Consider the following 287408-nt stretch of genomic DNA (forward strand, 5'->3'; position numbering starts at 1 on the left):
CTGCAGGGAACACAGCGTTCCTTTGTGTCATTAATCCCACCTGTCAGAATGTCTGATGTGAGATTGGTTTCCACCCACTCACAGGTTTCATTAATTCAAGTCAAATACAAGGAGATCCATTGTTTCAACCCACCACACTAAGTTGTAACAGTAGGAGTTGAATTGAGACCAAATCACAGAATAAAGATCTGAAAAAGTTTACTGCCATGACGTTCCTTCTTTGGTTTAACTTTCTAACCTGTACCTGTCACATGCTTAGTGCGCTAAAACCTATTTGCCTGCTGTGATAACAGAAATGGGTCGGCTGTCTCGATCCTTGTCCTCTCAGGTTTTTGTAATTTCTTGCAGTATCTGCTCAGTGTCACACGGTGTCACATCTCACCTGATCTGATGCAGATTTTAGTACGTGCACACCGTAATAAGTGAGAAAATGTGTCTGGTGGTCATTACCATGTTAGTTGTAAGTATTTTTTGGCCTTTTCGTGGCTTTTAGAGCTCGAGAGATGACGGTGCGAACTTAACTTCACAGTTAAGTTAGCTGTAGTAGCACGACGGCTTGAAATTAAAAGATAAGTTCACCCAAAAATGAAAATTCAGTCTTTATCTACTCAACCCCATGTCGATGGAGAGTCAGGTGAAGTTTCATAGTCCACAAAACATTTCTGGAGCTTCACAGTAAAACAGTTTTCTCCTAAACAACTGAAATGCTGCTCACACAGTGATGTCTAACAATGACTCAAGAGGTATTAATAGTAAAAGTACTCATCAGGCATCATTCTGCTGCCTGATGAGTACTTTTACTATTAATACTTCTTTTGATACTGCTCATAAGTCTGTATTTTTACTGAGGTAAGATTTTGAACGCAGGACTTTCACTTGTAGTGGAGGTTTGTTGCTTTGACACTTTGCTATTTATACATTTGGAAATCTTCCACCACAGGTTGTAAGGCTTAAATTGAGTGTTTAAATGCTGCATATAAATAATGATCAGGCAGTGGTGGGTGGCCTGATGCGCTGTAGGCCAGGAAAGAAATAAAACTAATCCCTTAATGTTACTGCCATGACACTGTACATATTATTAACTTCAGCAGTTTGGGAGTCTGTTGCTTTATACGGACTGAGCCTTTAACAAAGTGCAGTGCAGTGGCGCCCCCTGTTGGAAGGCATAAATCACATAGGATCAATACATCATTAACAGACTAATGCTTGGCACAGCTTTGGAAGACGCGACTCCTCTCCGGTCAGTAACTCTGCAGCTTTATCCCCCACAGAGGAGCCGATCTGAGACGGGAGCTTGTTCGTCTTCCCGTTTAAGCGATGCAGTTAGACTTTGCCAAGCAGCTCGGACCTTTTAAAGACCCCGTCACTGCTTCAGAGGAGCTGCCGCACCTCAAAGATGCACTCGGCTGTGGATAAACCTCAAGACTTCACAACACTCAGAGACTTTGTATGCAAAAGCTGTGAAGGCTGAGCCGAGCATGAGAAGAAACATGAACGCCCCAAATGTCATCAATGATTATTAAGTGTGTGTGAAAACAATGCACGCCGGCTTCCAGGGGACTCTGGGAATGTGAACTTTGCCAAGCAAACAAACACTGAGATAACGTTCTGGTCCTGTGACGCTGGCACAGATCGTTTTTAACTTTTATTCCGTCATAAATGTCGACAAACTGAATAAAAGACTGAGCGAGTGAATTTATCAAGACTTTTAATAGTTCTTTTTCAAATGATGTACACACAATGAACAAAATCAACTCAACCAAAAAGCATCTGATTAAACATTTGATTTCTTTCTTTTATCTTTTTTTTCTCTTTTCTTTTTTTATACAGCATTTCATATGAATCAGCCGTCACCACACACAAAGACACACACTCAGAATACACAGCCACCTCCGTTGTAGTCTTTTACAAGGCCTTATAGAGAAAGTGCAAACATCCTGCGGAGCCGATAAAAAGGGCTTCAGTGTAACGACTCGGAAAAAGGAATCAATTTCATCTGGAGTCTGCGGGTAAAACAGGGATAACTGGGTGTTGTTCTATCTTTCTCTCAAGCTAAGTTTGCTACCTGCGTGTACACGTATTACTCAGAAGTGTTAGAAAGTTTAGAGATATCTCACCTGAGCCTTCATCTCAGGTGGCCGTGGTACTCAGAAAGCTGCTATAAGGATACAGAGAGAGCAAAGTGGCAGAGAGAGCTGCGATCGACTGTCACTGATTCGTCCTCAACACCTGAGGCTCTCTCCCAGTTCGCCACATGCACACTAACAAGACTACAAACACAAATTAAACCATGGAATGACTAAGTAAGAGAGCTGGCAGCGGACAACTGCTGCTAGTCTATAAAATGTCCAGATATTGATGTAAGAAATTAAAATAAACACACAACGACAAACATTTCCAGGCACACATCAGACATTCAGACGATCCGATCCCGCTGCCGACCACACGCTAGAGAAAACTCTACAAAATGACAAAGACAACAATAATGTAGTTTGTAAGTATTTATGTGTCTCTTCCACGGCCCAGACGGCCACCTTCCACTTCACGCAGGCGGAGGGAGAGTTAAAGCCTTTTTTTTCAGCCGCATTTTTAAATCCAAAGTACCCTAAATAAATATGCAGACGCTGATGATTCACCTGCTGATTGCAGACGCTAAAAATAGACTCCAATTTGCAGAGAAATGGGGCTAGCTAATGATTAAAGAGCCTCATGCAGAGGAAACAGTCACGGGGATACAAGTCACACGGCTGTCCGTCTCCAAAAGAATAAAGGTCGTCACAGGACGGGCCCGGCAGGGGCGAGCGGAGCACCTGCTCAGTGTGACGGTGATCATTGAGAAGATCTATCATGAGATAAAATGTCCAGAAACTGGAACTGGTGTGCCAACAAACACAAAGAGGGACAGGATAGAGAGTGAACCAGAAATATCTGCAGTCTCAGGGGAATAAAACAATCAGCCATGTGGTCAAAATGGGACAGAAATCATCATTAACCATCCTAATTAAAGAGCTGAATGACATACAGAGTGCAGCCTCCAGGCCCGACACAGCAGGAAGTGGCTCCCGCACTGAGTGAAGTTGTAATATGGTTCGTGGGTCAGGTGAGGGGAGAGCAGGAAGAGGTGCCGGGAGTCTGCGAGGGGCAGCGGCCGGGTCGACGTCGGGGGCTGTCAGTTCTTCAGCATCGCATCGTAGCTCTGGAACACACACTGGGAAACTTCTGGAGCTCTGCACTTCAGAGACACCTGAGGGAGAGGACAGACGAGCAGGATGAGTATGATTTCACTTCGTAACTCGGCTGTCAAGGTGCAGAAAAGGTTTTGACAGACAGGTCAATACAGAAGACGCCTGCTGTGGGACATGAAGTTTAACAAATCACATACAGCTTTAACGAGATACACAGAAGAGATAACACATCGATACATTAGCTAATAAATCACAGCTTGTGTTAGTATGACGAAGTAATGACAGGATAAGCCGCAAAACCAGTGATGGAAGTTGACAGTCGGCTGCTTTAACAACGGATTATCAGTTAATCATTAATAATATTAAACATGTTTGATGTGCTTCCATTAGAAAACGTTTTTTAAGCATCGACATGATCTTTGTTTGATGCTAAATAAAGACTCAAACCCAAACTGATGCAACTAAACGGCTAAAATGTGATAATATCAGTTTGTCTGGAGCGTTTTTTTTATATTTTTTGATACATCTTAATCAAATACATTTTCTTAAACCAGTATTTTGTGTTTTAATTTGAAACATTTGATACTTTTTGATGTATTTGTGCATCAGATTGGAGGATATAAGGTAAAATCACAGATTGTGATAAAAAAAACAACACTCGTGGTGAATTTTCTTTATCGGGTTAAGCTTGAATATCTGCCGTCTGGCTTGATAACATACAGCATATATTGATTTCCAGATTTATTTTGAACTGATTTGTATCGATACTATGGATTCCTAACAAAAGAACGACAAGGCAAACAAAATTTTAATTGGTTCAAATCTTAAAGGTGATTAATGATTAATAATTAACATCTCTAAGCACAACAAACAAAGGAAACGGGAAGGGGACGGGTACTTTGCAAGCTTAATGGATTGTTCTGACCTACAAGGTCTTCATCAGGCAAACTGCAGAAGTCTCAAAATTCAATATCTTTCAGATGAAAAACAAAAAACAAAAGCTAAATTCAGTCAGAAACAGACTGAATACTGACAGAAATACAGACACATAAACTGGGGAAAACAGATGCAGCCTCTCCGATCTTTGATGTTATTTCCCAGCAGGGAGTCGGTTTAGGATTTTATACAGTTTTTCTCTCCCATCAACAATCATACTGCAGATGTTTATTCCTCAGATCCAGAGGAGACACTGACTCTTTACAGCAAACACACGGCAGCTGGAGACGTGGAATCACTGTACCAGGACAGATACTGCCATGATGCTGCACTTAACACAAAGACTGTTATTTCTAATATTTTAAAAACTTTCCACTATTTAATTGCTTCGTAATTACAAACAGCAGCGCTTTCTCGTCACAGACAAACGTCTCTGTGATGTGAGAAAACAAGCTTTTTTTTTTCTTTCCCTGACAGAAACGCACACAGCCGTCTGCGTCCACACGGAGCCGTTCTGCCTCCGACTTGTTCTTTCAGCTTTCATCAGTGTCATTTCTTAGAATCACATTTGTTCCACTGGAAAAACGTCTGGGGGGGAGTCACAATGCAAATCTGCTAAAGATAGCGAGTGCAGACCCTCTGTGACTAGTTTTGAGTGACAAACACAAACAACGCAGCAAGATAAGAAACTAAATCCAAAGAACATTATGTCTAAGTTCTGTTTTCAGTCACAATAAGTCCTCCAACGTCTGTTGTTTTGTCTCATAGTCCTGAAAATATATTTTTTTCAGGAAAACAGTGTCCATGTTTGAAGCTCCAGTCATGTTTTGTCTTCTGAGACTGCCGCCATTATTAAAATGTTTGGATATTAATAATCAAACAAAGGCGATGCGAGCGTGTTGTGGTGGATGCCACAGGGCTGCAGTGGAATAAAGCAACAATACTGCGCAGCTCCTTAAGTGTTGCCTCTATGTGCTCAGCGCTCTTTATTAATGCATGCTGCTGCTGGCAACATTTAAGCAGCCGCTCTCCTGTCAGCATGGGGTAAAAGATGTGAGGAAATGCGGATGGTCTAGCCACTGCGCAGAACCTGCTATTAAGAGACCTAAAAACTGCGGCACGATTGTGTTCAGCTTCAGGCTTGCTGCTAGAAAATCAGGATTATATTAACAGTACAGAAGCAGGGAAACAGACAAATAAGGAGCAGGTAGCTACTGAAGTGACGAAGGAGGTGCAATCACATGGTACAGATGGAGAGACAGGATTTTTTTTTTTTGCCAAGACAGGGAATTTCAAGTATCAAGGTGTTTACATAATTCTGTCTTTCTAATGTTTAGTTATAAAAACGGTGCTATCATGTGTTATGGAAAGGTTTTTCTTTCAGCCAAAGTAGAGACAGAGACGTGGATTCATCTCGCTGCAGAACGCAGCAGGAGTCTTTGAGAAACCTGCATAAATGGGGACGTGGAAGCGCTGCAGTTCTGATGAGGCAAAGCGGCACTGCGTTAGGGAAGAGCAAAGACACTCGGCTATTTAATGATCAGGGTGTGATAAAGTTGTATGCATCTTAATCCTAACTTTAGATATGTTAATCTTTTTTTTTTTTTATAGGGGTACACAATATGGAGTTTTTTCAGCCGATACGATAATTTATCTGCTTTTCTCATGGCCGGTGGGGATTCGATAAACAATAACTTCACATGTTTGTATTTTAAGAAGAAATTCCTAACCTGTAGTTCATGCACACCTGGAGGTATTCTTCTTCTCCTCCTCCTCCTTTTCTGTGTTTATTGGTGGATTGAAACCAACTTTCAAGGTAAAAACAGACGCCTACTGTATCAGAGTTTGTAAATGCTGCTCTTGTTAAAGCAACGAAAGCAGTCTGGTTTCATATTATGGGCTCTATTTATCGGCTAGAATAATTTATTGGTAATAATATAACAATTTATGGAAAATTAATCAAGACATCAATATAGGACTGTATGTTATCAAGGTAGCTTTCTCAAGTCACACGTGAGGATACTCATGATTGGAAATTCACCACGATCAACTCATCCTGAGTGAAACAACCAGTTTGTCTGTTTTTGGTCGATCCAGTTCATTTCAAACCTCACAAATAAAAAGGTACGTCATCATATTGTTATATTATTTGTAAAACTACCAACAATGATCAAGTTGTGAGATATTAAATGGGACATGAACGTGAAAACCGTATCTCTGAGCTCGTCTGCAGGGACGGCAGATATTCTGTATCTGCGTGCAGTGCAGCACTTTGGTGTCCATTTCTGTGTTCAACCAAAACCCTCAGAATTACCAGCTCAAGAGGTGGAGAGAGGAAATCAGCCAACATCACCGGGCGAATAGTTGCCATGGGGACAGGAGATGGCAGATGAGAAGACCATGCTTCATGTCAAAAGGACGAGCAGCGCCCCAGTTCTCCACTACATACACTATAAAGAATACATGAGCTGCGATGGAGGTCAGACTAATGAATCAATCTGAGAGCGACTGACGATTTCAAAATTAGAAACTTAAAGTGGCTCCAATCAGACATTAACAATGCTTTTTTCTTAAGAATAAGAAGTTTCCAATGACGACGCTACGGAGAAATATCACCTGACTCTATGATAGAACTTTATATTATGTTTCAGCTCTTTGTTTATCCGCGGTGGCAAATAGTGTTATTTGTTAACTGTGTTTGTGTTGTGAACATGGTGTAACATTTAGCAACTGAAGAGCCGGATATCTCCCTCAGGAGCTGATAGAGACCAAAAACAGAGGTAAAAGAGTTAAACTGCACATTTATTTGCCAGTAACAGCTCTGTAACAGCTGCAACTGTTTGCTAACGAGCCTGTTAGGTTGAAAATGAAAACAGTTTATTATGAGCCGTATTTACATCTGGTGATAGGCCGCAACCTCTAGCATCTGTGGTCATTATTACAGCTGCAAAGGAGGAAATAAGGCGAAGTAGTATAAAGAGTGAAAAGTCTGAATACAGACACAGGACATTCGAGCTGAAACCAGAAGTCAACAGAGAGATCTTTTAACTTTTAACTTAGTAACGTAGTGAAGTGATGTCATGTCCACAACGAATGTACCGAAGTAATTGAGGTAACACAGGTACATTTGTATCTGAAGTGACAGAAGTAACGTAGTGATTTCAACTTAAAACACGTTTTCCTAAACCCAACCAAACGTTTTGGGAGACGCTGACAATGAACCCATTTAGTCGTGAGGATGTGTTGTTGCTAAAAGGTTTAAGGTGACAAACTTGTTACAAACACGGTAAGCATTAAAAGTAAAAGCTGTTGATCCTTTGCTGTGCTCAGGATTTGTTTGCATTGCAGGTTTAAGAAGAGAAACACAAAAATATATTCAAAGATGCAACAGACCAAATCACCGTGACGTCACGCAGCAACAATCACATCCGAGCAGACGACTGGTGGTTGAGTAGCGTTGCACAGATATGTAAAACTATGGTTTTTCAAACTTGTTTATTTCTGTTGTCACTTTCAGCCTCATGTGTCACGTTTGAATATATAAACAGTTACCATGGTGATCCGACCTTTGAGATGTTTCTACTGTGCCCATTTTATGTGCCGTGTTGCTTTGCTAGCGTCTTTGATATCTGCACAACAGCAACATCTCAGACTAACTGCTAATTTGTAGTAAACTCAAGCTGTCATTTATTAAAGCATTTAAACATGCAAATACTGTGATTGGTTCTTTACTTTGCTTTCTCAAGATCTTCCATTTCGTTGTGCATTGCATTGTGGGGAAATATTGTCCATTAAGGCTGTTGTTAATGCAGAACAAAGTCAAACTCAGCTGGAATAAGCACAGAGTAATAATAATAATAATTGGGCCACAGCTATAAGTAGTGTGGCATCATGGGAGAGCTGAAGCCAATCGAGTTTTAAGACAAAAACAGTGACATTCAAACATTCTTCCTCACGTCTCAATGAAGGAAATGAATTATAATTGTTTTAATGTTTCGTCTGAAGAAGCAGAATAAAATCCAGACAATAACCGTTGGCAGGGCTGTACTTTCTTCAGGTCTATAAATAGCTGCTGACAAAAGGCTTTAGCAGCTTGGCTTTAATGTGCCGTGCCAAGAGAGTGCAGAGACCATGCAGCAGCCAGCAGCTCTCGGAGACAAGCATCAGAGTACACACTGTACATGCAGCATGCTTAACTTGGAAGTCTAGTCTCCTCTACACTGAACAATTTATGATCCCTCTGCAAAAAACAAAGTGGGGGAGCCTTACGAGCCTCGCTGAGGAGCAATTTGAACTTAAAAATTAACATGAAATGACAGGAGGGGTACAGTGCTGAGAGTCCTGAATTAATGAGGTTACGGCACAAATGGGACGCACAGGGGAAATAAAAATGCAACCGATCAAGAGCGAGGAAATGAAAGCTGCACACCGCCCCCAGCAGAATAAGTGACACACAATAAATACTCCACAAATAACCATAAAGTAAAAATCTTTCACTTCAGTCAATTAATTCCACGAAATACTCCTTAAGCCGTATTTTCCCAAGTCTCCTACATGAAGTTAGAACAAATTGACTTGTCTAGACAGAAGAAAACATTAAAGTAGTAGTGGTAATAAAAGTAGGTGGTTAATGCCACCTTATAAATAGAAAACATGATCTACAGGCAGTCCTGAGTGATGAACAGGGAGGAGAGTCACACCAAGGTCCTCCTTCTGGACCAGTCACGCAGAATTTTCTAAGCCGAACACAATCCATCAAGAGCAGAGACCGTGGGACGCCGACAGGGCTGAGTCATGTGACAACACAAACAAATACGCATGTGCACACACAAACACACAGGTGAGTCACCAATACTAGCCCAAAATCTAATCAATGAACCTTCACCACACTCACAACTCATTGAACATCAATCTCCTTCATGTCTCTGCTACGTCATTTGTCCCCATCAAGGAAAAATGTCCAGTGGTGACGGTGTTTTGTTAACTCCACCACACTGACTAATGTTATTATTCTACTTAGCGTCTTTTACTTCACGTCAGAAGTGTTGTTCCCGTACACTGTGCAGATTATTTTAGTTAACTTTAATGTTTGAAACTAAAATTTTTTACATGTTGCTCCTGTAAGAGTTGCCTTGGTGAACTCAGCGCTCTTTATTAATGCATGCTGCTGCTGCTGGCAACATTTAAGCAGCCGCTCTCCTGTCAGCATGGGGTAAGAGATCTGAGGAAAACGCGGCCAGTCAAGCCAATGTATTGAACATGCTATTAAGAGACCTACAAACTGCGCATTCATGTGTTCAGTTTAAGGCTCGCTGCTACAGTATCAGTATTATATTAGTTTGACTACTGATTTTCTGCAGCGATACACAGATCCCAGCTGTTAAAGGGGTGAATGTAGCAGTGTAGTTTGCAGACATTTTAAGGCAGGTTGTTGGTGAATAAATAGATTAAAAGTGAAGGGGGTTGGCCACAGAGTTAGCGAAAACTTCAACCCAGGCTAACTTAATGCCTCGGTCACACTACACGACTTTCAGAGTCGTCAGATCGATGTCGCGTTCACACTTCTCAACTCTCTGTCTTGTAATCTTTGTGGTTTGCACACTCTGAGTGATCAGCGACAGGGGGTCACACGCTACAAGATAACAAACACACACACATGAGACATAACACTGGAATGGTGCAGTCAGAGTTGTTTGTGCTCTGATTTGCAGCTACAAACAAGGAAGAAACCAAATTCTCCAATAAGTGACAGACACATGGATTCACACCACTGCAGGAGCCTTTGGAAAACTTGAGGACCTAAAGTCGCCGCAGCCCGATGATGAAAGTTGACTGCTCAACGTGTAATCGTGGTTCAATGAGCATCTTAATCTTGACATTTAATACTTAAAAACATCATTCTTTACTGGGCAATAGTTGTTTATCAAGTCAGAATTGAGTCTCAATGATGTGACCAAACTCATGAATTCGTATAAAACAACTAATACAGTACTGACCGTGTAGTTTGGGTTTCCTGCCTGCACCCTCAGCTCAGCCAGAACCCAGATGCCATTGGTGAGTTTCATCGACTGATACAGCATGTCCTGACCCTCCACTGTACGCTTGGCTATGGTGAAGACGTTGCTACCCTGCAGTTTGCTGGAAGCGGCATCTGTTGAGGGAACATGTTCAAGAGTTGACAACAAAAAAGTCAACATTTTAGCGGTTACATCTATACTACTTTAACCATCTGAATAGAATACAGCTCATTTTTGTATTAAACCATTGAAAACAGTCATTTAATGTACCATGCAGGATTTCTTTTCCCCTTTATTATCCCCTTAAATTTCACTCCAGGCTGCCTGTGCAGCAAAGATGCAGTCACTAATTTGAAATAATCATTTCTCCTCAGACTGTCTTGCTGCTGCGCCCCAGTAGGATGTGAAACCCTCTCTCTGTGTTGATGAAGAAGAAATTTAATCTGTGGGGGGAAATCTCCATTAAGCTGTCATTAGGAATTATTCTCCAGTTCAGCTGCTCTCACGCCTGTGTGAAACTAAATTATCACACGTAAATAGGGACTGTAGCAGATGAGCTCTCATAAAATACAATTTGCTTCATTAGCAAGGATTTGAATTTGAGATGGCCACTGCTCTGTTGGGTTATTTCTACATATGGGGAATCTGCAGGACATGGCAGCACAGTGTGGAGTTCTTCGGGTAGTGCATTCTCGTTTCATCCTCCATTACCTGAGTTGAGATGGCAGTCTTTGATCTGAAACTGGGCTTCGTTGTCATTAGGAATGTCTTTCCATGTGGCCAGGAACACCTGTCGCTCTGTGGATGTGGAGACACAAATAACTGAATGTGGCAAAGACAGAGCACACACTGAATGTAACAACAGGTAATATTGTACGCCCGGGAGTGAAAAAATTTAAGTTGGTTTCCTGCTGCGGCTCCAGAGCATTAGCTCGCCGCCACCGGCAGCTGCCCTGCTGCTAGCCCCATCAGGAGGCTCCACGGGGAGAAAGGCCAGCAGGTTTTCACAGAATAAATAAACAGTAACACACAAAGGCAGAAGGAGGAAAGGCCAAACAGTGGCACTGGTGCACAACCTAAGAGCAACTGAATACCCCAAAGAGTTGAGCGGGTGCAGACGAGCGGACAGACTCACACATCTACGTCAAACTTGTGCACGTGCTCATACTGACGTCTGCGTATGTCTTTGACGTCAGCCTGGTTTTCAGACTTTGGAGTGAAGAGATTTATCCAAGAGACACTCACCCATCTTGCCGTCCTCTACAAACAGCATGCTGATGGGGTACTGGGAGCTGAAGTAGAATACGTCAATGTTGTTCTTAACAGCCACCTGCAGAGTGATTACATCCAAGGAGGGGGGCAGAGGAGGACGACAGGATGAGGAACAAGAAGCAATATGTGGGTAATTACTTTACAAGTGCCCTTCAAGGATGGGCATTGCTGGTTTATGTGTGCTGTTTACTGAATCAAGAGGGCTGCAGTCCTGAGAAATCTCTCTCTTTCACAAACACACACATCATACTGTGTCTCGGAGTAATCATGAGGTCTCAATTTGCAAAAGAATTTCAGCAAACATCACTTAAAAGCTGATTACATCAAACATTACTCTTTCTACACAGCCTTTAGAAAGTGCTAAGCAAGTTGAAATAAATAAAGATGAGCATAGAAAAGGAGACAAGAATAGCAGACAGTGGTTAAAAATAAAACCCCAAAAATAAAAGATGTGACACAAAAAGAGACAAGCAGTCAGGACCTTTAACGGTCTATGGGCCCAGAAGAAAAAGACCTGACAGGTGGCAGCCGGTGCTATCAATCAGGCTGCTCACCAACAAAGTGCTGAGAGAAGGACAGTGAGATCGGCCAGAGGATAACAGAGGAAGGTCTCGTGAATAATTCATCAGGGCGTCTTATTCCTGGGTGCAATGCAGGACTGCCAGTAACACAGCAAGTTATACAGAAAGAGCTGTGTCAGGCAAAAAGACATTTTTGTGCTCTTGCTACGTGGGTCAGCACATCTTTTCTCAAGTACTGTCCAGATTCTGATTGCCATTCATCATCTTAGATAGGCGCGTATTTTAATGTCCAGAAGGAACTTTGAACTAAAGCTGAGATGATTAATAGGAAAATGCATTTTTTAATATTTGCCTGTTTTCTTAGTCTCCTCTGATTGTAAACTACATAACTTAAGGATTGAGACTGCTGGTAGTAGTTAATCGATCTGACTCCGACGACTCTTGTTGTGGAAAACTGTGATAGATAAAATAATTGACAGATTAATCGATAATTGCCTTACCTGAGGGCCATAACAGGAACATCAGAAGAAATCAGAATTTGATTTACTTAAGCTCAAGTGACAGACAGGCGCAGCAAAATCCATATGTTTAATAAGACAGAAGTATTAATTCAGCGGTCACCAATTTGGAAACCACTGTACTAGATTGCCTTTTAGAAATTCTTTAAAACTGAACAGGCATACTGTATGTCTGTTTCTGTAGCTATGGATGGGATCTGATAACAATCTCAATGATACTAAGGCCACTTTCGATTTTCTGCTCATCAGTCCGACTCTCTCTCTTATTGATTCCTGATCAATCGTGTGGCCCCTGTGTGGCGCCTATATCACTGTAACATAGAATATTTCCCCTGTGTAATGGACCGGCTGCTCAGTTGGTTAGCAGTGGCGCTTGTGTGTCGAGTGTGAAATACATGGCGGTCTAAGAATTAAAGCCCATGTCCTGCAGAAGAATGTGTCAGCACATTGTTGGTTTCCATCCCTCCATAAATGTATCATTTTTACAGAAATGACAAGAACTGTTGTCGTCCTTCTTCCTGAAATGAAGCCACACTTTCAGCCGTTTCTTCCTCTCCAACAGCAGCTTAGATGCTGACATAGACAAGTTTTTGAAGACACTGTTTTGCAACGCGCAAATGTCAGAAAACCAGGCTACCATCGATCAAAGGAATTGATAAGCTTGGGGAATATCACTCCAGTGGATTGGGCAATTTGGAACCTCTTCTCAACCGGAACCGGTTCTTGATTCCCATCTCTTTCTGTAACAAGCAATCCTGTCACCACTTTGATATGTTTAAAATTGAACCGCCGTGTCAATGAAGAAGGCACTACGGTGGCAAAATATTCATGAAACTTGCACCCAAAGGTAATAAAAGCGTTGCTCTAAAAAGTGCTGATTTGTGATAGAAAGGGGCTTTATTGACTGCGGCGCTACACCACGTCAGTAGTTAAAAAGACTACTCAAAATAATATCCTGTGATTATCTTCCACGAGACAAAATACATGAAGAAGCTCTCGAAATAAAATATCCGAGAAAATGTCAGAACAGACAGCAGTTCTCATCAAAGCAGGGCCCAGAGGCAGTTGAGTAGAAAGGTTAGCAGGTCTACTGAGGCCAGGAGAAACAAAGGAGCCATGTGTTGTCTGACCACTAATGACCGCCTCCACCTCTATCATCCCCCTCGACACTCTTATCTTCTCTCTCCAGCTGCACACAGCACCCGTCCACCATTCTGCCCAGTTAAAAGAAACCACCCTGATCAAAAACAAGCCAGCCACCGCTGCGCTTTTTGTTTTCCACCTATCACAGCCGCTCTGACGGCTGTTTCAAGTTTCAATCCCGTTTTTTTATTCACGGCATGGGAATTCAACAGTATAGCTTAATAACAGGGAGGATGCGTTACAAATCGGTTAAGACAACATTGGTCCTATTTTCGGGACAAAACTTAATGTTTCAAGAGATGGACAGGTTCAGAAGTATTTCAACCATGAAGCATTTTGATGTTTTAGTCCTTTAAACTTGGGATATATTAAGATGAATGACTAAGAAGTTGAAACATTGTCAACTTTAATTTGGAAAGCAATGTTTTTATCTGATTATCAAAAACTTAAAAAGCTGTCATGTCTACCAGCTCTGCTTGCATTACCATTCAGCTCTGACAGAGAGCTGTCACAATGTCTGAGGCCCAGTAGGAAGCCGCGTTAGGACAGTAAATTGGAGGCACTGGTGTCCTCAAAAGGCCAGTGTTGAAAAAAGTTGGCATACATTACACTGTGCCTCTGGTCTGTACTTGACATCTGACGATCATCTTGTTGACAGCTTGCATCACTGTCACAAGTGTGATGCTCAAAACGTCAGTCCAGAGACAGTTCATGAAAAATCGAAAAGGTTTCCCTCCTATTCAATCAAAACCAAATCTAACAATTTCAGGGGAAATGAATGTCATGAAGCTGTTACCTGCAGGTTAGTGAGAGGCTCCATCTTCATGACAGGTCCCACAGTACTGAGGGGAAGGGCCACTTCAATGCTCTGGTTTGGGCTGAGAGGAGTGAGAACCTGGAGTGGGCCGGCCGGAGCGAGACCAAAGCTACAGAGGAACACAGGAGGGAAAAAAGGTGTCACAAAATGTGAAAACACACTAAAATCTAAGCTAAGAACATTGCTGAGTCAATGATCTTACCTGTTTCTGTTGAACTGGATGGCAAAGTCAGTCATGACACTCATAGCTTTATTAGTGAGGGTCATCTCCATTTGGATGACCCCAGCACGGCGGGCAAACGTGCCAGATATCTCCAGACCCTTGGCCTTCATGGCTGGAAGCCAAATCTGAACATAAACAAGATCCGTTCTTCCATTAGTGACCCCACCACTGCTGTTACATCATTCTATAATAAGTCGATCCCAGCTTATCAAGACTCACTGATTTAGGAGGGCTGTAGGCTCCCATGGGCATACCAACACTACCACCGAGATCGAACAGGTCATCCAGACCGCCGCTCACGGGGGGAGGGAAAGAAGCTGGCATTGTAGCTGGCGGTGCACCAAAACCAGCACCCATCTGTGGGTCAGAAAGCAACAGGTTACCTCAAAAAACATTCAATGTCACGTTTTACAGAGCAATCCAAGAGCAACAACCTCAGATAAAATGACTTACAGCAGGACTTCCTCCAAGGTCGCCGCCAAGCTGAGAGGAGAGGAAGAAGAACAGAAATTTAAGGTCATCTACTGGTGCAAACTCAAATTATATGATGGAGGGTTTGAAGAGGGTGGATGGAGTGGTGGAGGGTCTCAGAAATGTCTTTCTGATGTCTCAGTGACGGCTATGGGGGTTTATACTAGTAACAAGCAAAATAAGAAGGAGATATGCACCAGTATAAGAGAATGTCTCCTCTTATGTAACTGACCTTTTATTGTCCAAAATCCAAAAGGTTTTGTTCAAATGCTACTCACTAAATGTGTCTACTGTGATGATGAAGAGGTTGGGAGTACAGTGACCAAAACTGGAAGTGCAAGACATATAGTGATTCCACACAGTGACAAAGCTAAACTACTGTGTACAAAACGTGGGGGAAATGTACTAAAATCTCACCTAAATGGAATGAGAAACATAAACAAAGTGCAAACAGGCACAAATGACTGCTGAGGAGGACTATTCAGGGGACACAGTGGTACAACAGGGGACAAGAGGGGGCTCTAAGCTGTTGCTGGCCTTTACTGGTCCAGCGTGGTCCCCTGGACCAACCTCAGTGGGGCTGTAATCGGGGGGCGATGGGGACTGATGAGAGAGCTGAGGTGACTGAGGGGTGTCCGTCCGTTGGGGAATGGGTGGCTGATTGAAACATGAAACAAATCGCAGAGCTCAGAGATAAGAAAAGAGACGGACTCAAGGATTTAACAGCATGCTTCCTACAGATATCACGATAAGAAAAGATGATAAATGACGAATGAAAATTACAGAATGATGCATGAGAACTAGAGTAGAACTGCGCTCATTAAATTAATCCTCTAACATGGCCTGACATGGTTTAAAAATGTTTTGCCCTCTCCCTCCGTGTAGTTACCGGCTCAGACTCATCCCCCATCTGCAGGTGCAGCGTTGAACAAAGAAAGGAAAACACACAGGAGTCAAAAGAAAAAAAGAAAAAGCAACAAAAGGTAGAAAAAAAGAATACAAAGATACATTTAATCACTCGGTCCTAATGACAATAAGCCTTAAATCCACTGAGATGTGCTAAGCCAGCCTTTCAGAGCCTGATGGCTGCACTCAAACAGCGGTGTGTAGACAACCTACCAGGCTGTCCAGTCCTCCTCCGAGAAGGTCCATAGCACCCATCTGCATCCCAGAGGAGGGAGCTGGTGGCGGTCCGGTGGTAGTAGGAGGTGTTAGGTCCAGATTAAGCAGATCTCCCAGGAGGTCTCCCTGGGATGGGATTACAGCAGGGGGCGCCTCAGAAACTCCAGCAGCAGAACCTGTATCTGGGCTGTCAACACTCTCCCCTCTACAGGAAATTAAAAATAATTAATTTAGTGAATGCCCTTTTCTGTCACTTATTTGCAAACTGTTTTGCAGATATTCCTGGTTCCTGATTTTCATGTACAGTGTGAGCAGGGTTTACGTTAGCTGCCAGATATGTGTGGTTGACTGTCGGATGAAAATATCAACAGCCAAAATGTCTGGTGGAAAATACGCCATATGTATAAATAAGCATGCTTTATAACCTAATAATGTGTGACTAATAAAGATATATTTCAGAGAGAACTCAAACATACACTTGTATTATGCAAGAGTTTGGTTTTGCCTCTGCATTTAAGACTTTAAGAGAGTTATTGAGTGTTAAGTCATGTGCTGAGCTTTGTCTCTCAGTGCACAAGTGCTTCTTCCTATCCAGCACGCTGCCAGCAATTTCTACCTGAGATAAAATATATATGGACATGGGCATAAGCCTTCTCCAAGCAACGGCCCCGCACTTTGGGTCGACAGCAGTTAACTCAAGTCGGAAATGTCAGTAGTGAAGTAGAAGTTTCTGTGCAAGTTTTATATATATATGAAAAAAACAAGCGATTGTGCAAAAGAGGCCAGCAAGACCACAGAAAAGTGTCAATGTCCTCCTGCTCACGAAATGGAAGATGTGACAACAGCCAAAACAACAAAAGATGTTTCAAAACAGAATAGCAGAAATAGTTTAACATGGCAGCAGATCAAACAGAGACGCCTCGCTAGAAAAACGTCTCCAGCAAAACCATTGTGTAAAAGTCTGGCATAGACTGCGAGCCTTGTTTGCCATTAAACTGCGTTTATAACTCCATGTAGTCCACTGAGAGAGATAACAAATAGATGTGTTGTATCTAAAAGGCAGGAAGGAACAGGGAAGAACAGATGCACAGCTCAACACTGCTAGAAAGTGTGACACTCAGCAAATTTGAAGTGTAACATAATAGCCGGGTCAAGAAGCTTTGTCCACTTAAGTAAACAAACCCCCTTTTCCCTGCGGTGTTAAAAAACAAAAAAAAAAGGGCATGACTCACGATCCAGCACTGCCAGGGAGTCTCTTGTGCTGAACGCCGCGGCTGCCCTCAACAAAGGCACTGGGAGGCTTGTGGTACACAGAGGCCAGAGTACCAATGTGGCAGATGAGCTCCTCCAGCAGTGTGGGTTCAATCAGATCTGTCTCCTCAGAGATCAGGGGCTTCTCAGCAAGAACCACCTCCTTAGCAGCCACAGGGTCTGTGGAGAGCAGACGCCAGTAGATGTAGCCGCGGTCCCTGAGGTCTGGGTTATCAGAGTCCTGCAGTGAGAGATGGAGGCGAGAAGAGGAAGGACTATTATTCATGGAGCTTATTTAATAAATACTTAATGTCAGTTCGTCTTGGCCCCGATATGAGAGACTGAGCAGTGATTCAAAGATGTCAAAAACTGAGTCAGCCTCGGTACAGATAAGATTCGGCTGATGCACGAGGCAGACTGACACCTTACATTTTTATTACCTTTGAAAAAAAGGAGAACGTTCACAGGGTTTCAAGTGTGCTATGCGATAGGTGTCTGGACTTGTTTCAGTTTCTTGAAGACGTTTCAACTCTCATCCAAGTGGCTTCTTCAGTTCTGTTCTCAGAACTGAAGAAGCCTCAAACTACTTGAGGACGACATGGGTAGCATTCAGAGTAGCAGGCAGCACGGTGAGGATTATCACATATCTGTAGACTGTATCTGTGAGCATTTTCTCTCTCACCTGTGTGGCTAAGCTTAACACCTGCTGCACCAGCTCCTGGGTCTCAGTGGGCTTCTTCAGGAACAACTTGACGATTGCCGTCAGTAGCTGCAGCTGCACCTACAGGTGAACAAGTGAACACAAACAGTACATGTCAGAACTCCTTTACTAGTACTTTTAAATGCAGCCAGTGACGTTCAATTCGGCATGAAGTTGCACGACAGTAGCAAGGTGCATCTTAATGATGATCCTTTAACGATGACCTGTGTAGAAGTACAGTAAACACATAAATAAACAAAGTCGAGACTCATTTTACTTCTCAGGGCTTAGGTTTCCCATGGTCACACCCTGTTGCTCCAACTACTAGTTTAGTCTGCCGTTGCCACACAACAGCACAAAAACAAACATTTTTCTATCCCACGAAACCACCGAATGTAATCAGAAAAGCCTCTCCAAGGCAATAAGATGGGAAATCGATCTATTAAATAGTGCGCCGTCTAAACAAGTAAGCCTGGTGTAATTGCACAACACTCCTCTGAATGAAAGCTGGCTTCTCTATAAAATGTGTCTGACCCAGATTGGAAAAAAATGTACCATTACTGTTACGTTTTCCCTTTAAGCACAGTTAATACAAAATATCTTACTCATCTAGGGCTCTTTCATTTCTCAGTTTAACGAGACCAGTTCTCTGTGGTGCTGTGTGTGGCGTCCTCCATTTTCAGTGTTTAACAGCAGCTAACCAAAGGCTTTAATTATTTCCAACTACAGAAACTTAAATGTGCTACTTACTGCGAGCACTGCCCACTAATTGAAATCAAAAATGGACAAATTAACAACCTCCCTGCACTCTCCTGAACACACCTGAGTGCTTTCATCGTGGAAACCCTCCAAAAAGCTCTCCAGCAGCTCATCAGCATTGTCGATGCGCTCAGCGTACTCTCCCACAATCCAGATCATGGCGGCGCGCGCCTCCGGCTCATCCAGGGAGTCCAGGTTTTCACACAGAGTGGCAATAACACTCTCATACCTGCACACAGTCACACAAAACAACATTGCATCCGGTCAAATATTACAAATATATTAGGGGAGACAATGTCATTTGAAATATAAACAATCACACGGAGGAAATTAATCCAATTGTCCTGAAATTGAATTATTCTGTTGGGACCAGCAGGGACAGAAAAAAACAAGAAACAGATACAGTCTCCACATCAACTGCTGCCTACTTAACACTCAGGAGACACAGAGCAACATTAGCATTGCCTTGGAGCCGTGTATTCTGGCACCCTGACAATGTAAATGCAATATTTACTGTCCTTTTAGCTCCGTCTTCAGGACTAGATGCTCAATTTTTTCTGCTGTGGTGGGTAAATTCCTGTGGTGGAGGCATATCTAACCTGCACTAAATGTTTCATAATGAACAATTCCATTTACATAATGGTTTAATCACAAGATTTGCCAAATCAAAAAGATTTAGTTGATTTCTAATTAGAAAAGGCAGAAGTCTGAGTGGGTAGTGACTCATACAGCTGAAGGCTTGAGCCGAGCCGAGGCTGGAAGCTTTGCAAAGCTGCTCCCTGTGCGACTCACGACTCCACAGTGGTGTGTGGGAGAGGTTTCTGTCTGGCACATGAATGCACTCTGTCGGATCCACAGTAGAAAGTCACGCTCCGGATGAATAAACCTGACCTTCGACCAGGTGCAATCAAGGCAGGCTGTTCAGTGCGGTCCACCACGAACACTCTCTGCGTTACCGTTAACAATTTTCTTGTCCAAAAGCTTTCGCGCATGCCGTATCGGGATGAATGCCAACATGAAAACAATTTTTGTCTGTTTAATGAGCTTTCACTCTGCCCATTTAAACAGCAAGAGAGAATAATCTGGGGGTCAGTGATGTGGAACAGACACGCTGTCTGCTTGTGTTTAACAGTTTGTGTGAGTCAATACTACAGATTTGACAACAAAGCAAAGCATCTAATTCAGACAAACAACGTCACACATCTCAAATGTCTCAATATGAACGGCCAGTGTGAGCAAACAATACGCATATGACCACACTGACATGGCTACGTGGGAACCTACTTGTTGGGGTACTTCCGGAAGATGTCCTTGATGACCACAATGGCCTCCTGCACCACATAGTTGACCTTGGTTTGGATGAGGTCTAGCAGTGTGCTGACACAGCGCTCTGCTGATTGCTATTGAAAGTAGAGGGAATAAAATCAGTCAGAAACAGTTTAGACTGCATGTAGAGCTGCAACAATTGATGAGTTAGTTGTCAAAGTTCTCTGATCTGGAACTGTGTCTCACTGTTGGCCTTTAATTGTTTACAAAGGCCAACAAAACATCCAGTGACAATATGACATCATCTCCACCCACCTCTACTTTGATGGCACAGCGGCCAATGGCTCTGACCGCTTTACGGACAAAGTCCACATCCACCTCAGTGGCGTACTCCTTCAGCTCAGCCAGGACCTACAGACAGATGAGCAGTGGTGTCACTCAGATCATTTCGTTATCTATAAAGATAAATGTTTTACAAGTTTTCTAACACAATAATGTGTTACTGCAGCGGGCGTGTTACCTGGGCGATGTTGGCTTGCGATGCGAGGCGGATCATGATGTCCAGCTTCTCCAGTTTGACGTAGATTGGGTCATTGTACTTCACAAAGAAGACCTTCATCTCGTGTTTCAGGATCTCTGGGCTATAAAAGAGACATTTGTTGTTATTTGTGGCGATCGACTCAGACTGTAACACAACACACAATAAAACAAAAGGAAAAGCAAAAGACCTCCCCACATTTACCGTCTCTGTACGATGAGGTTGATGTTTCTGAGCGCCACATATTGCAACTCGGGCTCAGCAGAGAGGAGAGTGACCAGTGGCGGGGCGAGCTTCTTCAGCAGGGTGCCGTAGTAGTCCAGGTCTTTGGGCAGCATCTCCATGAACTTCATTAAAACTTTAACCGCTGACAGCACCACCGCGGAGTTGGCATGCGAGAGCCGTGGGGTGACACGCTCACAGATGCTGGCAGACATTGATGAAATTGGGGGAGAAGGATCAGAAAATTAAACTGTGAATGTTTGCCATCTTACATGCAACGTTAATAAAAGGGCTTCGCTTACCTTTGGGACTCACGGTCATCGCGAGGTGTGTAATTGGCCAGGCAGTCGAGGATGAATATCTGTCCCCACTCTGTACACTCATTTAAAGCGGTCAGCAACTTGTTGATGGTCTGGGGGTTCAGGTCCAGTAGATTACTGTTGGGGTGAGACTCTGCTATCTCCGACAGCGCTGCCACTGCGTTTGCTACAACCTAAAGATAAAAGACAAGTACAGATAAAAAGGAAAAGAGATATAAAAGAGAGGTCATTGAACTAACACAATTCTGGCAACATGGTGGTCATTTGTATGCCAGCACAGGGCGTATCAGTTAAAGACAGAGCAGGGGCTAACCCAGCCATCTAGTGTGCTGCTCAAAGGAGTCGTACCATGGGGTTGGAGTCAGATATGAGGTCCTTAAGGGTGTCCAGGAAGCCTTGGTCCTCCACCAACTGAGCGTTGATATCATGGAGCTTGGCTACACACACGGCGGCCGTCTTTCTCACGTACGGGTCTTCGTCCTTCAGACATTTTCTCAGCGGCTCGCAGAGGTACTCAGTGATCTTGTCCACACGGATGCAGCCCATCGTACGGACAGCAAGGGCCCGGATCAGAGGGTTAGGGTCTTCACAGTCCTAGATGGGTGGTTCAGAGAGATCATAACTTTTAAATTTATTTCTATATACAACACAATTTCCCAGTAAAATGTATTCCTTTCCTCTTAAAATACTTCTGTTTTTCTTTCATTATGTTTTGGCTCACAAACTGTAGGACACACACTTTTATGGCACAGTACGAATTAATAATAAATAGATCATTAAAAATACTTTTTATAATGGATTAAGCTTTACCTTTACAAAGGTGTTGACAGCCATGATAGCCATGTCTGGCTGACTCTTGGCATAGTTCATCAGGTAGAGGTAGACGAGCTTTTTCAGTTCCAGGTTGTCCGTCTGCATGCAGTTCACAACATCTGGGAACAGAGCGCTGAAGAGGGGACAACGAGTTATATAACTTCTGACTCCAATAATGTGTTACAGTTAATTATTCCAGTTCCTGCGTCTCTGACTTTAAATGTTCGCTGGCTCACCTGACATCCTTGCCGACGGTCATAGACGCAATGACCTTCTTCACAGCCTCCTTCTTCTTCTCCTTCTTGTCGCTGTTGAGCTCCGCCTTGAGCTCAAAGATCTCCCCTGTGAACACACAAGAGAAAAGAGGGAATCACACATCATGTAATATATTTGTGATATAAGGAGTTGAAGGGCGAATGTGCAGCACATTTTTCACAACAGGAAAACTGGAAAGTGGATACGCCGACATAATACAGTATCCTTTCAGAATCCCTCATTCAGAACCAGGACATTGACTCCCGCAGCAGTTTTCTGATACTGCCGGCTTGTATTGCTTTCAGGTGTTTAGGTGTACATGCCGGAAGAAACCAATGTGATGTGAATGTGAATGTGAGTGCACAATAGATGGTGCTGCCTATAAGCCTCCTAATGGCCGAGTGATCGAAGGCTTTTACATTAAATCTGCAGCAGGAGTTGTTTGTCTGGCGTTGTAAGTATCTGAACAGCAGCAGACTTACAGCTCCGATAACAAGTGAGAGTGACAAGCCATGGACCTGACTGTTGATGAGTGAAAGGCTTTAAAAGTTTGCCTTCATTAATTGTCCACCTTAATGCACACACCCACTGGCTGACCTCGCCTTTCGGGTTTCTCTCTCCCGGTATTTGTCTGCTGCTCTGTTGACTTTACTCGTCAGCGGTATGTTTTTAACCCCCGATTTCACAACCGCAGGTGAGCCATGTGCGGAGGAAGCTCGTCGTTAACTATGTGGCCAATCGAAACCAATGTGGTACCAAATGTCACAGCAACAACTAGGTGCTCTTACAAGCTTGAACGGAAACAACGGCATTAGTAGGCCGACACTAAATAGGAGAGGTTGCATTAAAAACTGTGTTTGGAGGAGCGATGTTAATCTAGAGAACATCTCGCTCTCTGTTTCTCTGCACAGCATGTGCGAATGTGAGGGCAGATTATCAAATAGTTAATAATAGTTAATCACCCACAGAGTTGTTCTCTCGCACGGATAAAAAAAAATAAAAGTAAAGAAAACCTGAAGAAGAAGGGCTAACTTGTTTTGTACTGTAACTACATCATGTCACCGTGTGAACATCTCAACAAGGATTACGGAGGTTTTTGATTTGTTTTGGTGCGATGTACAAAACTGACTGAGGCTAAACTGTATTTATATTTCAGTGCAGTGTCACTGACAAACCCACTGGCTATGAATTACACTATAAAAATCACACACTGTCAGTACACTGTCAATTTTGGGCTTATATTTGAGTCTACCTACTTAAGAGTTTCCCAGGAACTGTAAACCGCTAATCACTCCCAATCTCCTCCAAGATGTTAACTACAGACTGCCACACAGCAACATCGGGCAGATGCACAGGAAAAAAAAAGCAGATACTGAAAGAAGCTAAGCCCGGTGCGTGCGAACATGCACAGTTTTTGGGTCGTGTGCAACAAAAACACAACAGGAGGCACAGCAGGACGGTCAAATCTGTCAGTTAATGCTCAATATGTCTAATCTGATTTACAATAACCAGTGCAGCTCTGTTCGCTGTAAAAATGGCGAGACAACGCAGGGTGATGACATCTGTGGCTCAAATTTAAGGTCGGGCGAGGTTAGTTTTAGGTTTTGTTATATTCAACAGCTCAAGTTTACAGAACATGGCTTTCTTGAGGATTTGCTACAATCTTTACCCGAGTAAGCATCTTTAACTGAGTGATATTCAAACATGTAACGACATTACATTAACAAAATGTAGTGCAATTTGTGGAGATAATAATTTAGCACCACCCAGCTGAAGTCCACCATGCGCTTGCTTGAAAACACTGCATGGATGCTATCAACTTATCGATTGGTTAAATAATTTATCTGATGAATGTGTAAGCAGCGAGCCATCAGACCTTTCTTGGTAGTGGTGAAGTACTTGGAGTCCGTCATCTTGGATCCAAACTGTCGATTCTCCTGCAAAAAGACAAGTGAGGGTGAGAAAGACGACGAGCGGAAACTTGGAGCATCACGAGAGCGACAGGAAATACTAGAAGTGCAAGCACAGGGAAATAAAAGGAATTCCTGTCTTCTCCTGAACAAACGGCAGCCGTCTATCAGAAAGGAAAAACAATGGATATCATCTCTTTAAAACAACTTCTCGGTCAGCACGAATGTGGCGAACTTGGCGAGTCAACCCTTCAAATACTTTCTGCTTTCCTGTTGTTGATTTCCCCTCTACTGACCCAGCGCCTCTCTGAGAAACATCTTCTCCCGTTTACACAACAATACTTCCTGCTAAAAGCGAATGTCGTTCAAGTTGAAGGAAATGAAGGGAAGTCTAACCCAAAAAAAAAAGGAACAGAAACTCAGATTTAAGTGAGAAACTCTCCTGCTATGAGTAAAATAATACTCGAAACCATCCGACTGTGACGCTTTTAACAGAAGCGTACTTTTACATAACTTATCCCATGTTTGTAATCATCAGATTATGTTGACTTTGAACATTAAGTATGCTTTTTTTTTTAGCTATAAACACTTCATATATAATGATTATTGAACTGCATTACATAATACAAACACTGATGGCAGGTGCCTACACTTGTTATTTAATTAGCTGTTCATTCATTAAATCAGATGGCACTTCAGATAGCTATTTGGAGACATAAACCATACATCTATACAACAACAAGAAAAGTGCTTTAACAATAATATCACTGAACACTGCCTTTATCTTTAGCTAACGTGTGACTGAATGAAACTTCATAAACATGCTAGCAGGGAGAGATGTTGTCAGCAAAGGCCCCATCACTTGTTAACGTTAGCTAGCTATTGGTAACAGGTGACAGCATCAACAAAACACAGCGTTTCATTTATAAAACGTAGCAGCTTCGTTATTCATTGAGCTTCAGGTGGCTGTCAGCATCAGACAGGCTGTTAGCCACAAGTCAAGCACAGACGATGCGCTAACACGGCTGACGACGGAGCTAGCAAGACGATGCAGCTGAATACAACACGTTTGTACGATAATTCACGCCATACTGAGCATAAATAATAAACAGTGTATTCTTGGATAGTTTCCAGACAGACAATATGAGTACTCCACAGAAGCTGACTGTGAGTTAAGCTGCTATCTTAGCCTCCCCCAAAAAAAGTAGAGGAAAGGTTCGCTAGCTGGCTTTAGCATCGAGCTACCGCGACGTTAGCGCTAGCATAGCGAGCTCAAGTGTGTACAAATCATCCGCAAAAAGCGAGAAAACTGAAATATGTAACGACAACGTGAGGTTAGCTGAACTGTCCGGATGGCTGTGCAGCCGGTTACTCACGCATAACTGATTCGCCCATTCCTGCATGTTTGCAGCAGTTAGCTGAAATGAAGCTAGTGCTAGCTACAGAGGCTAGCTGTGTGTGCCTGTCAGTGTCAGCTAGCGCCTGGCCACTTTTCTCAGCTCGCACGGCTGAGACATGACCTTCTAAGTACAGGCTTAAGGATGCCTTTGCCGGGATAGTTAAGCTCTTAATCTATCGGCCTGGTTCAAAACCTTTACCCGACGACTTAGCCGTACCTTCTGGAGTTAAAATTAGACCCGCCGCACAATGAACACGGAGAGGAAAAACCTCCACAAACATCTTACCGTGACAGGCGTCAGTGGGGGCTGTGATGGCCTCCGTCCCCTCCCACTGGATGTTTCACTTCCGCCTTCGCTCCGAGTGACGTTTGCAAACACACCGACGTCAGCTTTCATTCACAGAGACGCTCATAATGTTGGTAACACATTTATTTATTTATTTATTTTAACAATTTCTTAAGATTAGCTGCAGTGGACTGACCTCTACAAGCTGCAGTTTACACAGTGTTAAATGTGACTTACACACTCATATAAATTCATTAAAGTGTCATGAGAAGTGATCCTGATATCAAATCCGTGACTTTTATATCATTTCACACTGTTTTCCGTCCATTTAAAGAGGGTTGGCAGCACCTGCAGCCTCTAAAGTGACCATAAAGTTACCTCAACACCTCTCGAAACATGATTAGCTGGTTTATTTTACCAAAGAAAGTGGACATTCACCCACTCACACATATATTCACACACTGATGATGCATGCAAGATGCTGAATTTGGGGTTCAGCGTCTTGCTCAAGGACACTTCAACATGCAGCCAGGGGAGGGATTCGAGCCAGTGACCTTCCAATTACTAGACAACCAGCTCGACCTCCTTAGACTGCAAAATCCACAAGAGATCATCAGATATAAGTTAGTATAACGTTAGTAAATCACGTTGCACATGTAGAATAAAACTGTCGTCATCCACGTTCACATTTTGTGTTTTCTTTCCGACAGGCACTTGCAGAAGTTCCCTCAAAATCCAAACCCCAGTCTGCTTGTAAGCCAAAAAGCCTCCACATGAAAAATTCATCAGAGATAATTTCGTGAACTTCAGAGGAAAAAAATATTTATTACAAGAACAACCTGACAGCATTTTCAACTTCAAAAAACAGTGAAATGTTGCAGTATTGCTATTTCATACATACAAATTCCACGATGTCGAGCAAATCTGTACATTTTTTTAATATTTACTGGTGTTTTTAAGTGAAAATAACGTTAGCAAACAAGAAAACTGTCTGATCATGAACATTCAGATTTCGCTGATTAGGGACAGAGAAGAGGAAGAAGAAGAAGAAGAAGAAGAAGAAGAAGAAGAAGAAGAAGAAGAAGAAGAAGAAGAGTTTCATGACATTTCGTGTAGTTGTGCAGGATAAAGAGCAGATTATGTTTTATTGTGATTGATAACGACGTCTAATGACGCGTTTGTTTGTTTGAAGTCACAGTTCAAAATGCAAATAAGCCAAAAATAAAATCCAAATGTAAAACAATCAGAATACAGGTGAATAAAATCAGCTCGTACAGGTGAAACTGATCAGCTGACAAAATACTGATGCATCAGAAATGACTGTATCTGTGAAGACTGCAAACAGCCCAGATGTGCTTAATTTGCCCGTCAGATCAGATTTCAACCTCATCATCACGTCTCTTGACAGTTTAATATTTAAAGTACATGTTTCTAGCGTTGGGCTCCACCTCATTTGGATTTTTTTCCCCCTAAAACACTTACAGCTCACCTGACAGGACGCTGATGTCATTGAGCCCCAATCAGGCTTCATTTCATAAATAAATAAGTTAAACCAACATCACTCGTCCCTCTTCACTCCACCTCTGTACATATTCTCAAACAGTATGTACACAAACATATGCACACTCTTTTTTTTTCCCCTCCGAGCCTCTTCACCGCGTCTGTGCCCTGCAAAAAAACACCTCATCCGTGATGTTTTTGGGAGGTGACGAGGCGTCCCCAGGGCACCGACGCTACAATTCCCACGTTTCCACTTTCAAATATATTTTTACACGCTTGTTAAATACCAAAAAAAACAGTAGCTGGACCTTTCGAGCTCTTGACGACTGTGAAAGAGCTTCACAAGAGAACATATCCAGTTGCTTTATCTATTATTCATGCACTGTTGGCTCACAGTCCAGTGATTTGGGACTGTGAGCGTGTCTACGTCGTTCATCCGTCAAACTTCACCTTATAATACCGGCTCTGATCTGCACCAGCATTCAAAACGTAGGGAGAAATTTAATTTCTGTGTCAGGAAAACATCTTTTTCTGTTCTGTGAATAAAACATGTCTCTTTTTTAGCCACTGGGTGTCACCACAGATCGTGTCATCTGCTGCTAACTAGGTTATCTGGCTCCTTGTGTTTCAAAACATCTCACAGGATTCAGAGGCAATAAATTAGGCTATATATCTTTATCATGACCACTACATCAAGTATAACTTATGATTCAAATTGGCAACGTTCCTCACCTCTTTCCACATTCACGCTCATAAAAAAAAAAACCCAATTTCTATCATGATAAACAGTTAACGATGACAATGTAGTGTTTTACCGAATAGATCTTAGTGGGCGAAAAAACATTCAAAAAACTAACCTGCTAATAAACGTTAAGGCAAATAGGAATTGTCAAGGCATTTCCAACACCGATATTGCATAGCTAAGGCAGCACAGAACTCATTACAGTGAATATGTACATTAAACTGTATATTCAATGCCTTTTTATATATACAAAACACTCGCCTCTGACAGGGAGCGCATCGACAATGTATATTTACACATTCATTCACCGAAGCGACTGACTTTTTGCACAGGTGCAGCTGCGTCTGTTCTCCAGAGGAAGAGCTCTCAACACTTCTGCTTCAGTGACGATGACGCAAAGTAACACAACCTTCACCGTTCCTCTTGTTTTTACACTTAAAAGTAGAAATAAAGTTAAAACCTCTGACTGCATTGAACATAAAGTTGTTACACATTAAGCATTTTTTCTAAAAACAAATATCTATTTCGACCACATCGACTGTTGTGAGAAGGTGACACCAGACGTTAATAACCAGCGGACGACTGTACACAGATCAGGAGGATGATGGAGTCTATGTTACCTATCAGTATATTGTAAATGTGAGTATGTGAGAGGGTGGAAATATCACAGTCATACCAGTATTTTGACTATCAAGGCAAGCAGAGATGCTGAGGCAAAACCACAAGAGGGAGCTAATCCATGTGACTAAAGGTTTAGTGTTTACACTGTTTATGGAAACGCAGCTTTAAAATCCCTGGCACTTCACCATGCCCCTCCACGGGGCACATGGCAGCACATATGCTCTCTCTATCTCCATCTCCATCGCTCTGTATCGACCGAGTGAAACAAAAAGAAGAAGAAGAACACCTTATGATTGGCAGAAGCATCCCCATGCACACATTTAAAATCACAATAAAAGTAATATTAAAGACCATTTTCCTTTGGTAATAAATAATTTGGCTTGAGTGCAAAATAAAAGCAATGTGAAGCCCCTGCAGGGGGAGACTAAGTGAAAAAGAAGGAGTGTTAGACATGCAGTGAAAACAGTCTATAGCCCAGTCTTCATGAGTCTTTTTTTACACAGTAGTCAGAGTTCATGACGACGACAACCCTCCTGTGTCATTTGTGCTACATCCAAGCTTCAGTGTCCAGGCTCCCCGACTGTCCAGGGTACGAGCACTCTTTGTTGCCCATGGCTGGGGAACGTGGCTGAGGATGGATCATGTCTGCGAAGGCCTGGTGGAGGCTTTTGCACGTGGCTGGACGACCGGTGGAGTGCGAGCTCTGAGGGGACATCGGTGGGGTGTTGCACGGGGAGAGCGTGTCGTGAGCCTGCAGATCTCTGTAGCTGACCGGGGTCGGGATGCGTGAGGGGCTGTTCTCCGGCCTGTTGTCGATGCGAGGCCGGATCCTGCTTGTCAGTTTGTGCTTCGAGATGGGGCCTACCCCCGTCTTTTGCCCTTTCTTAGACTGTTCTCCATCGGTGTCCCCGTTGGCCATGTTTGATGATGGTGGGGGGGATTCAGAGCGAGACTCGCTCAGACTGAAGCACATGGAGGAGGTTTCACTAGAGGAATCCTTGAAGGAGCAGTCCTCAGAGGGGGGAAGGGGCACAGGTGACGGACAAGCCTCGGGAGGTGGGAGGTCATCACTGCCATCACCATTTTCTAGGTCATAAGGTAAGTTTGGCTGGTGATTCTCCAGAGGAACGTCTCCTTCAGGCCCTGTGCCCCAGCCGAGCTGACCCTGCTGACCTGTCAGCCCCCCCGTGGGTGAAAACCCTCCATGGTCTCCGTTCATATTCCTACAGTGGAAAGCAGGTTGTGAGGGGACCTGGTTCATCAGTCTGTCTGACTCTGAGTCTCTAAGACCAGGCAGTGAAGATGGAAGCTCCCTCTCCTCCATGGAGCTGGAGATGGCTGGGAGCTTCTTGAGACCTCCTCCACGCTCCCCCCAGTGCTCTGGCTCTCCTTCACCGAAGTTGTGTGGTCCTCCAAAATTGTGTCCATAAAGTAAATTTAAGGGGTCGTCCATTGAGAAGGGACGGGCGTTAGTCCTCTTGGATTCCCTGAGGTCGGGCAGAGTTCCTATCTTTGCGCCCACATTCAGGGAGGAGGACGAGGAGTTAGAAGAAGAGTAAGCAGAGTCAGTGACGTTAGCATCAGTGGGTGCTGGCAGTGAGTGTGTCCCAGCTCCCTGCAGGGTCGCTCCTCCTGGGGCTCTGCTCGTCACTCCTCTAACCTGCTGCGTATTGGCCAGAAACTCAGCCTCAAAGCTGCGATACAGGTCCTGCTCCTTCTGGGGATCTAGTGTTGGCAGCATCTGGAAGCTGAGGCCCACCTCTTCCTCCTCTGGCTCCTGGCGCTCCAGGCCAGTCCAGTTCCTATGGTGGCCCCTCCCGGCGGAGCGAGCGCCCTGTAGTGTCCGAGAGGAGCGTGCAGCGTGATGATGTGAGTTGCGGGGCGATGAGTGTGGTGAACGTCGACCTCCTGCGACCGGTGGGAGTAGTCTACCTTTTCCTACGGAGGGTGAGCGGGGGGCAGGAGGTCTGGGAGTAGTTATCGTCTTCTTGCTGGGGCTGCTGTTGTTGTTGTTGTTCTGGAGCCCTTTAACTGGCGAGTTAGAGCACGAGGACGACTGCCTCTTGCTGAACCCACCACCTAATCTGGGAGAGGACGGGGGCATTTGTTTGGCCCGAAGGTCCTCTCGTCTGTCCGAGGGTGGGGGTTGAGGGTCTCTGAAGCTGGAAGCAGGTCCCGGGCTGGCGTCGCTTGACCGCGTACGGCTCGATAACTTATTCTGGCTGTGGGACCGTGGAGCGTGGAGCCTCCTCGGGCCCTCGTTTCCAATGGAGCGACCCCTCTCTGTGCGGGATGTCCGCGCCCCATCAGAAGATCCTTGTGGTGGGTTGGGTTTGAGTATCGGAGCGAGTGCTCCCGGACGTTCCCGAGACTGGCTGCGTGCACGGGGCAGCGAGGGCCGCAGCGATGGTGTCTGATTACCACCACCGGGCCTCTCAATCATATGCCTCCCCTCCTTTCGGTTAACCATCAGGACGACCTCTTCACCAGAGCGGCGTGATGCACCACCAAGAGAGTACCGCCCTCCTCCTCCTCCTCCTCCACCTCCTCCTCCCTTCGAGGAGGCTGTAGAGGAGTCGCTGTCTCCAGACAGACGTCTTGTCACCGGTAACATTGTCTCCTTATTCCTAGAATATATGAAGGAGACAAAGGTCATTTATTTTTATAATAACACCACACACTCGTTATAGATTTTCTAACCCGACACACATTACTGCCCTTTCTCAGAGACTCGACTCCACAGCAGGAGCATCAGGTTTAACTGTATAATCAGCTCCTGGACTTCACGTCCAGGAAGAACAAAAACCTAGACAGACTTTGCCAAGTGCACATCAATAGCACATGTGTCCTTAATTGAATATTTAAAGACCCAGTTGATAAGAAAATAGCATTTGGTAGCCCTAACCCTGTTTATCAACTTATCGTGACAGAGCACACCGGCCTGCTTTACCCCCGAGGTTCACAACTATTTCTGTCCGACTAAAACTTTATAAGCATCAGAAAAGAGGGAATGTTTTGTCCAGAATCCACGAATCAACAGAGCCATCGCTCAGTGTTTTGCGTTTTGAGTAGCGAGGATACAGTTTTGTTTTCATTTTGATCACAGGTTTTGGCTTTAATTATAGTTTAATTACACCGGACTTTCTAAAGTTATCCTCAGCAATAAGTTCGGTTTATATATCCAGGCATGATAATTTGCCCACCTGTTGACCTACTTCCCTAGTTAGCTGTGAACAGTTGTCGAGGGATAGTTGTCAGATTAGTCTTTATCTGGTCTGGGGCCACTTGAAAGGGGATGACCCACCCACACAGGGTTAATTCGCATGAGCTGATGCCTTGACGTCTGGTCTGGGCCATCGCTCAGCAGAGAGATGATACATACGTTGGACAGAAGCCAAAGTAAACCACCACTCAGCTGCAAATTGTATTAAACAATGGCGCCCTCACACTCTTACATATAGGGAAGGTATGTGACCGGCTTAACCTTTAACAGCTTCAGGAAAAAGCAGCATATCTTAATGTCGTTGTGTCTCGTAGGAGGAGCCACGTTTAACGGCCTTAACATGCCGCTGCTCTGATGTCAGCAGCCACTTCTCTATCACTGACATGTCGCTTCATCAAACCGAAGCGTGGTTTCATTTATCGCTGGCTTCGTACTAACTCAGACCATCTGTTGTTGCACTGGCAAGAGAAGAAAGGCTTAAGCAACAGCTCGCACAGCATCACAGCCATCTTTAGACAGTCGATGGTTAAGTGAATGAAGGTAGAAGAGAGAAGAGTGAGGAGAAAGGAGAGTAATCGTGCTCGGTGTCTACCTTTCTAGCCACTAGGATGTGCTGCAGGGCGGCGCTGTGTGATGGATTTGTCTGGGCAATGTCACCTGAGATTAGATAAATCTGCTCGGGTCTAATCTGTGGCTTCCTGGCATGTGTATTTGTGTATATTCCCAGTTGTTTGTATGTGTGTGTCTGTGTGTGTGTGTGTCTTTCTCTTCTGTGGGCATAAAAGAGCAAAAGGCAGAATGGGAGCTCGCCCTGCCAGGCTACTTGAGATGGATTAATCTCTTATCGTGCCAACATACTTATCCACGCACATACGTAGACAACAAACTCACCTGAGAGGATTAAAGTGTCGCGGTTCTGAGCGGTCTCGTGGCGGCCGTGGGAGCAGAGTACGCGCCCCGCCGCAGTCGTGCTCGGTGGAGCCAGACGGGTTACGAGAGCGGCCGGGCCGTGTGGAGGCGGAGGAGGAGGTGGTGGAGGAGGCACATGGAGCAGAGGGGGCATCCAAGGAGCGCCTGTCAGGAGGTTTGTACGGTGCGATGCCATCGTTTCGCCAGTGTGGACCTGGGCTGGTGGAGCGGGAGGAGTGGGCGCTGGAGGACTTGCTGTGGCCTCCCTGACCTTGGCCACTGGCTTTAGCCTGGTGGTAGCGGTGGGCTGCGGAGACGGATTGATAACAATGTTTAAAACGGGCTCGTAGCCAACATCGCCAGACAATAAACAAGGATTAAAGTCATTTAGAGATCCAGAAATATATCAGAGTTGACCACATCGGTGCCATCAAGCTCTTAGATCGCAGCAGGAGATAACATACTGAATTCTTCCCTTAGTTGGACCCAACCAGAGAAATGCTGATGATCCCACCATTTAGGAAGAACATTTATAGAACTTCTGTAATCACTTAATACTCTACGATCTTCAACACGGTTCCTCCTGTGGTTAGAAATGTAACACCAATCATGGTTTCAGCTAGCGTCAGCTGTCCGGGCCGAACGCTCGGCCCCTGACATCACCGCTTCAGCAGCAGTTCTGACCCGTGGCTGAGGAGGGATGGTCCCACCCAGCATAGTTATGAACATGTATCAGTGTGCTCTGAATGATCCGGACACTTGTCCAGTTCATGCTACACAAATGTGTTGTGAGATCAGGTGGCAGCAGCAGATAATACAAGTTGATTCAATTTATTATTTTTTATTAAAGGATAAGTTCACCCAAAAATGAAAATTCAGCCATTATCTAATTATTCCCATGCAGATGAGAAGTCAGGTGAAGTTTCATAGTCCACAAAACATTTCTGGAGCTTCACAATAAAACAGCGCTGCAGCTTTCTCCTAAACAACTGAAGCAGATGCGGACTTTAACTTCAAAATCCAAGTCTCCTGAAGCCCTGAGATCCCAAACTTTCTCTTCTTCTTATTTACCCCCCTTTTAAAGTGGAAAAGCTTGAGTCATCTGAAGTGGTTGAATGAGCTTGACCTTGTGTCAAGGGTGCAAATAACATCTTCTCAAATCAATTTGGGATCTTGTGTATCCTGGAGACTTGGGTTACACTGGACAAGCTTCAAGGATCACTGAGTTTTTTCAGTTGTTTTGGAGACATTGTTTTGCTGTGACGCTCCAGAAATGTTTTGCGGACTACGAAACTTCACCCGACTTTCCATCAGCAAGGGGGTGAGTAGATAATCACCAAATTTACATTTGAACTTGTCCTTTAACAGTTTAAAATGGCTCTTATAGATTAAACTGTGCTTGATTTTGCCTGCTTTTTGAGTAGTCATGTTTTAGACTCGACCAGTCTAAGTTTAAACTTCCTTTTAAACATCATGAGTAATGTTCCTATTATTGACTCAGAGTGACTGCACAGTTTCAAATACAGTCTTGCGTCATGTTGCCCACCTACATTTCCTGCCTGGATGTTATTCTGATCTGGTTTCAGTATGAAACAAAGGAGCAAAAAATCAGAAAATGTGAAATAACAGAATTTAGATTTACATAAATATAAGTTAGATGTTTAGACTGAACATCAGCTGTGATTTGTTTCTCATCTTAAAAGCATCACGAATGCTGCATCGCCAAGACACAACAGCCAAGTTGTTTTTTTGCAAGGGGCTGACGAGGAATAGGAAGTGACCTCACCGAAAGCAGCGCAGCGACACGGGTCGTGCTTGTCCAAATAGTGCTCTAATGTGTCCCAGCCCCCTCCGACACGCACCATCACATGAGTCCGCAGGACCTGAGGGAGGAAAAAGAAGAAAACAAGGTCTCAATAGATGAACGGAGAGTAACATACACATTCACGCACAAATAAAACAGCTAAACCTTTTGATATACAGCTCCACCACACACGCTGCACAAGTCAATAGATATGCTAATTCCACAAGTGGGGCGGCTTGCTGAAGGCTGGCCGGCCTTCAGTGTTACATAACATCTAGATGCACCCCGGCCTCCTCCTCCCCCTCACCTCCTCTTTCTCCCACATCACCCCCAGCTGCTGCCATTATGAGGGGCTGTTCATTGCCATGCCAACTCACAATTAAAACAGAGTATGGCAGCATAATAAAGAGCCAAAGTGCTGTGAAAGACACTCTTTTCTTTGGCATCTCTCTCTCTCATGCCTCTCAGCTGGCTTCCCCGTGTTTTCAGAGGGTAGCGGGGTGAATTAGCATGGTCACAACTCAACCCCCCCGCCGTCCTCCCTGCTCCTCTCCCGATAACTGGGATCTCAGCTGAGAGGAGAGGGCATAACAGAGGGGGGTTTGTGGATATGTCACTTCCTACTCTCCTCTCTTCTTTGAGGCACACACATCCGCAAGATTGGACCAAAGAGCCACGCTCCCTCCAGGCAGAAGCTGCCTTCACTGAAGCAACACAATCTGACTGATGTGACAGCCCCGTGGACGCATCCCCCCTGCCTTGGGTTGTGTAACAGGGACTGTCAGCCACATGTTTTAAAGGTTGTACCCGTGTCTCAGAGGGCAGGCGAGGCAAAGCAATAATGGTGCATCTGTGTGGGCTGGCACAGAGTTTGTTTCCACCGAATCACACGTGGCACGGCGTCTCATCTCCGGGTCCCTGACCGTGGTCAGACAGAGGCCACGGACACGGTCATGTGCAACCTAAGTCTGACCCCACCTTCCATCCAACACAATCTCCGCCAATCCACTACAAGTCCTTTCATCGGCCTCCCTCCCCGACTACATCAAATCCGTCAAAACAGCTGATCTGCTTATCTCTATCAGACCTGAGAGTATAAACTGCTTACTCTCCTCTGCTCTGGCCTTATGTCGGTAACAGGTTTACGTTGGTTTGTGTGATGCTGCGTGACCGTCGTGTGCCAGCAGAGCAAAGCGAGGCCGCACGACTTTCATATCATATTTTGATCGCATCAAAAACATCATAGAGGAATAAAGTTGCAACAAGAACAGGAGGAGACAGCAGACATGACAAAATATATCTGCATGGTGTGTTCAGTACACTGTAATAGAGGTGGTGATGTGGCATAAATCTCTTTAGAATGAATTTGTTATTGTTTTTTCCAACTGTGGAGGAGGAGTAGCTGTCATGACGGTAACCGCTACCGGGAATCATCTTTGTGTAACTGGAGTGAGATAATTGCACGACTATAAAAAGAATTATCCAGGGGTCTTTAAAATGCTAAATGTGCAGTCACAATTTCCAGACTGTCAGCTCATAGACGTCTGAGAACAGAAGGCAAGTATGTAACGCTGTTGAGGTGATAGAAAGACAAGAACAGAAGACATTATGCAGCTATTGGCAGCAAACTCACACACTAAATGATCTAAATTACACTCTAAACGCTTGTATGATTAAATGTTGTTTTTTTCCTGCATTCTGTATCACTTGTTTCCACATCCAGCAACCTTATTATGCATTTCATGTTTTATACATGATGCTGCAGCTCTGCTGAAAGTGAGTGTGTTCAGGCTAAAGAAACGTTCTGGGACCATGTTCCCTCTTTAGATGTGTGGCTTAGCCGCCTAATTTCCCAAACACCAAAGGGGTATCACAGTCTTTACCGGCGTGGAGAGACCAGATCCCCTGTTTCTATGGCAACAGCGAACAGAGAGTACTTCTACATGTCATCATCGCGGGGGCGGGCTGAACCAATTTCTTCTTAAAATCTTGCTGGCGAGTTCAAAAATTAAGCCCGTGGTTCGTTTGTAGTTGTCGTGTCCCATCGACTGAAGGCATCTCCTCCTCCCACTAGGGAGCGACCTCCCCCGGGACAAAAGAGGCCTTATTAACTCCCCCCTCTGTTCATGTGGCCCCGTTCGCCCATTTCCCTTTCTCCACTTCATCCCCTTGTTCCGACCGAGATCATTGTCAGAGCTTTTGGCAGCTGAATGGAGGTTTGTTGGCATTCAGAGTGGCTGCCCGCTTCCCTCCCCTCAGAAGAATAAGGGAAGTGTGTTGGCCGCACTTGTTAGCTGCTGGGGCATACGCATAATCGCTGTCATCCCCAGTGAGGAATCAGGAGAGGGCGGAGGCAGTGTGAAGAGGGCTAATCTGACGAGTCAAAGGCTCACACAGTCGCACACACTGCAAAACATGCATGTTTGTATATGTCTAGTACACTGAAAATGGCAGACGCGAGCCTCCATAGATCAGAGACTTCACACTGCAGCTTAGACTACATGAAAATGATTAAGAGGGAGGAGAGGTGAGAAGAGCTGGAGGGTTATGGGTTTTTATTTATTTATTTTTTTTAGGGAGCAGTGAAAGGTCTCCCATTTCTAATTCATACTTTGATCTCCCTCCCCTGCAGGATTGATTAAAAAAAGCAGCTAATGATAGCTTTAGTGTTCATAAATGAGTGTTTATGACGCACATGGAAAATGCAGAGAACAATCCTGTCTCTGTTTCACTTCATTATCACAGCCAGCCACTTTATTCTGCATCATAGCGGAGAGTATAATCCCATAATTATGTTTTATAAAGCTGGACAACACTATAAAGTCTGCCTTAAAAAAGGAGACTGGCTGGAACATTGATCGTTCTTACAGTAAATCCTGCTTAATTCAGTAAACATGACACCTTCTGAAGACTTTTTTGAGTAAATGTAAAGCAAATTATAAAGGTAGAAAAAGCTTTTTCATATGTAGGGGATTGCCTGGACTGAGTGGTGCCACTAAAAGTGAAGAAATATTGACATTACTGCCAGTCAGACAGGTTTCTAATGTAATGCAGACGACTTGGAATGCCATCCGGAGAGTCCATTAATCCGGCTGGGGATACATTTTAGGGTAAGTGAGACCAAATCGATCCCTGCTATCCACGAGCCTTCCTGTCCGGTCCTGCGAGGCCTCATGTGGGTACCGTGGCAGCTCTTAAACTGAAACCGAGACGAACAGTCGAGCAGAAACAGGCTACGACCCAGATAAGGACCAACTCAGGAAATGACCTAAAGCTCTAATTGTGTCTCAGTGGGAAAAAGTACAGTCCTGGGAGTGGGCCAGACCGAGGCAGCTTGTAAACACACACATGAGAGAGAGGAATCACAATACTGTTACATACACTGAACCACGGTGCGGCCGAGAGCAGGTTTTATCTGTTGCTACATAATCCTTGAAACAACATATGATGCCATATGTCAACACCGTATGGTTCCATGCAATTACCGCAGGCCTCACTGTCTTCTGCCCCGTGTGCCAAAGTAGCTTGTGTATATAAATTCAGCTAAATATAGACTTCAAGGAAAGGTTTATTACAACCTAGGTCTACTTTTTTTTGTTGTTTTGTGAGTCTGAAGGGGCGGGAGACACAAGAAGTCAGAGGAATATGACTAGTTAGTTGGATTAAACACTGTTTTCTCAAGGTGAGAGAATGAAAGCACACGAAATGACAGTAACAAGCCCTCAGAGCACAGGGAAACTATGTGTGTGCAGTACAAAGGGTCAAAGCTGAACCAGGCGATCATCAGGAGGCACAGGCGGATTGAATTATCATTTTTGGCAGGTGGTGGGTCACAATAATCTGCAGAAGAAGTACGTGTCCGCACGTTGCCATCTCCTTCACACTTATTTTTATTTATTCTACATTAATGTGACTACGTTTCTACCGCGAATGGTCTTCCTAAGGTGTCAACAAGATGGTAGTGCGTGGGTATTTGGATCTGTGATGTGTGATGGATGTGCACCATCAACAGTCCCATCATTTTTGTTTTTGCAACAATAGTTATCATTCTTTCTCTGTACGACTTCTTTGTTGTGACGTTGCTTTGTTCCCATATCTCAGAGTTTAACACAGCGAGTACAATATTATAATTACTGATGGGAATGATGTGACTAAAGACGGGAGCATTTATCTAATGTGTGGACTTGTTTTTGCTATCTGTGAAGTAGTGTGGGATCGTGGGAGTTTTTTTGACACTGCCAGTGAAAATCTACCTGACGTGACTCAGGCACAAATGTTCGTGGACGAGGTGACGTATTAATGTTCGCCAACTTCCATCCCCAGTCTGACGTATCATCTGATGTTTCTTCAGAGGAAACATTTGGGCGACTTTATGTGCACAACTCAACGAAATACATGACAAAGCTCTTGTAGTTTTTAGTCAATTAAACGCTGGTTATTTAGTTTTTGTGCAACATTTTCACAGATAATACATAATTATTCTCTAATTATTTATCTATTAACATATGACGTGGAAACAAAGACACATCTCGTGGTTCACGGTGAATTCTGTGGTGAGGCGAGGAGCTTACCCTGATGAAGATCAACGCGCTGGAGTCTCCCACTTTGTACTTCCCCTCCGACACCTTGATCATGGGAAACTGAGCTGGACAGGAACACCGGCCCAGAATCTCACGCACCTGAGGAGCACAAAATCAGAGCTGATTAGCATCCTCAGCACACAAACATGACACATATCCGAGAGGAACCTGACAAGAAACCCCTTCCTGTTCTTCAGCTCATGGTCCACATATGAGATCATGTTTAGTCACGTTAACTGTAACCAAAGCCCCGCTGGTCCTGAGTGCTATGTGTCAACAACACAATGAGTCTGTTTTATGGTGTGAGGAATGAGCAATCATGGCTGCCTGAGCGTGAGGGTGTTCAGTGCGTGTGCGTCATCTTCCTGCCAACTTTTCCCTCCGAGCAGCTCCTGGGTGACGGAGGGGCCCCGCCCGGCTCTCTCACCACATTAAAAGCCCCGTTTCATCTCATCTCCACAGAACATTTTGGTTACTTAGTTCACCGCAAAGTGTCACAAAAGCACAAAAATACATATGTGGACATGCTAATGAATACTGTCCCAGCGTCCCTCTTCGGGCTGCTACACAACAATGTTTCTGCTTCTGACATCATAAAACTGAGGAGAGAAAAGAAGCTCAGAAACCAGACTGGTGATGATGTCAGCAGGCCTGCGCTGCCAGCTGGGTTTTGAATCGAGGGAGTCAGAGCCGGTGCCCTTGCTGTGGTTGGGGGTGCTTATTAGGCAACTGGAGTCAGACACAACTGCAGGGTGGAGCGAGCTCCGCCTGTGTTGTATAGGCCTGTGCTCTGGCAGCGTTGGCAGTGTTTTTCTTGGCGTCTCTCTCAGACAAAAGGCGTATGCGCACTTGTCGGCCACGAGGGAGAGAAAGTAAAGCGGCAGAGCGGGAGGAGGAGGAGGAGAGGAGCGCAGGAAGAGGAGAAGAATACCTGCTCCACAAACGTGCGTGCAGGGGCGGCCATTATTATTTGAGTGGTGTGGAGGAAAATTTCAGGTTGTGAGCTCCCACCCTCTGAGTGTTTACAGCACCTCTTATACAGGGCTGAGGGGGTATGATGTGTGTGTGTGTGTGAGCAGGCTGCTCTATAACACCTACATTATAGTGTATTCAGATGATTACGTGTTATTTTCTTGAAACAGCACCCTTCTTTCTTCTCTCATGCTAATTAAACAAGGGTGGGATCAGCGCTGAGCCTCTGCATCTCACCTGCCTGTCTGTTCCCAATCTCACCTGCTTCCATCCAGCCTTCCTCCTCTTTGTTGTGTTTCAGCCTGTATTTTTAGCCTGTGCGCTAGCTGACCGGACCTATATTTGTCTTTGCTTTCTTTGTTTTGCTTACATTTCTGCTCCCTCTCTCTCTTTCTCTCCGCTCCGTCACTCCGTCTTTCATTCTGTCAGTAGGTGGACGAGCCCTGTTTGGAAAAACCCCAGCTGGTGAGTTCATGGAAAGATTGCTATGGCTACAGACACACACATAGCCTTACCCTTCCCCTTTTAACTGTACAGTTTTGCCTTCTTTTCCTTTTTTTTCAGCCTTTGCTACACTGAAGCCTTTCTCTCGCCCCAGAGCTGTTCAGCTGAGGTCATACGTTTTCCCTCCAGAGAGACGGTGAAGGACTCTCATATGAAACAATGAGCACCACAACGTGTTTAATAATAACCCTAATCAATAGCAGCCCTGACATCTGAAATATTTGCTCAGTGGAAACCTCTGGTATGAATGTGTGCACTTCCCATGTCTTCGCTGTGTCAACAACGGGCACACTGAATCCAGAACACACACTTTCACACACCACAGTGAGTTAAAGGGGAGAGGGGGGGGAGGCAGAGAGAGAGAGCGACAAGGTCACGCAGGAAACATGCGGAAGTGGAGCTGGAACACTGCGAAAAACTGAAGGATGAATTATGGATGCATGCGGGTCAAATGAGAGACGCTTTCAGTGAGAGCTGCAGATGTTTAAGAAAAGAAGGGAGAGAAAAACTGAGCGAACAATCCACAGCACGCCCCTATACTGGGAATCTGCTGCAGCTATCTTAAGATAGGAATGCAGAGATTTGTTTTTGCTTGAACGGAGAAAGAAACACTTTCGTTCTTAGACTGAAAATGCTGTGACATCTCCTATGAATTAAGCAGCTCCAGAAAGTTTAAGTACGTATTGCTTTAATGATCCCCAGCGCTGCTCAGATCACGTCATATCTGCTCAGTGTGAGTCAACAGCCTCTCCGTGCCTTTCCTTCCTGACCTGCAAACATCTGAAGGACCATTCATGGAAGAGATAGGCCGAGACTGAGGGCTGAGCAAACCCTGGGGATGGAGAGAGGAAATGGGAGGAGAGAGATAAAGATTTGATTCCCCTCGTTTTCTTCACTGATTTGAAATGCGGACTAAGATGCGGTGTCCGAACAAAGGAACGCACGAGGTGGCCGTTTGCTCTCACACAAGATGTAGTCGTAGTTTGCTGGTTCAGGCTTTCAGACTGCGATCCAACTTTCATTAATGCACTCAACAAAGCCACACATCCGTTGGAATATTTGCCAGTTTCTCCTCATGACACAACAATGTGCGACCGCACAGTTTGCTCTGCTGCAGTCATCAAACAGAGGTGTGCTGGCCTGCTGTAACTGGCTCCTTTCATGATTGCTATGCGAAGGATAATTACTGCCAAACTCTGACAATAAAAACTGAACATTACAACAAAGTCACTCCACAGGAATTTACACGAGGGTGTTTCCAGAAGTTGACTTCGATTGAAGGGGGCTAATGACAGAATACATTCAAAAGGTAGAGAAAATTGGAAGGATTAAAAGATTATTATGGTCACGTACAGAGTTTTAAGATGAGGAAAATGAGAACAACACTCCTCTCTTAGTTTATCGTCTTGCCCCGAGGATCTCCTGCCGAGACTGGAAACTTGTACAGATAAAACAACCTCAACATCAGATAAGCTCAGAGACAAGAAAACGAAGCCACTGGGGGCGCCTGCTTGGCAGGAGGGAGATTTTTGGGAACTTGAGTGGTTATTGCTCCACCACCCACAGCAAGCATTCCTAAAGCCTGTGAACGCACGCTCGAAACAGCTACATATCAAGAGTCTATCCTCTATTAAACCACCGCTCTGACAGCCTGTATAAACGACTCCTCTGTGGACGACCGTGCAACATCTCATAAACATCGAAACAGCCTTCTTTGCAACACATTATCTCTTTAATCAACCTGGGGGCTTCAGGGCGGTAACAAATGACTGAATGAATGATGATAATGTTGAAGCCGCAGCCTGAGGGGACAAACTGGAGAGATCATGGGAGTAAGTGTATTTAGAGAATGTTTGCATGCTGGTCCAACAGAGCAGACCAGCAGAAATGAGACGGAAAAACAAGCGCTGGATAAACGCCTCAGGGCCAGGTGTGTCAGTAACCTTCCACTGGGAGAAAACAGACGGAATGAAATCCTAAGTTATGTTTTTACTTTGGCATTGAGCGCAAACAAAGAATGCATTAGTTTAGCACGTTGGGAAATGTGAGAGTTGGACGAGAAAATCACTAAAGGCAGAAAAAAGCCTCGCTCACTACAAAATCATCATACCAGCAAATAAACAGCGCACCTAATAGCAGCTTAACCTGAGAGATAATGTGTTGATTAGCGAGTCTTAAAGGTGCTGGAAGGTGGATTTGTGTTTCCTTTGGACGGAGCCAGGTGAGACATTTCAGGTCTTAATGCTAAGCTACACACAGCTGCTGGCTATAGCTTTATATCTACCGCATCCACTGACAGTATAAAGTAAGAACGGAGCTTCTGGGTTTGAGAAGTTACAGCCAAGTATGTAAGCTTATGAGAAAATGACCCTACTTCTCACTTTATGCATTACCTAAGTAAACTGTCTCCTGATGAGTTTATGATCTGTATCGCTAGTTTCAAGTCTTCTGCAACACAGCATGATGTTCATTTAGTAAATGATGGTCCCATTTAGAGTAAAGAGACGATACAGCAGGGTTTGCTTCAGTGCGTGCTGGGATAGTCAATCGGTATAGAGGCATAGGCAGTGTTGTATAAAGTAGCCAAATGACATGCTAAGTAATGTAAAGATGCTAAAATAAATGAAATAAAAGTGAAAGTCACCGGTACGAATCGTACTTCAGTTAAAGTCTTAAAGTATCTGATATTAAATGTACTTTAGCAACAAATGTCCAAGTTAAAATACTGTAAATTATACATACATTTACACAGATGTATATATACTAGAGTTTTAATCTTAATAATTTCAATAAACAGAAACAAATTTAAAAATCTGCTACGTTGGCTCTGACGCAGCATGCAGTCTGCAAACTAAGCTGGAACTTCAAATAAATGTAGTGGAGTAAAATTAATTGTAGTGGAGTGGAAGTATAAAGTAGCAGATAATGGAAAAACTCAAGTAAAGTACAAGTACCTTCAAAAGTGTACCTAAGTACAGTACATGAGTCATCATCAGTCACTTCTGGCTCCAGTGGGTGACGTCACACTGGCTTTACACTTGCCGTTATCAAGCTTCTTATCTAACTTCCCACAGGACGGACGTACAATCCACAAAACGTAAGAACTACTTAACAACAAGCAACAAGCCTTTATATATTTTATGACCGGTGTTCTGATCAGAGTGAAAGATGTGATCATATCTGCTCCGGGGCAGGCCTCATCCACCACTTCAAGGAAAGTATCTTCTACAAATCGATGCCTACCTTCTGGCCACATGACAAACAACCCATTGGGAGGTGGGGGGAGGAGGATACATGAATCTAATAGGCGTTCAGTGCTGCAAGGTGAATAACTCTATTATTCATCTGCCTCAATCTGACAGCGGTGTAATCACCCGGTGCAAGAAGTTAAATATCAGACCGCTGTCGAAGCCATTTTGCCGGTTTGTTTTGATGAGGCTCAAAAACACTAAGCACCAAGTTGTGGCAGTTGAAGCTAGTGGAAAAGATGACCTACTGAAGGACGGGCAGGTGCAGAGAATCACCAGACCGCTCACACATACAGACGCCTATTCAAATAAAACACCCCAATTAAATGATAATCATGCAAACGATCGGGCTGATATCATCAAACGCTGCGTTAAAGACATAAGCGGGGCAATGTGCAAAGTGCACAGTCAGCTGGTTCCACTTGTACCCTGCTGCATGGAAAATAGGGAGGAGGAGGAGGAGGAGGAGGAGGAGGAGGAGGAGGAGGAGGAGTGAGATCTGGTCTGTGCTGCTGCTGTGCAAAGTCTAGAGGGTAAAGAAATAAATTAATATATAAAAATATTAAACCCCTAAAAACACGAGCGCATGTGACACAGGAGGGAGACACGCTGAAGGATGCCACGCTCTCTCAGCAAAGCGTATGAGTGTGACCCAACGCAAAGCATGATGACCTACTTTTCTCTTTCACTCTCGCTCGCTCTCTACTGTAGCTCTCCCTCCCAGAGCTACATCCACTCCGGTCAGGTTTAACAGAGTGTACAGTAAAGTCTCTCTAGGCACACTATCTGTTGTCTACTCCCCTTTTTTTCTTTTTGATTCCCTGAATGCACAAAATGGACCATAAGGTTAATGGAGCAGACGGTGCATACAGGCGTAATATACACGCAATTTTCCCCTCCTTCTCTGCTCTGCTGGTGTCTCCATACAGCGTCTTTGATTGAGATGTCAGCCTTTGATTACCCCGCTGTCAGCAGTCTATTCACGTCCTCCTCCTCAATGCCACCGACAAGACATACTGTTGTGGTCTTTATCATGTCTAGGGGTGGGGGGATGGGAATGAGTTTCTCATACATGTATGACTGAATGTTGAAGCCTGGGGTGAGAAGAGACATGAACCAGTTTGTGTGACTGAACAAGAAGAAGGAAAAGATGCGGATGAAGGAAGGCGACAAAGGCCGTACTGCAGAGATACCTAGGCATGCACTGAACATATGAACAATGGGAGTGTGCATTAGGGGGTCAGGAGGTGTCATTCAAATGATTACATGTGTGTCAGTTTGTACAGATATGTATGTGTTTTATCAATCTAGCCTGGGGTCTAATTGCAAGACCTAGAAAATACACAAAAAGGTCATTTTTCTAGCGAGACGACCGTGTTTCTTTACCTCAGGCTGCCTGCAGCGTATAGGGAAGTACAGCTTCAGTCGTAATCCCTACACTATAATGGGTGATATGATAGAAAATCCCCTAATGCAAAGGATAAACTGTATGTGGGCATATATAGTAATGTGAACCAGCTGCTGTCTGTAAAAAAAAAGTCTCCATTAGTGGGAAAAAGGAACATTTATTGACTCAAACTATGACGAAGGAACTGAGACGGCGGTTACTTCCTCAACTCGGTGGAAAGCTGTCCCACGGCGGGGATGAGTAACGACACACGTAGCGGGCAGACACAGGGACGGTGAGTGTTTACGTGACGGCCAGTCGTTACCAGGAGAGCAAACCGGATAGACGACACCTTCCTGAAGATTAACTATCTATTGTGTTGCTTATGTGACACATCAACTGTTTGCATTAAGAGTCGGGAGTTTACTGAGTCACTCTGCTTTTACATAAGCTGCGTGTAGGAGGACAAATCATATCTGACAATATTTGGAGCTACGTTTTTTGTTACTGTGATTGATTACAGAACAGCCAGATGTCCTTAAAAGGGACGTGTGCCTCTAAACGATCCTGCTGTTTGTATGCATGCAGGCGACTACACTCATTAGAATAATGACCTGTAATCCTATTATCACTACACTTGTATTGTCTTGTTGGACTCAACAAGAAGATTAGTTTGATCATCCAACTACTACACAGCATACAGACGGATAAACAGCTGCCAAGTGGACAAATCTTATTGAGATGAACAAGAAACAAATGCCAAAACTATTTTTAAAAAGAAATAGCGTACCAGAATTTAACATTGGTCTTGATATGTGATTATTAATGTCTTTACAACTGGAAAATAAATAAATATAATCTTGGATACTCGCTACTATCAATATTAGAGCTGCAACAACTATTTTGATAATCATTTAACTGTTTCAGCCTCTTTTTGAGGCAACAAATATCACTGAGCTGTTTTAACGTGAGGATTTTCTGCTTTTCTTTGCTACTCGTTATTCTAAACGAACAGACTTTGGGTTTTGGACTTTTGGCTGGAAAACAGAAGCAATGTGATGTTTTATAGACTAAATGGTTCATCGATTAATCGTAAAAAAATCAACGGCAGATTCATCGACACTGAAAATAACTTGGCGGTCATGCACACACTGTGTACAGCTCACATTTTCATCAACCTGCTGGGTTCGTGTATAAAAAGTGATCGTAGGTACGGCAGATGCAAACATCTGTTGGCTCATGTTAAGGTTTTAGTAAAGAGTTTCGCAGCATTTCAGCATCTGAGGCTGTTTGTGCAGATCTCTGCGGGAGTTAATGCCTTTGTAATTAATTGGTGACACTTCATCAATACTGTTATTGATCATGAGTAGAGATGCAGCTCATGGACAGGTTGATAAATTATGTATTGTTTGAAAAGCAGCTTCAAAGTTAAGTTATCATGAAGAATTGCTCAATACTGAGCAAAGCCCGACCAATGTATCAGTTGGCTGATATGATCAGCCGATATTGGCCTATCAGAGATACAGAATAACATATCGGCATATTGTTGTTTGACATGCAGCAATGAAAACTTTTCTTAGAGATTATTAAGCAGAAAAAGGATGCTTGGGCTCAATTATAATTATTACATTCCCAGTGAAATTGACTGTTTCAGTGCTCTCGTGTCATTTAAACTTTATTGTTAACGGATCAATCATTCCCAACTCGACACTTTGGGTTGGTAGGACGGGCCGGTCACCAACCCCAAGGCATCCGAATTACATATAAATGCTTGTCTCACGTGTTTCATCGCTGCATTTGAGGGATCACTGCCAAAAAAATGTCAATCAGCCGATATATTGATTCTGGTATTTCTACTCCCTAATATCAGAATCAGCAACAGCCCAAAAATAGGTATATAAGTCCGGCTCTAATACTGAGAAAAATCAGTAAATACTAATGTCAATAACAAAAACATCCTGTGAAATACAGTCCATGTTGGATGGCGCTGGAGAGTCGCCTCTGCCCACCTGACCACAGGTAGCAGATACACCGTCTGCCGTCACAGCTGTGGACCAATGAAACTAAGCCCTTTAACTTTCTTGCTCTCCCTCCCCGTCAGACACTCAAGCAATGAGTTTCCAGTAAGAGCTAGACACTAATCTCTTGTGAGGCTACTACAAGAGACGGAAATACTGAGAAAAGTGCAGACAAGCATTCTGCAGGATAAACTTGTGACCGGTGTTAAGGAGGTCGGAGAAGCCTGAGGCCTCGCAGTAAGACCTGATTGAGTGGATATTGATCCAGAAAGAAAAAAATGTGGATTTAATTTTGATTGTTCCCTGTTTAGCACCCTGCACTCCAGGATATTAAAAGGTAATTCAGTGGAGAAACGTCTCACACAAAGTCTGGACCTCAAAATGAGAGATTGACCACGAGCAGCTGAAGCCATTAGACAGTATGTGTGAGTACAGCTACTGTAGAGCACCCTGGATGATACTATTTTAATATCGCGGCCTCTCATCTCCACAGAGGTCCTCGTTTGAAGAGCCTCATGTTGCTGTGTGGGCTGTTCTGTGCAGCTTACAAGCACAGCAGTTTCCTCAGGTTGACAGGGAGGATGGAGGACAGTCAAATGTTTTCTGTCCGTCACCTTTCGATGAGGGCTGTGTGAGCGCGGATGACAGAAAAAGGAAAAGACAGACATGCGCTGTGTAGCTTTTCCTGTGCTCTTTTTGTCCCAAAATGTACTCTGCTTGTATAATCCTCAATACTCAGACAGTCTGGTTGTGAACAGCGCACATCCTCCTCCACACGCGCTCCTATTTCTGTCTGTGGAGGTCACACCAGAACCGCTCTGCTCTGCTGCCTGAGCGGCACGAGGGTGACTGTCCACTGTCTCCCCTCATCCCTCCCTCTTTCCCTCCCTCCCTGCTTGCCTTCACATCTTTTGGTGCCAAAGACGGACATTGTTCCTCTCATCGACATGAAAACACTGACTGCTGCGCTCCCCCACTCACCAGTCTAAGCACATGTTGAGCTGCTCATTAGCTTGGCCCTGACAAGATCTTTGGCTCTCTCATGAGCTCATGTGCAGCCGGCAGGCAGGGCAAAGGTCAGCCAGTTCAATTCCGCGGGACAGGAAATATATCAGAGCCAAACTGCCAAAAGGGGACATTTTTACTAGTGTTGCTGCACACGATTAATGATCTTCATCGCCTGCAGGATGTCGTATTAAAGCTAAATGTGGGAAGCTGAAGGTGACAGACACAAATAGTTCAATCTCTCGTAGAGGGCCGAGCTGACATTTCTGCAGGAATGCAGGCAAAATGTCGCAGAGACGGCCCGGGACAAGACTCTGGGTGTCAAACACACACTGACCCTCCACAGGTGAGCAGGAATTTACCAGCCCGGACATGCGTAGATGCAAAGTGAATCCGGGCGCCTGCCTTCTTCGTAGCACCGGTGTGATGTTTTCAGAGAGGATGCTTCACTTTTGACACATTTCTGTGTTTGCTGTGGTTTTTCTATCAGCTGCTTCAGCACCAGATAATAAACACACTGATTGATATTCACTTCTAACCAAGGCCAGAGGAGCCTGTGGGAGACTGTATTTCACACTTGTGTTATGAGTAGTGGTGATGAAACTGAGCTGTTGAGATTATTACACTGATATATGATGACTTGCATGAATCATAATGCAGCTATGACACAATGTGGGGTTTCCATGGAGTCTAGGGTTAGTCAGGGTAGTTGCATCAGGATATTAATACACAGTGTTTTGTGTTTTTAATATTTTCAACTCACCAACTCATCCAAATTTCGCATGTCACATAAAACTCTCTTCTGGGGCCAGATGAAGGGCTCTGGATCAGGCTCATCCTCGCCCTGATCCTCCACACTCTTACTGCTGCTCTCTTTCCGGCTGAAACACCTGCTGGGCGGGCTCGGCTCAGCCGGCTCCCCTTCATCGATCCGCAGGCTCTCCTGGTCCCGGATCTCCTCCTCGATCTCCTCCTCCAGCTGGATCAACATGGGGGCCAACATGCCAAACTTGGAGCCGCGCCGCGCCACCTCGAGGAGGCACAGCACGAAATTCTTCTCGTTGCATCTCTCCACCAGGTCGTTGGTCTCAAACATGAGCACGTCCTTGATCCAGAGCTCCTGCCTGCACCAGCTGATGAAATTGGACACGTTATCCCGCGCCAGGAACGAGCCGGGGATAACGTTGCGCGACTGGAAGACCACATCTTTAGATGGCACCTTCATGGACTGCGCAGCCTCCGGGTACTCCAGCTGGAAGTCCTGCGCGGCGCGGTTCACGTTGTTGGCGTGCCGACACAGGGCACAGCCCGAGCCCAGCCCATCCATAAAGGTGTCCGCAGTGATATCTAGGTCGTAGAGGGTGTTCAGCCATTCCGCCAGATCCTCCTTCATGGCGTACAGGTACTCTTCGCTGGATTTAAAAGGCCGGATACTCTTGGAGGCGGCGGACTGGATGTTGCTCTGATCAGCCATATTGTCGGATTCTGTATCAATAAAGTCTACTTGATGATTCCCGATTGTCTCATTGCACAACTGCGCTCCGAAGCCTCATCCGCGTAATAAAGCCAAATAACCGTGTTGACGCACCCATGCCGGTTTCTTATCGGAGGCTCCTTGAAACCAGGCTTTGTGTTGTCAGAGGCATATCGGGATGCGGAGTGTCCGTGGCGCATGGATGCGTTTTCCGGATGTCTCTGCGAAACCCGTTTCCTTTAAAGAGCGCATCGCCGGGTCCCGGACCGGGAATCAGGGGCAGAGCAGTCCGGGACGTCGATACACACCCATGCGACGCGCAGTTTTAATCCAACCGGTGGCCGGTGTGTCCTCTCGCACGCAAAAATCCACGTGTCACCATGTCCTGTGTGTCAGCTCGGCTCCGCATCGATGAAAAAAATCACGACCACTGAGCAGCAGTGAGCCCGCAGCTCATCGTCCCCGCAGATAGGCCCGCCTCTCCCGCTGAATATGTTGACCTGCTGTAGCTTAGACCAGCAGAGCGACTCGGTGGCACATCCCATTATGAAGGATCAACGCCCGGCAGAGGAGGAAAACTTAACCCCATGTTCACCAACTCAGGATGCACAAGTTACTACAGTGACAGAGACACTTTATAAATACTTACACTGTATTATCTGTAACAATGCATCATATTTAGTGTGAAATATCTGAATCTGCAAGGGAAAAAATGTTTCCTTGAGTACAAATACCTCAAACTTATGCGTAAATACAGTATGTATTGTACAGTATGCAAGTTTCATCACGATACGATTTTATATCGATTCTTTAGACAACAATGCGATATTGTATCGATTCTTTAGACAACAATACGATATTATATCGATTCTTTAGACAACAATGCGATATTATATCGATTCTTTAGACAACAATGCGATATTATATCGATTCTTTAGACAACAATACGATATTATATCGATTCTTTAGACAACAATGCGATATTATATCGATTCTTTGGACAATGATACGATATTTGCAGATATCACGATACGATTTCGATTCGATTCAGTTACATTTATATAAATTCACAAAAAGCAACTACAATATGATTTGACAATTTTATTACTCAATCAATGTTCAGACATTTAAATAGAAAACAATCTCTTCTTTTGAATAAAAACAAAGCACTGTTTAGAAAGGACAGAAAAAGGTGACGTGCCGTGGGAAATTTCAAAATAAAGCCGTATCTTAACGATGGCGGTGATGTGAAACAATGTTTTCCAATTGCATTGATGCTTATTGGATCATTGAATCGATATATCGATCCGGATCGATGTATCGTTACACTACCAGGGTTTATGTTGTTCAGGATTATTGATTCAACTGTATGTTGTTCTGTCTTAAGGCTGTTTTGTTCACTGTAGGAAAATGAGACATACATTTTTTATCATTTATCATTTGGGATTTCCACATAAGCGGGCTTCACAGTCTCTGAATAATGAAGCCTTTGTGTGTGGTCTCTTTACAAAATAGCCTGGAGTGATAAAGGCCAATAAAGCTTGCATCCCAGCATCATGAGACATCGACTCCTCTCAGCACAAGAATTTCCCTTCCGACTGTATAATCTTATTAATGATTGAAGGATGTGGTGAAGACGTAACTCTGCTGCGTTGCTTAACAGTCATGTCACAACCTCTTATACGTTCTGCAATCAATGTGTGATTATTGCTCTGTGGGAAGCACAGCGAAGTCACACCTCGGAGGACAGACACAGGAGGAGACTGTGGATTATAAAAGGCAGATAGTGAGAGATATACAGTTGATAGTCGAGGCTAATCAAGCCGCTTGTTAACAGAGGTCAAAGAAGCCAATTCAAGAGCACATGATCTACTGTGTGCATGATAGGAAATGAGCAACTATCACACAAGATAACAGGGCTGCTGTCAGAGCAGGGCAGGGCAGGGCAGAGGACTACTTTTTTGGGGGGCACTTAGATAGTAAGTTAAGACATCTTGTGTGTAAAGTTAACTCAGGAAAACTTTACATTTTCATTCTTTATCATCTTGAAAAGACTGAGAATCAAGACACACTGTTGTTGTTCCAGCTCAAGGTGAGGTTTGAAACTAGGGGGTCAAACATTGGTGCAAACGACCTGATTTTCGGGTTTACGTGGTATGTTAAAATTTTCAAAAACAGGTAAAGCTTGCCTCAGGCTTTAAAGTCGCCATCTGTTAAAACAAAAGGGAAGCCTCACCACCAAAACTTAAAAAAGCACACCATTAGAAACTGAGACGTCAAACTCAGCTGCAGTTTTAATGGTTTCTTGTGCAGGGGGCTCTTATCTTGAAAATTGCTGCATTAACCCTTATACTCTTCAATTGTATGTAAATGAATGTTCAAAAACTTATTTTCCATCATCTCATTTAACAACTTTTTTACAAATCACAGGCTCCCCTCCATCAGAGGAGCTCACGCTCTCTCCCAGTGTGTGATTTTTTGAATTTTAAGCAATGCCCACCGGCATGAAGGAGGGCGTGTTTTCATTTAAAAAAGAGGGACATGTCTGTTTAAGAAAGAGAGAGAAAGAAAGGAAGGGAGGGGGCGGAAGAGAGAGAGACAGAAGAAGAGAGAGAGAGAGAGAGAAGGTGGGGGTTGATGAGATCATTTTCTGGGCCTGGATGAATCAGCTTTTCGGTCAGTAAATAGGGGGAGAAATCAGCACTATTAATCCACAAGAACAACTGGCCACAGCAAATGAGGGGCACTTCAAGATGTCAGCTGCAGCAGGGTCTCCCTGAGGGATAACTGTATCTACATCAGGAACGAGATCATGAGGTCAGACCACAAAGTCGTAAGCTTTTTGAGTGAAGATGGAGTGACCTACTGGTTATTTATGATAAATAATAGTAAGTTTTGTTTTTTCCAGAAAAAGCACAGCAGTCCTGGAGTTGGAAAAACAACTGTGTCCTGCTCTAAATCACTTTCAGGGCTTAAACTTGCTGGCTCTGAAGGAAAAGCCAGCTGCTGTATTCAAAAATGTTTTTTCAGACATGTTTAGTGACATAGATGTGTTTTCAACCTTTAGTTTTGCAACAGCAACTGTGCTCAACTAAAGCAATTTGTACACAAACTAACTGCTTAATAGTAAATACTGCAGTTATAATATATTGTTTAACCAAATGATTTTGACAGGATACTCCTGGCAGGATTATCCGGTGGTAACCCAATAGGTGTATGAAAAGGAAACATCAAAGAGACGCATGCCTGCCACATGCTGGAATAGAAAACGTGCCAAGGATTGACATCTGTGATTAATAACAGCACTTAATTCAACATGACTTGCCTGATTAAAGAAAACTGCTCAATGAATGCAGTTGAAATAGTAACGTCTGAGGAGAAAAGTCTAAAACGGCTCAAGATATGTGATGTATTAACTACAGGAGCTGTGTTGTGGCGGTTTATGGCAACAATAAGTCACATTGTAAGGCGGAAAATAATTTGCTCTCACATCTGTTGACTGTGATTTAAATATGAACGGTAAAATCAAATCAAATCATTCATAGGAAATGGCTTGAAGCACTGCATCCTCCTAGTCTTTTGTGTGAACAAAGACACTGATAGTATCATTGATGCAAAGCACCAGAGACCAGGCCGAGCCAGCGTCTGACTCAGGACTGCAGCAGCAGACCTGCGCCACCTATTGGTAAGAGATGTAACAGCTGTTCAGCCCTGCAGCTGTGCTCCGTCCACAGCCAAGAACTAAAACAGCAGAAAAGTGGAAACAAAAAAATAAAACAGAGCCGTAGTATGGGTCTGAAAATGGTGGATAGTTGGTGTACTCAAAAATATGAATAATCTGAAGTGCCCTTCACATAATTAGGAATACAGAAATAGCCTTTGTAAGTGACAATCCAAAGAATGCTCAGGCACTGTAATGTGATCAACCCTTTGGCCTGCAGGGAGAGAGCTGCTCAATACTTCTGAAAGTCACAGATCAGTGAGGAATGAGTTTAGCAGGGCCAAGTCATTATCTGTGGGCGAGCAAAAATCCATTTAACCAAGTAACAGGGAAGGGACTGCTTCCATCTTGTCATTACAGCCTTGGACTTCACCATGAAATTGCATTGTTTAAACATCTGTTTCACTTTGTGTTATTAATTGCAGCTGTCAGGACATTTAATTTTGGCTTTAGGCAAATATGGCTTCACCAACAACAACAACAACATTTTTAGGACCAACAACTCTCAAAAGTGATTGCACTGACATCTTTGTTACAGCTGATCTACGGCTTCTTTTTGTAAAGTTGAGTAAAGACAACAGAAAAAACATCAAATCATTAAAATTTTATTTCCCAAATTCGTCACTATACAATTGCCAGTTATGGGAAAGGGGAAGCAATTATGTTAACGAATGAACAATGGTGTACAATACAATGTCAAAACTAATCTGCATATTTAAAAAAAGCAACAACAACAAAAATAAACGTGCACAGTACAAGACGTAGCATAAACATGGGTAAACTAAAAAAAAAGAAAAAAAAGTGGAAACATGAGCTTGATGAAACTGCACAAGATGTTTGAAAGCAGTTCTATGACCATCAAAATATGGAATCATAAATTAAAAATCCTCGTCTTAAAAATGATATTCCACAAGAGGAACTGTCAAGAAAGTCTTCAGTAGGGTCGGTCTCTGCGCTCCTGGCGATGGTCCCTAAAAAAAAACAAACAAAAAAAACAGTAAAGGTGCAGAAAAGTAGTGAGTGAAAGAACTCCGTTCAGTGTCTGGTCTTTACACCAATATGTAGAGCAACTGTTCTGGTCAGGTTTGCATTCATTTGCTAAATATTGTCAATCCTGGAGCTACTCGATGGCCAGAGCAAGAAAACTTCTTACTGTTACCTCATATCCATCTTGCCTCCAGGTGGGCCCATTCCTCTTCCACCTCTGCCACCCATTCGGTCCATGGGTGGTCCTCCACGCCCGGCCCCACGGAAACCTCCCCTATCCATTCCACCACGCCCTCTGAATCCACCGCGGTCACCTCCCCAGCCTCCGCGGAAACCTCCGGGGCCACCTGGGCCTCCAGCTCCAGCTGGCCCACCGCGGTCCATGCCTCTGCCTCCACGCATTCCCATCCCACCTCTGCCGCGGTCACCACCAGGGGGAAATGGAGGGCCACCACCTAACCCTTCTGGTTTGGGGGCTTTGCACTGGTTGCACTCCATCCTCCAGGCAAAGTTCTGGTTACCGCAACCCCTAAGACCACAGACAATTAAATACATTAAAATCCAAACTTTGATACAAAATAGGCACCAAAGACGACACTGCAATATGAAGTAATGCATACGGGTTAGGACACTCCCAGTCCCCAGCTCTCTGCTGCATGTTGCCTCCTGTTGGTCCACCTCTGCCCATACCACGTGGACCACCTCGTGGGCCAAAACCGCCACGGTCTCCTCCACGGCCCATCATACCTGATAAGACAAGGACATTATAAAATGATTACTGCATTTCCACCATTTTAAAAATATTTTTCAGCCATCTCCAGCAACTTAGATCACTGCTGATCTTCTACTGCAGGACGCCTTCATGTGAAGCAAGACACTGAGCTGCCACTATTCAACCTTTTGCCCCCAAACAGTCCAACACTAACAAATATAGCTGACATTTACCTCCACGACCCATCATGCCATCTCGCATGGGCATGCCACCCCTCATTCCACCCATCATGGGCTTGCGGCGTGCCATGGATACCTTAAGCCTTCGGCCTTGGAACTCCTTCCCTAGAATTTAAAATAATAAAAATAAAAATCACATTCACAAGTTATATTAATTCATCATGCATGATATGCAACATCCGTTCTGGTCTGATGTGCACGGTCAATAAAACGTACCATCAAAATGCTCCACAGCCGTTTTGGCACAGACTGGCTCCTCATAGGACAGCGTGGCATCCCCCTTGGGCTTTCCCGAGTCCTTGTCTGTGTAGATGTTGATAGCAGGCTGGCCAAGTCTGCGGTTAATCTAGACGCATGAAAAGAGTTGATTTAGTTTGGTTTCCTTATTAGTTTAGCTTACTTTAACATTAAGGAGTTAAGAGCTCTTCTTACCCTGATTGGGCCAACATGTTTAAAGAATTCAGCCATCTCCTCCAGGTTAGCCTTCTCAGTCAGCCCTGTGATGTAGATGGTGCTGTTCTCAGAGTCATCCTGCTCCTCAGGGCGTCCTTCAAAAAATACATAACAGATATCCAGTAAAAATGCAATCTTTCAGAACATTATTCACTGTATGAACCACCAATGTCAAGAAGTAACAAGGCGTCTAGCGCGACTCTACTCACCCATTTCACGCTCGTCACCGCCCATTGGTCCTGTGGTCCATCAGTCAAGGGGAAGAGACACAGATTGAGACAAGTCAGTGCATGCAACTAAAGGTCAGTGTACAACACCTGAGGAGTACTACCAAGATAATCCAGACACTCAATTAAAACCACTGTCAGTCATATAGGAGAAGTTGAAAATGGCACCTTATGGTACACCACAATTCGCACGAGTGATATTGAATTGAAAATTGAACACCTCAGACCCTTTGGTAAGTAATTGTGTAAAAGCCTCTTAGACCAGTTAGAAACCCTCAAAAATACCCAGGAATTCAGCTCATGAGATTTGTTAAAGCAGTAACAGACACAGTTGTGTGGAAATTTGTCATTAACCTGTCAAAAACTCATTGTCGAACCATAAGCAGAAACTGAATTTGTACCAAGTATCCCAGGGAAAATGGTCTCAGGCATTGAAAAAAATTCCCCAATATTTTCAGATGTGTTCATGTAAATCAATTTTGTTTTTCATACCACAAAGTAAGCCACATCAATAGTCGAAACATATTTGCTCAAAAAGTTTAAAGGCTTTCAAAAAGGACTAACCAGTGTAATACTCGTTAACTTACCACCAGGCTTATTGAAGCCACCTCTGTCTCCAGCGCTGCTATGGGGGAATAAATGGAGATATGAAGGCGATTTCCCTTTTACAGCCACTTCCATGGCTCGACCAAAGTGGCTTGATTGAGGGAGTAATCAAAACATTCCAACTAGCCAAACAGCAACTTAAAAAACTCCCCAAAATTATAAAAACACAATCTAATCCAGGGGATGAGTGTATTAGCTATTTGCCATTTCTTAGCTAGCTGAGTACAACTCTAGTGACAGTTTGCAGTAGCGGATACATTTGTGTAAAAAATATGAATGACTAATATACAGTATTTTCACGGCCTTTGAAAATGTGACAAAACCCAAAACATTTGTACACAGGTAGAAGGATTTCAGATGCATTGAAGTCAAGAGTTTTAACCAGAAATGAGCCAACACCCCCAATAAAAAGTAGCTCTAACATCAGTTATAGCTGAATCAGATGTGTGCAAGTGTAAAAATAGACACAATGCATCTGAAATTTCACAAGTGGATACGGTGATCACATTCACCACGAAATAAAACAAAAAAAACAATTATACATTGTTCACTTCAAAAACACCAAAAACAAATGTTTACATTGTTCACCAGGGTTACGTTAACTTTAAAACAAAGACTTGGTAAATTTGTAAACCCATCATGCTTAACAAACACCATCCTCAGTTCTTGAAAAAACGCAGACCCCGAATCTTTGTTTTAGCTCCCCTCCTGCTGCTTAAGTTGGCGCCTCTGTACTGAGTACAGATACTTTTTAGAGAATAGATGGTTTTAAATGGCTCTCACTGTTACCTGTACGGTATAAATGTGACAAAGCATGTTAAAAAAGTGGTCAAAAGAATGTGATCAAACATTTGTAATCCAAACCACAAAACAAGTTTATACATTTCAAAAATGACAGTGTGCAACCCCTCCCCCCCACAACAGACAAACATACCTGTGCAAAGCTAATATTGACCCTAAAATGAAATTTTAACTATAAACGCATCTCTGCTACATCCAAGTTTATAAATGTATTTAGCGTTGTTTTTCCTATTTATGTCTTTTGCTTATGTGCATTCTTATTTTCCACTATGTTGATAAGACTGCAGAGTTGCTAAATTAGATTCCTATATTGTATTAAACTGCATTTTTGTGTATTTGCGGCACCAAAAAATACCCAAAAGAGAACTCTGATTTATTAAAGGTTTAAACGTGTGAATCAGAAAATGCAACCATCTAAGAACTTTAAAAAAAGAAAAAGAGCACCTGAAATGACAGCGGATGATTCTCATGCTTGACCCAAAACGTGATCTTGTTTAAAAAATAAATTTAAAAAAAAAGCTCTTGCCCAAAACAGATCCTGACATGGAAATGTGTTAAGCAGGTGCCAAATAAACTTTTGTCCACCTGTCAAATGGTTTGTGAATATTCAAATTTTACCAGCCACTCACTAGGTTACCATTGTTTTTCTTGGGCAGTGAGTGAAGCAAATCTACCAGCCACTCTTGCACATTTTTCCGGCATTCAGCTCGTGCCAATTTTGTGCCCTTGTGTCATGACATCAAGATTAATACTGAGGACCGCCTGAAGTATTTAAGAAACCAAACATGCCTATTCAAAAATGTAATGTTTTACATATTTTAGTTCTACAGCAACAACAACCAATCTGAACCAAAACAAATGGAGAGTACAACCTCTGTTCAGTTTTATGTCCCTGGCCCCTCTCTTGGTAACTTTTTCAAATCCTTTTCAGGGGCGCCGATGTCACCTAATCTGATTCGGGGTTTGGCAAAACCACTTCTGGCTACAGAATAGTAGAAAAATGTGCATTTACAGGGAGCAAACTGTCCAAATACCCAAAGCTACATCAAGAGCAAATTTGACTGCATTTCAATGAGTGTACCAGAGTAAATACGTCATTGACCAGCTTGATGAAACCTTCACTATCATGAGTGATACACATCTACATACGATACAAATAGTATAATATACCTGAATGCCCATTTTTTGCAGCCAAGCCAAGACTGTATCACACAACACCAAAATCCATGGACTGTATCTTCTGTGTTGTATAATTGTATCTGCACTAAGACAATCCCTACAGCCTGAAGTATTGTTAGTATTGTATTGAAAACAGTACGTCTGTTCACACAGTCTTAATGTTTTCCCATGTCTTGTAACATAACCGGACCCCTATTTTCATCTAACTTTATCAAGGACACGTGACACCAGAAAACTCAAATCAAAACAGTGGTTATTTATAGTTATAGTCATTATTTTTAAATGAAATACTGACTCATATCAAATTTGCTCTCAATGTTTTTTGACCTCAATGCAAGTTTGCAGGTTTCACTGATGAAATTTTGGCTTGGCTGGATATGAAAACACTGACCACAAAAACCCGTTTAACAGACTGTCTCTGTCAAGTGATACATTTTGATCCTCTTTTAGGATCAGTGTTACAGAACCAAGCAGACTACTGAGAAACTTGAGGGAAAAAATGGTTCTTTATCTCTGTAGACAATGCAATTTATTACTAAGATCTTCCATTGCCATTAGCATAATTGACACCAGGTCTATGGTGACATTTTTCTCTTTGGTATTGCTTATTCGGGCCAATGAAATGAGGACAAATGCATTAAACCACCTACAAATTGAAAAAAAAACAAAAAAACAGTGACTATTTAAAAAAGGGAAAAAACCTTATCAAGAGGAATTATACTGACCCATATATTGGACTAGATAAAGCATAAATGTGCATTTGAAATGCAACAGAATATACTGAGGCCACTGTATTTATAAATCCTTTGAGTTCTTGCAGGACACACTAACTTTTAGTTAAGGACTACAGCATGACATTATTGAAAACCAAAACATCTGCTTGATTTTACTTCTGATTGCATTCTTCTTTCAGCAACTGTACCACCCTACAGGGATTGATGCATCATAGTGAAAAAATGATTTTAAAAAAAGCGGCTGCTGGGATAGTGAGTGTTTGAACCTTCCATAAAAAGATACCCATTATAGTTTTGATATGTAAATAAGAGCTTCTCTCAATATGCTTCTATCACATTCCCTGACCAATCCCGAAATATGCAACCTCTCAGTTTAACTTATTCATATTAGATCATAATCAAATGATGTTCTAGGATATATGCTGTTCAACCTAAATGTTTATGCACAGGTCTTTGACCAAAATCAACTTTGATTTAAAAATAAAATGGGACAGACCATTTTCTTACCTTTGGCCAAATGAGAGGCAGGACTGAGAGAAACTGAATGAGAACCGCTACAATTGCTGCCAGTGTTGGCATTATAAAAGTCCATCATTTACTAGCATCAACTGCTGATAAATAATGACGTTCCCATACTAAAGAGAATTAAATTTCATAAATTGCTGGTATATTACTTTCTGATTACGTTTCTGATGGTAACTCGTCTCAGCCCTGCCCCAAGTGGCCACAGCACCTGTAGAGTCAAAAATAAGTGAGGTTAAGCGCTAAGGAAAGACACTTACCCCATGCCACGGCCCATGCCTCCACGCCCACGGTGCATCATTCCCCCTCGATCAAAGCCGTCCCTACCAGGGCCCCTGCTCTCCCCTCCACCTGGGTACCTTGAGGAATCAGAGCCAGAGTAACCAGAACCTCCGCCCTGGCCATCCTGCCTGTAATTACCTATACAAGAGAAGCACAAATGCATCTTAACATACAGTAGTATGTTTACAGTGACATTAAACTGAACTATATTCATGAAGATAGGAAAACAGCCATCAGGTGTGGGTAAAAAGCAAAGCTTACTGTAATGGTTGGACTGGTTATAACTGGGTGGTCCACCTTGCTGGTTGTACTGGTTGGCTGGGGGCTGTCCATAGGAACTAGCAGCCTGAGGAGGGTAAGCAGGAGGAGCCTGTTGCTGCTGGCCTTGCTGCTGGTACCCCTGCTGCTGGCCGTAGCTTGCCTGCTGGGCCTGGTAGCCAGGCTGTTGCTGGCCATATGCTGCCGGCTGGGAGTAGCTACTTTGGTTGTAACTAGCCGGCTGGCTGTTGGCATTGTAACTGATGAGATAAGGCAGGGCAAATCAGTCGATAAGATATATGTGTTGTTGTCAAATTCACTTTTTATTTGGTTCATGACCAGCGGGTACTTACCTCTGTGGTGCAGTGGGAGCAGCCTGCTGGCCATATCCAGGGTAGGCAGACTGGGCAGTATATCCTGGCTGAGAGCCGTAAGACTGGGAGGCAGCTGGAGCAGCAGCAGCAGGAGTGCTCTCATAACCACTGGCTCCATAACCCTGGGCTGACTGGGAGTAGCTATGAGTGGTAGACTGGGCAGCAGGATATCCAGCTGTAGAAAACATAACAATATCACTCAATAGATCAGATTAGCATGTTTAGGTAACATTACCTTGATGTGCTATATAATTAAGTGGCACGTTGCAAGAACACAACTGTTCGAAATCTTATTTTAGCAGCCAGACTGATTCAATTTGTCAGATTTCAAAAGTTTATGAATGAGTTTCATCTGATTCGTATGTAACCACCTATGTGTTTGCCGTCTACGCTTCATAAATTCAATCAAATATGGACCAGATCAGAGAGCATGCCTCATTATCCTATAAAATTATGCCAAATGCTCATATCCTAATAACTGACCTGATGCTTGCTGGCCATATGAGGAACCATACTGCTGTTGCTGCTGTGGATAGGTCCCTGAAGCAGGGGTTGTCTGGGTGTAACTGCCGTCAGCAGCAGCGGGTTGGGCGTAGGATCCATAACTTTGTTGCCCATAGCTCTGCTGAAAGACATGAACCAAAGTACAACATTAACAGACACATCAAAAAACAACATTTTGATTAATTCATTGTATGCCTTAAAAGACATTAAAACATAAATACTTTAGTCTTTCAAATTATCTGTGAAATTAAGACGACAATTATCACAATCTTGATAAATCTCACCTGTGCCGACTGTCCATAGCTTTGGGAGGGCTGGGCAGCATAAGAGGCATACCTGTTAAAACAAATCAAAGTGTTTGAGTCAAGCCACTTCAATCTTATTCATATTTCCATATAATGAACAATTAAGAGTCTAACATTTCCTAAGTGAACACTTTAAGTACCACTGAAGTGATACTATGAACTCAAACAACGTTAATAAATGTATACACATAAATAATTAATCTCTTCTGTAAATATATGTGAAGACTCTTACCCTTGCTGAGTGCTGGTCTGACTGTAGGAGCTGTAATCTGCTAAAGAGAAGTTACAGGTTTGTTAGCCAAAGGTGGCGCATTCAAACAAAACAGTCTTTAGGCGCGAGCGGAGATGCTAATGCTAGTAGCACGCTGCACAGACCGGTATTTAGGTCGCCATTCAACTACACCCAGACAATTACCGGGCGTCCGTTTAAAAGAAGATGGTGCGAAATTAACCAAGGCGTACAGACATTATGGGCACATGTATTTAAAAAAAAAAAATTGGTAAACGTTTAAATCTGGCGTCCGTTATTAACTTCAGTATGCAGAAATTAACAAAAATCATCCAGAGGGAAAAAAAGCCACAACGACTGGATGAGCTAACTAGCTACCATGACTAGGCCTTGTGCCTAGCGCAAGCTAAGACTGAACGATATTCGACACGATATAACCCAAAAAGACGGATTGTACCGACAAAGGCTCTTTAAAAATCACGTCCTCAAGTAGCTGTTTCCAGTAAATAACACAGTTTCTTCATAATTACTGCAAAATGTTTAAATTTTCCACTCACCCGGAGCCGACGCCATTTTAGTATGTCTGTGTGCAAGACGACTGAGCAGAGCTTGTTGCTGGAGAAACGTACTTCTCTTCGCAGGAGCCACGAACTCTCGCGAGATATACGCACCCTGGCTTTTTCTGCCACGCCCACATCAGATACTGCTGCAGATGCTTGTCAATGTCCTGTGTAATAAGTATAATATAGTATAATATATAATAACTCCAGTTAATCTATGCCTGCAAAGCATGCTCTTTTTTTTAAACACAGATGGTCATTTATAAAAGTAAATGGCAAATCTAGAAATATATCAGACAAACCTGAATCAGAAGGCCTCCTGGTCAATAATCTGGTGTTTGGAGAGAAAGAGAATCTATAGTGAGCATTTTCAACTAGTATAAACTATAAAAACCGTTGTTTTTTTTAATGTAGCACTTGAAACAGTTCACCTAATTTGAAGAAGTTGATGCACTTGCATGATTTTTGCAATTTCAGGTGGTATCCATAAGGATCGATGCACTTTCTGCAAGTTGCTGAGGATAATAATAATAATAATAATAATAATAATAATACATTTTATTTCATAGGCGCCTTTCTGTCACTCAAGGACACCTTACAGTAAATAAGAGACAATGCACAGTACACAATAGAATAAAATAAGTTAAAAATAAAAATAAATAAATAAAAAGAAAACCACAAAAAAAAAAGGATAAAACTGTCAGCCAAATAAGTGTAAAGTGGTAATGTAATGAACTGTACAGAAGTAAGGCAGGAAATCATTTTCAGATTAAGATTTTACTAACAAAAACATTTAATAAGCCTATAAAATTTACTTAATTGTTAAAGATTCAACCAGGGTCTCCCATCATGTTTCGCTTACAAAGGAGCAGTGTCTATGGTCGGGGCCCATAGTCATGTTTCAAATGTTTATGAGTTGATAGCAGTTGCATTAGAGACTGATTTCCCCAATAAACTTTACTGGTTTAATTTGAATAGGTACAATTTAAAATATTTCACAAAGGACCAAATATTAAGCTTGTCTGAACACTTATCAGTTATGCAGCAATGTAGTTTTCAGAGGTGTAAATGGATATTCTCTGCATATGGAAACCATAAATGACTGCATAACTATATGTATATATATATATATATATATATATATATATATATATATATATATATATATATATATATATATATATATATATATTTATATATATATGGTTGGGACCAGCACATATTTTCCTACAGTGAACAGTGGTGCACACTTGCAGTTTGTCCGACAGGTGGCGGTAGAGGTCTGTCACTCCTCCTGCTAACTACCAATAAAAACAAAGAAGCAACGTGACGTAATGCGGAAGTGAAGTGAGCTTCCACTACGAGCCATGAATGTATTTTCAGGCTTTTTCTTCTTTAAAAACATTTATAATTCACGTATCAAGGACGTAGTTACTTTAAGAATAGCGGTTAACTCGTAGGCTTAATCGTACGAGTAGCTACAACGAGCCAGAGAGGATTTAACAAGATAAATTGTGGAGGATTTTACAGCCAAAGCTTTGGATTTACGTCGCTCCCACTGTCAACATTGTGATCAAAATGGACGCTGCGCTTGCTACGAGCACGTACAGATGCTTGATAAACATAGTTATGCCACAAGAGGACAAGTGAGTGTTGAATGTACAGTTAAACCTAAATAATGCTCGATCGTATATTGTCAGGATGGCTTTGGTTTCGATCAGATCGCCCTGGCTTCTGTCTGGGAACATTTTTATTGATAACGCTCATGCTGCTGTTGTATGCTGGGGGCATCCAAGCAAATCTGAGCTTAGGTCCAGGTGGAGACTTCCCAAGGTTCAGAGGTAACTGTGCTTTATAATAACACACACATCTGTCATTGCATTGTTGGTGAAATCAGAGCTTATAACGCAGTTTCCTCCTCAGATGTGTTCCTGTATGCTCTGAGTCATGATGACCTGCACTCCCTCCTGGTCAGTGTGGCTCTCCTGCTGCTGGTTGGGAGATGTCAGGAGCATCGCTGGGGAACAGTCGCCTTCCTCGCCCTCTCCATCCTGACAATGATCATACTACCTCTTCTCTACGCCCTGGTCCTCTTCGTGGGCAGCGGTGAACCAAGTCGGATCTGCGGTCACTCTGCCATCCAGCTGGCTCTGTTTACAGCTCAGTGTCGTCAGGTGACACAGAGGAGGCTGCTGAGGTGTTTGCCAGTCTGGTTTCTCCCCTGGCTTCTTCTGCTGATTGGTCTGCTGCTGCTGCCCGGGACACCTGCCTTTCTCCACTTCTGCACAATATGCATCGGACACAACTGTATCCTTTCCTGTGTATGCAGTCATCTTATTCATGAACTAAAATATATTCTGTTGTTAAGAGGCACGGTTAACTTTTACCAACTAAATGTGTGTGCTTACACATACTGCATATGTGGAAATAAAGTAGTATGATGTTTGTTGTTGGTGCATCTAACATAATAAACTGCCTTCAATGATGTCACTCAGTGGCTAAGTTGCATTGTGGGTTATGTAGGCGCCAGGTTTTGAAAACAGTCCTCTGGTCCAGCATTGCACTCCTCTAATACTCTTGGACACATTACTGATAACACCAAAAACAAATGATTAAAATCAATACAGCAGAACCAGAGAGATCGCCTTTTTTGTTCCACGCATTCTTCTTCCTATTCATAACTTGGCACCTACATTACCCACAATGCAACTTAGCCACTGAGTGACATCACTGGAGGCTATTTTCTCAGATGACATGCAGCTTGTTCTGGAGCCACAAAGGACTTTGTACTCAAAAACGGAAGATTTCCTGCTTCTCTTCTGGGTGCAGCCAGTACACGCAGTAGATAAAAAAAAAATCAGTCTTCCAGCGCACACCAGGATACGATAGACATTATTTTATTAACAGTTACCTTCAAGACAAGAGGGAGCGAACTACCAGTTCGCATGCAGCTTCATCAGATTCGCTCTGTGCTTAATTGCCAACAGGTGTTTCTTTAAATTATCAGACGCTGATCAGCAGAGAATCCAACAAGGTCACATTCTCCAACACAGGTTCAGAAAATCAGCAATAATAGGCAATTCCACTGCACAAAAATATAAACTACATTGCCATTTTGTGTAAAATATGTATACATATATATGAATCTACTGAAGCTACATGCAAAGCGCGTAGTTCTCTCCCTCGTTTTTAATGTAACTTGTGTCAGTCGTATCCTGGTGTGTGCTGGAATATTGATATATTTTTATTTCATATATGCAGTAGTACTCCCCAAGACCTGTAAACACACGTTAATGTGTATAATTTAATAACACTGGTTCACTCTCAAGTCTTTTTGTAATCATACTTAATGTACCTCCCAGATCATCAGTCCTTCATTGGGTCGTTACAGGAGCTGGAAGAATACAGAGTTCTGGATTGTATTCCTGATTGGGCATATGTTCCCACGTCAGCCCGCCTCAGATTGCCCACCTACACTACCTCACAGAGGTCTGATCCATCTCGTTCACATCAAATGTCACACTTGGTACCTGCACTGATTTAATCATTTTTAACTTCATCTGTTGCTACAGATCACTTCCTCATAGGATGCCCGTAGATCAGGCAGCTGCTCCCCTCCTGAGGGATCCATCTGCTTTGAACCACCACCAATGGGGGGATCCAGTGCCTGACTGGATAATAAGAGATACTGCTGCACAGTCTGAGGCCGACGTGTTGGAGGAACAGATGCTAAGGGCAGGGATACTGGCCTCATTACAGGATGCTCCAGACGACCCTAATGCAAAAGTGGAGGTTCCTAAATCGTCAGTTTCCTCCCTGCGGTTGGTGATAACTTAATTCATGTAATATATTGTTTGTTTTTTTTAACTAAAATTATTTCCTGTTACAGTTTAAATTATGTGATTAAAAGTAATCGTTCATGTTTCCTCTCAGACTCCAGCAGCTGGAGAAGATGGGATTCCCCACAGAGAAAGCCGTCGTGGCACTAGCAGCTTCTAAACAGCTAGATGGCGCCATCTCTCTGCTCATTGACGACAGCGTTGGAGAACAAGCAGTGGTGGTGTCAAAAGGAAAGAGCCCCGTGACACCGCAGAGCACATAGACAGCCTCACTCACCTGGACTGACACTGCATTTGCATTTGTGAAGTAAACTGGACATGCGTTACGCTTGGGTTTTGCTGAGCTTTAATATTAGATGTTTCCCTGTGGGCGACTTATAGAGCTATTTAATGACAGGAATTCACATGGAAGTTGCTCTTTTTCCAGGTCAACAGATGAAACCTGGACTGCTCTGGAGACCGTTTCTATATCATAAAGTTTACATTGGAGAGAGTGGATGTTTATTTCTGCTGCGATCACGTTTAATGAACACCGACACAAAAGACGAGAGGCGACATGTTTTAAAAAAAACAAAACAGTGAACATCATTTTATTACACCAATCATCTAGACAGGATTATCTTAACACAGTAACACATTTGCAAGAAATAAAAGTTTGAAATATGAAATGGTTACACAACAGCATACAAAATAAACTACAAATGATCATTTTAAATAGTTTCACAATAGGTTTGATATAAGCTGAAAAAAACAATTTCATCAGGACAGTTTAAGCAATTTACCAACACAACAGTGGTAAAAATATGTTCAAGTTCCTTTAACAGTTTTGCTTTTTTCTCCGTGTGTGTTTATTAAACATCTTGAATGGACAGCCAGTTTGCAGAGTTGTTTTCTCACTAACATCGTCGTTGATATGCAATCAAACCCAAATGTTTGTGCTTTTTTTTTGTTGCACTGTTGCGTATTAAATCACTTCATCAGTACGTACTTGAAGGGGGGAGGAAACACTCACACCAGAAAACTACAAATCACTGTTAGCAACACGTATCTCAGTTAGAGTGGAGATGACTTCATCTTTTTAGTGCACTACATAACATCGAGTTAAACAATATGATAGAAGTATAACAAAATGAATACTAGAGGAAGAGGTTTTTTTTTTGTGTGTACTTGTGTCCTGCAAACTGTACATGCGCAATATACTTAAATAGTGGAATCTCTTCAGATTGCAGTAACATTGTGAAAGCAATACAAACTCAAATCCAGTCTGTTTCCTCACAACTGATTCCTCCTTTAATTTATTACTCTAAATGACCCTTATTGTCCAGAACTCGTAGCTCAAGGAGCACCACAGAAGATTGAGATTTTCCTTTTTTTTTTGCAAACATCTTTACTCTGAGGCTTTAGTTCTGTAGCCAAAGAAGTGAGAGACAGGAGGAGCTGCAGGGTGTGTTATGGGAAGATAAGTGTTTGGTTATTGAGATGGGTGGGTGGTGGGGGGGTCAAACTAGTTCTCAGGTTCCAGATGGAGGAGAGCATTGTGGAGTATCAGTGGAGTTTCCCTGAGGTGTCCCCCATCCTAAATCTGACGGCAAAGCCCACGGAGGGTATCAGATAAGGTCTAAATCTGTTGAGTGCCGATGAGACCTATAGGAGGGGGGAGTCAACCCAGCCTGTGATCCTCAGGGTGAGCGGGAGGGGGAGCTACTTCCCTCGAACCTTGGTGTCGGAGGACAGAGGAGAAGCAAGTCGATATGGAAGCGCACCTGCTCGCTTATCTCTGTAGAAACTAGGGAGGGGTGTGCCAAATGGTCCATCCCCAGACCCTAGATCAGGCTCTGTTGAAGAAAGACAGCAGTTGGAACGGGGCCTCGCTGTCCATCAGTGTTTGTGGACACTGTAGTCCCTAATCCAAGTCTACTCTGATGTAGCTGCTAACATGGAGGTGACAGGAGTGGGTTCTTATTATGATACGATACCAGTGGCCCAGTTATTGTATTATAATAATTTATAAACTAACGAGTCACAATATCACGGAAGCCGAGAGCGGCGTACTTAGCAGGAATATTTTTTTTAAATGCTGCTATCTTCAGATCACAAGTTATTTATTTCATTATCCCGAGCTCAGTCATCTTATTGTATTATTTATAATGTTTATCAGAGATCAGCAGTCTCATCCCAGCATGCATAAATGGCTTCTTGACGATTGCAGGAACTGATTTAAGATGAAAATGTCAGATCGAAGAGTACACATTATTGATTACACATCAGACTGTACTTCAATCATTCTTATTTATATACATAATTTGCAGCCTAATGCTTCAAGTTGACCACAGCATGGAAGCATATTCCCTACAATAAATAACCAAAATGTAAAGACCAAAATATCAAATCAGTTGTGAAAACTTTCTTATAACAAACTTCATAAAAAGTTTATATAGTTTGCTTTGACACTCCCAAGCCAACCTCACAGATCAGTGTTTGTACGTCTCTTATCAATCTTATAAATGAGAAATCTGCCTTTTGTTTCCTAAATATGTCAAAATGAATTAAACTGTTATTACGTAAAAACAGTAATAAATAATTAACTTGTGATCTTGAGATAACAGCTATAAAAAATAAATTGCGAGCACGGCCGTTCTGAGCTTCCGTACAACGTTCAAAGGATTTAACAAATCCTTCTTCACTTGATTCTGCTGTTAAGGAGGTGCATCTGCTGGTGGCTCGTATGGCTACGATTATTATCATTATTAATACATTTGTTTGTTTTTTCCTAAAGATTAATTGTCTCATCAATACAGTGTTCGAAAAAAAAGATAACATTTTTGTAAAATTGACAGTTTTGTCCGACCAAAAGTTCAAAATCTGAAGATGTACCTACATTTGAGAAGCAAAAACCAGCGACTGTCTGTATGTTTCACTTAATTAAGGACTTAAACAGTTTTTATTGCATCAATAATACGATTGGTCAGCCATCCAGACATAGTAAACCTACAAAGCACTAATGATATAAAAAAGATTAAATCCCTTGAAAACTTGGTTTCAAATCTTAGTTTTTCTCAGGAACATTCATGACTAAATAGCAACATCGGCAACACCCAAACAAGTAAACTGTCATCTGATTTAGATTCAAGAGTTGCTAAATCCTCCGTATGTGACATCATCTTTTTTCGAAAATGAGCCCCACACGCGTTAAATCAGAAACAGAAATATCTCATGTGAAATAACCCAAAAATACTAAAGCTTTGGTAGAAAATAAAAATGTTCTTGTAGGACCACATCTCTAGTAAAAAAGCTTCTTCTTTTTTTGTTTTCAGGGCCTTTGAAGTAATATCTGCGCTGATAACCAACACATCCAACACAATTCATACATGAAAAATACATTTCTAAAAAAAGACTACTTTTACTTTTCAGTGTTTAGATCAAAACATTCAGCAGTTCAGTAACAAGTGGTAATCTAACGCTCTAACGCTTCACGTCAGTTTTGCAGAGCTGTGGGTGAGGAAGTCTCAGCGTTACCTGGCCAGATGATAGCCTCCAGCAGCGTCACCCTGCGAGCCAGAAGCTCAAGGTCTGCCTGCAAGTCGTGGAACATCTGCAAGCTAATGTCCTATCAGAGAGCAGTGACAGGGGGGACTGTGTGATTGGGGTGGAAACACCAGCCTGAGTCCCGGGGCTGTACTCGCGACTGTTTCCACTCCCTGTCCCAGCAGTGAGGTACGGTGGGAGTGTGAGCACACACCCCCCCCTCTCCCACCTTTGACCCCTGCCTAAAGCTGACCCTGCCTCAGGCCTCCTACTCACCATGAATACCGATCATAGTCTCAAGGATTAAAACCCTCTCGGCTAAGATCTTCAGCGCCTCTCTGATCTGATGTATTCCGTCCCCCTGTGAAGATAGATACAGCCGTCAAGGTAAGGAGCACAAGCCAAAGAACTGCTCGCCAAGATGCAAGTCATTTGTTTTTTTTTTCTCTCAGTACAGTTCAGCAGTTAGAAAGGTTAAAACAGTCCACATGTCTGCCCAGCACTCTCAAACATATCTGCATCCCCGTATTTTTTTTCTCTCGCTGTATCTCCCTCATTCTCTGGCCATGCTGCTTCATGAAGTCAGACTCTGCCATGCTGGGCTGGGCGACATCAGCATGCACATTACAGACCAGCCTCACGTTGGTGACATAACACAGCTGGGTTACACTCTCCCAGGGTTTTCATGCCATCTGCATTCATTATTAAGCCCAGGTGAGTATTTCTTTCAGCACCACAGCTTTCATTCTTAACGCTGCGGTCACAAAAGTTATCCACTGTCACCTGACAGAATGAAGCCAGTGTAGATTTACACTGAAATCTAATTTATTTGTCTTTTAGAGATAAGGCGATGGCTTCATGAGTCATACCTTTAAGACAATAACAAAAGTAGTTGAAGAAGAGAAGTAAAGCAGACAAGAGACCATTACAACAAGAGGCATGCAGAGAGTAGCTGAAGCTTTTGGTGCCATGGTGAGCGACTCCCGCTATGAAATGATCTGATTAGTAAGACAAGAGGACAGACTGAGTGGTTGAAGAAAAAAGGCAAAGTTTGACTGAGTCACATGCTGTAGAGACGTCAGTTTGTGGGTTCGCTCCCTCGCTTTGGTTCAGTGAAGTATCGCAACAACTTTTGGATGAATTACTGTTAAATATGACGTTCATGTTACAAAACCTTCTGATGTTGGTGACCCACTGACATTTCCTGTAGCATCACAAAGAGGTTGACTATTATATGATTGATTATATGTGCAGCTAAGACAATGGAGATTCAGAAAAGTACCAATTGTTTGTATTAGCCTGTTTATCAACCTATTATTCTTCCACAACATAATGGAGATTCTGATTAAATTATAATTATGCAGTAATTGGATTAGGCTCGATTGAATTAAAGGGGACTGTTGTTAAATCCTGTCCTTCTCCTGACAGATCTTGTATCTTGTAATTATCTGATTTTATGAAATGTTATGTGTGTGCAAATAAAAAACAACAACTTTGCCTTATTTCTGTTTGAACGGCACCGTGTTATTTCACTCAGTGTTAGATACATTTAGTCAGAAACATCCACAACGTAAAGTTTATGTGGTGCAGAACGTAAAGATGAAATCATGCAAGGTTGCATTGTGGGATGAAAGAGGATAGCTGTATCCACTCCACTCACATCAGAGCACAACACCTCTAAACCCAACAGGACCCACCACTGACACATATGGAGTCATTTGGCATATACATGTTGAAACATTTTATCCGTAACCATGAAACTAATTAGAGATGCAGACAGCATGGTTGAATTCAAATTTCTTTCACCCAGTCCAAGCTGGTGCATGGTTGTTTACTGTATTTTCTGTATTTATATCAATATGTATATGCCAAAGTCAGATGCTGAAAAGGTGACTGTGAAAGGTAGCCATGGGGACAGTAGCTTGCAGAGGGAGTCAGACAGCTTTAGGGTCAAGAGGACAGTGTCGTGACAGGGGACAGCAGTCCAGAGCACACCCCGAGGACCGACAAAAACAAAAACACATTAACACCAAAAGGTTTCACGCACATAATCACATGACAGCTAAAATTATATATACAACAATATAAAACAGACTTAATGAACCATCAACAGGGAGGAAAGTATGGACTCGAGAGAGAAAGAGAAACATAAACATGGTGACTGTAGAAAAGATCGTAACCATAACCTGAGACGTGGGTCATGGTTCGACTTAAATCAGGTTACTGAAAAGACTTGTTGCATTGCAAAGTGAACGTGTGATGACATAAATAAAAATATCTTACATTTAGATTGCTCTTGTAAAATGAGGAAGAGGTAAAAGAAAAATAAGGGTTAGACAGACAGAGAAAATATTAAATGTTCAACAAAGGAATCTTATTTTTTCTTTAAATCTTCAAAGTAAAACCCTCCAGTGCAGATACTGTGTCACCGTGTGAACTGTCAACTACCACCAACTACTTTCTTACCGGCAAGCCCTTCTCTCCTGGCTCTCCCTTGAGACCCGGTGTTCCCTGCGAGAGAATATTAACAACAGAAAATAACTGAGTGTGAAGAGACATTAATGAAAGCGGTGCAGCGGTTTAGTTCAGCAGAGAGAGAGAGAGCTCTCTCTGATCTGGTAAGTGTAGTTTACAGTAATATAACCAGCTATGACATGTGTTGATGTTTCCCTTCATGCACTCGAGGCGGCGGGGTGGACGTGGCTTACCGGCTCGCCTCTGAAGCCCCGCTCTCCTGGGTAACCTAAAGGACCCTGAAAAACCAAAAGGCATGTCACAGAGAGTTTTGTTTAAGGATGCAGACAGAAACATTGTGGAGCTCTGAAGGGGACTCACTCTCTCCCCACGCTCTCCCTTTGGCCCAATAGGGCCCTGCGCTCCAGGGGCTCCAAGTTTACCCTGTGATGAGTCAGGAAAGAAATTCAAAATGACAATGATTCATGTGTATTGCGACAAATGTGACAGTGCTGAACTCAGTGAGTGACTGCAGGGCAGCACTATACTGTGAGTGAGCTTACATTCTGTCCTGATGGGCCAGGAGGTCCTAATGGGCCTCTGGGACCTGGAGGACCTGCATGATACATGAAAAGGTTTATATAAGCATCTTTACCCTCTGAAAGGAAGTGATGACCTCAACCTGACATACGTTGTGATAGAAGTGATGTTTATTTATTATACCTCCATTTTCTGCTATTTTATTGATTTATTTCAGCAGTTTTCTGCTTTAACGTATCATTCTGAAGTAAATACTGACTGCACAGTGTACCGGCTGTAGAAAAATGGCACCATCCACAAATAGACTGGATCCCAACAAGACTCACTTTCACTACGCTACTCGCCCTGACACCACGCTCAATTGTTCATGCAAAAACTAAGGACGAATTACAGCACAAAGGCATTGTTTTCCCTGGTCGCCATCCTCAGGTAACCTCCTGCTGGAGGAGGCACAGAAGGAGAAGAGGGAGAGTGATAGAAACTGAGTTAAAACAAGAGTGAACGGACGGACATTCACTCGATGGAGAGTGCCAGTGTTGTATTAAAGTTTGTTCTCTTGCTGATGTGTGTGTTTCCTCTGACCACTGAGACTCAAGACAAAACTGGCATTCTTTCTACTTGATTAGTAACAAAAGCTGCTTATTTATTAACACAACCGGGTATTTTAGGTGAAATTAGGATTCTTAAGGTTGTATTTTACTTGGGCCAATAGCCGGGCTGTTAGCGGTAGTCTTGTTGCTAATCGCCAACAGTAATACAACAGGGAAATGCGAAGAGAGGGGAATTTGAAAAGTTATCTTTTTCTGCTTTCATTGTTATTGTTCTTGTTTGAAATTCTGATTATTGGAGCCTTTTTGTGCCTGAATTCACACTGCAAACCAAATCTACCTCCAGGTACAAATAAAGTAGCCTGAACACCTGCAGGCGTTAATAACTTTATATAGCTTCAGAATAGTTTTCAGTGTGTGGAGTCAACTTTGAGGCGTGTTTTGTGTTTGGTCACCATGTATTCGCTGTATTTTCGAATGCAAAAGCATCTGCATTCATTGTATCTTCCGGTGTGAGGTCACAGTTTCACAAACACAACACAGTAAACACATAAAACAAACTCACCGACGGGCCCGGGGGGACCCTGAGGTCCTGGAACAGGAGACCCTCGTGGGTCATGGAAGGTGTTGGTGTAGAAGGAGTCTTTTCCACGAGCTGTGGTCGAAAGAAAACGTGTTTAATTAGGAGGTCCTAAAGAAAGTGTTTGCAAACAGGAACAAAGCTGATATATGAATATCTGCAATACATAAAGACTCACTCACAAAGACTCGCTGTCCAAACATGTTTTTATTAGTATTTATTAGTATTATTTTATCAGTTATCTTGTTGCCTTTAAGGGTTTCACTGGTTCTAGATTCAATAATTGCTTTCAATCTGGAGCGTCACTTTTTGATGAGAAGTGGCAGGAGACCAATCAACGATCCCCCATCACAGTGCCATAAGTTTTATATGTCTTCCCATCTGAGCTGTATGTCCCCACCACTTTTCAACACTCTTAATCTTAATGTGTTTGCAAACTTCAGGGTATTCTAGCCAGCTAATAGGGGTGTAGCAATACATCGATCCGGATCGTTATATCGATTAAAGTGAAAACATCGGTTCATATCGCTGCCATCGTTATAGATACGCCTTTATTTTGAAATTCCCATGGCACGTCTGTTACAGTGCTTTCTTTTTATTTAGGACCTGAACGAAGCCTTTCATTGTTTTACTCTTGTTGCTGATGTTGCAGCCTGAGAAGATCAACTCTTCCTGTGTTATTACATCAGGGTAACCTCCAGAGGGCAGTGTTTTCCAACCAATACTCAAACTTCCACCTGATGACTTCAACAGAGTAGTAACCTACACTTCACAAAAGCACTGCTAGTAGATCAGTGTTTCACTTTCACTAAAAATTAGTTATGTAATACTGTAAAGAGCTACGACTGTGCAACAACAACAACAACTGAACTTCTGCCTCAAAATGGGCCTGCAGAGAAGGCGCAAGAGGAAGAGGGTGGTGAACGTGTGAGCGATACAGGAAATGTGCGGTCATTGGGTCATTTTATACTGACAGGAAACGCAGATCCAATCACGGCATGAGGCTTCAGGAGATACAGAGAGGAGGAGGAGGAGGAGGAGGAAGCCAGAAACATCCTCCGGCTGCCAGAACGCTGCTCACAGAGGTGACATCCAAAACAGGGCCGACCTCGCTGCGTCTCTCTCTACACACTTTCTTCATTTCCTACTAAAAACGCACCGGGATCTGGAGCTTAAAGTGTCCGAACACTCCTCCTCCTCTTCACTAACCCTCTCCTGTTCTGCAGAGAGGGAATTCCAACCTCCTGATGCAGACGTAAAAGCCAAATAAGCCAGTGTTTTCCAAAGGAAGCCCAGGACAGAGCCCCCTCCCTCCTCTCTCTCCTCACGTCCCCTGCTGTTACTTTGATGTAAAAAGAAATGGCTCGCAGTTTTTCGGAAATCATCGTGCCAACCTCAACGCACCCACAGCTTTCTCCGCGCAGGAATTCAGAGCTTACAAATCTGCGCGCTGCATACTTTGTTTTACCGCTGTATCCACACATAAAACCCACCGATGTGTTGACCTTGAAAAGAGCCGGTGCAGGCCCCTCATCTCCCCCCCCCTTCCCCTTCAGCTGTCTGAGCGGAGGCCTACATCTGGAAGTTGTTGAGTGACATCAGTGATGGACAGGTTCTCGTCCCAGCATGTGAAGTCTGTGTCAACCTCAGACTGTCTCTGCCTCCGTTTAATACTCTTTGAATCCGTTCTACTTGGCTCGAGACGATAAGGAGCAAGTAGCAGTTAAAGGATTACCACTGTTTCTCATTCTCTTTGTTGCTTTTTGTACATCATAAGGCCGAAAACCTGCAAGAGCTCTCACGCTACAGGAGAGAACATGTCTGCCGGGGCTGCTGAATACACGTGAATATTAACAGTTTGAAGAGTCAAGCTAGAAAATCAGTAAAACCTACATCATCCTGTCTGGGAGCAAAGGCTTTCCTTAATTTGTGAGCATGCACGTGCTGGGTTCAGGACATACACGGCAGTTACATGCACAGTCTCTCAATCAAAACAATGAAAAGAAGCAGCGTGGGATCAGGAGAGTCGTCGTCTTCATTGTCAGACAACCACCGCTGCCAATGAAAACCTATCTGACGAGCGTCCGCAGGAATATTTTCACAGACGAGGTGAAGTATTAACATCTTCCTTCCTCACGCTCGGACTCTCTCCAACAAGTTTTAGCACCAGGCAACCAGAACCCCCCCGACACATGTGCAGTCTCAGATATACTGAACTGTCTGTGGGTAGAAAAAACATGTAAGAATCCATTCTTAATTAAAAAGCTGTTCTGGCTGTTTTTTTTACTTCCTCTCATCTGTTTGTTTATCTGTCTGACCCAAATCACAATGCCACCCAACATGTAGATGCGATTGGTCGATTGGCGTCACATTAGTGATTAACAACACGTGCAATATGGGTTTTCTGGGCTGCTAATGACAGACAGGCCAGAAAAACTACGCTGGATAAAATAGAAATGCCCTGTCAAAATGTAATAATGATCAATAATCTATTGGTCCGGACCCTGACAGAGGTCCACTGGTTAGTGATCTGGGGCGGATGATTGAAGCGGGGGGGGATTTCTTTGGGTTTGAAAATGGCTGGAAACATTTGGGATATTGTACGTACACAACTCAACAAAATGTACAACAAAGGTTTTAGTCACTTGTGGACATTTTACTGCAGAAATGTTACTTATTAGATCTTTGCGCTGATGTCACTTGAGTCAGCATCAGTTGAGTCTGAAGATTACAAGTCTGAAAATAAAAACGCAATCTGGGGTTTGGAGTAAGAAAGAAGTGAGGGAACCAGACCTTTGTGGAGTTGAGAGATGACTAGTCTCTATAAACAGATATGAATGCAAATAAAAATATGATAGCCGAGGAGTACCTGCATGCAACCGAACCGCTCACATGTGATTGGATAATATTACTCGGACTATAAATGGACTCCAGAACACTTCCAGTACCAAATCCTTGTCCCACAGATTCTGCATTCGATTAGATTGTGGGCATGGTGGAAGAATGTGGCATCAATGGTTTTTTTTTTCACAGTCAATCAAAAATTTAAACAATGTTTAAAGAGTGCAATGCTACTCTGACTCAAACAAACAAAAGAGCCCTTTTAGCTGTCCGTTGTGTAATGTGTGTCATGGTGAATGTAGGAAGTCTGTTAGTCGTCCAAGGTCTTACTGTGGTCTGGCTCTGGGATGTGGGCACTGGCAGGCGCTGGAGGACCTGGAGGGCCGGGCGGGCCTGGTAGACCCCTCTCTCCTGGGAGTCCTTGTGGACCACGGGGGCCTGAGAGGAGGGAGGACAGAAACATCACTGTGGTGACAGATATGAAATATGCCAAAGCAAAATAAGGCCTTAAAAGTTTTTTTTAAAGGAGGATAGTGATAAATGACTGTGGGTGATGTGACGACAGGAGGATAAACTATGACAAAGACTAAAGAGGAAACAGATTAGATAAACCGCTGAGTGATACGACATAATAGTGTCTGGCAGGAGTGTGTGTGTGTGTGTGTGTGTGTTTTCCTTTATATCTGTGCACATGTGGCGTTAAATCAGCAGCTGGACCGACGAGGAGAAATGTAGGATTCTGACTCTGTTTCTATGTAATTAACAGGAGGAGGCTGTTTAATGGTCCGGTGCTGGGAACTCACTCAGGGGCATGGGAAAGCTCAAATAAACACCATTAAACTCTTGCAAAGTGTTATTGGCACCGCTTCATAGTAAATTAAATGTTCCCTGCACACTCACCGCTAGCTTTTAAGTAACAGCTTGTAGCCGGGTCCACTCTTTATGAAGGTGGGAAAAAAAGCACCACCTCAGCTACATCTGACCTCATTTGTTTGGACTCTTCTGAGGTAATGCTGCACCCTAAACACCACCTCTTGCCCTCAGACGGACCCGAACTCACCACCTCTCTGTTTATGTAATGATGCAACTGACAATGACAGTCCACTAATTACTGCTTTGCAAGGTAAAGTTATTACAAGCTCTGATTTGACACCCAAGTGGGCCGTTTTCACTTAGCCTCGGTAAACACTGCAGCACGACCGGCTGTGTTTTGGCTTCACCGGGGAGACCGTGAGCTACAATCTCCGGCACAGTGGTTCAAACGGCCAATCAAAGTGGCCCTTCAGAGTCTATGTGACATATTGGGGAAAACAATTTTGGTTTCTCCTGCAGGATAATGGTTCCCCAGAGGAGCGGGGAGACGGCGTGTCAAAATATGAGTCAAAGTTTGCAATAAAACTCTCCTTTAACTTATTGGGACTCGTCATAACGTACAATATCACTTCCCCCAAACAACGTGAGTTCATTTTTTGTCCCATCTTTTCCCACAACCTCCAGCTCGAGAGCACATTTGTCTACATTTTCCGTGACATTGGACACATTCCAGTCCTGTGTTTATCTTTCTCTTTAAAGAAAAAAAATCAGCACAATAAGGAAAAACACAGCTTCGGATGCGGGGCGCAGCGCCGGTTTTGGGTACTTATGAAGTAATGGAGATAGAAAAAACAATAACACCACAGGCATATGGAAATCATAAGGACCTGGGATTTGTGTATATATAGCTCATGTTCATTTCAGATTAAAGTCACATGGCGCTTCTCGGAAAAGTGGGTCTGTAGTTTAACTTTTGCTCTAAATCTCATCTCTGCCCCAGCAGCAGGCACAGCGCAGGGGTCATATGTGAGCCTGCAAGGAGGGGGCACTCCCCTCATGATCCAGAGCCGAGGAAAAACAGCCTATAGCGAGAGCAGATGTGGTGACACACTTACACCGCCGTTTACTTTATTATCATTCAAGTCACAGCTGCCTGTGGATTTACTTTTTTATCCCAACAGGTCATTCATTATCTGTACATAACCAGCTCTGAGTGCATCGAGCAGATTTATGACCCTGAGCAGCGGCACGTTATACACAGCCTGAAAACCAAATGCTGCCCGCTGGAGCAGCACTTTTAGAAACATATGATTTTAAAAGTCAACCAACCAAATGCCCAAATTCCAGTAAGTAACCAGCAGGCCGCTGGAACGCTCCAGCATTTACCACCGGAGGGTCTGTGGGCTGACCGAGTGGTTTTAAGAGAAAGACAAACACTCCGGAGCAGAACATCGCCGGTCGGCCTTTTGTTGGAGATCTCTCTCATTTTTCCGGCGTTGTTTCCACAAGTCTTCGGTCAACAGAGAGCCATTCAAGCATCTTGTTCTCCGGACAATAGATTAAGTGGACCGGCAAGTAACAACTGCCCTGCGACACCTCTCAGCGACACACACAAATCTTTACAACGTGCTTGTTGACAAACTGTGTCAACATCTTCAAGGACGAGCTTCATTGTATATTTTCTTCTCACCTTGAGGACCCAGGGATCCCTTCGATCCAGGGGTTCCAGATGGGCCCCTTGTCCCGGCATCCCCACGAGGCCCAGTGGGACCTGGCAGCCCTCGGGACCCTGGCTTCCCTGAGAGGAGGAAACAGTCATGAGTAATCACGAAGCCTTAACTGGTTCACATCTTAAATGGTTTTACACTGACTGAAAGGGAACTATGGTTACAATTTACCATCTCTGCCAGGAAGCCCATCTCTCCCCTTTTCACCCTGAGGACCTGTAATGAAAACAGAGATGTGGCTTAATTGAGAGGCGCAGCTCTGTGGGAAAAATCTGGGCTCAAACCACCTGGAAACTCTCTCATTACTGTGTTTTTGTCATCATCACCAGGGCTGATTTAAATTTCCAAAATACTATCTATCAATTAAAGAAAAGCAAGAGTTTCTGTAGTTTTGTGACTGCCTTCAAATGTGGGTTGTAGCCGGCACACGCTGCTAATTATGCATAAGCGATAGGTTTAATGCAGACCTCTGGCTACAGGAATGTTAGGAAGGCTCTCAAATCCAGTGTATTCATCAAACTGTGTTTGCAGGCCTTGGGAATACGACTGCTTTAGCAAGAAAAAGTTGCATAAAGCCTTCTGTGGCTCCTGAGGGGGCTGTGTAAAGTCTGATAAATTGCCTCAAGTCATGTCTTAAGACTTCTACTACTAGAAAAAAGTTGTGAAGGTAGCTGCTCCTCATCTCTGCCTGAGGATCTGCCGAGCAGTGAGTACAGTCAAAAGGGTTTATTTCCTTGGAATCATGAATACACTCAGCAAATGTCATCGTAATCGTAAAATATGATTATGACATGTGGTATCTTGCATATTTTGGCCCAAAAGTGGCACTAAAAACTCTGAGTGTGAATCTTACTCATAGCATAGCTTCTGCTAACAACCCCACAAATGAATGTGTTGCACTTTATAGATGCAAACATGTCTGTTATGTGACTCTACACCTGTCCTTTACATCTTCAAAGTCTAACTTTACTGCTCCCTGCTGAGCAAACTATATGTACTGTAGGTGTCTAAAGGGAGGGGTGAATGCAGGAGCCACACAGAGCACCCATTTCCATTTTCATTTTACCAAAACTGTTACACTTTCTCTTCTGACGGAGCAGCAGGGTTGGTGAACTTTTCAGCTGCAGCCAGCACTGGGCTCGACTCCAGGAGAAGAGAGGACTTTCATGCTCTGTAGTGTTTGCTTTTCACACAGCCACAGAGCGCTGAAAGTGAGCAGCACAGACAACCGGGCCCGGCTTTTTGCTAAAGGAAATGAGTGAATGTGCAGCGGAGGAAATAGGATACGAGCGGAGGTGAGCAGGTAGAGGGCAGGAAAAGAGCTGCAGCTCGCAGAGAAAAAGCTGCAAGGAGTGATTTCTGACCCAATTATCAAAACACAAAAGCCCTGGACTCCGCTTAACGGAAACATGCAGTATTTCTTAACTTAAAACTTATTCATGCATGACAGCGTGATACCTGCAGGGCCCTGCTCACCAGGAGCTCCCTGAGCGGGCACAGCCCCCATCAGTAATGAGGCCTCTGGTGCGGTTCCTCCTTTACCCTGAAGGTGGCGATGTGATACGGAGGCAGGGGCACTTAGTAACTGGACCTGGTACAGGAAGGCATAAATCAAATGTGGGCGATTAAGCAATCATATCATATTTCTCAGTGATTCGGACACTGTGGCTGAATGAGTGCAGTCCAAACCTTCGTCTCCAGAGAGTTCAGTCTGTCGCTCAGAGCTGTGATTCGACTGCAGTTGAGACAATCTAAAAACAAAAAAGAGCAAATAAATGAACAGAAAATGTCTTTCTTTACCGTCAGGAACATTTAACATGTTTATGCATGCACCATTACACCCCTTATCAAAAGCTGTAACATGTTCAGGGCTCTTACTGGAGATTGTCTCCCCCGTGCGTGCAGGCGGGCGGCGTAGCGTGGATGGTTTCCTGACTGCCTCTTGAGCGACAAGCTGGTTCCCTGCATCTGTAACAGACGATAAAGGCACAGAAAAAAGGACGTTTTGGTGAATTCTTGACCCTGAAAACACGATGTTTAGATTCATACACAATGTGGTATTCAAATGGTGGGACACCTGGCATTGACATTCGAGCTGAGAGGCTTAATGATTGATTACTTGAACAAATCCTTCTAGCAGGACCACACAGATGCTCCCTATTTTTAGCTAATCAAATTTGAGAATTGGCTGTTTTGGACTCTTGGTCGGACAAAATGAGGCATTTGAAGACACAACCCTGGGCTATAATGGTCATTTCTCACGATTTTGTTATATTTTATAAACACAGTTATCTGACTTAATCCAGACCGACAGAGATGAGAGACAAACCACTGAAGAATCAGAAGAAAAAGAGACATGAAATAATCTCTGATTCTCAACTGACTCAAGGCTGCAGGTGTCAATATGTCATTTGTGTTGCAAGTCCACTGATATGGAAGTCAGGAGACAGTTGCAGCTTTTGCCTCTGTTACATTTCCAAGAGATAAACAGTGTTCATGGTTTATAAAGTATAAAAATCCTAAAGCCTGGGAGTGAGGGCGTGTAAAGACAAACAATAGTTTCCTTGTGCGGAGAGAGAATGGGTTGTCTGGGCTCACATTCTGTCTTGCCTTCATTTTATGAAGTGTGGGAGTTTGTGTCTCTGGGTTCTGAATGTCTTGAATGGGCAGACCTTTGTGGAAATGCTAGACTGACTCCTTTGTCCGGGCCTGGTCTGGCTCTGGTCGGCCCAGGTGCTCCTGAAACAAACAAGAGGCCGGAGGGGGTTCAGCACCTCATTAGCCAACCGGGAAGCACGTCTTTTTGCCGTTCGGTGGCCAGCAGCCACAGAGAAACGCCAAGAGAAGCCATGAAATAGCACCTGCAGCACCGGGGCTGGAGCAGGAGGGACGGTATTCACACGTCATGATCCGCTCTCTATCCACTGCAGACCCAGGAAAGGAAAGTGGAGAGCTCATTGTCATGAAGAAAAATAAACGTTTGGGAACTTAAGACTGGAAAGCATAAAAAGGTTCAGCGATTAACCCAAAGAAGGGGGAGAGAGAGGGCAAAAAGGAAGAGCATGAAAAGTCCACAGAACACATGGTTCAGGGGTAAATTGAGACCGCTCCAATAATTTCCCCCCTCCTCAACCTCTGCTGCTCATGATTTCACTGTTTTGGGTTCTGGGTATTTCTCAGAGGATTACAAGTGTAGATGGATTTAAACCATGTAAGACCTGAGAGAGAAATGTTATGGCAGTCGCTCTAGATTGCAGAAAAGCACTTCTACATTTCGATAACGATAAAAACGTCGCATGGAGACGAGGAGAACACACACTTTGATCTGCTCCTCACTCCGGTCCACATGGGGAAGACTGCAGGCGCACAAAGCGAGGTGTGTGTGTGTGTGTGTGTGTGTGTGTGTGTGTGTGCGTGTGTGTGTGTGTGTGTGTGTGTGTGTGTGTGTGTGTGCATGCCGGGGACGTTTTCTCCGGAGCTCGGCTCATGTAGATGGCTGCATTCAATTACAAAGGGGGGCTCTGGATAGGAAATCTAGCTCTCGGCCCTTCTCCTCCCTCTAGAGTAAAGAACATTCGAGCGCCAAGATCCCCTCACCCACACTCGAGCTATTGTATGAAGCATTAAGCCGGCTTTGGCATGAAGACAACTGTCCCCCCCCCCCACACACACACACCTCTCACACACTTTCTCTCTCTCTCTCTCTCTGTCTTGCAACAACAAATTTAAAATCCGAGCCCCCTCTTCGCCTCCTGTGACAGTGACTGTAACCTAAAAGGCCCGAGGAGGACTTCAGTGTGATCCATCGCTCTCTCGGCCAACAATAACATCATCACAGCTAATGAAGGCCCCCCATCTCCCCTCTCCCCCCCATGGACACGGCTCATTGTATCTACGCTTTGTTCTCAGTGGGCTAATTGCCCCAGTGGGGTAGGCAAAGAAATGTGTGAATGTATTTGACCTTTTGCCCCCATGTTGCACTGGGCCCGAATCAGCGACTGAGTCAGAGCTCTTCATTAGAGGAGTACCCCCACAGAGAGTTCAGTGGGCCAGAGGCCGTCCTGACATCAGCGCCTTCCCTCGCTCTACTTTTCTCCCTCACACACTCACACACTCACACACACACACTCTCACACACTCGGACAGAGTTCAGTAAGTTGTTGACAAACACTCTTTGAATAATCTTTGCCCCCGCTGCCGCAATAATCTCACAGGAGCAGGAGGAAAAGATATGAGAGGAGGTCACAGTGAGAAGGTTAATCCTGAGTGTGTCATAATGAGTCAGTCATGAAGGACGTCCGGTGGAAAACTACATGATAATAAGCGCTGAATATTGTGCAGAAGGAAATTTTGTCGCAGCAGCGATGAGACGCCTGAGAACATCTATTTCACACTGAATTTATCTAAATCAAAAGTATTGTGGAGCTCTGCAGGTATAAAGGCGGAGAGGAGCTCCGACATCCTGCAGTCAGGAGCTCAGGTTAGACAGACCAACACAATTGTTTGTAGCAGTAGCTCTGCGTTGGCCTCAGATGAAACCCCGACAGGATTTATTCTCTTCTGCACATCACTAACTCCAACACTGAGGCAGCTTGAACACTGGCCAGTTTCTTAAAAAATATATTTATTGTGTTATGTTGCTCCGGATGTATCTTGTATTCAAACATCGTCCCAATAAGGTGCTGAAATGTATCAGGCCCGCCCGACAAAGTATTAAAAACATAAACAAACATATTGTGATTCAGGGCTCAAAGGGTGCGACTAGTTTGGTCGCACATGCGCCCAAAAATCTGTCATCATCTCTTTAAATATGCATCAAAAAGAAGCAGGCAAAGTCTTTCACAGGAAGTCAGTCAATTTAGGAAACCTGGGATCTACGGAAGCCCGGAGAGGCAAATGGAAAAATAATTGAGGAACTTGCAAAGATTATCCTGGCAAATTTAATCATAAACACAAGAGAGAAGCAGTTTATTTTATGTGCTTGCTTCTGGGAATAAGTTTGGCACCACTGATTTAGATAACGTGTTAGGAAATTAAATTAAAACACACTATTGGGTAAAACCTACATTATCTGCTGGGGCACCTACATGAGAAAGTTCGGCCCACCAGTGCAACCACTGTGAGAAGTTAGTCTGGAGCCCTGTGAGTTTTTTCACAGATATTGCCGTATGATTTACAATAAGCTGAAATGATCATATTTGCAACACTTTCAACACCCAACAATGTTTCATTTGCACTGAAAAAAATGACTAAAAGCACAATGTTGTGACATTTGTTGGGGTCTGTACCAAACAAACTGATTTTTCTGACATCTGGAGAACAGATGTCGATTATATTTCAATTAATTGCGCAACCCTACATGTGCACAGAGTCAGCCTTTTTCGGATTTGACTTCCTCGCTCGCAATAGTTTTTGTTTTTATGGTAAAATTTGCACTTGCTGATAGAGAAAAAAAATGTAAAGACAGGAGTGGCTTTTGGAAAACTGGATAAAACGACACATAAAATAACGAAAGTGAAACAAAAGTGAGTCGTGCCATCGCGGACGGAAAGAGAGTGAATGGTACCAGACCGCTCGTGGGCCAAAACCACAGACACGTTCATGCCAAGTGCGAAGAGGGAAGCCCTCGATCTGAACCGACTGCACTCAAAGAAAAACTCCACATTTTTTGATTTGGATTCCACAGAAGCACGAACAATCTGTTACTATTATATCATTATATTATTATTATCATGGCAGCTTTATTCCACAGCTATTATTACTGGCCTTAAAAAACCCACTTGGAGCTTGGTGCTGGTACCACGAGAGTGAGAGCCAAGGGGCACAATGACAAGGACTGCAGCTGCACCTCTCGCTCCGTATTACTGAAGGTGTGTGCATGTCGGGGGGGGTTTGTCAGTGTGTGTGCGTGTGTGAGAAAGTGCACACAAAACACACAAACGCACACACACACACACTGGCGGTATTATTAATGGGCCAAGGTCATTCCTTCAGTGATACTCTCCCAGTGAAAATAAACCAGAGCCCTCTCGCTAAGAGCCCAGTTAGCTCTGCCAACCAGAGCCCTTAAACACACATCTCACACTCAGCTGCACCGACTGCCTGAATCCTCGGAGCTCATCACCTACTGAGCTTTATTTGTTCTCTGCTTCTGCAGAGAGACTCAGCAGCTTGCAGACAGACGGGCCTTAAAATAACAGCTTCAAAATCATTTTCATGTCACAGTTACTTGTAATAGAGTGAATGTTGTCTCTGTCTCAGCCACTACGGCCTCCTATCACTTGTTTCTGCACTACGTGACTTTGTCGTGTCTTTACGCTTTATGGCAGTGCATCACACACAACACTGTCGCTGACGTTGGGGGAAACTGGATCATATTTTATGGAGAAAATGCTTTTTTTTATGTCGCTCTGATGTCCTCCGGCTGCTCTGCCGAAGCTCTCTGTATTTTACAGAGTTTCCTGAAAGCAACCTACAAGTTAGCTCTGTTAGCGGAGCACCGCCGGGGAGCGCTCACAGAGCTACGTCAACAAGACAGAGGTGAAGACACCGAAGAGGACGGCGATGGAAGAAGCTAAGAAGAGAAAAGAGACAGTGACCGAGCAAGAGGCAAGTAAACAGAACATCTCACACTGGCTTTTTGTAGTCGGCGACAACTCCACTAATTAAAAGGCTGTAAGTAATAGTAAGTAATATGAACTCGCTGACTGATATGACTTGTGTTGTTTGGCTGTGTCAGCGAAGTTGTCAACTCGCTATTTCTTCATCATTCGGCAGGTCAGCCCATCTGGACAGATTTTTAGCTGGTAGCGTGTCATAGCCAGATGTTATTGTCTCTGGTTCAGGTTACGTTTGCATGGCTTTACAGGCCTGAGTTGTGCAGACTTTAAGACACAACAGTGTTATGACGTGCCGAGATTTGTTTGTGTTTAGCCACGTTACATCTGACAAACTGTAACAGAAACCTGGGAGCTGTATCTACAACTGCTGCGTTACACTCAGAAACTGCGGGGGGCGCCAAATCACACGAAATAAGAATTTCTACATAATATTCTTTTAAGGAGCTTTATGTATAAACAAGTGAGACTTCTTCCATCCTCTCCTTTGGTCTGCAGCAGACACATGACAACAGGGTTGAAGCAGAAGCTGCGTTACACAAACTGTAAAGGCTCGTCTGAGCTGTTTCCTCAAGTCTAACTGTGTTATCTCAAAGTTTGAGGTTCCTGTGGGGAGACAGTGCAGGGCCTGGCAGTGAGTGCACACATCAAAACAGACACAAACACACCACACAGACACACACACACACACACACACACACACACACACACACACACACACACACACACACACACACACACACACACACTGTGCAGCGAGCAGACGCAGCAGAGTGTAAGTTCCTGATCCATCTCTGTCTGGTCAATTAGCTGAGCTCAGCGCTGCAGCATCATTAGTGACCAGGTGCTGACAGCCGACCAGGGAAGCGTTTGTCTCTGTCTCTGCACCGCCTCGGACAGACGGACTGCTGCTGCACACACACACACACACACACACACACACAGTCCACTCACAGGGAGCACTGTACTCCTCGAAGTGAGCCAAGCTGAACGAGGCGGCTACTCCGAACATATGTTTGCTGAGTGAGCGGTTTCTTTTGTTTTGTTTTTTGAATCCGAGCAGACAAATTGAGGTGATGTGATCCTGGACCTCTCACTTCCTCTCTCACCTCTCACTTTGTCCTTGTCTAGTACAAATTTTAAAAATGACTTCAACAGTGCAAAGTCATAAAGTCAACTAATCTGCAGCTTCCACCTCCCAAACAGCTGACAGGCTTCAGTCGTCAGGGCTCGGTGCTCTGCTCGGTGCAAACCTGCGTCTGAACCGCCAGTGTTTACTGCGCTTTCCCAGGGTCGCAGCTCTCTTTTATTAGGTGATTGACTCAAAGGGCGGGACACACTTCATCATCTCCTTCCTTAGGAATTGCACACTCTGCCTGAGAGCGGAGCGGCCCACACACCGGACAGGTTCAGCTGCAATTACAGGTGAGAAGGAAGTGCGGCCTCGCTCTAACAATCGGTCAGATAATTGATCCCAGAGGAAAGTGAGCCAGACTGAATCCTCGCCCCCCTCCGCTCTGTGCTGAAGTTAAAAAACAAGTGCGGTGAGGCAGCCCGTCTACATCTGCTCCGGTTTACAAGTGTAGGTGAGGTGTTGCAAAGACCTGCTGCAAACCAAACCACGCTTCAGCCTCCTGCGACCCCGAGGTGAGAGCACGCAGGGTCAGAGAGGTTCTCAGCTCATGCACACACACCTCACCTCATCAGTCAGCACAGACACTTAACCCAAAGGCAGTGTAGACTCGCCACACCACCCTGACCACACCCTCCACAGAGCGAGACCTCCACCAGTCACTACAAAGGTGGGAATAATTAATTACATCTAGTCTGGTAACCGAACCTTATATTGCTGATGAGACTGCCGTTGGCTGCGAACAACATGACGATAAAAATCACTTTTTAATCTCTCTGAAGTGTGTTATTTCATTTTCTGGGGTGTTTCTTCATCAGAAGTCAAATGACGTAGATATGTTGGATTTTAGTGCATTTCTCCCATAGACTTCAATACAGCTGACACCACAGTCTGGCACCAAAGCAAGATGGCCCCCACTTCTTTTTTAGGTTCCTTTCTGGAGAACGATAGTTGATTGTTGGTATTCAGCCTGAAACTCTAACCCTATCTTTTCTCCAGAATCGCCTTCCCTACCTTTAACTAAACTTTGTACTGTGTACTATTTTTAAATTTGGATTTGATTGAAGTAACATACACGCTTGTTCAAATAACAGCTCACTCACAGATCATTTTCAGTGTCTATTAATCTGTGGCATCTGTGAAAATGGTCAGTCAGTGTTTCCCAAACCCCAAAATGACTTCCTCCAATGTCTTTGTTTTGTCCATGACCCAAAAATATTCACTTTCCTGTGACAGAGGAGGAAAGAAACCAGAAAATATTCACAATTAAGAAGCTGGAATCGAAGAGTATCAACTTTTTTTTCTCTTTAAAATATTTTGTGATTCATATATTGGTTGAAAATTAATCAATTGCTGCAGCGAGACTCAAAGATTTATACGCACAGAGAATAAATCTCTGACACACAGAGAGATAAATGCTGCAGATGCCAGCTCAGTGTGAGCAGCAGTGTTGTTTCATTAATCTTCTTCACTTCTGGACTCTGTCGATTCTCACATCAGTTCCTTTCAGCTCGTCCGGCCCATCCAGATGTGCTCGCACACACACCCTCTAATCTTTCACAGGAAGGAGGAGGGTCTCCTGCCTCGCTGCCTCCGCCTCTCCATCCCAGACAGGGCTGTCTTTACCTCACCTTCCCTCTCACTCACTCACTCACTCTCCCTATCTGTCGCACTCTCTCTGTTTTTCCACTGCGTTGCCTGTAGTGATGCTGATGGCAGTGATGGGGTCTGCATGTCAGTCTGGCTTGCCCCCTCCCGCACCCCTCCACAGCAGGCGGCGGTGTGTAATTACAGAGCAGCGTCGGGCTGAATGGTCTGACTGGTGGGGTGACTGCGCTCTGCTGACAGAGGTGTTTGTCTGGCCTAAAGACATGTGCTCCCATTGGCATTCTGGGGCAGGAGACTGGCCTCGCTGGGCACAGACAGCTGTGGGGTAAACCTCACCTCCCCTCCCGCCTGTCCCGCTTCCTGGTTATTGTATTTTCCAGGAGGTTTTATCACGAGAGACAACACACGGAGGTTTGTTCCAGACTGTGGAGAATACCTTCAAGGCACCCGTAGATACTAATTACAGGGAAATAGAGCTTTGTTTCCTAATCACTCACCGCCGCTTCCTCTAATGACTAAGCAGAGCAAACCCGCCTCCACTGTTTGCAAACCACTTGTCTCGGGTGTTTTTATCACCAGCCCTGAGTGGCTGTTGGTCGTCTCAGACAGCACCACAAAGCAGAAAAAGAAAAGTGGTGTTTCAAGGAATTTCAATTTAAAAATGGAATGACTGTAATTTACTATGGTCCCAGTTGTATGCAAAAACAAAAACACTTGAAGCGTATGGGCAAAATGGAAGCAATCTTGTTGGTGCCATGAAAGCAAACAATGCTGCGGTCTGTGTAAAGGGGCTAAAATTAGTGCCGGGCACATCTGTTGGATCGCAGCGTGCCGATTTGAGATAGTATGCGGTCGGGACAGACTCCAGTCTTTTAACATTTCCTCTACTTGAAAGCAGCAGATGTCTAATAAAAAGGCAAAGGCTGAAGATCCAGCTAACACCCTTCACTTTTATTAAGAGAGACACAATAACACAGAAGCCCGATGAGACCCGGCTCCTCCTCTGTCGTGACCCCGGTCGACCCAAATAAAAGCTGCTTTGTAAACTTTTCCTCGGCGTCACTCACTCTCTCGTTCTGTGACCTCGTTTTTCGCATCTTCTCCAGTGATGTGCAACCTCTTTCCCCACCGTCTCTCCATCTCGGTCTTCTCGTGTGGTCACCAGGGAAACTCTGAAAACAGAGCTGCAGAGCTGCAGAGCTGCAGAGCTGCAGAGCTGCAGAGCTGCAGAGCTGCAGAGCCGGGACATGACTGGATGAAACCACACACTCCTCTGCTGTGGCTTAAGTGTGGCAGGGAGGGGTCCGTCTTGTCTGTGACCTCTCCGTATAAAACACTCCCCACACACCGCAGTAATTAAACCACACTCCTCTCAGCCAAAATAACAATAGCTCTGAAAACAGCCAGGACCACAGTTACACTTACACACACACACACACACACACACACACACAACACATTAAATATCGTGCATGCTGCATTAAGCTGTTGAGCACGTTAAAAGCCTTAAAAAACTAAAATAAGAAAACCCCATCGAAGGTTATGCAAAGCTGACTTTCCTTTAATTATAATTCTGGTGTATTAAAACTAATTTCTGTATGTTATAACCTAAAATTATATCATTACATCTGAGAACACTGTAACAGTGGCTACAATAAAGTCTGATGGGGGCCAAAAGCACATCAGACGAGTCGTAAAGACGCCAACACTTAAGCCGGATTATCTAACCAAATAAGTGCACCCAAACTGTCAGTGATGAACCCGAAACAAGACTCGACAGGAGCAACTGCGGTCATAGCCCGCTCTCCTTAACTGTCCTGAAAAAAAAATTAAAATGGCTGTCCGCAGTTCGAGTTAGACCAGTGCATATTTGCACGGACACCTGATGATATTTCTAGTCATTTTTGTGTCCTCAAAAAAGGGTGTTTTTTTCATTGGACCATCTCCATCTGTGATCGTGCCGACCAAAACAGGTATTTCATGCTGCTCCGTGGTGTTTTCTTAACCCTTCCCAAGTGTTTTTTGTGCCTAAACCTAACCAAAGCATAAGCACAGCATCGTGACAAGAGAGAAATAGTAAATTCAAGTTGCAACATAAAAATACTTGTCTGTGGTTTAACAGAGACTTAATTAGCTGACATTTAGGGCACACTCACACTAGGCCATCTGTACCATGCCCATGCACGTTTGATCCCCAAAGGCCAGTTTGTTTGATTAGTGTGAGTGCTCTGTACAGTGCTCAAGCACGGTACACTTCCTTGGCCCTGGCATGGTTGGAAGAGGTGTGCTTCGGCACGGTACGGTTGCTCATGCACGAGCACAAGCACGGTGTGCAACGTGGACATGAAGTATAATCATGCATATTACGCAGCCTTGCATAATCAAGAAATCCAGGAATGTGACAGGCCATCTATGACCAAAACAACACAAAATAAGCCACAAACAAGTCAGTGAAGTTACGGTCATGCACGGTACGGAGCAACTGGGCCAAGTGTGAGTGCGCCCTTAGTCTTGTGATTGGGTTTGTTGGGCAGGTTCAAATAATATTCACCAAAATATAAAGATCCAAGAGTCCAACAAAAAAAAAAAAAACACCCTTCAGAGATCCAACAATAAACAACAAAGGATTAAAACTCAGTTTGTTATGAAGTTTGATTTCTCAGATCTGTTCCAAGTAAACCGTCCTGACAAACAAATCAGTAAAGGATCTCGGCAAGAGAAATAAACCCAACATCTATGACGCTGTGGAAGTTCCCTCTGGTTCCAGTCCGTTGATCATCTTCGTGCTCACAGGATGATTGTCTGGGAGTTGACCCGGAGGTAAGCTAGCTGTGTCGTCTTTCAAGTGTTGTGTTTTTTTTCTTTCTTCAGATACGCGCCAGTAAGCAGGGACGGAGGGGAAAAAATTCATAGAGGCTTCTTTTGATTATCATAAACGAGAGCTTGATTTTCGCTTTGGACTCGAAATCGTGACATTTCTAATCGTTACTAGACAAAGTTACTGCTCGACACTGAATAAGACTGCAGCTGCAAAATAATAGAAGACGGGATGTTCCAGAAAGAAAGTTTTGGAGGATGAAAACTATACAAACAAAAATGTTGCAAAGACTAAACAATAGAAAAGAAGTTAAATCATGCAACTGCAAGTGGAGAGAAGTAAAGTTGACACACTGCTGCGCTCTGCAAAAACACGCTGCTGAATTCCTGGCCAGCAGCCCCTCGACTCTGACCCTGTTCATTACCATACAGAGGTTGACAAGCGCTCCAGCTCTCTGCCCACAGCTGCAGCCAAGCGGAGAGCGTAGGCCAATCCTCAAACCTTCAGCTAAACATCCTGCCCCATGTCCTCTGCTACACACACTCAGCACTGGGTGAGTAAATCCTTTTTTTTTTCTGAGTGTTTGAAGGACACGTCCAGCACAGCGCACAGTTTATTTGTCCAAGGCTGATCCGAACGCTCACTTATTACGGCTTAGAGGCCTGTTGCCACACCGGCCAGATGTAATTTCCCCTCCCGCTGTATGATTTGTGTGTGAGTACACACGAGAGCGAGTCTTGTTAAGAAACAGGTTTCAGTAACCTATACTTCTGCTCAACCGCCCATGTAAACAATAAAAACAATCGCGCTCCCGCTGACGAACGAGCAGCGGGATCCATGACAACCAAACACCAAAGCTCCGGTCCAGATAGTGACTCGTCCGTCCAGAGCCAGGACCGACTGCCAGAGACTGTTGCCATTTCATCTCCCCTCAGGACGATACTGTGCTTCAATAGCAAACCATAAACTTGCCTCACTCTGCAGGGCTATAAATGAACTGAGAGCAGCAGACATGTGTGGTAAGAAGTAGGCCAAATATTTCTTCACTATTGTTTCAGTTTTCCTCATGATTCAGCTTCTCTCGCAGAGCATTGTCCGTTTCCCTCCACCGTAACAAATCATTTGATTTGTCAGTGTCCTTTGGGAGAGCTCATATAACACCCTAATCTCCATTTTGCCTTCATATGTTTGGATCAGTTTACTGTGGAGGTATTCGGCGCCGCTCAGAGGTCTGTCAGAGTGAAAAATGTTGGATATAACGTACTGACACAGCTAAACACCGCTGTTTCATCACGTACTTGAAAACGGGACGGAGGCAGAGGAGTCGGTGAGAAGAAACTTCATTTGCATCATCTTTTCATCAGATATTCCCCTTGTCGTTGTAAATATGCACGACGGCTAATATTAACAGGCTGTGGAAACATAAACTGTCGAGTAAAAACCCCCTGTATCGATCCGAGTGCTGCAGCTTCTAGAAAGACGTGTTCATTTACATTTTTTTACTGTTGTTAAAATGAAGAAATGATGTTCGTATTGATGAGATGTTGAAATAGTTTCAGAAACTCAGTGGGGTAAAAAACTTCTCTCAGTTCAAAGTAGACAAACAAACAGCCCAAAACATCTGGCTTTTATCTTTAATGGGTACAATCCGCATTCAACCCCCGCATCAGATGACTGCAGCTGACACGGGTGTTTATCGTCTCCAGCTCTGATGAAAACACAACCCTCGGGCATTACCAGCTGCCATACTGCGCATGTGCAACTCTCAACGGAGATGATACAGAAGTGAGATGTCCCGTTCCTTTCCATTGTCAGATCCAGAAAACTGAGTAAGACTTTTCAAAACAGGCTTTAACATCATCTGGATGTAGTCTGATGAGGTTAATGATCTGATGTGTGATGATAAAACACAAGACAGGAAACAGAAAGTCTCCTGGCAATGGGAAAGGAGTCAATCTTCTGTTTTTAGGGGGTTTACCTGCACTCAAACCTGCATATACACACATTTCAGTCTGATATCAGGCAACATGTCGACATAAAGTGACAGTAACATGACAAGAAATGTAGCAATAATCCAGTAAAAGGCAGGAAAGGAGAACTGAACACGTATTTTAGAGCATTTTGGTGAGGAAAATAATTAAATATAACTTTGTTTCTTCAAAACTCTGCAGCAAACCTTTAACTCAGCAAGGTGTTCAGTGTTTAAACAGTCAGGATGTGAACCTCTCTTTTATTCTTCTCACAATGACTGGCGTTAGTCTTCGTGACTCTGAAAGTGTATTCTCATAAATACATGAGAAATTATATTGTCTTGACACACTTCTTTAGATGTGGTCAGATGAAGGGTTTTTCTTGCAGTGTGTCACAACAGAGACACTGCTACTTATCTGCACTTTGAGTATTCAGGTCCAATAATAGGTTTCATGTTCATGCATGAAAGGAAATCAGATGTGGAAGTTCGGCTGATGAAAGCCCAGCCGGTTGTGTCTTTGCATCTGACGTGCTGAAGAAGTCTTGGACCCGGCTGAGTCACATACAGTCTGTTACTGAAGACACGGACCTGACTCAACAGGCAGAGCTCCTGAGTTAGACAGCTCATACTCTCTCCTCAAATAAAAACTTCACTGAGATTGTCGAACAACAACAGTTAAATCTCAGAAAAAACCACAGGAAGGAGCGGTTACCAAAAATACTCCCACATAAGAGAGTAGACGAAACCATAAACCAAAGCGACATCTCACGTCTCCCCCATCGGATCATATAAAAATCCACCTAGTCCTGCTCCATCGCTCTATTACATACATACAGTCACATATGTGTAAGCTCTCACAGCAGCGGAGCAGCGCCAGGATCAACATCACTCCCTCCACGCTCAAGATTGATGAGTCTGCTGCAACACTGCTGCCTCACTGTCTTCACCGACCCACTCCGAGCATCACTCCGTACATCATTATGCATTTCTGTTCAGCTGTGCACCTGTTAAAACACACACACGGGGCCGCGAACTGACCACAACACTGCGCGTCTGTGACGAGAGCTCGAACAACACACGTCATCCACCTGATCCCGCTGCATCCCTCCCTCTCAGAGCGCTGACAGACACACTCAGTATGTCTTGTGGACAAGCATAATCCCGCTGCTGCAGAGAAGCAAACGATAATTAAAGGCAGCAGGTTCGCGTTTTCCAGCTCTCAGCTTTCTCCTTCGAGGATCAATAGAGAGTATTGAAAAAATGTGTTCAGAGGAGTGTCGAGTGTGATCAAACCGGATGGTGATTAGCTGCTGTTGATTGCTGGGTTACAGATGTTTATAAAAGAAAAACGGCTTCAGGTTCCAGACAGACAAATGAACAGACAGTTATTTCATTACCGAGGATTAACTGCAGGCACAAGTAATGTTTCTTGTTTCTCATTAGAAGCGTTTGGCTGCCAGCATCTGCATCGGTAACATTAGACTGTATCGGCTTTCATCGCGATGAATCATTCACAAAATTCTGTTGTGCGAATTAATGATTGAGTTATAAACTAACGAATGAGTAATCGTTACCTCACTCGAGTGGATTTCTATGAAACTTGGATGGAGGATGAGTCCCAGCTCCTTTCTCACTTTCTTTAATACTTAATGACGGGACTTTTTCATTAATTTCTCCTGGAATAATGCAAGAATCTGGCATATTTAGGTGGCTGGTATCTAAGAGTGAGTACAATTTGATGCAGATATAAATAAAAAACTACATTTAGCAGATTTATTATATTTTATTTGATATCGGATTAGGCTTCATTGAATTAAAGGAGACATATTATACTCTTTGGGTTACTGCTAGAATAGGTTTACATGCTTTAGTCCCTCTGAGGTTCTGTTATAGCTCCTGTCTCTTTAAGAGACTCCTAAAAGCCCAGTCTGCTCTGATTGGTCAGCTCACCCACGCCTGAGCCTGCACTGGCTCTGTCCTGGTTTCAGCTTCCAGTTAGCTTCACCTCTACCTTGAATATAGGTGTATATTATGCAAATATGTGACACGGTGACGTAGTGTGATGTCACAAAGTCACAGAATTATAGGAGAGGCTACTGACGAGGCGTTTGAGGAGCAGCGTTTTAGGCCCGTTGGCGCAGACTTTGATCTTTTTACATGCATAAGAACCGACAGTATGTGACACACTGAAGGACAACGATAAAACGAGGTCACCTATAAAGGGGACTGTTGGGCCTTGGCGGAGGTATGCGCTCTACTGAGTTCCATTCTAGTTTAACATGTGTTTTGTCTGAAGACAGTTTCATTATGTTGTGTGTTATTTTGGATACATTTGGCTTAATATGGATAACACGTGGATGAAAGAAGTTTCGGAGGAAGGTGTCGGGACTGTCTGTATATTGATTATATATCTGGACGCTGACATCACTTGGCTAAACTATTATTTATTTTTTTCTCGCAGCCTTGGCACAGATCACTTGGCCTGTTCGGCGCTCCTGCTGCTTTGAAAAACTCTTTATTAGCAACAAATGCTGCTAATTAGCATTCAACCTAATATGACCTGGCTCTCTGGCAGCGTTAGCGAGGTCCTCTTGAGGTTTTTCCTTTTAGATTAATTGCATGTATGTATGCAAGCAGGCGCGCAAGAATTTGCATACATGTCCATATGCACGCACACACCACAAAACCCACACGTACTCACACAGAGTGGGTGGAGTAAATGACTATGTGAAGCTGAGCCTCCTCTCAGGGCTAATCCCTGGGTGAATGGTGTGCTGTGTGCCAGGCATTCCTCTGTGTCTTTCTAAGGCTTTTTTGGGGATTAGACCCCACTTACTTCCAGAGGCTGCAGGGTGGGATCAAAGCTGATTGGGCTTTTTTTGGATTTAGGGTGATAGCGCTTGAACAGCGAGCCTCTACTCAGGTGAACTCGCGCGGGGGGGAGGCACCGCAGAATACGACACCACAGTCGAGACGTGAGACGGCGACACAGGCCGCACACACCTGGCAGGGGTCAAACCTACGCTAATCCAGCAGTGCGCTAACTGTGCTGATTGATGGCGGGGCCTGCAGGAGGTTAAGGCTTTAACTCTGGCAATAATGCAGGTATGCCAGACCTCGGCCTCGCTGAGGTTACACAAACACAAATCATAAACGTAGGAGATTTTAATCACGGCTCTCGTCTGCCCTGTTACCGTTTACACAGTATAAGGAGCCGTTTCTATGATGAAGACATGCACGGGACGGACTGTGCAACAATCTGGACTTCATTCCCCTGATCGCACCGCAGGCTTTCCACGGGCTAAACTTACATCCAGCAAAACAGAAGACAGACAAAACAAACACGATGACTGATCTGCGGTGACCTCAGGACAGATCCATACAGCGTCTGACCTTTACCCCCGGCAGAAAAAAACTGGTTTTCTTTAACCCACGTAAGACAACACGAGGAAGTCTTTATCATGACATTATGTGTGAAGTATTTGAATTACCAAAATAGCTGAGAGCAAGACAAATACACAGAGATGACAACGAGCGCCGAGCTCTGGTCTGCTGTCAGAGATACAACAGCAGGATCAACAAGGCTAACACGGCGAGACCCTCCGGGCACACCGAAAATAAACTCAGCATATCTTCAAATATACGCACATATAATGGGAAATTAGTGTGTTTGTGCAGTGCTCGGGGAGAAAACCCGCAGCGGTGCGTGCAGGGGATGACACTAATCACTGGATGTAGGAATTCAAAGGCTAATCCACATACAGCCGGAGCTATCTGTAGCATCTCGATCCTGACGACAAACACGCAGCATGTTTTTGGAAACTCCCGAGGAAACAAACAAAAAGTGACCTTCAGAGGATTTCAGCACCCTGCAGATAAGTGCAATCATGAGAGGCAAACAAATAAAGTTGATTGTGTGTGCACGGCCCTGATTTCTTGATTCCTGCTCTTCATTTTTATCAGCAGAGATGGAAGATTTTAACTCATATTCCTTCCTCATAGGTTTCTATCTCTGCTCTACTTGGAGAAACACCAACCCCCACACCCACTCAACCGAAACCCAGCGACGACACCTCAGTTCTGGCCAGCGTTACTCCAACATGTGTTTCTGTCTCGTGTCTGCTCCCTCTGACAGATGGGGATAAAGTGGGCCGCAGAGGTTGGTGGGGGCGACGGTTTGTTTGTGTTTTGCATCATTGGAGATAAGTACGCGTGCTCTGTGTGTTCGACAAAGGGATGATAAGCTTAAGAGGGACATTCACAGCTACAGAGACAGTAGAGCGAGTGTTTTGCTACCAGTCCAGGGTCGTCCTGGAGGGTTTGGGCAGGAGAGCAAAAGAAAAGACAAGAAAAGAAAAGAAAAGAAAAGAAAAGAAAAGAAAAGAAAAGAAAAGAAAAGAAAAAAGATATAAGGGCCATTTGTTGTCACACCTGTATCTGTGGGAACGACGCTGCATGCAGAAGAGCTCAGACACCTTTACTTTACTACTTAAATAAGAAAGAATTTTAAAAAGTTAAATACAAATGAAATACATACACATTTATACATACATATATACCAGCCAATGGGACATTCACACATGCAGTGTTTCCCATTAATTACTGGACTCACACACACACACACACACAGACACACACACACACATTCCTGGCAGCGACCAACACACAAAGGCGTTTTGAGGACACAGCATTGTTTGAGGTAACATTACAGAACCCACTGCAGCTATCAACGAGTCCAAACATAACTTTATCATTATTGTTGTTGGATAGCAAAGACGTTACATCATGTTAATGCAGAAGTTATCACTGATAATTAACATTAATCTAAGTTGAGATGCAGAATATGTCGGATATTGGCAAAATGTACCATTTACTGGTATCTGTGAAATGTATGGCCGATAAATATTTGGCCAAGTCGCTTTCGTTGACTTACAAACACAGCATCTACACACTCTGAAACGTAGGAGACACTATGTTCCTGTAGTGTTGGTCTGTGGCAGGTCAGTAAACACAGGGAAGAAGAAGAAGACGAAGAAGAAGTAGAAGAAGAAGAAAAGAAGAAGAAGAAGAAAAGAAGAAGAAGAAAAGAAGAAGAAGAAGACATGATTGCAATACACGTTCCACAGGAGCATCCCAGGAGCAGGTTCGCCTGTCTTGCTTTGTAGCCGTGACTTATTGCCGTGTCACCACCGTTCATATCTATACAACCGATACGTTTATTATTAAATCGTTTACAAGAGCACAAAGCTCCAACTTACTTTCAAATTGCACCAGATTGATGCGTTTAACTTTAAAATGTACAAAATGTTCTTCCAAGGGAGCATCGCACGGCTCTGAGAGGTCTTAACCACAAACTCACAAAAATCGAAATTGTCATTTACAACTTTTTTTTTTAATGCCGCTACTTTGTACTTTCAATTTTCATGCACTGTACTCCAACAGAAAGTCCTTCATACAGTCTGTTTTTACTGAACTCCTCAAACCACTGTCGACAAACTTTGCAACAGTCATAATAAAAAAGGTTAGACCTCTGAACGTCCCATGAAATATGTAACTAAGGATGACGTAAAAATGGGTTTTTGGGAACAGAAATGATCAAAAACAATAAAATCAGCAGTTTACTTGAGGGGTTTTTACTCTGCAAAGACAGATTTATTAACAGCATAATGAGGGATTTTGCATTTTTTGCTCATTTTGTGGCTGAGACACAGCAGTGGGGGGGCGCTGGATGACTCAGCTCTCAGTGATGCACTATTCCTCCTCCAGTTTACGTCCAACTCTTTCTCTCTCTGTGTCTTGCCAAGGCAGAGATGCTGCTAGGTGATGGAGTGCTCCGGTGTTAATGTGACATCCAGTCTCGGTCGCTCTCAGGCTGAAGACACGCGGTTCGCAAGTGCGCTGAAATTTACTGCCTCTGCTAACAGATGGCTCGGAGAGAAATATGAGAAAACCGTTGGAGGGAAAAATGAAAAAGGAGCAGAGATAAGACAGGATGCTGCTATTCACAGTGTTCTCACTCCCTTCATCCTCAGAATGAGGGTCTTATCTCTGAGAAGCACTTTAACACAACATGCCCACAGACAGAGCTGACAGTGTGAAGACATGCACACAGGGATGAAAGCACGCACATCCAGAGCAGAGGCTCCCATGCAGGGGGAGTGGGAGCAGATTACAGGATCAGAGCAGCGAGGGCGCACAGATCAAAACCTCGCAGAACCATCGCCGCCTCTACAGCACCGAGAAACAACCGGCCAAACGAGGGGCGAACAGTGCCGAGCAATCAATCAACGTCGCTCCTGTCAGCTAATAAAACAGACTGTGTGATCACAGTTTCAGGTCAACGGGGGTCCGCAGACCCTGCAGGGGCTCCACCAGGGGCTGACGTGGTGCCCTTATCTCAGCACTGCATTACAAAGAAACACAGGCTCTCCTTCAAACTCCTCCCTGCTGGCATTCCCAACAGCATTTTCAACAACAGCCTTCCTGCACTCCCTCACAGCCACACTGTGAGAAACTGCTGATCAGGGAAAAGAAAAAACTTCAAGAGAAACTCAGAAGTGGATGCTTTGGTTACATCACTGCGTACTGTAGCAGAAACTTCTACAAAAACTAGGACTGCAGCAAATATGCTTCACGATTGAGTCTCGGATTGTTGAAAATCTCAAAAACTCAAACTTTTCAAAACATTTCTTGAGCTTCACAGAAAAAAGCAGTGTTGTCCTAAACAACTGAAGTAGACGGGGACTTGTTTTAAAAGATAAAACGGCTCCAAGCAGCTTCCTGTGGCTTAATCCAAGTCTCCGGAAGCCCTGAGATCCCAAATTGATTTGAAAAATACATTATTCAAAGAGAAATCTTCACTGTAGCTGCTAAGCTAGCGTGTGAAGCTGGTGCACAAGCTCGACCGCACATGTAAATGACGCCTTTCCAAATCAATCTGGGGGCTTCCGCAGACTTGGACTGTGCCGGACAAGCTGTATGGAGCCTTTTTATGCTTTTGTCACTTGTCTTTTTTAACATTTTAAAACAAGTCCCCATCTGCTTCAGTTGTTAGGGAGAACGCTGCAATGTTGTTTTGCTGCGAAGCTCCAGAAATGTTTTGCGGACTAGAAAACTTCACCTGACTTTCATGGGCATGGGGCGGGGAGGAGCTAATGACTGAATTTTACATTTTTGGGTGAACTTATCCTTTAATTGCTAGCATGAGATAAAAATGATACAGGATGCAAATATTAGTGCGTGTAGATGTCTGTGGCTTTTACGGTTACTATATAAATATCCTTGGACTGTTCTTGGATTTGAGGGAATGTGAGCAGAAATCCAAAATTACATCAGACGCTTCACATGCTTTAAAAAAGTCTGAGGTAAGAAGAAAAAAGATGTTTCTGTTAATTGTAATTATCTTGTTTGTCAGTTGTAATCACATATAATAATCAGATGTTCGTGTTAATCATCATCCGAACATCATTTCTTGTTATTTCAGCAGCAGGATCGTCATTACAGCAGAATAAAAAGTAATTAGATGATGATTAGAGATGAGTGGTCGTATTTAGACAAATTATCGAGTTTCAGGAAGAGAGTCACGGGGGACAGAAGTCACACCAGGTTCTGTCGGAGACTTTTTAGTGCTCTGGACCCCCTCGTAGTACGAGTGGTGTAATTTATCAGAGCGGTCCCGGTCACAGCAGCCGTGGCGGCGTGCCGAGCTTCCAGCTCTCCATCAGAGGGAGCGGTGCACTCCTGACACATACATACTGAGATAAAACATCTGGCCTGTCTCGACTAAATACGTCTCCCGTGTGTGTGTGTGTGTGTGTGTGTATTTGAAGAATCTGTCTGTCTCGAGTGTACATGTACGTGTGTGTGTGTATCCACACTGTCCTCCCCTCTTCACCGCTGACATCTGGCAGCGTGAGTTGTGCTCGAGAGTCGACGTGGAGGTCTTGGCTTGAGGACGGCCTGATCCCACCAGGCGTAAAAAAAAAACTAAAAAAAAACAAATGGATGGATGTGTCCCACTGTCTGACTCCAAGCCCAAAAAATGTCTGACATATATCAAACCGTGGCACTCAGAGATATGGAGGGGAGTGTTTTGTGAGGAGAACAGGCGCTCCGTCTTCATCTTCCTCCTCTCACAGTAGTCGAACACCAACAGGTTAAAGAACAGCGCGGCTGCTTGTTAAGGACTTCAAGACGCGGACCATCAGCGGCACCTCTCACCAGCTCCTAATCCTCTTACCCACCCCTCTCTCGCCCGCTATTTATCGTCTTTTAATTGATTCGTAAAAGTCACAATCGAGAGATTAAGTTTCACCATCTACACGCAAAAACATGAAGGCTTATTGTGCCGACTCTGCCGGCTGTTTTCTGTTTCGTCTGAAGGTTGTTAAACTACTTATAAAAGCTGTAAATATCACAAGTAACCAAACCTTTAAAAGTCATTATACACCCATCTACGTAACACTTTACACCAGACCACTATAAAGAAGTTTTTCAGTTTAAAAGCTTTATGAAAGCTTCAGAATTACACATGACATCACTCGGCGGTGAGGTGATAAGACTCGACACAAGTGGAAAATCAGAGTCATTTATACTGTTTTAGCACTTAAGGCCTCCTCCCTGGTCTTCTGCGCAGTTATGAGGGTGAAAACTCATAATTCACACTTGAGATACAGCCGACGAGCCTCAGAGCTGATTTCATAGCAGGCAAAGTTCAGCAATAATCCTTCTGTGAGTCACGCAGACGACACCTCGGTGACTCCCAGAGCTTTGAGACCTTATTCACACGGTGGCCACTGAGCACAGTCGGGGTACAATGTAGAGCATTCACAGGATATCTTAACTAAATGATGAAGTATGTTGTTCGTCGTCATCTTTACGAACAAGAGACCGCTGGAAAAATGATCCACGTGCATGTTTTCTGATCCGCCATCAATGGGAAACTACGGGCTCGTCGGCCCATCCATCCACCCTCGACTCTACAAGTTGTCGTGGTGCTATAATAATAATAACACTATTTATATAAAAGTCCTTGTAATGTGTAAGTAAACATGAGTAGCTGTGTATAAACTCTGTTCTCCACAACTTTCCAAATAAAGTTCAGGGATGTTTAGATTCTGTGTCATGAAAACATGATTGAACAACAGCTCTGTGCCGTTCTTCTGTCTGACTTGCTGCCCGGCTCGATCTGCTCTGTGCGGCTCGATTCTCGCTGTTAAAGAAGAATCGCTGCTGGGATGCTTTTAAAATGCGTCGTGGTGAATCGGGTAGAACCGCAAGCATCGTCTACGATGGGTGCGATCAGCTTCGGCAGCCGCGTCACAGCGGGAATGCGTCGCAGCCGTGTCCAGATGTAGATAAGCCAGATGTGGATCCAAGTTTTTCAGTGAAACCAACGGTGCAAAACAGTAGCTATCCAGTGTTTCCCACACATAGACTTTACTGGTGGGCAGCCCAAGTATATTTGTGGACCCATTTTGGGATCGAAACGTGAGGTGTGTGTTTTCCTCTATGCCGACTTTATAAAACATACTGCTGATGAAGAATAACACGACGCTTTGAGTTGTCCGCCTGGGTCCGATACAACCCCAACACCACCACCAGCTGCCACAGGGTACACGGTCATCTGTGGGAACTCATAACTCCAGCCACATCACTGAAGCAGTCCTTTTCCCTTCCTCTCATACAAGCCCTCGACTGTAAGTGGGATACGGAAACATTCTGTGAAAGGGAAAGTATAAACTTTGTGCTCCACAACGTCCCAAACAAGCTCAGGACTGTTTGGATTGTATGTCATCAGGACATGATTAAACAACGATTCTGGGGACGTTTCCATCTTTGGAATATGGAAGAAGAAGTATTTTAGCCTCCGGCGTGAACCTGATCTTGTAAAATGGCCGCCCATTCCCTCTGCACAGTCAACTGTAGCACATTATGCCATTCCCTTTCAACATCTAGCACTTTTCATCAACAATTCTCCCCCAACTTTCACTCAAACAACATTAGGAGAAGCAGCGAGTGGAGTCAGACTGCTGATGAAAGCCTCTCAGATCGACGGGGCGGCTGCTCGCTGCTCGCTGCTGCTGCTGCTGCTGCTGACAGAAGCCGCCTCGGTCTTGACAGAAAACCTCCTACAAAAATCTCAAGCAAACTTTTTGGAACAAAAAGTGAACTGGTGGTAGCTCGGGCTAAGGTTTCTGCACTGTCAGGTGCAGCCAGGGGAAAAAGGAATTCCAGCTTGGCGAAAAAGAGCTGCTCTGATGGATGAACGATCCTGAGCGGTGTTTGTAATTGATCTCCCAGCGTGCCCTCTCCTGTCCCTGTGTGGATGAGGGGAGCGTGTGAGGCCTCCATCACAATTACACATCCACAGTGAGAGTATCAGACCGAGGCTGAGGCTTATCTGTTACTCGTAGTGACCTCTGGAGTCTCTGCATCACTGCTGGCGACGGTTTTTCAGTCTGACAGCGTAGATGAAGAGAAAACAGGGAAATAAAAAGACGCTAAAGAAAAAGGGAACGTAATACAAAGTGCACTAAATTCTTCGGGGCTATCTCAGTCAATCATCTTCCTAAATGTTTGAGGCGCTCTCGTTCGGCTTTAATCATCCCTTTGATTTTGCTGATACTCAGGCGCCAACAGGGACACATTGTACTCCCTTTACCATGACCGGCTCACAACATACAGCTCTGAAGTGTCTGAGAAATTTAAGACTGACACCGAATGAGTATGTCAAGAAATTTCCTGCGATAGTCTCGATACAGCGCTGCCCACTTAAGGAACAATACTTGCCATTATTCTGCAGGAAAGCACAAACCCCTGCACCCCTCAATTCTCTGCCCTTTCCCCCCTCCTCCTCTCTGGCGTCCCGATGGCTACCCACCCAGGGGGTAACGGTGCACGGACTGTGAGAGGGTCAGACGGCGCAGACAAAGACAAGGGGAGCCTCAAATCTAATTTCACTTTAGTTCAGCTACATTATGAGAAGATAAACGACCTCAAAGGGAACATTGTGGTTATGGCTCGTGGAGAAAGTATGAATGATGCTCATCACGGTTATTACTTCAGTCTGTTCTTTGTCCTTTTAACAGTAACATGATGAACAGGCACTTTCCAGTAAGAAAACCCCTCCATGTCCCCCCTCTCTTTACATCCCTTATAGTATGTTTTCCGCCATCCCAATGTCTTTGCAAGTGTCAACAAGAGACGAGGGAAAACACATCCTCTCTTCTGCCTGGCAGCACTTGGAGAAAACGTGTCCCGCTGGAGCTGTGCCAGCCTTTCACCAGTGCAGCCATTCTCATTTTACACCCTCATCTCTTTCACCATCTATGAGAGAGAGGGAATAGATTATCCCGGTGCTCGAGCGAGGCCCGGGGGGGGGAAGAGAAAGGGGTTTTGAGAGCTGAGCTCGGACTCTCAGGACAAACTGTAATTCTCCACTTTGTCTCGGGGTCGAGAACCCATCTGGCTGCAGATTTAGTAACTCTGCTTCAATAGGGCTCTGTTTACTCGAGTAGCTAGGTTTACACAGGCAAAGTGAAGGGTTCATATAAAACGCATTAACTGAGAATAATCCTTCTGGTCTTTTGTAAATAGGATGTAATGACGGGGGATGTCCAAAGAGGGTAACCATTTTGAAAAAGGATCAGAGAGGCCAATTTGTGTGCAGGCAGAGGCTCAGCTCCAGATCCTGCGGTCTAATTTCAGATAGACGCTGATTTAAGTATTCAGGCAAAAAACACAAAAGAGTACAAAAACTACAAATATGAAACCACTGAGATCATCCGAAGAATGTTTAAAGCCAAACCTTTGTTTTCTTTAGTTCTGTAATGTGTAAAATGAGAAGCATGTGTCACCTGGTGAACGCTTTTATTCAAACTACCTTACAGTCTGAGGTATGCACACATTTCAGCAAGTTACAGAGGTCACAGAGAAGCAACGGAGCCTATACAGGTAGTCCGAAGCCTCGTTTCCACTCGACTCGACTCACTTTTGGTACCAGGTATTTCATCTTCCACTGCAGATAGTATCCCATCAATGTAGGCGGCATCCAGGGAGAACTCAGGACAATTTCCAGCTATATATCCATATTTTTTACGGGAAGTCAAAGTCTGTTTTCTGAGGAGACCTCGGGACATTTCCAGCCGCGTTTTCTATGCCAAACCATGACATTTCCTAACCAAGTGTTTTTTGTGCCTAGACAAAAAAGTTGCAACATAAAGAAACGTGAAGCTTTAACTTATCTGTGGTTTTGCAGAGATGTAGTCACATTTATTCTGCTGATTGGGTTGTTCTTACAGTTTAAAGGCTGGAGCTAGGGGATGTTAAGTGTTTCATTTAAAAACACAGCTTAAATGTTAAATAAGATTACGATCTACTCTTCACGATCGTCAGTCTCTATCACAGTGATGTAAACCAATTACAGTGGGGAATATCATTAAAGCACATTATGAGCTGATAATGTACGATCCATCTAATGTTTCCATCGTTCTACCAACAAGTGAAAGCCAATTCCAAACCATATCTTAACTCCAAACACTGCCACCGAACACAGACAGTAGAAGTAGTTTAAAAACTTGTATATTTTCAGTGGTTTGATGATCGTCTGGCCGTCAGAAAAAGTCTTGTGGGTTCCCCATCAGGTCGAGGTGGTGGAGCCCTTTAAGAAGACAACATGGAGGGCAGCCAACAGAAATAAAAAGGGCCATGACATCATCATGTGTCCCTCAGCCCAGAGTCAATGACAGCAGCAGACAGAGCAGACAGAGCTCCAACTCTCCAACAGAGCTGCGATCTGTGATTAACTGCCCCGTCAGTCTATCCGTCATGCTGCACACATGCAACTGATACACAGTGAGTGTGTGTTTGTGCAGAGACACAGTGAGTGTGTGTCCATGTCCTGTATCAAGTTTATTGATCGAAGCGAACCCAGCAAAGTTCGGCTCATGTTCGCGTGACCTTGAGTCATCCGTGGTGTAAAGATTTAATTTTAGTCTGAGTCACGAGTCCGTCGGTACGTACAGACTTGATATATGTGTCAGTGCTGGTGAGAGCAGGTGTTTCTTCGGTGCCTTAAATATGTCTGCATGTGTGCGTGAGCGTGAGCGTGAGTGTTTGTTTGCTGCCGGCCGCTGGCTGCGAGCTCAGCATGAATGAGTGAGAGAGCCATAAACACCTGAGGAAGCAGGAACACACAGACACCCTCTCTGGACTGTATTTACGGTCCTGATTGAGGCGGGGTGAGGAGAGGGGAGGGGAGAGTCGTCATGCACAGCTCGGCTCTGGCTGTGGCGAGGGTCCAACCAAAACACCGGGGCTGTTAAAGCCCCCCTGGATGAGTCCCAGGGGGGCAGCGGAGCGGACGGAATGCAGGCCTGGGTTTAGAGGTTCAGGGGTACGTCCTGTTGTTAATGAGCTCACCCCGCTGGGCCTCTCTGGCGCTGAGCCCCATGACGCTGCCCCACCAGCCACACCAGCGCTGCCACAGCCTCTTCCTCCAGCCTCAAAGACAGGACGTGGAGCACTGATGCATACCACACTTCCTGAACAATGATCTCAACACGATGTTTGTCTCCAAATGCAAGAAGACGTTAAAAGGAAGTGCCGGGCGCTGTAGACTGAAGCCGTCTGAATGAGTGCGCATGCACATGGGTGTGTTGGTATTAAGAGAAGCCCCCTGAGACGTGACCTCAGACGATGCGGGACGGCGGAGGAGATACAAGCTCTTTCCTAAATGATGCATGTCCTACACGCTCTATTAGCGCAGAGCAAACAGCGCCCTGCAAACATGAAACACGCACACGTTCTGTGAAACACTGCGGCAGATAAAGATGAATGTTGGGGGCAAAACAAGTTTATTTTAAAGCGGAAACAACTTCGCAAACTCTCCCTCCTAGTGTTTCCCTGTGGTATGGCTGTCGGCACCAGCAACATGACTACTGTTACTGTCCAAAGCAAAAAGCTGTAGTCTTTTTGAATCCTGATTTGACCTAGAAACCCAGATCTGAGTGCTATGAAGGGTCCCAGTGGTACAAGGAAGCTCATATCAGCGAGACAACACTGGCGCTCTGACTGTATTTGTACTGTTGGATTCAAATGTGACAGGTACACTGAAGCGTTAATGAACGGCTGCATGCAGCTTGGGTTCATTTAAGGGGAGAAATGTCTGTGTTTGTGGACTGGAGGTCAGTTACACTCCCCTTTTCAACAAGTTCTCAGTTAACAATAATACGCCATTGGTTAGACTTTCAAAATAAAGCTTGCAGTTATGACATATTAGGACTTTTGGACTGTTATGAATGTGCGGTTTGGTTTGGTTTAGGCACCAAAACTACATGGCTAGGATTAAAAGATCATGAGATCATACATAAGGTCATGGTGCATATCACCAGAGTATCTGCTAACTGCTGCTAACTGAAGCCCTGAATTAAGATAAATCTGCAGTCTTTGTAAGATTATTCTTCATTTTGGCTTGAGGCAACGCCGTCCTGCCGAAGCACGGAGCTGAAAACACACCACACTTGCAGGATCACTTCTATAATAGAAGATTTCTCACTGCTCTCATGTATTTGCCAGCCGTGTGTGACTCCAGCTTTAAATATCAGACATCTGATCTCTCGAGGACAAGTTCTATTATCCTCCGCTCTTTCCTCTTCTAGCCAATCGTATGAGGTCATTTCTTCTTTGGTCAAGACGATTGGCTCCTTGACGGGGAAGGCCTGATCGTCTGTCAGGTTTCAGCTCTGAAAAGTCAACCGGGAATGTCTCTAATTAGGTCGAACTGCTGGTGAGGTTCATCCAAACCCTCCTCTCCACTCTCGTCTTCGGTCCAGAACTAATCACAACCATCAGCACCACTCCCCTCATCCCCACTGAGCACCGTATCAAGCACATGAGCAAATGGAAATATATGCAAAGACCTGCTCGAAATACAGCTCGAGAGTCAGACGGGGGGCAGCGACTTTTAAACCCTACACGTTATCCAACGTTTAGCGGCTGGGAAACTGAGACCTAACCGGAGGGGGGATGTTTGGGAGGTCTGAGATACGAGAGGCCATAAATGATGTCACCACAACACGACACAGCGAGATCTCTGTGATGTGGTGGTCTGTTTGTGGTTTTGTAAACTTGGGAGTGGAGGAGGTTTGAAGGTCGGTTTCGTAAATCCCCCACCCACCGAGCCACAACACTTGAGCCTCTCTCATGTGGTGTTGTATATGTTTATGAACTCATAACAGTGACAAACGAGCAGCGAGATCATCAGGACTACTGGGAGTGTACAAGAACCACAGACTGATGCTGTGTGAGAGAATAATATATCTGGTCAAGTTCACACTTTTCCTTGTATTTTCGTGTTTTTGTGGTCCAGAGTGTGGATATAACCCGGGGTTACAGTGGGCGCGGAACAGAGGTAAGAAAGAGACGACAACATGGAAAAAAGGGAGCGAGGGAATAAAAGACGGATATTTTTCTTTGATTTAAATCAAAATGATATCGTTGGGTTTTTGATGTTTGGTCACACGAAACCAAGGAACCTAAAAAAGAAGGATGGATCGTTACTTTACCAAATCTCGCTTTTGGTGCCAGACTGTGGTGACAGCTGTGTTGAAGTCTATGGGAGATGCATGAAGAAACAAACTAAAACCCAACACATCTACGTCGTATGACTTCTGATGAAGAAATGTCTCCAGAAAATTAAAGACCACACTTCAGAGACGAACAGCTGATCTTTTTATCCAAAAGACTGACAGGGTTAATAACATCATGACCAAACACAGAAGGTCTGACCAAATACTGCTGATGAGACTGTAATTACACTGTGAGAAGGAACCTTTCCCAAACGAAATTGAGGGACGAACGTGTCGATAAAGAAATCGGTCCATCAGCCAGCATTCTAGTTTTACATATGGATCGTTACATCATAATCAAATCACGAAGTGTCTGGAGATTCACACTTCTAGTTCTGGCTCTACATTAAAGAGAAAATACAGCAAAAAAGCACCTCTATGAAGCCAAATAAAGAGGGAGAATGAAGATTAAGAAGAAAAAAAGTTGACAGATACTGGAATTCTGACCAATTTAGCCAAGAGACGGTGATTAGCAACGAGTCCGAGGTTGTGAAAGACATTAGCAGCCTTTCCAATGCGCTGCAGGCAGCAACTGGGTCCACTGAACTCATCACAGCTGTACGGACCGACAGGACCCCGAGCGTACCGACTCCATCAATGCTGCCATTGTCTCGGCAGTGACGTCAAAATATGCTTCATTACCTTGTCGGAGACTGCCTACAGACAGGAGAGCTGTGTTACCTACATCATCGTGCCTCTATATACCTTCAAGCTCAGAGCCGGCGATATGTTGAAGCGCAGTGAGCAGACGTGGGTTAATGCAGCTTTAATGACATCAGACGCTGAGTGGATCAGAGCTCACACCTCCACGAGTGAGGAGGATTTAAAAAAAAAAAAAAGTTCAGGATTTGAAAGCTTCTTCTTTATCTTCCTACATGATAACAGCTCTGTTACCAGTTCACTTATCTCGGCCAGGAAGAGAGCGTCTTTCCTCTCTGTGTGCTGCTGATTGCGTGATCTGTAAAGAGCCTGTCTGTTTGTGGGTCACTCAGTCAGCACACCAGTCCACTTAAACTGCCGGGTCGAGGGGGAAATGCCTCTGCTTTATTGGGGACAGAAGAATACTCCAGCTGCTCGCGGCGTGTGCGTGTGTGCATTCGCAGGCGTGTGTGCGTGTCTATTTTCATCCCTTAAAAGTTTCTTTGCGCTGCTGACTCGGCCCACTTTATCTCCCTCTGACTGTTTTTCAATGCATTCCCCGGGGAAGTCTTGGGAAATAATAAATAAATCAGTAAGCAGAAGAGGCATTTCCAGTCCACGCGCCCAGATACATAAAACTTAACTCAGAACCAAGGCTCAGTATGTATGAAACTTTTTTTAAAAAGTTCAGCCGGAGCATGTGTTTCCTGAAGCTCGCTGACATTTTGGATTTAGTATCAGTATCAGACGAGACAGCAGACGGCGCAGGTAAACAAATGGAGCGTAAATCGCTGAGATAGACGGGAAATCAACTAATAAGCTAGATGTTGTAATAAATAAAAGTCTAAATGTACCAGAAAAATAAATCCTGCCATCACTGTGCTTGTCTTTTGCCGTTAGCCGTGCAATATTACAGTCGAAAAATGCACGGAGTCATAATTATATAGTCATTTTTATTCCACAAGAGGGTTTTCTGCAGCAGTGTGTGCTCTCTCTGTGGTTTGCATGGAACATGTCATAGTAATATATAATAATTATTAGCATGCATCCAAATTTAAATACCTGAATGGCTCCATGAAGTATGATTTGGGGATTTTTCATAAACGTGATGCACAAACCAACACACGCTTACATAAGACGAAGACTGTATGGAAAGAAAGGCGAGCAGGAGGAGAGAAAACTTCCCCTCCGCTGTTTGGTTTTAGTTTGGCTTGTCGTTGTTTTTTTTTCAGTGGTATTGTTTGTTAATTAATGACCATTATGATGATTCCCCCGAGTGCAGCAGCGTGGGCTGAGAGGGGCTGGCTGGACGCTCCCATGTCTAATCTCATCTGGGGCCCTCAGCCCAGTTTCAGCCTTCACTTCAGCTGCTTCCAATTTAGGCTCTGCACTTGTGCTGCGCTGGCCATTTACATAACGATGAATATCAGCTGCTGTGGCCTTTTTTTCTGCACGCTGGCTGCAGCGGGCCTCCCTGTATGTTCGTGATTTATGTGTCTTTGTCATGACTGCGTAAATGCTCTGGATAGCTGCGTGAACGCTGCAGATTTCAGATCTGTTTTTTAGCTCCGTTTGGTTGTTCGGTTGGTTTGTCAGCGGGATTACACAAAAACTACTGAACAGATTTCCACAAAACTTGGACGGAGGACGGGTCTCGGCCCAGAATAAACCCCATCAACTTTTGGTGCAGATCCAGTTAAAGGAGAGGATCCAGTAATTCTTTCAACATTGCGAGTTTTTTTTTACATTTTCGTTCATATATCAGGGAATAATTCATGGATCTTAATGAAAAAATCAGACATATTTAGGTTGCTGGTATCGATGAGTAAGAACAATTCGATACTGGATCAGGGCTGTCACAAAATCTGATTTTTCACTCCACGATTATTGCCGCCAAACAAATTAACTTAACGATATTTTTGCAATATCTATAGAAAGTTGAATGCTGGCAATCAAATTCATCTTTACCTTTGTTTACAATGTGTTTTGTCTGTTTTTTGGCAAATAAATAACCTCCAAAATATGAGTGCAGGGAATCTGTAACTGTAACTGTAAAAAAAAAAATAGTATATCGCTGCAACCCTAACTTTGTGCCATTCTAGTCTGTGAATGAATCAATGACGAGAGACATATTTAACACCTGCTCATGCAAACAGAGGGAACTCCAGGAATGCGACTGGGAGAAAAAAAGAGGAGGTCTAAATGAAAAGGTGACTCCATGTTGTGTCCGGCCCTGGTCGTGCTGCTGTGTGGTCTCGCGGGATCGGGAGTGGAAGGTCACCTGCTTCTCGCTCAGCTCGCTCCCCTCTGACCTCAGTCTGGGCTCCCTCCACTCGCAGCTCCTAAAGCCCGCTGCCATTAAAGCAGCTAATCACGCTGAACAGCTGCATCCCTCACTGTACAAATCCTCCACACCTTCGCTCTCCCACCCACGCATTCACTCTGGCAGTCAGACAGACACTGGTGTCCACGCTCTCTCCCACTCTTCCCTTTCGCTAATGGCAAGCTGCAGCCGACTGATGTTTAAAGCGCCGGGTTTAGCGTGGAGGCCTGTGATAAGCTGCGCTGAGCTGTGAAAACACAGATTACGTTTCTGCGGCTTATTACAGACAGCGCGCCTCTGCCTCCCAGCCACACCGTAATTGCGACCCAAAAACCGCAGCCTCCGCTTGGCTGCGAGATACGGCTTGACGGGGACCCCCCCACCCCCCCCGGCAGAGCTTTGACAGCCGTGCTAATTCAAGTCTACATCCCCCATATGTTTTGCTGCACGGCGGCCCCCCTCCTGCGTTAAGCTGCAGCCATATTTCCTTTATGGTGCTGTCGCCATAAATCAAATCAGGTCCGAGATATCAACTGCTGTCTCTTAGCGTCATCTTCGCACTTTTGAGAGTCAATCAAAATGAGCAGAAAGCGCCGAAATACAAACATTTTACAGGTTTCCGCAACCGCTGAGTGTGCAGGAACCCTTCAGTGTGTTGACGCTGATGCAACCTGTAAGGGTCTTTGAGAGCCAACTCTAATTCAATAATGTTTGCTTTTATAGGTTACATTTGATATTCTTGTATCATGAAATTGCCTCTAAATGAGGTATAATTTTGATATTTGTGTTTGATGTAGCACAAATTGGGATATCCCATCTGAAAACAAGCGTTTAGGTTCTTGGAATGCCAAAAGCCAACCAGGCATACGTTAAATCCCTGTTTCTGGCATGCTATGAAAGTGCCTCCATCTGCAAATACTTAGCCTTTTTTTTTTTTTTCTTCTCTCAGGCTCAATCAGAGATAAAGACCATTGTGCTCCAGGTCCAGCAGTAAGACAATATCTCCCAAGCCTCGTAGAAAACAATTAGGACCCAGTAATTACACCACTGGCCTGGAATTCCAGCCAAGTCCTGAGGTTAGGGTGAGGAAGTAAGAAAAAAGAGAGCGCATGTGAAAGGTGGCCGTCTTGATGCGGTGTTATCTTTCTCAGCTTGGACTCGGATGGAGTAAGTTTGTTTATCAGCCCGGGTGTGATGTAATGTTTTTGCTTTGTATGACGGGATGACAGCATTGGCGTGAACTTTTCTCACAATGTTCTCACATTTTATCTCCGCGCTCTGCTGCTCCGGTTCTTGAAAAACACACAATCCAGAACTTCAACAAAGACGCGTTATCTTTACCTCAGACCGGACTTGTTGATTTACGTGTGTTGACCAATCGGCTGGCGGGCGGAGGGGTGAGAATGGAGGGACACGAGAGAAAACAACTCCCTCATCTCTACTTGAAATATGACCGTATCGATGACCGCGCTCTCGGCTTATAACGCGCTTCCTTTCCTTTCTTGCAACTTAGAGAAACCACAGCCCCACAGTCCTGCCGGTGTGGACTCTGCTGTAATGCAGACCGGCCTTGGGAGTCAGACATGGCCGGGGGCTTTCGGGGTGGCCTGGTGAGAGAACGGTGGAGTTAAAAGCAGAGTAGCCTGAGTAAATGAGCGGATAACACACATTTTCCACAGTCTGTGAAAAGCAGACAAGCAAGAGGGATGATGGGAGCAAAGGTATATAAGCAACAGAAGAGATCTTTAAAGATGTATGTATCCGGTGTTAACTGTCTGGGAGGTTTATGAGATTAAAAGCAATATGTTTTTAATGTCTGACCTAGACGGCAGACTTTGAAAAGTGCAGTAGGATGAGAGTTATTCTTTTATATAACGAAGGTGATCGCCTTTTTTTAATTCAGCCCAACTCAGGGTCAAACAAGTGCTCGCAGCCGTCTGGAAACCCACAAAGACCGTGTGGAGAGCCTCACACACGTATTAAGAACCTGGATTTGAAACTTGCACCCACTGAACTTCAAGTGCAGCTTTAACTTTCACTTGGCAACACTATGGCAACAGATTTAAACACAATCCGGCCTACAGCTTTGCCCGTGTGGCAAGCTTTTATTTCTCCTTAAAGCGGGCGAACGAGGCAGACAGCAGCGGGGTATCAGGTTCTGCGCTGGCAAGAGGTTCTGCTCACGCGGCAGGAGCAGAACAAAGCGCCGGTGGCCCTGGATAGCATCCATGGTGCCGGAGAGTAAAGGCCCCGTGAATGGGACCTGTCACTTCCACTCAGCGCCGCCTGTGATCTGAGCCACCCGGAACGACGCTCAGATAAGTGGCTAATCCCAGCATCCCCGCTGGCTCGACAGCCCCCTACTGCCATGACAACCGGAGGGGAATCTCCTCCAGCAACAACTTAATTGGATAATTTCCTCCCAGTTTGACTGTGTGTTCCTCTGCTTTTGTTAAGTAAAGTCTGGGTTGTCTGAATGTGAATGTGTTTTTTCTTTTTACTCTGAGAGCGGGGAGGGTCTGAAACAAGGACGGCATTCAGGCAGTGTCACTCGATAACACCAAGAAAAAACTCATTATTTATTTAAAACATACAATATCCATCTGTTAGACACATCATCTATCAGAATGTAACCTTTTCTACCAAACATACCTCCACCGAGGCAATTAATCCGATATCAAATCAAACATATTTAAATGTGGGCTCATCCAATATTCAAATTTTGGGGGCGATATTAGGGAGTAAAGAATTCTGATATCGATATATATTGGCCGATACACACCGATTTTTTGCAATTATTCCTAATCTCACTGGACATGTACTAAATATAAATTACCCCAAGCATCTTTTTCATCATTATTATGTCTAAAAAAAGGCCGACATCGGATAAAATATACCAATTTATCTGTGATGGGCCGATAATATCAGCCAACCAATACATTGTTGGGCTCTAATTCAAACACACTTGATCCAGATTTTTATTTGCATCAAATTGTACTCACTTATAGATATTAATATATACAATTTTTCATCACGATCAATCGATTATTCCCTGAAAAACAAAAATGTCGAAAAAAAATAAGTCCTAGAGCCACACCAAAGATTAGTGGGGTCCACACAGACGGACACAAGCGGAGTCATAACCTCCTTGAGGGAGGTAAGTAACATGGGGGAAGACCAGGTGTGACTTTGAATATGAAAAACGTGACCGAAAAATGTAAAGCTTCTTTTGTTTACAAGCATTGTAACTCACGTAACTCAACTTGCGATGTAAAATGCAATCAATTCGGACTTAATCACTGAATAGTGTCTATATTATGTCTTTAAGTCATTTTTGAGTATTTTCATGTGAAGATGACCGACAGAGGGAGGGTTGATGGGGATGGATGAGGGTTTATTTGTCTTGAGGTGCTGAAATAACAAAAATGCCAATAAATATAATTGTCTAAAAAATGTGTCAGCCTGCAGGAAAAGTGGAGAAACGTCTCCAGTTGCAGCCACACTGCAGCAGAGCACCGGCCGCTGGGAAGGCTGGGAGTTACTCTCAGCTCACCTTCGAGTGGAGGGAGCATAAAACAGAAAAAAAAACAGCCTTCCCGCTTTCAGCACCACTAAAAAGTGACCACTTTAACCACTGTAAACATTTATTGTGCTTTGTGTCGCAAGGCCTGACGATTTATGTTACACCCAGTCAAGTCCTGGGCCCCGGCATAAACAGACGCTCCACCCTTCTCGCCAGACTGCAGAGACACGGGGGCCAGTGCCAGGGGAAGTCATTATGCACTGGGAGTGTAGGAGTGTGTGTGTGTGTGTGTGTGGTGGGCAGTTACAGTAGCCTAAAAATGAAAACAGCCGCGTTAAAATGGCACTTTAAGAGGACCGAGTCTCAGTTCCAGCTGGACCATAAAACCCAGAAACCACACGAAAGAAACAACCCCTGACGTAGCACAATGCCTCTCAGAATGAACACATTAAAAGTGATTAATAAAGTGGAGGTATCTGACTCAGCCTGAGGAGGCAGAGGGATCTTATTCCTGAACTTCATGTAGAAGACAGAGGCGGCCTTATGTAAGCCCTAATGGAAATCACTCCTGTTTTAAAGTATTACTCGCACACGTGTGTTGGAAGGCACACGCAGTCCGGAGGCTTCAAATCAACACAGAGGGATGCAGATGGTGATAAATGAGGAAGATTTAAGAGGTAAAGATTGATAAAAAAAAAGAAAGAAACAGAGAGGCAGGGAAAGAACACTGAGAAAGAAAAGAGAAAACTTCCATCCGTCCATCCATTTTCTTCTGCTTATCCGGGCTCGGGTCGTGGTGGCAGCAGGCTAAGCAGGGGCTTCCAGACGTCCCTCTCCACAGGAACGCTTTCCAGCTCCTCCTGGGGGATCCTGAGGCATTTCCAGGCCAGATGAGATATGTAACCCCTCCAGCAAGTTTTGGGGTCTGCCCCCGAGGTCTCCTCCCAGTTGGGAGGCCTGGAAAACTTCCAAAGGGAGGCATCCTAATCAGATGCACGAACCACCATGGCTGGCTGCTTCCGACGTGAAGGAGCAGCGGATCTACTCCGAGCTCCTCACCCTGACTCTGAGGGCCCTGACGCACCAAACTGACAACAGAGAACTAGCTGCGTTGATGGCCGACTGTCCCCTGTCATCTCCTGGGTGTTTGGCCAAAAAGCTGCACTTGAACACACCGCAAAGACGACAGCCAGTGGCCTAAAAGCTTGTGCATCCTGCGCCTGTGTGAAAGGAAATACCTCTCTGCCGATATACAAACCGTTGTCATGATTAAGCAGCATCCTTTGACGCTACTCTCCTGACTGCTTTATAACTAAAATGTGCGTCATGTTAGTCTATCTGTCTCGACTCACCTTCTTCACAGGCGGCGCCGCTGAATCCTGGACAGCACTTCCACTCCAGAGAGGTCACAGTGCGGTACACCACTTTATACGAAGGTCTGACGACGGTCCTGTAGCTGCAAAGACACACAAACCATAGAGCCATCACATACACACAGATAACAACAGCTGTCTTTTTATCTTTTTTATATTTATATGGTCTGATTTGATTTCGAGGTGCATCTGCCGTTCCTCACTCAGAACACAACGTGTGCTGCAGTGGCACTTTGATCTGTTGTGAATGATTTTATGAAGAGAAACTGGTTTAACTGTTAACAGATTTCCTGCTGCATTCACTGACCGAGAAAACAAACCTGCAGTTATTACAACACATAAGCGACTGAGCATGGTCCCCTTTGGTACGAGCATTTGACTTTAGTGAACAGAAACAAGCTGACAAAGACGTGGTGATCTTTACAGCACAGTCAATCGTTAAAGACTAAACACATCTCCTGTACCTTGGCTCTGAGCTGCTCCCCTCGCTGCAGAATAACACCGGACAAAGAAAAAGATCTACAAGGCTTCTTTTATCCAAAATGTAATTCATGTGGTCAACCAACGACAGTAAACTTAAATATGAGAGTGGAAGCTGGAGACCACGGGAATGAATGCACCGACTGTTGAGAAACTGAGAGATCTTTGTTTTCTGGTAATGTGATGTTTTTTCTTTTAATCTTATGGACATGTTTTCCTGCTTCGGCCGAACAATAACGTTTATTCTATTCTATTTTCCATTCTGTTCCCCCACTGCTGCCCTCGTATTCACATCATTAAAACAGCTTTAATTAGCTAGTTTTAAGCTACTTTATTGCTTGTATTACTGTTGATTTGGGTTTTTTTTAGATAACAGCTGCAATGATTCATCAACTGAGCGATGAGTCGACTGGCAGAAAATAATCACCACCAATCTATTTTAAATGTGCCACACTGAAGAGTTTTGAACTCACAGAAACTGCGACCAAACAATCGATTAATCCAGAAAATAATCGACAGATTAATCGAAGTTGCAGCCCTGATGATTATGATTGTTTTCACTGTGTTCACTAATCTGTTCATTCTCTCTCAGGTAATTAAGTTGTTTTCTCTAGAAAATGTCAAAAACTCGTGAAAAATGTCGATCAATGTTTCCCAAAGCCCAAGATTACGTCCTCAAATGAGAAATTAAGAAGCTGAAGTCAGAGAATTTTGACTTTTTCTTCTTAAAGGAGACACATTATGCTCATTTTCTGGTTCGTTATTTTATTTTGGGTTACTACTGGAATTAGATGTGCCAGTGATGGTGTCTTTGCAGCCATTTTGCCCGTGGTTTGTTGATAGATCTGTAGTTTGTTTCAGTTAAGTGGGAGATATTGTTGCTGCCAAAAACTGGATATCTCTGACTATATCTGAAATCTGTTTGTTTTGATTGTTGTGGCATATAAGTAAAGTCTAAAAAATATGATCCTAACATGGCACGAACAGGGTCTGTGTTTGGGGAAAGGCTGCTTTAAAAGGTTCACAGTAGCTTTGGCTTTAAGGTCCCTTTGCCTTCCTCACCTGCCTCCTGTGCATCCCTGTGGCCAGCGGCATGTCTGGTAGACCCGCTGGAGGATCGTCCCATTCTGTACCTGGCACGTCACAGTCTTAGTGACCGTATGAGGACACCAGTTCCTGTCGGGAGAAACACAGCGAGAGAGAGAGACAGAGTCAGGAAAGTGCAGAGGAAAAGTTATTCTGAGACACAAGAACATTTTCAGAGTTAATAATTCAGGAAAGAGAAGTGTACGTTTTCAAAACACCTTCAAACAAGTGCACTCACACTGTGCCGCGCTCACAAAGGGGAAATTAGCCACGCAGTCACATTCAGTACGCTGTTGTCTTCCCGCGGGTTTTTACACTCGCCCCCTTCCTTCCCCCCTCCCTTTTGTTTTGACACTCCTTTATGGTGTTTACACGCTTTTAATCAGCCACGAGATTTTGCAGGAGTGCATTGTGGGCTGTATTTACACTGTGGTCTCCCCTCTATCAATACACATCCGTTTGCATTCGGCTCTCGGAGGAGGAGGCGAAGTCCCTCAGGAGGGAATAAAGAGGAAGACGAGGTCCCGAACGGAGATTAGAGGTTTTCAACACGGGTTAAAGTAAGGTCGTCTACTCCCTTTCCAGAAAGACGCTATCAGGATTCACTGAGGCTGTTGAGAAACTGACCTTCTCTGGAAAAATACGCCCGTGTAAAGGTCAGAGGTTACGATCTGATAGATTAGGATATGATCATTTAGAGCAGGCTGAGTCAGCACACTTACTTACAATCACGTCAGAGTTATATCTCAGGCCTCTGGGTGCAAATTGAAAGGTTTTTCACTCCATGAGAGGGTCCAGTTACAGCACTAAAAGCACCAAACTGTGTAAAAGGATGATTCACTTGAGAGCTAATTGGTTTGAGAGTTCAATTAGCGTCCTAACAGCAGCAGATATCTGTTGTTGACAGTGCAGCGGCGATGAGAAGAGTTCATGCTGCAGCACTGACGGGTGTTTACTCGACGTGAACGTACGGAAACGCTGCGGCTGCATGAGCCACCACATGTTACTATCATTTTATTAACAATGAAGTGTACAAATACTCTGATTACCTTCATGTGACTGTAGCTGGAGGAGGGAAAATGATTACTACGGCCTGTGTTTACACAATCAATGGATGTATAGAAAGGAGGCTCTATGCAGAAGCCACAAAGGAGGCTGTGTGGCACAAAACTCTGTTTGTTCTGCTGCCAACGCGTTTGCAAGACTGGGTGGGGATGGGGGTGTTCCCATCAAAGTCTGTTTGTCAATATGTGAGACCATATGTTTGTGTGTGTGTGTGTGTGTGTGTGAGACGGTTTACACTAAAGGAAACTGCCGAAGGCGGAGGATGTGGAGCAGCTCCCATTAACAATCCTCGCATGTTGTGGTGGCCGCACACACAGAGCTGAGGCAGCCCGGAGAGCGCAGCGCGGTGAGATGTGTGCGAGCTCCTGCAGCACTGCAGGAGTATTTTCTTTTTCATGACTCATTTTTGATTACGCATCTAGAAAATATGTTACTTTGCCAGATTAAACACAGAGCGCGTCATTTCTGCCGAAAGGTATCTCTCAATTAGGCCGGCGACTAATGATTATTCTCATTGTCCATTAATCTGTTCATTCTCTCTCAGGTAATTACGTTGTTTTAAAATGTTAAAAACTCGTGAAAAAGGTCGATCAGTGTTTCCCAAAGCCCAAGATAACATCCTCAAATGTCTTGTTTTGTCCACAACCCAAAAAATATAGACATAAATTATGCAAATGTCACAAAGTCACAATGAATTTAAGGCGAGACCACTGACGAGGCGTTTCAGGAGCAGTGTTTTCTGTGGGAGAGAGGAGCTTCTGTTGGTGCTGACTTTGACCTTTTTAACTTTAAATCTTTTATGTGCACAAGAAGCTGTATAAACACCGAAGGGAAGGAAAGGAAAAAGCACAATCGTCTCCTTAAAAAATGTACAAAGTAGTTGGCTGTTAATTCAACAGTTGACAACTAATTGATTAATTGTTGCAGCTCTACTCCCAAACATGACGACATCGTAAAGTAGCAGGGGATCATGGGAGACGATGACGATGAAAATCTATCTGACTGTCTCAGGCAAAAAATGTCCACGGATGAGCCGACGCATCAAAGTTTTATTCATGTTCGGTTCAGACGTGTTCGACGTCTTTCTTCCTCCACATTGTTGGAAACATTTGGGATAATCTAAACACACAACTGAACAAAGATCTTGTGGTTTCTAATGTGGAAAAGTTATTGTAAGTTACAGAAGTAAAAAGCTCGAGTCTGAGACAACATATTTCAGGAACTATTAGAGACACAGTTTGAATTAATCCTAAACGTCTCAAGTAGGAATTACATCTGCCACACATGTTATTTAAATACAGGCCCACCCTCCTCCGTGTCTCTCACTGTATCCATCAGCCGTGAGGCTACAAAAATGAACATGGATCTATATGATTACCCCGTGATTGCTTTCCCTTGTCCAGAAAGAATTGCTCTAATCATGGGTGGAAAATTTCAGACATTGAAGGAGCTGTGGTCAGGTAGAGCCGGGAGTGAGGGGAGCGGTGGGTACTGACTCCTCCCCACCACTTATCCTCCAGACCCAACAGATAAACATCTAAAGTTTCCCAGGCTGAGAGGAGGTTTCACCTGGGAACAGCTAAGATTGTCACCAGGGGGTGCCGAGGAGGGGATGTGGGGGTGGGTTTTATGGTCTCCTCTTCTCTCTTTGCATTGCACTTATGCAATTACCAGAGAGGAAATGCCAACCGCTGCTTCTTCAGTGAATGAAATAACAAAAGCTGTAGGCAGAACAGAGCTTACAATTTCCCTAATGGCTTGAAACCAATCCCTGCATTACCTACGTAGCTCGCTAAAACTGAATCAAAACATGTTGACCAGAGGCAGCAGGATAGTTTATACAGTGCAGAGAGGAAGGAGATACGAGGATGTTCGTGCTAGAAATGCTAGAAAGTTTTATTAGTACCCTGGTACAGGTAACATTAGGGCTGCAACCAGTGCTGCATGGATGCTAACGTTAGCTTATGGGTTACCAAATATGTTGTTGTGCATTGAAATACGGCCCGAATCAGGTGAAATGATGACGATTTGTAAAATTTCTTATGTTTGTAGGACACTTGAGCGTGATGGTCGCCATGTGAATATTAACCTTGATTATATTTATTTCTTATTTAGATAAAATCCAAATTTTTATACCCTCATTATTGTGTCAATTTTTCCTCCAGGGTATCACAAACAGCATTGGATAGTGATATTTTTTAAAGGTATTGTATATTAATTTCATTATGAATGATCTGCTGATTATTTTCATATCAATCGTTTTTATCATTTAGTCAAAAATGTTTAAAAAAAATTGTGAAAAATGCTCGTCACAATTTCCCAGCATCGTCTTCAGATTGTTTCTTTTGTCCGACCAACAGTCCAAAACAAAAAGACTCCTCATTTACTGCCATTAATGACAAAGAAAAGCAACAAATCATCACATTTAAGTAAATATTATATTAAATATTTAGTATTTTTGCCTGAAAAGTGACTTAAACAATTAATCAAACTTTTTTTTGATCAACTAATGGATCAATCAACTAATCATTTATCTCCTCTGGGTTGAGAACCACCATACAATGGTCCATTGACTTTTGTCTGGATTTATACATTAAGGCACACAGGTGCCTGGTGCGCTCTCAGTCTTTCACTCAAAAATGTTTCATAGTCAACACCTTCCCCTTACTGGAGGCGCTCTGGTGTTATGAAGTGTGAAACCCACCAGCACCACGCTGTTTCGCTGGCAAAAAAGCAGCGAGCAGCCCCTCGGTGAGTATCGGGTCTCTAAGCACACATGGCACACTCTGAACGCTGGGCCCAAGCTAAATAAATCATCAACCGTCTCTCACAGCCAATAGTTAAGAAATACACAAACACTTCAGACGCCAAGACAGTGAAAGATCGAAGGGGGGAAACAAAAACCCTAAATGAGTGCGAACGCTGTCAGAGAGCTCGTGAACTGAAACAAAAAGCTCATACGCTTGTCTTCTTTGCCTCGTCGTTCGTTATCATGCTGCTGACATTTTCTGCAGCAGACTGTGTGGGGAGGAAGAAGCCGGAGGTTCGGTCGTGTGAACCGACGAAAGGGGTTGACGAGGGCAAAAAGACTCTGGTGAGAAACATTTTCGTAACTCCCTCTCCATCCACCGAGCGATTCACGTAGTGTAGGAGGAGAGGAGGGCCGAGCATCGAAGATATGTTTGAAATGCAGCACGGATACAAATCTAAAGGATTTTCTCTAGATTTCTGCCTGTGGGAAAAATACTTGGGGGGGAACAGAGGACAATGGTCAGATGTGGCAAATGGCCAGAGGGTGAGGAAGAGGAGAGGAGAGGAGAGGAGAGGAGAGGAGAGGAGAGGAGAGGAGAGGAGAGGAGAGGAGAGGAGAGACAAAGGTCATTTTATCATAAGGGTCACATGAGGGGACGTCCGATGGGAACAAGGAAGAGGAAGGAAAGACAATTATGAAGCCATGTTGGTCTCTTGGGATCTAAAAGATAAATGTGGTGCGACAACACATGACAGAGAGAGAAACAGAGAGTTCAATCACAGTGAAATTAATGGAGAGGGATACGACATTCCTCGGGTTTTAATCTGCAGCTTCTTGGAAAACGACCTGAGTAGCCTACGAGAGATTAAACTGAAACAGAAGATGACAAGAGTTATGTTCAGTTTGTGTTTGAATGATTGAATGATGACTTAACAGAGACTCTCGTGTTGCAGGTTCAAAGCTGCAGTGTGTTTTCGGTGTGCAGAGGACAGTGAAGATCATCAAAGCACCCCGAGGATCAGGGCTAAGTGACTCCTCACAGCAGCCTCAGACGAACGAGGGAAACTCTCATCTGTCTTTGTCTGGTCTGATCTTTGACCTTCGAACAGGCCTGAACACCTGTGAGCTCTGAGTGTGTCTCTGTGCGTGCCGGGTCCGTGCGTCTTCAAGTGTTTGAGGACGGAAGTAAAAAGCATCATCAACGATCCATCATGTGGAGCTGAGCTGACACCGACCTTCTCAAAGGTGTAATTTGTAGAATATGTTCAGAATTTGAAGGTAGCTCCAAAAACACGGGGCAGAGTAACCAACAACTGCTGCTCTTCGCTAGCTATCCTTGGCTGGTTAGCTAATTAGCTCATGGCTCAGTTAGCCGTGGCCCTAGAGTGTGTCCGGATCAGGAGCTCGGATCTCCACAGGATCAGCTCACCTGGATCTGGCAGCCTGAAGACTGAAGACAGACTCCAAAACCAACAGAGATCAGTTAGGTGACAGGGGCTACAGTACAGAGGTGATTTACAGAAGCTCTGAAAACGACTATGACTTTGTGGGGCGTCAAGACGCGGCAGGCCGGGACAGGAGAGGAGCGACAAAGAGTCGGACATCAGCAGCCGGTGAAAACAGCGCGTAGAGCCAGAATATTTTCACATCTTACTCAGTGAATATAGGATTTAATTCAACAAAAGCAGAGGTGATTGTGGAGAGACGAGCCGAGACTGTTCTGGTGAGTTTTATTTTGTCTACGTCGAGAAAAGTCATGATTATCACATTAAAAGTCGAGATAAAAAACTTACAAAGTGACGTTTCGAGACAGGAAGGGACAGGGCTAGCTGGTTAGCATGCTTACTTCAGTAGACATCAACACGCTCCTTTAATGCAGAAATATTATATATTGTATCTTTAACTGTCTGTAATGTATCCACCACTAGTGATTACTAGCCGTGTAATATCCGTGAAACACTTTCCCTGAGCACATACATTATTTGATCTTCTCTGAATGTCCTGAATCTAAAGCCTTCCTGCTCGGAGCCACACGGGGCTCAGCCCGCTGGAATCTCCGTCATCTTCATCCCCATGCTTAAAGAAAACAGTGGATATGGTTAAGACGGGTGAGGAATGAGGTCGGCCACAGGGTCCAGACTGCCTGTCAGACCATGACAAGTCCTCCGAGGGAGGATAAAGAAGTGGGCGAGACAAGAAATAAAGACGCAGCTTCCTCCGCCGGGCCCTCGGTGTACTGAGCTCATATCGTCGTTAAGAAGGACAAGGGTGAGCGAACGCTTTATCAGCTCCTCCACAGAGCGACCGCACCAGTCGAGAAACTACTCAAGAGTTGATAATCCCCTTTGATTTGGGTAATCACTGTGTGAAGACAGGGCTGGTACGGGGAAAGACATTCTTAGTGGAGGTTAAAATGAATATTTACTTCCTTTTATGTTCCTGAACCCGAGTGAAAAGTTTATGTCACTGAATGTCAAGTTGCTCCGGCCCTTGAGAGAGAGCCTTTCTGCTGTCCGCCACTGTTTGGCTTCATGTTGACACACCATAAACTGCTGCTTCCACAGATCAGGGCCAGACAGCAGGTGGACCGAGACTTTCAGCTCCACTCGTGTCACCTCAAACCCACTGACCTCCTCCTGACTCACACCGAGCAGCTTCTCTCCTCTTAGAAACAGCGGCACACTGACTGTAAACTCATGTCCCCTTTTCCCAGAACGAGCCCAGATGTGGTGGAAGTCCCAGCTGCTTGTGTTTAGTAAACATGTCCACAAACCTCTGGGTTTGTAGGGGTGCCGAGCGGCAGAGGTGAGCCCAGTGGAGCGAGGCTGGGAGTGCTGAAAGCCACCTGGACACACCTAGAGGCAAAAGGCCTCACCAGAGAGAGGGAGGGTTATCAGCCCTCCGGCCACTTTCAGCCCACACACACGCACTCAACCTGACAGTGTAAATATTTGTAAGATGGGAAACGTCCTCTCATCACGAAAGCACTGGCTGGTCTCCGAGCTAAACACTGGCTCAGTCCAGAAGGGAAGCAGAGCTGGTGTGCGCTCTGTGCCGGTGTGTTTAGTCTGGTGAGTCTCCTTCAGAAACTCCCTCAACAACTCAATCACTGCGTGCAACATTTCATCCCCCTTTTCCATCCAGTGGCCTTTAATGTTATAAAACTCATCTGTCTCTCATTCACTTTTGAGCTGTCTTCAATACTGGGGTCCAGGAGTAGGCTTCATGTGGAGGGATGTGAGGAGAAGGTGGTGCATTTAAAGAGCAACCCCGGGACGGCTGAGAGGGAGCAGATGTTGCTGCTGCTCCTACACAAACCCTCAGAGACAGTGGAGGTGCTCTGAGAGAGACGGTGGCTGAGCTGGGACAACAATGAGGATGGGCATGTCAGCAGAGCACTGTGTGCTGCCAGGACAGGAAAAAGGAAACCGACTGTCAGGAAGACAATAGGAACTGGTAGATGGATGGAGATGGGAGGCATGCATTGATAAGAAGTGCTGCAAAGTTTAAAAACAGATTCAAGAGAATATTTTTCTGTGCGTAAAACAATTCATACACGACAGTAATGATATCAATGAAATGATTTCTTTACCGTTTCTGGTAGACTGAGGTGTGAGAGGCTGATGTCTGCGTCCCCGCTGAGTAGGTTTTGTAAAGTCCCGTCTTCCAGGTCCCGTCAACAAACGTGGTCAGCCAGAGTACGAGCACAGTCCAGAGCAAACTTCTTCTGCAGAGCGCGGACACGCTCTCCGGTTGGCGCGGTTCCATTTCCGCGGCACGAAAAGGTAGACGGCCAGAAAAAAAAAAAAAAAAAAAAAAAAAAAAAGTTTAAACGAGCCCCAACTTCCCCCCGGTTAGAAAAACAGCCAAGTTAGTGAATCCAAGTGTCAAACAGAACCGGGTCGGCTGGAGAAGACGCGCATCCTACTCGGTTACCAAACATGCACTTCTGAAGACTTCCAGGGACGATTTCTCAAACTCGTTTGTGTCTTCAAATCCTGAGTGAACTTCAGGAAAAATGCCTGAACTCCTCGCTTCTTCTCGTGCGTGTCTACCTGTGACTGAGAGCCGACATGTGAGACCCTGAGTGTTCAGTGTGTCCCTCTCTCTCTCTATCTGCTCTGCCTACCTCCGTCTGTCTGTGCGCACATCGAGCCGAGCCTTCACTGCAGCGGGCATGAAACCACTTTTATAGTCTCCTCGGGTCTTTTAAAAGCACAGCCTGCTGCTGCTGGGTCTCTTTTACCCTGCCCCGTTTCAACCCCGCACAAAGGACAATGCGCGCTCAAGGCGTCGGCACATTACGCATTGTTTTCCTTTAAATGAATTATTATGGGCTGCTGCTGCTGCTGCTGCTGCTGCTTCTCAGAGGGTCCTCTCAAATCTCTGGAGCTGTGCCGATGATGAGTAATTGTTTTCTGGGTGAACACAACTGCATATAAAACACATTCTGCCTAAGTCCTGGCTGCATATGAAAAGTTATATTAACACAGTAAGGCTCATGACTCTATGACCATCATATATTCACCATGTGGTCTGCAGCCTCTCTGTCAAAGCCATCAGTGCCCGGGCAGACAGTGGCAGGAGGTTACTGTAGCTGTGGGACATGTAGGTTTACAGTGCAAGCAGCCAGCAAACCACAGGGCTGCGGGCCCAGATCCAAACCAAACACCAGGCACTGCAACCAGAACCTGCAGCCCAACATGTATATCTGTGGTCGGGGTGACTACACACCTCTCAGGTCCCTGAGGGCTGAGCTGCGAGTCTCACCAGCTGCAAGAGATGCTGCAGACTGCAAAGAGTACTCATGTATGGAGGCTCGTGTGCGCCAGTTAAAGAGAAACACAGAGGATGAAATATAAGATTCATTAAATAAATAATTATGAGACGAAAAGTCAGGATTATGAGACAAAAGTCAATTATGAGGGTGAAAAAAGTCAAAATTGAAATTTAAAAGGTAATAAAAATCATTATTATAAGATGAAAAAGTCAGAATTATTATATAAAAGTAAAAAATATGAGGAAAAAGTCATAAATGAGATTTAAAAACTCAAAATTATGAAACAAAGGTCAATTATTACATTAAAAATTTTAATTTTGAAAATTTAAAAAAGCTCAAAGGTAATAAAAAGTCATAATTATGAGATTAACAAATCGAAATGAAAAGAAAAAGGGTCAAAATTATGAGATAAAATTCAATTATGATATTTTAAAAAGAGAATAAAGGTAATAAAGAGTCAAAATTAAGAGATAAAAGTCAATTCTGAGATATAAAGTCAACATTTATCTAATAATTTTGACATTTTATATCATCAGGGTTTGTTTGTTTTTTGACGGAGGTGAACTTTCCTTTCTTGAATCTGATGTGTCAGACTTTTTAGTTTCAGGGGCACTCTTGGCATTTTATTGAGGCCACTTGGTGCCGAGCAGGAACCGGAGCGGGTTTGGGGGTTAATGTAAATCTCTCCAGTCACAAGCAGCTGAAAATAATTTTGGCCACTCCACTCCATTCATCCACTCTCCTGCTTCTGTAATCAGGAAGAGATGGATTGGCCCTCAGTGTGCTCGCTCACATCAAGTGTAGGTTCATTAAACAACACAACTTGCTTTTCATCTATTCAAGAGGGAAACAGGATTCCTCCCCTGCTGTTGTCAACGCGTCCTGATGGTCACTCTTTATGATACGTACCAGTCAGAGCTGAGGAGGGGGGCTGTCTGACCTTTACCCCCTGCCATTCAGAGCAGGGCTTTTCAGGCAACACAAGGACTTTTAAAGTAAATGCAACACATGATCATGCTGCTGGATGTTTGCCTCAGTCACAGTTTACTCCAACACTGCAGCTGCACCCTCACAGATCAGGCTACATGATGCATGTTGCACGTGTTATGGCTCAAAAGCGTTGCAGTTTCTTTTTTTTCCTGTGACCTCACTGCCACGCCAGCTGCCAGATCCTGCAGGGCTGTCTGATTTTTTAGAGTAAACTTCACCTGCTTTCGGCACGCTGAGCTCAGCAGCCTCGATTACTCAGTGCTGCGCTGGATCTGCTCGTTCAACTGTTGTAACGATGCAAAACGCTGCCTGCACCGCAGAGAGCAGCTTGAAAAGCTACTTGGGTGAAGTGGAAAACTTTAGCAGCCTTTGGTCAGTGGTACATTTTCCACTGTGTGCAGCAGCTTATGTTCACAACCTCAGCAGAAACACTCAGCATCTACTGCCCTTCTGTTAGAACGGACAGAGTGATGAAATACCTTGGACTTGACTGACCTACTAACATTTATTCATTAACAAACAGTGAGAGACTTTAAAGCTTGAAGGATCCTGAACCACTGGAGAAATATTGGCAGTTTAACAATCAATAAAGATCTCTGGAGCTGCACAGGCTGAGGAGCTCAGGACTGGTGTTTGCTGCCATCTAGTGAAAACGTAGTGAAAGCTGAGAAGTTGATTTTAAGTTTGAAAGTTTAGTTTTCTGATGTGGCTCAATTAATCTATTTAAAAACATGTACAGTCTTTAATCATAACTTATAGGCTTCCCTGTGATCTGCTCATAAGTCTGAGGAATCTTCTTTCTTTAAAGAAATCAGACATGAGGCGCCGTTATTGAACAGACTGTGTGAAAGGTACTCAGCTCTGCGAGACTCCCTGGAGCACCCAGTGGGAGAGGTGCCTGGTGCTGGAAAGGTCCGCCTCAAACACCAACCCCACGCCCATGGCATTCCTCTGCAAGGCCGTGGTGTACTCAGGGGTCGGCAGCTTATTCTGTGTTAAGAAACACACAACAGTGAGGAAAATAACATCATAACAGTGAAATGTAGAGCCTGTGGTCCACACCTGTAGCCTCAGGCCTCTATGGGGACGACTTCGAGCCCTTCTCCACGTCCCAGTCTGCTCCCTCCAGGTACAGGCTGGACACAAAGCTGCCTGCAGGGAGAAAAAAACATCAGTCTTCAGAACTCATCACTAATCAGGCTGTAAACAGTGAGCGTCATCTCATTTCCCTGTCCTGGTCTGTCGCTGTCTACATCCTCACTTGCAGCAGGGCAGTCAGGTAGGACTCTGGGATATGGAGTCCTGACAGCCACATTACTTTTACGCTCTCCTTCATCCACCTGGTGGACGCAAGATGCACAACAATATATTCTCAACTGGTGTTTCCACTGTTCTGTATCGCCAGAATACTGCAGAAGGCTGCATGTACCAGGTTATCTGTGACAGTGTGTGTGTTGCTGTTCATAGCACCTCTGGAAATGGATCATCCAGTTGCCGAGGGACTGAAGAGCGTCGCTGCCAACTTCTTCCAAATGGCAGGGATTTGACTGTGACCTCACCCAACTCACTGCTCATACCCACCTCACCAGCCAATGCCTGGGGGACACAAGTGAAGTAGGACAGAATAATCCATGTGTGAAGCACAACGCAAACCCAACACCTGTCTGTCTGTTTGCTTATATCTTGTTGCCCTCGGCCCCTCCGTCTCACCCTCTGCAGCTCAGCCAGAGAGCGCTGCGTGCAGACCACTAGTTTGTTGAAACGTTGTAGTTCTTGAAGCAGCACCACTGAGCTCAGGGATGGATCACGTCCAGGTCAAAAAACCTTGGCCACTTCTGAATGTCCTGCACCACCTGGCTGATGTACTCATCCCCACTGATGCTTCCAGCAGACTCACCTGAGGCATAACAGAGTGTGTAAAGGCGTTAGAGAGGAAGCACTTGGCAAGAAAATAGTAAATATTACTTCCATGGATAATCTTCAGCCCTTAGAACTTAAGGACGGACAGGCAATGGTAGAATTACTAATTACAAAAAAAAATCAAAAGGCAAGAGAAATGAAAATCATTCCTGTCTGAGGCTGCAGGTCTGTTAGGTGAGTCCACATGTCTTCAGCTGCCAGCGTGCAGTATCCTATCTCTGCGTTGGAGTGAAGACCCAATACCTCTCGTGTGTTTAGCCGTGACAGGCTTTCACTCTCATCTGTACATGAGTGAGCAGCAGCAGCAGCAGCTCAGCGACGCACTGCACAAACAGTCAGTGTGGCCAGAGATGGAGAAGAAGAGGTGGAGATTATCAGTTTTTTTTACATCGTCTCTCTGGAGAGCTCAAGTTCCAGTCGGTAAGTTGGCAAAGCTGTTTGTGTCTCTCATATAACAGTAAAGGGACACTATGTCGTTTTGGAGAAGAAATCAAACTCTTTAAATATTAATGAGGTAATAATACAAACTCAGAAATATTCATTTATTCCATAAGTGGATAAACAAGCTGTTTTCAGAGAAAAATAAGGTCCCCAGAACACTGTTTGAAGCTGGCAAGGTGGCAGGGTCCGCCACATATAAACAAAGTAAAACAGTATGCAATTGAAATTAAGGTCAGTTTGTTTATTCAGTCATGAAAATAATGAGAATTTGTTTATTTAGGCACACAGAATCAGTCGAAAATGATCTTTTCTCTTCTGATTAAACTACATCGTGCACCTTTAACCTTTTAAGAAATAAAAACTTTAACGAGCATCACTTTCTGATTAACCTGTCCTTGCTGTTACAAGTTTAAAGTTGGATGTTGCCACAGCAACCATCAAGCCCCTTGAGGTGCTACTGAAGTTGAGGCACAGAGGAACATTTTCCCCAGAACATTGACTGGAAGGCACCGATCTGTGCAGGTCACGTCTCAAACTGAAGAGAGCTTCTGAAAACCTTGATCCTTATTTCAGAAGCAAATTGAAAACCTCCCGTCAGAACTAGACTGCATTTTAATTGATCTTTGATTCAGTGTGGCTGCACATAACCAACCACACAACTGATAGATCACCTGACGATCATAATGATTAAAGAAATTGATGCTAACTTAATATGAATAATTGGACATTTTTGAAAAACAAAACATAATTCATATGATTTAACTGTATTATATAATTTTAGATTTGTCAGCTTAACATGTCAATTTTAAATGTATCTTGTCGCTACATATTTTACTTTAACTTGCCAAACTATATCAGTTGTGTCTCGTTTGTCGGTTTGTTTGTATTTGTTTTAATTTCCTCATCATTATGTTACTTTTCGAGGCGGCTGTTAATGAAGCGCTTCAGTTGTTTATCAAAAACTGATAAATAATATGACAAATCCCTTGATCTCCTGGTATAACTGGCATTTTAATGATCAGTTATGAATCAGAAATGTACAAATAGATGAGTAACCATTTGGGAGAACTGATTTGATAAAAAATTATACAAAATCGTTTCTTGGAGTCCCTCTCCAGTGTGTTGCACCAAGACTTTCGGTCAATAGTTTTGGTGTTGACTTGCTCGTCTGAACCCAGATGCAATAAGAAACGCAATTAAGAACAACTCAAACAAAAATACAATTTATTATTGACATATGGATGATTTTCTCAAAACAAGTAGAGCATGGAGTGTTTGTCAATGAAAAAATACAGTTCTTCATATTAAAATTAACAGCAAGATCAGGGCTGCGGTAGAAGAAATCTCAACAACCCTTTAACCAACCAAAACCTTTAAATGTTAACTAATCATACTTCACTTGCTCCAATAAAACAGTGACTGCCACTTGTAACGTCAAAGATTCGACTTCATATTGTTTCACTGTTAAACTTGACACAAAAATGTGTGGCAGCATCTCACTGTAGCAAACTGTGTGTCCAGTGAAAAAAGTGCAGACATCTCACTAATGTGACAATGATGCCATTTAAATCTCCTTTCCTCAGAAAAACAACCCAATTCCATACAATATTAACAAATCCACTAAATTAGCAAATACTACTAGCGGCTGATATTAGTACATAATTCAATCTTCTTCTAATAATACAGTCGAACTGTCGCTGTGTTGAATGTGGATGTCACGAGCTCCCAACCAGCAGAGCTGAGTCGACAAAACGGATGATTAAAGTTCTCCATGCATGGAATGTTAAAAGGTACAGAAAGTGGCAGACGCATAGGCAACACTGTGAATGCATACGAGTAAAAATCATATCCCATTAACATTCATATTTAATTCAGAAAGCAACATTTAAAATATAATAAATTAAAAAATAATTCTGTAAAAGTATTTACATCTCATTACACACCTGCCTGAGCACTTTTCAATACTGAAAAGTCAAAGATCCTTTGCAGTGTTTTGTTGTTGTTTTTTTTTTTACAAGGGAAACAAAAGAATCATACAGTATGCTGTCATTTGGTTGTACTTCTGTAAGGCAGTCAGTGCAACAAAAAGTTGAGCAAGAACTACAGAACGCAACCCGGAAAAGGTGGCTCGCTAACCAGTGCATGGAAACCACACCTACCAGAACTGAAACTCGTGAACATACCGCATGAATATATACAATTATGCCTCAATTAATGCCAAAAATAACGAGATACAGAAGAAATGGAGGGAAACAGAAAATAATAAATAAGGATATGTTTTCTTAAATATTATTCTTATAAAGGAAAGAATATTATTTAATCAGCAAATCCAATAAAAGAGACCAAAACCAGTACGAAATTTAACAAGCGTCAACTGTGTCATCTCATACTACAAGCACATTTTTGTAACTAATTTATACGTTTGGTCGATGTGGTTCTCCATACAAGTGACATCAACAACTGCTAACAATATATGCCTGATAAAATATGAGCCTCACAAAATGTTCTGCAGTGAAGCGCGCGGATTCTCGTACAAAAAACCCTTTTATACACACATATGTTTGTCAAAAGTACACTCTGTGCCGCTTGTGTTCTTGAGACTGTTGGGAGGGCAGCATGTTTCAGTCCAAACTTGGTTGAAGCTCACCGTTCTTTACGCGACAAATTGTTAAAAGACTAAAAAGAAATCAAAAAATCACCTCATGACATCTCTGGAATATGTGTTTCTAAGCATGAAACCCTGCTGGCTTGTTAAGGCTCTGTTTACCATCAACCAGCGCCAACAGTGTAACAAGATAAGTCTCTTCACAGTAAGCCGTCGTGTTCAAAGCTGGAGGGCAGGAGAGAGAAGGCAAAGGGGCAAAACTTGATTCCAGTCCCGCCGTAGAATTTATTCTGAAACTCCACCCTGAGGAGGAAACAAACAGCTGCTATGAGCAAACGACAATGAGATGATTCAAGGCACTTTGGCAGACGCACTTTAATGTTTTCGGTTATCTTACCAGTGCAGCCGGAGGGCGTGAAGGAATGCAGACAGACCCTCCATTACCAGGAGGATGGACACAGTGAGAACGGCGAACAGGCCAAACACAGGCACCAGGAATAAAACCCCCAGACTGGAGTCCATCCGTAGCCCCACTCGCATCACCATGGCCCACAGCACCTCGGACAACTCTGTGAACAACGAACAGAAAAAGTGTATATGCCAGTTACTACAACCCAGATTCCCAAAAATGTTGGGACACTAAATAAAGAAATGTAAATAAAAACAGGATGCAATGATTTACAAAAAACCTTTAAGTATAATCATTGAACAATACAAAGACAAGACATTTCATGTTCCAACTGATACACTTTTGGTTTTTGAACCACAGCTCGTAACTTTGTAATACTCATTACTCACTCAGTCATTGCTCTACAGTTATTGGCTATTATGTCCCTGGTCAATGTTAAACGACTTTGTTAGGAGAGACTGAAGACGTACTATACACTTCACTCCAAAAAAGTATTGACAGTTTTACAACTCTGAGTTATGTTCGAGAGGGGCGACGAGTAGTTTTTTCCTGAATCGACAGTAATCTGACTGATCAAGATTTCTTCAACTCCTCCATCACTCATATTAACAGAATGCTACAGCACACACACAAGGATATATACACATATCGGAAATATTAAATTAAATGGTCGTTTGGTTCTGCCTTCATAAAACAGCCCTGTAATCAGTTTTCCATTTAATTCTAATTTGTGATGTGAAATCAATTGAAACAGTTTAATATACCTTGAAATACTATGCATGATCACATTTCAAGCTGTTCTGCTTAAGAATGAGCTTTTATTGACTGTTTAGCAACAGAAAGAAAGAAAGAAAGACAGAAAGAAAGAAAGAAAGAAAAAGAAAGACAGAAAGACAGAAAGAAAGAAAGAAAGAAAGAAAGACAGAAAGAAAGAAAGAAAGAAAGAAAGAAAGAAAGAAAGAAAGAAAGAAAGAAAGAAAGAAAGAAAGAAAGAAAGAAAGAAAGAAAGAAAGGAAACCCTGAAATAAGTTGAATCTTGCAGTTAGTAGTCAGTAGTCAGTCAGTAACAGTTATACTCACGGGCATGTGCCAGGCTCAGAGCCCAGAGCCTCAGGTAGGACGCTGTGTTGGAGACGCAACCCAGGCAGTACTCTATAGTGTGGATGGCCTGATGCAGAAGCTCATCTGCAAAGTCAAACTATTGCAACAAAAAACAAAACTCATCAGCATCACTGACAGTAACAGAAGTATGGTTGCTTATAAGGAAGTTTAAGATGGATGGGTACTGATCCAGATGTTTTGCTGTATTCACCTCCTCTGTCGGGTGCTCGCTGCTCGAGGAGAGATCACTGTGACTGCTGCCCTCCTCCATGTCGTGAGCCCTCATCAGGTAGAGCTCCTCTTCACTATTACGCCTCACGCGCTCATATCCCTAAGAACACACAGAGAAACTAATGAGATTAGCATATTTACACAGCTGTACAGTATATATACAGTTGTTTCACATTCATGCAAATATTCACAGTCAGACATGCATTTCAAACACGCACCCTGTACATTCCTAGGCGGTGGCTTCCATTGTGGAGCCAATAAAGGTAGACTGGTTTCCCCAGGAGAAGGACAGGCACTGAAAGAACAGCAATGACCACCAAAAATATCTGCAGGCCAGTCTGGAAGAAGTAAAACAATGTTGTCATCAACTGTCTCTGTGACGTCTGTAGTGTTTTCTAACAACATTAGATTTAATCTGTTCGGTCAGTGACGCTGTAGCAGGAACGGAGCTTTATTAGCTTCTCACCTGTCCTGGATAGAGGGGCTGCAATCCATCACCCTGCATGAGGAACATGTTTATGAAGTGGATGAGGATGCTCGGGGCATGTCTGGAGTCCTTTGCAGAGAAGGCAAGCCACTTGTACAGTATCATAAACACCAGGTAGCCAAACAGACACAGCAGGAACAGGAGCTCAGGAAGAAATACTAAGTACAGGTTGTACTTCTTCCTAAAGTGCCTGTTTTTGTTGACAAAAATAAGGCAGGCGATTAAAAATCATAACATCTAATGAGGGCTTTACAAGATAAAAAACAAACAAAAACAAAGTGGTACTTACAGGTGATTATAAGTGCTGAGGATCACTCCGAAGCTCATGTGAATGATGCCCAATATCACGGACATCTTCATCTTATAGGAGTTCAGAAATGTGAGCCGGTTGGACGCCAAGTTCCAAATCTTTACAACAGAAAGAGGACAGACACCGAATTATAAAATGGTTTTGATTGGTAAAAGATGAACTGCTGAAGAATGACTAACTGTGTTTTGTAAGAATTGCAGTATAGTTTCTAAAAGGTGATCTAGTGATTCAATGACTGACATTATTCATTTTTACAACACAATTTGCATCCTAAATGCAAATAACCAACTGTTTAATAGTTGATCCAATCTTCTGTATCAGCACCAGACACTACTGCTCCATGTTAGTGGCAGTTTTATATCCCCAACTTTTAAAGTCCCAAACAGTACTGTTTTCAGCATTTATGTATGCACTCAAAAAATATGCTTGCGTATGTTTACAAGTGTAACTTTGTGTGCACATGTCCTGGTGAAATAATACATTTCAAAGTGCTTTTAACTGTGATTGTGTGTATGAAAAAAAGTAACACAAAAATCTCTGTACATGAGGTGTTACATGAGAAATCAATGTAATTCATGATGACTACTAGTCTCCAGTTTTCTCTGCTCACCGGGTCAATTCCCAGAGGGTACGGTCCCTTGAAAACTCCTGTAACATTTGGATCCAGAGTGAGAAAACGATTCCCATGCATATCCTCTTTCCTGTTGGGCAGAAATAAAACCATCAGTGTCTGTAAAATGCATGTCGATACGAAACAAATCCACAAATGTCATCATGTCGTGCATATCTTCAAACAGGTACACTGAATTTCTCCACTGTAAAAATAATGTTTGTACTGTTACAATGAAGTCCTTCTGATTATGAAGTACTCACTTCCACCCCATGGCCTTCACACTCCACCCAGAACCAAAGATGTTAAGGGACTTTGAGAAACAGTCGTTGTATATCAGGCCAGTGTAGATGGAGAACAGGCCCATCATCAGGATGATGTAACGCCCCTCAAAGAACGTGTTCCAGATCTGCTCGAACACATCAAATCACTCAGTTACACTTCAGACACACTGTATGACACACACTGGCATTCCTGAGGTCACATAAGGGAGCTTTCACATGAGTGTTAGTAAAAGAAAAATGCTTGCTGGAGAACTCACTCACCTCATTTCTTGTGTTTTTAAGTTTGCGGTTGTTCTCGCATAGCACCATCCAGGTAGCAAACAGAGCCATGATGACTCCATGACCCAGGTCCCCAAACATTACAGCAAACAGGAATGGGAAAGTGATGATTGTGAAAGGAGCTAGAGACGAGGAAGAGATCAAACAATCAAACAAAAAACTTAAGTGAAGTAAACCTTTAAAAAATATTCACATTTATCAGGAAAAAAACAACATTAGGAGGTGGTTAGAAAGTAAGAAAGTTTAAACTTTCTGTGCCCAAGACACAAAATAAAAAAAATGAGGAACCGCTCCGGACAAGAAATCCATTTTCCCTCGTTACCCTCCTTCACATTGGCTGTCAATCAAGACCTTTAATGGGTCGCACTCTAATAATTCCCACCAACCAACAATTGCATGAAAACAGCAAAATACTGGAGCGCCCTGAGAGTTTTTAGGGTAGAATTTGCCTCTGCATCGGGCAATTAATGTGTACAAAATACTGATATAGTAACTCAAAACTCATTCATAACTTGTTGTATAGTTGTATACGGCAATAATAATGTATAGTTGTAATAAAATCCCACGGCACACCTGAACTGTTTTGGGAACCACTGATTGTTTTTTTTGTGTTTTACATACAGACAGGGAAAAGGGGAAAGAAAATCACAAACTCACCAGGGTTAACCTCCCTGTAACTGCCCACTCCATAGGCATCCACAATGTTCTGGAAGCCAGAGGTAAATTTGTTGGTCCTTATCAGGGTGGGGGGAGTGTCGCTGGTGGGGATACGATTGACAAAGGAAGGAACGGTCGCTCCACTTTTTCTCTGAAATGTCAACGTCAAATCAAAATGTCAGCATCAACCGTGTCCTTCAAACATCTGATTAACTGCAAAAAGAAGGCACCAAAATCCAAAGATAAAACTAAACAAGAAAAAGATGTGGATATAATGTCTCTTTGTGGTTCAGCAGTATTGCCAAAAAATAATAAGTAAAAAGCCAGTTGTGGGGAAAAGATAAACAAACTACTGTAGGAACAATGCACCTATTAATGTATCTTTATCCCAAATAAACACTTGGTCCTCCTCAGCCTGCACACTGAATGAACAGTGGCCTTTCAGTACCCTCACTAAACCAAAGAGAGCGAAATTAAAGCAATGCCTCAAACAATACTTGCGTTTATCCAAACAACGCCCCAGTTCATGAAGCAACTGCCGGGGTTAAATAAACAGAAGAAGAAAGCGTGGGGTGAAGCAAAAGTCAAACAGAGTAACGCTGTTGAGAGCTTCCTCACCGATCCTTCTTCTAGGGCCCTCCGCAGCGTGGGAATATCATTGACAGGACACCACACCTCAGCGATCAGACACTTGTTAGTAACGTCAAAGCTACACAGGTTCAGAATATAGTAGATGGCCTTCATCTTCTTGACCTGGATGACCCAGGTGTACACGGATTCTGAAGCCTTTATCAGGACCTGTCTCAGGTAGTCCTCTGTCCTGTTAAGTACCTACACACGGTGACAGATAAGCAGATAATTTCAGTGTGGTATATCATATTAAATGAGATTCAAGACTGTGTAAATAAGTCAGACAAGAAAAACCAGCCAAGAACAGAGAAGGGAAGAAGAGGAGCACACATTAGAGGAAAAAAAACTTGACTTTCAGCTGAAGCCTCATGCTGATCATGTGCTACAGGGGCTGAGTGAAATTCCATTTTTCAGTCACGGTGGGTTAAAGCTACCAGACGATTCACAGTGCAAAGCTCCAGACAGAAACTTGACTGAGCCTGTAACTACCACGACTGCTTCACAAGGAGAACAATCGGGTTAATCTTTTAGAAAATCAATCAGCCATTCAATTCTGGTCTTTAGTTATTTGACTGTAAAAGAGCAGAGCGTACCAGAAATCCTTTGTGAATGTCATGTGTTTCGCTAAACACAACCACCACCAGGAGAAGAAAACCATCAAGAGAGCTCATATTTTAAATTATGTAGCTTATATTTTAACAGGGAGATGACAGCAGTTAGTTAAAGTAAACAGTAGAACTACTTTTTCTGTTACTAATTAAACATCTGCGTAATCAGACACGTCAAGCAGTGAGACATACTGTGTGCAGGTCCTGAATGCGAGTTCTCAGTCCTTCCACCACATCATTCCTCTCCTCGTTGCTACTGGGATAGGGGTACAAGTGACAGTGGTAGCTATGGAGGGAAAAAAAAGGGTGTTACTCACAACTCACAGCTACTAATAGTAAGGAAAGCAGAATAAAATACAAAACAAATATCAGCCCCATTTCCTGCCGTTAATAAAACAACGAGAGAATAAAGCATTGATGAATAATTACCAGTCACAGATCTTCTTCACTTTCTGGCCAATCTGGTCTCCCCAGTAAGAGATCAAAAACACCACGCATTTGGTCGGCTCGCCCTGCAGATATAAAATAAGAGGATGTTAGTAGACTGTACGGGCTGAATCACCGTGATGTCGTGTTAAACAGCAGCAGTCACTTCCGGGCAGACAACTGACAATTAATTTGCATTGAGGAGATATGTGAAAGAGGCCAACTTGTTGATTTCTGCAACTCAACCATGAATGAATATATAGTAACGTTACAGCTGTGCTTATTTCATTGTGTTGCTAGGATCTTTGATATCTACACAATGGACGTTATCCGTGATACATCTGACTTGAAATAAAGCTGGTCGATACTAAACACAAAACCGAAATTAACTTGAGATTCGTGGCTCGAAACAGCAGCCGAAAATCATGGCTTTCTCTACTCTCTTTTTAAAAAAAGCACGGAAGCATAGCTTGTAATTTTTTTCCTCATTTTCCCGTCAGTGAAAGTATGTCCTGACATTCCATCACTGATCAGTCGCAGCCCTGCATGCCTGCCTTCTGGTCAGGCAGAGGAAATGGATAATTGGATTAGTGCTGTCACTCAACATGAATAGACAAGATAACGGCACTTATTGTTGATGAGAACAGCCAGAAGGACTGGAACAGACTTTACAACAGACTTTACAACATCATTTTCACTGTTGTCTCATTATTTACCAGATAAACATTTGGTCATAGTTTCAGATTTTTGCTTTCCTTTTTATCATTTACAATTCTCTTCGATCCTCCGTACTGTTTCTTAACTAACTCCGCTGTAGCAACACTACACAAAAAGTGACGATGATATCTTTAGTGATATTTAAAACCATGCACCATGTCATTACAAGCAAATATGTGTTTTTTTCTAACCTGTTATAGCTAAATAATTAGATTGATACCAAAACAAACTATGTTGGAACCTAAACACTACACAAAACATGGTCATAACTTATATGCAACCGCTTATAAATGCCTACTATTGTATATTAACTTTGATCTAATCAGCAAAAATGATGGAAACAGTGGATACTGATTTATCCAACAAATGTTTTTATCACATGTGGAAACAGAAGCCTGATCTGCCCTTACAAGCACTTCTTGGATGAGGTCCAAAGTTTGTTTTCAAAGCAGTAAATAAATCATATTTACATCAGTCAGCTTTCTTATTGTCTCAATAAAAGTATCTGACATCTATCGAAGAACCCAACCTTCCCTGATGACATTTAATTACTGCACTTTAATGCGAGGAAGACACGACATAAGTAATTAAACTTTGGCACAAATCCACGACAATGTTCGCTTTGAGAAACGTACCGTGTCGGGATTTTCCAGATACTCATCAACCTCCGCATAGCTGAGGATGGTGAAGCCTTTACAAACTCTCCAAAGCATCCGCTCAAAGGCCTCGATCTTTACTCTCTGAATGAGCCCAGAAATGAAACTGCAAGAGAAAGAAGAGAGCGTTCACAAACAGGCTGAACATATCTGCATACTAATGCGTTTGAAAAGATCACAATTATGATATTGTGACAAAAATTTCTGTAACCTTCAAAAAACTATTATAATTCAATATTCATCAACTCATGCATTGTTTGTCTTGCTTTCATAATAACATTTCCACAATCTAATGTTCTCTTTTGTGCAACAACATCAGAAAAGAAAAAACTTAATGAGAAATGAGATGAAATGCTTTTTCAGCCGGGCCTCAGCTCAACATAATACAAGCTTCCTGCTATAGCCGTGTTACTTCCTATATAGCGAAGTAGTGGCTTAGCGCCTTCGAGATATGTGGCTTTGAGGTTAACAGTGTTTCCTTTGATATGACACGGTCACTTCCTATTCACCATCAACAAAACATGCAACTTCTCAAGAGTATAAAATCAAAGAATAAGGTTTGTATGAGCTACATGTTTACAAATATTTATAAAGAAAACAAGTTTAAACTTAAACTTGTTCCCTGATAAATATTTATGATATCCTCTGGAAGTGTATGTAGCCTGTATCTACTCATCCTCTGTAATATTGTAAATTGATGAGCCAGCTTTGGTACTCTGATGTATTTACATATCTCATCATCTCAGGGGAATGGAAATGTGTGTTGTGGAATAGTGGTTGCCAACGCCTGGTGTTGCTGTTGTTGCTGAGCTGTATATTTATTGGGGAATGTGAACTAACTGGATTCTCCACAAGTCAGGAACTGGTTATTTAAAGAAACGCCGGATGACAATCGAGGACAGCGTGAATTAAAACAACTGAAACATGTAGTTCGTAGCTTGAGATATAATTCTGGGTTGAAAAAGTGAAAACTGGTACACCCTGGTGAACCTGATGACGACAGTCAACTCTAAAATAAGTCAAACTCCAAGTTCGAACACTAAGAGGGCATTCAGACCGGGTATCATCCTCCGTCCAGACGCAGGCAGCGTTTCACAAAGTTATATAATTTCTCCTGACTCAACTATTCACAAAATTGAGCGATTTCTTTAATGTCTCTGCTGTCTGGTACAGCTGTGCTGCAGCAAACTGACGTTTTTTTACAAGGAAAGAAACAACTTCACGTACTGGATTTAATGCCAGATTTACACAATGAGACAGAGGTGATTCAGAATTTGCTGTCACACGATCTGTAAGGGAGTCTGGGGATAATCCGCTCACTAGATCAATGGTTAGTTGAAACAGAGAGCGTGGACATTGACAAGGTAAGAGCACATGGATCACATGGAAATCAGACAGTATATAATAATCTGTAATCTATTCTGTTTGTTGTGGCGGCTTCCACTTGTTTCACAGAGGACGTCAGTTGAGGAAGCGGCCCAGGAGACATGTGTTTACACACCGCTTTAAAGATCAGATCTCAAATGGGTCACCAATGTGTGTCTCGGGCGAGTTCACACCTCTACTGAGCGCTGTCTAGTTGTGATTAGGTTACCCAGGATGCATTTTGATAGCAGGTCTGAACAGCCTCCAACAGAAACATAATGCTGATATGGCTAACCGAATTTCATCCCTTACCCCAGTTTGGCTCCTAGCCTCTGCATGCTGCTGTAATCCATCATTGTCTCTTTTTCTAGGAAGGGAAACTCCTCATACTGAACTTGTAGGGGCTCTCGCTGAAGGTAAAGACAAGATGCAGATCAAAATCAAGCCAAAGAGCAGATTCAAATTGCTGCATTATGAAGAATACTTGTTTGCCATACAAACAGGATATGTTGTGATGCCAGTGTGGGTGTACATTACACAGTGACACACTTACCTCAGCAGATCTCTGCACAAAGTTGCGAGTGATCCGCAGCATGTGTGTGTACTCTGTCAGTTCCAGTAAATTCCTCTGCAGCTTCTCTTTATTCCTGGTGACTTCACCTAACTCCACTTCTAACCTCTGCAGCTGCTCCTGTAAACACACAGAGAGAGAGGGAGAGAAATGAGTTGCGGTGACACCAGCATCAACATATTAACTTAAAAAATGATAAATGACGATACATAAGCAGATAACTAACCATTATAGCCATGACGTGCTTGGGTAAAGGAGCCACTGGGTTCACGTCTCTTTCCGGTAGTGAAATGTCTGCTTTCTTGACCTCCCTCAGAAGATATCCTGTTAAAAATGAACAGCGATCGTCTCTAATACACATAGAAAACAGCTCAAAAGATGTTGCAAATATTTCAAGTTTCATGAGCAGCCTTTGGATTTAAAGCAAAGTCTCACAGTGCGATAGTGTCTTCTCTTAATCTAATAACAAAAGGTTTATTTAACCATTTCATTCAGCCGCATCTGCAAACCACCTGACATTAATCATGACTGTAGGGTCACTGGCGCTCAATTCAATTAACTCAGAGGGCCTTCTGTGGGCTTCATCTGTTCCCGCTTTGTTTGAACAGCACCATCACAGCTTTGTCTTAACCCACTCTGGGGCAAAATAGACTTCATCTACAACAACATTTGCAGCCTTTACTGGTAGACTGCATATTAAAAAGATCAACATATACGCTCACCAAGAATCCTCTCCATCTCTTCACATTTCTTGATCTCATTGACATGTTTTCGCTGGAAAGCAGTGACACTGGGATTGAGCTGAAACAGGTGCAAGAGACGCAGTCAAGGCATTGAATGATTAACAGATCATCTCATCACAGTGGAAGTGCAAGCGCAGGACACTTTACAGCAGCGTTTTGCAACAGATATGATCTGTGGGGAAATGGCCATGTCAGCCTTGATATACAGCAGATGTCAGTGTGTGTGTGTGTGTGTGAGCACGATAAACAAACAGCACTTTCTCGAGGGCTTTCGATGTTACGAAACTCAAGCAGTAACTTTCAAAGTGGACTCACGTCTCTGAACTCCACAAGCCCCAGTTCTCCGAGCTCGCTGATGCAGTCGTACGCCGACCCGGACTGCAGAAACAGCTGGGCCAGACACATCTCTTCACCTCGGAGCAGGGAGCTCATTTTGACAGCTCGCTCCGACGCTCTCCAGCTCAAGACGACGTGCTAATGTTAGCTTGAAGCTAACTCGCAACTAGCAGCAGTTAATAGCACGTCAACGTCGGTCGGGCGAGTCCTTCGTGACGTGAGCGCTGTTCATCTTTCTGCCGCTGTGATAAAAAAACAATATCTAATATCTAGTCACAGAAAACTTCAGCTAGCTGGCGTCACACGTTACAGCAGCAGCAGGAGGCTGTTCCTGTTAGCTAATGAGCTAGCCGGGGTGAGCGCCGTGTTGTTGTTGTTGTTGTTGTTGTTTCTCGGACGAAATATACTTGTTTCGTTAAAGTTGGACGTGAACGCTGTAAGGCAACCGGTACCGAGGACGCTTATATCCAAAGATGTGGTCACAACTCTTCTCATAGTTTCTGAAGTCTGAGCAGAAGTCCGCCGGCCGCGTCCATAGTACTACACGTCACTTCACTCCACACTGTTGAATACGAGCAACTTCCACGGCAGTGAATATCCCTTCGACCAATGAGCGCCGCCCCCCGGAGTCTGCGCAGTACAGACCCGCTCTCATCATGGTGGCTCTGAGCCCTCAGCGCTGTCTGAAGGCAGATGTACACGCAGGCATGCAAAGTCCTCATCAGTACACTTAAAAAGTAAAGTGACAGAGCCGAATATTAATACTAGTCTGTAAAAGTCAGTGTTGGGAAAAAAAATACCTAAAAGTCATACTTGTGGAGTAAAAGTAACAATATCTTGTTAAAATATACCGAGGTGAAGTTAGTTTTCAGTTCAGACCATCAATAAATTACCAGTGTTTGTTTGATTTACACAAAAACAATGTTTCTTTATGCTGACTTAGTGAAAATTATGATAAAAACATGAATACTAAACTGATTTCATGTAGCACACTTATTTTGATTGATAATGGGTTATGTATTTATCTTGCAAAAATATTTTTACAAGGCAACAGCTTTTTTTTTAATAGCTTCCATGTCATGTGACCCAGTGACTCCAAACCAATGCCGAATTGTATTAGTACACAGGTCACATAGGACACACCTGTTTTTATTGGATTTTACTGCTTCTTCCATTTTATCTGAATATTTATTATGAAAATTCAGCATTTCTTTTCAATAGCTTCCATGTCCTGTGACCCAGTGACTCCAAACCAGTGCAGAACTGCATTACTAAATAGGACAAATAAGACACACCTCTTTCTATTACATTTTACTGCTTCTTCCATTTTATGTCAATATGTTAATCAAAATTCAGCAGCTGTTTTTCAATAGCTTCCATGTCATGTGACCCAGCGACTCAAAATCAATACCAAAATCTATCACTACACAGGCCACACAGGCCACACCGACATAGCAAAGTGGTTGTAGCAAACTGAACAACAGTTTTGAGAAGCACACTATGGGTTTGTTTGTTTTATTGTCAGGAGAATTATGAAGGATAAACAAATACAACTAAAATTCATATAAAATAAAAGATCAATATAGTAGTAATACAATTCAGCATTGGTTTGGAGTCACTGGGTCAAATTACATGGAAGCTATTGAAAAACAAGTGCTGAATTTTGATAATAAATATTCATTTAAAATAGAAGAAGCAGTAAAATGTAATAAAAACAGGTGTGTCTTATTTGTCCCTGCTGCCAACACTGGGTGAAACTGAGTAAGAGACGCCGCTGGGTGTCTCCGGAGTGAATGTTGTGCCTACCTCTATCAAACTTTTAAACAAAGCTGCTTGAGGCTGAAGGGATTGTGCAATGGTTTCATGGTGTTTCTTATCATGGGCTGGGTGCAATATTTGTTATGGGCCATTTATTGCTATGACTAATACCAGCTGGTGCGGTTTTGTTTTATGTAGTTTATTTTACTGTAACTTGGAGGCATTTGTGTGCGCAGCATTTGAGACAAATTTCCCCACGGGGACAATAAATTATATCGTATTGTATTAGAGGAACAATTTGTAGAAACCGGCATTTTTTGTGATTTTTTGTGATGTAGTGAAGTAAAAAGTACAATAGTTTTCTCCAAAATGTAGTAGAGTGAGAGTATAACGTAGCAGAAAATGGAAATACTCATTTTAAGAACAAGTAGTTAAGTGCACTTAAGTACTGTGCTTGAGTAAATATACTTAACTACATTGCATTAACAGTACAAGCTGTATTACAGGAAAGTCTTCATGGTCTAGTCAGTTACCATAATACTAAAAACAAATTTAGATAAGGGGAGTAAAATAAAGTGTCAGCAGTATTTATGGGCCAAACTAACCTGTTTGGGGCCTCCAAGGCAGACAATGAGAAAAAGATGCATGATTTTTTAATGTTTTGACCTGATTCAGTTGGATGATATATTGGTCCACTTTCATCAGGCCTGGTGTGGAATCATGAGGAACACCAGTGATGTTACATTTGGTGTTGTCTGTATAACGTCGAAACCTTAAAGGAAACCTAAAACTTGAATAAACAATGATCCTGGATTGAGCTCTGCAGCACTCCGTAGGAAACAAACTGATAGGTGGGACTGAAACCAGATTAGAGGATGTGCACAAGAGCCCTACCCACTTTCAAACCCATCGATAATGTTGTGATAAAAAGCATGTGAAGGGATAGAGCCTTTAAAAGTCATAAAAAAAACATCTTTATTACAAAATGGTGCATCAATATAACTATTTACATTCCCACAAACACATTACAAACATGTAAAAACTATACTATTATAAACAATATCGAATAGACAAAAGCTGTCATTACATTTAAATACATCATCTTGTTCAACCTTTCATTCTCTCCACTCATGTTTGTCTGCCCCCACATTGTTCTCAGCATCTTCTCCGAGATCTAAAGAGCAGCACAGCTCCACGCTTGTCGGATTTGTCTCCATGGGGTCCCAAGAATTGAAGCCGTGATGAAGAAGAAAACCAAGATGAGGCCCTTAGCCAGTGACTGAGAATATGGCTCACCTAGGAGGGACAAAAGCAACAGAAAGTCAGGAGTGGTTCTGTCAGTATCCATTGTCATAATTAAAGCAGTGTGTCGCAGGAATGTTCCGCAGCTGTGAATTATGGGAGTGGCTTTTTTTTTGTTATTAAGGGTCCACCCACCAATCATCAATTGCACTTATTGTTGTACTTATTATTGTATTTCAGTGGTCAAGTTGCACTGTGGGTAATGTAGGCACCATGTCTTAAAAAAGAGGAATGCATAGAATAAAACAGATGATATCTCTTGTCTGCTATATTGATTTTTTAACTGTCCATAATGAGTCCAACAGTGTTATAGGAGTGCAATGCTAGACTGGCTTGCCTTTCAAAACCTGGTGCCTACATTACCCATAATGCAACATGCAAGTGACATGCAGACTATACTACTTTTTTCACATATGCAGTAGTACTCCTCAAGACCTGTAAACACACTTTAATGTGTAAAACTGATGAAGTTTCCTTTTAACCAAGTTATAGGCTGTCAGCTCTGACGGTGGAATAATGGAAATAATGAACCTGATACAGTGTTAAACTCGAATTATGACTTCTCACTGTAATTAATCTGTTTCTCCAAATTACTGAATGATCAGTGGATGGAAATGATAAAATACCTATCAGATTTTCCAGGTCTAGATAAATTCCCACCTGTGTAATACTTGGTGAAGGGGAAGGCGAGCTCAGGCCAGCAGACATCATTCCGGTTACAGTCATACTCTGTGAAGTTGATCTGAAACCTGAGGGGGGAAACGTCAAAAAGGAAAAAACACACTCGAGATTAGAATCAGTCAGGCCGCTCGTAGAAGTTATTCATTTGGCTGAAGTTAAGCACCTGGTTTTTGGTGGTCCTGTGTTGATTGGTATATCAGTAAAGGTGACGGAGGAGGTGATGGGGAACAACTGAGTCTCCATTGGGTCCACACAGGAGGAGACATCACCTCCTCCACAATCCAGTGCCCAGGTGGACGGGCTGTAGCTGAAAAATGACCAAAATAAGCTTCTCAATTCACAAAGAATTACAATATTCATGGGAATCAGGACATTTTGTGACCTGTTATCATCAACACTTTCTCCTGAATAAGATTACAATTTACACTGTGCAGTACAATGAGCATACACCTGTTACACACCTGACTTGCAAGGCCTGGATATCCCTTTGAGGTATGCCATCTACAGTGCCGGTAATAAGACTCCAAACATGGATATGCTGGTGGGATGGAATCCCAGAGCATGAACTTGTGTTGTTTTCCATAGTTGTGCTTGAGTTCAGTGTCACATCTGAAAGTTATATGTTGTGTGTGACATTTAGTTAGAACAAAAAGAAAAAATATCGGCAGAACGTTTGATGATTTAATTTACACAAACATACATAGAGAGAACATTACATTAACTGATTCTTTGCACCATCTACTTACAGCTTATGTTCACCCAGTCCGTCATAGTTAGGGAATCTGGATTTCCACTCTTTGCCACATATGTAGCTGTAACCAAAGCTGCCTGGAGAGAAGTAACAGTCTCCCTAAAGGAGAAAACACATTTTATTTCAGCACAAATACATAGAGATATACAGTAGATCAAACATGAACTCATGCTGGGCCTCTCACCTCAGGAAGTCACACTGTGTCAGATTCTGTCCACTGACTGGCAGCAGACATCCTGATGTTGAATTCTCCCCAAACAGAACCGGGTTCTTCTCAGCAGTGGAACAGAATCCATCACTCACTTTAAGCCAGATCAGAAAATGGTGTTGTGTCTTTTAGTCATCGTGTTATGATTGAAAAGTATGTAATTCTATATCATGCTAGTAGTGGCACAGTAATCAACAACATGACTTAATGGGTTTTACCTGGTTTCCAAAGATTAATTGATGTCCTCTGTATTGAGCCTGTATTATTCTCCAAAGTGTCCACAATTCCAGCGATAACAGGCCTTCCCACCTGATAACCTGCCATTAAAATATGTTTAAATGGTATAGAAAAAACAATAAAACCATTCTCAGAAAAAGTGTTTTATCTTGCTCGTACCTGGGTTTCCTGAGTTTGGCTCACCAGCAAATTCTCCATTTAGAAACTCAGCAGAATATCTTGTAGTTAACGCCACTTAACAGAGACACAATAGCAAAAATAAGCTAATTTACAGCAAACATATCTACTAACTATTTCTGGTGTTGAGCACTGGGTACTTACCGCTACTATTCAAAGTGATGGTCCCGACAGTGTGTGTCAGGGAGATACTTGTGATGCCGTTTCCTTTCCAGTAGAATTTGTAATCCAACGCTAAGGTCACATTCTCACACACCAGCCTCTCATCTTCAGAGAAATATTCATCAATTTAAACATTACAGTTAATTGTCAGTTAAAGTTGTTTTATTGATGATGTGCTGTAATCTTCATACCTGAGGAGGCGCCAGCATCTGTGCTCGAAATAAACTGACTCAAGTCAATGGCCACTTCCTCAGTAACGTCTACTTCAGCATCACCTGGAATACATCAAACACTAAAAATTAAAGACATTCAAAGAACCCACAATGTATTGAAGAAGCACTACAACAGCAGGTCTAACATACCCCCTTGCCCATTCTTCGCTTTAACTGTCAAATCCTTTGGTAGTGTCTGTAAGGGAGATCCAGCTGGACAGGAGTTTAGCAGAGTTACACACTCCACTTTGAAATTCTTCAAAAATGCTACAGGAGCATTATTCACACAGCGCCCAAGCACCTTCTGTGGAACAGACATATACAAGCATTAGTTGTTACAGCTTTGGTAACACATACAAAAGAACGTGAACTTGAAAAACAACATACACACACCTCACCTGGGGAATAGTGAAGTACTGGTTATTTACTGTGAAAATGGGACTTCCTTGAAGATAAACGTTATCTGGAAGTGGAGCTGACAAAATGGGCCTCTGAAAGGATGGGCCACGCTTAGATGTACTAGACAAATTAAAAGAAAAAAGACTAATGATGAAAACAAGACACAAATATTAATAAGTTAGAAAGAAGGAAAACGTATATCCAATCATTTCTCACATTGTGTTTCCCTGGTAAAAGAGCCCGAGGTAAGGGTTGTTTTCAGGTGGAGAATGAACACATAAAAATGGAAACCAGTCTGCGGAGTTTTCAGCAGACTGCACAGAGCACTGATAATCTGGAGCAGGAGAGACCTGTCCACCAAAAGGCCCTGGGAGGCAGTGGGACGCAAACAGCTTCAAAACCTCAGTGGAACAGTCCTGTTAAGAGTGAACGGGTGTAAGATCAGTAATTGTTGATGAATACATGAGGAAATACGTTAACTTCAGTGCATGCTAAAATGCTCTTTTGCAACAATGTGAGAGATGTAAATACCTTGTCACAGCAGCAGCGTACATCGCATGCTTTAAATGTAAGGTCACAGGGACAAGAGCCCAGCGTTTGGTACACTTGGTTTGGAATGACTGTTTTATTATCTGAAATGAATAGGAGATTTATATTTACTTGAAATGTGGCACATCCTCAGCATGACCCATTATGACGAGAAACAAGTTATTTTTGAATTACCAGATCCAGCATGAGCAGGCACCAACAGGGCATATATCTTGACCTGGATCAGCAGTGATGCCTGAGGTGTGCCGCCCACACAGGCGGACAACTGAAGCGTCTCCAGGACACACAGTGGCTTTGGACAGCAGTCCGTGTCCGTCTCATTCTCGCCACACAAACGCAGACTTTTATCCAGACTCAGCTGAACTCGGACTGCAGACTAGAAATGGAACATGAGGCATGAAGAAAAATGTTCATACCATATACCAGCTTTAATAAATTAATAGTGGGAGGTTTTATTTTCTATAAACCCAGTCTAATTGCCTTTTGCTTCAGCGTTATCTCAACACAACCTGGAAACATCATGACAACTGCCAGTCACTGTACAATTGGCTTCCTACCTTTCCCACCTGCTCCCTTGTGAGCTCCCACTGTGTCGCCTCAGCTGCACATGATGGAGGACCAATGCTTCCTGTAACAGAAAACAAACCATCATCAAATCGGTCCAAATGACTGATTGCCTTCCTGCTCTCTTTAACAGAAGGATGGTGTACTCTGGCAACAGAATATTTGCAGATGCAGCAGGAGGTCTTTATAGCTTTTTACCTGTCTCACTGGACGGAGATACCGTCCTCAGATTCAGAGAGATGTCCGACGTGTTTCCCAGCAAAAGTGCACTGATCTTTGGTCCAGTTGCGGTCAGAAATGACGGCTGGAAAACTGTTCAACATATGGGTGACATTTCTGTTTACTGCTGAACGTAATAGCTTCATAAAAACACGCTAACGCAACAGGTTTGTCTTCTAACTAGCTCTTAGCTAGCCAGTTATTTCTTTAGCATCGGCTAGGTTAGCTTAGCTCGCGTAACGTTAGCTCTGGATAAATCATGCGTAGTTATAATAATAATAATAATGTCTTACCGACAGTTTTTTGTGTGTGAGCCAAGGAAATGAAGAGTAAAACACATGTTACCAGGCGTGAAATACGGGAGGAAAACAATAAAACAACCGCGTTAGCCATTTGATTCACTTCAGATTATGGGCGACATATTGGTTGTCTTGGCAACGCAGATTTCAGCGAATCACAGCCTCGGAAAGTTCTTGTTCTGGAGAAACAGGAGACAACGCGCACAACAGCGACCCCATCCGGCCTGGAGAGGAAGAGGCGTGCAGTGACTGACTTAAAATGAGAAACATCCTCTCAAGACAATTAAGTGTCACAAAAAAAAAAAGGTTATTGGCAGGGCCGCAGCCAGGATTTTAAAATACTGAGGTCCTGCCCCCCACCCCCACATCGAGAACATTTTGAAGGCTATAGTATAAATCTGTGCATTATGTTTCCCCCCCCTCAAAATGGACAGATGAAGCCTGACCATCAAATGATTTATTTTATGTGTACTTCAGATGCTACTCTATAGCCTCTGTGATTATGAACAAGTTTCCTCTCTTCTAGCCAAAGATATGGGGGGAGACATATTATTTTAGACTGTCAACCTGTCTGCCAGAATTTGTATCCCCCACTCAAAATGGACAGATGAAGCCTGACCTTTGAATGATTTATTTTATGTGTACTTCAGATAATACTCTATAACCTCTGTGATTATGAACACGTTTCCTCTCTTCTAGCCAAAGATACTGGGGGATACAAATTCTGGCAGACAGGTTAACAGTCTGAAATAATATGTATCCCCCCCTCACAAATGGACAGATGAAGCCTGACCATCAAATGATTTATTTTATGTGTACTTCAGATGCTACTCTATAACCTCTGTGATTATGAACAAGTTTCCTCTCTTCTAGCCAAAGATATGGGGGGGAAGCATATTATTTCAGACTGTCAACCTGTCTGCCAGAATTTGTATCCCCCTACTCAAAATGGACAGATGAAGCCTGACCATCAAATGATTTTTATTTATTGTATCCCCCAGTATCTTTGGCTAGAAGAGAAGAAACTTGTTCATAATCACAGAGGTTATAGAGTAGTATCTGAAGTACACATAAAATAAATCATTTGATTGTCAGGCTTCATCTGTCCATTTTGAGGAGGGGGGATACATATTATTTCAGACTGTCAACCTGTCTGCCAGAATGTGGCCTCTAGGTGGCAGTGTGTCGCTGTGGCTGGTCCATGACTGCTGCTCTGACAACAGTAGAGTAAGAGTTGTCACGTGACCTGGGAAGCAGCGTGCTGCCGGTGTGTCTGACAACATCAGGAGGACAGAGGAGAGATTAAAACCATGCTGTCGTTTGAAGAGCTGATGACAAGTCTGCAAGACTGTGTGATCTCTGAGGACCAAGTCAGCCAGACGCTCGGGCTCTTCACTGACAAACTGTCTGAGTCCTCCAGGTTGGTGTCTGTAACCCTCAGCATGTCTGACAGCATCACATTCATCACAGTTTATCATGTATAATCCTGCCTCGCATGAACAGGAGCAGTGTGAAGCGATGCAAGGAGCGCTGCTTGGAGGAGGCCGTGCAGCTGCTGAGACAAACACCAGAGCCGCAGCTGCAGCTGTTAGAGGAGAGACACCTCCTGCTCCTGGTCAGGCTGCTCATCTCCCTGCAGCTGCAGATGGTCAACATCTCCACAGCCTGTCGCAAAGTGGACCAGGTCAGTCCCACAGCACGTCTGCTCACTGTAAAGAGCTTAAAACTAAAACTGGAATCTCATTGCTACGTCATATTTGCTCGACAGATGTTGCAGCTTTTGGCAAAGGTGGACCACCAGCTGGTGTTTAGAGAAACCCATCAGTGTTTGCACTCTATAGTCCACACTGACCAGGTACAGAGCTCCTCCTTCACATGTGTTTATCTTATATCTTATAATCTTATGATAACTTTGATCTGTCTTCTTTTTCAGATCTTGTCTTTCGAGGATCTGCAGAGAGGTTGGTGCCGGCTTAAGATGATGTTTTATGACAGTATGTCACTAATTTCTCATGCAAGTCTTTATTGCATTTTCTAGCCTGTATGTTCCTGGAAGACAGCGCCGTTGGTCGTGAGGTGTACCGGGAGTCATACCCGTCCCTGCTGAGTAAAGTGTCCGAGTTCTTCCCTCACGTTTTGCGTCAGGAATCCCTCAGAGATGGACCGCTGTGTTACATCGCTGTCAAGGTACGTGAAGAGCTAGTGTGCTTCATGAATCGGTCCATTCGCTGTTTACTGACCTGAGGACTGTCATCTCTGCAGGTGTGTTTGCAGATGTTTCAGCTGTTGTCCAGTGAAGTGGCCCCTCTGGTGTGGGACGAGGAGCACAGGAGCCCGACAGTGCAGGAGATCCTGCAGGCTCTCATGGACATAATACTGGGACAGGTTTGTGATTGATTATTCATTCATTCATCAGTTCAGAGTCAGTTAAATTAAAAGAAAGAGATCTGTACAGCTGTAACTTTGCTTTGTCTTGTCAGTCTGTTAGAGGTGAAGTATAAATACTTTGTTACTGAAGTATCTGTACTTTACTTTTTACTTTTACTTCCTACAATTGAACACAAATATCTAAGCTTTTTACAGACTCATTACTTTAGTTTCATGCATTTCAGGGGAATTATCCATTATTTTGTGTTTTGCGTCGTTGCCAACATCCCAACATCACAGAACTGATTTCAACCATTTCATCAGCGCAGACGTAGCAAGATGGAAACAGACAGAGAGGAAGACGTGTTAGTCTGCCTGTATTTTCTTATTTTCTCACTTCGTTGTTGTTCGGGATGCCGTACCAACCCAAAATGTCAGTATTTGACGTCCTGGGAATGAGACTCAACAATCAGTTATCTTTCTGGTGCGTTTGGGAACAACTCAGACAATTTATTTATTGGCTCGATCACTGATGGTGAAACAAGGTATCCTGGATGAGTTTGTTAACTGGTGTGAGGCAAATTCTCTCCAGCTTAATACAAATAAAACTAGAGAGAGAGGAAAGGGACACACGATCAAGTGTTTATCAAGGGTGACTGTATTCACTGCTTCATTGCTTGATATTTTTCACTATCTGTATTTAACAAGAACAAACTCAGTTAGATTGTGAATATGTTTTGCAAGATTGTGGGTTAACATCACCTGAGTGGCAGGTAAAAGGACGGGCAATCCTTTTTTATTTAACAACTGCCACAACTAACTAACCAGTCAGTGTTTCCTGTGTCGCAGTGCTGCAACAGGGACACCCGTCTTCTGGCAGGCACTGCTGTGGCCATGCTGGTCAACACGGCACCAGATAGCAGAGCTGGAGAAGCTGCTGCCTGGAGTCTGCTACAGGTCTCTAACTCAGGTACGTAACCAATCATCAACACTGCAGGACAGATAGTGAGAGCATGGGTAAAATGACAGTCTTTGTATCCCGTTTCTTTCTCTGTTGTCCCATATCCAAAAAAAAAACCCATAAATGCTATAAGTGCTACAGATTCTACAGCTGAGTGTGAATTCCTGGAGATTTTCTTTTTGAAAATTGTTTTTCATGTCACTCCTCAGAGCCCTGGCTGCTGACCGTCGGTGCTCTCCAGGTGCAGTGCAGCCCTACCTGTGAGGACGGAGTGGACCGGCTGGCTGTGAGCAGGGGCCTCCTGACCTGCTGTCGACCTCACATCTTGCTCAGTTCACACGTGGATGAAGTAAATCTAGCCAAACGTTCAGAAACACGCTTTACTTTTAGTTGTTCTTGATTTCATGACCAAAATCCATCATTTCCTTTCTTTTTTCAGACGTGTTTACTCCTGAAAGGTTTGTTTCCTCTGGTCTGCGCTTTGTGTGAGGAAAAGCTGGAGTGTCTCTACTTTGCCTTTGAAGGTGAGTTAACGTCCAGGTTGTTTATTCACGTGCATGAATGATGATATCACCTGTTCTAATGTGACATGTGGTTGCAGTATTAACACTGTGGCTGAAGAGGGTTAAAGAATGTCTGGCTGATATCTGGAAGATGACGGGCGCTCGCCTTCTGCCTGACGACAGCAGCCTGCAGCGAGAGCTCATTCACATTATCTGGACCAATGCAGAGAGCCCAGTGAGTCTAATTAACATCTGACCTCATTTTGACTTCTCAAATAATTTAAAGACGTATTACTTATCGCTGTGTTTTGTCAGGTGGAAGGTGTGTCAGAGTTTGTGCGCAGCGCCTTCAGTCTGCTGCTCGACCTCTATAAGATGGACTGCGAGCAGTTTCGTGACACCGAGAAGCCTCTTTATTCTGCTCTGCTTCAGCGAATAATCAAACTACCGTGGGAAGCCAAAGCCAAATATCATCGCCTTTGCGCTGTGCTGCCGTACGTGGGTACCGACATGGTGAGGATTAGAAGTTATTACAGTGTCAATACCTCAGAATAAGTGTTCTTATGTTGTTGGAGAGGTCATGTTGACTCTGGTGTACGTTTCTTTAATCGACCAGGTGCTGGATCAGTACGCTGAACTACCCAATCATCTCCTGAAGTGCTTGTCGGCCAATCACCTGTCACCATGTGGGTCGGAGCTCTACAAGTGTCTGATCAAGCAGCAGAGGCGAGAGCTGTGTGACGGCTCGAAAAAGTCTGCTCCTCACACCGAGCTGGATCTGGCCAATCAGTGGGCGAGGCGTTGGCGGGCTGTCCTTCACGAGGCGCTGACGTCCGATGTGACTCTTCTGCAGAACAACAGCTCGACACTGTTATTACCCTGCACCTTTCAAGTCTTCCCCTCTGCTGTTCATCCTCTGCTGGCCTCTCTGGATCCATTCGACCCCGGCCACCTCCACGCCTGGGCCTGCATCATGAGCTCCTATCGGGCCGTGACCGGAGGCTCTCCCTGGGCTCTGCAGGGGAGCTCAACCCTTGACACCCTGCAGCTAGCCCTGGGATCTGCAGATGACAAAGTGCGTCTTGCTGCTCTGAACCTCCTCTGCTGCAGCCCAAAGACCAAAGACACTCCAACCGCAGAGGAGATGTCAATAATGAGGACGTTTATTCCTCAGAACCTCAACTGTGAGTCCTCACCTTTTCGCCAGCATCTTCAGGCCGGAGTGAAGAGGTTTCTGGTTCGTATCAGAGACGGCTGCTTGGCGCATGTCAGGGGACAGAAGGGCAAAAAGAAAGGAGATGCCAACGACTCAGAGAGGGCACAAGATATACTGGAGCAGGGAATAGGTGAGATAACCTTGCCTTTTTTGCATTGTTAGCAGTCTTAATTTCTGTCTTTCCCTTCCTTTGTCTATTTTCCATTCTTAAAAACCTTTTTCTGTATATCCTGCAGGGTTTGTTGAATGGCTGGGTCAACTTCCATACTGCTATCTGGCACCAGGACACAGTTATCAGAGGAAGAAGACTGTGTTGCTATTGCTGTCTGCGGTGCTGGAAACCTGCACGGACAGTTGGAGCCCGGACAAAAAGAAAGGACAACCTCCAGGTCAGTCCGGAAAAACTTTGATCGGAAAATGCCAACAAAAATCTTATCTTGTTTTTTATATTATTTGGTTTGGAATTGAAACGAGCCTCTTGAAATAATGTTTGCAGCGAGTATGGGGTCTCTTATTAACTGTGCCAGACAAAGAGGACAGTGGGATTTCACCTGCCGGACCAAACAGCTGGTCCTGATCAGCTGTTTGGAGGATTCTACAAACGAGGTAGAGCCGCATTGATTTAACTCGTATGTCTTTTACACAGGTCAAGCCGAAGATTTTGAGAATGCATGAAGACTTTTTATTTTATTTTGCAGATTCGGGAGCTCTCAGCCGGGTTGTTGTTGAGATATTTCCCACCCAGTTTCCCAGATGATATCGCTGCAGTGATGCTCATGCGAACCAAGCAGCTTCTGTGCAGCCCTCGAGTGCAGGAGGCTCAGATGGGAGCACTGATGATGAAGGTCCTCCTTCAGAAGTAAGTCTCTCCTCCTACATACCCTCGTTCTGAAGTAAAGATGCAAGGATAAGCAGTTATCAATTGTTGTTCCACCTTTAGATCACAGGACCTGCCTGACGACGGCAGTGGAGGTGACCCCAAGGCCTCCAGCATGGTCAAAGCCCTGGTGAAGGAGCTGGAGGAGCACTATCTGACAGCCAAGGCCGACATGATGCTCGCTGCCAGGACCAAACCTATACATGGTGAGACTTCAGATCTACAACAGCGACATCCACCATAAATTATGCTAATCCACAGCGACCCAATCGCCAGAATAATGGTAATGCTGCAAATCATGGATATGTTGCACCTTTATATTTCTTTATGTTGCAACTTACTGTATGTTTCTTTAAATATGTTTTCAATTTTATGTTGTCACAACGCTGTGCTTATGTTTTGGTTATGTTTAGGCATGAAAACCACTTAGAGTTAGGAAAAGATCACATTTTGGCTTAAATTACCTGCTTTGGTCACCAGAAACACAGCTGGAGATTTTACCAACGTCTTGTAAAAATTATCAGTTTCTTGTCAGCACAAAGACGCCTTGTTATGTGTTGAGGTCTCCTTAAAACCACCCGGTCTTGTGCCACAAACACGACTGGAGATGTCCTGACTTGTCCTTATAAATATCAGTTGTTTTGTCGCTACAAACACAGCTGGAAATGTCCCGAGGTTGAAACATAGACTCACATGTCATGTGCACGTGATTTGACATGCATTTTAGAAATGTCAATATGGTATGTAGCCTTTAACACATACAGATGTGAACGTGTCAGTGGTCACGATATCGATGATCCCAAGAAAACCTTTGTGTTCTTTAAAATCTGTCATGACTTATCTTCCAGGTGTTCTGAGTGCACTTCAGAGGTGTCTGCTCGAGGCTCCCGGCAGTGTTTACAACACACTCGACCGCAGTCTGACCGACGAGGTGCTCAGCCTGCTGGAGAAGATCTCTCTGCTGCTGCTCGGCGTTCTGTATGGAGACCTGGATGCTTGTGCCACTGAAAAAGGTAACGGAGCAATCTGCAGAAAGAATGTAGATTTGTGGATGAGGTCCACAACATTTCAGGTTTTATTTATGTAAATCTCTTCCGTCGTAGATGCCCCCCCTTCTTTCTGTGATATGGGAAACGCCATCAGCTCGCTAATAGCCGAGGCATCAGGAGGAGGCCAAGGGGATGAGGAGGAGTGTGTGCTGCTATCTGAAGAGCACAGCCTCGTCCTCACCTGCTGCTGGGTCTCCCTCAAGGTAAAACAGAGCCAGATGCACCAAACATGACATTTTAGCTTTGCATATTTGCTGCGTGTGTATTTTTTCTCAATAACATTTGCTTTCATGTTGTCTTATCAGGAAATAGGAATCTTTTTAGGTTCTCTGGTGGAGAAAATCCTCATCGAATCGAAGCCCAGCAGGTGCCTTCTGACAAAAGATGATCTAATGAGAGCATCAAAAGTGTTCAAGAATATTCTTCTCAGATGCCGTCAGTGGGTACGTTACGTTATAAATCCATTTCGATGCATTAAGTCTGAATCGCCTCAACTCTCTTGATCTTCACTGAGAAACACATTTCTCTCCACCAGGGGGCAGTAGAGGGATGCTGCATCGGCTTCACCAAGTTCTGTGCCTCTCTGTTGAGCAGCGGTGATGCAGAGCTTCGGGACATCCCGGCCAACATGCTGAAACAAGTGAGGGATGACACATGTTTGAACGCTCCTTTCATAAATAAAAGGAGACTCTGGACTGTCAGCTAACAGATATGTTCCCTCTCCTGTCTCTGGTCAGGGGCTGCAGGTGGTGCAGTCTCCTCGTCCCACATCTGTGACCCGGCGGGCTGCAGGGTTACCTATGCTCATCCTGTGTGTCCTGTCAGCAGGGGAGGCCAGTAAAGCAAATCCCCTGTTAGCCCACAGTATTCAAACCTTACTGGAGACGGCCAAAACCCCTCTACCTGAGAAATGGGACCAAACGCTGGACCTGCCGCAGGTTTGTAGACACAAGGAGGAGGATAGTGTGTGTGTGTGACAGATGTGATCATGTGATCGTTTCCTTTCCATTACAGGTGTGTGCGGTTCACACTCTGCAGGCCCTGGTGCGTGGGTCAGGTCTGGGAGTAGCTGTCCTGCAGTTCGCTCCAGCTGTGGTCATTTTGTCTCTGACTCTGCTCAGCTCTCCCTGCTGGGCCATGAGGAACGCTGCGCTGCAACTCTACAGTAGGTGCAGATTTATTTGATCTTAAAGATATTTTTAGTTGCCTTGTCGCTGCAAAAATAAACAATAAAATAGATTTACTCGATGACTTGGCTCATCTCTAACCTCTACACCTGACACCACAGTGATTAATATGTGTTTCCAGGTTCTCTGTGCTCGCGAATGCTCGGCCAGCGGCCCAGCAGCGATGAGTGTGGCCCCGCCCAGCACGGCATGTCCCCCCTCGCCTTCTTCTTCCACTACCCTGCGCTCCAGCCCTTCCTTCTGGGCGAGCTGAGAGGGGCAGCGCAGGACCTCCAGGGTCCATCTGATGAGGCCAAGCTACACCTCCAGCCCTCGCTCTACCCGGTCCTCACTCTGTTAGCACAACTCCAGCCCGGTGTCCAAGACTCAACAGAGTAAATACTGAATTAACTGTGGTTTTCATCATGTTACATAGGTTTTTATTACAAGCTAATGTCAGGCCAGTGGATTCAGTAATATTTTGCTCACATTTAGCAGCGAAGAAGAAAGAAAACAAGTTGTTTTGATGTTTGATTGGAATTAAAATGAAGGTTCCTCGCTTAAAGGAATAGTTTGACATTTTGGGAAATGTGCGCTTTTTTTGGTCAAGAGTAGGATAAAAAGACAAAACTCAGTTTAGCATAAAGACCGGAAATGGGGAAGACAGCTAGCCCGTCGCTGTCGGAAAGTAACAAAATCCTCCACGTTGTATTGAAACGTTATCTGGCACAGAACGCCCGGGCAGCTGGAAATGCAAGATCACAGGAACACGTGATCCTGCAAATATGCCGTCTACGTGTCAGGTCCAGTAATGCAGTAAATTCTCATTTTTACACTATTTACACAGCACTTTGTTGTATAGATTTAAAGAAAAGAAGATATATAAGGTAAGTATTAACCAGTTAGCTTCAGGGTTGCTGCAAATTTTGTTGCTTTCTAGTCTTTATGCTAAGCTAAAGCTAACTGACGAGAATAATGTCTGTCTATTCTCTTGTCGAACTCTTGGCAAGGATTTAAATAAGGGTATTTCCTAAAATGTTAAACTATGTTTATACAAAGCAGTGGTGAAGGACTCCGAGGACACTGAATATTATTTGACCAAGTGAATATCCTCTCTGGTTTTCCTCTGCCAGAACTTTGTCCGACTTCCTGCCTCCTCTGCTGCAGCTGTCTGCCAGTCCTATCTACAGCGTGAGAGCGATGGCCTCGAAGGCTTTGGTTGCCATGACTCCCCCCTCAGACTACGAGAACATCCTCGTCAAACTGACGGCTCAACTGCCCAATCCACAGGAGTGCCGCTGCCACAACCGTCTCCACGGACAGCTGCTGCAGATCAGAGCTGTTCTAGAGAGAGCGCTCTGCACGGTCAGGTGAGACTTAATTAAATTAAGTCTTAAATTTTTTCATTGCACGCTGTCAGAGGCTGTTTTACATCCCGCTGCGTCTCTGTTCCCAGCGCCCCGTCAGCCAACCTGTGTGAGGTGCTGCGCAGGGTGGACGCCTCGCTGTGGCTGGTGACTCGGGCTCAGCGCTGCCCCCTAGTGAGGGCGGCCTACCTCAGAGTGGCAGACGCTTTGAGAAGATTCTGCTGCGAGTCCTACCTGTCGAAGCTCAGCGACACACTCATGCTGGACCTCCAGACGCCACAACAGGAGCTGCAGGTGCTCAACTGACACACACTTACATGAAAAACTAAAGGGACATTTAAACCTTTTATTGCTAGAATATGGGAAGAGATGTCCCAACGCAGATCAGTTTTAACAGTAATTTTTGCTTATTTAGCCTCAAACACAAAAAAATGCACAAAATCCCTCCGTGACCTTCGTACAAAACACCTTGACAGTGCATTCATACATGACCCCGTCATTAAAAGTAAAAAACTGATGAAGAAAATTGGTTTTCAGGAGCTATTAGGCAAAATGCCACCGGGATGCCTGCAGCACATATGTTTTCTAATACTTTATCTCTGTATTCTCCACAGGTTGGGTTGTCATCCTTCCACCAGCAAGCCATCCATTTTCTATGTGCGGACCTGACGTGGGCACGCCAAATCTGGGACAACTTCTCTGCAGCGAGCCCTGACCTGAGGCTGTCGTTGGTCACATGGGTGGTGGAAGGGCGGGTTTTGCAACGGGACAGCTTAAAAACGGTCATCCAGAGGGTGTTGAAGGTGAGACACGATCTGCTCTCCAGACTATAGCGCGGAGAAAAAAAACCTGTCAAACAGCTTTAAGTGTAACAACCTTCTTACAGCACAATGGAAGGAAACAGAGGAAGCAGAACATAATGCTGACTACGGCTGAAATCTGGCTGGAGATCTTTTTCTCCCTCTGACATAAGAAAGGGTGTGTCTATAAACTATTATACTCGAGGAGTATAGCATCGAGGAGACTTAAGTGCAGTCAAGCTGAGGATGTCTGTCCTTCTATTATGTTCTGTTCATGTAGGTCATGTGGATAAACTCTCCGGCATGTCACATTATCTAGACCAGCCAGGTGTGCCTTCCTATGAATATCCTGTCGGTGTTTAATTGACTCTCCTTTAAATGAGCGTGATAAGATACGACACTGCGTATCTACAGACTGCGTGTGAAAATCGAGGCTACTGTTCATGTGGCCCAGTCATTTATTTTACTGCAAGTGTCACATACAAAGTACAAATCTGTCTTAATTTATTTGATTTAGTTTGACTATAATAATGGTAATTGTAAATAAAATAAGACACTCATACTTGCCAACCCTCCTGATTTTCCCAGGAGACTCCCGTTCTTCAACGCCCTCTCCCGGTTTCCCTCCCTGATCACAATTCTCACATATTTTTCCCAATTAATGACAATTTTTCAAACTTTTTCCCCTTTTCGTCATCAGAACCTGTGTCTGGCACTGTGCAACGTGTAGTCTGCTGTACTGAGTCAGAGACGCACAAATAAAAGGAGAGGAGAAAGAATATTTAAACACATTTAAGACGCCCTGGAGAGTCTTAAAGGGCTCGGGTCGGGATGGGTCAGTCCTCATCGAGAGGCTGACAAACACATGGCAGTGGCGTTCACAGACTCTAAGGGGCAGAGGCAAAAAAATGAATGAGGGTGAATTATTCTGCGTTATTTTTCTGAGAAATAAAAGTTGAATTTAAGTTATTTGACACATTAATGTTGCATTTGGATTATTATTTTATTGTCATTCTTTAAATGTCAGCAGATTGCAGGAAACAGTCCATGAATCTCACATTTTCTGGGGTTGGACTCCCAGAACCTCACTTTGGTTTGAAATCCTGCCTATTTGTTAGGTCTCAAGGTTGGCAAGTAGGAATACACCGTGTACTTTAAGTTGTAAGGACTAAATAATAAGAGAAACACATTATGGGATCATTTAAACTAATAAATTGGGATCTGAACATACTTTTTAAACAAGGTGTTTGAACTACCACTGAAATGGTCACATCAGTGTGTGATTAAAGCAAACCAAAAGAATCTTGACTTTTATTCCACATGTCACAGATGTTTAATATGCAGTGACGTTCATTTAGGGAATATGAAGCCTGATGACGGCTAATCCAGGAAAACCAGGTTGGCATTTAAAAGCACATTTAGTAAAGGATTGTACACATGCTCTCTGTCTCCAGTCGAACCTGAAGGAGGCGTTGTTGAGCCGCAGCGTGGAGTACCGCAGGACCTACCTCGCAGCCCTGGCAGCAGTGATGGGCAGTGATGGTGATTCTACTTCCTTACCACAACATCTGGAGGAGCCGGTTCCGCCCAAGTGTCTGGATTTGTTGCTTGGGGACCTGGAGGACGAGCGAGGCGGGCCAGAGTTTCTGTCGCAGGCTCTGCACGCGGCTAGTCTGCTGCTTTCCCAGTGGCAGGACTCCAGGTCTGACACGTTTTATTGTTTGGTGTTTACATACTGGAACACTCCTGCCCTGCAGCTCTGACTTTCTTCTGTGTAAATCAGTCCAAAGATATCTGTGGTCCAACGATGGTGTAGCGTCCTGGAGTGCCAGCGGTCCCCAGACGCTCCTGAGGTGCTGAGGACGGCGTGTGCTGAAGCTTTGTGTGTGGCTGGAGTTCCTCTAATGAGAGAACGGCACACTGCCATCATGAGCAGGTATGAAGGAAGCCAAATGAATAGAAAACACTCTCATGAGCTGAAATTATTGATTATTATTGTTGAATCTTTCATTTTCAGGTTGATCAACACAGGCCTGCACTTGCTGCAGGACCAAAGCCAGCAGGTGAGGATGAAAGCGGCCTGTTTTGCCTCCATGCTCCACCACGCGAGAGGAGGAGGAGAGAGCCAGAGGAGCGTCTACCTCATGCAGGTCAACCAGGCTCTGCCGCTCCTACTGGACCTGCTGCTGGAGGAGTGCTGGGACAGTCCAGGCACACTGGAGGTGCTGCTGTGTAACCTGCCTCAGCCTGACCTCAGATCTGTGCTGAAGGAGGCCTCAGAGACGGGGTACGTTACCTCAAATACAGTAAACAGTAACTATTAAAGACTTCTTCTCTGTCGTCTGTGGAGAAAGTCACCAGACTCCCTCAATTTTGAGACTTGTTGCGGTAGGGGAAACTTTATAAACTTTGTGAAACGCTGTCTACAACACATTCTTAACTATTTGGGCCTTCCTGAAGCTCACTTGTGACCGGATGGTAAAACCCGGTGTGAACAGCTTCTCTGTGTTGTGTAATTGTTTGTTTTTTTCAGGTGCTCCAGTCTGTATGAGCAGGATGAGGCCAATGTGTTTGCAGAGCCCTCTGTGATGTCTGCACATGTGCTGCCCTACCTGCTGCAGATGGCTGAAAAATCCTCTGAATCTGCTGCTTTGGCACAGAGCCTGTGTTCATGGGCTGAGGAGAGCGCTGCGCAGGTTCAAGACAGCTTTGCAGTCTGTAAAGAGCTCCAGTCAGGTACCACATTAGCCTGAGTATAAGAACGTGTTAGATGAATTCATGCGTGATGTGTGAGTTGTGTTACAGTGCAGTTATTTATTCTCTCTCCAGCTGAGGCGTTGACCCCGGCCTGGCTGGCTCTCCTCATGGACCCCCGTCTCCACAGCACCCTGTGCGGCCTGTTCACCAGGGCTGCCTTTCTCCTCCAGCTGGTGAAAAGGTCCGATGATGTGCGACACCTTTCATGTGATCTTTCATCGCTGCGCATGACTTTACAGGACGTTTGTAGGCTGCTCAGTCAGAGCGGTGTCCACTTTCCCTCCGCCTTAACAGCTGCTGTGACTGGAGAGCTGCCAGTGTGACGGAGTGGAGGGTTTTTCTCTGTTCACTCACCGAGCGAAGCCTGTTGGCCGCACAGAGGCAGGATGAAATTACCGCTGGACATTTAAGGAATGCTTATGCCGTCTAAATGTGCAGGGATAGTCTTGAATGAGTGATGCATCTGCTGATGCTGCAGTACACCAGGACCTGGCAGGAAGACTTAGTTATGTAAGAGCTCAGTGCTTCAGTCTGTTGTATCCATCATCATATAACCTGTATAGAGAAGAGACCAGCTGGGCTTCAGTGAAGCAAAACGGCTTTTCTTCATGAGCTCTAGAGGCCAGTTTTAACTATAAAGCTTTTAAATATTTTGTAATTGAATACTTTTTGATGCTTTATACATTCTTAGGATAAAACCTTTTTATGCAGAGATAACCTCAGGTTTGTCTTTATGACCGCTGCCTCGCCGAAGCTCCAGTCTGTTTGTCATGTCTCGGCCGCAGCAGTCGGCGGGCGCTGACCGATGCAGTGATGTAATGCAGCGGCATCAGGTGAAATTGGCTGCTTGGTGCCCAGCGGGGGAATATAGTGTATGCTTTAATGCTCCATTAGAGCCCTTCTGCCTGGATAAGTGTCCATTTTCCAACCACATGAGGGCTGAAGATGACTGACTGGATCAGATAGAGAGCCATCAGTTGCTCTGCAACCAACCACACGCACTCCAGCAGTCTTACATCATCGCTCAGCCCACTGCTTTTGTTTGGGATGGGCGGCTTTCAGTAGCAGACAAACACTCACGAAAGACTGTGTACGTGCTGTGGTTGGTCTTTATTACAACTTGTTTTCAAAGAGGTGATTCAATTTTCAGAATGTAAACACATAATTTATTAAGAGAGTAGAGTCAAAGTTTCATACTGTATTTTTCACACACATATATACCTCAGCTAAGCTTTCCATTGTGCTTGTGAGCATCCAGATTATGCAATGAGCTTGTATTAATGATTAATACATAAAGCTTACGCAATGATTCCCTACGACCACGCCAAAATTAACACCTGGCCTGCAGAGCTCTACGAGATTAACGTGCGCCTTAGAGGAAGCTACAGGTGGTTCTTGTCATGTTCTTGACGCATTCTGTGGCAGAACATGACGCACACAACAAGGTTATGCTAGATAGTGGAAGTGGAGCAGCGCTGCGACATCCACACTTTTGTATAAAACCTTGAATGATCTTATCGAGAATTGTGGCAAAGGTTGAATCATGCCAGACTTCATGAAACTAACAAAACAGTATATTTAAGTTTCAAAGAATCATGTGCAGTTTGAGACAAAGCTTTGTAGCACAGACTCTTTGAAAAACAATCTTGAACTTTGCTCTACTTCAAGACAGAGGAGTGAAAAATGTGGCAGGATTGTGACAGCTCGTCACTACGCCTGAAAACAGAGGCAGGATGTGTTCACCTAAAATTGATTATCCAGTCAGATAATTCATCTACTCACTCCCATTAGTAAGGTGAAGTTTTGTAGTTCACAAAACATTTCTGGAGCATTCTCGTAAACAGTAACTACAGTTTACAGTAAAATGCTTCTTCTCTGTCGTCTGTGGAGGAAGTCACCAGACTCCCTTAAAAAAACACTCAATTTTGAGACTTGTTGCGGTAGGAGAAACTGCATAAACTTTGTGAAACACTGTCTACAACACATTCTTAACTATTTGGGCTTTCCTGATAATTCGGCAAATATTTTACATGAAGATATTTCAGTCTTTGTAAAAAAAACATGTATATATAAACGTATCTGTTTGTTCCAGTGATGCAGGTGTATATTGAAAACAGACTGATAATCCAGTCAGATAATTCATCTACTCACTCCCGTTTTGTAGTTCACAAAACATTTCTGGAGCTTCACAGCAAATCAGCGCTGCCGCCTTCTCGTTATCAACTGAAGTCAGATGGGAAAACAAATAGATAATGGCTGAACCTTCATTTTTTGGGTGAACTGTTCCTTTTAATTTTAATGGAAAAACACAGAAGTGCATTTAAAAAACAAGGCTGGGGGTCTCCTGGAGGCAGAGCCTGTATTAACCTGGAAAATAACCGTCTGCCTTAATAAAAGCTTTTGTTATTGTTGCTCGGAGTGCAGAGCCTCTCAGTGAAGCCTGCATCCTGCTAATGAAATGTTTAACTATGGCAACAGGGAACAAGGCCAAGTAGGTCCAACCACTTTAGTCTGTGTGTATGTGCGTGTGTGCGTGCATACAGGCATGTGTACAGCGCTCAGAGCACGGCTGTGTTTTTCCACTGCAGCAGCCAGTCATGTTTTTTATTCTACAAGTGTATTTTTTTAAAGAATGAATTGTACATTTAAAAAGAACTGATTACGCTGATTATAATAAAGGGAACAATTGAGGTTGTTATTCTTTTTGTTTCACTATTACTGCTGCTTTCTTTTAGTTTCCAAATTATTTTACAAGAAGCTTGAAATCCCCATGAAGCCCATGACTGCTGAATCACCCTCCATACTGTCACCGCTCACTTCACTGTAAATAATCAGCCTGTAATGATACAGCACAATGCAGGTTCTTGCTTTTCATCTATTTTGCTGCGCTTACAAGAATTTCAGTATCTCGAGTAGATAAAAACAGTCCTCAGCTGTGTCACAGATTTAAAGAATAAGTTCCCCACAAAAAATGGAAACCGTCATTACCTCCTCACCCCCGGGCTGATGGAAAGTCAAACATTTCTGGAGCTTCACAGCAAAACAACATTCTTCTAAACAACTGACGTCGATGGGGACTTGTTTCAAAATGTCAAACAAAACAAAGCAACAACAAAATAAAACATAAAATGGCTCCATGCAGTGAAATCTAAGTCTCCAGAGGCCTCAAGAGCCCCAAGTTGATCTGAAAAGATGTTATTTCGAGGTTATTTTCAAATCAATTTGGGATCACTGGGCTTCTGGAGACATGGATAGTGACAGACGAGCTGTATGGAGCCATTTTATGTTTTATTTTGTTGCTGCTGCTGTTTTACGTTTTAAAACAAGAATACTTGTGTTGTTCAGGAGAACGCTGCAACAAATGTATTGTGGACAAATCTCCACTGGACTTTGCATCAGCATGAAGCTGAGTAGATAATGACCGAGTTTTCATTTTTGGGTGAACTTCACCTTTAATCAGTTGCTTCCACTCCTTCAGTCTCTCATCTTAAGTACCCAAAAGTCATACTTGAGTAAAAGTAAAGATGTTGTGTTAAAATATTACTTAAGTAAAAGTGAAAGTCACCCATACAAATAGTACTCGAGTAAAAGTCTTATCTGATATTAAATGTGCTGAACTGTCGTCTGATCCAATATTCTGCATTTCACTGATTATCAGAACCAAAACTGTGTTTTTGTAATCCGATTACTGATAATAAATGTATTCAAAATGTCTACTTTGGCTCTGAGGCAGCATGCAAAGTAACTTGTAACTTAAGTCATCAAATACATTTAGTAAAAGTACAATATTTACCTCCGACATGTAGCAGAGTGGAAGTATAAAGTTGCAGGAAATACTCCACCAGGTATACACGTACCTCAGAATTAAACTTGAGTACAGTAGATGAGTAAATATACTTTTCCGTCAGTGGTTTTTGGTAACGATGGATGGTTCTGCATTTCTGCAGGGTTAGTCATGATGACATGACACAGTTGTTGAGTCATAATTATGATGGTTTAGGTCAAAATGATGTCAAAATCATAATAAATAAAAAGATTTATAAGCTTATCAAAATTCTGTGCTATAAATAAATGATTGTATGAATTATCTTCTGCAACTTCACTGAATCTCTCGATATGAGTTCAGTTCAGGTTGGTATGGAGCTCAACTTCCACAAACTCCTCCAAAAAACATGAGAAGTTTGTAATAATACACATCAAACTCAAAAAGTTGACTTTTTCCTGATAATTTTAACTGTTTGTCAAATATTCAAATATGTCTACAGTCTATTTGTGGTGAAAAATAGGCCTCCAGAGGTTTCACTGGGCTCAGTCCCAAAATCAGTTCACCCTGTCCAGTGTCACGCAGTGCATGCTGGGAGCTGCCTCCTGAATGAATGAGAATGAGTGTGATGGAGAGTGCTGGACAGATGCTGCGTGTTGACTCTAGTAATTGCCCGAAAACCCGGGTGAGCATCTGTTTGAAAAGTGGCTTAGTGAGCTTTGACTGAGTCAGGCTGCTGGCTGCCCTCTTTTACCGGCCAGCCAACAATGACACAGGGCCTCTCTGTGCTTTCCAGTGCAGAGGCAGATGATAGAGGTAAATACTATGGGCAGCTGTCCTTTACCGGCCCCTGTAGAGTCCAGAGGAAAAAACAAACAGGCCTCATGGGGAGGTAGAGGAAGTCTGGGAGGGATGCACCGAGCCCTGAGAGCCAGATAAGGAAGGATTATAAATGTTAAGTATTGAGTGAGTGTGCTTTAAAATGAAAATGGAAAGCAGAGCAGCTGTTTATAGGCAGACAATGTAAAACTAAGTTTAAACAAAAGTATGCATGAGCTTTTTTTTTTTTTTTTTTGCTTGTTTCTGGCCAGGCTGTGTGCCAGGATGAGCTTCCTGTTCAACTGTTTTTCAGCTGCAGCTCTCAGTCCTGTTGGGCATGAGTGGAACCTGGTGAGGCTTTAGGACCTTGAGGTTTCTACTGCAAAGGGCAGCTCCTCCTCCTCCTCCTCCTCCTCCTCCTCCTCCTCCTGGTGAAGGCTGTTTACGAAGAAAGCTGAGCTGCTCTGACAAAAACAAGGGCTGGGACTCCTGAAGCAGAAGCAGCAGTGTGTCTGAAGCACATTCAGTCACAGGCTCTTCACCTGTTTTCTACATGTTTTTGTAATTTTTGCTTCGGAGAAAATCTCATCATGATGTGTGTGAATTCAGGCCGTCAGCTCTGCAAGATGTTTTTCTCCCTGCACGTTGTTTTCCTGAGTGTGGTGATTGTGGAGAGCAGTGCATCAAATGGAAATCAAAATGGTAACGTGACTCATCCTGGACTGTTTTTTTTTTATATATTTATTTGTGTTCTGATTTGATTTAAAATATCTTGCATGGAAAATGTGATGCATCATGTTTCATTATTTATCTCACATGTCATGTTGTTGTTCTCAGACTGCATGAGGTCCAGTGGTGTGGAGTACAGAGGGGAACAACAGAGCTCCTCCTCAGGTCTGACCTGTCTGAACTGGACCAACACCACCAGAGACTATGATGTGAACGTGCATCCTGACTCACAGACAGGTAAACTCCACACTCAGGTGTCTTTTTACTGTCAAATAAAGGATGATTCTGTGATTTTTTTTGTGTTGTTATGTTGTTGAACAGTTTAAAGCAAAAGAAAAACTACAACTGGAAGTTTTTGGTTTCTGTTTTCTGGTCTTTTTAGCTGCTGTTTCCTTCCTTTGTGCTCATGGCGGCCTGTTCATTGTCGTGTGATGAAGTACTATTAATGATTAATGAATCCAGTGGTTAACCCTCACAGACAGACAGACAGGCAGACAGGCAGACAGACAGACAGACAGACAGAGGCCTGTGAGATGAGACATCAGTAACAGACTGTTTTCGTCGTTCCTCCTGTAGGTGCTGGAGATCACAATTACTGCCGAAACCCAGACTCCTCCGAGAGGCCTTGGTGCTACATTGCTGGCCCAGATGGGACGGTCCAGAGACAGTTCTGCGCGATTGACACATGCAAAGGTTGGCAAACACTGTACACACACTGTATGAAGAGATATTCACAGGAAAAAAAGGCAGGATAAATATAAATATTCTAGATTGATGGCACAGCCTCTCTGAAATGGCTGCTTTCTTCTCACGGGGCTCTGTGAGAGTTTTCAGACTCTGGTCTCTTGATGCTGCCAGCAATTACTTTTCTCTTCTCTGCTCATTATTTTAAAAAAGTGGGCTATTCTGGGGGAAAATAATGAGGTGAGATGTTTGTAGCTGTGAAAAAATGTTCTAATTAGTCGACACAACAAATGCAGGAAGCTTGATGAGAGAGGATGCAGCCAGATCTTTAAACTTTAAATGGGTCAGAGAAGCTTTCTCTTTCTCTTTAAATACAACAAAAAAACAAGTCATTGTTCAGAGATTAGAGACAACACACATGTGTTTTCTCTCTTAAGAGTGTGCAGTGGGTCAGTTGGTCAGGGGTAAGCCACTGTGAGAAGTCTCCTCTACTTTGGCCTTTGTTTCCTTCTTAACTGTGAAGCCAAACCCAAGTCACACAATAACAAAGCCCTGCAGTCACATGTTGAAAAAGTTCAGTTTCCACCAAGTGTCGACCCCGCCCCGACCACAGCTCATTGGCAGAAAAGGATCAGTCTTACCTTGGAGACGGCATCTAATTGGCTGCTTGAATTTATGACTTCACGCCTTTTAACTCCAGCAGAGTTTGTAAAAAACAATCCATGCAGAGGAGACGGAAACAGAGTTAAAGAGCTGGTGTTTACATCTGCAGCTGAACCTGTTTCCTGTGCCAGAGCCGAGCACGCAGAGCCTGTTTATGTCTGACATATTTGAAAAAAAACAACCTGCGGCGGCCGATCCTCCTGATTTATGTTGCAACAACTTGGTGAGAGCGTGTCAGGACTGTAGAGGAGGGTGTTGGTGTTAGAAACCACACGGCCCATTTGATGTGCTTCTAGTCAAGTCAAATAGAGGTTAAGTGTGTTTTAAGAGCATTATGACAAGCATCTTCACACTCTGGACAATAAATCAACATTAATAAAACAGTAAAAGACAGAACAGATAAAGATAAATCAGATAAACTGCTAGGCACACAATACCGCAAAACCCAGGAGCCACAGTGTCACAAACAAAATGTCTCTCCGGAAACAATGCAGAATAATCCGACCCTGTGACATCAACTTGTGTGAATCTCTGGCATAAACTAATATTCAGCAGAAATAGAGAGAGAGAGTCTGTGCACGCTACTGCCCCTCTTGGTGGTGATGGACGGTGGGATGATGGAAATCTTCTGGAAAAACAAATAAACTGTTCATGGAGAAAATAACCTGACATATAAAACCTTTGCAGCTCAATGCAGTGACTGATAAATAAAGGTAGCTCGTCCTATTCATCTGAAAATCCAAACATAACGCAGCTTGGTGATTTAAAACACAGCCCGCAATGTTCTAATGCAAACTGAGATATTAAAGGGAGAGACGCGTCTTTGCAAAGAGAGACGTTGAATATTGTTTAACACTGGTATTGTTTAATTGTGTCTCCAGAACAAGGCCCTACTGTGCCAGCAAAGGCTGAATCCCTCGACCCAACAGGAACCACTCCCTCCGCAGAGACCTTTCAGCCGGCCAAATCCGGCCCCTCTCAGGGAGAGGTTGCCGCCGTGCAGCCGGTGATGGGAATCAGCCAGCGAGTGCGAACAGGACCCAAACAGAAAAAGGACCTGGGAACACTTGGTATGTTGTATAAATCTTATTTATATGTTTCTGCACATGAACTACGTAACGTTTTGATGTGTTTAGGGTCATTTTTTAACCCTTTTTGTTCTCTTTACGTTTGTTAGGCTACGTGATTGGCATCCTCATGATGGCGATCATAATCGTCCTTGGAGTCGGCATCACGTTTGGCTACTTCTATAAGAGGTGAGTATTGACATCGCAGCAGGGTTATTAAAGGGAAACTCCGCCAATTTTACACATTAAAGTGTGTTCACAGGTTTTGGGGCGTTCTGCTGCACATGTGAAAAAAAGTCCAGAAGAAGCTGCATGTAATCTGATACATTTTCTCCAGTGATGTCACTGATTGGCTAAGTTGCATTGTGGGTAATGTAGGCACCAGATTTTGGAAAGCGGTCCACCATTTTAGCATTGCTCTCCTAAAACAATGTTAGACTCATTATGGACAGTTTAAAAACAAATGATCAAAATACAGTTGAACCAGAGCTATTGCATTTTTTATTCTACGCAGTCTTCTACATTACCCACAATGCAACTTAGCCAATGGGTGACATCTCTGTAGGCAGTTTATCAGATTACATGCAGCTTCCTCTGGAGCCACAAAAAGCCTTTATACTACTCTCTTAACATGTGCAGTAGTACTCCACAAGACTTGTAAACACACTTTAATGTGTGTAAAATTGGTGGCGTTACCCTTTATTGATTTGGTTCAGCATCAGATGGAGAGACATGAGACTTAACACATCTAATCTGTTTACAGGATGCTATTATTACAGCATGTCCCTCTCTGTCACTCTGGCACAAAGCCAGCTGCTGCAGAGGTTTGTTGCGTCTTCCTGTTTCCACTGGCGCGTGTCGTGTTGTTTTCTAGCTCAAAGACACACAGGAGAAATGGCAGTGTGATGTGTTAAACACATGTGATCGCGGGCACGTTAATGGTCTCAGCTGTTGTGCACATTCCCCAGCGATGCTCTCTGTTGTTCCACTTGGATGTAAACGAGACGTTTTATTGCTCCTCTGACGTCGACGGCAGCAGAACGCTGCAGGAAAGGGAAAGCTCGCAGTCTATTTTTAAGCACTTCAACTTATTTTATATTCTTGAAAGAGAAGGGAGCATCGAGGAGGAGGGTTGGATTGAAAAGAGAAGCCTGCATATTCGCTACAGTTATGTAAGATATGAAATGACGTCCCCAATGTTGTGAAACAGGGGACTCGGATTCCCTTCGGCACGGCACAGAATGCCCCGTACAGATCTTTGTTTGGCTCTCAAATCTGATTAGCAGTGCCCCGGTTTTTGTTTTCTATTTTAAGGAGGTGATAATTAATAAGGAGGAGAAGCATATTATGTCAGAGGGTTAATACCTGCTCTGGCATCAGCTCCAGTAATGTGATAGCTGTCTGGCGAGCGTGCCCACTGGCTGTAGACGACCACATGCCTCCTTCAATATAAACCGACTCTTTTCACTCTAGACCTCTCCAGAATGGAGAGAGTGTAATGCACCCAGAGGTTCATACTATACCCTCAGTGGGAACAGGCTGCCGACCAACCAGTTAGAGTCAGTTTGAGCAGCGACAAGGACACTGATCCCTCAAAGGCTTCCCACCCGCCAGCCCTGCATATAGCTTCTGCAGTGATGAGCAAGTGTTTTGACTGTATGCCCTCAAGAATGCACAAAAAAATATTAGATTTCATAAAATTTGGGGAAAATGTTTGTCCTCTTTCTTGCTCTCGTATCTGTCCAGAAAATATGTAGATCGGGCCAGCAGCAGTTAGCTTACAATAGCACATGTGGAAACAGCTAGCCTGGGTAGTTTGACAAGTAATAGTGCTTCAGGAAGTTTCCAGTCCTGGCCAAGAAATATTCTGGCCCATAACCCTGCATAACCCTGGGCTTTACACAGATTAAACAAACTATGTACAACATGCTAATTAGCACGTTCAGAGCTGATGGTAGGCAGAGTTACATCTGGACAGATCCAGGCGAGCTGTCCAAACATTTCCAGTCTGAATTTACAGATTGTTAGTCATAGAAGTTCATTCAACAACTGTAATGGCACTCAGTAGAGCGTATACCTCTGCCAAAGCCCAACAGTCCTCTTTTTTACTCACTCATAGATACCAACCACCCAAATACGCTGGATTTTTTTTTTATAAAGATCAATGAATTATTTCCAAGAAATTAGCCAAAATGTAGAACAATTCTGTATCTTGCAATGTTAAAGAAAGTGAGAAAAAATTCCTGGATCCATCCCTTTATCTGGATCAAGTAAGATCAAGTTAATTGGGTCTATTTTTTGGGCCGAGACCCATCCTCCATCCAAGATTAGTGGAAATCTGTTCAGTAGTTTTTGTGTAATCCTGCTGACCGACCATCATAACCACCTTGGCAGAGGTAAAAACAGAGGAATAAACCGAACACCAAGCGAAGGCAGAATAAGAAAACAAAGCTAAGCTAGGCTAGGTGCTGGCTATACAGATATTAGAGTGGCATTAAAAGGAATTAATGGTATTAAAAAGAAACCCAGATATGCTTGAAACTAAAGTGAACCACACCCTGGTGCACAGAATCAGTGGCTGTATACAGGCTTTAACAGCAGAGCAAAGTGTCGCAGTATGCTGCACTGAAGCAGGCAGGTAGGAAGTGTTTTTAAATCTCAGAGTATATCGCTCTGTTTTGGCTCCAGATCAGTGGAAAGCCGCCTCATGCTGCTTCTCAGCACTGTGTTGCCCCGGAGGAGATAAACTCCTCGCCAGCTTGTTCCCTTTCACCATCTGTCCCTTGTGTTTGCAGCAGACCAGGCTCAAAAAGGATCTGTTATCTATATACAGTATGTTATCTAAAGCTCCTTATCATGAGTGTTTAGTTTGGGTGGTCCCACAAAAGGAGTCTATACTTAGTATCAGCTACAGTACTTAAAGGTCCAGTGTGCAGGATTTCTGTCTGTTAGGCTGCATTTACACCAAATCCGGTTGGTGCAGCGGTGTGGGAGTGTCGCTCTGTGGTCCGTGTGCGTGACGTGTTGTGAACCCCCGCTGATCAGTTTGTCGAAAGAAGAAGCTACTGTGTTGTTCTGCTACTAGCATGCTGGTCCTGCTAGTGATTGTTTGTCTTCATCAACGGGTTAAAAATAACAGTGAACAACCAGGATGATGTGAAGAGTCATTTGTATTGGTTGATTTTTGGTTTTAAAGAGGCGCTGCTGGGGAACGTCTGTGTTGTGCTGGAAGCCGGTCATTGGTTTATGTTAGCAGCCTCTATTTCTAAACTAACGTTAGCTGCTGTTGATCTCTGTTAGCGGAGAGAAGCACTCGAGAATGTGCACAAAGTCACATCCTTTGGACTGTCATGGAAAATCCAACCTGAGTCCTTCACAAAAAAACAACTTAAAAAAACATTCACAGGCTGAGAAAGACGGGGAAGGTCTAATTTTTCATGTCATGTTACAATCCGCTCACATATGACCAATAAAAAAGGGATTAACACATTTAAATTGTTACATAGAGCCCCTTTAACTGTTTTGGTTCCACTTAGTGCTCCAAGCATCTAGTTTTTGGCCACAGCAGCGAGCTGCTTTCAGTAGAAAATCTCTGAGAAACCCTCAGTGTGCTACCTGAGGGGTAGAGTTAGCAACTAGCTGGTGAACATTATGGAGCAGCTTAAGAGCCAGACATTTCCCTCAGGAGTAGGTAACTCCAGATTTGTAACAGATGTGTGTGTTTAATGAATTTCTTTTGTGTATTTGGTGTTTAGGGGTCGGGACTTGAAGAAGCAGCACGAGCAGCGAGTGTACGAGCGCGAGATGCAGAGGATCACCCTGCCCCTGTCGGCCTTCTCCAACCCCACCTGCGAGCTGGTGGACGAGAACACCATCGTGATCACGGCGGACCCCGAGACCACGCCCGTCCAGGAGAGCGTGGAGGGCGCCGACCCGCTCATGGGCCAGCAAGCCGGTACCCCCGGAGCATGAGTCGGCGTTGTAGTCCTCAAACGGGGACCGTGATACATTCTTGTGGACCAAAACACTCCCATCATTGTCTCTCCTCTCTGCCTCCCTGAGTAACCTCTGTTTTAAAAGGAGTTGGGGAGCAGCGTGCGCTCCAAAGACTCGGACTGAATCCTGTGTCCTTTTAGTTTTTACACATCTGAGGCACAAACAAGATAAGCTGACACACAATGGACACAATCTAGAAACTATCAGAGGAATCTGTTGATAAAAAGGTCGGGAGGTCTTTAAAAATCATTTGTGATAGCCAAGAAAATCATTGGCTGCCCCCTTAAATAACAGTTTGAATTTCTAGTCAGATCAATGTTGACATGTGTGATGAAACCACTTCTCTTTAAAGAGATGGTGTTTCGAATGGGGGGGGTGTTTATAACCTTTTTTTGCTTTTTTAAGTATGTTTCAATGTGGTGAAGGTGTGAGGTGCAATGATGAATATGTGACTGATATATGTATTTTTTTTATCGACCCGCTGGCTGTGCCGAGGGAGACGCGGAGAGACACACTGGTGACACAGATGTGAGTGTCCAAAATAAAGTCATCCTCCTCCGAGACAGGATGAGGGAACTTGAGCTAAAGCAAGGTCCACGAAATACAAGGGAAACTGCCTTAGCGTGATACTTCTGAATTTGAATGTATTTGTTTATCCTTTCCCGAGTGATTTTCCTCTCTTTGTACTCACCTGACAGGGCCAGAGTGAATACAAAGTATGATAGCGTTCACAAAAAAAAAAAAGAGGACTTTGCCCTTTTCTTCCACAGGTTAAGGAGTGACAGGAAATAAACAAGAGCGCTCTCAGGAAAGCGTGAGAGACGATAGTTAGTCCTCAGGACAGAATAGCACTGCCACAACACAGAACAGATGGCATCGGAAAAAAGAAAGAGCCCAAAGGAGACTGTCTGAGCAGAGCAGGACGGTGTGTGTGTTGACGTGCTGCCGCCTAGATTAGATTCAGACATTTGAGTTATGCAGTTGATGCTTCAGGGTAGAGACAGGATTGAAGTGGAATAGAAACAGTCTGAAGAAGAGCCTGACTGATATTACCGGCCGATATTGGCCCGTCACAGGTCGGCCAATATGTGGAAACTTATTTTTACAGAACATGAAGAAGTTTACTGCTTCAGTCATTTTGGACAATGAAGTTTTTTGTTATCCTGCCTCCGTTATATACAAATCTTTATCAGAAGTGTTTGATAACCACATTTGAGGCATTGTTGCAAAAAATGTGCGTTAATGTAAATATTCTGTGTATAAAATAACATCGGCCGATATATCAGCATCGTCATCGGCCCCAGAAAATCCGTCAGGCCGCGGTCCAAAGTTTGTTGGTGTTCATTCAGAAAAAAAAACGCTCAAAAAACATGAATGCATGTTGGTTACCTGCTGTATGTTTGTATCAGGAGCCATTTCTCTGCATCTTAACAAGTAGAAACTACTGATCGAAGAAGACGTTAAGAAAAATACCTGCCTGACGTTAGAAATCACCGTTTGTTACATACGATGCACCGTTACTTCCCAGTGTGTTTGTTATCACTCCATCATGATCTTTGTTTTGGGATCGTTGCTGGATCCACTTCACTGGTAATCTTTTTGGTTTTTTTTTGCTGCTCCATTATTTCAAGCATCTGTGTGCTGGTTGTAATAATCATTTTTCTTCACTTACGCAACGTGTTCAAAAAATACTCTTGTTCAAGCATTTGAATTTAGTACTCGTTTGTATGGATGCAGGTTTTCACTGCTGAGAATGAAATAAAAACATCAAACACAGACAAGATGATGTCATGTAGTCTGTATATTTAAAATTACAGACTTAAAGGGTTTTTTTTCCTCCACGAGAAAAACAGAGCAGCAGTCACAAGTGTCTTATTTTAAGGTTTGTTCACAGTTCACAACAGGAACTTTTTGCACCAGCTCCCTCTGTTGGCAGATCTTAAACACATCACTTCAATCACTGGAGTCCCCTTTAGAAAGAAGGTTAAGGTGACAAGAGAAGATGAAAAGCATCTGAACTCTGATAGACCAGTTTCTTAATGTTACTCAGCGTACACACTTTGATACTGGCACACTTTTCATTCCTTTCTAATTATTCCTAATTAGATATGAGACATGAACTTTGAAGCGAAAGACTTAGGAGACAATATTCACCGTTGATCCATGGCTCTGTTCCAAGGTGCTGAAATTAGAGTTGATGAGAATCATTATTAAAGGATAGGTTCACCCAAAAATCCTGTCTTTATCTACTCACTTTCATGCTAAAAGTAAGTAAGGTGAAATTTTGTAAAACAAATCATTTCTGGAGCTTCACGGCAAAACAGCTTTGCAGCACTCTCCTAAAAAAACTGAACCAACCAGCTGAAAAAACGTCCCCATACAGCTCGTCCAGTGTAAACCAAGTCTCCAGAAGCCCTGACATCCAAGTTGATTTGAAAGCAGCTACAGTGAAGATCTTCTCTTTTAAAAAGGGCTGCTTTTAATTCAATTTGGGATCTTGGGGCTTCTGGAGACTTGGATTGTGCCAGACTAAGTGTATGGAGCCATTTTGTGTAATAATCCAGAAATGTTTTGTGGACTATGACTCTTCACCCGACTTTCCATCAGTATGGGGTGATTAGATAAGAACTGAATTTTCATTTTTAGGTGAACTGATCCTTTAATGCTGCAAGTAAGTAAAAATGAAAAATGTTACATTTTTTCATAAAGCCTATTTATCTTTTACTCAATTAAATGTGAAAAACCGCAAATGCACATCAACATGGGTCAAAAGTGAGGTCTAAAATCAGCTTTTGTCTGATCAACAGTCAAAACTTCAAGTAATTAAAACATGATATGATGATTTCAATCATTTTTTTTTTAACTGAGAAACTAGAAACTCAGACTTAATAATTATGAATTTCTTCTACATATAAAAGCAGAAATGCTAAATCGTCCTCAGATGATAACCAGTGAGTTCCAAGATTGACTCATTATTCATTTTAATCCCAAAGAGAAGATTTGACATGCAAAATTGAGGAGACAACAAAAAGACCAACTTTCATATGGTTTATTTATGAAACACTACAGTGATATAAATAATAGTGGTTACAAATGGTCGTCAGTACCCTGCGTGATCGTAGCAAAAAAGGCAAAAACGTCCATTGTTGACGAAATGTCTAAAAATCTACAAATCTAGAATTCCCATTAGAAAATGACATCCAATTAGAGGCACACTATGTACACACTTATATACACTGCTAAAGAAAAAAAAAATCCAGTTCATCTGTACAAACCGACTTTTCGTGGTCAACTAATGCATGTTTATGTCTGACGATTATTAAGAAAGAGCTCCTGCGTCAGGTGATCGATGGAAGCTTTGACCAAAATGTCAGCGAGGCGAACACGAAGAATCTAGATCGTCTTCATTCATCGCTCTAAGAAATTAGACTACAAAGTACAGAATCATACTTTTAACCGTCTCGTCAAAATTTACAAATCAGCGCTCAGAAAAAAAAATCACCTCTTTTCTTGCGATCTTGTGTCTGATCTCAGATTGATGAAACTATTCAGGGTCAGAGAGTGTTTTGTTTCCGCCGCCGCCACAAGTCACACCTGATTTCCTTCTCTCGCTCTGCGCTATTGTTTACTTGGACTGCGAATCATCTTTGTTTTTCTTTGCTGCTGCAGTGAAGTGATGTCCTCTTGTGGGCAAGAACTCATCGCTGCGCATACCACACATAGCAAACGACGACTCCAGAAACCGGAAAAACAAAAACCTGCTGTGATGTGCCGTCCTTCACCTGACATAGATGCTCGTTTGTACACAGTAAACATTAGTACAACCCTGCGTGTGTTGAACGAGGGCTGAGCAGGTTAAAAATAAAAAATACATTATTAGTAATTAACACTTGTCTTTTTTGAAATGTGTCTTTCCACTCGCGGTGCAGTTTCTTGGCGCTCTCAAGAGTCCTGCACCGGGAGATTGGTCCAGCTACCTCAGGTTATCCAGTTCTAGTATGGCTCGGGTTCAATGCAATCTTCCTCTTCTTCTCATCCACAGTATTAGTGCAGCAGTTCAGAGGGGTCACATAAAAAAGGAGAGCTACTAGGTGCCATTGTCTGTCATGGTGGATGAGTGTGAAGAAGCCTCTGTGGGAGGTGGTGTCTGATCCGTGCTCTGGGTCGGGGAGACGTCTTTAGGCCAGTGGAGTCGACTCAGACTCTGATGCAGTTCATCCAGTTCGGCTGGCAGGGGGATCCCCAGCTCCTGGTTGAGGGACAGAGCTTCAAACCAGTCCTCCAGCTTCTGGAAAGGTGGACTGAGGGAGGAGGAGCAAGAGGGAAAAAAAGGGCAGGGAGGGCACACAGAGGGGGTTTTGGGTTAAAACCAGATTGACAAGGTTGAGAGAAAACATGAGGAAGCAATCTGGCAACATGTAGAGGCGTGCCCCAGTGCAGGCAGGTCGAGATGGCATCTAAAAAAAGAAGTTGTTTTTTCCCCATTTGAGATCAAATGACGGCCCGTCTTTCAGGCTGATAAACACCATTATTCCCATAGGATTCTTTACATTGTTGCTGCACAGCTGCTGCAGCTCTTTTTTGAGAAGCAGTACTCTGGATTAAATGATCAGAATCAACTATGTACATTAAAATAACAGCAGTTGCTCACCGGTTGTCTGGTGTGAGGTCACAGCAGGCCACAGTCAGTGGAAAGAAAGCTGGTGGACAGTCTTCAGGGAGAAACTTCTCCACAAACTTTCCAACATTCAGACCAAAGTCCAGAGTCCTGGGGAGGCACTCAGGGTCTGCATACACTTTTCCAATGATCTGGATCAGAAGACAGAAGAGGGGGTTACCGTCAACACAGTAATAGATACAGACACCACAGGTGCAAAGGGTTCATTAAGAAGACCAAGGAGGTGTATCTGTTTGTTTGTTTGTCAGCAGGATAACACAAAAACTACTGAACTGATTTCCACCCGACTTGGATGGAGGATCGGTCTCGGCCCAGATTAGACCCCATTGACTTTGGTGCAGATGTGGATAAAGGGACAGATCCAGGAATTTGGTCTCACTTTAACATCGTGCGATGGAGCGTTTTTCATTTGACATTTTTTGTTAAAAGAAATAATGCATGGATCTTGATGCCATTATTATTAAATAAGCACTAATTTCCATAACAGAAATGAACTGATTAAAAAGTATTTCGCTAATTAAAAAAACTAGGGGAATGCCCAATGTCTGCTACTTGGACAATAAACCAATAAACAAATGCCTCTTCTACAAGCCCCAGGGAAATAAAATGGTAAACTGAAGGTGTAAAGGGGCTTGGGGTTTTAAGGGGTTCCCAAATAAACAAAGACTCCTCCCTAGAAAGATGTGGGCAGCCAAGAAAACCCAATAGGGCCTAAACAGACCAGAGTTTCTGACTGGCAATCTCTGGGGAACGAGGTTCTTAAAGGGTCAGGGACAGATTCAGACTGGAGGGTGAGAGCCCATTTCCCACCTCTTTTAAGCCTTTACAAACAGGGTGTCATCACACCCTGATTGGCTGGGAGGGAAATGCCCCAAGCTGCTTCCACTCCTCAATAAGGAGTCAGTCTCCCCACCTCTGCACATGTGATCTGAATCCCCTGTGATTAGTCATGAGGGATTTTGGAAAATAGCAAGTCTCAAACAATTGGACTGCTACAAGCAAAATAAAATCTCAAAATTGACCTGTGCATGAATAAACAACGTTTTTGCCTGCCGTGTAAACTCTACATGGTGTCCTTGCATTTTCTAAAGCATTCAACTGTATTTTTAGATTTGGATTTATTTGGTAATCTGATATTTTGTGAAGGTTTTGTTGTCATGATCCAACGATACAGCTGTGGAGAAGCTGTTTTCAAAAACAGTTAGTGGTGTTTCCACATTGTGTATTTTAGAAATGCCTCCCCAAAAAAAAAAAGAAAAACACTTTGTTATCAGAGCAGATAATCAGAGTAGCATCATCATGTTCTTACCTCACAAAGCACGATTCCAAAAGAGAAAATGTCCACCTTCTCGTCATAGCGTTTACCTGAAACAATGTTGAGAAAAGGATCAGATAAATGCACTTATTGACCCAGAAACACATCCTCTGTAAATCAAGTTTGCATTTTATTTTTTTATTTTCTCACCATTAAGCATCTCTGGAGCCATCCAGTAAGGGTTTCCGACGACAGTGTACCTCTTCTTTCGGTCGACACGTCTGAACGTCCTCTTCTTGTTGGAAGGTTTTTCAGGTGGAGGCTTGACTTTGTCTTCTACGATGAGTCGGGACAGTCCAAAGTCAGCAACGACCACAGTGTTGTCCTGTTGAAAGAGCAACGTTACTTTAAGAATGCATACTTTTCTCATATCAACTACTGATGGAAGACGAGTAAATGCTCGATAACGACAAGGAATCATAGGCTTTTATGTTTTAAGAGGATCTGATAAAAAATCATTAAGGTCTTTAGTTTTACAATTACTCTTGTTAACAGAGACACAACTGTCTCAGACTTGGAACCGTCACAACTGAATATACGCCAACTTTTAAGCGCTTCATGAAGCCAGAAAGTGAAAAATGTTCCCACCCTTTATTCTCATTGTTCAAATTTTATGATGATGTGTAATTGCAAGATGCCGTGACACCTACCAGTTTAACCAGGCAGTTGTGAGAATTGAGGTCTCTGTGTATGATGCTCATTGAGTGGAGGTAGGCCTGAAACAAAGAGGAGAAACAAGGATGGTGAAATTCACACGCGTGCCGGAAAATTCACTTTTATACAGGAAATCTTTTCAGCAAAGATCGCAGCATCGTCCATGAACGATGCCATTTTTAGTCCTTCTGTGATTCTCATTCTCATCAAATCTCTGAAAAGCAGTCCAATATGTTGCCTTTAAATGATCCACTGTACTCACTCATGGATCCAGCCACCTAAATATGCCTGATTTTTTCATCAAGGTCCCTGAATTATTCCCCCGGAGAACAGAAATGTTGAAAAAATTACCCATTTCACAGTGGTAAAGACAGTTAGACAAAAATGTCTTAGATCTGTCCCTTTATCCTCATCTGCCCCAAAAGTAAATTAGGTTTATTCTGGGCCGAGACCCATCCTCCATCCAAGTTTTGTGAAAATCTGTGAAATAGTTTTTGTGTAATCCTGCTGACTAACAAAGGGACACAGGTGTAAAACTTGGTGGAGGGAAAATGGTACTGGTCACTGGAAAAGATGGTGGAAGTCAGGTTTAATATTTAGAGCTTAAAAAATGAAAAACAATAAACAAATTAAAGGGGGGTTAGACATTGATAAACTAATACAGATTATATTAATTTTAGTTGCCTGAAGAGGTCAAACTTTTATATTTAATAAACTACAATAGAGAAAATATTTTGTCTTTGATCCTTTTACTCTCCCACTAATCATCTCAGGACCTCCTGTGGTGATTCCAGTGTCCACAAGGGGTCCAGTAGCACATTTTAACAGCTAAAAAAACCCACTTTCACTTATAGTAATAATGTCTTTGCAAGAGGCCAACTCACCATGCCAGAAGCGATGCTCTTTGCAAAGCTCACCCTTTGCTCCCATGGAAACGGGTCCTGTAAGTCCCAAATAAAGAAAAAACAGAAAAAACAAAAGGAGAGAAATGAATAGAAGCTTCCTCAGAGGCCGAGGTAGACACAGGGAAACAGTAACAGTAAACAAAATAAAACCTTTCTGAATCACATTAAAAAAACTGGCCTTCGCCCACATACTTTAACATAATTAGAGACAAAAATAAAAACACTCTCCCTCTTCTCCCTGAACTGTGAGCTGAGCCTAACTGCTCCTCCAAAATAGTCCGCTGTGGGAGGAGGGGGAGCAAAGCCCTTTAAATATCACCTGGGAACACTTTCTACAACTTTTCTCATTCCACGTCTCGGCCAGTCGACATGCCAGCCGGCCCACTACAGAGCCGAGGGCCCACTTATCTATCGGAGCAGAGTTTACTTCAGGTCAGTCCCCTCCCACACTGCAAACAGCTCACTCTGTGGTCACTGAAGGGTTTTTTTGTGCTCTGCTGTGGAGGAGGAGGAGGAGAGGGAGAGGGTTAAGTGAATCAACTAGTTTAACTCACCGTGTCTCTGATGAAATCCTTCAGGGTGCCTCCCTCGATAAACTCAGTTATCAAATTCAGCCTCTTGTCCTTGTAGAGAACGCCGATGAACCTCAAAACATGGGGATGATCGAGGCTTCGCATGACTTTGACCTGAAGATTAGACAGAGACGAAGTTAAAAGGCAATTCTACCAGCACGATTGCAAGCTGATAATCTCTAAAGAGTTTCCACACAAGTGAAATGTACAGGCTCTGTGCATAAAGTCAAGGCTAATCCATCCAATCCATTAAAAAAAACATGAACTACACTTTAAACCTGCTTAATGTTTTCCCATCAGACTGAGGCAAAAACCACAAAATAATAAGTTACAGGAGGTTACAGTGGGAACATGAAGCATACTTTCAGTCATCAGTATAATAAATCACAGCTCCATGCGGAGCCAGACGACTCTGTTTTGTCTGTGAGGAAGAACACCAACCTCCTTCAGGAAAGTCTTCTGGGTCTCCTCATCACAACGGATCAGCTCCTTCATCACCATCACCTCTCCTGTGGCTTTATGAGTCACCTGTTAGTGAGACAAAAGCAACACATGAAGCCCGTTGCGTGAGGGAACCAAAAGAGAACTGAATGGTACTAGTAAGAAACGAGGCTGGACCTTGATGGCCTGTCCGAAGAAGCCTTTTCCTAAGATCTCTCCGTGGATGAGGTCACAAGGCCGGAAGATGCGATGAGAACAGCTGCTGGAGGACCTCAAGGATTCAGAGCGGCCGATGTCTCGCGTGATAAAAAGCGTCTCTTTAGGAGAGTTTGGCCCGGGTGACTTACAGATGCTGTTACTGCGCCTGGAGTCGAGACAATGTGGTGGATTGAGAATTACAAAAATGAGGTAGACTCAAGGGACCGGCCGACCCCTCGTACACTCATCTCCTGTGTTTGTTATGGCTGCTCTAACATACCTCAAAGACCTCCTTTTCAGTGTGCCGTCATCAACCACATCGGTCCTCTCCAGGACCGCATCAGAAGGTGAGGACAGACGCATGCGAGATGTGGCCGGGACCCCCAGCCGGGTTCTCGGTGATCCGAGCCTGAGCCGATCCAGACGCTGCCTGACCGGGTCATACTCTATGAGCAGCTGCAGTGTGTGGCTGGTGCACTGAATTAGATCATCCACCTAAACAAACCCAAATATTAGTTCATAATTATTAATTAAATATATGAATGGCATTTATTCTAATGTTCTTCTGTTTCAGTTCCTGGCAGATACAAATAACAATCACTTTTCAAAATATACCATCTTTAAAAGGTGGCAAAAACAAGGTGCACCTCGCTAAAACTAACAACAGTCCTGCTATAAATCCTTCGGGTGATTTGACATCTTTTCAAAATAATTTCAACTAAAACAAAACATTAAAACCTTCATGTAGGGAGGATTTATTGCAGCCACATTAACTTTAGCTACCTAATAAAGTGGCAAATGACTGTGCTTCGACTACAAAGAGTAGGAGAGTGAGATCAGCAGGACTCGATGAAACAATGGGACGTGTACAAGTTCAGGACTGGACTGCAGCTAATGTGATGCAGCCTTTGAGACCGTGTATAATACTGAAATGTGTCACAGAGAAAACAGGATGCTGTCGGCTGGAGCTTGGAAACAAAACAATAAAAAGCAAATAAATGGAAGCCGTTGTTGTACAGTAAGAACGTACATAGCTTTGACAAATTGCACTCAAGGAATGGCCCTGCCCTTTATTAGCAACACTCATTAGCTCCAGCTGAAGAATAACATATATCACTCCATGTGTTCAAGGTGTAGACCCACCTCCTCCTCCATCAGTGTCCCGACAGGAAGGCCGTTGATCTCCAGGATCCTGTCCCCGACGTGGATGGCATTTCGCACCTCTGGACTAATAAGCATCCCTCTGACTCTGGAACAACACAGCACCAACACTTGTATGTGAGTATCAGCACCACAGAGGGTCAGTAGGTGAAGGAGAACAGGGTCACACTCTTACATCATATGAACCCTCAAAGACCTGGAATATTTGAGCGCCTGACTCTGCATTTATTTTGTTTTACCCGACACTGTTCTAGCAGGACAGCATCAAGTGCCATACATAGTTTGATTCAGGAGAACCTTAAGTTTCAGTCTGGGTCTTATAAAGTCCCTGAACTCAGTCAGAACCACGGGATATTTCCAATGCGATGAATTCTTTTTATCTGAAAGGATGAACCTGGATGTTTTAGAGTGCCTTATACATTTTTGTTTATATCTGACCTTTCCAAAGCAAGTTACAGACATTTATTATATTATCCTCTACGTGGGTTACCCTAAATGTCCAAACAACACGTCTAATACAACTAAAAAGCTGAGAAATTCCACTTTATATGTGTTTTTGAAGAATAACCACAGGATTAGCAGTTCAAAAGTTATTCAACATTTTAGAACAATCGCTTTTTTTTAAACCGCTGACGACTCTGGGTTAAATTATCGATAACTACCTCTCCTTGCAGGTGCACACTTAACCACACCAGCACCCTGTTATTTAGCAGACCCATAATCAGTCTTATGTAAAGCATTACTCATTATGTCCCACTTACTCTTTGACTTGAACGCTGGCCGAGCCGTTGACGTCCCTCAGCACTGAGACGGAGAGGCCCCTCTTGCCATTGGCTGCAGAGGGCATTGAGATGAGGGTCACTGTGTGGGGCAGGGAGTCAAGGACCGAGTCGTGAGAGCGCTTTTCCAACATGGGTGTAAGGACGACCTGCTTGTAGCACTTTCCACTGCACACGACAGAAAAAAGGGGGCGAATCATTGCATGTGGTTGTTAAGTAACACTTGACTGAGTATGAACTTATTAACACTGATCTTTACACATTAAATATCTGAGCGAGAACAGTGACGATGCCACTATGCATAACGAGTACATGTCATTCATGCCTATAAAACAATATGGTTCATGTAAAAGCAGAACTGTACTCTGAGGAAATGTTTTCACTATTACTTCTTTATTTCAACGGTGTATCAGCATCTTTACTTCCACACTATAAAATCAGCCTTCATGTTCAGACTATTGTCACAATTAATCAATGAATCTTTTAGTCAATAAAATGCCAAGAAATTGTGAAACATGTTATCGCCAAAGTCCAAAGAGACGTCTTCAGATTGCTTCTTAAATTGACAAATAAAAGCAGCAAATCATTATACTTAAGAAGCTGAAACCAGCTGATGTTTGACATTTTTGCTTAAAAAAGGTGATTTAAAATTTAAACTGATCATCAAAATGGTTGCAGCTCTGATTAAGTTGGTGTTTCAAGGACGTTAACCCAAAACCTGCCATGCTGAATGTTTCCAGCAGTGTCTAATATGCAAAAAGCTTTAAAAAGGCTCGTGCAGGGCGTCTTACCAGTAGAGTTTCGATCTCTCGACCAAGGCGTAGGTATCCGTGTCCTCAATCACCACCTTGCAGCTCAGACACACAAAGCACTCAGGGTGATACTTGTGTTCTCCGGCCACCTGGAACCACAAACAAAAAAGAGCTGATCTTCAAAGTGTTCACTCGACTCGAAGCAGGGAGAAGTAATACGCCGAGTGTGAGGCGTTGCTCATGAGAGATGAATGTGTGCCGTCGGCCCTCCTCCTGCTGTGACACAGTGGTAACACCTGCTTCTCTCACGCTGTCTGGAATCCGCAATGATGTCACCTCCTTGCACAGGTCTGAGCCACTTGTTTCTCTGACGTCCTCGCTTTGAACCCTCTGAAACCAGCTCGCTGTCTGTCATGTGCTTTCTCTCCCATTAACAATGACTGACCCATTTCCCTTTCTGAAATTTGTGTTACACTCACTCCTCATCTGGCTTTCTTACCTCTCTCATGCAAGATGAGATCATGTGTATCCTGTTGCCCTTCAGCAAGCAGGTGATCTAATTGTGCACATAACTTAAACACAAAAACATGTTGGTGTCATGTTCAGTTGTGAAATGTAGGTGTTAGGCATACAATTCAATTTGGCAGGGAACAAAATGTACACGTGCACCTGAGTGATGCAGGAAAGTGAAGCTGGAAAAAATATTCCAGGATGGTTTTCTTCAATAGATAAAGCAGCAACATTGAGCTCTGGAGGGCTGAATGATATAAGATCACGAAATGATGCTGATATCAATATTAGAGAGTAAAAAAGTCCGATATATCAGCTGATATACATACATTTGTTTTTGCAATACCTCAAATGTGTTCATGATAAAGAACTTTAACAGAGGCAGGACATTTTCACTGGCATTTTGATGATTATAACTGACCCCAACCATCTTTGTTTGCATTATAATCTCTAAAAAACAGTTTTCACACCTGCATACTTCACTCCACTTTAAGATAGTGTGATTTTTGCTTGTTCCCTTGCGTCTGGAGAATATGATTTGTAGGCTGCTCTGTCGCACCACAATGCTTCATTATTACATTCTGTTTTGACACATTTGACTTTTACAAAAAACAAACAAACTGCAGCTTCTGTGATTTGGATGTTGCACTTGGCCACGTTGCCATTTAAGATAATATTCAGACTAACTGTGCGGCTCCGCTTTGAAACAAAGGATGTTTGACATTCATCTTTGTGGCAGAGGGCGATTTGTCTGTGGGACTAGACATTAACATACTTAAACATTTGAAAAATGGAAAACGCAAAAAAGCCTTTCTCCAAAAAATGTATGAGTAATTTTTGTTTTCAGGAATGTTTCTGAGGCTGTTTCACTGCCATTTATAATTTGCTTTAATAGCTTCCAGCTGTGAGCAGCTTCTCCAATTCCTTTGAGCATCGCACTGTGGGAGAATAATGTCCACCACCAGCACACTCAAAATAGTTTTTTAAGTTATCATACTGACCGGCGCTTTTCTTGTGTGATTACACAACATACTCTGTTTTGGATTAGCATTTAGTTCGTCCCAGGATCGACAGATTTTGCACAAATTTCGAAACTATAAAACATTCTCTGATAGTCTTAATAGCCACACTGAACCCGATCGTGTCTCAACTGTACTGGGAAAATTCAGTTTCCACATCTGTGTTAAGAAAAGCGCAGCAGCATCTTCTTATCTGTGATCCATTTACAGCTTAAAAAATGTTTTTTGACAGAAGTAAAGAAGTTTCTACCTTCGAGCTGTGGCTCAATGAACCACTGTCCATTTCACCTTTTGTTTTATCATTTTCAGTGGCAACCTTTATGGTCGTACACTATGTACTAGGGATGCAAATTTCATCAGTTTTCTTCGTTGATAATCGGCTGCTTTATCAACAGATTATCGGTTAATTATTGATGATTTATGAATTATATTGGATCGATGTATTGTTACACCTCTAATAACATCTCAACATAATTCAAGCTCAGCAGATCTACAATCTAAATCACATTGTTCTCAATCACAGATACCCACTAACTAAGCACACCTGTTTTTTTTCCCATCAAGATCCATGCAGTGTTCCCTGAGTAATTAATGAAAATGTCAAATGTCTCTTATTCGGCAATGCACCAAAAGTTAATCCTCCGAGTTTCATGGAAATCTGTTCAGTAGTTTTTATGTAATCCTGCTGACAAACCAACCAGCAAACGGACAACGGGTAACAACTGTAGAATTGTATACTGGTGTGGTAAGTATACTGGATGTGAGCCAGTAAGGTGCAGTAATCCCAACGTGACACTAGCAGTCAGTGTAAAAGTCAGTAAAGTATTGATAAGATACTAAGGACGTAGATAAAAATATCATAATGTGTTAGAATATAATAAAAGTAAGTACAGTGCTATAATATATATATTCGTGAGTAATAATTCAAGCACGCTGAAAGTTGAAGCCAACATTTTTTTCCCACAGTAGCCACAGGTCTGAGTCAGTGAGTCACTTCTGGGAAAGGCTTCCCTGTTGCTACAGGGAGATTAGAGTGATGTCAGACAAATCATTGTGACATCTCAGGAGTCTGTCTGTAACTCCCTGCCTTCAAGCCAGGAACAGAACCACAACCACCACCACAACAACCTGCCTCAGGCTTCAACAGCAAGACAGAGCTGTAACAAGCCTGGCAAAAACAAGAGACGAGACTCATTAAGCAGGACTCATTTCTGGAGAGTGGGGTGTGAAAGTGGACAGATAAAGCAGACGAATTACAAGAAGCTCATCAAAAACAGTGACTTAAAATATGACAACCATCTTTACATCAATAACTAAACTGATAAATAATTCAAACCAGGACAAAAACAATCATGTGCTGGACTCGAATGCCTAACAAGCAGCAGCTCTGCATGACCCTCCTCTGCTGATGGCCCACAATGATTCCCTTTTTGGCCGAGAGGCTGCGGTGCCAGATCAGCTCTGCCAAAAACACTTGGCTTCGCTGGCTGATGAAGCAGGATGCCAATACTAAATAGAAGAGTCCATTGTGTGTGGTGCTTGGTGGCAAAAAGAAAAACTTCGGTCTGGCTCCGTGTTAGACGAGTGACCCCGGTGTTGACCAGCGAGAGCTGCTGCCACCTGAATTTCATGTTTCAACTTGTAGATACGAAAATGAAAGCTGGCTGACGTTCGGATTAAACTCAACATGCACCAGTTTCTCTGGTGACTTTTCTTTGTATTAGTTCTCGATTATCGTAAATCTGCACTCTGCATTATAGGAAATGGTTTGGAGGTAGGGCTACGCAATAAAATCGATATATTACAAAATTGCAGGATGGTACAAGTCACGGAAGCTGCAATTTTGTGATAAAGTTAAAATGATTAATGCCAGATGGAAGATACAGACTTGAACAAATGAAAATGAAAACTGTGAGCAGAGGTAATGGCAACAAAACTTCGCCTGAACATGTAACAGGTTCTGCAGAACACGAGCAGTAGAAACAAAGTCAGTGTGCTTACTCAGTAATATCTGTTACATAACTCAGTTTTGCTAACATTAGCAGACAAGCTACTGGTACCAGAACAAGAAGTAAGACTGTAGCACCTAAACCCCTGAAAGTTAAAGTTGCATTTAATTTGCTTATTAATCAAAACTTTTAATTTGTCTTTCTCCTTTGATATAGTTTTGATTTAACAGCAGCTCCTAGACTGAGTGTAATAACCACAGAGCCACCTCACCACAGAGGACTGAACATGACGTGCTCTAAAACCACCTCGTGTTCTAGCGTCTTCCCACCAGATCCTCTGTGTCCTGGGGAAGTGAACTGTGGAGAACTTCTGTACCGAGAGGGAACATAATGGGGCCTCCGGGGGGGGGTTTCACGAGTGAGGCCGAGAGCCCAACGTGCCATGTTCAGCAGCAGCCAATGTAAAGTATCACTCATCTGTAAATGTAATAATCGAGCACTGACACGCTCTGTGGGCATCCTGGTATTACAAAAGTAAGTAAGGAAATTGTTGGCGATTGTTGTTATATGATCGTGGTATGTAACGCCTGGCAATCACACATAGTAACAGAGGTCCAACAGTTCTGACCCAGTGCTGGACTTTATTAGACTCAAGCCAGCACACACACAAAAAACATGTTAAAGTATGAAGGTCACAGTCTGGTACATAATGCTCATTATACACCTGCAAAAATTATAAATATTATAGATAATAGAAGGAAATTGCAGGTGCTACAGGTTCAACTTTGTTCCACTTTGTGAGAGAAGGATGGTTATAATCAAAGATAATCTAACATATCCCGACTTTGAGTCCCTTTTTTTAAACAAACTTCCACTCTTTGTTATAAACGTGTGGTGTCCAAGAAAGAAAAGTCACAAACAGATACTTAAGATAAACAGTTTCTGCTGGCTGGGTGGAACAAACCCATTTGACATCCTGCGACAGAGAGTCAACAATCATCTATCTTTCTGGTGCGTTTACGTACAGCCTGGACAAATCCAACTGATTCTACCTTTAAGTATAATAGTCTGCATTGTATTAATATGACGTGAGCTTCAGTGAGCTAGAAATGTGTGAGCCTGCACTTTCTTTACATTTACAGTAAAGAACTTGTATCAGTATTTCTACTTTTACTAGAGTCTTTATTTACACAAGTATCTGTACTTCTACTTGATGCCAGCATATCTATGATCATATCGTCTGGGGAAGTGATACTATTCTTCAGTATCGCTGCATCAATTTTCTCTCTCACCCCTACAGCCCCAGCTTTCTTGGAAACAGGGCTGCACTTTGCGATAAATCAGTGGAACATCAGACTGACACCGGCTGTAAATCTCTTCACAGGGTGATCAACAACAATCACAGCAGTCTTACCATGGCAGGTCCAGTCATGAGCAGAGAGCAGCCATGACAGAGCTCTCCAAACTTCTCCCAGTAGTGTTTGCGACAGTACAGCTTGCCGGCCTTCTCATAGTACCAGTTAGTCAGGTGGTCACAGCACACAGAACACCTGAGAGGACACAAAAAACAAGTCTTGGTCACGTTTGCACAGAACAAAGTGGGCGAACGGGGAAAAAATTAAGCCAACCGTGAAGCAATCTCCTTTGAGATAATACAACAGAGACTCAAAGGCCTTGGGTGTTATTTCAAAGACCTGTTTATAATTTCAAAAGTATGTGGGTGTCGTCTGTGTCTCGTGTCTGTCTTGTACAGGTGAACATGCATGTAGTGCTGCAAGAAAAGGATTTTCATTAATCTATTGTAGTATTTTTATGAATTAATTCATCTTTAAGTGAACAGAATTAAATATTTTGGAAATAAAGTTGACAAATAGCTCACTACAAGACATAATTATGATGAGAGCCACAAGAACACAGAGACATTTACAGTTTAGTGAGAGTTAAATATTTGAACCATCACACAAACTAGGTTACCTATATGTACATTTTTTCAAAGCTCATACGTTACATACCAGCGAATGGCGTAAATAGATGAAAGAAAGATCGTCTCGAACCATTAATCATTCTGCTGAAGACAACATTTTATACTCCGAGGTTGCATAGGACAAGAACATTAGCTGGGGGCAAGTTTCTGAAAACGACAACATGTACTTTTCTCTTAACATGGCGTAGGGCACGGTAAATACCTCGCCCTGACATCTGCTGGGTCTTGCATGCGTGCGTTTATCGTGCACTGCTTCAGAGTAAGAAAAAAACAGACGGCACAAAGAGCTGTTCCACTTTTGGAAAAGGATACCAGGAACGTTTTGTTTTTAGCTTGTGCACACGACCGATAACAAGGCCTCTAAATACTGTGCCAATTTCCAGCACCTTAATAGGATCCAGTTGTTTCGAGGGGAAGCTTGCACGACTGCTGTGAGAACGAATCTATAGCCTAAAAAAAAATCTCCACAGGGGTAAAGTCCTCGGATCAGCTGGTTGTTTATTGTGCTGTTTTTGTTCGCACTTACACAACAAACTTCTCAGTGTGCGTTTTCTTATCTAGGTCAATGTAAATAATAATGAGGCATCCCGTTAGCCTTGCGGTCAAAAGTGCACATCATTTGACTAACATCCGGGGGCCTTGATCACATTGTATGCTAACTCTCCCCATATTTCTAGTCACTCTCTATTGTCTCCTTCAGATGAAATGCAAAAAGCAGTTGAACTTGTCATATGATTTCCCCTTCGTTGCATAATCGTACTCTAACAGCTGATCGATTCACAAGAACGTTGGGAATTTAGGGACGTTTCTGGCTGCCGCTTCGGGACAACATGTTCAGATCGTAGAATGCCGAAGTCGCTAGCAGCCTGGAAAGCACCTGCAGGCTATGGGTGTTCCTTGAACAAGCTGCACTGGTTATGTGAAATGGTGGCAGCAGGTTCAACTGCCAGAAAACAGTCAATGAAGAGCCGTCCTGTCAGAGATTAGATTACAGAAATGTCTCCGGAGCTGCTGCTTTTTGTGCCGTCGCTGCAGTCAGACTGTGCAGATTCTGCGACTGTTTCAAAACATTTCTGTGCTCGCCTTTCAGAAATAATTTGAGGTGATGAAGTTCAGACAAAGGACATAGAGTTTATTTCTGCTAACTGTCCTTAAAGTATGCACTGAACTTGGAAAAAAAGGGCCTTACAGTTTGCTGCTCCCCCTGCCTGGTATCAGTTACAAAATTGCAAACAACTTGGAAAAATGGATATCCTGCTGTAGTTGTTTTAAATGTTGACGAAAGTTTTGATATTGATGATTTTTGATTCTCCAGTCAGTGCCCTTGAGCAACACACTGGCTCAGATCAGGAGTTAGTCCTCATACGCTGCCCACTCCTCCCTCTTCTTCTATGTTTGTTTTATGTCTGCAGCTGTGTAACTGTGCTGCTGCCTCATTAAATAAAGGTTACACTAGAATGGCACTCAGTAGAGCGTATACCTCTGCCAGGGCCCAACAGTTCCCTTTCATAGAATCAAGCCTATTTGAATGTCAAAAAACATGAGCCTTAAAATCTCCTAGATCCAGATTTTTATTTGGATCTGCATCAAATTATACTCAGTCATAGAAACCAGCCACCTCAATACGCCTGATTTGTTTCATCAAGATTCATGCATTATCCCTGAGAAATTAACTAAAAGGTGGAAAAACGCCTTATTTTGCAATGTTAAAGAAAGAGAGAAAAAACTCCTGGATCCATCCCTGTATCGGGTCTATTCTGGGCCGAGACCCATCCTCCGAGTTTCACGGAAATCCCTTCTGTAGTTTTTGTGTAATCCTGCTAACAAACCAACCAACAATCCAACCGACAAATGGGCACAGGCGAAAACATAACCTCCTTGGTGAAGGCAGTAAAAAAATGAATTAATGGGGGCTATGATCGTAACCAGTATGACTGTGAGAGCTCTGCTGATGCTGTTGTTCTTCTGGAAAAAATTCCCCCCGAATGCTCACGTCTATGATGACTTTATGAATATCACATTTTACGTCTTATGCAACCACCTGAAATGACAAGTCAGAAATTTTTACTTTGAGTAGGAATGTGTGTTTTTATGCATTTTTAATCTTCTGGTGCAGAGCTGGCAGCAGCCTGTTGCTGAGCCCCATGCATCACGTTGCTCTCCGCACTGCAGGTATAGTTGATCCAGGGCTTATTGACTCTGGCAAAGACTCCACATATTTCGGAGATTTCTGGCATTAGTTAAGAAGGAGCCGTCTTATAGGGGGAAGACCACATGCTTGTGTCTGTTGTGGAGAGAAGAGCGGAGAGACGCGGAGGCTCTGGTTGTGACGCAGGCAGGGCGATGTTTAAGTCTTTAACATCCTTGTTAATGGCTTTATAACAAATAATGTGAGGAAACAAACATTCTGTTCTTCTGACATTGAAAGCAACAAAAATTAAGAATGAGCATGAGGTCAGCGTGATAATGACTCCAGCCTGATTCATCATACTGTGACATGATGAGGGGAGGCAGCGCTGAAAGACTGCTGAGGTAAAGACTGCATGAGTAATGGTAGCTGTGCTGCTGTGGCCTGATTTGTCTGCGAAATAAGTCTGGAAGCAGAATAACATGAGGTTCTATTTTATGCTTATGAAACCATTTAAATACACAACAATGCAGCGCCACCAAGAAATCAGTCTTGAATACGACCTTATCAAAGATATAATCAGTGTCGGTGTGTCTGTCAGCTGAAGAGTGACAAGAAACTGAGGAACATGGTGCCAAAAATACAGATTGTTTGCGGTAATTGAAACCCCTTTCACACCGGACATTAAACTCACTAACACCCACTAACATCGGGCTTTTGTCTTTAATGTGAATGGGTACAATCGGCATTTACTCTGGCATCAAATGACTCTGCAGTAGTCTCGGGTGATAAGTAGCTCCAGCTGCGATCGGTGATGGAAACACAACACCTGGGTGGACTCGCTAATATCCACCCCTTTTCAGGCGCAATGCCATGACGTGTAGGCCGCTGGCTTTATAATATTTTTCTATCCGTCTCTGTTTAAGCAGTAATTGAAAATCCTTGAACTGATATTGGAATTTTCTACTCCCTATAATTGGTATCAGCCCCTAAAAAAACAGTATTGGTCAAGCTACAGCATGCAACAGTACTGGCAGGATCAGTTTCAGTATCACCTGGTGATACCAGTGCACCCATTTGATCCAATCAGATAAAAAATAACATTTGCATAAAAGCGGGGTGAAAGAAGCTTGTCAAGAGTGTAGTATTTCAACTGGTATGCGTCAAGTATTCAGTATCAGTCCAGGTGTGGCAGAAGAAACAAAGACATCCACCCTGTCTGCCTTCCACGACACAACGAGCGGATAAACTACAATTACTGTCCATTATGTCCCTATGATATATCGAGATAAAGTGATGTAAGGGCGCTTATGAAAACACCTGACTTCTTTCTGTGTTTACTGGTGAATGGGGGGCGGGTAAACTCAGGTGGTTCTTCATTGAACAATGCGAAGGTCCTGCCTGCACAAACACTACAAAGTCAACATTACTCATTTCCTTAAATCCACATTCCTGCTGGAGTGTATTCCTTTGTTGGAGTATGGAGTGGAGATGGTAAGAGAGGGACCTCGAGCTGCAGCCTTAAAGACGTGAGGAGGGAGTGTTTCACTTGTCATGTGAACCTTATCTGAGGGCTGGTGTGTTCCTGTGTTCAAGGAGTTTCAAGGAGTTTCAAGGAGTGAGAGTGACAGTCATTTCTCCACTCGCATCACAAGGAAGGAGTATTGCTAATGTAATCAGGCTTTGATTACGCAACAGTCTTCACATCACAGTCAGGTGCAACTAAAAAATTATCTTTATTATCGATTCATCTGCAGATTAACTTATTAATTATTTGCTAGACAGCCACGGCAGATTTGTCAACCTGCTTACATCAAAACTACACAAGATGCAGTCATGAAACTGTTCAGGTGTGTAGCTGAGAACAAAATTAAAGTCGTGTTCGAAGACGGTAGTGCTCAGGGCGAGGGCAACAGAAGTAGGAAAGGGGTTCAAGGGTATTCAATATCACCGCATTGTGTTTTGTAAATAAATAAGAAATGCAATCCTATTTTTGTGGCCAAGTGTTATGATAACATCTGCAGCACCGCACACATCCAGTGAAGTACAACATAGGAAATATCCAGCTGTCTTTGGAAACCAAAAAAACCAAAGCATTGTGCAGTCGGTGTCTGAGACAGCAGGCTCAGATCTCTGAATCGCCGTCTAGGAATGCAGAACACAGCCGAGTGGAACGTGTCGTTACCTATAGGCCTCAATAACACTGCCAGGTTTACTGGAACAGGCCACGGGTGACGTCTGCTTGTAAGAATGTTACACGAGGTGGAGGTACGAGGAGGGCAGAGTGGCAGCGTGTGGACAATAGACAATAGGAGCACCACACGGGGTATTCACGTCAACAAAGACATTTTATTTTGGCTCTACCATTTCCTGGACAAAGTTCAGAGATTGAGCCTCTTAAAGGGGCTCTTCTTTTATGTGAAAGACTCTCCGTCTGTCTTGGTTGCCTTCACAAGTCAGTGGACGATTTGTTTAAATTGTTTAACGCTGCTGGACTGTGGATTTCTTTGAGAAGGACTCATGTTGGATTTCATGCAAAAGTCCAAAGGATGTGACATTATGCGTATTTTCGAGTGCCTTGTTGGGGTGCCTCTTAAGAATAGCTAAAATTAGTAACTTAGTGAGTCGCTAACATAAACTAACAACTGGTTTCCAGCACAACTGTAAACATACTGCAACATAACTCTATCGCAACGTGAGCCGAGATGCAGCGTGGAGATATCTTAACCCGTGTAACGAAAAAGATGCACTATCTACTCACCCCCATGCAGATGGAAAGTCAGGTCAAGTTTCATAGTCAACAAAACATTTCTGGAGCTTCACAACAAATTCCAAATTGAATTGAAAAGACGTTATTCACGTGTTTTTTAGGGTTGAAATCTTCCCTTTAGCTGCTGAGCTAAAGTCTGAAGTTCATGAGCTCGACCGCCCATCGAAGGTGTAAATAACATCTTTTCAAATCAATTTGGGATCAACAACGCTGCAACTCTGTTTTTCTGTGAAGCTCTAAAGATGTTTAATGGACTCAGAAACTTCACCCGACTTTCCATCAGCATGGGGCTGAGTAGATAAAGACTGAAAAACTGTCGTTTTTGGGTAAACTTGTCCTTGAGACGAAGACGCTGCTACGACAGAGGATGCCATGAAATGTGAGGGAGTACAACAGCACAAAGAAAGGAGAGAAGATCATTGGTCAGCTGCATCAGGAACTTTGCCACTGAGATGATGTAAGTAGCAGCATGTGTTTTTTGAAGAGTCAGTGTTTGGGAAGAGTGAAATCCCAGGTTATGTAAGGACGACGTGCTGCTAGATACTGGCGCAGAACTTCAAGAGAGCTATTTTGGTCGGTCAGCATTTAATTTATTCTATTCTTAAGGCTTTTTGGACAAGCCAGGAGTCCTCCAGAGCCAGACTCCAGTCACATAACCAAAGGATTTTGGATATACTCTGCAGTATGTGGTTACTGAGGAAAAAGCTTTGCTGCAAATCAGCTGCATTCACAGATTTTTAATCATCTGTTTGATTATGTAACTGTCAAATTAGACACAGTTAACTATTGAGTGTGTGCTCTTTTTATTGAAAAAGCAGCTGTGATCCTCCCGTCAAACCTTACATGACAGTTTGGACCAGCAACAGTGTGACGAGAGAAATCTGAGCCATTTTCACCTCAGAAAATATTGCAAGAGTAAGATGTTTTTTAAATGTGGGAGAAGCAGAAACTGTTGAACATGCTTTTATCTACTCACGTCTTGATTATTGAAACAGTCTCTTCTCGTGTCTTAACACGACTACAGCCAGAACTAAGAAGTACGATCACATCTCACCTGTTTTAGCCTCTTTACACCGGCTCCCAGAATCCATATTTCAGATGGTACTGATTACTTTTAAAGCTCCAGATTATATTTCAGACCTTTAAATCCCTTATCAACCAGATGACTGTGGTCTTGTCTCCTCCAGAGTCCAGGCTGAAAACGAAAGGGGACAGAGCCTTTGCTATCAGGGCCCGAGAAAAATGGGTTTGTGAGTCAGTGTCTTCTTCTAAGCCTTATCTAATGGAAAGCATAAGATTTTAAGTGATTTTCCTGCTTTTATTGTTCTAGAGATCATTTTCCAGGGCGTTTTCAGTGAAGATCTGGCTGATGCGACAGACAGGGAGCGCGCCCACACACTGATATGTTACTTAATTAATCAATTTATAACACCAATGCCTTTATCCTCTTGTGAACTACAGTGTATTATCCATGGCTGCTTGAACACCAATAACTGAAAAGCATGGACAAAAGCATGGAAGTTTTGCTTTCATCAAGAGCGAAAGTAAATATACAAAAGAAAAAACAAGACAAGTCTCTTAAAACGAACAACTCACGGGTTTCCTTTTAAGAAAAATCTACATTTTTATTATAATAATTGTGCTTTGTTGTGTAATTATGGGGAGTTTAAATAACGTTCCAGTCCAACACAAGATTTTTATAGATTTTCCAGGTCTTCGGGACACGTGAGATCCCAGTTTATGTAATGCACTTTGCTCTTTCGGTCCGATACGTGCTCTGCGAATAAAGTTTACTATTATTATATCTTTACGCATCTTATCTCTCTCTGTGAGGGCACATGAGTGCGGCTGTTAACCGAGGGGGGAAAAACCCTGGAAGAGTCAGCTCGTGTGTGGCATGTGCAGTGCAGTCAGCCACAGGTTTCACTGAGATGTCTCCCTGTGGGGGCAGTGACCTGTGAAACCCAGTGTGGCAATCATTAAGCTCCAGAGCAGAGGGACAGCCTGGGCAAAGTCCCCCACCCCCTCCCCACAAGACATCCAGGACCATGTCCACTGACCTGAACACCTGGATCATCTCGTGCACAGGTCTGAGGCAGAAACACTACATGTTGTGCATGAGAACAATGGTTTTAAAACCCAATGTTGAGGCTACAGGACAGAAGCTTCTGGGATTAACCACAAGGCCACATATAAGAGAGTGAGACAAACAATTGTGTCCATGTCAATGCAGACTGTCCCCCTCTTTTCTCTTTTTTCATGCACACAAAGCATCCACTTATCAGAGCAGGGCTGACACAACTATGCTCATTACAGTACACACAGAGTGCTCGCAGGCGTTGTTTATAATTGTAATTGTGGACTCACTGGAAGCAGGCGTTGTGCCAGGTGTCCTGGAGGACTTTCATGTGAAACGAGTCTTGGATTTTTCCTCCACAGCCCGCACAGTAACAAGCATCTGTACCTGGAGGACGTGAAAATGACACGAAAACAGGTTAAAAAAAAAACTGAGAGAAAGTGAACAAAAACAAAACAGAAAACTGGCAGCAAATTACACTGAAAGTGCGAAAAGCACAACGCCAGTAAAGCAGACAGATGTGAGCCTCTCGTCGGTGTTAAAAGTCACAGATATCTCCTCACCTTCCAGTCCCTCCATCTAACTTCGGAGAGTGTCGTCGATCTCGTTCACAAACTTCTCATACTGAAGAAGGAGAGCTGCTGTGATGCGCCGCTTTCAAACTCTCATCCCTCCCCGTCGACAAATCACGACACCAAACTCCCGAGTGAGAAGAGAAGAGGGAAAAAAATCACGCAAATCCCTTTAACTCTCCGCAGAAAAACAGAGAGAGAGAGAGAGAAAACACACAGTAACCAAACTCCTCTTGGACGGAGCTGCTCCTCTCGCTGCTGGCAGGATCACTGACGTAATGCAGTCTACACATTCCTGTACGGAGAGCGGAAGGGCTCAATGCAGCACCTGGAAGCAGGAGGACGCGGAGCTTTGCGCGGGAGACGACAGCGGCGCCACCTGCTGACAAAATGGCCGCGCTGCAGCGCTCTTGTTCTACTCGTTGTTTATGGTGACTTGTGAGAGCGCAGCGCCACCTGCTGTACCAGAGGGAGTAGTGTGAGATGATGACTACTTTTCTTTGTTTTCCTTTCTTTTTGTTTTTCTTTCTTTCCTTTTCCTTTCTTTTTTCTTTCTTTTCTTTTCTTTTTCTTTTTTTTCTGTTTCCTTTTTCTTTTCTTTTCTTTTTCCTTTCTTTTTCTTTTCTTTTTCTTTTCTTTTCCTTTTTCCTTTCTTTTTTCTTTTCTTTTTCTATTTCTTTTTCCTTTCTTTTTCTTTTCTGTTTCTTTTTTCTTTTCTTTTTCTTTTCTTTTTCCTTTCTTTTTCTTTTCTTTTTCTTTTTCCTTTCTTTTTTCTTTTTCTTTTCTTTTCTTCTTCCTTTCTTTTTTCTTTTTCTTTTCTTTTCTTTTTCCTTTCTTTTTCTTTTTCTTTTCCTTTTTCCTTTCTTTTTTCTTTTTCTTTTCTTTTCTTTTTCCTTTTTCTTTTCTTTTCTTTTTCCTTTCTTTTTTCTTTTCTTTTTCTTTTTCTTTTTTTTTCTTTTTCTTTTTTCTTTTTCTTTTCTTTTCCAGTGTTGGAGGCAACTCGTTTTTCTTAAAATCTTATTAACGCATTACAGTAGCATATTACTTTTAGCAGTAAGAGAGTAATCTAACGCGTTACTAATGATATTTCAGTAATATATTACTACAGTTATGTCATGTAACGCGTTACAATCTGCGTTACCGACCAAAGTGAAGAGTTTATTGTTGTTTTTTTTAACAATCCATCCAGCTTTTTAATCGTTCTATATAGATTATTTGGGCTTTTTTTTAATTAAAGTAACCAAAAAGTAGTGTAAGAAGTAATTGATTACTCTACGCAGACAGTAATATTGAAACGTAATATATTACTTTAAAATAGAGGTGACTAGTAATATGTAATATATTGCATTTTGAAAGTAACTTGCTCAACACTGTTAATGAATCATTACAAAAATAATTGCAATAAAATATTTTTTTAACATCAAGAAATAACAAAAAACAACAAAGAAACAGTTTGCTGTTTGGCCTCTAGTATGTGAGTTATCCTCTCTAAAGGACGGCCTGATACATCTGTCCTGTCCATCGAGTAGAGCTTGGTCTGTGAATGTTTGTCCATAACTGTGCCACACATATTTTTGGCATAAATCAAGCTGAGATCTATAAATGCTCATTCTTTAAATATAACATTTATAAACCAAACTGACTGGTTCCACATAGGTTAGATTTTGTCACTGATAGGCTTTTGCAAAGAGCAAAGCCACCCCAGAACAATAAATGGCACATCCAGCTGTTAATGAGCGCCCTCTGGTGTTGGAGGTATAACCAGTGTGACAAGCAGCCCCGGTCCACCCTTCTTTACATCTGTGGGAGAAACTCATGTATGTGAAGGAATGTTTATTGTATGCTCATGGTTAGCTGACCCGAGAGAGCCTCATTGTCCTCCGCACTTTGCATACCTATGCAAACACTCTGTCTGGAGGTAAAGATAAGATGTGGACCTTGTTCATGTCCGTTCCTGACTGGATGATACGTGATTCTGTATGAGACAAACTGTATAAAGCTGAGCTACCACACATGATTTAACTCATACTCGCATGAATTATCAAATCACAAAGTCATATATTTTGTTTGTTTTTACTCTTAAACAAGTGAGAAATCATGCCAATAACTCCGTCAGTGACAGTAGTATAGCCTGATTTATATATTTGTTAATGTAATTCTTTTATTAATTAACACTGACTAACTACATTTATGGTTTGGTGAGCTGTATTGATAAAGAAGCTTGTTTTGCATTTGAGGTGAGGATTTAAAGAAAAAAAAGGAGATTTTATTCTGTATAAAAGTCGTGTAACTTGCTGTTCAGATACCTGGAACACCCATTTCTCAGAAGTGTGCCTTTTGTTTCTGACACCACAGTCAAATAATGGAAAAGGTGTAACTGGGAGGAGTAAACAGAGCAGTGTAGTGAAAATGTAATCAGGAGGATATTCCTGATAAGCTTGCAGTTAATCATTTTTTTCTGTTTGTGGAGAGTCGTGTGTCTTTTTATGTGACAGAACAGCTGGAGATGATGACAGGAAGAGCCGGGGTAGAGAAAAGGGGAGTGACTGATATGATTGGCACAAAGGAAAACATCATCTAAATCAGCAGTCCTTCTATTTGCCATACCTGTTGAGCTCTCATCCCCCCCGAGCCAGGTGTTATTCAAACCTCACGCTTAGTTACGCGCTCACTTACACCTCAAAGATGTGTCAGTTTTCATGCCCTCACCTGTTGTGTCTTGTGCTTTCAGACCTGTAATATCAATGAAAGAAGATCCCATATTTGCAATGAAACACTGGTAGAGAGTAGGAGCGGGTTTGGAGGAGGAGGAGGACAGGAAAGCAGGCGAGGGGGAAGGTCAGGAGGAGGATGAGAGGAGCGGAAAAAAGGAAGTATTGTGTAAATCATCTTTCCGTCAACATTCAGCGTGTCAGCTTCTTGCTGAAATGTTTAAAAGAACTGGCACACAAAGAATAAATGATGCATTCATGTCTTTTCATGGTGTAATGTGTATTGATGAGGGATAAATGTTGTTATACTCGTGCATCAGTGCACAAGAATCATTTTTATTATTGCAGTTCATCAAGAGCAAAGTAACTTCCTGGTCACTGGTAACAGGAAGAAATAGGTTTGGGGGAGGGCATCTGGGAAATCCTCAAGTCTGAGTAGATATTCATGGGCTCAACGTGCAATTGTTTCAAGGCAAAAGGCTAACTGAATAACAGGCTTCATGGGTGGAATAGATTACACCTCAGTGTACTTAGATTACTATTGTATTTATGGAGGAGGAGCAGCTGAGACTCTGGTGTGACGCCTCACAGGGATGGTCTTATGTAACCACAGAGATCTGTTAATCAATGTCTGTTTATCTGTGTCTGTTAATCAATGTAAAGTGGTCTGAGGTCACTGTCATGTTAGAAGGGAAGACGCCACAATCGCACAAAGAAAAATACAACAAAATGATATAATAACAGTAAAATAATTTTCTTCTACAAAGGTCATGACACAGTGCTTTCATAAACACTCATACTGACTTTTCTGTTTATATGTGGCGGACCCTGCCACCTTTCTAGCTTCAAACAGTGTTACGGGGACCTTATTTTCCTCTGGTTATTCTGTTATTTAAAAAACTACATATTGCCCCTTTAATGGTGAGCTTCAGGGATTTATGATGCATCCTGCAGAAGTCAATCGTTACTTAAGTATATGAGGTGCAGCCTTACTATAGAGTGTGTTTTCCTGGCCTGCTGACACACATATCTGCTCCCATACTGACTCACGCGTACTACTGGGCTTTTATTTTGGAGGGGGGGCCCGCCTCAACCCCGCTTGCTTGACAGCAGCCGGGTCGGTGTGAGTGGAAAAGGACATCTGCACTTATGTCACAGCAGCAGACTGAGTTGGCTGAATGAGGAACAGACGTGCCGGCCGCTCTGCACGTGTATGTAGCCGGTCATTGTGTTACCGTGCGCCGCGCTCCTCACTGGCTCCACGGCGCTGAATTTACGCGTTCACTGACAAACCATGAATCATTGTTAAGTAACGGACCTGGCGGGAGTTTATTCCGGTGTTGTGAGATCATCACACAGAGGATTTTGTACACCTGAGGAGGCTCATTCACTCGAGTTTAAACGGAATCGATGCAGTCTGTTCTCTGATTTGTGCTTTTTTGTCCTCGGAGACAGGAGACAGAAACGCGCAGTGAGAACACAAAGCAGCCACTTGCACCCTCATCACTGATATTAAACTACGATGGAGGTCGGTGAAGACAATTCAAAGATACCGTGTGATGAGAAGCCATCCGATCTGAAGGTGGTCGCCGGGAAGACGGCGGCAGCACAGGCGCACAGACCCACATGGGGTGGGCGGCTGGAGTTCGTCCTGGCGTCGGTGGGGTACGCGGTGGGGCTGGGCAATGTGTGGAGGTTTCCCTACCTGTGCTACCGCAGCGGTGGAGGTGAGACTGAGGGAGCCTCACCCCTGTCTGATTACACATTTTTATACAAAATGTGAAATAGCTGTCTCTTTTGCAAAAGGCTACTTAAGGACATTGCTGTTGTAGAGCCACCAAAATAGACACTGAAAGCAGCCTGCGTCAGTGGGGAGAGTCTAAACTTTAAAGAGGTCATATGATGCTAATTTTCAGGTTCTTACTTTTATTTTTGGGGGTCCTGGTAGAATAGGTTTACATTCTTTAATTTTCAGAAAACACATTATTTTTCTCATATGGTGCCTTGCCGCAGCGTCCCTTTTTACACTGTGTCTTGAATGCTCCGTTTTAGCTACAGAGTGAGACATCTGGCCTCTGTTCAATCTTTGGTGAGGGTTGCACATGCACATTACTTAATCAGAATCAGAATTGCATTTATTGCCACATAAGTTTACACATACAAGGAATTTGCTGTGGTCTGTGGGTGCAAAACAACAAACAATAATACAAATACTTAAAAAGCCATAATAATGTGCAAAATAAGAGCATCAGTGACTAAATCTTACATTAATGTAATGTAATTAACGGGCAGAATGTAGCCAATCAGAGGCAGAGTAGGGCGGGTCGTGCCGAGCGAGGTAGCGTGATCTAAAATAACGCAGCTACAGCAGTAGCTAGTTAGACGCGAGAATGAATGAGATTTTAAAAGTTGAATACGACTCATATTGTTTGAAAGATGTGGAACATAAATATAAGGTTTGAAATCGAGCGTGACTCAAAGAAACTTAAAGTGGAAATAAACGACTTTTCAACTGAATTTAAGTCATCAAGTGAATGAAAACACACACAAAAACAACAAAAAAATAGGTTAACCAAACTTATGTGAGCTACCACTCTGACTGCCATGTTTACAATATATAAGAGTCCTTTTCTTACACAACCCCTAATATCTGCAGCAAGAAAGCAAGCAGTCACATGAGCATATGAGCTACACAAATGCATTTTCATAAATAGCCTCAGTCATCACATGCATCAATGTGGTGTTTATCTTCCATACTGATCTATAACGTCTTCCATCCATCTGTTCTGTGAACTATAGAACTTGTTCAGGTACATATCAAGCAAGTTGGGGCGATGCGTGCCAAGTCATGTCACGTCAAAGTATTTCCACTAAAATGTTCTACAGCATTAGAGAAGAGCCTATCGCTGTATGTTTATTAGTAATCATTACACAGACAGACTGAGTCAAGACATCATCTCTGTTGTAACTGAGAATGACTCAGCAAAATCCAGCCCACTGGAGTAAGTGTCCTGCTGTTAAACACGAGCTTCATTTTCACTGAGCTGAACATAGTTACAGTATTTAGCGATTTGTTCAGCATTATAAATGCATTAACCAATCATAAAATCATTATGCACTGTAAGCATGCTTTATCCAATCAATGATACAGCAGCTACCACATCATATCTAAAGAAGCACGACTGCACATACTTGACTGCTAGTTAGTAGCTGCTTGTACTATGAGCCACCCACTGTTCCTCTCTGTTCTTCTGATTCAGGTGCCTTCTTGATCCCTTATCTCATCATGGTGGTCCTGTGTGGCTTCCCTCTGCTCTTCATGGAGTATACTATTGGGCAGTACACTCGTTTAGGTCCCGTGCATGCTTTCGCCAAAATGTGTCCCCTGTTCAAAGGTGAGTGACTCTCCAGGCCGAGGGGTCGCTGACGAGCACCTGATGAGTTTACCTTCAGTTTCACATTGTTGTTTGAGTCCTGCAAAGAGACAATTTATTGTTGTTAAGTCCTTCACTCTGTGTCAGATATAAAGTTTTTGTATACAAAACCAATGGGTGCATCCTCTCAAGAAAACCTCTTGTAGACTCAGATATGATCAGAAGTGTCTCTTCCACCCTGATTTAATCATCAAAAGGATGATTTCATCATGGAGGTGGGAAAACATCCTTATTTATCATGAAAGGGCAATGAAAATGTGGCAGGAATTTTTTGGTTTGATAGCAATTTATTTGTATAGTTACCATCAAAATGTTGCTACAAGCCATTGTTGAACAAATTACCTGCCAAAAAAGTGAATTATTAACCATCTTTCCCAGAAATCCCAGCTGATCAATACAGTATGTAAACAAAGACCTCCACATTTTTTAAGTAGACAATTTCTGGAGAGGACGAGGCATCACATTTGGTATATAAATGGTACGAACAATATCAATTCATTCAGATCACAAGGATGATACATTTTTATGTCTATACATTAACATTTTAAAATGAAAATAAAAGAGTTTGTAGCTGTGGATAACAGAATAGTTTGTTGAGGGCTGAGTCAGTAGAAATGAAGCAATAACTCACAGTTATGACTCCTATAGTAGATTATCAGCAATAAATACGATGTGAACGTGAGCACTCGTTGCTGTTAGTTGTACAACATGTTTCCAATAAAGTTGGGACGCTGTGTAAAATGTCAATAGAAAACTGAAAGCTATCAAAACTGTTTCTGAGCCCATGTAGCAATATCCTTTACACAGTCATGTGTTTTACAAAGTGGCGAACCTCACCACATCCTGACTTGTGAACGACTGAGCCGTTTTGAGGATACCTCCTCTCACCCAATCATGATACCAGTAACCAGTCAAAGGATAAGTTCGCCCAAAAATGAAAAATTCAGTCATTTTCTGCTCACCTCCGTATCGATGGAAAGTGGGATTCTTGTCGTCCACAAAACATTTTCTGGAGCTTCACAGCAAAAACGGCGTTGCAGCATTCTCCCAAATAGCTGAAGTAGATGGGGACTTGTTTTGAAGTGTAAAAAAGCAATGGATGAAAGCATGAAATGGCTCCATACAGCTCAACCGGCAAATGCCAAGTCTCCGGAAGCCCTTGAGATCCCAAATCTATTCGAAAAGATGTTATTTAGATCTTTTTTTGGTCGAAATCATCACTGTAGCTGCTAAGCTAAAAGCGTTAGCTGGATGCCGTCTGAAACGAGTGCACAAGCTTGACTACGCATCCAGGGCCTAAATATGTCTGTCTTTTTAAATCACTTTGGGATCTTGGGGCTTCCAGAGACTTGGGTTATGCAGGACAAGTGGTGTGGAGGCATTTTAATTTTATTTTTCAGTTGTTTTTTAAAAAAAACAAATCCACAGCTATGTTTTGTGGACGCTGAAACTTTACCCATCATTCCTTCGACGTGAGGGTTCATTTTTGGGTGAACTTGGGTGATCTTTGTACTGTTTTCATTTGAGAATACGTCAGAAAGGATGAGCTAATGATCACTTTTTGTTTTATATATGACTTACAAAGTGTCCCAACTTTTTTTGGAATGGAGGTTTTGCTAAAAAAAACAAAAAAACACATGCATTTGAGCACAGGAACATAAAGAAAACCCATACAAACTGTAATACTGTATGCACATTGCATCAGAGTACAAAGTACAGGTACTTTTTCTGTGCAATTAAATCTTACTTGTAAAAGCCTGTGGAGACGAACTGACAGACAGTCCTCCTCTCTTCAGGTGAGAGGTTATTCAGCAGTCTTGTATAATTTGAAGCTGTTGTTTCCTGCACAGCATAAATTGCAGCAAATTATAATATATACCTCTAACATCCAACATCTTTACAGTATATATAAGATGTATGCTTTTCAAGTAAGAGCAGTATTTCAGTTTTAAGGTTTTTCTTCATGGGTCTCAACCAAAGAACAAAAAGCTTTAGAGGAGAACAAATCTCTATTCTGGTTGTAACAAGCCGTTACAACTATTCACTCATGTCAGCCGTGGATGGGTTGTGTCAGTAGTTATATATTGACTAGCCAGTGAGTCTACTTTTCAAAAGAGATAATGTGTGTGCAGTTAGATAACTGTATGTGATTGTGTCAGTTTATGTCTGTCATTGAGGTCTTTCATTGCGAGACAGGGCTTCATGAACATTTTCACTTTGTGTTCATGCCATGTGTTTCTGTATTAGTATATTTTGATGCTTATCTGGAAATCCAAACTAGATGTTTTTAATGTTTTCCGATCATGTAAGAGGTCTGTGCTGCAGGCTGGAGTGCTCTGTTTTCTCTTTGAAATGAAATCTGCCCTTTTTTCTGTCTTGATAAACAAATTGTTTTCACATGTTGATGGATGAGAACTTGTTGCACTAACAGTTCAATCCCTTTTCTCTTTTGACTTATTTATCTTGATTGTTTTAAAATATGCAATAAACATTGAATGCGTATCATTCAGAAAGAAATCATTAAAATCAACTGACCATTTTGCTCAGTAACCTTGAATTTGATTTATTTGTATGATGATTAAGTCAAACGACCGAAGACGTGCTCTCCCAGTCCACATTAGCTCTCAAAACAAATAATCAGGCAAATCATTCAGATGTTTGTTTAACAGCTTGCCGTGCTTGTGGAAAAAAAAATCACACACGCCAGAAGCTCCTTGTGAAATCGTAAAATCAAACGTATGACTGAGCTGAAAAGTGTTGGACTCAGAGAGCATCGGCAGCTCATCTAACCGATTACTGATCAAACCAAACAAGAGCCCAGCCATCAACAATCAATACTTGTGGGTGTGAAGTGAATATGCTGCCTGTCTTGTTCTAACTGAAGATTTTTCTCCATAGTTTTCTTATCTCCTTAATAACAGAGATTATCTACCCGGTCAAAACGTATGGGTCCCTCACTTGATTTATCGCTCATTTCTTCCTGGTTAATGATCTGTGCTAAACAAGGTCCAAAAGCAGGTAGTTTTTCTCTGTATGTTCTTTTGAATGATTTCACTGTGCAACTCAGTGCAGTTTGCTGTGATGAACCTGTGATCCCTGATTTAGATGCCCCTGCACATATCTATCACAAATCAACAAAATATGCTCATGTTTAATTTACTGCAATATGCTTAATCAAAGCATAGAAATGTGGAGTTTTGATTGGAAAAATTCAAATTTTGTGTCAGTGAACAGGTGAGGTATGACAAGGTAATACATTAGTAAAAACAAAAGAGACAGAGGAGGATAGCTCTCACCGACTCCCTCCATCTTTGTCTGCTCTGCCTTGTTTTCGAGTCCAACAGCCGGCAATGTTTTGCCAGTTTAAAATGACAAATCACTTCCCCACTTGGGGTTTGTACCAGCAGAGCAGTCGACCGCATAAGCTAGATTTGCAAAGCAAAATAAGTCAGCAGGCGTTAACAAAGGAAGGAGTGCTTGTTGTGGATTGCACACAGTAGTTCTTGCTGATCCTGGAGCTTGGAGAGGGGGTTCCTTTTGGCTCTGTCATTATGATGACACAGAACTGTTTTTCAGCCGCCTGTCCTCCCATTTACCAGATATTGACACTGGGTCCGGCGGAGCGTGGCATTCCAGTCGAGTAAAGAAAATCTCGACAGGAGCGTTTTCATAAACTGCTGAAAAACAGAGCCACTTCCTTCAGAGACAGTGGCAGAACACGTCTCTGTCATTCTTAAATAACAAACATGGCAATGATAACACGATGAGAAAGATTAGGAATAGTGATATGTAAAGGAAACGTTCAACGTTTTTTGGAAATTAGCTTATTTGCTTGTTTGCTGTATGGGAGGGTCAGTAGCTCGAGTTAGCAGCCAGTTAGCTTAGTCGGGAATAAAGACTGGGAACAGTTGGCTTACTAGCTCGCTCGCTAGCTAACTATATGCACCACGTTCAACCTACGTGGCTAGGCACAGCTGAAATTTAACAAATACTTGTTTTATTTATGGGATGTGTATATACTCTATGTGTATATATCACTTTTGTCCGTACTCAGATGAAATTGAATTACAGTTTATGGTCTTTGGACTCGTGCGTACCACCCGGTGGAGCTCGTACCACTGTTAGGGAATCACTGAACTATTTTATTAATTTGGCTGCTGAGGAACATGTGTCTGCCTCTGAGATGTTGATGTCACCCCGAGCCTTGACATCATATCCAAAGATAATGTCAGTAAATTCATGTGAAATATAGATTTTTCTTATTCCGCAGGCTCATTTTTAAATCACATTAAGCCCGCTGTAATATGAACAGGGCTTTAGTGAGCTTTAAAGGTGCTGCTAGGTGGATTTTGTTACCTTTGGACAGAGCAAGGCTAGCTTTTTCCAGCTGTTTCCAGTCTTTGTGCTAAGCTAAGAGTCTCTTAGCAAGTCAGTGGATACGCAGATTTCGCAAAATGTTTATCTATGTGTCAGATAGAGCAAAAAGTAGAGCAGTTATTCCAGAAGTAGCAGTTTTAAACGGAAGAAGCAAGCAGTGGAAAATGTCTATCGAGGCTGCTTATTGAGGATACTTTCCTGTATTTAAAAAGGTTCATGTTTAATCTTCCATGTCCACTTCACTGAAGTGTCCTCCGTCACAATAATGAGCCTCTACTTGCTGAGCTCTTTTTGCTGAGTCACTGCTCAGGAGGAGACAGGTGCAAAAACTAGGAACGCACATATCGTATATGCAAGCATACACACCCCAACCTGAAATGCGATAACGCAGCAGACAACCACAGGTGTAAATAGACTGAATAATTTACATTTGTCGGAGGACTTTGATCTCACCTTTATTCAGTTGAGCGAGGGCCTGTTGTACTCACAGGACAAATGACAGAGAGGAATGTTTAATCCATTGCTCCAGGAATGCCTTTTATGTGTGGCCGAGCTTTGCTTGACTTCATCTTGGCCACCGCTGCCCAGAGATTAGACACTGGCTTTTCTCTGTTCTCTAACTTTTTGTTAGATGTAAAATATAGCCCTAATTACAATCCCAGGCCCAAATAGTTGACCCTTCCCCCGCAGAACAGTTTTTAAGAAGTGTAGGCTAAAACTTCTTCCACACAGATGGCATCACTTCGGCAGATCCGTCCCTCACTTTGTGTCTCCTTCCCCCCTACGTGTCACTCTGCAGGTGTTGGTCTGGCCACAGTTGTTATCGCCTTTGTGTTTTCCACGTACTACAATGTGCTCATGAGCTGGGCACTTTACTATTTGCTCAACTCGTTCGGAGCCACCCTCCCCTGGACGTCCTGCAACAACACCTGGAACGAAGTCGGAAACTGTTCCAGCGGTTTTCCGGGCAACAACACTCACCTGCAGTCTGCCAGCCAGCAGTTCTTTGAGTGAGAAAAGATTCCTTCATTTTCAACCGCAGAAATGTAGAAACTAGACCCTGACCGATATTATCGACCAATATTGGCCTATCACAGATATATCATGAGGTGCTTTGGACAAAAGCGTCTGCTAAATGCCCTAAAAGTTAACTGTTTAAATGCGCTAATGTCATTTTAGGGATCATTTCCCATAAACGTGTATATCAGCCGATCTATCATCATCAGAATTTTTATAATCGTATCAGTATCGGCACCATAAAATGAGCACAGGTCGGGGTCCAACAATTACACTGTTTATGGCAACGTGTCCTACATTCAGTGGAGGAAGACGCCGTCACTAAAATCATGTGGTGTGTTGTTGTGTCTATAATATATTTAGCAACATATGAATCAAAATTTGTTGACAGTTGTGTTTAGGTTTATGTTACGAGGCAACTGACAATTATTTTTAAAACTTCACGCACACAGTCCAACTTACACCACGTCACCCATCAGCGGGAGTGTTTATTAGTCTGGTGTGGCGCATTGCATTCTGGTTATTGTAGTTTTTTTTAACCTTATGAGCAAAAGGAAAAACACCACAGTCCATTTCTTTCAGCTGTTTTCGCTGGTCGTGTAGAATAAAATTCAAATCGATTTCATCTTTTAAGTGTGTATACAGCCCAGAAATACTTCTCTAAGGTTTGAAACCAAGTTTTCATTGGCTTTAAGGAGGCTGTTTGTCTTTTTAACACTTCTTTTTCCATTTTTTCCCCCCAGTCACAGGCTTCTGGAGAAAACGAACGGCATTGACGAAGCTGGTGGTATTCGCTGGGAACTCTTCGGCCTTCTCCTTTTTTCCTGGGTCATTGTGTATTTGTGCATATTTAAAGGAGTCAAATCCACCGGCAAGGTTAGAATAACGGCTGCTTTTTTCTGCAAGATGTGTTTATGCACTGTTTTGATACGGTGAATGTTTCGTTGGTCCCATTCTTTAATTATATCCTGTGACACTTTGTCACAATTAATATGTGTAGAGGAGGAGGTTTACAGGGAAGCGTTTCATTTTCATGCAGATTACTGGAATATAGTTTATAATCTTTGATGTTTCCCAGAATGACATCTAAAATGATAAGTTTGCATCTTAAAGTGTATTTTTAAATGGTTATTCACCATATTCTACCTTATGTGTTATTTCTTTTGCAGGTGGGACACTTTTGTTGCACACAGACAAGCTTCAGATACAAAACAAAACTGTTTGCTCAGCCAACTCAAATGAGAACGAGAGAATGACACAGTGACGACTGGATATTCTAACAACATGCATGTTTCTTTGATTTAATTTGATATGCTGTACAGTAACTCATCACCTAAAGTTTGATAAAATAACCTTCTTTGAACCAAATCAAATCATCCTCACTGGCCGCAGAAGCTCAACTCCTGCAACTTCACGGCGCGTTGATCAGTTTCTGCTTTTCACCGTTTGTGTCACACAGGTTGTGTATTTCACCGCTGTATTTCCGTACTTCATCCTGTTTGCCCTGCTCATTAATAATGTGCAACTCCCTGGAGCGAAGAACGGTATCCTCTACTTTTTGACACCCGTCTGGAGCAAACTATTTGAAGTGAAGGTGAGACTCATAATCACACACCAAACATCACAACAAGTAAGCTCACCTGAAAGGCAACAGTAGAGGTTGATAAATGGTATTAATGTTATATTTAACTTCTGTTTGTGTGAGAAATCAAGGGATGTTATACAAATCACCTTTGTTTGTATTGAAGCCTCCCTTTTCACAGAATAGACTCTTATCTTGTGTTTGCTGAAGCCTTAAACATAACCGAAGCCAGAGCTGCGAGAGGAAAGAAGGGAAGAGGTCAACGCAGGGATAAACTCGATAAACTCTTTAGGTTGAACTCAGGACAAGAGCCGCTACCACAATAACATTTCAGGACAGAAAGCCACACTAGAGTGATAGTTTCCCTCTGATGTTAGATAAAATTCAGAGCTTCAAATCTCCCAAAATAGTCAGGCACATCTACAGACAGATTTGTTGGACCTCTTAGTTGCACAAGACAAAAATAAGCTGTTTACTTAGGGCGCACTCACACTTGGCCCAGTTGCTCCGTACTGTGACGAAGCACGATTGTCCCACCCCCCCCAGTCCCCCTGCTGGCCTGTACTCGTATTGCTCCAGCCCCAACCGGGCCGCATGACTTTACGTCATCGTAAAGCGCCCTTTAGTTCACAAGAAACACGGAGAACATGACTGTAACTTTACTGGCTTAACTGGTTTCTGTCCAAATTTCGAGGAAACACTCAAGCTTGGCATTGGACCAACGTGAACCTTTGCCGCCATTGTTGTTAAATGATTGTGGAGAGGAATATTTGTGCCGATTATATGACACGTGCACGTTGCATGCTTGTGTTTGTGCAACAGAAACCGTACTTTGCTGAAGCACACCTCCAATTACCGCGCCAGGGCCAAGAAAGTGCTCACACCAGTCAAACAAACCGGACTTTGGGGGGTCAAACATGCCTGGATACGGTACAGAGTGCTCCCTTACTGAGCCGAGAATAGCCCAACTCAGGTTTAGAACTATAAATACAAATGTCAGTGAACCTGTGCAGTGAGAAATTTGATGTGCAATCAAATAAAGTTAAAGAGAAACACTCAAACACACTCAAAAAGTCAATTGTTTGAGTTGTATTAGATTTGACTGAACACCAGCAAACAACCCCACAGCTGTGATCGCATTTTGATTCAAATGTTGCTAAATCCCAATTTGTGCACTGTGGAAGCCCATTCCAGCCAAAAATAAATAAATAAATAAGAAACTATAAGTCATTATAATGAGAAACTTTGTTAAAATAATGACTTCTCGAATTAATGACTTTCTATATAAATAAAAAATGAATTCTTATTTCAAAATCATGACTTATGGCCTAGTTTCTCAATATAATGACACAGCATCACAAAATGTAAGAAACTTTCTTAATATAATGACTTAGCATCTCAAAATAATGTGTAAGAAGAGCTCACACATATCGAAATCTCATCTCATGTGAATAAAACAAGGATGATCCAAGTTTGGTTGAAAGTGTTTTGCATCTTGGAGGAAAACAGGTTTCTGTGGGGCCTTTAAAAAAACTAAATCAAGAAAATCTCTCTCTTTCTCTTTGCTGTGCTTCACCTCCATGACAGGTTTGGGTTAATGCAGCTGCCCAGGTGTTCAACTCCATTGGAATAGGATTTGGCTCCATGGTATCAATGGCTAGTTACAACAAGTTCAACAACAACATCCTCAGGTAAAAATTAATTCTCTATGTGGAAAACTGCTTTTGTTATATGTGCACCACTCGAAATGAGTTACATATACATACATACATGTCAAATGAAATGTGCCACATTATTTTTGGGGACCAAAAATTAAAAGAAAATTCAGATATATCACAGTGTGTGTGTGTTTGTGTGTGTGTGTGGCTGTTTTTCTCACAGCAGCAGAGAAACAAAGTGGACATATTGTTTATGGAAGTAGCTCCAGTTTTAGTCTTCTGTCTAAATTGGCTGTTACACATACACATGAGCTGCTCTCTAGGGAGGTCACTCTCAGCCTGCAGAGAACTGAGATGAACCCAGTCTGATGGGCTCGCTACCATCCACACAACCAGTCTGGTGAAAGCATTGTTTACATTTATTGAGGAAGTAGCTTAGTGTGCATTTTCTTTTCAAAATAAAAGCCAGAGGATGCAGTAACAGCTCTTTAATATCCGACAGCGTGAAAAAATACATGACGCTAATATGTCAACAAAATGAAACAAGAATTTTAAACTTTATCCAATGTTTTCATTCCTGTTCTTATTTACACAAAACCTTATCTGCATATTTAAACAAATGATGTCAGAAAACTTGTAATCTTAAAAATGTTAATGGGAGTAATCGTCTGGAGAAGTTTCATGGTGATACCAACATTTTTACCCTGCTCGCCAGCAGTGAATCACTAGTTTCCAGAAGAGCTGAAGGGTGTTTTACGACAGTAATTGCACCAACGAAGGCCTCAAAATAAACCACAAACCCTCAACTGCCCAACATTATTCACCGACCAGTCACTTGTCACTTCTGTGGTGTCTGAAAAATATTATTTTGTCCTCCTTCTTTTCTCAGGGACGCTTTAATTGTATCAGTCACCAACTCATTCACGAGTATCCTGGCTGGCTTTGTGATCTTCTCAGCTATTGGCTACATGGCTCATATTCACAACCTCCCAGTGGACAACATAGCAACAGATGGTAAGCATCAAGCCCATTGCAGCACACTCTGAGTTTGTTTGTTGCGGACTCTATGTGATGTATTAAATGATGTCAGGGTTTTACAGACGGACAAACAAATATGTCCTGAACTCTGCTGTCAGCTGCAAGAACTTGTTTTGGTTTTTCATCCTCCCGGGAGCACTTTGTCCTTCTTTCCATGGAAAAACAAGATATGCTTTTTTAGATGTGCTCGTCTGCCTTGAGTATTTGACATGTGCAGGTCACTCAAGGATAAATAGCGTAAATGTACGGTTTCTTAAAGTGGTACTCCACCGATTACACGCATGAACTTCGGCTGACACACCATGAGAAGTATTACTGAGCCTGTAACAGCTGCTTCTTCTGTGGCTGCGGAGAAAAATATCCTTCACATCCAGTTTGCAATAAAAAGAATCCTTTGGTTGCAAAATGTCATTTATAAATTGGTTGTTCAGGCAAGGAAGGTCTAATGAAAAACAAAATAGGATCATTGAGATCATTTACAAAGTAAAACTATCCTGTTGGAGCCAGCAGCCGGTTAGCTTAGCTTAGCTTAGCTTAGCGTGCAAACAGGGGAGAATGGCTAGCCTAGCTCTGTCCAAAGGTAAAAAAAAAGACGGCACACCACCACCTCTAAGCTCATTAATAAACATCTTGCACCTCATCGTACTAACAACACTTTAACTGTGTCTTGGTTCAGGTCCTGGGTTGGTGTTTGTCGTGTACCCGGAGGTCCTCTCCACTATGCCGGTCTTTCAGCTGTGGGCCGCTCTGTTCTTCTTCATGCTGCTGTGTCTGGGCTTGGACAGCCAGGTAAACATCTCTCAACACTCCTGTAAGCACATTGTGAGACCATCCGAGGAGGAGAACAGTATGATGATGATGATGATGAAGCACTGCACATTTGAATCTTTATTTTTTTTGTAAATTTGTCATCCTGTCAATAAAACAGAAGTCAGACAGATTGTTTGTCTCTCGGATGTCGTCAGGTCAGAGGCACGCTCTTGGGGAAATTGGGCAAAGTGGATGTGTCATTACTCAACATACATACAGAGGATTTCTGTCTGTGCACATTCAGACAGACTGTTTCTCTGTGACTGTTTACTTAACTGTGGTCATTTTTTTTGGCCATGGTCTGGAAATGATTACACACAGAATTTATTCATCAAAATAAATAAAGTGCCTTTGACCCAAACTGACTGTCAGACTCTTACAAGCATAAATGTACAATTACTGTAAAGTTTTTCTTCCTTGTATTAACTTTTACATCCCACTCCTGTTAAACTTTAAGGTCCGAAAAGCTAATTACTCAGATAGTTTATCCTTTTATTTTCTCACCTCTTCCTGTATGGAAGTACTCAGAAACTCTACTTGATTAAAAGTACATAATTTTTTACCAGCAAAATGTATTTAAAGTATCAAAATTAAAGGTACTTATGATGCAAAATGGCAAAAGTTATTGTGTGCAACAAACTAAACTACTTTTATTTTGACGCCCATCTCTGTAGTCATGGTCACACTGCACCTCAAACAAAGATAAACAAATGTCTGAGAGTCACAACAAATCAAGAGAAAACGGCAAATGGTTTAACTTTCATAAACACAGTTTTGTGTTGTGTGTGTGCCACAGTTTGCCACAGCTGAGGTCGCCGTGACGTTCATAAAAGACGAGTTTGGACCTGAAGTTCTGCGCTACTTGAAGAGAGAAGAGCTGCTGACCCTCGTTGTGTGCATCGTTTTCTTCATTCTGGGGATTCCTCACATTACCAAGGTAGATATGTAACAGTGAAACTCTTTTACTTCTCAGAGAAGCACAGTTTGAGGATATGAGATAACCTACAGGGTAACAGCTACACCACCAGTGACAGAGTTGGTCTTTCTCTTCTGTTTTCTCTCTTCTCCTTCCTGTACAGGGAGGTATCTATGTGTTTCAGCTGATGGACCACTACACCGCTGTGGTTTCCCTCATGTTCCTGGCTTTCTTTGAAGTTGTAGCTGTCTGCTGGGTCTTTGGTAAGATCCACATAAAGTTCACAAGTTCAAATGTTTTTTTGGATTTCCTGTTCGTGGTAAACGCTTTAGACCTCTGAGCTTTATTCCTTTTGCATCAGGTGTCTCGAAGATCTCCTTAATGATTAAGAGGATGCTCGGAAAAACTCCAAACATCTTCTTTCGTCTCTGCTGGAGGTTTTTCTGTCCTGTATTGGTGCTGGTGAGGTTTTAAACTTAATCTTAATTCAAATCACCACAGCTCAAGCTTCAATTAATCGTGTTGCATTATCAGTACAAATTTCAGACTATCCCCCCCCCCCCCCATAGTGTATCCTGCTCTCCAGCATTGCCCAGTACTCTCCAGCTAAATATGAAAAGTACACATACCCACTGTGGGCTGAATGGGCGGGCTGGGGCGTCTCACTGGTGTCCATCGTGTGGATCCCACTTGGAGCCATTCAAGAGATCTATAACAACAAAGGTTCACTTCTTCAGGTGAGTATAACAGCCATGGCAAAAGTTTAGTAGAAGTTTCTCAGAGGGGTTTTAATGATTTTGTGTGACTGCACCCTACTTCCATTTTTTTCGCCTGCCTGAGCCGACAGGCTTGAACAAAGTTCCCTGTTTGTTTCTATGTTTCCTTCTTCAACCTCCAGAGATTAAAAAGAGCCTTGACCTCCACAATAGACCTGGATGCTGAGGATTGGCTGCCGGAAAAACTAAACCTCGACAACCCTGCGTCTGAAACCTTGTTGACCTCAGTGGCATGAGCAGGAATACAGCAAACGTCGTGTTGAGTGATGTAAAGAAACGTATTTACAGTCTTAAAGTTTCAATCATAAAATTACAAGTATATCCTTTTTGTGTTACCAAAGGACTCTTTACATTATCTTGAAGGATAATGTTGTCGTCATCTCCTCACCCTCATGCCGATGGGAAGTCAGGTGATGTTTCGTCGTCCACAAAACACTTCTGGAGCTTCACAAAACAGCGTCGCAGCATTTTATCCTAAACATCTGAGGTGGCTGGGGCCAACAGAAAGAAACATAACATGGCTCCTTACAGCTCGTCCAGCGTAATCCAAATCTTCGGAAGCCCAGAGATCCCAAATTGATCTGAAAAGACATGATTTTGGCTCTAGAAAGGGTTTAAACAAAGTCTACCTCAGTTGTTGAGGAGAATGCTGCAGCGCTGCTTTGCTGTGAAGCTCCCGAAATGTTTTGTGGACTACGAAACTTCTCCTAGAAAGAAAACACCACTTTTGTGCAAAGTGTACAATCACAATCTGAGATTTTGTCCACTGACTTAAGGTTAAATTCATTTAATCTGATTCAGGTCTGAGTGATCATGTGTCCTGTCGACTATGCAGCCAAAGATAAAGAGACAAATGATAATCCCTTGTTTTTGCACCTTTTCTCTTGCAATCTCTGATAAATGTCAGTGAGTTTGTATGGATTAAGTGTATTACTCATCTGTGGCAGAGGCAATCATTAGCTTACTTACTTTTTAGCTGAATACATTTGTGTTGAAACCGCTAAAGGCCACATGTTTTGATGAAATGCATCACAAACAGGCTGAAGACATCATCTAAATGCAGAGCCTCTGAACCGTGACACAACCTGTCTGAGCCAGAAAGAAAAGAGTGTTATGAGAAACGTTAGCATGTGATGTCGGTCTCTGAGGTAAAATCTTTGAACAGACATTAGCAGAGGTGATCAAAAGCAGGACAGTGACTGATGTGATCTGGGCTGCAGGTTAATGTTCTACCCATGAATCAGTGCTCGGACGATCCGTCTGATCTCTGCAGGTTGAGAAGTGGGTTAATCAGTAGTGCGTCGGCATTATTTTAACTCTCTTGGAGCAGGCGACTCTTAGAGATCATAAGTGGTGCCTTTGATCCACGTCCACGAAGCTGAATCGGGCTAATGAGGGCAGATAATCTTCGGGAGGGCAACATTTATCTGGTAATCTGGGATCTCTCTAGTTCCTGTAGTCGGACACCCAAAAACCTGCAGTTAATCACTGACTGGAGGACAATGAGTTTACTTTGGTTGGAAACAAAATGTAGTCTAACTCAAGCTTTAACTTTGAGATTGGACATCAGTGATGAGTCATTTCTTTTAATGATTGACCTCCTCGTCGTACGTGAACAGAAGAAGGTTCAGTCAGAGTCGGAAGTATAAGCTTTGGGTTAATGTATAATGTTTAGTAGACGATCAACCTCAACTGGAAATGACCGGAGGAGTTATTTCACAGTCAGATTGTCTAACTATGTCTTATTGATATCTTACCAGACAAACCCTCATCCAGGAGTGCCTTTTTTTCCCCAAAGCATCGAACACATGCTCCGATAATAAATGCTAAAAAAACATCTGAACATGGTTTCATGATGATGATATTTCTCAATAATGAAACATGTATCTTACACCTCGTTCTCACTATTTAAACGATTATGAAGAAATCGTCATTTTGTGCGATTTGACAGTTTCTGAGTGGACCACCACTGTCTTAAATACAAAATCCCAGGTCTGTAACAAAACTGTCAGATGTAATGTAGGTGCTAACTGCAAACAAAACTCATTACATCATAATAATGGGGTTTAAAGTTTCACAAGAAGCATCTGTGTCATGAAACTTAATGTTACCTTCTTCAAGTGCCTTTCATTATTTGTGTTTAATAATCTATTTAATTTGACAACCAAAAACTTTTATTTAAGATGTTGCATGTTGTATTTTTTTGTTGTTCACTGTAAAAAAATCTGACCCAAAGTGACTTTACTTAAAGAAATCAAGGAAACGATTACCTCGTAATCACCAAGTAAAGTAGCCTATTAAAATTAAGTTGTTAAAGTGGTCGTCATCTTTACTTGGTAATTCTGAGATAATCGGTTTCCTCGATTTAAAAAAAAAAGTAAATTCAGCTTTCGAAAATTTTCAATGTAAAGTGCATTATTTTCCTTTTTCATGAATTGTATCAACCGTTTTAAACATGCAAAGATTCTTCTTCTAATACGTTCCTGTTTACACTTTATGATATTTAGCTTGAATATGAACTAAAATACACAATTACAATGGATGATTACACTGTACAAATCTAAAACCGATGACACCAAATACCTCAAAATTACCATGTAAGGTCGATTAATCATTTTGAAGTCGTTAAAGCTTTTCAGTTCGCACAACTTAAATGTAATAAAGTATTACTTGGTATTTCTGAGGTTATCAGTATCCTGACTGAAAGTCAACCATTTTAATTTACAGTGTAACATTAATTATGCTTTCAGTGTGGGTTATTTGAAAGACAGGAGTTGGGCAGACATGTACCATGATGTGCTGACATTGATGGTTTTCTTCTCACCTTTAAATTTCACTGATTACACTGTAAAATCTGACAAAGTGACTTTATTTTAAAAAAAAAACTGAGGAAAATGATCACCCCAAAATGACCATGTGAGGTAGACTGATAATCTTGAGTTGTTAAACCTTTTAGCTCGTACAACTTAAATGTAATAGTCTACTTTACTTGGTAATTCTGATCGATCGGTGATGTTAGCTGCTGCAGTTTGTGGCTGTGTGATGATGAATGAATGAATGAAAACCGGCAGAATTTCATTGCTCCATGAAATCACACTGTCCCTGCACATATTTTCAACTCTCCTGCCATAATACACATTTAGTCTTCAATGCTGTCATTGTAATTTGTTACAGTTTCATACTATTTTCACTGTAAACCTGCTGTATCCTCACATTCACGCAGTGTAACTGTGAACAAGCTAATCAGACTTTATATATAACAAGTATATATATATATTTGTAAGGTGGGATATTTTTTCATGTTTTCTCATGTTTCATGTTTGTTTAACAAAAATCTACAAATCTACAATCTCTTTGATTTTTCATATCAATGTGTGTTTCCTTATATTTTTATCATATTTCTACTGTGTAGTGGTTTGTGGTGTCTTATATTACGTTGAATAAAAAGCCTTCATTTTTCCTCTGGTGTCAGTGAATATCTTCAGTTTTTCTTCATTATGTACACACAAAAACTGGAACTATGCGCTCCATTCTGAAAAGGTCATGTTTCAAAAATCTTGTATGTTTATATATATGTTTTCGCCTGGGTCCGTTGGTTTGTCAGCACGATTACACAACATACTACTGAATGGGTTCCCACGAAACTTGGATGGAGGATAGGTCGTGACCCAGAATAGACATCTTTAATTTTTGGTGCAGATCCGGATTAGGGGATGGATCCAAAACATTTTTCACTATCTTTAAAGTTTTGTTTTGACATTTTCATTACTTTCTCAGAGAATAATGCATGGATCTGGTGTATTTAGGGGGCTGGTATCTATGAGTGGGTACAATTTCATACAGATCCAAATAAAAATCTGGATCTAGCCAATTTAAAACATGTATTATCTGATACTGGATTAGGCTTGCTTGAATTAAAGGGGACTGTTAGGCCTCGGCGGACGTATGCCGTCTTAGTTTTCACTCAAATAGAAATTCTAAAACACATTTTTGTGAAAACTCTCAGCACCAATCACTTCATTTACAGTAACACACTGTCAGAGTGCTGAAGGGGCCTCAGGTGACCTCTGCTGTGCTGAAGAGAAAAAAAGAAGCAGCGTGGAGAACAGAGAGGACGAGTGAGAGCAAGACGAGGAGGAGGAGGAGAGAAATGCCAGCCAAAAAATCTAATGAAATTCTCACAGCTTGAACTCTGGTTTGAACTAATAATGCTGCAGTGTCAACGATAAGCTTACAGTCTGACTGTGGGAAGCTGGGTTGTGAGTTTAGCACAAATTTGAGCTCATAGGACGGACAAATGTGCGATGTATCCTGTTCTGATCCAATGATAGTGTCGATCCATATACTTACAGAATTGTATTACAACATGGTAACAGTCTTTATACTGTAAACCATGAATATGTTTTTATTGAGCATCAACATTGGAAGTTGTATATTCACAAAAAAACAAAACAAAACAGAATAAAACAAAAATGCAGAAGTACAATGCTCACTTCTTTGTATGCGTGTGTCAAAACTCGTGAACCAACAAAACAGAGAGGGAAAATTTAAAAAGAGAGAAAAAAGGTGCACAATACAGGAAATATGGAGAGAAACGAGTAAAGAAAATGTGTCTTCAATTAAAATAAAAAGATTAAAAGAACATTTAAAAAAATGTAAACAGTCATTTGACTTATCAGAGTTTCTGTAAGAAATATAAATGATTTCTACATCTAACATGGCCTCATGAAGCCAAAACATATGTAAACCGTATTTTGATGGTCATATAGAGGGGGAAATAAATCGGGTGTGATGAGAGAACATGGTTTTGAGTGCAGCGTTTAATTTTTGCAAGGGATCTGTGCAGTTTTTACAAAATAGTTTCCTTTTTTTCCCTTTTGTATGCAGAGTTTTAAGAATCTTAGCTGTAGTTTCAGGGAAACTGTTTAAACAACTGGTGAAAACTGTAAATCAAATATTTGTGTCATCTGGATCAGTACCTCAGAGAGTCACTGGGTGGCAGCAGAGCAGCAGGGAGGACTCGTGTGAAACCAAAAAGAAACATCTTCTGTCCTCTGGTGCCACAAATGAATGAAATCAATTATTTTGTTGCAGATCTTTTGGTCACATGCACGTTTGAGAGCCTGCTGACAGCAAAGTACACTTTCTCTATTGCTTAATTAATCCTGTTTAAGTCTGGTGCTTTATTCTTTGTATTTTTTTTAATGCATACAACATTGAATATAAGTTTTCAGAATGACTGTGACAGTATATTGGTGATTACTATATGTTATTATAGTAAAAAAACAAATCAGTAAAACATTTTAGTCTTCCTAGATTAAATAATAATAAATAAATCTCGACAGGCCCAGATTGTCCACCGTTCAAGTCTTTCTTTTCAGGAACTTTATTGAGAAACAGTGTTAGCAGCTCAATCTAGGCTTTTCTGGCTCACACAGACTGATTTCTGTGAGAGAAGATAATGTCATTTAAAAAAAAATGAATATATGAATATAAAATGTCCCCTAAAACCTCAGAAGACAGACTTTGTTTATCAATTTTGAGCCCTCAAATGAACCACAATACATATGTGCATAGCCTCGGGGCTCGAGTGTTAAGTCTAATGTGTAAATACCGAAATCAATTTGTCTTGTTCTTTCAGTCACGTGAAAACATTTTTGAACAGGCCTCTGCTGCTCTTTCTTCCTGGAATAATCTGCAGAAGGACCTGACATCGATCATTACTGCAGACAAATTGAAGTCAATTTAAAAAGTTTGAGAAAAACAGTCAATGTGGGTCAATGTCACGTCATATCATCTCCTCTGAAATCATTTTAGAAAGCTTCCTGGTTCCTGTCCCTGTATTTCATTTTAGCTGGATATTTGCTGATCATTAGCTGATCATTTGTAGCACCGCTGCAACAGTATTTATGATGCCCTCATGGCCAGTTCACTCTTCAACAAAGAATCTCAATGATGACTATTAACCTTAACCTGGTTAAATAAAGGATGATTATACTGTTTCGACTTTGTAGATCCGGTTTATTTATTCTGTCATTTTGTAATCGACATGTGATCTTTGTTTGACGGCCCTGTGATGAAAACCACTTATGAAGCCTCATCTAAAGTTTCCTCCAGGATCTTTACTGGAGTTTTATTTAGTAATGTGGCCTTTGTGAAATTCACTTCAGCTGTAATGTCCTCAAGAGACACAAGAGTTTTCATTGTATCTGTAGATATCCTGTATGTGTCTGTGACCCCCACAGAGCTTGAAGAGCTGCTGTGGATCCTTTAGATGAAGAGCAGGAGGCTCGTATCATTGTGTCGTTACTGTCTGTGGATGGAGCGGTTAATGATGAGGTAAAACTCCCTTCTGCCTCATAATTCCCAGCACCACGCCTGTGACCAGTATGTAATCAACCTTGATCCTTGCCTCCTTGACTTCATCATCTTCTCTCTCACACACACACATGCATGCTCACACAAATTAAAACAGATGGCATCCTTTTTCAAAGTGCAGGAAGAGAGGAAAGTGGAAATGTTGTTGGTTTTTGTGCCTCTTTTTCAAGTGTAATTGTTCTCACACACTCTACCAGATCTGAAACATCTCCAACACAAGGTTTAGCTGGTTAAACTTCTTCCCTGGCACAGATGAACGTCTTCACACCCGACAACCGGAGACAAGTGACCCATCTGCCCTCTTCACCGCCATTCAGGCCCACAAACACTTCCCCTCTCCCACCGTATAACCATTAATTTACTGGCCCTTGGGCTGCACTGTCTATGGCTATTGATCAAACAGAGCTCCCGGCGCTAATGTAGTGCCCATGATACATCCTGTCATGAGGAAAGCAGGAAGGTATTGATTAACGTACAGTTCTGCTAAGGCGCAGCAGGAGCGTCTCTCTACGACGAGGGTCTAATTGACTTCAGAGCCTCTCTTCAGAGCGCTGCGGTCACATTTGCACTTTATTCTTCGGTTCCCATTTCATTCTATAAATATACGTAATGATACTTAGTACTGACAGGACGTTTCAGTGGAAGCATCAATAAAGTTTCACACTAACACATGCATATTTAGTTCATCAGCAGTGGCGGACTCGGGCTGTGGGAGGAGCAGGGGCGACGGAAATAGAAAGGGGCACCAGCATGCAGATACTGGTGAAACAGCTCCAATCTCCTGATGAAGGGTAAATTCTGTCACCTTTAAAGAACCGTCTGAACCTTTGGATATACTCGGGTTTCTCCCCTCGAAGTCCCCTCATCTAAACTGTGAGACTTGCATCCCTTTACATCATGAGACCCCCGTTCCCCCTGTGTTAGAGCGTCCTTCTGCTGTATATGCACAAGTCTGCAGAAGTCGGTAATTTTCCAGTTTTTGTGATGATTACACCTTACAATTTGACTGGCAATAAGTCTTTAGTTGTCTTGTAGCTTTGAAATCTGAAATATAAGTGAGCTCTGTGTTGCTCGGTGCAGTTTTTCGCCAAACAATCAGTCAACGTCATAAAAATCGAGCTATCATATATGAATAACCATTTTGAAGAAATATGTGCACCACTACAGAGAGCTGTGAATCTTTTTGTCTTTTTTTTTTTGACTCGCTTAGCGATAGTTTGCCAGTTTTTCAACGTAATGGAGCAGATATTCATCTAGTCGATCTCGATCTCAGCTGACATGAGCAAACATCAGTTTCACAAACAGTTGAAATCAGGTGTATTCCTGGATTCACTGGTTAAAATCTATCTTCTTTATTCTTCTATAATTTCGGGTTTTTTCACACTATTATCTTGTTTCTTTGTGGTTGTTGACTTCCGTGATTTCACTCTGCAGGATCAAATCTCTTCACTGCGATACTCATTCTGAACTTACCCTCTATTGTGGTTTATTTGTTGTTCTCCATGCCAAACTGTGATGTAGTAGTTAGCTTTAGTGAGGCAGCACAATCACCATAGAATAACATGTAAAAAAAATAAAAGGTTCAAAGGCTTTTATTTACATGTAGAGGACAGAAATGTAAACTGCTGGAAGTTTGAATCCCACTGGCTTTGAATTAATTCAGCTTCTGTCAAATGCTCAGCCTATTCAGAAGGATTAACATGGCAGTCTTTACATTTATGCATACAGGATTTGTCCAGTATGTCTGAACACGCATATTTGTTTATTTATGTTTTTCCATTTCAACCCATTAAAATGCTAATGAGCATATCTTGCCAACTATTCATATGCAGATAAGCGCTTTTGAGGTTTCGGATGCTACAGTATGCCTCCGCTGCACCAGTTGCCTTTTGTTTAATGAGGATTTTTCTTCTTTTTTCTGTAGCTTCTTTCAGGCTGTTTAGGATGTGCATACATAACCGGTCTGTCCATAAATAGAGCTCACCTCCTGCTGGTAATGAGGCCACAGCTCACGGCATTAGTTGGCCTTTCTCCCAAAAATGAACTGCTGTTTTACGGCCCGTGGAGAGTCCGTTTTTCTTTTCGAGGAACAGTGAGGACAACGGGTTCATATCGCTTTTCTGGCAACTTATTTTCATCAGCAAAAATAAAACAGACACAAAAGATATTGTATGTCTTCAAAAAAGTCTCCTGATTGAGCTCGAGGCTCGGGTGTGACTGGATTTGTGGTCACGTGGGGTCTGTGCAGATCCCTCTCAATATGTCTGGACGCCACAGCTCAGAACTGATAGCTTTCCAAAAAAGAAATGATTTCTGTACAGCGAGCGAGTCTCTTTGTACTTCCTGATAGCATAAAATAGAAGCTGATGCTCGATCAAAGGGAACTTCCTGTGAACAAGTTTATTGGATTTTGGACGAAGCTGGAATAGATTTTCTAGGTGAAGGTATGCATATCAGAAAAGTCTTTCATCTCCCAAAATGTCTGATACGTTACAAAGAAAATATCTTTTTCTTTGTGTCTTTGAATGCAGGAATAAACTCCCTCCACCATGCAAACCTAATGAGTTTGCACAGAAATTTCAATAAGTCTAGTCTGCTTATACAAAGCCAGCAGGGAATTGAATTAAGCCCTGAGGTTGATTAATAAACTGCATATCTACATTTGCACCCCTTTCAACTTAAATAGATTTTTGTAAAACACCATCCCCGTGCAGTCTATCTCGCTCCTACTCCCTTACTCTTCCCCCACATATGTCCTCTTGGTTGTATAGTAATTTATATTTCCTCAAGTGGAAGGAGCCACACTAAAATGCTTACATCACATCTGTGTCATTCACATAATGACATTACAGTCATTAATATGCTGGAGCTGGATGACTAAGATAAGTATAAGTGGATCGCAGCATTATACTTGTTACTGAGATTATCTCTTGTTTGAGATTATCCTCTTGACTTGTGATACGCAACTGCATCTAATCTCCCACATGAATACTCCACTCGCTGTTCATCTGCTATGAGTAATCTCTACTAGGAATCGATTGCTTATCTGCACACACACCACGGGGTGATGATGCAGATGGCTGGTCTGCACGGGCATTTACGAGTCTCGCACGACTTTGAAGTCACGGTGACGTAAAAAGTAAAAGCAGTGAAGGTCCAAGCATTGAGCCCTGGGGGACACCTTAAGAAAAGCTCCATGTGGTTTTGATATAAAATTTCTAGATGTCCCACGAACTAAATGAGGTGCAGAAATACTTGTAGAGTGTTGATGATTGATGGTCGAGGTGAGAAGGTAGGCAGCGTTTGGACTTCACACGGCTACTTCGGTCTCTTTTTGTGTCTACAAGGAAAAGAACTGCTATGATCGAGGAAAAACACGTGTACTGCTATTTCCATATGACAATTTATTGTTGCAAGGTTACAAAAACATACCTAAGTCAGGAGAGGACGGGACACATCCTGATCTCTAATCAGTTGTCTTGGTGTCTTGCTTTATTAAATATCGCCGGACAATAGACAACTTTGGCAGCGAGGTGTGTTTTCACATTACACCAGGAAAGACAAGAGACTACTGGCTAGCTGCATGCTGCTAATCTTGCTCCTGTTCATTGGAGCCTATAAACAGCTTGGTCACGTGGTTATGCTAGCTGGCTAACCAGTAAACTAACCCACCGCAGCAAGGACAGCTAGCTTGCCACAGAGCATACAAGCTGAGATATAAACGATAAACTTGCTTGGATATTTGATATATTTTTGATGATTTGTGATGTTCTTCTCACAGAGAAAAACTGCAGCCTTGTTGGAAACACTGTTAATGTACTCATTAAGCTCAGCCACACACTCCCAGTGGGGAAAAAAACACTTAAGAGCATTAATATTGATACCAATCTAGAGTTTGCCGTGGTCGAGTTGAGTGGTGCGGTCCACTTAGAATCAGTTCAGACGTCTGAAAGAATTAAAGTCCAGCTACAATAACATTCAGTGAGGCCTAGTCCTTTTCGTAGTGGTAACCAAAGGAAGGACCGCACTTCGTTTTTATCTTAACTACACACCTGTAGAGTATCATGACCGCATCTTGCACAGTTGTGACGTTATCGTATTGACAATATCTGTCCACACACAGACAGGCAGATATAATAACACATGACAAAGCACTCAAAAACACTTCTGTGGCATTTCCTGCTACAGAAAGTGTCTCCAGGACCACATTTTGCAAGGAACTGAGGGCAAGTGTTTCACAGAGCAGACATGTTTGCTGCAGCAGACAAAACACAGAATTGAATTTTCAGCTGGACTTCAAAACAGAGCACGAGCCGAGGATGTGCTGCCCCGTTAACTGTGTCAAACAAACAGCAGAGTCGATTCCTGCTGATCATTATTGATCTTCACTGTGTTGCAGTGTGCACAGTGTGGACGGATGAAACACAAATTAACTTTCCTTCCCTTTTTGAGGTCATCTGAAATTATCCATGGTGTCAATGGCAGGAAAAAAGACACAAGTGAGGGAGGATGCCACTGAGACGAATCGCACAATTAAGTGGGTCGACTCTCCTGGGCGTGCTCAGAATGGATGATGATGGTGACACAACTGAGCTGCCATTTGACAGCTGGCTCGAAATCTATATCATTTTCTGGGATGTGAGCGTCAGAACAAAAAATGCTGACCTGTAAAGCAATTTTAAGCAAAATGAAGGTGATTAAGTTGGTAATTAGGCATCATTGTGTGTTCGTGTTTACAGTTCTGTGAGTTTGGGCATGTCTATACGTGGGTGACTGTGTGTGTGTTTGTGTGTGTGACGGATTTTCCACTGGTGTGTAATTTTCAGTAAAGGGCTGGTTGTTCTGGGCCCGGCTAAACAATCTGACACCCTGCAATTTCCTAAAGAGACACAAATACCAATTACCAGAATGAGTTTTTGTTACACGTCATCCATAAAAAACAAACAAACGCTTCGATGAGCACAGAAAGAAAAATCCTCTGCTATGTAAAGTAGGTTAATGCACTGTACTGTAGGTTAGGGGCTGGTAAATGTGTTCGAGTCAATATATTGCTTTTGGATCAAGAAGCATAATCACAATTTGTTTTCACAACACATGACGTAATAAGAATTTGTGAGCCTCGTTATTTTTCTGGCGCAGGGATAATGTTGCAGATGTTGTTGATCTGTGGTTTTGACACGACGACTCAACTTTATTTTGGAGGGATGTTACTTAAGAGGGGGATTTCTGATGTGAGGCGGTTTGTGTGAAAACAAACCTCTTGGATTAATCTCACATTTGCACAGAAAGTCAACAGCGCTGTATTTGAACTGAGATTCAAGACGTTTATTTTGCGTATTTTAGACCTTTACTTGTCGATATTATCCCCAGAATGGATCAGGGCGAGAGTATCCAAGATTTATAAAGATCCAAACCCAAATTATATAAGATGTAACCACTCTCTCCTGCAAACCATCTTCACATGTTTTTCTGTGTTGCCCATCTCTTGTTAGTTTCTGGAGAAAGATATCTTCAAGACACTGTCTGAAATGAGTGGCATAAAGATTGAGCCGGACACACTCATTAGCCCTGTTTGGGGTTTCCTCACCTGCATTACAACTGTCAACAGTTCATTTTACCTCAATGGAAATCTGCATTGACAGAATATCTGATACAAATTATATAATATATGTAATATGTATGTAATATAAGTGTGTGGATGCAGGAGACGACTGAGCAGGCTGAGGCATCCCCAAGTGGTGCCCGAGCCACACGACCTCCTCTCCACCGTGGTGACCTGGAAGAGGACGGGCCACACAAGATAATTAGCAGTAAAACAGAAAACATCAGAGTGAAGAGGCATCAGATTTGACAGAATGGATCATTTGTTGTGTTCTGTATGACAGAACACAACAAATGTTGTGTACACTGAAAATCCAATAGGAAGTTATAAAAAAAGAAATAGTTTAATGCTGGATTTCAGCCGGCTCCAGATTCATTCCTTTAATACAGGAAAAGACAGACACGCTCAGCTCTTTAACTGAGTAGTTGTGTTAATATTTGCCTGTAATATAAGTCTGTTTTTAACACTTCAGTTTAAATCCTCCAGTTTTCTTCAAAAAGAGATAAACTGAATAAAATATCCCGTTTCCTCTCTTAATAACACACACACACACACACACACACACACGCACACGCCTACTCTACAAGTCTTTGTCTTTGTTGTGTCTCATCAGCCACACTGCAGTCTTTAATAATACAAGAGTCGGTGCAGACATGATAGAGGAGGTGGTGCTTTCAGATACGAGGGGACTCAAACAAAGACACTTGAAAGCAGGTGTCTCATCTCAGTTAATGACATCAGTTAATGTGTGCAGTTCCTCCCGTTTTTTTTTAAAATGCTTTTGGATGTTTAAAACAGAAGAAAGTACACCCTCTGCTTTTAATAGAGGAGAGGAATATGCAATTAGATCCTTTTAAAAATATACAAGAAAATCTGGACTTAATACAGATGCTTATCGCCCGGCACGAAGTTTCACAGCACTGGTGACGAGAATCACAACACGAGGATGTGTTTTCTCAGAGTGTGTTTAAGCTGAAGCACTGTGTGTGTGTGTGGGTGTGTGTGTGTGTGTGTGTGACACCGATAGCACAGCCCAGGAAACGAGACGACTGACCAAACATCACAAACTGTGTCAGATGTGTCTGATGAGAAAAGGCAGGCAGCAGAGTCAAAAGGATCAAATGAAACTCAATGAATGAATCATTATTTTTTAATGGTGACTGAAAGATGTAGGTCTCTGGTAAAACTACCTCGAGCTGCAGCGACGACATTGAGACACTTCCTGAATAGCAATTACAGAGCGAGGCTGCAGCCTCCGTCTTTCAAGTAGATCTTTTTTTTTCATGTGAGTATAATCTACAGTAAAAACTGATTCGCCCATTGATTGCTGGAGTGCTACCGCCAGGGGTTTAAGTTGAATGCTCAGGATAATCTCATCATTAATTCATATTTCTAATTAATTCAGTGTGCCCTTTAAATAATGCAGGATCTAGTTTTTTTGGTAGTTTTTGGAGAGACTGCTGAATTATTGATGCCAGCATCCGTCACCAGGTTTAATGGAGGAGTCTTGCCACAGTAAATCCCGCCCGACGTCGCCTCTTCCTCTCGGCCTTTATAAGAAGAGACCAGTTGGAAAACTGATTGATTTCACACCCCGGTCTACTACATCATCATTTGTCAGAGATGGGAGGAAGTTCAGATCCTTCACTTGAGTAAAAGTATTTATGCCACACTGTGAAATCATTCCTCTACATGAATTCAAGGCCTTACTTCAGTAAAGGTATGTAAGTGTTATTAGCAGATTTTACTTGAAGTGTATACATATGTTTCCCATCAAGAGACCAGCCAAAAAAATACTCTCCGGTTCTGATCCACCTGATGCTTTAGCAGCATCTACGCGAACCTGTTGAAGTTTCTCACTGGTTGTCACAGCTAGACCATGCCCATAGACCCTAGTAGTTCCCTCATAGAGCGCTGATTGGTTCAATGACTGTGTGTGACGCCTCAAGCTACGTATGTGTTGTGAAATCACATGATCCCCAAATCCAGTTGCCTCGCAAAGGAAGCGTAAAACAGAAATAATCAAGTACCTAAAGTAAAGAACCTCAGTTCAAATACTCTTCTCCCGTCTTCTCTCCACTCGCTGCCAGATTGTTTTCACCCATCGACGTGGTATATGGCTACACTGCCGGTGCTACTAGTAGTATCTTTTTGCTCCTGTGTACCTTCGTGACTAACGTGACTAATTTTGTATTTCCTCACCTTCACCAGAGCCTGTGCAAACCTCCACAGCCACCCTGCCCCCCAGCCTCCAGCACCTCTGTCACCTGCTTTTATTCCCCTGTGTCTCACTCACCTGTGCCTCCACCTGAGCCTCAGCCTGCACCATCATGAGCTACTCCATCTGCTGAACCACCAGCGTGAACCTTCCTCCGCTGCCAAACCACTTAAACCTAAATAAATTCCTTTTAACCTTTTATCCGTCTTGGTGTCTGCTTTTGGGTCCAACTAACAGCCACCTACACATTGTAGCATTTTGTTTTTTAAGCTTTCTCAGTCCAGTCCTGACCCACACTGCAGCGTCTCTGAAGGACACAGTTTGACAGAAAATAAGTCGCTGGCTGTCACCTGGACTTGATGCACAACCTCCACTCAGTCACAGAACCTCAGTTTATCGGTATCAACTCTCAGAATATAGAACGACGCCGACATAGCTGTGCAGATGGATACAATCATCACTCACTCCATGACGTGACAAATATTTACTGACTTCAGCTATATCTAGCTTCTTGCAGGTGCAGCGTGACCACAGTGCTAAATATATCTGTAAGACCGACTGCGAGATGGAGGACGTGTGAAACGCCTGAGCCAAATGAGTCGCTTAAACCGGAGATGACAATGAAACTGTTACTTTTAGGGAGACAGTCATAAGAGGACAGCAGCAGCGTCGCTCTTTAATTACTCATCATGTGGCTGATGAATACGATGACTTCGCAATGATAATGCCACTTCAGGGCCGTAAGAATAAACCATCTGGGAGTTGGAGCAGCAGTTTATGGTTCTGCTGTGTGTTTTCAGTCCCAGAGGGCAAACACCAAGGTAAAAACAACAAAGACCCGCAGCCATACATCCTCCCTGTTGTCAGAATGGAGGTGGAGGAGAAGATTATACTCTACTTTAGTTTCATGGAGCGAGATTTGAAGTTTACCAGCTGTGGGAAAATGAGCTGAAATGCTGTTTTTTCAGCTGCAAGAGTTTAAAGTGATAAAAAAAGAAACATGAACGTCCTGAATCACCACAAAGTAAGTTGACATTTATGTAACATGTCTCAACAAAAACAAAAGAATAACTCTGAACATAAAACAGCAAATCTTCTTATGTAATTACAACTTCAGTCAAAAAGCTGCCTGCAGAGTGGGAGGCTTGTATTTATTGGCTTTTTAAGGTCAAACAGTGTGAAGCAACAGCTACACTTACTGATAGTGTTTTTAAATCGATGAGAACTTTTCCAGAAAGGAATTTTAGGTTTTTTCCCCATCAGCTGGAGATGATTACCACAGAGCTCGAAACAGAAAACATGGCGGTGTGATGTCTCCTTTAAGCGCGTCAGACTGAAGGGAGGGTTCATCGAAAACCATTGATCGGGCCCCGCGGGTGCACGGCCGCCAGGCGGATAATAAATCACCACGCAGGCCGATAAACATGACACGTGATTATCAGCTCATTGGTGTGAGAAACCAGCACAATCAGCAATATACCAGTTAAAAATGTTTTTTGTTGTGTGTGGTGACAACTGTACTGATACAGGACAACAAAGCTGATAAATATACTGAAAATCAACATTAGTTACTTTGAATATGTTCCTACAGTATATTGTGCCTGTACAGAAGTGTTAAGTATTGTAATTATAAATACATAATTAACAGTCAACTATGAGCTGAAACAATTTAAAATCCAACTCTACCAGACAATGGTTTAATAGGGGGACACACACGGTGGAGCAGAGCTGAAACAATTAGTTGATTAATCAAATAATTGATTGACTACAGGCGGCTGCGCTCAACTAAACTGAGCAGCCTGAGAGTGAGAAGGTCTGGACCTCTGAGATCGACAGATGCCAGTCTGAAGACAGGCGATACAGTACAGAGGTGATTTACTCTATGCTGAATATTGGACCAGGATTGGCTTCCAAACTGTTTGTGATGTCACAAATGAGGTTCATAGGCCCGCCTCTTTAAATTAGATTTTCAGTGAGCACAGAGAAAATGTTTACTTTGAGCAATAAATGTTTTAACAGCCTGCGACTGTCAAACTCTGCACGTACATCATTCTACACAGTGAGGCTCAAAAATTTAACTGCAGAACAAGAAGACAAACACATTGTTGACTGGAGGGAGACTTTAAATGTTTCCAGTTCTTAGTTTTATGACCAAACATCTGCAAAAACTGTCAACATCTCCATCAGCCTCTGCCGGATTTTGTGTTTAGCGCTAACTGGCAAATGTCGGCATGCTGACGCACAAAACTAAGAGGACAAATGTGGTGAACATTAAACCTGCTTAACGTCAGTGTGGTAGCGCTACGACTGTGAGCACGTTAGCATGCAGGTGTTCGTATTCAGGTCAAACCTCTGCTGTGGCTCAGCCTCACAGAGCTGCCAGCATGACGCCGCTTCCAGCTTCTCAGCAGAGTTTTAGCTGCTTTCCTCAGTTTTACATCATGTAAATCTAAAATTCTGACATTTCCACAAACTTATTTACTACTATAGAAAAGTAGATTATGACGGTGAGAAGCTGAAGTCCTTCTCACGTGTTGTTATGATCAGAGGACCCACTTGTTGTGGGAACCAGCTCTTCCCACTACCTCATGCTTCTTCAGCCGCGGCCTCTCCGTTGCGTGCACGTGAAACTCAAACACCTCCACAAAAGGGATGTTTACTCACAGAGCTGGAGTCAACCTCGCTCTCTGGAGAATGAGCTCGAGTTACAGAGCCGGAGCTTCATTGTTCTCGATGCGCTCGAGGCGACGCTGACGTTCACAAGTGCACTTTACCTCGTCCCTGATCTCGTGTGACAATTAATAGTCTTAGTTCTCGATGGCTCTCTGACAATAATGTTTCTGAAAGCTGTGGGTGTTTTGATTTTCATTATGTGAACGTTCTATTAAGAAACCTGAGACAGAGTGATCGTCATGTTGACATCAGTATCTGTGCATGTGATGTCGACAGCTAACCTACAGGGAATATCTTTCATTCTTTCAGCGGCGTATGAGAGTTTCTTTCATTGTTACACCATCACATTTCAAAGACATGTGACGAATGAGCCCTGTTTCTCATGAAAACTCACAATATTGATGTTCTTCCCATACTGTAGGCGAGAATTCACATGAGATGATGTTTACAGCACAAAAGCCAGTGAAACACCCCCTTTGTCTTTGTCTTTGTCTTTGTCTTTGATAGATTTCGGTCTCATGCTTTGTGCTTCAGATGTGTGGTCCTGCATTGTAATACTCGACTGAAAGAGCGAGAAATCCATCAGCATGATTTCACACCGGTTATTCTTTGGATTGTGTGCTATCTTTGCTCACAACACCCATTTGTCAGATCCTGACATGAAACAGGAACATGAGAAGAACCATTTAAACCGGTCACAATCTGAAAAATGAAGGAACATTCTCTCCATTCCCCCCTTTCATACCGCCGCCTACATACCCCCCCCTCCACTGAGCAGATTTGTACACAGTGAGCCCATTATTGTCTATTTACTTCTCTCTTCTGCAGCTGAAGGGTGGATAAACCAGCGGTGGTCACACGCAGGCCAACGCACAATGCACACAATACAGCGACTGCTGGCTTGGGATGCAGATGATCGCGTGTTTGACGCTGTGTTGGCTGGCCCTGGTGTTTTTATCTCTCGCACCACATGATCTTCCTCCTACTACTGACCTCTAAAATGAAAATGCATTTGCATACCCTTGAAAAAGACATAAAAAATGTGAGAGCTGTTTTGCATTTATCTGCAGCAACAAAATCCACTCGCCCTCCTCCAAAAAATCCAGCCGGAGAGTTGTTGGATTCTGTTGTTTGGCTGCTGTCCCGTCCGGTCTGCCTGATTCAACATGAGTAATAACACTGCTGCACACTGGTGATTTTCAAGAGTGCCCCTCTAAGTTGGAGCCCGTCGCTGAGTCACCATGTAGAGGAGAGTAATTGTAGGTGACAGCGCTACGGGCGACAGCGCAGACAAGCAACCAACCCCATGAATTGATGGTGTGCTGAAATATGCAGAGTCATCTCAGTTGTGTCAGCACCACCATCTCTTAGGGACAGACCAGTGTTTAGCTGGTAATGACTGAGTGGCTTGTTCAGGCTGCAGGTGCTGGAGCCGGAGAGGACTGAGTCGGCTTTGACACAGGTGAGACGAAACACGCACTCTTTTGTTAAATCTAAACTTTTATTAGGTGGACTGCAGACTTCCTGTACACTGTATCTACATGTGCACTCTGCTCGCATGTGAATCTCTCTCTGTGTACGCGGCCCTCTTAAAGATCTGTGCAATGCAGTTGCTTTAAGCCATCGATTTAACAGCCGTGACTGTCAGGCACAGAACGATAAAACTGATTGAAGCGCACAGTTTACACACGAGGGAGATTTGCAGTTAAACAGAAATGATGATCGTGCGAGCAGCAGGGACGCACACAGCAGCTGGACATCTGGAGGTGGGATTGGGAGCTGGGATGTGGAATGGAAATCAGGTTTTAAAAAATCAGGAGGCAAAAAAACAGTCTGAGCGTTAATCAAAATGTGACACTGTGATGTTTGGCTCGCAGAGAGGAAGGAAAGGGAGAGTTTTTGTCCATGTAACTACTCACACACACACATCCACATGCTTTCTGGCACACGTTGAACAGACAGATATAAATTTTCATTAAAAACAAAGAAAAAACAAAACACAAAAAAGTTAACAGAGCGTACAGAGTGTCCGCAAGCTCTATGGGGTCTGTCGAGTTAGTGTTCGATGATGTTTTGAAAGTTTTTATCGTTATTGTCTTTTAAATGAACGTGAATCCAACATGTCATTAACTAAAAGAGTAACTACTAAAAGAAAAAACATTTAAGTTACACAACACTGAGACACTCGAGGTTGACATTTGAACCAAACGTGGCGCATCATGTTCACATACAGTAGGTGTCACATCAAAAGGTGGAGGAGATGGTGGTGGTGTTATCACAGGCAACATGCTGCCAGTTGGAGTCACACCTTGAGGTATTTAAGGTCACATGGGGACATTTCCATCTGACCAAAACCGGCTGTTTTTCTTACAGGAAGTCCGAGCATCTCCATCTGCATCACTAACCGAGTGTTTTTGTTGTTCCTGTTCCTAAGCAGAGCATCAGCACAGCTTTGTGGGTTGTCTAACTACATATTATTGAAACACATAGGCAGGTTATCTGTATTATTATCATCGCAAGTGTATTGATGTTCTCATGAGCCACGATGGATTGTTGTGCGAGGAGCAAGAGACGGACATACTGCCTAACATTAAGCTACGACTGCTGCAATTTGTACATGACACTAAAGGCCTTGAGCCGTCTCTCTATCAGCTTGGCGGTCCTTGGCCTGAACATGTTGCAGACCCCTGCAGCAGGCGAATGAAATAGTGTAACATTGACCCAAACTGAGTAAATCTGGACCTTTGAGCACCGTCAGGAGAGGGCAAACCACACAAATGTCAAATGGCAACAAGTTCAGTTGTTAATTTAGCTTGTAATTGTTCTGGTTTGGATCATTTTATAACAGAACGGTGATGAATGTGGGTTGGAGGGGCCCCCTGGAAGTTTGCTGTTAAAGAGGGATATAAAACTAAATTAAAAAACAGATGAATACAGTCTTATTACATATGTTTAAAGCTAAAGTTTCAATGATTGCACATGTCAATGTTCTGCACATGTTTAATGCCAGTTTACTGTATATATTCTTGTCTGATGAGACGCTTCATGAGGTGTAAATGCTGCTGGTATACAGACAGCACAGTATTTAGCTGCACTGTGAACTAAACCACTGAGCCAACATGCAGTAATCATTCATATCACTTATCATTGCTGCAGTGTATCTCGTTTTATTACTACTTTCCATTTCCTTGCTGCCAGCAGCCATAGACAGTCACTGATTAGACTCAGCTTTTTCCTTTTTCAAATCAACAGTCTCTGAGTGCTTTGGACTCTGATTCTGACTGAAATCAGAGTCCAACTACCAAACTGGCACTGTCAGCAGCAGCAGCAGCAGCAGCAGTGTGTCAGAGCTTGTCCTGTGTGGGCCCCCGCAGCAGAGCAGAGCAGAGCAGAGCAGCGCGCAGAGTTGCGGCGGGCAGCACTGCGCCTCCCGGAGCTCTGCTGTGTCCCTTTAAGTACAGCAGGCAGTGCTGTTGGCCCGTGTGGCGGCGCAGGGCGCACGGTGCGGCGCTGCCTCTCCGCAGCGTCGAGCGAAAGGCTTTTCTCTTTTTCCACGTCGGACAGAAACGACAGGTCGACCCCAACGCCTGCATCACACACATCCACGCTGTGACCTGAAGGAGCTGAGAGGAAACGAAGAGGGGGGGACTGCATGTGGACTGGAGAGGCTGCAGGGGACGCTGACATTAATGCCTCCAAAGATAGAAGTGCGTAGCGGTTTTATCTGCGGCGGCGGCTGTGCTGTAGATTATTGAACGGGGCACTGAGAGGCGATACGAGCTAATCAGACTGATAAACTACACAGTAAAAAAAAAAAAAAAAAAAAAAAACAGCTGATCGGACAGCATGCTGCTGCTGCTGCTCAGATTTGGTTGAACGATCGGTGGATGAGAGGAGACTCGATGATCAACCAACCATCCTCTGCTGAGTTTCGTCCTGTGAAACTGCAACATCAAACCATCTGCTGAAGCCTTCCCGAGGTAAGCTGGAGTCAAACCCTCACATCTGATCTGAAGCCTGTGAGGACTCAGTCTGGTTACATTTGAGAAACTCACTGATATGACCCAGAGATCAGTTCTCCAGATTTTATCAAAGTGTTTTTATTGTTCTGGATCCACATAAAGCAGCTGGACCGCTGGCTGCACTGGTCCTTATCTATGTGAAGGCCATTTGTTTTTATAACACTCAGCCTCAGGTGATAAAAAGTCTCCTCTGCAGTAAAATCCTGTTTATTTTTTTTAATTGATTTGCTCACTGGTTAATATTTCTCTGCCCCCTGCAGTGTCTGTGTGTGTTGTAGTGTGACAGATGTTTAAGGTGTCCCAGCAGCTCTCTGCTCCATACACTACAATGTTCAGTGGGCAGTGAAAAAATGCATTAGTCTGTAACCAGGTGGAGGCTGGTGGCCCACAGACTGAATCATCCCCCCCCCCCTCTCAAAGTGTGAAGTCATTAGAGCCTTCCTGCTAATTTTTAACCAGAGCTGCAAATCAGATCCAGAAGCTAAGCTGCATTTCCTCCACCTCATTTGCTTCTTTTAGTTCAGGGAAACTCATTTATAGATTTTTTTCAACTCCCAGCTCATTTATTTGTGATTGCTTTGGACCAGGAGTTCAGCTAATCTGAGTGATTTTTTATATAATTGATTAATATTCTCTGGTTTCAGTCTTTTGAAATGTGAGGATTTGCTTCTTTCTGCTTAAATATCTTTTGGGTTTTTTTGAGAAAGATGTTTGGATACCATTCGTGTCCATCCTGTTACCTGATCTTAATTTATCAGCCGACCAATATATCAGTTGGCCGATGTTACCAGCTGATTTTGGCCGATCACAGACAGATCTGTTGTTGGGATATGAGCCATAATGCAGATAAAGATGCTCTGGATAATCTATAATTATTACATTTCCAGTGAAGTTTACTGCTTCTATGCCATCATGAGACGATGATAACCACATTTGAGGGATCATATCGGCATCAGCCCCAAAAATCGCACATCAGCCAGGCTCTGCTCCAGAGTAAAATCCAATACCAGCGTGTTAAAGGAATATATACTGTATACATTAACATTTTCTAACAGCTGTGATGATGATGTGTAATGTAGCGATGTGTTTGCCATCATTGTTGTACAGGCTGACTCAGGTTAAACTCTTTAAATGTGAACAAACAGATCCAGAGAATTAATTCTTTAAAACGTCTTTTCTTTTATCGTGAGATGTCAGTTTGCTGTTTTGTGCTTGGAGACAAAAAAAAGTAGTTTTCGGTTTATGGATATTGGCGACTTGTGCTGTCAAAAAAAATCTGCTGAGTTGTTTTGGATGCTGCTGGGAAGTAAAGCTGCACGCCACTGGAAAAAACTGACATCTGGGAGATATTTTAATATGAAATATTTTCACTGGATAACTTGAATAACTCTGTGTGGAAAGAATTAATGGTTATGGAACGATTCAGATGACTGAAGGAGGCCCGGCTTTATATGATAACTTGATCAAGATTGATTGTGACCTGTGTTTCGCTGTGCATGCAGAGCCTTGCATGTCACCCTCAAGCAACAAACTCCCCGTGTATCCAAGAACCCTTCGAATTATATTGAACTAATTGCAGATGTTTTGGTCGATCAGTCATGGAAAATGAGAACTGTGTGAGTTTGGCTTTTGTATCGAGCAGCAAAAAAGTTGTAGCATGATGTTTGATGGAAACAGCGAACATGTCACTCACATGACTGATCAGCTGTTTCTGCCGTCTGCATTATAATCACTGCATTTCTTGGTCGACCCCGGACAGCATGCAACACGGCCGATGTTAGCTGACATGCAAGAGCTATTACAACTTGCCCTGTCGAAAGTAAACCCTTCCTCTCTACATTTTTGTCTTACCTCTCGCCTCCGGTTACTTCCGTATCCACGTAGCCTACACTTTCAAAAGTTTGCTTAAAATTCACTTGACATTTTATGGAAACATGGCGATTGACATGTCGATGCAGAACAGATATATTGTGCAGCCCTACTGGAAAGTAGCAGGGTCCTGTTTTAGTTATTGGATCGGTGCATTGACTTCAATACTCGCAGATACAAATGCCAAAGGAAGGATTTCTGACACTGGTATCAGTACCGGAACAACACAAGTTTAAGCCTGGGTTGTATCTTCAACATGTCAACACGGTCTCTGAGTGCGTTTTTCACTATTTTCTGACATTTTATTTAAAGAAAAATGTATCTGAGAACATAACAAACAGACTAATTGCTCATGAAAATAATCAATACAACATTTATTCTTAGCTGTGCAGGCTTATTACTGCCTGTAGCTCCTTATGTTGAATGAAAATTATGCAAAATCATCAGCCTCCTCTCGCCCTCTCATTGTTTTGCATTGACCTCCATGTCCTGTAGATCGATGTATTGAACCGAACTGCTCGGTGTGAAGTGTTAAAATAGGAGAAGAACAACATAATGGTTGTTGAGATTGATTACAGTGTTGTTAAAATCAATTCATGAACGGCACTAATTCCTCACACTGCTGCTGATTCAGCACTCGGCATGACAGTAAATAAAAAAAAAAACTCAGAGCGTGACAGAGCTCTTGTTATGACAGCGGGAGCACTCAGGTCTGAATCTAGACCGAGCAGAACTGATCGATACCCTGAACAGCACTGTACACTAAAAAATAATTACAGCTCCCCCTTCCTCCTCAGTCTGATGCAACCCTCTGGTGATGAGTGTTTACATCACATCATAAAGCGATGCGGTTTCAGCTGCATGTGGCAGAAAAAGCTGTGGACGCTCATTTAAAAAATAAAACTCACACAGATTTTTATTGTTGCTAACAGCGGCTCAGTCCTCCGCCCCCGAGGCGAAAGTGAACAGACGTCAGAGAACTCTGGCAACAACTGAAATTCATGTTGGTACACTGGAGGATGACAGGGTGCTGCTACCCGCTGCTGCTGTTGATTCAGTGAATTATCAGATAATCAAAGTCGCAGCGTTTTTGCCCCTCTGGAATTCAAATGAAGCAGCAGCCTTTATGATTGCACCGTAAGGATTGAATCCTCGAGGAGAGAGGTTGTGTTGGAGTTTTTTCCACACGCAGCCGCAGAGCAGAACTTGAAAGTGGCTCAGATATGAAGTCTCTTTGTGCAGCGATTGGGCGGCCGGCAGCAGAATGAGAAGGCTTTGAATTCCTCTGGAGCTTATCTCTTCAACCCCTCGGCGACCTCTCAGGGACGTGCCAGGGATCATATCCAGTGGCCGCTGGCTTTCAAGATCGCCGGAGGAGCTGACAGGAATTACAGTTTGCATGCTTGTGTGAGACATTAGAGTTAAATAACAATAGCGTGGTGTGAACTGGTGGTGAACCTGCTCCTGATATATCAGCATCGAGACCGGAAGTCAAGATCCTCATTAGAGCTCCTACAGAAATAGCTTAGCGCTAAGTACTACGCTGTCGTCGTCAATGACGTGCTGAAAGTTTCAGGCTGTTTAAAAGGTCTGATGCCCAAATGTGGAGTATTTGTTTCAGAAGAAGAATCAAAAACTGTGTTCCAGTTTCACAGCTCCCAAGGAGTGGGTCAGCCTCTCTTCACATACATCACAGCCAGATTTTCAGCTTATAGGAGGATTATTCACAACACCGGACCTCGTCCGTAAGACGTATCCAGATAATCACTGCCTAGACAGGTGGTGAGGAGATACAAGGGTGGTAAACATCAGACGAAGCTGGGAAAACTAAAAAAAAAAGAGGCTCTGCTGGAAGCCGGTCGTTTGTTTGTATTAGCGGACTCCATTACTAACCTAATGTTAGCTACTGTTGCACTGAGAAGAGGCGCTCCAGAAGGTGCATAAAGAAATCCAGCAGCATTAAACAACTTAAACAAATCACCGGGAAGGTTTCCTTTCTCACGTCACGTTACAATCCGCTCACACAAAGCCTATAAAAAAGTGATTAATACAAGTACATGTATATTACTACAGATTGTTACACACAGCCCCTTTAAGTCTTTTATTTCAGGTCTTTTGCTCAAACTGACAAAGAAAACCAATGAACACAGCGAAAAAAAAAAAAAATCGTACTTAATCCTCCTGTTGTGTTCATTTGACAGGAGGAGCAAAAATTTGACCCGATACACGTCTAATCATTCAAAGGTTGTCAGAAACCAAAACATCTGAATAAACTCTAAACTGTTGGTACAGTGAGTTTTCTTATTGTTCTTGGTTTTGCATCCTAATGAGCATTATGAAAATAACTCGTCAGACTGCTCACACGCTGTTATTAACAACTGCAGAAAAAGCTAAATAGCCAATTATATTTTTGAACTCAGACCTGCTGTGGAGGCTTTTCTCTCAGACGGAGACAGACGCCCTGCTGAGGATGTGGATGTTGTTTAATCCAACCAAGGCTAATATGAGATGGTGTGATTGTGTGTGTGTGTGTGTGTGTGTGTGTGTGTGTGTGTGTGTGTGTGTGTGTGTGTGGTTAAGTCATAGTGCGCTCGCATCTCCTAACATGCTGGAATGCAAATGCGAGGCCGTGCCGAGGGTGTTTTTTTCTTGGAGACAAGGAGACTAAAACTAATTAGCAGAGTCGTCAGATAAGATAATTATTGTATCATTTTAATTGGGTGAGAAGACATAAGTATTACGGTGCACGAAATATGTTGCTATCTAATGTCTTAAATCAGTGTTTTTTCCTGACTTTTCTCCCCCTGTTTCTTATATCGGGGTATCTAGTGGCAAAGAGCCAGGTTGCATTTCACTGAAATAACATTATCTGGATGATGGATTACATTTAAGTTGTGTTTGTGAGTTTTTATGCACAAAAGACACAAGGCTCTCATACTTCACTGAAATTAAAAGATATAATATGTGGGAATTCTGCATTAAATGTTTGCTAAAATGTCAACTAGACCTTGTTCAACAATGTTCAACCCCGGAGAAATCCACAAGTTTAGCAAACGTTATGGAACGACGGCAAACAACAATTCAGCACTCACTCACTCTGGTTCTCTCTCTTCTTACTCCTCTCTGTAACGTTACGTTCATGAAAGTAAAGTACATTTCCCCTCTCAAGCTCAAGTCGGCAGTCAACAGTACAGTACAATAATATCTGCAGGTCGCTGCTGCTGCTGCTGCAGTCAGGTTGATAAACAGGAGTGAAGATAAATCCACTTTTCAATCCCAACAGTTAAAAAGTAAGCCCTCAGCTCTCCTCCCGTCAGTAAATGGCTTCGGATCAGAGCAGAATCTGATGTGATTCCAGGTGTTTATTCCTCCAGTAGGTCCGGCTCTGCACCCGACTCTTTAGCCGGCAGATATCTGTATAGTTTTGTCATAGTTTTGATAGAGAGCCTCGAAGCCGCAGAGGTCACATATTGTTTGTTTAAACCTGAGGGGAAGATAAGAGCCGTCATATTTCATACTTGGCATATTTGGATCTTGATTGCTTTGCTTACATGAAACTTTGGTTAAAGTTGCTTCATTAATCATTAAAATCAGTATGTTCTATATGTTGATACGTAATTACTGTGTAATCAAACCACAGCGTGTTTATTTTTAAACTAAATGAAGAAAAAACTGTCTTTTCTTCCAAGACTTCCTCCCCAAACGTGGATTATCACAACACTCGCTGGTCGTGAAGAGCTCAGTCAGGGTTTCAGATGTGGCACCGGCTCTGGCTCCCTTCAGTCTGACCCAGAGTATCTGTTTGCCCTCCTGACTCACGGCCGTGTAAAAGGTCCAACACTAATAGCTCAGGGGAGACAGGAGGCTTGACATGGTGTGTGAGTGGAAGAGTGAAGAGAGAAAATGAGAAAATTAAACAAAAAGATGAGGGAGCAGGAGATAAGGAGAAAAAACAGGGGATATAAAAGTCACATTCTCTGCAGTCCACTCCCGACCTTGAGACGGTGCCAGTGTCTGAGATTAGCACATTGCCACTGTAATCGCTCACCTGGAGTAGCAGACCCCCTTGTCCTGTTTTCAACTTGATCCCTGCTTCACAGAAAGGCCTCTGTCAGAGTTGAAGTGCAGGTCTCTGTTTTCTAAAGCTGCTGCATTTACAGAGGTCCAACCAGGCAACAGCCGAGCCTTTAAATAGAGAAATATAGTTTACCAACTCCACTTTTAGGGAGCTGGAGGATAAAATGGTCTGAGTGCTGCCTGTGTGTTGACTCCTGAGAGGCGTTTTCCTCTGCTGCCTCCATCTAAAGCACCATTTATACTCCTACATGACGCTGAATAATGATGCAATAAATCAAACAAGTCATGATTAGTTCCCACTGATTATAATGACAACAGCAAACATATGAATAAGTGTTTCGTAAGCCCTATTAGGTTCGTTAAGATGGATATTATATTCACATTAGCAACAAAGTCTTGCGGTGTTTTCTCAGCTTTGAGAACATCACTTGAAGCCGTGTTAGTGGATCTGTGAAAACACATCCATCCACACCCAGACTGCGCTGTGAAGAATTAAGACAGGCTTCGTTTTCAAAACAGGATGTCAGGAGATGTTTGATAAGCTCTGTCCTAACAGTGCTCCAGCACGGCAACCAGGAGCCCCAGCAGCAGTACGATAAAGAAATCAGAAGGAAGTGGCGGGTCCCCTCTGGGTCCGTCAGACGCTGCAATCAGTGTCAGCAGCCGCATCAGATCTCCTTTCAAACATGCTGGGCCCTAATTGGGTTCTCACACTTACTAGAGACATTCGTCAGGTTGCTGTGAAATGAAGTAGTCGGCCAAATCAAGATGTGCATCCCTCTGTTCCTTCCCACGCTGCTGTGACCGTCGTGGAACAACAACTACTACTTTTGCTTATTTCCTGTGAGGAACAAACGTCATTAAAGAGGAAATAGTAGCAAATTCTCATGATAGCTTCGCGCTCGGTAATTGTACCTACTGGGATTTCTGCTGAAAGATGTGCAACAGTTACCAAGCCTGGTCTATTTATACACACTTAAAGTGAGGGCTTATTATTTTTACACAGCCTTTACATGTTCTTCTATTAATTTCCAGCAGCAAGCTGGATGAGCGCCTAAGTCTATCCCCTTATCAGCTACTTTTCTGAAGCTGGCGGTAAGCATAGCACACACACACATACACACACACACACACACACACACACACACACACACACACACACAGACACACACACAAGCTCCTCTCGCGGCGGCGTTAATATTCTCCATCTGTCAGTGGAGCTGCCCAGGTTTGGCCGCGATGTTAGGAACTATCACATGCAGTAAATGAAGCACGCCTGGTCAGCCACGAGCCCATCGCCACGCCTTGTCAACCCTCATCACCTCCGCTCACTCGGTGACGCTGCAGATGTCTTTCCCAGGTTGCTTCGGGGGGCTGGGATGACTCAGTTTGAGCGCCTGCTCAACGCTTCACTGACTCCCGGTTCAGCCCCTCTTCAGTCAACCGCGGCAACTTAAACACGATTGGGCTGAACTGTTGAGGCAAAAACACAGACTGCAGTATTTTTCCGTGTTAGACTCAAATGTGGTTTTTCCCAACCTCAAGCACCCAAAGAAGTGTTGATGAGAGGCTGTTGTGCATCTGTTCTTTCTGTCAAATTTACATTCATACCACTTTCTGGACAGTTTCAACCGTGTGTGTTACTTTCAGGCTTTTTCTGCTCATTTGTGTCATAGTTTGGATTTTCAGTTTGGCCTTTTCCTGTTTTATTTTGTAGATTCATCCTCATGTGTCTCGTTTTACTTTCCACTTCCTGTCTTTGTCTTTTTTGATCGCCCTATTAGTTTCACCTGTCTCTTATTAGTCTCCCTTGTGAATTTAAGTCTGTGTCTTTCCCCTTTTCTCTTTTTTTTGGTCCGTCTGTTTTTGTCCTCACGGCAGTCCTGACTTCTCCTTGTGTTGCCTGTTTTGTATCCAGCCTTGGACTCCAGGTTCTGATCAGTAAAGTTTGCATTTTGTTTTTCGTGGTTTTGGGTCCTGTGGTGTGAAACCTGACAGTCTGTTTGTGATGCTCAGGTGTTACTACTGAATGGTTGCTGGGAGGAGTGTCATAGCTGGAAGGTTTCTGCTAATTGTGACAATAACGTCACTAAAAAATCATCACAGAAGGAGCTAATCTCTATTTCCTCTTTTCGCTTACCATTAATGTGATCTATCAACCAGATCATTTCAGTTCTGTCTACCTCTGAGATTTCTGTCTAGAGAAAAAAAACCTGTTTGTGGCATTCGCAGCAGTGAAAAACGTCTGCAGACTTTCCATAAAAAATGTCCCAGATTCTTTGGAAAATTCACAGAGGTCACGGAGAAGTTTTTCTTTGGAACTTCTTTCTACCAAACAAAGAGTCTCTCTCAAAAATCTGGGCAAATAAAAGTATATGCATGGCAAGATGCCACCGGAGGGACGAGAGAAAATCTGTTTTTGCTGCACGAGTGATAAAAACACATCCATACTGGACTCAATCATTCGTTTACTAAAATAATCGAGCCCCTCATTGTCACCTTGATTTGGTATTTCAGAGATTTCTGTATCTCACATTCAACCTTTTGCGTCCTTCCATTGCTTCAGAGATGTTTTCCACGTTGCATCAGAGCAGCAGTGAAACACTACTGCCTGCCCGTCATGTTTTATTCATCTTAGGAGAGGCTTGCTGCAGCCCGCCTCGCTCCGTCCTTTGAGCCCAAAACGAGGCAGCTGTCAGAAATTCTGACTCCCCGGATACTTTAACCCATTTCTTCATCTACAAACACGCAAACATGCAGGCATACTACACCGCTCCCCTGTGTGCACACATCCATGTAACCTTTCTACCCTTGCAGAAGTTCTCAATTTCCTTCTGACTTCGGGTTCATGTGGTAACAGCAGTGTTAACACAGTCAGGTAAACTTTAGCAACTCAGGAGTGTGAACATTATCAACACTAGTACTCTCAATGTCTGCTTATACTAGATTTTGTCCTTTTTCTACAGTAAGTCTGACACATTCTGCTATCTTCAAATACTTTATACCTTTAAAATCTAGTCAATAAACCATAATAAATGATAGAAGTATTGAATTTATGTCATAAAAAATAAAAAAAAATCATCTTTTTCCATCAGATTTGACTAAATCAACATAATGGAAACATATTTTCCAAAACTATTCTGAATGTAGTAACATCAACAACATGTTTCTTAACACTCCATAAGTAATTTGACCTGCTTACATTGTTTAGTTTTGTAGTTATGCTCATTTTTTAAAGGCTTTTTGATACTTTCATCTGTTAGTTCCCCAGTGCCTACATGATGTCTTTCTCTAGAATATCTTAAACTACTTCTCCTGATGCATGATATGGACTTTTTCATATGGTTAAAAAAAACAAAAACGTCCACACCAACGACACCATGTTTGGTTCTCTATTCCACCCAGGTTCTTCCTCCTCGCCTTCTTCTCTTTCTTCTGTGTTTATTGGCATAACACCACCTCCTGTCTTTTGAGTGTGTACATGCTGCATTTGTTAAGTCGGTTTTATTTTAGGTAGATTTTAAACAAGATTACGCAAACAACACAATCTCCCACGGCCGGTTTGGGGGCCACCCACAGGAGGTCCATTTTCATGGGCTTAAAAAAAGAAAACAACAGCGTGGTATTAAAAAAAAAAAAAAAGGCATGAAGGAAACAAGGATTTCAAATCGAGTCATGGCAATTTTATTTATATTTCTCCCAAACTTTGCCTCAGTGGGCTTTACAGTCTGTACAGTGTACGACACCCTCTGCCCTTAGGAAAAACTCTCACAACAAACCCTTGTAGCAGGGGAAAACACAAACCCTCACATGTACCACAGAGGAGGGATCCTCTCCCAGGACAGACTGACATGCAGTCGATGTCACGTAGACACAGAACGGACCAACAAAATCACAGAGTAAACAGATAACAATGAGGAAAATATCAGATATAAGTACTATCACCTCATTTGTTGACTTAAATACGTGTAATCATCATCTTTAGTAGCAGTTCAGACTTCAACGTGCTGATTCACTCGCTGATTTGTCATTTCATACAGAGCTGATGGGACCAACAGTACGAACATAATCAACAACAACAACAGTTGACTAAAAATAGGACGCATGAGCAACAAGGCGTCTAATGATGTTCATGTTTAATTGGACAGGATATGTTGACAGCAGGCCTCTGGTGCTGCCCGACCTTTACAGGCAGATTTGCGTGATGCTGATGAGGCTCCATGGTTGAGTTCACATTTTGCAAGGCATGCTTACAGAGCACCCTACCGCGCGCACACACACCACACACACACACTTCATACTCCTCAGATGAATGCATCCAGACCGCTGCACCCAGCTCGCCGGCCTGCGTGATTGTGCATTGTGTTGAACAGCTCATCAAAAAACAGCTAAATGGCTTGTGTAACAACAAAACACTCAGAGTGACAGTGCTCTCGTGCCGTCCTTTCAGTCTCTTTATTAACAGACCATAAAGTAAAGAGTGTCAGTCTGTGATGACGCTCAATGCACTTCAGATCGTATCTGTTGAACCTACTTCCTTCTAACTTCTTTCTTCAGTCAGTGTTAATTTCCACTCCACGAGCATGGGCGTCAGATACTTTCGATTCTGCTGCGTTGTGATGTGTAGGAGGTGAAAGCGGTATAGATGGCATACTAATCGCAAGATAATGTTTGACAGGTTTAGGCTGCAGCAGTGTGGGAGCAAAAACAAAAAAAAAAAAAGAGAAAGACAGAAAAGAAACTCTTGGTGGTTTTGTGGTTGATTTCTCCTCATAAAACTGTCAACTATAATTGCAGTCTGGTGAGCAAATAGGCTGAAAATGCTTGTTATCACTCCCTGCACATTAATCATCCCAAAAAGAACCAAAGGTCCTCCTCACATGTGCACTAACCATTTATAAAACTGCAAATGTGTCCTGTGGTGATTAAATCCAAAGAAATTCGACTCGCATTTCTTTCTGTTAAAACTGAGTTGTGACATTTTTGAGTTATTAGACATCTTGACAGTGCTGTCTCCAATTGCAGCTCTTATATGTTGCATGACAGAAAAGTGTCCAAATGCCCAGAAACTGCTCGGGGGGTCACTCTGTACACACAAGAGAGAAAACAGAAACAGCTGTGACACTTTTAAAAACTAGAATGGCGCCCAGCGGAGAGCATACCTCCGCCAATGCCCCTGGATCCATCCCTTCTTTTCCCCAATCTGCACCAGAAGTTAATGGGGTCTGTTCTGGGCCGATACCCATCCTCCATCCAAGTTTTGTGAAAATCCGTCCAGTAGTTTTTGCGTAATCCTGCTCACAAACCAACCAACCAATAAACAAAAAAGGACACAGGTGAAAACACAATGTTCTTGGCGGAGGTGATAATAATAAGTAAGTAAGTTAATTTTACATCAGTTATTCTGTATTTTAACCATCAGGGCTCGAATCAAATGATGGGAGTTGGACGACTCTGTACTTTTCTTCTTTGAAGTAGATTTTTCTCACACAAAAAAATCACATCCATTGGCGGTGTCAAGTGGTTAGCTTTGATTACGTGTCTGCTTTTCTGAAAAAAAGAAAAATCCTTGACTGTCTAACTGAATACCTGCTGTTAACTGTGCTTCACGCTGAGACAACAGCTTGTAGTTTCAGTGATTTTGTATTGTCTGAAGTGATCCCAGCATGTGGTACCGTGGGGCAAGATCGCCACCTTTGTTCCAGACAACATCTTTAGTAACCCCTCTAATCCTCCTGTTGTCCCGGCTTTGAATGCTGCAGACTTATCCAGCTCTCAGGGATATAAATTCATCTAAAATCCCAAATGTTAAAACTGTTGACAGTGAGCTGAGAAATGCAACGGATCAACAGGGCAAGGTTCAAGGTCCGTTTATTTTGTTATTCAAAGGGCATGTGCGCGGTTTATTCTAGCTGAAAGTAGATCCAGTTGTGTAGGATTACTCTCTGAGACCACACGCTGTTTTTTAAAAAGGAAACAGGACTTAAGCAAACGAGAAGTGAGATTTCGTAAATACTTGTGGTTGCTCGTAAATGCAACCAGCCTCAACCGGACACCATCTCATTTCATCCCGGCTGTATGTAATGGCCGTCCCTCTGGCAAAGTAATTTTCGGACTGAACTCATTTGTTACAGTGCTTTGAAAATAAATACAAAATGCTCTTTTCATTTTTTCTCTCATCCCGGGGAGTGAGGGGTTAGCAGCAGAACAAAAGGAGCTGGAGGAGCCGGCTCCTTGCTTAAGGACACTCCAGCAGAGTGGCTCCTCGTTGACACGGGATCTTGAATGTGCGTGTTTCAGTAGAGGAGGTCTGTCTCAGCTCTCGCCGCTCCGCCCAGCACTCCACTGTTTTTGCTGTTCTTGCTCTGTCCAACAGAGCAGAAGAAGCTGTGTGATACAGGAGAACAGTTGTGTCAACATCTCCCTCTGTGACCGAGGTTGATTATGAAACTACTGTGGGATCACAGTGTTGTAACGGAGTAACACAGCGCGGTTGATTGAATAGTGTTCGTATCAATACTTTATATCAACAGTGAAACAAATGACTCTCACGTGATCTCGTTAACGCTTGTGTCCGAACACTGCGGTCGAACCAATCAGCGTCCTCTGAGTAAGGTTTAAGTGTGACGACCAGCGAGAGAAGCAACTGTTTGTTTGAAACAACAAAGGCGGCTCCTGAACACGTTAGCGTAGCTTCTATAGAAGAGCGTATTAAGTCTTTTCTCAATGGAAACGATATTTTCGCTCCTCTCTCAATGCGTTGGTGTTAGCGCTCTCCTACTCTTCTGATGATCTGATTGGTTGAAGTTAGCTTGGCCAACAAAGCGTTTTTGAAAGTATCTGCCCTTTTCCAAGCATTTTCTGGTTTCTCTTCTTTACAAACCATCATTATTCACCACAGAGCTTTTCAGCATCTTTACTATACTTCACCCTTACTGCTCTCATTACCATTTTCCTGCTTCGATGGACAGCTGTTTGCACTGAAAAAGCTCTAAAAGCTGAGCTAAAAAGCCAGATGTTTCCCTTAGGAGTCTGTGGAGACCAAAACAGAGCTTAAAGACAGCGAATATTGGACTGGAACTGGCCAGAAACATAACGCCGAAACACAGACATGGACTGTTTCACAGTCTTGTCGCCTGTAACTCCACCTCCTGATACGACAAACATCAATACGGTACGTAGCATATGACATGTACACATTTTGGACTGGCTTCTGGGCTGCGAGCACTCGTCTGCGATCCTGTCTTGTCCGTATAACTTAACATTTCGAGCAGATTGCAGTCATGTTTTTTTTCTGGCCGCTTGTTTTTACAAATGCTCACAAATAGTAAATACTGAGTCATGTTAATTTTAAGAATATTTAATAGCAGCCAAAGTGGCTCCAAATATAAAGTGAGCCAAACACCCACTCCACGGTGCTGCTGACGACACTTCTCAGTAAACTGTAGGTGTTCTCATGGAAAAAGAAAGTGTCTTGTTCTCAGTTAATAAATAACTGTATTTCTTGGCTACATGTTGTTAAGATGTGTTTGCATGCGTCCATGTGTGCTTTTCATAGTTAAACTTAACGATTGTGCTGTCAAAGATTGCCTCAGGTTTCATACGGAGGCATTTCCTATCCCCTCACTCCTCCTCCTCCTCCTCCTCCTCCTCCTCACTCCACCACCACGCCGGCTAAACATTTTCTGAAACCCTCTGCAATCCTCTCTTAAGTCTATTCAAGCATGGAGGACTGAGATTCACAGCAGAACTGAGCCGGGAGAATTCGCTTTTAATTAAAGCCGAGAGATCTTCAGTGCTTAGTGAAGGTGGGAGAAGAAAGGGGGAGAAAAAGCTCTTTTCCTCTTTGAAAAAAGCTGAACTGCAGATATTCTGTACGGCCCTGAATGAAGAGCTTTGTTAGGGTTGGATAGAGGAAGACATCATTTGATCTCCCATTGACAGCGCCTCCCCCGCTGCAGAATAATTACTTCTTTTATGAAGCCATTAGAGGGGACTGATTCAAGTGATTGTTTCTCAAATGTCCATCTATGTGGCCAACTGGGATCTGGGGAGTGGCAGCGACTGAGGGTTGTGTTTGAAACCCACACAGCAGGAATCTGGGATATCTCTCTCTGTTCAGAGCTTCATGACACATCATTAGTGCCACCACTATCATTCCTGTTGGCTTCAAACCTCTTTTTTTCCCCCCTCTCCTTAAAGTTCTCTCTCCTTTCATTTCTTTTCTTTGCCTCGTTCCTTCAGATTTACAAACAGACTGCATGACCGAGCGAGTCCACAAGGAAAAATAATTACTGCTAATCCAGATTTTCTGCAAATGATTTGTTCGGTTTTTGTCTTGTTGCTCGCACCTAATTGAACTCTGCTGCTTTGCGTCCACAATCACAAAGGGAGCTATTATTCCTCCATTTTCTTTTTGCTTATCACTACCTGCTGGTAAAATGTTCACGATCATCAGGCACTCGGTTGCACTGCAGCAGCTTAACGTTACCGTGCGCCAGTCAAACACGAGGATTAATTTTAGACCCTTTCATTTACTTCTCTATCAGAGTTAAAGGTCGCCCACTGAGCTAAATGGACCAATAAGTATTGTGAGGATTACAATGAGCTTTGTCCCCCCGCCATCGACTTAATTTTAAGCTATACAGAGTGCGCTTTAAAACTCTTCCAGTGATTGGTCAGTTCAGCCCAGATCAACTGAGAGGCCGTAACCGCACCAAACACAACAATCATATCATGACAGAAACAGCGTTTACTGTTGATCAGTCTCTGACATCTGAAGTTTTGGACCTAATGGCCAAAATCTAAAATCTTATTGACATGAAAGGTGCGTGAGCTGTTTGACTGTGAAGTGACGTCAGGTTTAGAGATTATTAAGAGTTGAAAAATGATCTTAACAGTGCACATTTGACATTGTTTGGTCTTTGCAGTGTCTGTACTGCAATTTCTTGTCACTTATTAGCCAACATATACACTGATACTGATTCTGTGATCTATGATAAGCTAATAATCAACCAAAACTATCAATCATACTCGTGTATTTATGGGGATATGGATCAAATTGCTCAGGACTCCAGGGTGCCAACCTCAATATTTTTGAAACAAACAAACAACTAAAAAAAAAATCCACAAATAGTTGCACAAGTACTTCACACAGCCAGTATCTGTCACGGTTGCAAAACGGTGAGGACCCAGATGCAGGTAAGGAGACTGGAAGATTGAAAACAAAAGCAAGTTTTAATGATAGCTGATGGTCCAAAAACAAAAATACAAAAATATCAGAAAATGCAAGCAACAAAGGCAAGCAGTCAAAACACAGGCAACACAACAGAAATGGAAAAAAAAACAACTAAACAAACCAGGGGGACATGGGAGCAAAACTGACAAACCAACAAAGAGCGAGGGGCTGAAGCACAAACTGAACTAACGAGGCGATGAGGTGCAGGTGGAGGGATGGACGATGTGAGACAGGTGAGGGGGGATCAGACTCGGGAGGAGCACAGTATCAGTGAAATAAGTTTAAAATCAGTTTTATATGATTGAGAGTTATGTGAGTGTGTCGAGGTATATGTGATTTCTTGATGCGAGTTCTGAGGCCTGTTGCTGCTTTTCCTGACGAGTTGAAAGGTGTTGACATTGTGAAATACGACTGTATTTTGATGTCTTACGCACATGATTCCAGTTTTCCGATCCGTTCTCATCCATCCCATCTCGTCCTAAAGTGATGGCTGGCTGAAGGAATTGAAGTAGAATCAACAAACCAACGAGATGTTTTTCTGGAAAAGGTGCTGAAAACCTCTGATGGATCCGAACTTTGGATGTAAAACAATACGTCTGTGTGCTTTGTTTTCATAGTCAGCAGTTGGACTATTTTTCCTTTTCAGACCAGACCTGGCAGGTAAAACAAAGTGTCACAGTACAGCTACCACCTGGTCTGCTTACGTGAATCTGTTCAGCTGTGTTATGCGCATTTAAATTGAATAAAGATTCGTGGCCAAGCTTGAAGGAAACCATGCAGCTCATCTGGAATAAGTCTACCTAATTTGCCACCATCTGCAGCTTTAGCAATTAATTTCAGGCGTTTTTTTAGGCGTCTTCCTAACAGATTTCTGACAGAGGTTCCACTAACAGGTCACTTCCTGATAAATAACACACAGTAAACGATCGCGTGTACATTGGAGCGGTATTTTTGGAAACTGTATCCCAGAGTATGTGAAATGGCACTCGACACCGAAGCAGAGGTGGATGTTGGCTGCAGCAGATGGTTCATACTCGTCTAGTTGGTTTCTTCTCTCCTCGCTTCATATAATCTGCCACTGCTCAGAGATTCTTGCAGACATCTCAGCTGATAAGCTTCCTTTTGAGTGACCACACCAGTAATTAAGTGTATTGGGCATTAAGCCAGTCGCTAATGCGGGCACACACCGAGATCAGACGCAGGTTTAATTAAGGCGGCTGAAGCGAGAAAAAAAAAAACGGAAGCCAAAACCAGAGCGCATGGTGTGGTTAGCTTTTGCCAAACACTAAGCAAAGAAAACTGCTCTGGCAGTGTGATCCTGTTGTTATTGGAGGCTGTCATGTTCACACTCCAGTTTTTTCAGGGGTCAGGCGCTCTTAAGTGTTGCCATCTGCGCCGAGCGAGCCGCTTGAATCAGCAAACGTTTGGCACCAAATTGATTTAACTGAGCAAAACCTCTTCTTACTGCTACACCTGATCACGATTTAACACTGCTTACATAGACACATCATGTATTAAATCCTCTTTCTCTCAAACAACCTCGCTTGCCTTTCTGGTGGTCTTGACTTTTTCCCCCCCGGGGGCCTGTAATGAGACAACTTTGCGTTGTGGGATGGCCCCGGAAACAATCTCTGTAAACCTGAATGCGAGCGTGGCCAGCGTTATCACCGGGGGAGGAATGTGATCTTTAGTTTGATTTGATTTGACAAACACAGCTAATGCGCACTGGCAGGCCAAAACACACTAGGAGAGCGGAAAGACAGGCCTTTGGGGTGAGGGGAGGGTCAGGGCTGCTGCTGCTGCTGCTGCTGCTAACGCTGTTAACCCTTCTGCTGCTGAACACGCTGAGGGCATGTTACAGTACGTTTACAGGATGGGACTGTATGTGCACATAGTTTGCAGAGAAAAAAGGACAATGAGAGAAGACTCATATGGTTTCCTTTCCCACTAACGCTGCTGGCACCGCACCGGATAACCCTTATCTTCCTGCCACTGTTAACACGGTTTGTTTCTTCCCTTCTGTTAACGACCGTCAGCGTTGGTTTGTTACTGTGTCGATCCAAACAGAACCTCACCATACAGTTCCCTTCCCTGTACTTCAACCGCTGTGAAAACACAGCAAGAAGAAAATCTGTGGGAGGATATCACAACTAATTTAATTCAGCTGGTGTGATTTTTGAGCTTGAGAGTTTGAGGTCTCGCAGTTCCCAAAGCCTCACCCACGTCTGAGCGAGAAGAATGCTTTCTGGCAATCGGCAGACAGGAGGGGGAATGGAAATTGATTTCATCTGCACGACCGAGAAACAAAACTGAATATTCCATCTGCTTCCATCTTGACAAAACATCCAACTCTTAAATATACAGCCCCCTCAGTTCAAATCTTTGAGGAGATGATAAAAAAACACAGAAACATGTTTTCTTTTGTGTTTTTAACATCTTGCATTCTTGGCAGTTTCTTTCCCTTCAAACTCCAAAAAGTAATGCATTATCACACTGTAGCAGCTTTTTGTGTTAAAGGTTTTTCTTAGTAGTATCACAGAGTCGACCGCACGTCTGTCTTGCTCAATCCCGTCCCTGGTCAATGAGTCCCAGGACAGATATGGAGAACGTTTATGGATTGACTTGTGGAGCCGGTTGCCTCCAGCACAAGCTGAGCTGGCCGTGCTCACCAAAGATTAACTTTGACGTTTCCTCCTCTAAATCCGCTCTGATTAAATATTTGCTGGCTCATTTAATATGAATGTGAATTAATGGTCAGTCAGTGAGTTCATGTCCGCTCCACTTGAGTAATTGCCATGATTTGGCAGAAAGACCTCAACAGCACCTCCCATCTCTCGTCTGCTGGATTTCCTCTTGCTCTGTCTGTCTGTTTACGAGTGTCACGTCTGATTTTTATCCACCGGCCAGCTACGAATGTGAGTAATACTCACTTGTTTTGGGCTCTTAATGGTGCAGACTTACAGCATGTGAAGCTATAATGTGAGGGCCATGTTAGCGGCACGACAATGTTGGTGCAGACTGAAAAATCTCAACAATTAATAGATGCAATAAATGCCATGAATAGTGGCATAAACATTCAGCATTTTTTATTTTTTTAAATCATTCTAGTTTTCATTTAAATACCTGTAAAGCTCCTGATTTTCCCATCAGCCTCAGCTGTATTATTGCTAAAAATTTGTCAATTATTAGCATGCTAACACACGTTAAACATTAAACCAGCCAACCATCAGCAAATTAGCATTCTAACTTTGAGCATGTTAGCATGCTAATCTTAGCATTTAGCCAAAAGCACTGCGTACAGTATAAGTACAGCTTCACTGTGTCACAGTGTACTGAGGATTCTTAAGGGTCGTCCACACGAAGAACAATAACTATAAATATATGGTTTTAAAAATCGTTCCAACTCAAGGTGAGTCCACACCACAACTATAATGACGACCCGTATCTGGACTTATCTGTGGTTTTTGCAGAAAAACGTTAACTGCTAAACAATTTATCCTGGTCATTGGGCTGCGATGTCCATTTTCCTAAGCTGTTGGATGGATCTGGATCTCTATGTACAGATAGTTATCGTTCATCAGCGTGGATGCTCACAGCGTTATCATCATAGTTACTGTTGTCGCTTTAGTCTTGCTCTTTTTCCCTCATACAATATGAAGTATCTACAGTTGCAGCTTGATTTCATCCACACTGTTGTTTCTGTCAGCTGAACCTGCAAATGAGCCACGAGTTCAATTTCATTTTCGTAACTAGAGGGGATTCAATTATTAACCAGTAATGAGCCTGTGTGTGGCCCTTGTGCATACATGATAGGCAGCACGGGTGGGTGTCACATGCACTGGATCCTTATGTCGCTTTCTCCATCTGTTCGACCCCCACCCAGTTTACTCCTTTCTGGCTATAGCCACCATAAGTTGACAGAACAGCCCACACAGCCCTGATATAACGCTCTGTTAGGCTACATCTTTGCTTTCAATCCCACCAGGAAGCCACGATACGTTTTCAGGCCACCGTTTCCCTCCACACTGAGTCAGGAGTGAGAGGCGTGTTGAAATATGCAGCTCTATTTATCTATTTAGACCTTGTAACCTCGTCGGGAACTTAACCTAGATATGATTACATTTGCTCTAAAGCAAACAAATTATTCAGTTTGAAAGAAAGAACAGCTTGTTTGAGTTAGTGTACACTGTTCGTGCTGAAATATGAAGCATTGCTCCATCGACAAGGTGAAAAAATACTGACACAGGACTGAAAAGTCAGCACGCTTACAGAGAGTTACTTTTCAATATTGTTACAGCTGTTGAGCTGCAGACATGGATATTATACTGTGTATTTGTGGAGTAAAAGGCTGTTCATGGGAATGAAAAGATCACTGAAATTAGCTGACAACACAAAGGCTACGCAGAGGAAGGAAGAGTTACCACTGATACCACCTAAACCATGTTTTCCTCAACCTAACCAAGTATATTAGCTACCTAAACCTGAGCAAACTGTGACAGATAACAAGTGAACTTAGTGTTAAAATAATAAGTGAGCAGTTTAATTATATAATCCAACCAAGGATAGGAACCCTGGTGTTTGGAGTGTCCTATATCAGCCCACCAACTGGCTCCTGCAACGGTTTTCGTCACTGTTTGTTGAAACGATGGTCAGACGCACCTTATCCTCCTTATTTTGAAACTGTGAAGCCTGAATAAATAAGACTCCCTTATGTCTTTTATGTCCTGAGTATAAATCCCACTAATATTAACTTTGACTCATCAGCTGCAGCGCCCTTCATTTATAGGCCTGCCTCAGAACGTTTAGTGTTTGTCATTTTTGGAGCTTGACTGAGGAAAAGAGATTTGATCTTAAAACACTGAATAATTAAAATGCAGACAAAGATATCTGTAATAATAAACCGTCCCTGCAGGAATACTGAGGCAAAGTTTTTTTTGAGAAGTCAGGCCAGGATGAGGGTTGTCTTTGTGCCCAGATGCTGTGGATTGAACCTCATGACGAGAATGTGATCCATTTCTCCTTGAGGGTCTCGGACTCTTCCCAGACCAACACAGGAAAAGTAGAGGAGGGGCGGGAAGCCAAAGGTGGAGGGAAGGGGGGGGTCTGCGGTGCCATTGAGGTTTCAGGTGACAAGTACTCTGCGGATTTGTCCCGAGGCAGACAGAGAGCCACAAGGGCGAGTGTCCCCTCGAATGTTCTGGAAAATTCCCTGACCCCGAGGAGTGTTGCGTTACACCTTCCAATTGTAGCCTCCCCGGGCTCGTCCCCAGAACAGAGACTCCTTTGAGCGAGAGGCTGCAGAGAATTTAGGAAAAGTCCGGATTCAGCCATCGTCTGTCAAGAAATGCAGTAATCTGTGTAAAAATCTCAAACGGAGCTACGATAAAGAAAGTTTTTAACCTCGCGTTCTTTGATAATCAAGCGAGCCTGTTTGCTCTTTTTCCTGTCGCACATTCACACAAATTAGCGTCACCTCAGATCATCCTGAATAATGCTTTTAATTTCCCTTCTGTTCCCACACACACATTTGTTCCCAAAGACATCAGTGAAACTGCTGCAGGGTACGGCTTTGTTTTTGTTTTTCCCTCCTCTAGCTTAACCTAATTTATTAAAGATAATGGAGAACTGAGCTTGTTGCAGTTAAGCTCTTCCGACTGTTTGCTGCACGGACTAACAACACGGATGCATTTCCCCAGACTTGATTGCTTTTAATGCCGTGATTTGTCTTTGCTTATCTCTGTCTCAAATGATGTTCCCATTAATGTGAGTTTGACAGAAAGCAGAAGAACGAGGACAGTTTAACTCGTGACTCCATTAGAGGAGAAATCAGTCATGCTGTTCGAATGGATGGTCTCCTCTTGGGCTGTGTTAGATGTGTTTGTGTTTCCATGCAGGTGATGTTTCCACATGTTATGAAACTTACTCAGGTGTTCAACCTATTCTTCATTTTCTTTCTTTCTCTGCTGCAGATGGTGAGTCAAACGCTCTCTCTCCTGGAGCGTCTCGGCGAATAGACGGCCGCACGGAAATGAAAAGATCTCGGCTCACACGCTGAATAAAAAAACCCTCTTCCTTCTGCACAGCGTGGGAGAAAGTGCCACCGCTGAGCTGGTGTGGCATCTTTGTGGGCTGATAATTGGAGTGAAAGCAGCGTTGGGTGATCATCTTTCACTCAGAGCCACTCACCTTTCATGCCGCGGCCTCAGAGCCAGCTCTCAGGGCTGGACTGTCAGTGGGAACGGACGTGATCGGCAGAGCTGCACAGTGCACGGGTGTGAAGCATCTTTCCTCATGAGACTGAAGAGGCGTACATGAGGGCAACGTCATGCAATTTCTTGGATGACCTCCACACAGGATTAAGACACTTTAACAGACTTTTTCTTCATTTTGTTTTGGGCCCGGTGGGGCTGTCTGGCTGCAGCAGGGAGAGCTGGTGTTGATTCTTCTGCTTTATGAGTTTTCATCATTGGGAGAGCGTGTCTGAGTGGCAGGGGGAGCCAACATGGTCAAGCCTCTGCTGAAGATACAGCGCTATTTCCGCAGGAAACCCGTGCGTTTCTTTTCCCTCATCCTCCTCTACCTGACGGCCGGGAGCCTCGTATTTCTGCACTCTGGCTTCGTCGGGGACAGCGGCCCCGGAGCCAGAGGGGGCCGGGACTCGCTGGTAGCTTCGGAGATGGGCAGCCGGACTTCACTGTCTGACGCCCGGGGGCTCGGCATCATGAGCCGAGTGTTTAAGGAGACGCGCAGGTCGGGACGGAGGTTCGGACCCCCCTGGATGAAAAAGGTCAGACAGGAGGGTCAGGAGGTGCACAGGGGGGGAGACTACACCAACAACTGGAACCGTGCACTTAAAGGACGCAATGCCAAAGACATAGATGACGGAAGAGGTGAGTTACACCAAGACTGCACACTCAAAGATAAATTATGGTAAATTATTAAAGATGAGATTTGTCTGTTCAAAGAAGTAGAGTAATTCAATGCAGTGTGCTCTCACTGCTCCAACAAACACATTTTAAATGAGGGAATAATCTCCAAACATGCCAGCAGCTGCAAAAATAATTGCAGTCACAACATTAATTATTTCTCAGTGTGTACAACTGGATTCTTGTTTTAAACATGATCGTAACAATTATTCTAATGACCTCCTGTTGTTCTTTTAAACATAGTTGCTAATAAGAATATTCAACAAATTGTGAGAAATTAAAACTTTTTTGTCACAGTGGTGATTTATAATGCACATCCGCTGCCAAACACACAGGCGGCACTTATCCCTCTGCACTTCATGTTAATATGAAATTGATTCAAAGTCGTCTCTGATTACAAACTGCAGCATGTTAACGACTGAGAATTTTCTAGTTTGTAATTGGTCCTGAAGGAAATCTCTTGAGAGTGAAGAGAGATGATGATTATGATTAAGCCCTCTGTTTGTCTAAGAGCGAATCCCTTCCAGGGTCTGACACACACAATGCCGCAGCTGCAGCCTTCGCTTTTCAGCCACACTCGAGCTGCAACACACTCAACAACTACTGAAGAATCTCATCGCCGCAGCGTTGACACTTTTATCTGTTTCTGTTTATAAACTGTGCGGCTCGGTCCTGTCAGAGGAGGTTTACATATAAACTTCCCGACAGGCATGTGACATCTTATCAAACCACACGACGTTTTGAAAACACCAGCGCGAGGACAGGAAGTGTCTTTCCAGAGCGGACTTGCCTGACCTCGGATGGGACGAATATCCTGCTTAAATTTTCCTTTTCAGTGAAACCTGATCAAATAGCTGATAGGAGGATATCATTTACTCACTTGGCCCACTTCCGTCTTCCTCCACTCTCCTTTTCTTACCCTGTCAAACACTCTCTGCACTGCTGGATGAAGTATGAATTATTTAAACCAACCAAACATTGGATATGTCCAACACGTATAACTCATATTCCTCTCTTTCCTCTTCAGTATTACCTCGGTGTCAAAGTGGGAATGTTGAAGATTTCAGTCTTGGTTGATTTTGCAGCAACAGCAAGTGCAGTTTAATCTTGCAGGTCACAGAAATCTGTTGTTTCAATAAAGAAGTCAAGCAAAAATCCGCCCTACCATCACTCTGTCAGCAACCGTGATCTGATTTTATGCCGCATGCGGCGTAAGTCTGAGAACAGCAGGGCCCAGTGAGAAGACTTAGTTACCTCACTGAGAAGTTGGAGGTGTGCAGGTGTCCGAACTCTGCAAATATCTCAAACTGATCCAAAAAATGCCAAAAAAATGGCCGTCGACTTGTTTTGTGGCTCATTTTTTGATGAATGAGAGCTCACTGATAAAACACATCACAGTTCCTGTGACTTCTTTATAATAAAAGTCAACTCATGCACAAGATGTGCATTAATGTGAAGATGCAGCAGTAACACAATGTTTTCTTTCTGGGAATGTTCAGTCATTATCTCCTCACCCTCACACTGAAAGAAAGTCAGGTAAAGTTTTGAAGTCCACAAAACATTTCTGCAGCTTCACAGCAAAATAGCGTTACAGCATTCTCCTAAACAGCTGAAGTAGACGGAGACTTCTTTTAAAATATAAAAAAAAAAAACATCAGAGAAAAAAACGTAACATGGCTCCACACAGCTCTTCCAGGATAAACCTCAAAGTCTTCGCAACCACTTCAGATGTGGTTGGAGATAACGCTCGTAGCTCAGCAGCTTCAGAGAAAACTTCCACCTTTTAAAAAGGGTGTAAATAACATCTTTTCAAATCAATATGGGATCTCGGGGCGGCTGGATTATACGGTACAAGCTGTATAGAGCAGTTTTCTTAGGTTTGTCTTCCCCTCACATCATTTATTTAGGAGAATACTGTGATGCTCTTTTGCTGCAAAGCTCAAGAAACTTCTCGTGGACTACAAAACTTTCCCTGGTAGCAGGTGGAAAATGATCATTTTTGGGTGAACTTGTCCCGTCATATTGTAGCTGGTTGATATACAGCTAATTTGAAGTATTATTGGGCAGTCTCATCTTCCTGTGTTTTGTATTTAAAAGCCTAATGTGCAGAGTACTAAAGCTGTCGGATAAATGCAGTGGAGTAAAAACTACACTGTTATCTCTAAAATGTGTTGAAATAGAAGTATAGAGTAGCATAAAATGATGAACCCAAAGTTCAACACTGTAGCTGAAGTGTAGTAATGGGACAATATAAAACTACATTAATAATTTAACTAAAATAAAGAAGTAGAAGCAGCTCATTATGTTTAAAGCGACATCTAAGTGTGGTGGAGTAGAAATATAAAGTAGCATAAAATGTAGGACAGGTACGTCAAAACTGTAGATGAGTAAATATTATTTATTATCCCACTAGTTAAAGGCATTCAGCTCAGCAGCTGGTCCAGGTATGACCCGACTGAGGAGGTTGTTTCTATTTATTCGTCTCCGTGACGTCTTAAAATAGACGCTGAATAGCCGTAAATCACTCCAGGAGTTTTACAGTCACTCTGTCGTGGGTTGTGTGGGTTTGTAGTTTCCCTCCAGAGTGCAGTACAGGCGGGAAGACAATCCAAACTGCCCCTAACTATCAAACATAAGCGTCAGTGACTGCTGCTCTGTCTGTGTTATGACAAAATGTGGAGGCTGCTGTCTGTCCTGATTGTTAACTCTCTCTGCTGCCGGGACGGACGCCAACCTCTCTGAGCCTCAGGTGAAAATAAATTCTATTACAAAAACACTGAGTCATAGTACAGCACGGCACCTCGCTGCATTACAGTGCACAATATTAAAGAACAATGTTTTAGTGGTACAGTGTTGAGCTCTCTTCAGCTAAACAAACACATTTACGTTGCCAATCTGAGCAAATGAGGGGTCTCTCGGTCTGGCTCGGCCCTCCTCCTCTCCTCCCATCCTTCTTCCCCTTGTCTGAAAAGTAACCTCGCAGGACTTCAGCTGAAAAGTGATAATAGAGTAATTAGCAGCTTCAAAGCGTTCGTTTGCTCTCATACGTGCGGCACCGCTCATTACTCTGCAGTCGTAAACTGCCTCCTGAAACCCGGTTATGTATTTTTCTCATAAGATGCAGAGCGCAGCACATAGAGACGTTTGCACTGCGTGGTGCAGTAGCACAGGAGCATATTGTACTGAAGGCAAAACAGGAGAAGACTTGGAAGGAGTATATCTGAAACACTGTTGACTTCAGTTAATATGATCCTCCGAGGTTTTTGTGCAGCCGTATTGAAAGTATAAAACAGACTAGCTTATAATGCTGCGGACACACCAGTTGTTTCATCCTTTACCCCTCGTGTCCTACCGAGCAGGGATATACTATTCAACATGAGCTCCCCCGCTTCACTTAAATCAGCATTTCCCCTCCTCATAAAGCAGATTATTTTTCCAGCTCGACAATAGTTAGGAGAAAGATTACAGCTGAATCCTGCAGCACCACCACATGCTGCTCAAACGCAGGCCTTTTGACCAGAACAATTAAAGTAATGCAAGGGACTAGGACTCATTTAGCTATTAACAGAGGCTCAGAGGGGGTAATGGCAACAGCACAGATGGCGAGAGCCGGTTTGTTATTTAAAGGTACAGTAGGGCGGGTGCAGCTCGGGCAGGAGAGGGGAGGAGTGTTTGAATGGGAGGGAAGAAGCTGTTGAGGGGTAGCTGCCTCTGCAGAGGTTCACTGAAGCCCAACCCCCCCCCCCCCCCCCCCCCCCCCCCACACACACACACACACACTTGTGAAATAATGCAGAGATGACTGCCACTACAGTTACAGGCCACTAGAAGGGGATGTGTGTCTTTATAAATAAATAAAGACTCTGCCCCAGTTTGGACTCCTCGTGTGCTTTGTTACTACACCGGAGAGGCTTATGATGAAGGCTCTGTGTGCAGACAGTATTCACTTCATGGTCAAAGCTGCTGTACAGGAGCTGAAGTGAACTCTTGTGCTCGAAGCTGAACATGTCTTTTTTTATTCTCAAAGTGTGTCTTGTCTTTCTGTTTATATAACTAAAGTATATTTTCTGTGTCGTCCTTCTTTCAGCGAAGTATATCGGCTGCTACATCGATGACATACAGAAACGAGCGCTGAGAGGAGTTTCCTTTTTCGACTACAAAAAAATGACTGTGTTCCGTTGCCAGGACAACTGTGCAGAAAGGTATGAGAGAAATAAAAAGCATCCACTAGATATCCCTCTTCATCTCACTTATTTTATTTTCTACCGTCAGACATAAAGTAGAAAAAGTAGAGAGCACAGAGGGGAGCTGGAATGGAAGTTAAAAACAACTGACGGTGATGAAAAGTGGTGTTATATAGAGCCAGAACGACCAAAGATCTGATGATGCTTGTCAGAGATATGAAAATATCTTTGAGGTGCAAAATGATTGATATCACAAAGTGCAGGAGAAGAAAGAAAATGTTTACAATCTAGATTTTATAATCAAATTACAGTCTCTTTTCTGACAAAAACAAGCCAGTATGTGATTTCTGCCACTAGGGGTCTCTCTATCAAAACAAAACAAAAGATGTAAGTAACATGGGATCATGGGAGTTGTTGTCTGTTTGAACATTATTGTAAGCATTTAATGTAAGTTCACAACTCGACAACATATATAACACCGGTGATGCACAGATGTTATATATACTATTTTAAATACCTATGAACATCTTTGTTTATCACCATGAGAACTGGGCAGACAAGCATGTGCTGATGAAGATCATGTGATACGACTGAAAGCTCTACAGACTATTTAATCCGCTTTAAGGTGCAATTATGTCAGTTGTCAGTTTAATGTGTGATCTGACGACACTGAAGAATAACATCACTGTCAAACTAGAATACAGTATATGGCAAAATGTATATGGAGATCAATCTTACTGCGACAACATGAAGGACATTTAAGACAGCACGTGTTCCAGCTCTGTGTTAACAGCTGGGGGAAGGTCCTCATCCTGTTTCGACACTGCAGTGCCCCTGTAACGAAGTTGTTTTTTTGAGTTTATTGTGGAGAGCCTTGACTGGCCTGAACCTCATCCGACCATGAGCAGATCGACCTGTTATGGAGGAAAAAAACAAGCCGTCTGATCCCTTTTAAAACCAATTTCTCCCGCTGACTGTGCACAGTGAACTCTTTGTCTGTGGTGGAAAACTACCTACAAGACAGGAGCACAAAACTGAAGCTAGATTGACAGAAAGGGCCTTTATGATAAAGGTCTTGTTTCATGAAAATGTAAGTATTTAAGAGCCTCCTCTGCTTTTTCTGTGAAATCGGTATGTGGATTTTTGACAAAACACATCTGACACTATCCAGAAAATCCATGATTCAAGAGTTCAAACCCTTTTGCAATTCTTTTGCCCTGTAGTCATTTCCTACTTAGCCTGGTTGAAAGTCCGGCCTTGTGTCCAACACCTTCAGGTTGAACTGGAGAGCCGACTGCGAGTCTTATCTCCCAACATCAGAGCTCAACCTCAGTCGGGCTCTTGAGACTTAATGGGAGTAAACAGCTGCTGCCAGGTTCTAGAAATCTTGTCGAAGAAGAGTTGAGGTTGATTCTTTATAATCCACATTTTATTGGTATTAAAATCCTGATGTTTATTGATTCTTGGTGTTTGTACGGGGTGAAAGCATTTAGCAGCGTCCATCTCTCTGCTCCTCTCCTCCACTTGTCCTCTTGTTTCCTCACCCATCTTCCTCCCACCTCCTTTTTTCTCCCTGAGGAATCTCTATCTAATGCATTGAATTACACTCATCACTGATTCGCAGGGCGGAGAATAGGAACAGAGAGAGATGCTTGTTTTTTTCCTCCTTCCTCCTCTTGCTTTTTTTTTTGCTTCTCCAGGAGCCGCCGGTTAATAAAAACAGACAAGCAAATGAGGGGCAACAGCACACTGCAGCACATGGAGGTTTGGGTTTGACTGACAGCCCAGGGGATTTGTCCTGTGTGAGGGGTGTGTTAGGCGTCTAATTGCATCGGAAAAGGCCTCCTGGGAGTCAAATCCTCCACGAGGCAGAGAAAGAAAGGAAGCAGAGAGGAGACCTTGTGTGATGGATTCAGTTTTTCAAGTATATGTTTAATTGGTGTTGCCTTAAAGCCTCATCGTCACCAAACACAAAGATGTTATTGCACTTCAACATCTTCTCTGCTGCTCTGAATGATGATCTGTGAAGGATTAAGACACATAATGAAGCTTCAGAGCGATCCGTCCTCCTTCATGAACAATGCTAATCCGTCTTCCCTTTTCTCTTTTCCTCCAGAGGTTACATGTACGCAGGTTTGGAGTTCGGCGCAGAGTGCTACTGCGGCCACAAGATTCAGACGGCCAACGCTTCGGAGAGCGAATGCAACATGGAGTGCAAAGGAGAGAAGAGCAACCTGTGCGGAGGAGCCAACCGACTGTCCATCTACAGGCTGGAGCTGAGCCAGGAGTCAGCGCGCCGCTGTGAGTCTCCCCTGCTGCTCCATACAGGAGGCTGTCACGTACACACAACAGAGCACAGCCACCTTTCAAATGTGAATCATTTCTTTAGAAAAAGAAAAATTTGATATTAAGAAAAGACCAGGCTCCACTGATATAATCCACAGAGACACAAAGATGCTATTTTTGAGGGAAGATAGTTGTTTTGTTTCGGGTTAACGCCACAGTTTGGGCGCAGGCTGCTTTTGTTGTGTTTACCTCTTTCCCCCGGAGAGAGCTGTGCTACCTACGCAGCCGTGGTCTGCATCCCAAACACTCGGCTGCCTGCTGCTGGAAAACTGAAGTGAGGTGAAGAAAGAGGCTGATTATGAGAAGCGAAAAAAGATGTGTGTGTGTTAAGGTAGTTGCAAGACGTTGTGGGTTCACTTTCCTCTGTACTTTTCTGCTGTGATATTTTAAAAATCCCCGACCATTAGGTGAAGTAATTTTTGACACTTTCCTTGCTCTTCCTTTTTCTCATCTGTAGGCTTTTTCTTAGAATTAATCTGCTGATACAAAAGAGTTGGTACACACATCTGTGAGTGGATATTAGAGCAACTCCTGGACCTAAATCTCACTTCAGTGCTGTTTGTTTATTATTATTTTCATTTCTGCTTTTTCCTCCTTCTGTTTGCCATCTCATCAGACTGCTGAATAAGCTCTTCATGCGTGTGTTCTCACCTCTGACCCTGTTCGCCCATCATGTGAGCCCTTCTCAGAACATCAAAGAGGAAATGCAGGAAATGTGTCGAGGTGGTAGTTTTGAGGTTTTTTTGCTGCGCTGCGTTTCACAGCTCATCTGCAAAGCCTAAAGATTTACTTCAGCTGGTCGTCCACCAGATCAGTGATCTCTTATTTGGTTTTGTGTTTGTTAAATGTTTGGATGCTGCATATATATGAGCTAACAAAGCATTTCAGTTTGATCTAAAAGGCTTTGCCACATTTGAGGGCAAAGAAGGGCAGCAGAAAGAGGATGCACCGAAGACATACTGCAGGGAAATAGAGAGAACACGGACACGGACATTAAAAATGCAACTTTTAGTCGGAGAAAAGGTCGAAAAATTAATAAAACATAATGCACGTGGACGGAGCTACAAGCCTCACAGCGTTGGTAGATTAGCCGAGGAGTCTTGGTGGGGTGCTGATTTTTTAGCAGGAATAAAAAAAGGAAGAATTACAGCAGACACAAGGCTCAATTTTGCAAAATGTATGCAGACGTCATCACTTCTAGCTCTTTACTGTCATAGATACCAAGTTATGACAGTAAAGAGCTAGAAGTGTTTGGTTTCCTCCCTCTGTTATTAACAATTCACATGTAGAATGACATCAGAGGCGGCCTCATGTGTGTGTCAGCGCGGGTGACGTGTTGACAGCGGTCAACTAAAAACAGTAATTTTCAACCTCTTACAAACCGATGCTGCTCACCACCTTTCTGTTAAACCACGATTTAAAAAACACTTTGTCTTTTGCAGATGTTTTCTTTGATTATTCATTCAAAACTGTGCTCAGGCTGGAAAACTAATTATCGTCCAATCATTCTGTACAATTAAGCAAAGATGACGCAAACATCCAAAGTACGAGACATCCTACAGATAACAACTTTCCTGTGCCAGGCCGAGGCAGCTCTTCTTCTGCTCTCGTGATAAATGGTCTGTCCATCAGACCAGAATGAAGGCCTGAGGTTAAAGGTCATCAACACACTGCAGGGATGTAACTGCAGCCATTGGTTGAATTTGTTGGCAGGTCAGGGCCTCAGTAGACTCGCGGGAGAGTCCCAGAGGGAACTCTTCATCAGGGGTCAGTGCACAGAGGCCAATCTGATGGAAGATGATGCTCAGTAACCATAAAACTGGAGTATACTGTACTTCCTGTTAATATTTTGGTTGTGTGTGTGTTTCAGACGGCAGCGCCATCTTCAAAGGGTGTTTCCACAGGCCGGACAACGTCACGCTGGCTCTTCCCTTCAGCACCGTCATCAAAAACATGTCCGTGGAAAAGTGTGTGGACACGTGCACGGAGAGGGTGAGGGGACGTGTGTATTCATGCATTGTACATTTGTTGCATGCGAGTGCGTCTTCGGTGTGTAACGGCTGCCGTATTTCAGGAGAAAACGCTGGCTGTCCTGTCCGGAGATCGATGTCACTGCGGCTTCCCGACCCCGCTTTTCTCTCTTCATGAGCTGGAGAACGAGGACATGTGTCTGAACCGGTGCCACGGGGAAGAGTTTGAGAGCTGCGGCACTGACGAGTACTTCGTGGTGTACCAGACGCAGGTTCAAGGTAAACCTCAGACCAGCAACAGTCATAGCGGCACACGAAGGGCACATGAGAGGCACGTCAGGAAACTCAAGCCACACAGCAAGTCTCACAGCTTGAGGGAAAATAAATACGTTTATTTTGTTTCAGCATCGTCATAATACATTTATTAATCTTACATGGCCCCAACAGATACATTACCACATCGCCCAGCATCCTGCCAACAGCTGAGTTCACAAAAGAGCACAGTATTAAAATGTGCTGTGTTTTTTCACGCTTTAATGCAAATGCACTCACTTGCCAGATCGAGCTCTTTACCACAGGAAGTGGTGGTGCTCATACTGCTCATATCCGCAGAGGCTGCCAGCAAACAATGAAACTTGGTTGTGGCAAACTTTGATATATGTTTTATTTGTTTGTTTGTTTGTTTATCATTTATAATCAATGTTTACTTAAGAAGTTGACCGTCAGTGTATTGCAGCCTTTTATAGTTTTTTATAGGTAACACTTTGTAATAACGACTATTAATAAATAGTGTTTTTATAGTTAATTCAACTTTAGTTATATGACTGTTAGCAAACAATGAAATCCTAAATAAACTAGTTATAGAAGTGTAAAGTTGCAACTTCATAATGGCCATCCAAATAATGTTTATAGATGAACTACACAGTATTTATTTACCATTTACAAAGTATTATAAACATTAATTGCAACTTTACAAGAAACAAGTGCTTTATTAACGGTTTACTAACATTTAATTGTTTGTCAACAGTAAAATATCTATTGAATTATCTATTTACAATGTTTTAATGATGATTATTATAGTTAATTAAGTGTTATTTTTATTTATTTCAGCTGTTAAATATCTTGCCCCAGACATAAATGTATCACAACATTTAAATAAGCAAATCTCAGGCAGAAAATACAAATAGATAGAAGGAGATATTGACTGATATATCATTTACTTTATTTAAATTATTATTACAAAATACAGTATGAGTCTGTCTCTATCATGAGTGTTGTTGTGGGCAGTGTTTCCTCAGTGTACCAGTAAGCTGTGGCTCGGATCAGCAAAAAAACAAAACACACACACACACAGAGCCCCAGTAAACAAAAAAGGAGTTTTGATGCCGTGAAGCAACTAAACAAAAACAAGCACGGAATAAGGAAGTGAAACTGTGAATATTCAGAAATCTGCAAAAAAAAAATGTCTTCAGTATTTTCTGACCAGAAACCTTCAGCCAACACATTTGCGTCAGTAAGTGGAAGTTATTAGGAAATTTGCGATGAAGAGGAGTCAAGTTAACCCACTCACAACAACAGAACAACACCATCACATGTCGACATCCATGAATTTAGACCTTTTTGACCTTTTTCTCGAATGGTGTGAAACGTCTTTACCACAAACTTCCAGTATTTCAACATATCATTTCGTTCTCTTTAGCCCACCTAAGCAGGAAGTTGCTGAGTTTCAGTATCTATTTGGAGCTTCATTGTGTTGAGTCATAGGCGACCCCTAATTTTGGCAGCACTGTCGCAGATCACGCCCATGTTTATCCACGCAGATTTTTTTGTTTTCACAACAAATCAGTGCTGAAAGCCTGTTGGTCTGTGTGTGTTTTGTCAGATAACAGGTGCATGGACCGCCACTTCCTCCCGTCTCGTGCCAAGCAGCTGGTGGCCCTCGCCAGTTTTCCTGGAGCCGGCAACACCTGGGCTCGCCATCTCATAGAGCTCGCCACCGGCTTCTACACCGGCAGCTATTATTTTGATGGCTCCCTTTACAATAAAGGTAAAGCATCAACATTCAGTTATGACCTGACGTGATTCACAAACATATTCGCTAACGCCTCTGTGGATTACAAACACGCACTGTGTTGCTGTTTCACAGGGTTTAAAGGGGAGCGGGACCACTGGCGGAGCGGGCGGACGATCTGCATTAAGACACATGAGAGTGGCAAGAAGGAGATCGAAGCCTTCGACTCGAGCATCATCATGATCCGAAACCCCTACAAAGCCCTCATGGCAGAATTTAACAGAAAATATGGCGGCCATATTGGATTTGCCTCGCAGGCCCACTGGAAAGGAAAAGGTGAGCTGCTGTCACCAGCGTATATCATCCATATCAGTGTAAATAATCGGTGTAGCTTTTTTCAAACTAAACTTGGTAACATTTTATATAAAGGTCCTTATAATAAGTGTTAGTTAGCTGGTAAAAAAGGCCCCTATAAGTTGTTAAAAGGACTATTTGTGTTAATAATAGCATCCTTAACACATTTATACTAATAGTTATTGTTGACCTTTTCCCAACTACACGCAAGACACTGAAGTACGGTGGCCTAGAAGGTCAAAACATAACATTTCATAAAACGCAACAACAGTTCATTGAACACAACTCTCCGAAATGTTGTATTTTCTGTTGTGTTTTGACCTTCAGAGCCACCGTACTTAACACTTTCTTCAGTTTACGAGGCGATTATGCATCAGTGAGCATTTGGCCAAAATCTACCAGCTGAAGAACAAATGAATCATGACTGGTGGTTTGCCGAGTCTCAGTCCTCACACTTTTGTTTCTCAGCGGTTTTAATCTCAGTCGTCGCCAGGCAGCCAATTTGAAATTTTGAAATATTAAACAGAATACTAAATATGCCACCAATGTCGTCACAAAATATTTGTGGTGATATTCCAAAGAATTGAGAAACTGCTGATGGTGACGTTGGATGGTGTGGCAAAGAAGGAGGAAATGAGCAATAAAATCCAGGCCTGTTTCAGCGGGTTTGACCTTATAAAACAAAGTGGTTGAGGACAAAGTTCTTGATTTTGAAGACGAGCTACCAGGCACAAACTGCTTTCAAAAATGAGAAATGAAACAATCGGTCAACGAACCACAACCCTCACTCTGGTTAGTCAGATCATGAGCTGTGTCAGCGGGTGAAAACCAGCTCGGTTCTCTCGACTCTCTCGTGATACGAGTCTGTGTCGAAGATGTGGACAGAACATTCTTCACACACATTCCCACCAGCTGACCCGGCAGGCATTTTGACTTGTCAAAGCAGGAAAAGCACATCTAGGATTTTGCAATATTAATGATGGCTGCATTCCATTTAGGTGAGCCAGTTCCAGGGGCTCCAGTATTGTGCATGCTCGCTCACTGACATGACTTACCGGGACACTTATGCAATGGAGCTGTTGTTAACATTTCTGGTCCCCACCTGTCAAAAGTCAAAATGTCTGCCGTGGCATTATATAAATCGCCAATTAATTGTCCACATGATATAAAGACTCCTCGGTCATGAAGCCTAATGTTACGTGACAATGTGGTTTCATCAGTCAAGGATGTGAACTAAACTACAGACTGGAGTCTCTGTTAACAGTGACAGAGAAACGTCTATATAGGACACAGTGTTCTCTGCACAAAGAAATAAATAACTTCACGTATAACATTTGCCGAATTGACGAGAAGGCCCAAAATATTAAGAATTTTTCATAGACATAGCATTTCACAAAGTTTAAGTTTCTCCTGACTCAACAACTCACAAAATTGAGAGATTTTATAAGGGAGTCTGGTGAATTTCTCAACCTCTTTGTCTCCTCGCTGTTGTCGACTGCACTCGCTGGGGCTGCTTTCATCTATAGCATGTTGGAACATTTGCCGTCTGCTCTAATCTGAAACGTTTTCAACTTGTTTTACATTTGTGTTAATAAGTATATGATATAAGTTATCCTGGCCATATAGCCTGGCCTCTCAGCACCCCCAGCTGTGACTGACTTCTTGTCTACCTGCTGTTACAATGATTAAAAAATTTAGTTTAAGGGAAAAACATTGCTTTATTCTCTGAGGGAGCATTACACTAGCCAGTGGCTCGATAGCTACTTAGCACGCAGACTGGAAAAACAAAGATCTAAACTCCTTGTTTTCTGTAGCGATTAAACAAACAAGATCGAACATTTCAATTAACAAGCTGTTGAGGTGCTGGTCGGCAGACTAAGCTAGCTGTTTGACCTTGTTTCTCCAGTCTTGGTGCAGAGCTGAGCTAATGGGCTGCTGGCCATAGCTTCATAATTAAATCAATCTAAATAAATAAATGTAAATAAATGTGGGAACAAAACATTTTTAGCCTTGTGTTACAACATGTGTGTGTATTGGAGTAACTTCCTCTTAAGTTCTGCTCAAGAAGTAAAAAACAAATGATCTCACAGTTTCTGTAATAATTAGCTACCTGATTTAAAATGTTAATGTTAATATATGATATTAAAGCAGACTTATTTCGTCCCTCTTTAAGTCGATTTTGTGATATATTTGAACATTTTGTCTGACACCCGATGTGTCACCCTGCATTGTATGACCATTTAATAATAGTGTGTCAGCGTATTTAAATTCCTCTTGAGTCTACGCGACGATTAAAAGAGGTCGTTAACGAGGTCGTCGTTCACGGCGTGATTAAAGAGATGAAACCTTTGGGTCCTTTTAACTCTTTTTGCCGAGATATCATTATATTTCATGCATATTCTGCCGTCCTCGGTGCATTCACAGCACCAAAGTGGGTCTCGGTAACCATGGCAACTGGTTTTGTCTCGTCTGCGTATCGTCTTCCTGACTTTTCTGTGAGGTTTTAATCGATTTTCCAGAGGCTGGAGAGTTGCCGACCCAGCAGTTGTCTCTCCCTTTGTGAAAACATCAGCACATTTGGCCTGCCGCTTCCGATGACTGTTTATTCCCTGTGTTGTTGGGGAAATGATGCGGTGACATCAGTGAGGAGAAAGGCTGTATGACAGCTGCCACTTCGAATACGAGGGAGAGGATCCTAGTCTGAGAGTCAGCGTGACATTGTGTTCGGGGCGCCGCGTGTACAATTTGATGCGCTCACCTCTGCAGAGGGAGACTGTGGGGCTCGGATGATGTTACAGACACTGATGCCTTCCAGTGTGACCCCATAAAGTCAACTCAGGGGCAAGTGTAACTTATTTTGGAGGGCGTGTTATTAACAAAGCACGGTCTGTTATTTTTCAGTGTTATCTGTTCTTATATAAACATCTCATTTTGAGTGTTTAACTAATCTTAATCCAAATCAGAATCCGCCTTATTGGCCAAATACGTGTCCAAATGCAAGCAGCTGGTTGTTCGGGGGGAAGAGCTGTAATTATTTTTAAGTTCAGTTTCCTTTAGAGAGCCTGACAATAAGGAGAACAAACCCAGTGAGGTCACAGCTGCAGTTCCTCACTTGGCTCCATAGAAGCTTGTTAGATGCCGTATATAATATTCTGTCGACTGTGGTGCTAAAGTTGCAGCTCTCATTGGTTTCCGAGACAGCACGTCAAACCCGGCAGGCTTTAAACTTTAACGACGACCTCTCCGAACTGTAAAGATGGATGCTAATGCAGCACTGCTCCTGCCAGAGGCAGCTTTTTATGGGCCGGTAGATTATCAATGACCAAAAGATGCAAGCAGAGGATTTTTTCCTACAGCAGCTCAGCAGTTTGACTGACAACCAGAAAAACTTCCACTTTACTGTCCAAACATTAATAATAACATAATAACTTCATGTACCCCGCTGCCAAGAATTGCAACAGACCTCTCGAGGTAAATGACGTCAGTGTTCGGCTGTCATGACTTTCACTTCCTCTAGATTCAGGTCGAAGTTGATTTCTATTTGTTTTATTTTGTTTTGGTTTGAGATCAGGGTCTGTATTTATCAAACCGCTGAACATTTAATTTTAGACTTAAGTAAGCTAAAATTAAAACCCAATCTGTCACTTTTACTCCGACTTAAAGGAGACATATGAGGCTCAGTTTCAGGTTCATAATCTTATTTTGGGTTACTACTGGAATAGGTTTAGTTCAATCAATTCTTACGTGCCAAACTAGTTGCTAGGCATACATTTGACAAATGTGTGACATGGTGATGTCGTGTGATGTCACAAAGTCACAGAATTAAGGTGAGACTACTGACGAGGCGTTTCAGGAGCAGTGTTTTCTGTAGGAGAGAGGAGTTTCTGTTGGTGCTGATCGTTTTAACGCTCAAGATCTTTTACATACAACAAAAAGCACAATATGTCACCCTAAAGAATGAAAGCTATTTAACACATTTCAGTCAAAAAATACTCTAGATTTGTGTTATTTTCACATATTAATGTCTATTAAAGATTCCCCAGATCTAAATAAAAGAGTGAACAAAAAAGGATTTTTTTAAGAATGAACAATATGTGATGTTGATTATTCCTCCTCTGAGCACATGTGATTCATTATGTGACCACTTGAGAGCCACTGTGAAACATTACCGCTCCCACACTTCAGTGTACTGTGGAGCAAACCGCCTGGTAAATGTGCCTTATTCTTCAGTTTTTAGCAAAGAACTTATTAATGGCTTTCTAGAGCGTAAAGTACTTAAAGTGTAATGCTGAGTGTAGCTGAGTGGTCTCCCTGGTTTCACTTTGAACAATATAATGGACATTTTTTTTGCACATCAATGAAGTCTTTTGTTTATTTCCTGTCCTCTCATTTTTCCCGCAGAATGGCCCGAGTTTGTGAGGAACTATGCCCCTTGGTGGGCGTCCCACACGTTGGACTGGCTCAATTATGGGAAGAACGTGCAGGTGGTCCACTTTGAGGATCTGAAGAGGGACCTGTTCTCCAAGCTGAAGGGCATGGTCCAGTTCTTGGGCCTGAAGGTTTCCGAGGACCGCCTGCTCTGCGTCGAGGGCCAGAAGGACGGAAACTTCAAACGATCGGGGCTGCGGAAGCTCGAGTACGATCCCTACACTCCCGAAATGCGAGCGAACATTAATGAACTGATCAGAACAGTAGACGCTGCCTTGAAGAAAAGAAAAATGTCGGGAGTTCCAGATGAATACATGCCAAGATGATAAATGTGATCTCCTTGTTTCCCTGTTTTTCCTTCTGTAATTGGACGTTTCTGTCGACAGACTCTGCATCATATTTTGTAGGACTTAGATAGTTATTATTTTTCTTTGAAGTCAAATAGGTTCAAGCTGTAGTGAGAAGTCCGTCTCCTTACCCTCCTGTTTTCTCCTCTTAGTCATCCTTTTTTTCATTTTCCTGTTTGACTTCAGCAGCTTCATGCATTCGTAGAAGAGGCAGTTTAAACTTGGGGAGGCTTGTTTTTCTCTTTCGCTTGATTGAAAAGCACTTCTCATCCTGCTCCGTGCACATGTGCTGTGTAGGCATGTGCACATGCCTTAACATGAACAAGGTACAATAGCTGTGACTACAGAGAGCCTCATCTGACTGTGATGGGTGATGAATTGCTGCCAGTGAAAAACACATTTGACCTAAAAGATATTATACAACACTGCAAATTGTGTTTAACAAGCTTATTTTGTGCAAAACAGAAATGAGAAATCAAAAAAACTCAAAATGTATGAATCTTCTGCTGCTATCACAGTTACAGAGACTAAAAAAATCTATTTTCTACATGAACTTCACTGAAAACTTTAAAAAATTGTAGCCCTTTGTCAGAGGGAAAAATGCAATATGCAGGCTATAACTACCTGATGCTGATACTGTGTGTTTCCAAGTTTTTCGTAAGTTATTCAACTTACTGTGTGTAAGAGACGTCATGTTTTCGATGATGGACAGGTAAAAAACTCTCAGCTCCTCTTAATTCAAGATGAATAATCCCTCTTGAAGGCACTGACTCAAGGAGAGAAGAGGATTTATCTCGACAGCATTTTGTTTATCTCTAGTGTGCGGTGCACATGCTGACTAATTTGGTTGTGAATATGTTTTTCCTAACACTGGACTCGATGCAGAAATCCAAAAAGCACTTCGCTGTGCAACACTTGCCCCAAAGATCACTGAGAAATTAGGCATTACACATGTTAGAGATGGGAGGTTACCCTTAGCAGTAGCAATTGTTAGAGATGTTTCTTTTTATTACAGTTATTATTAAGTGTTTATTGCTTTGTTGTTGAAGGAGCTATGAAACGGTTCAAGCTGTTGATCATTTTAATCTTAATATTTCAAAAAAAAAAAAAAAATCTCCTCAAAAGTGTGAAAAATCCAGCTCAGACTTTATAAGCAGCACGTCTTATAACGGTACTCAATGTGCTATGCCATATGCTTAAAAATAAACACGTATATAAATAAATGAATATATAAATAGATAAATAAATAAATAAAAGACTGGTGAGTGACAGCCAGAAAACATGAACTGACCGTCATTTTCAGTATGATAAAAAAATCTATTTTTATAGTGTGTGTGCTCACACATCAACAATATTTGTAATGCAACAGGCAAAAACGGGAGAAGTCGTTTCTATTTTTAACACATGCTTTAAAAACCTGATCGACTGTTGCTTTCATTGACAAGCCAGCACTTTGTCAACATAGGTGTCACATTTGAATGTATTTTCTATGGAATGAATGTAATGTGATAAGGCCCAATAAATGACTACAGAAAATGACGCCATGTGGTTGACTGTTTTGGTTTTTTTTGGTTTGGTTTAAGATGACTAATCAGAAGGTGACCATGTGTTTTTGATCTCAGTACATGATTAAAAAGCATAATTAAAAATAGCGCAGTAGTTTTACTTCAGGCGGTGGAGGAGGTGTGAACCAGAGTGAAATGTTGTGATAACTTAAAATTAGTGTCTAGAAACACAAGAGTATATGACACAATAAATGTACCACAGAGAAGATATGTGGCAAGGAGGTAAAGAGATAAAAATTAGGTATTTCTATTTCATATAATCATCTTTATCGATCATTTTTAGGTTGATAATTTTATTTTGTGTCACTACTAGAACAGCTTTACGTGCTTTAGTGCTCAAAAACATCAGTTTTCTCCTTCCCCCTCTGTCTGAAGCTCCTGTCTCTTTAAGGGCCCGCCCCCCCCTCCTTAATACCCAGTCTGCTCTGATTGGTCAGCTCACACATGCCTGACCCAGCACTGCTAACAACAACAGAGCAGCTGCGCTAAATTAATTCCTACGTGGCAAACTAGCTGCAAGGCATAAATTATACAAATGTGTGACATGGTGATGCAGTGTGATGTCACAAAGTCACAAATATTAAAGGCGAGACTACAACGAGGCGTTTTAGGAGCAGTGTTTTTTTGTAGGAGTTGGTGTGGACTATGTCCATTCTCTTCCTCAGCCCCAAGCGGATGGAAAGTCAAGTTTCGTAGTTCAGTTAGGAAACTATCTCAACGTTCATTCATCCACAACTCTCTCCATCTTAGTCTCTCTCTCCTCACTCCATCATGTCGTCCATTAAAATAAAATGGACGACACGATGGGGCCTAATCACCAAAGACTCTTATTTCTCATCTGATGTGCACATTGCAATAACTATTTGTTCATCCAAAAAATGAAGTCTCTCCTGATTGAAACATTTCTGGAGTTTCACAGCAGAAGGAGTGTTTCCACATTCTTCTTAACAGCTGAAGTAGATGGGGATTTGTTGTAAAGGGTAAAAAAAGAAGTGAAAAAAACTACAACCTATAAATGTCTCCATACAGCTCATTCGGCGTAAAACAAGTCTCCAGACATCACGGACTTTCCTCGTTGAAATTTCTGACTTCTGACGAAAGTCACGAAACAACACATGATGTCACAGACGCATTATTATTTTTATTTTACACCAATTTAATACTTCAAAGCGTATCTGAACATTTCATTCTCCTGTAAATTCTTCTTTACAGATACTGTAGTCTAAAAACACATCCTACTCCCTTCCCACAGACGCTGCTGTTGTTGTGACGTCAGACAACTGGTCCCTCGTGAATTCTGAGTAGATAAATGTAGGAAGTGGCGTCTATTTCTACTTTTCCTCCTAAGAGATCAGAGACTTTTGCGATGTGAGTTGATGTCTGGAACGCAGCATTTGTCTCCAAATACCAGCTGGTAACCTCGTCCGTCTGCTCTTCTGCCAACACAACTGAAACAATGTGCTGAAAGATGCTTAAACACTCTGCAGGTCTGATTGATAAGTATCTGTGTTCACATAAACATATGGTCCAAATTCAAAGAGTTTCATTGTGACTCACTGACAGCGTCATGTAATCTCTGCAGGCGGGGTCTTCCCCCGGCCTTCCACTGTTTCAACATCAAGAAAAGACAGAGGCACTCTTCTTCTCCTTCTCATGAATCCTCTTATGTTACTGTTACTGAATGAGAAGTGAGTTACTTAAAGAAAATTCCTTTTTGAAGAGCGAGTTTTTTCCCAGCAGATGCACATTAATCATATCTTTTTGTGCAGTTAACAAGACTTATTTTGATCCTGGAGATGTGAGCTGAATTCATCTTTTGTCTTCCAGCCTTCATTGTTTCAGAAGTGTTGTCAAAAATGTGCCTGAATAACATGATGTGTAGAGAAAATAATTCACTACTCTACTGACTGAATTGCATTTATTATGTATGTGGTATCAAATAATTGATGATACTTCCCATAATAATTAGCTTTTTGGTACTTTTTCACCACCTATAACTAGAGATTTAAAAGTCTGGGATGAAGGAAGGGCAGGAATTAAATGTATGGACCAACGTCCAAGGTATTCTGGATTCAGATTACAAACTTTTATCAAAAGACTAACTGTTCGACGACATGTGTATCTTCAGAGTCAAACGATACAGAAACTCACGTCCACTTAAATATTCTCCCCTAATTAGGACCTAATCCTGGAGAAAGGGGACTGGATTTGATCCTAAATTCAAAGGATGTTCAGGATGTAAGTGTTTCTGTTGCTGTGATTTTTGTGGTTAGTGATAATTTGGTCATCTGTGTATTTTATTTGAACAAGTGAACCAGTCTAATTAGGTCCTAATTAAGGGAGGTTATTTAAGAGGGTGTGAGTCTCTGGATTGTTTGACTCTGATGAAGATGCACATCAAAACGTTAGTCTTTTAATAAAAGTTTGTGGTCTGAATCCCAGTGCTCCAGCACGCCTTAAACTTTGTGCCTTAGGTTTTTTTTTTTTCAGATTAAATATTCTATTTTAATAAATGTATTTCTTCAAAGTTAACATTGTTCTTTTAACTCATAGGGAAGTTCTCAGTTTTCAGAAATTATCTGAACATTATCGTGACTGGTGATAAATGCAAATGAGCACATTTTCAAGAACTTACGACTTCGTTTATTTGAGAAAACTTCCTTCAAAATGCAACTCAGGCCTCAGCAGTGACAGAATAACACATCAGACAGCCGACTATAGTTTCAGCTTTATTTCAGAAACAAACATTCAAACATTTATTGCACAAACCACCTTCACTACACGGCTCTCACACACATGAAATAATAACAACAAAGGTCCATTCAATGAGCTGTTTTTTGTCGACAGCTGGGTTTTGTATTTGTAATGTGTCACGATTGCTGTCAAGAGTTGTTAGAGAGAGTTATCTCACAGAGGACAACACCTTTTTCCTGTACAGAAACATGAGAAATAACCACATGTGCATATCTCAACAGCAGTCCTCCACCAATCTGCACTTTGAATTCAGGTCAGTCTTGTACAACACACATGTAAATGCTGCAATACAAAAATAGTTGCATACTGTGGTGTCAGTAAATAAAACCACAGAGCATCCCTTTTAGCAGGAAGGACAGTTGTGGTTACATGTGCAAGAAAAAAGAGTACCATTAATTCACAGCTGTTTTCCTTCAGCGAGTCGTTCCTTTTTTAAAATTATTTCGTAAATGAAAACTAATTGAGAAAATACTCCCCGAGCCTCTAAATTTACATCATACAAGCTCCTCTCCTGCAAACCTGACCTGAAAATGTATCAACAACTCCTTTGCTTGATATGCAGATAATGCTTGATATGATGATTACACAATTTTTTTTAATGTTTATAATCAGAAAATATACCTCATATATTACATTCCTTGTATTTTACAACTATATTTACAGTTATAATTGCCACAAATGCTGCTCTGAAAATACTTCTGCTGGATGAGATGGATGTTGCTCACCCTGCGATACAAAATGAGCTCAGCACATGTTTAAATATTGGCTCAAGCATGCAGATTCTTCAGCTACACTATTTGTGGCAACAGCTTTCTTCACAACAGTGGAAAAGTGCTACATTTGTACAATGAATCCATACAGACTTGGTAATGTGTTTTTACAAGCGTCATTTCATATATCTTGTGGGGATTATTTGCAGCACTTAGTGGAACAGTTTTGGGTAAAGTGACACCTCTAGATGTGTGTGGAAGCTCTGTTGTCCATGGAGCTGGACCTGGACAGGTATCGGCTGGTGGTGCGGCCTTCCTCGGCCATCGCATTCTCCATCTTTGAGAGCACGGAGCTCTTGAACTTCCTCTTGAAGTCATTGCCCATGAAAACATACAACACCGGGTTGAGGAAGCTGTTCGCCGCTGCCATGGACGAGCCTATTTTGAGTCCAGAGGCTAAAACGTGGTGGTCGTACTCTGCGTTGTTCAGCTCGAGTAGGATGAACACGTGGTAAGGCAGCCAGCAGATGAAGAAAGCAGCGACGAGCGCTGTCATGACTCTGAAGGGTTTGGCGTTTTTGGTCATCCTGGTGTTTCGAAGTCTGAGGATGATGATAGAGTAGCAGATGATGATGATGAGGAAGGGGACGATGAACCCTGCAAGAAGGCGGGTCACTGCAACTATCTTGTGACTGTGCGGGTGTAATGTGTAATTATTGTGGCAAACGGTCGTACCCAGGTGTGAGCCAACATCCCGAAAAATCGCAGAGGGAATGCTCATTCCGATGGCGAGAAGCCATGCTAGGAAAACAGTAATGGATGCCATTTTATTGGTACGATGGTTCTGGGCCCAAACCGGAAACAAGACTGACACGAAGCGGTCGACGCTGATGATGACCAGGAGGAAGATGCTGCTGAACATGTTGAGGAACATAACAGAGGGGGCAAATTTGCACATGAAGCGACCGAAGATCCACTCCTCCATCGCCGTCTGGACGATGTTGAACGGGAGGAAGGCGCAGAAGACGAAGTCAGAGATGGCGAGGCTCAGGTACCAGGTGGTGTTGACCGTCCTCTTCATCTTGAAGCCAGAAATCCAGATGACCAAAGCGTTCCCGCAGAATCCCAGCAGAAAAATGAGCACGCTGACCACAAGTAACGACACGCACAAGCCTTCCTTTAAACAAGTCGGTTTGTGCTGGAAAACTGCCGCATCGTTTATTTCAGTAGTCACATTGCTTCCATTATTGTGTTCCTCGTAGTTATAGTCTAGAAAATAATCATCATATTCAAAAGAATTCATGTTGTCTTGAAGAACAGAGCTGTCGTCGAGGTTTCTGTGGGGAAAAATGGAAACATTTTCAATAACCAGCCTGTTATTGAACTCAACATCATTTTCCCAACAAAGCTCATTAAATTAAAATGTATTTAACTTTAAATTAACGTCTGTATGATGTTCAGATCGTCGATAGATGCCATACCTGCAGCGAGGCTGTTGCACTGCTGTTGACTTGTCGGTGTCCAGAGCTCAAGTGCTGGCAGAGCTGTGAAGTTTCCTCTAAACAGTGTGAGAAACACCAGTCAGCTCATTGGTTTAGCAATCAGCTGACTGTGTGGTTTCTCAACACTTCCGTCGCGAATATTTTCAGTACTGCATTTTCAGGCCTCAGAGGTCTCGAGCAAATTTATTTATAACATCTATAACATTGTGTGAAGCACGAGCAGAAATTTGAGATTTTATTTGCATCTCCTCACATTTCTGAGAATATTTAGCAGTTTTACTGAAACAGCTGATCGACAGAAACTTAATTTGCAACTATTTTGGTAATTTTTTTTTTTTTTTTTACTTATTACCACTGAGTCACTTTAACAAGCAACTGAGATCATAAAAGAGATTTGGCTTCCCTTGTCAGATAGATTAAATAAAACCCTAACACCCTTCAGGGAAAGCGCACGCGTTCAGTTAGGCTGAATTTATACCCGGTCTGAACACTTCCTCCACTACTTCTTCAAACACACGAGCTCAGAGCTCGTTACTTACCTCATAATCTCTCCCTGTTCAGCCATAATTAAAGCAAACAAAACAACTAATGTGCCCACATGGACCCTTCATGTTCTTCCTCTGGCCTGTGAAAAAAGAGAAGTATATAAACTCCCGTCTGTGAGAGTTTTGTGATACAGCCCTGATGTCTCCCTTTTCTCTGCCAGATGCATCGTATCGGCCAGACGTAACTGTTCAACGCTCTCAAAGCACGAATGCATCTAAGATCACAGTGTTCATGAAACCATAAAGCACTCAGTTGGACAGTCTAAGGCAATGAACACACTGATTTTAATTTGATATCTCGGCTCCAGCTCGTGATGCAGATGTTTCTAATAAGACACACAAAAAGCAACAGCTGTTGTAAATACAGGCCGCAGACGATCGCTGCCAGCATCGCCGACCGAACGAGCTCTCGACGGTCGTCCACGGACTCGTAATCGTGGAGACAGATTCATCAGTACATGATGTTCAGTGTTTCTGCTGAAGAACCACAGATGGCAACAAAAATGTTATAATGAGCGAGGAGGGTCAAACATCACACCGGATTCCTGATTTTTATCTGAGACTCCCACATTTCTGGAAGCTGATGAGGTTTTAGTGAGATGAAGAGAAAATAAAAAAACTGAAATATCAAGAAATCCGGTTCAGCCCGTTTTTCATAGTTGTGTTGTTTTCCCTTCGCTTTCTATTCCTCTTGTGATTTCACATGAATGTGTAGGTTTCACTTGGTCTTTAAGTTTTTCAATAAAACATGTGTCGAACATCGACATGAAAAAAAACTTCAGTTATTTAAAGCAAGTGAAACCAAAGGATTCACTCAGCTGGTTCTGTTTGTTGGACTGTCTCTGACTTCTAGAGACTTTAGATTAAATAATAATAAATAATAACGTTTTACTGCAGTTTACCGTGTTATTACATTTGTACTCCTCTGTGGAAGATTTTTCTTTCACCTATATCCTACTGTTATTGATTTTCTGTGCACAAAAGCACATGTCAAAGGAGAAAATGAGTCTCACAGAACACCTCATGTTCAGTGGAGAAAAACCCTCGTTTCCTCGTGTTTCTTGATGTTCTCTTGATTATTGTAATGAACAAGCATATTACAAGCCAGCGACTGCAAACTGAGACTGGATTTTAACATTGTGAGCATGAAACCTTGTTTGTAGGGATATTTTTGACAGGAAGTTGGGACATCTCCATCCATGTTTGTGGTGAGAGAGTGCCTAAACCCAACCAGAGCCTAAGCACAGAGTTGACACGAGATAAAATTGAAAATTGAAGCTAAAAAATTCAGCGTAAAGTTGCTACACATACAAGTTTTGAAGAAACGTACATTTCCAACATTCATTCTTGCCGATTGGGTTGGTTAGAGGAGCTTATGCTTGTAAATCCTGGAACGGCCCGCAGCTCTCTGGTAAATTAGGAAATATTTAATTGAGTCCAGCAGGCCTGCCTGACCCGTTTAGATCCATTTCAGCAAAATCACTTTCACTACAGAGGACACACAGACCTGCTGGTGCCCTGCAGATTAGATTTCCTGGTGAAGGCCGAGGTTATAAATAATCAAATGCACATAATAACCAGGTTTAATCTGTTTCTGAGAAATGCAGTGCAGGCCCTGCTGGGGGAAACGGAGAATCGTGCAGAAGATCTTTCACTCATAAGGAACTAAAATTTACTTCTTACTTCTACTCAGCATACAGAAAAATAATTAGGGAGTTTAAAAGGTAATTTAGATACGGTTGATTTAACTGATAAGTGATTTAAGGAGTCTCTACTGGCTGTTGGTTTGAAAATACTAGTCTTGAAGTTCAGTGGCCTGTAGAGAAATTCATATTTCCAAACATATGATCAAATATAACTGAGGGATATTACAGGTGTGTCCCTACAATCTTCTCGCTCTTCTTCCACTACACATTGCTACTTGTCACTTTGATCATGAAGATGACACTGAGAGTATAAAGGCCACCATAAAGTATAGAAATGAGTATCATAAATCCCACATGAAACATGAAAATAAGCTGCAATTACGAATCCGTCCGCTACCTCAGCACCACAGACAGCACCATGGATTTATCAATACAGAGCAGAGTCAGACTACCAATATTTCAGAGGCACGCTCGAGGTCATGGATCCTATTATGTACAAACCTCAGTCAGATAAAGGACATGTTCAACGCCTCTGTCCCTGCACTCACAGGCAGCTTTCTGTCCGGTGTGTCAGTAAAAAGTAAGGAGACGGTGCTTCGATTTCCTTAGTTCAAGTACCTCCTGTATCCTGACGTAGCATCCTTGAGAGATTCAAGCTTTACTGCACTTTGACTTCTCTATAAATAGAGGAGAGTAGGAGGAGGAAAAATAAAGCACCATGTTGCCTCTGGTTTCAATATTTGCAGAGATTCAATGCAAAGGGTCGATACGGATTATTAGTAATCGAGGAGACTGATATTTGACATCTGATATTTGAAACCGATATACAGTAATCAGGATTTTCAAGGACCAGTTTATTCAAGTGTTGTACTCAAGAACAATTTTGAGGTGCTTGAGTGTTTCCTTTTTCTGCTACTCTATATTTACTTGATAACTTTAATTACAAGTTACTTTGCAGATGCAGATTATTCAGCGTTGTGACCTTTAACCAATCAGATAGTGTTGTGGGCAGGACATTGAGTGAGACCACTGAGTGGTGATCCCTAGTTTGAAGGGCTCTGAGGCCTCTCTGCTCACATAAGGTTTTTTTTTTATTCTGCACACTTTAAAAAGATATATAGCGACACAAACAACAAGGATAGCAAGAAATATACAGTGCAGGAATAGACAGAAAACGCAGAGGGCGTATTAAAAAGCATCCAACTAAATAATGTTAAGATATCACACATGAAAGCACAAATTAAAAATTCCTTCATATTCATACATTTAATAGAGAATCGTTGGTGTACTTTTA

General features: G+C 42.9%; 13 protein-coding genes across 21 annotated transcripts; 5 read left to right on the forward strand and 8 right to left on the reverse strand.

Annotated features, from left to right (window-relative positions):
• Positions 1-1691: 1691 nt before the first annotated feature.
• ap1b1 (adaptor related protein complex 1 subunit beta 1) lies at positions 1692-25992 on the reverse strand. Of its 3 annotated transcripts, XM_073465660.1 has the most exons (23): positions 24226-24286; positions 22331-22436; positions 22092-22227; positions 21630-21875; positions 21264-21454; positions 20944-21165; positions 20722-20842; positions 20517-20612; positions 20220-20335; positions 18999-19164; positions 18159-18257; positions 17458-17717; positions 16223-16430; positions 15993-16013; positions 15641-15760; positions 15086-15115; positions 14852-14989; positions 14612-14757; positions 14389-14518; positions 11384-11468; positions 10850-10936; positions 10118-10272; positions 2487-3244 (listed from the first exon to the last, which is right to left on the reverse strand). In XM_073465660.1, exons 1-23 carry the CDS (start codon positions 24260-24262, stop codon positions 3170-3172), a joined length of 2991 nt encoding a protein of 996 aa, XP_073321761.1. In that variant the 5' UTR covers positions 24263-24286; the 3' UTR covers positions 2487-3169. The 3 variants fall into 3 exon arrangements, with proteins under 3 accessions (XP_073321759.1, XP_073321760.1, XP_073321761.1); XM_073465658.1 differs by lacking the exons at positions 15641-15760; positions 15993-16013 and adding an exon at positions 25945-25992 and having other exon boundaries at positions 1692-3244; XM_073465659.1 differs by lacking the exons at positions 15641-15760; positions 15993-16013 and adding an exon at positions 25876-25927 and having other exon boundaries at positions 1692-3244.
• A 757-nt stretch (positions 25993-26749) lies between these two features.
• On the reverse strand, positions 26750-50345 carry gas2l1 (growth arrest-specific 2 like 1). The gene is made up of 5 exons (XM_073465301.1): positions 49221-50345; positions 39315-39422; positions 34726-34822; positions 32922-33246; positions 26750-31434 (listed from the first exon to the last, which is right to left on the reverse strand). The coding sequence occupies exons 1-5, from the start codon at positions 49929-49931 to the stop codon at positions 29355-29357; spliced, it is 3321 nt and encodes a 1106-aa protein (XP_073321402.1). The 5' UTR covers positions 49932-50345; the 3' UTR covers positions 26750-29354.
• Positions 50346-54241: 3896 nt separating this feature from the next.
• Positions 54242-62687, reverse strand: LOC140995823 (RNA-binding protein EWS-like). Of its 4 annotated transcripts, none has more exons than XM_073465939.1 (15): positions 62622-62687; positions 62068-62107; positions 61815-61866; positions 61510-61651; positions 61006-61201; positions 60656-60912; positions 60373-60532; positions 56858-56892; positions 56253-56282; positions 56023-56138; positions 55807-55936; positions 55585-55695; positions 55260-55386; positions 54812-55168; positions 54242-54623 (listed from the first exon to the last, which is right to left on the reverse strand). In XM_073465939.1, the coding sequence occupies exons 1-15, from the start codon at positions 62635-62637 to the stop codon at positions 54587-54589; spliced, it is 1806 nt and encodes a 601-aa protein (XP_073322040.1). In that variant the 5' UTR covers positions 62638-62687; the 3' UTR covers positions 54242-54586. The 4 variants fall into 4 exon arrangements, with proteins under 4 accessions (XP_073322040.1, XP_073322039.1, XP_073322042.1 ...); XM_073465938.1 differs by having other exon boundaries at positions 56858-56895; XM_073465941.1 differs by having other exon boundaries at positions 54421-54623; positions 56858-56895; positions 61510-61648.
• A 1270-nt stretch (positions 62688-63957) lies between these two features.
• Positions 63958-67334, forward strand: rhbdd3 (rhomboid domain containing 3). Of its 2 annotated transcripts, none has more exons than XM_073466974.1 (5): positions 63958-64465; positions 64548-64945; positions 66016-66113; positions 66197-66445; positions 66558-67334. In XM_073466974.1, the coding sequence occupies exons 1-5, from the start codon at positions 64303-64305 to the stop codon at positions 66724-66726; spliced, it is 1077 nt and encodes a 358-aa protein (XP_073323075.1). In that variant the 5' UTR covers positions 63958-64302; the 3' UTR covers positions 66727-67334. The 2 variants fall into 2 exon arrangements, with proteins under 2 accessions (XP_073323075.1, XP_073323074.1); XM_073466973.1 differs by having other exon boundaries at positions 64548-64931; positions 65987-66113.
• Positions 67310-127132, reverse strand: emid1 (EMI domain containing 1). The gene is made up of 16 exons (XM_073466971.1): positions 126101-127132; positions 118668-118781; positions 117105-117208; positions 81370-81459; positions 81181-81242; positions 80950-81082; positions 79663-79707; positions 79455-79562; positions 77282-77389; positions 74096-74185; positions 73006-73058; positions 72824-72886; positions 72697-72741; positions 72455-72499; positions 70265-70349; positions 67310-68298 (listed from the first exon to the last, which is right to left on the reverse strand). The coding sequence occupies exons 1-16, from the start codon at positions 126274-126276 to the stop codon at positions 68165-68167; spliced, it is 1455 nt and encodes a 484-aa protein (XP_073323072.1). The 5' UTR covers positions 126277-127132; the 3' UTR covers positions 67310-68164.
• A 4714-nt stretch (positions 127133-131846) lies between these two features.
• atp6v0a2b (ATPase H+ transporting V0 subunit a2b) lies at positions 131847-144231 on the reverse strand. Its single transcript, XM_073466069.1, has 20 exons — positions 143644-144231; positions 143308-143386; positions 142812-142909; positions 142568-142705; positions 142327-142424; positions 140629-140755; positions 139280-139362; positions 139043-139136; positions 138231-138443; positions 137613-137763; positions 136938-137077; positions 136656-136801; positions 136393-136483; positions 135762-135880; positions 135452-135662; positions 135204-135323; positions 134966-135085; positions 134734-134851; positions 133642-133813; positions 131847-133547 (listed from the first exon to the last, which is right to left on the reverse strand). Exons 1-20 carry the CDS (start codon positions 143758-143760, stop codon positions 133445-133447), a joined length of 2538 nt encoding a protein of 845 aa, XP_073322170.1. The 5' UTR covers positions 143761-144231; the 3' UTR covers positions 131847-133444.
• Positions 144232-146393: 2162 nt separating this feature from the next.
• Positions 146394-151276, reverse strand: tctn2 (tectonic family member 2). Its single transcript, XM_073466071.1, has 18 exons — positions 151177-151276; positions 150863-150976; positions 150658-150728; positions 150275-150476; positions 150083-150183; positions 149768-149967; positions 149551-149671; positions 149303-149456; positions 149132-149215; positions 148923-149045; positions 148761-148835; positions 148583-148681; positions 148341-148458; positions 148152-148255; positions 147867-148014; positions 147569-147712; positions 147385-147473; positions 146394-146718 (listed from the first exon to the last, which is right to left on the reverse strand). The coding sequence occupies exons 1-18, from the start codon at positions 151274-151276 to the stop codon at positions 146597-146599; spliced, it is 2169 nt and encodes a 722-aa protein (XP_073322172.1). The 3' UTR covers positions 146394-146596.
• A 1208-nt stretch (positions 151277-152484) lies between these two features.
• LOC140995375 (tRNA (32-2'-O)-methyltransferase regulator THADA) lies at positions 152485-166935 on the forward strand. Its single transcript, XM_073465350.1, has 31 exons — positions 152485-152602; positions 152686-152866; positions 152951-153037; positions 153116-153143; positions 153221-153369; positions 153445-153567; positions 154399-154519; positions 154720-154859; positions 154950-155034; positions 155112-155248; positions 155329-155526; positions 155630-156359; positions 156466-156618; positions 156726-156835; positions 156928-157088; positions 157170-157312; positions 157955-158119; positions 158210-158358; positions 158461-158598; positions 158691-158795; positions 158893-159093; positions 159170-159320; positions 159464-159716; positions 160455-160691; positions 160778-160982; positions 161303-161491; positions 162943-163190; positions 163272-163424; positions 163506-163775; positions 164022-164224; positions 164318-166935. Exons 1-31 carry the CDS (start codon positions 152493-152495, stop codon positions 164566-164568), a joined length of 5574 nt encoding a protein of 1857 aa, XP_073321451.1. The 5' UTR covers positions 152485-152492; the 3' UTR covers positions 164569-166935.
• A 2360-nt stretch (positions 166936-169295) lies between these two features.
• Positions 169296-177747, forward strand: pik3ip1 (phosphoinositide-3-kinase interacting protein 1). The gene is made up of 6 exons (XM_073466637.1): positions 169296-169529; positions 169665-169793; positions 170133-170249; positions 171785-171973; positions 172081-172159; positions 175726-177747. Exons 1-6 carry the CDS (start codon positions 169418-169420, stop codon positions 175940-175942), a joined length of 843 nt encoding a protein of 280 aa, XP_073322738.1. The 5' UTR covers positions 169296-169417; the 3' UTR covers positions 175943-177747.
• A 1253-nt stretch (positions 177748-179000) lies between these two features.
• Positions 179001-200716, reverse strand: limk2 (LIM domain kinase 2). The gene is made up of 16 exons (XM_073466113.1): positions 200422-200716; positions 200149-200245; positions 192314-192449; positions 187461-187570; positions 186652-186837; positions 185873-185978; positions 185010-185224; positions 184709-184895; positions 184532-184618; positions 184073-184204; positions 183498-183554; positions 182610-182675; positions 182110-182284; positions 181954-182009; positions 180618-180775; positions 179001-180267 (listed from the first exon to the last, which is right to left on the reverse strand). Exons 1-16 carry the CDS (start codon positions 200435-200437, stop codon positions 180054-180056), a joined length of 1998 nt encoding a protein of 665 aa, XP_073322214.1. The 5' UTR covers positions 200438-200716; the 3' UTR covers positions 179001-180053.
• Positions 200717-204320: 3604 nt separating this feature from the next.
• LOC140995882 (sodium- and chloride-dependent GABA transporter 1) lies at positions 204321-222209 on the forward strand. Of its 3 annotated transcripts, none has more exons than XM_073466033.1 (13): positions 204321-204868; positions 206402-206536; positions 211752-211962; positions 212713-212845; positions 213429-213563; positions 215139-215242; positions 216099-216223; positions 216924-217036; positions 217854-217994; positions 218137-218236; positions 218335-218435; positions 218543-218710; positions 218872-222209. In XM_073466033.1, the coding sequence occupies exons 1-13, from the start codon at positions 204664-204666 to the stop codon at positions 218983-218985; spliced, it is 1785 nt and encodes a 594-aa protein (XP_073322134.1). In that variant the 5' UTR covers positions 204321-204663; the 3' UTR covers positions 218986-222209. The 3 variants fall into 3 exon arrangements, with proteins under 3 accessions (XP_073322134.1, XP_073322135.1, XP_073322136.1); XM_073466034.1 differs by lacking the exon at positions 204321-204868 and adding an exon at positions 209497-209593 and having other exon boundaries at positions 206408-206536; XM_073466035.1 differs by lacking the exon at positions 204321-204868 and adding an exon at positions 209474-209593 and having other exon boundaries at positions 206450-206536.
• Positions 222210-239196: 16987 nt separating this feature from the next.
• wscd2 (WSC domain containing 2) lies at positions 239197-278931 on the forward strand. Its single transcript, XM_073465476.1, has 9 exons — positions 239197-239600; positions 260796-261716; positions 265840-265954; positions 268053-268237; positions 270153-270274; positions 270357-270531; positions 272135-272299; positions 272399-272599; positions 277019-278931. The coding sequence occupies exons 2-9, from the start codon at positions 261329-261331 to the stop codon at positions 277369-277371; spliced, it is 1704 nt and encodes a 567-aa protein (XP_073321577.1). The 5' UTR covers positions 239197-239600; positions 260796-261328; the 3' UTR covers positions 277372-278931.
• A 2742-nt stretch (positions 278932-281673) lies between these two features.
• cmklr1 (chemokine-like receptor 1) lies at positions 281674-283959 on the reverse strand. The gene is made up of 2 exons (XM_073466212.1): positions 283903-283959; positions 281674-283758 (listed from the first exon to the last, which is right to left on the reverse strand). The coding sequence occupies exon 2, from the start codon at positions 283722-283724 to the stop codon at positions 282666-282668; it is 1059 nt and encodes a 352-aa protein (XP_073322313.1). The 5' UTR covers positions 283725-283758; positions 283903-283959; the 3' UTR covers positions 281674-282665.
• Positions 283960-287408: the final 3449 nt, after the last annotated feature.

Source organism: Pagrus major, chromosome 5 (assembly GCF_040436345.1).
Source record: "Pagrus major chromosome 5, Pma_NU_1.0".
Classification (NCBI taxonomy): domain Eukaryota; kingdom Metazoa; phylum Chordata; class Actinopteri; order Spariformes; family Sparidae; genus Pagrus; species Pagrus major.

What these genes read in the sequence shown, in the direction of transcription:
- ap1b1 (XM_073465660.1), bottom strand. Translation starts at nt 24,262, where the DNA reads ATGACGGACTCCAAGTACTTCACCACTACCAAGAAAG. An exon ending in ACCACGCTGGACCAGTAAAG is followed by an intron (nt 15,116 to 15,640) that starts GCCAGCAACAGC and finishes CTCTCCTCTCAG; the next exon opens with CTTGGCGGCGACCTTGGAGG. An exon ending in TGTAGAGGACGGCAAGATGG is followed by an intron (nt 10,937 to 11,383) that starts GTGAGTGTCTCT and finishes CCACATCCACAG; the next exon opens with AGCGACAGGTGTTCCTGGCC.
- gas2l1 (XM_073465301.1), bottom strand. Translation starts at nt 49,931, where the DNA reads ATGGCTGATCAGAGCAACATCCAGTCCGCCGCCTCCAAGAGTATCCGG. An exon ending in TGCGAAATTTGGATGAGTTG is followed by an intron (nt 39,423 to 49,220) that starts GTGAGTTGAAAA and finishes TGTGCTCCTCAG; the next exon opens with GTGCGTGAGATTCTGGGCCG. An exon ending in GCGCGTTGATCTTCATCAGG is followed by an intron (nt 34,823 to 39,314) that starts GTAAGCTCCTCG and finishes TTCCTCCCTCAG; the next exon opens with GTCCTGCGGACTCATGTGAT.
- LOC140995823 (XM_073465938.1), bottom strand. An exon ending in TGGCATGATGGGTCGTGGAG is followed by an intron (nt 55,387 to 55,584) that starts GTAAATGTCAGC and finishes TTGTCTTATCAG; the next exon opens with GTATGATGGGCCGTGGAGGA. An exon ending in GGAGGCAAGATGGATATGAG is followed by an intron (nt 54,624 to 54,811) that starts GTAACAGTAAGA and finishes GTTTTTTTTTAG; the next exon opens with GGACCATCGCCAGGAGCGCA.
- rhbdd3 (XM_073466973.1), top strand. Translation starts at nt 64,303, where the DNA reads ATGCTCGATCGTATATTGTCAGGATGGCTTTGGTTTCGATCAGATCGC. An exon ending in AATATGCATCGGACACAACT is followed by an intron (nt 64,932 to 65,986) that starts GTATCCTTTCCT and finishes TGTACCTCCCAG; the next exon opens with ATCATCAGTCCTTCATTGGG. An exon ending in ACCTACACTACCTCACAGAG is followed by an intron (nt 66,114 to 66,196) that starts GTCTGATCCATC and finishes CTGTTGCTACAG; the next exon opens with ATCACTTCCTCATAGGATGC.
- emid1 (XM_073466971.1), bottom strand. Translation starts at nt 126,276, where the DNA reads ATGGAACCGCGCCAACCGGAGAGCGTGTCCGCGCTCTGCAGAAGAAGT. An exon ending in CAGGGATGCACAGGAGGCAG is followed by an intron (nt 117,209 to 118,667) that starts GTGAGGAAGGCA and finishes GTGTCTTTGCAG; the next exon opens with CTACAGGACCGTCGTCAGAC. An exon ending in GGGTCCCCCCGGGCCCGTCG is followed by an intron (nt 73,059 to 74,095) that starts GTGAGTTTGTTT and finishes TGTATCATGCAG; the next exon opens with GTCCTCCAGGTCCCAGAGGC.
- atp6v0a2b (XM_073466069.1), bottom strand. Translation starts at nt 143,760, where the DNA reads ATGAGCTCCCTGCTCCGAGGTGAAGAGATGTGTCTGGCCCAGCTGTTT. An exon ending in TTGTGCAGAGATCTGCTGAG is followed by an intron (nt 142,425 to 142,567) that starts GTAAGTGTGTCA and finishes CTTTACCTTCAG; the next exon opens with CGAGAGCCCCTACAAGTTCA. An exon ending in ATCTGGAAAATCCCGACACG is followed by an intron (nt 139,363 to 140,628) that starts GTACGTTTCTCA and finishes TTATATCTGCAG; the next exon opens with GGCGAGCCGACCAAATGCGT.
- tctn2 (XM_073466071.1), bottom strand. Translation starts at nt 151,276, where the DNA reads ATGGCTAACGCGGTTGTTTTATTGTTTTCCTCCCGTATTTCACGCCTG. An exon ending in CAAGGGAGCAGGTGGGAAAG is followed by an intron (nt 150,477 to 150,657) that starts GTAGGAAGCCAA and finishes TTCCATTTCTAG; the next exon opens with TCTGCAGTCCGAGTTCAGCT. An exon ending in AGTACTTCACTATTCCCCAG is followed by an intron (nt 149,457 to 149,550) that starts GTGAGGTGTGTG and finishes TCTGTTCCACAG; the next exon opens with AAGGTGCTTGGGCGCTGTGT.
- LOC140995375 (XM_073465350.1), top strand. Translation starts at nt 152,493, where the DNA reads ATGCTGTCGTTTGAAGAGCTGATGACAAGTCTGCAAGACTGTGTGATC. An exon ending in AAACTGTCTGAGTCCTCCAG is followed by an intron (nt 152,603 to 152,685) that starts GTTGGTGTCTGT and finishes TCGCATGAACAG; the next exon opens with GAGCAGTGTGAAGCGATGCA. An exon ending in CAGGACCAAACCTATACATG is followed by an intron (nt 157,313 to 157,954) that starts GTGAGACTTCAG and finishes CTTATCTTCCAG; the next exon opens with GTGTTCTGAGTGCACTTCAG.
- pik3ip1 (XM_073466637.1), top strand. Translation starts at nt 169,418, where the DNA reads ATGATGTGTGTGAATTCAGGCCGTCAGCTCTGCAAGATGTTTTTCTCC. An exon ending in GCATCCTGACTCACAGACAG is followed by an intron (nt 169,794 to 170,132) that starts GTAAACTCCACA and finishes TTCCTCCTGTAG; the next exon opens with GTGCTGGAGATCACAATTAC. An exon ending in AAAGGACCTGGGAACACTTG is followed by an intron (nt 171,974 to 172,080) that starts GTATGTTGTATA and finishes TACGTTTGTTAG; the next exon opens with GCTACGTGATTGGCATCCTC.
- limk2 (XM_073466113.1), bottom strand. An exon ending in TCATGACTGGACCTGCCATG is followed by an intron (nt 187,571 to 192,313) that starts GTAAGACTGCTG and finishes TTGTGGTTCCAG; the next exon opens with GTGGCCGGAGAACACAAGTA. An exon ending in CTGAAAAGGAGGTCTTTGAG is followed by an intron (nt 184,896 to 185,009) that starts GTATGTTAGAGC and finishes TCTCGACTCCAG; the next exon opens with GCGCAGTAACAGCATCTGTA.
- LOC140995882 (XM_073466033.1), top strand. Translation starts at nt 204,664, where the DNA reads ATGGAGGTCGGTGAAGACAATTCAAAGATACCGTGTGATGAGAAGCCA. An exon ending in GGACAACATAGCAACAGATG is followed by an intron (nt 216,224 to 216,923) that starts GTAAGCATCAAG and finishes GTCTTGGTTCAG; the next exon opens with GTCCTGGGTTGGTGTTTGTC. An exon ending in AGCTGTCTGCTGGGTCTTTG is followed by an intron (nt 218,237 to 218,334) that starts GTAAGATCCACA and finishes CTTTTGCATCAG; the next exon opens with GTGTCTCGAAGATCTCCTTA.
- wscd2 (XM_073465476.1), top strand. Translation starts at nt 261,329, where the DNA reads ATGGTCAAGCCTCTGCTGAAGATACAGCGCTATTTCCGCAGGAAACCC. An exon ending in CCAGGAGTCAGCGCGCCGCT is followed by an intron (nt 268,238 to 270,152) that starts GTGAGTCTCCCC and finishes TGTGTGTTTCAG; the next exon opens with ACGGCAGCGCCATCTTCAAA. An exon ending in TGGCTCCCTTTACAATAAAG is followed by an intron (nt 272,300 to 272,398) that starts GTAAAGCATCAA and finishes GCTGTTTCACAG; the next exon opens with GGTTTAAAGGGGAGCGGGAC.
- cmklr1 (XM_073466212.1), bottom strand. Translation starts at nt 283,724, where the DNA reads ATGAATTCTTTTGAATATGATGATTATTTTCTAGACTATAACTACGAG.